This window comes from Camelus bactrianus, chromosome 23 (genome assembly GCF_048773025.1).
Source record: "Camelus bactrianus isolate YW-2024 breed Bactrian camel chromosome 23, ASM4877302v1, whole genome shotgun sequence".
NCBI classification, from domain to species: domain Eukaryota; kingdom Metazoa; phylum Chordata; class Mammalia; order Artiodactyla; family Camelidae; genus Camelus; species Camelus bactrianus.
In genome coordinates this window covers 32,489,323-32,743,442 of record NC_133561.1, presented here as the reverse complement: position 1 = coordinate 32,743,442, position 254,120 = coordinate 32,489,323, and the positions used below count along the sequence as shown (strand labels likewise).

Sequence of the window (254,120 nt, the reverse complement as noted above, 5' to 3'; positions counted from 1 at the left end):
AGTCAATAAATGTTTTTGACTGATTGACTGTGTCTCTATCCTCAGCCTCCACTTGGATTGAGAGACTTTAATGAAATAATTTCATTTCCATTATGTATTGTTTTGTGCAGAGTCTGGAAGTCATGATAGGAAGCAAGGAGGAAGCGGAGCCCTCTTTGTGAGAGGAGCAGCGGCTAGCATTGGAAATGACTAGTAGAGATCTGGTTCTGTCTGAAGAAAAGTTAAATCTCACTGGGAAGAGGGTGGGGAAGGATGACCCAGGATGAAGCTCACAATCGAACAGGGTCCAAATGGCACTGAGAAAGGGGCCAATAGAGAAGCTGGGGTGGAGGGGGCAGGGAAAGGTGAGTGGACCCAGGTGGGTGGTAAAGACTGTGCTGGGAGGAGGGCTCAGAGACAGACCAGAGGGAGGTGTCTGTGCTTAAGACAGGTGAGAGGAATGCAGGAGGCAGCAAGTTAAGAACAGGTAATCAGGATGTGGGAAGGGGAAGGGCTGCGTGGGAGAATATTATTGTAGCACATGTGAGAGGGGAAGAGGACCAGGAGTCTTTTGACATTCCACCCATGAAGAAGTGGGATCTGTTGCTACTCTGCTTGCATCCGGGCTGGTCTGTGACTGTGTTGCTAACAGAATGTGGCAGAAGTGATGCTATGCCCAGGCTTATTAAGGCCCAGGCTTTAAAGGGGCTGAGGTCTTCCTCCATGGTCCCTGTTGCCCTGAGCAGGTCTGCCTTCAGCCCTGATCACTCACAGTCCTAACTAGCCCATCACGGTTGAGACCACACTGTCTCTCAGTGCTGCACCCAGTAGCTTACCACACATCCCACCACTGGTGTGCTCCCCACCCTGCCCCCCGCCCCCAGTTTCCCAGCACTGCTGACCTTCTCTGCTAGGGTAGGTTTTACTTTCAAAACTCCTGCTTTTCTTCCATCCTGATTGGGAATCCATCCAGTCCTGCACTTACCCATGGTTTTCCCATTGCATTTTCTTAGTGTAGCCTGAATCCACTTGATTTTCCCTCTTTATGAACTTAACTCCTTCTGGAACAGTTATCTCCAAGAGGACCATGGTAGGATCCCCTAGACCAGTCCTGGTGTCACATTTCAGAGGTGACTATGGGCTAAAGTCTGCCCTGCTTCTTCTGTGTTTCCGGGCTTGTTGCCATGAGTGAAGCCTTCCTTGAATTCCAGTTGTTGCCCCAATTACTACTGTGTGTCTTCCTTCAGCCATCCTCTTTTCTTCCTCTGTTGATTGATAGTCTAGATCTTCCCAAGGGAGCCCATCCTTCTGGGGGACCCTGTGTCTTCAGTGATGAATCCTCTAGAAATGAGGAAAGCAAAACTACATGAGGTGATGGGGGAGAGAAGAGGTGCTGAAGGGGACAGCTGTGTGCTGGCCCTTCCTTCTCCTCCAGTGGCTTTCTCAAATGGGAAATGGACAGGTAACACTCACCACCAACACAGCTCTTCATGGTCCCCATTCCAGGTTGGGAGAAGGACACCGCTAACCTGCTGCCCCGCCCCTGCAATGTGTAGGGGAACCAAGGCTCAAGGAGAAATATACCCTGTCCAAGGGCATAAAACTAGTTACATGGCCCTCAAGTCTCCTAATTCCCAACCCAGTTTACTCTTAACTCACTATTTTTCCATGCCTGACAATGTTATGCATCAGATCTAAGACAAATGGTTTACGAAGGGTCAGATGTTGACTTGGTTGAGATGATTGAAACACAGTTAATCTTGCTGTCGAGAAAGTAACATCCCTGGGGAAAGAAGATGTTAATTCAGTCTATATAAAAAAATGTTTTATTAGCACCAACTAGGTATACGATGTATATTAGGAACCGTTAAGAATATGAAAATGAGTAAAACATGGTCTCTGACCTCAAGAGCTTATGATATGGCAGGAGAGACAAGGCATGTACAAGTGAAGATATAATTAGCAATTAAAAACCAGAACATATGATGAGTCGGGGTTACAGAGGGGACGTGTAAGGAGAGGCTGAGAGGACTGGGGATTTATCTATACACCCTACGGCCTAGCGACCCCATTCCCACTGTGGGAGAAACACTCCCCCAGCTTGGTAAGTGGCTGGTGGGAGATGCTCCTGACAGCACTGCTGCGAGTGCCTGGGAGCTGGAAGCAACCTACAAGTGGGTAGAAAACATGGTACGTGCATAGGATGGAAGCCACGCTGTACAAAGCACACAGGACGGCATGCGTGGGTCTTACATAACTACGGCTGAGTGAACAAAGAAACAGTGAGATTTAAAGCATAAAAACAATCATGTAAATTAGGAACACACCACACACTGTATTCAATACCTTGTAATAGCCTATGATGAAAAAGAATATGAAAAGGAGTATATATATGTACGTGTGTGTATAACTGAGTCATTATGCTGTACACGAGAAATTAACACAACAGTGTAAACTGACTATAGTTCACTAAAAAAAGAACACACACAAATAAAATGATCTCATATATCTTTTTTCAAGAGTACACATATATCACTATCAGCATATGAAAGGCAGGCTGGAAGGATATATATTTAATGCACTGAAGTGAGTGTCTATGGTGAAGGAGTTAACAGGTGTGACGGTGGGAAATAATAAAACAGAATAAAGCACAGGCCTCGCATAGATCAATGACTTAGGAATATGATTAACGCTGTGTTTCCAATGGGCAAAAATAAGATGATTTAAGAGAAGTAAGAAGTCATGTTTGAGGAAATTTTGGGCAGAGAGGTCCGTGAACAAGATGGACCCTGACTGGGTCAGTCACCACCTCATATCTCCTTGCCAAATCCTGCATTTCCAGTATCTGCCAGCTTCTGATTCTGGTGACTCAGCCAGGCTCCTCCCCTGCCGGAGGGGTACCCAGGACCAGTCACTGGGAGCCGCCTCTCCTCTTCTGCTTCAGCAAACCTACGCACTGTCCTGTCACAGTGGCTCCTGTATGTCTCCCCTCTTTTCACTTCACAGCTCCAGAGTTCCTCATCCTGGCCCTTCAACAAGGAGAAAAAGAGGCTGTACCGCAAGGTGACTGTGAGTACTTACTTTGAGGCGAGACAAACCTGAATTCAAATTCAGACTCCAGCAACTTACTGTGTGACCTTGGGCAAATTACTTAACCTCTCTGAGCTTCATTTCCCCATCAGTAAAATAAATACAACTATACTTAACCTCCAGTGGGGTGGTGAGGATTAAATTAGATAATGTATAAAGCACAAAACAATGGTAGTTCATCTGTTTGTAGGTGAAATTCATGGCTCTGGAAGGGACACACAGCAGCGCGGGCCTGGGGCCTCATTCCAGCTTAGACGCTGATCTATGGTGGGACACTTGGCCCCTCACGCTTTCTTTCCTTTTCCCCAGACCCTGCTCCAGTCTCTTCTGTTTTCACCCAGCTTTGGCCTCTGCCTGAGCAGGATCTGTGTGTATCACTAGACTCCCCATCTTTCTAACCTTGGCGGGCCTGTAGACTGACTGCCGGGAGAGCTGCTTGTCCTCAGGTAACAGTGTCCCCCTCTCCTTGACCACTTGCCGCCCTCGTGTGCTATAGAAGAAAGCCTAACGCTGCGATGCTGGCCCCTTTTCTCCTTAAAATGCTGGAAAGAGATGAATGCAGTGGGGCCCCGTGTCTAAATACGACTTCTCCCTTCTGCCGCACTATTTGTGATGGGAACTCCGAAGCAATTTATCACAGTAATGATGGCTGATTCAGAGCATCAGGGTGACTGATGGCCATGCCACCTCGAGCTTGTCTTTCAGGCTTTCTCTTTCTCTGGAGTGCAATTGTACAGAGTGGTGGCAGGTGAGGGTGGCTAAGTGCTCTAGAGTGGCTAGATAGTCACAGCTCGGCTTGTCACCAACCCTGAGGCGGGAGGGACAGAGGGAAGGCTGCAAAAATAATAGTCAGCTGAGATGGCTCCAAGAGAAAATTCAGAATCTGCGCATTTAGGTGGGTTGTTTCATCTGAATGCCTCTGATGCATCCTCTCCAGGCAACAACAAGCCCCACCAAGAAGCAGGGAAAGATGATGATAAATGTTACTTGAGCATTAGCAGAGCGGTAGACCAAGAAGAGGTTGTTGTACGCCAACCTCAAGGACAGACCAGGAGGAAATATGGTTGAGCTGCTGCAAGATGGATTAAGGAAGGCTTGAGAAAGGTACCAGGCCAGCTAAGAAGAAGAGTTCAGGGTATAGTTTTACTTTCCGAGGAAACACTCTGGACATTTGCCTTTCTTTCGGATGAAGGAGGAACATTCCTGCCAGAGACAAGGATGGGGTTCAATACCTTTCGCTTTGCAACTTTCTGAGAAGCGCAGGATAACAAGGAGGTGGGGAAGGAGGGTCTCAGCTTCAGGTTCCAATATCCTCCGACCACCTTGACCTTGTGACAGCCCAACAAGCAGGGTGGTGGACAAACGTGGGGGGATCTTCTCAACTCCTCCCAAACGCTGGTGTAAGGCTGGTACTGAGGGACGTGATGGGCTGAAGAGTGTCTCTCCAACATTCATGACCACTCGGAAACCTCAGACTGTGACTTTACTTGGGAATAAGGTCTTGGCGGGTGTAACTGGGTAAGGACCTCAAGATGAAGTCATCCAGGATTCAGGGCGGGCCCTACATCCCAAGGACAGGCACCCCTGTAAGATGAGGAGAAGACATACAAAGAGCAGCATGTGAGGACGGAGGCAGAGACCGGAGTGATGGATCGACAAGCCAAGGAGAGTGAGAGAATGCCTGCCCCACCAGTCACTGGGAAAGAGACATGGGACAGACGTTCCCCCAGAGCCCCCGGAAGCAACCGACTTTGTTGACACCTTGATTTCTGGTCTTTGTCCTCCAGAGCTGTGAGAGAATAAATTTCTGTTGTTTTAAATTCCACGTGGGAAAAAATTGTTTTATCAGCCCCAGAAGACTAATACAAGGGCAGGTTCCAGAGGCCCCCAGGTGCCCCGAAGGGCCCTGGAGCAGCACCGGGTTTAATGGCCCCAACGTCAGTGTCTGCAGCATCTCTTAGTAGAGTGTCTTCAGAAGTTAGAGATTCTATGACATAGCCCACCCCGTTCCTGCTCCCTCATCCCCACCCCCGGAGCTTCCAAACCCCGCCCTGAACCGCTCCCTGCACCACTCACTGTGGGCTTCAGGCCAAGCCCAAGCATTGCCCACCTCCTGTCCGACCCCCACATCTGCTCACAGCTTTCGGCCTCCCCCGTACAGATTCCTCAGAGACTCAGGATGAGAGATGAGGCCCGGCAGTGACCAGCCACCAAGGTCCCTTCACCTGCCGGACCTCCAGCAGCCGGCTCTCACTCTCAGCCAGGCCGCCAGTCACGGCGGCCTCTCTGGCCTGGAGGCAGCAGGGAACCCAGAGGCGTAAGGTTACGGGAGGTCAACACCAGTAGAAACCAAGATGCCAACGCTCAAAATAGGGGCCTCAGAGAACCCCCAAAAGAAGGCACTCTTTTATCCATTGTCCCCAGTTCCTCTGATAAAGATACCTGGAAAGTTTCTTGCCTTTAAATGGGGCGAATGTGCAAATGTGATGTTCAGGATGAATATTCCAGAGTAGACGAAGGGCCCAACGCGGAGGCCTCTCTAATGGCAGCCCACGCGATTATACATTCCACAGGGACAGGCCTGTCTCCTGAGCCATTCCCCTTCCTCCCTACGACGCACGCATTCCCGTTGGACGCTGCCCTCCTCATAAGCGGCTCTTAGCCACCTACTGAAGTCTCAAAATGATCACAGTCTCAAAGCTGCCATGCCTTGCTCAGAGCAGTGGGGGGCTGGCAAGTCTCCAGAGGGCCTCCTGGGTGGGTTTCCAGCTCTGCGGCCCGCCTGGGAGCCAGGAGGAGGGAGCGGCCACTGTCTTCCCTTCTCCCGGGCCGTGCTGCGGTGGGGAGATGGGGGCCTGGGCGGTGAGGCCTTGCTGCGGGGGAGGCAGCTGAGGGTAAAGGGGCCGCAGATGAGGATGAGGCAGAGGGGACATGCCCCGGAAACTTTGACTCCCTGGAGGCAGAAAGCCAAGCAAGTCTTGACAACGCATCCTGGGAGTCATGAGCCTGATGGGCACGGAGAGAGAAAGGCCAGACTCAGGAAGGGGTCACGGTCATGGCAACCACCTGTTTCACTGCCAGCCTTCTGCCTCATCGTCCCTGCCCACCCCACACACGTTGGTCAGACTGCCCCAACATTTGGTTCAGGACTGTGGCCCCTAGAAATGTGACTGTCTTCCTCCCACCCACAGCTGGTTGAAACATGTGCGGACTAGAACCCTGGCCTTGTCCCTGCCAGCCCGGCACTCCTTCCTCCACTCAAGCCCCAGACGGACCCATCAGGGGAGACTGTGGGCGCAAAGCCCAGGGGCCCGATGCCCCTCCACGCGCCCCTCCTGCCTTCTCCCCGCTCGCTGAACACATTTGGCATCTCAATAAGAAAGGGCTTCTCCAAGGGCGCAGAGGAGTCCCCATCCCTGGCATCTGGGCTGCCCCAAGGTTAGGCTGGGTGGCCACCTCTGAAGGTTCATCGCAGAGCTAGAGCGGCATTAGGGCGGTTTGGTTTTAGAAACTTCTGCACAAATGTGTTTAGAACCTCCATAATTTCCAAGCAAAGGAATTCTAGTGCCCAGGACAAGGGACCAGGGATCATGGATGGGGTTAATCAGATCCAGAGGCCAACACTTTGGAAAAGACCAGAGGGCTGTCAAGCATAGCTGGGTGTGGGTCTTATCAGGGCCCTGGGAGGCTGGTTCTGGGGAGGCGCTGCGAGCACTTCAGAGGGGAGCTTGCCGCCGGGAAGACAGTTTTACTAATTACTAATAAACGTCTTTTGTTCTTAACGAACAGTCTCAGTTTTCCGCCTCCGGCTTGGTTCTGTCTCCTGCTTTCTAGGAACGGAGCAGTCCCAAGGTTCAGCTGGTGGGGGCCAGGGAGACCCCCGCTCCTCGCTGGCCTGCCAGTCCTGCTCCTTTTGGGCAGAGAAGCCGGCAGTCCTGGCTCCCCGCTCCCTTAGCCAGTGTGGGAGGGGAGGGGCCCTCAAAGCTGCCAGGACAAGAGAATGAGGAAAGTGGACGGTGGAGAGAGGTGCGTCACCTTTGGAAGAAAGAAGAGCCAGGGGCTGCCACATTCCTCCAGAGAGTGTTTTTGGAGCCTGGCTCCTGCTTCCCTGATCTGAGGGGCACCTCTGTTCCCTCACTTGTCTGTGCTCCCTCCCTGTTTCCCAGGAGAACGTAGAGACCAGCTCAACATTTTTTCCTGAGCTATTTTGAGGGGGGAAGGGGGGACTGAAGCTGGTGGTGGTGCCAACTCACTCCCTTCTCTCGGGTTTCCACCTTCCCCTCCCCCATCTGTGTTTTGGGGTTGCCAAGGAAACCGCCCAGCCTATCTGCAGCTTTTGTTCTGTTCCTGTCAAACCCAGGAAACTTTCTAAGGCCAACTCAGTGGGAGCACCATCAGAGCCTGAATCTCGGCAAGGAGAGGCCGCTCCCTCTCTGGGCCTCCTGCTCTGATGTCCTCCCACACAGCTGTGCACCGGAGCACACGCGCGCGCACGCGCACACACACACACCCCCGCACAGGCTTGTACTGCCCACACACACCCGCAGTTCCAATCACCCAGCCGAGCCAAGTGGGAGAAGAGAAAATGAAAAACAAACAGGGAAAAAAAAAAGCCTGCCCTGCCTGCCTCCCAGAGGAGCCACACAACCCGACTGCCTCCATCCTCCTGAGGCCTGTGGAGCTGCCGGGGTTCGGGTGCCCCAGGCAGCCCGCCCACTCCAACGGCACCCTGTCACCTCAGGCTTGTTCAGTCCAGAGAGAGCTAACAGGTCAGGCTACCTGGGGGACAGAGGAGACACCAAGCAGAGAAAGGGATGGGCAGGCATGACCCAGAAGCTGCACAGTGGAGTCAGAGTGGTGCGTGACCTTGAGAAGGTCACCTAGATACATCGCCCTCTGTGACAGGGGACACTGATCTCTCCAGGTGTTCCAGAACTGAACTGAGATGCTGTGAGGCAGGGAGATCGGCTGAAAAAGCATGGTGGAAGGCAGCTGGTTATAAAGTGGACCACGTTTAGGATCTTCCTACAGCTCCCAAATCCCAGCACTGAGACCAAGGTCGCCATCAGAGAAGGACCTTTCCAGTGATTGAGCTGTCCAGCCAAGATGCGAGCTGCGACACTGAGCGCTGAGGTTTCCATCACAGGAGGTACACAGACCCATGGCACATGTCCACGTCCCCGCCTCCTTGTCGGCCCCGTCATTTCCCACTCAGGGGGTGGGTTGTAGCTTGGTAGCAGAGCACGTGCTTAGCGTGTGCAAGGGCCTGGGTTCAATCCCCAGTGCCTCCATTAAAGTAAATAAATGTAAAACCTAATTGCCAACACCCCCCCTCAAAAAATTCCCATTGTCTTCAAATGTCACTTCTATAAAACCTCCCTCCAACAGGTCCTGCTCAGGGGCTCCCTCCAGGTTCCCAGAGCACCTGGCACCAACCTGCATCAAGGCCTTCTTCTTTGATTAAAATTGTGTGCAGATTTGTCTTCCCCTCCAGACCGTGGGTTCCTTTGCATCTTTGAGCAGGACGCACTCATCCACGACCCCTTGTCTGTATCCAGTGGGTGGCATTGTGGGAGCGCAGTAAGTTTCCAGATGAATGGCTGAATGGATGTGCACCCCCGACTCCTTGCATGGTAGCAGATCAGCTTATAACGTGGCAAACGTGGCCCAGCCGGTTGAATGGGATCTTTGCTATGGAGATGGGTGCCAAGGAGAACCAAGGAGCGAAGTGAGGTTCTTGTGCTTACAACTATTGGAGAGAAGAGCATGTTAGTGAGTGACCCTCTTCCCTAAAGGTCTGTGAAAGTACCTTTTCCAAAAGATGCTCCAGAGAGGGGCCTGGGGGGGATGCATCCAACTGTAACCGGGAAGTGTTGGTTGCTGCCAGCGTGGACTTGTGTAGGTGGAGATGAACGTGCTTCACAGTCATTAGGCCCCATTGTGAAGGCAATTATATAAAGTCCTCCTGCAGACGCCGCGGCCAGGAGTGGGCTGGAACTGCCCTGAGTGGCCCCCACGGGGCAGAAGAGTAGGAGAGAAGCATCTGGAAAGATATGAGAGTGTGACAAGAGCTGCTTAAAACAGAAAGGCAGGAGCAGAAGAGACGGTGAGGGAGGAGGGCGGCAGCAGAAGGAACATGGAGAGCCGAGCCTGTGAATCCGGACAGAGGGGAGGTGGGGCAGGGGCTGGAGCCAAGGGCTGGGCCGTGAACACTGGCAGAGAAAGAGGCAGCGTGTGATCAGGAGGAGGAGGCTGAGACAGGCGGATGCGGCCAGAGTGAGCAGCTCCCTCACCGCACACGTAGTGCCCACTAAGTGCCAGGCACTGTGCTAAGGCACTAAGGATATAAAGGTACAAAATTGGGTTTGTTTTTTTTTTACATTTTATTTGTTGAAGCCATTTTTAAAGGTTACACTCCATTTACAGTTGCTACAAAATATCAGTTATATTCCCCGTGTGTACAATACATCCTCAAGCGTACCTGACACCCAATAGTTTGTACCTCCCATTCGCCCCCATATTGCCCCACCTTGCCCTCCCCACCAGTAACCACTAGTTTGTCCTCTTTATCTGTGAGTCTGCTTCCTTTTCAGTATATTCACCAGTTTGTTGTATTTTTTAGATTCCACATATAAGTGATATCATAGAATATTTGCCTTTCTCTATCTGACTTATTTCACTTAACATAATGCCCTCCAAGTTCATCCATGTTGCTGCAAATTGCAAAAATTTGTTCTTTTTCATGGCTAAGTAGTATTCCATTGTGTATATATACACGTCTTCTTTTTCCATCCAACTGTTGACGGACACTTAAGTGGCTTCCATATCACAGCAATTGTAAATAATGCTGCTATGAACATTGGGGTGCATGTATCTTTTTGAATGAGTGTTTTGGGGTTTTTTCCAGATATTTACCCAGGAGTGAAATTGCTGGCTCATTTGGTAATTCTATTTTTAGTTTTTTAAGAAATCTCCGTACTGTTTTCCACAGTGGCTGCACCAATTTATATTCCCACCAACAGCGTACAAAGGTTCCTAAAGGTGTATAATTGTATATAAAAATATACAAACCCCTTACCTTCCAGGGTTTACAGAGCAGTGAGGGAGACAAACATAAAAACCGAGATTTTAAAATTTGTTTGATAGATGTATAGATACACATAAGAAAAGGATTGCAGTTAACGCAATAAAGGGACACTTCTCCAAGCCTATAGGAGATGCCCACTGAGTTCAGTGTTTAAGGATGTGTTAACCAAGGAAAGGTGAGAGGATGTCCTTGCCAGGGGAACGACTTGAGCAGACACGTGGAGACATGGGCTGATGTGGCAGGCAGGGACACCAGATGAGCTGGAGAGGCTGGGAGGAGCCGGAGCAGGGAGCCACCTGTGCCAGGCCAAGGAGCTTGGACCTGCAGGTGATGGGAGGTCCGTCAGGGCAGGTTTTTCAGGGCAAGACACAAGAAGATGTGCATTTTAGGGCTGTCACTTTGACAGAGGGTGATTATCTGGAGGAAGACTGTAGTCTGGGAGACCAATTAGGAGTTGATTGCAATTGTCAAGGTGAAAGATGGAGGTGCCTTTCCCTGAGACGGAGGACACACAGAGGAGAGCGGCAGGAGGGAGGGGAGGCAGTGATACATTCAAGACGGTTGAGTGTGGGATGCTTGTGGACCATCTAAGGGCAGGTGTGTCTAACAGGCGTTTGAATATGGGCATCTGAAACTAAAGGGAGAGACAGTGGCTGGAGATACAACGTGGGCTTCACCAGCATAGCGATAGTAGTTTTAGTAAATAAAAGTGGACGAGCTCTCCCAGAAAGAAAAGACACACGGCCAAGCGGTGGGCCCAGGCTGGAACTCTGAGACTCCTGTGTTTACGAGGACCTAAGAAGGAGAACACAAAAGGAAAGTCGGAGAAGTAGGGGGAGAGGCAGAGGAGACTCAGGCCGAGGGACAGAACGTTTCAGGAAGGGAAGCGGACAGCAGGGTTAGAAGCAGGCGAGGCTCGGAAGGCAAAGACTGGAAAGCGGCCACTGGAGTTTGCACAGTGGAGTTAACGGATGGGCTTTTCACAAACGTGTGTCGTGTGGGATGAGATGGAAGCAGCAATCAGTCTGGGTAAAGAGTATAATTCGTGCATTTATTGTTATTATTTTTTCTTAATTAACATATAGTTGAATTCCTTTACTATTCTTACAACCTGTCTCTGGGTTTGAAATTTCTTCAAAATAAAAGTTAGCCAAAAAAAAAAGAGGAGATTTTTGTTTGAAAATAATGCAGGTTCATTGTAAAGATCAAACAAGTCTAAAAGGCATAAAATAGAAAATGAAGGTGGGAAGGTATAGCTCAGTGGTAGAGTGCATGTCTAGCCTGCATGAGGTCCTGGGTTCAATCCCCAGTCCCTCCATTAAAAATAAATAAATCTAATTACTCCCACCTCCCCCCAAAAAATACAACCCCAAGAAAGAAAGAAAGAAAATGAAAATTTCTGCTTTCTCTTTATCTGGATCCAAATTCCACCCCTTAATGGTGGCTTTTCCTTCCAGATTTAGTTTGTTCATGTCTTTGTTGTTGTTGTTACAAACCAGAATTGTACTATACATCCTGTTTTGTAACTTAAAAACATATCGCAGGCATTTTGCTACAACAGAATACACATTTCCCGTTCATCCTCCAGTACTGAGCAGTATTCTGCTATATAGATACACAAAAATTCATTACTAATTTTGAAATTTGAAAACTCACAGAAAAGCATAGAGAATAAAATAACATACACCCATGTCCCCACTGCCCTTTTTAAATAAATGCTAACAGTTCAACATTCATGTTTCCAATTCTTTTTTAGAATGTAGTAGAATTGGATGAGATATGATTGAAAAACCCCAAGGTGGCTGGGGGTTGACTTAAATTGCGAACCTGACCTCATGGCATCCCTGATTTAACCCTTTCAGTGTCTCCCCATTGCCTCTGGGGTCAGTCCAGGCTCCACAGTGCGGTGTTCCCAGGCCCTCGTGAACCCCGTCTCTGCTTGTCCCCCAACTCAGCCACTGTGGGCTGTTCAGATTCCAACACTTCTCTCTCTCTCTTTTTTTTTTTTTTTTGAGGGGGGAGGTAATTACGTTTATTTATGTATTTATTCTTAGAGGAGATGCTGGGGACTGAACCCAGGACCTCGTGCATGCTGAGCATGCGTTTTAGCGCTTGAGCTACACCCTCCCCGCTCCAGCACTTTTCAAACAGGCTTTTTCATATGTCCTCTCCTCAGGCTAACCTCTCTGGCTAGATTAATTCCCTGCTCCATCCTGCTGCCCGTCCCCAGCCCCCATCTACCTGGAGAACGCCTCGTCATCTTCAGGACACTGCTCGAGTCTCCTGGGCGCATTTCCTCACCCCCACCCCCACCAGATAGGCTTGGCATCCCCCGCTTTGGGCCCCATCGTGTCCTCTATTTGTCTCCATCACGGTGCTTTATCCTGTGCTCTCCTCTGTTGACCTGCCGACTCCTGGTCCCTGAACTATAAATCCCTTGCGGACAAGACGCGCGCCTTGTTAGTCTCCGACTCCTCAGTGCTGGCACACTCAGCAAATGAGCTTTAAATAGCCTTGTGGATTCCTGAAGCACTGGGGACACAAGAAAGGGTCAGGTGCCCCAAGTCTGACTGTTTCTGGAGATGTCCAATAGGGATGGTGCCCAGGGCCACTGTGGATCCCCCAGTGCACCTGCAGAAACACTGGCCTGCCCTCCCCCATGTCCTGACTGAGTTGTGAGCCTCGGGCCTCCCCTGCCCATTCCTGGCTCACCCGCCCACGCTGCCAGCCAGATCCCATCTCCACAGAGTCATCCGGGAGCTCAGAGGAGCTCATTACTTAAGGGTCAATGGCCCAGACTCGCATCTCCCCAACGAGCCCACAGGGGCTGTTTGGAGGCCAGCCCTGATTCCTGTAAGTGGAGAGCGATTTGCACTCATTCCCAAGATGAATCGTTTTGTTTTAATCGCCTGTCCTTTTGCTGGCACCGCCACTGCCACAGCTGCCTGCTCTGCCTTTTGCCCATCTGTTGGCAGGATGCCCTTCCAGGCCCTGCTAACTCCCAAGAAGAGAGTTACAAGGTGGGGGAAGGGGAGGGAGCCCCTAGAAGGAGCAGGGAAGTGGGCAGAAATGAGCCAAAGCTAAACGAATAACACAATTGTCCTCCTGGAATCCAAGCAAAGATTCCAAACCGGCAGAGAGCAGCTCCCGGCTTGTGGCCCCCTGGGGGGAAGGTGCTGCTCGGGGAGCAGATGGCTAGTGTGGTGGGAGCATCCCTAAGGAGACCTCTCAGCCCAGAGGTCCTCTGAGCTGGGTGAGCTGGGTGACTCGGGAGACCGGCAGAGGACGAGGCAAACAATGAGCAGTGAACCTGCAGGACCCAGAATTAGTTCCCTAAATTTTGGCATGTAGGGGGAGTCAAATCTACACCCCCTTTCCTTCTCAGGCCGCAATTCCAGGAGACCACATAGAATGGCAGCCCCGTTTCTTGCCCCCTACAGGAGGGCTCATTCTAGATCTCGGGGAGAGGATCCCACCTGCCATCTGCAAGAGGGAGACACCCTGCCCAGGTTCCAGCCTCTGCCCAGTGCAGGCGCTGGGCCCCGCAGGCTGTTTGGGGCTGCAGTCGGGGGCACAGACTACAGGCGCTCCCCCTGAATAGAGAAGAGTGGCCACCTGGAGTCTGGGGATATGCTCACCTCTCAGCAGTCACAAGCACCTGTAACCTTGCTCAAGTCCTGAGTGGCTGGAAAGGCGAGCTGTGGGGCAGGGAGTGAAATTCTTTACAAGGAAGTAGGGAGATGGAATGACCCTGAGGACACTGATCTGTTCTGACCAGCCTGCCAGGCAGAAGCATCCAGGGTGATGGCGGCAGAGGGCTGACCTGGATGACATGTGGAGGACTCCTCCCCAAGAGGCTCAGGGAGCTTCACAAACGTGACCTGGACAGGTAGGGTGAGGGAGCAGTGGTCACTCCCCAGTTGGTAGCTGAGCCTCTGGGAGAGGGACCATACACACCAGCCCAGCCATCTCCAAATAGTTTGCGGGGTTGAGCGGAAACACCTGTTTGTGATAACATAAAACTCCCACTCAGTATGGCAGGCTTTCCTTGGTCCCTTCCCGCTTTCTCTCTCACTTCCCTACCTCTTCACCCATGCTGCTTGATGCCTGAGCACCAGCACCCGCTTCCTCCTGTGACCACGTCCTGGTACTCTGGTGCCAAGCCGGGGAAGTGGCCATGTTTGGAGTTTGCTGAAAAGAACTCCCTCCTTGCCTGTGCTCTGCTCCACCAGAGGCAGGGACAGGCTGGTCACTGAGCCTGCTGAGAAGCCAGACGCCAAGGATGCCATGGACCCACAGCTCTCTGTGTGCTGCCCACAGTGCTGCCAGGAGCAAGTCCAAGGGCAGAGAAGGCAGGCTTCCTAGGAAAAGATGTCTCTCGGAAGGAAGAAGGGATAGAAGACTCACTCAACAAATATTTTTCAAGTACCCACCATGCACCAGGCCCTCTTCTATGTACAAAGCAGGCAAAGCCCCTGCCTCGTGGGGCTTACATCCCACCGCAAGGTCAACTTTGGAAGGTCAGAATTGTTCCAGGCCTGAGAAATAGCTCCTGAGCTCCCGCCAAGGAGAAAATGAAGCCTGGAGGGGAAAGGTGAGCGGGGGTAAGCCAGGACGGGGCCGGGCCCCAGCCGCTTGTCCAGCAGCTGGAGAGGAGAGAAGGGGCCCCGGCTGGGCCTCCAGCCCAGCATCCTTCCCCGAGGGCCTGTCAGAGGAAGGGTCGCTGTGCCGACAGGGGAAGATGAAGAGGCGTGTCCAGTCCCCTCCGCCCACCCCAAGCCTGTTCCATGGGTCCCCAGCTGACTGCTCCATTCCTGGCTTGGAGGCCTGATAACCTGTTCCTCTGAAGCAGCAACTCCAAGGCAGCCCCTGAGGACAGAAACTTATCAGGAATGCGGTCCTGAGTTCCAAAGGCCCAGATGGAGGAAAGGTAAACAGGAAGAAGCTGCGGGAGACAAGGAGTTAAACTTAGACTGCAACTGCCACAGATAACGTTTCCGAAGGCTCCAGGCAGAAAGCCTGATATGTCAGCACGCAATAAATATTAATCTTCCTCCCTCCCCCCTCCCTTCCTCCCATCCTTCCTTCCTTCCTCGCCTCCACTTGACAACGCCTCCAGTTCAAATGCCTTATTAATCACTTACAACATCACTGATGGTAGTAAGATTCATAAAATGTCCAATTGTAGGAGCGTTGCCCCAACCTTCTGGCTTCAGATCAGAGAGCTGTACACCTCACCTTTTGCTGGGAAAGGGGGAACAGTGTCCCTCGGAATCCCCCCCTTCCCAACACACTTAGGCTTTTTCTTTCAGATGAGCTCGTTCCTTCAATGTCCTTAAGAAACACGAGCGTCAACACGAGTGTCTCATCTGCCCAGAACGTGGCTGAGTTAGGGACGACAAGGCGACCGAGCCCAGCCTCCGTAGTTCCTGCTCTCCTCCAGCTGCAGTTCCAAGGCCCCACTTGGCAGCTGTCAGAAAGATGCCGAGGACCTCTCCCTGTGCCTGTGCTGGGTCCTGGCATCTGATCTCCAGCCCTGGCCTCCTCTCGGCCCTTTACTGCCCTACATTTTCCGCTAATGGATCGCTCCCGCATGAATTCTTAGCACCTACAGATATACTGCATCGATTTGTATGAGGCCTTTATGCATTGCCATCGATTTTAAAGATTCCAACAAGAGCGAGCTTAAACTCGAGTGTGATACAGCAATAGCTCCAGCTCCCCAGACACTCCAGCCTCCCAGAAAAACTCTGAGCACTTCAGTGCTTTTCTGCACAGGCAGCTGTTGCCCCCAACCCCAGGGAAAGACACAGTGAAGCCGGTGTATGTTCTGGGAAACAGGGTGGCAAGGGGGTGGGGTGGGGTATGCTGATTTGGGAAGGTGAGAGGAGTTAACATTTGGAAGTGATCAGTAAATGCATCCTGTTCCATTCTTCCCCGTGGGACAGGCAGACACAAGGTGAGAAGAGGAAAGCAGACACCCCCCACTGCCCCCTCCTGGCCCCATGGCAGTCTTGGCTGCCCTCTGGGCTGCGCTCAGTGCCCCCAGAAGATGTGGGTTCAGAATCTCTCCCCGTACTTTCCAGGCTTCCAGTGCTCCCCTGCTTGCCTCTGTCTCTTCCCCACCACCCATCACCATCCTCTTCAGCCCCAATTTTCTTATCCCCTTTTGAGCTCTACTCTTAAAAGCTTGAAAGGCATCACTCTCAGAAGCTGGAAATGGTGATACAGGAAAATGAATGTGGGGCGAGAAGATGGCTGCATTTCAAGTCTCAGTTGAGTTCCTGGGATGCGCCCCGCCAAGCGTGGGTCCTTGGCTTCATGCAGGAAAGAATACAAGAGTGAGCCACAGTTGAGTAAAGGTAGATTTATTCAGAGATGCGCACTCCATAGACAGAGTGCAGGCTGTTTCAGAAGGTAAGAGAAAGGCCACAAGGTGTGGGGGTTGGGTGCTCAGTTTAAAGTAAAAGTAGATCCACACTCCATAGTCAGAGAGGGGTCCTCTCACTCAGAAGGGGGAGTGGCCACGAGGTGTCGGGGGTTAGTTTTCATGGGCTTGGTAGCTTCACATGCTAACAAGTGGGAGGATTATTCCAACTACTTTGGGGAAGGGGCGAGTATTCCCAGGAACTGGGCCACCACCCACTTCTTGACCTTTTATGGTCAGCCTCGGAACTGTCACGGCGCCTGTGGGCGTGCCACGTAGCACAGTCTTGTATTACACTGAGCATATGTTGAAGCTCAAGGTCAACTGGAAGTCAAATCTCCCGCCCTCTTTGGCCTCAAGGCCTACCGGCAGTTGAATTTTCCACCACCTTGGTGTTAATTGCTGTTATTTCTTGAATGGTTGTGCCCTGCTCCCTTCCTTCCTGTCTCAGTGGAGGTGACCAAGGACAACTTGGTCCCTTCCCTACCAGTCCTCCTTGCCCTCCTCAGCCAAGTCTCAGTTTCTGCCTCGGAGTGGCCCCATCCTCGTCTCCGCGCCGGGCCCTCCTCTGCCAGCCTCCTGCTCTGGCTGGCCCCCGGGCTTTATAATCTGGCTCTTGGTCTCGGCAGGAAGTGATCTGTCCATTCTTAGGCTCAGCTGCCTTCCCAGTGCGGCCCACCCATCACCCTTGCCCACCCATCACCCTGGCCGACGGGCCTTTCCACAGCATTTCCTGCCTGCCTCTCAGCCTCACTCCCCTCTTCTTGTTTTTTTCTGTCTCTTCATCTCCCTTTATGGTGATTGGAAACCTGCTTTCAGCCAGACCAGTGGCCCTCTTCTGTATGCATGGAGCCCCTGTCTGACCTGTCCCACTATACAGCCAGACGGAATTACTCATTAGCAGGAGCAAGCGAGTGAACTGACTACATAAAACCACCGAGGCTTTTCTGAGCTCTTTCAATAGCTTGTTGATGCCAGGAGCTACTTTTCCAACTTGTTAAAATCCGCCGAATACGAGTAGGAGGCCGAGCTGAGGGCACGAGACAGAAGGGCTCTCTCTCTGCATTTGAACTCTGACTCTGTTACTCCCAGATGCGTGTGTCTGGCTAAAAAAGCTTGATTTCTCCGGGGTTCCCTGCACGGACGGAGAAAAGTCATGAATTTGCCCTCTGGTTTCCCAGACATCGTAGAAGGACACATAGATCTTCGTCATAAAGCGCTTTGGCGGTTTCTTTGGAGGTTTTTGGAGGAAGACGCTGACAAATTTTCTCCACGCTCATTCCCCCTTCCTGCCAGGCTGGGACTCACAGCAGGAGGCGAGTTTCCTAATCAGTCAAAACCGCGGGCAAGCCCCGTGCAGAAGGCAGGATACAGGGAATGGGTAAGTGGCCCTCTGGGGACTCCGTGCTGGGGAAAGGCGGGCTCCGCCGTCAGGAAGTTTCCAGTCTGGGAGGGTGACAGGTACAGAGAAGGGCACATTCTCACAACAATAGTGACACAAGGACCCAGAAATAGCAAGTAAAATGTGGTGACGCATCTTCTCCCATGGAGAATGTACAGGACAGTGATGGGGACAAAGCAGGGGGTGGGGGTGGAAGGGAGCACCCAGCCAGCTCTCCTGGCGGGCCCCGTGCCCGGGCATCCACCCCAGCCCTGTCTGGCTTCACTGATCAGAACCCACAGAGAGCACTCCCCTGGGCCCTGGTTCTCCTCTCCCAAGGGAACAGATGAAAACCTCGAGACAACAGCCTGAGCTCTCGGCTCCCCGCTTTCTGACACTGCTGCCTGCAGCCAAGCAAGGGCTGGCCGAGGGCAAAGGGCCAGAGGCTTGTCCAGGCTGCTCCTCTCATCCAGGGCAGCCAAGGCCTTCTCTGACAGTCAGATGGGAAGCCCCGGGGTGTGGGCGTCTGCTGGCCCAGCCTGCCGCGGGGACCCACCCACTCCCACGCCAAAGTGGGTCCGGGGGCCCGAGGGCCCGCTCTGTTCTGCCTCCCCCAGCCTGGGCTGCTGCAGTAGGAGGGAGGAGGCGGACCAGGAGAAGAAAGGCAAGGGACCTGGGTGCGTGCCAACCTGGTGATTCCCCCTCTAGTCGCTCAGCATCTCCAGCAAGGGGGAAAATTCAGGAGAAAGCCAGGGAAACTCTGGGTGTCAGAAATTCCCCTCTCTGTCTCAACTCTCCCCGCAGCACCAGCACCAAGGCCGCTGATTGAAATGCGTGTCGGATGCGCTTTAGTGAATCTGTTCCTAAATGACCGTCCATCCCTCTGCCCCTCCTTCCCGCCGGGCTGTCGCCAGCCTAGTTAGAGAGGAAAGCAGGCCTTCTCCCCATTTGATGCCACCCGGCCTGGCCCTCTCCGCAGAGCAAGACGACGCAGCTGGGTTCAGCCAACCACAAGGTCCCAGGTCCCAACCCCTGCTCAGCAGGAGGACTGGATGGGGCCTCAGGCCACAAAAGAGAAAACTTGAGAATGACCCAAAAGGGTCGTAAATAAAAACAGTGGGGGCGTGGCCCTGGGACTTCTGTATATACGCGCACATACCCTCCCATTTACACAGATTTACAAACCCTTTTTCAGACACACACAACCACTCATAGAAGCAGAGCTGCACCCTTTAAGATCTTGATGAGCCCTCCACCCTCTCCGCCCCCAACACCCACAAGGGAGTCCTGGGAAAGCACACGCCTTCTGCCCAACCTCACCTTGCCCCTCCCTCCTGCCAAGCGGGCTTCTCCGCAGAAGCAGTGCAGCCAGGGCCCAGGGCTGGGGGAGTAACTGTGCCATTTGCGAGGTTCCCAGGAAGGGCGTGGCACCAGCAGCCCAGGCCCCTGCGGACTGACGTCCGACATCCCTGACTTTGACCCGCTTGCTCAAGGAGACCTGTCTTTTTCTCTATCTTTTCCCTAATAGGCTAATTTCATTTTGATGGTTCTTGGCTCCAACCCGTCAAACTAGCTTAGTCCCTGAAAACAAGGTGACCCTGGGCACCCTGGCCTGCCCTCTGAGAGGACCCAGGCCACTGATCTCTGCCTGGGTGTCCTCTCAGTACCTCTTTTCAGTCCTTGCCCCATACTCACCTCCTCCAAGAAGTCTTCTCTGGTCAAATCTGTTTTATTCCTAGTGGCACGGCTCCTCAGCACTCAGGAAGAAAACGGCTTTCTATTTACTGCTTGTTGAATGTGCTTGTGTCAGGTCTGACTCATGAGACTGCTGGCTCTCCCCTTAGATGAGAACTTCCTGATCCTCCAAACGATGCCCCCTTGCTCCAGGGCCCTGTAGAATCCTGCTCTGGGAGTGGACTCAGGAGACAGAGTCCATTGCCTGGACCACACGATTTTCAACGCCTTGCTGTTGGTTTGCAGAGGACCCTGATGGAGACCAGGGCCCTTGGGAAACAGGAGCAATGACACGGGGGTGGGGAGCCACTTGGGTTCCAAGAGTCAAGAGCTCTTCCCAGAAATGACTGTCTAATTATCAAGCGTGGCCTCCGTGGAGAGCAGCTCCCCGTCTGGTTTCCGAGGCGAGAGATGCTTCTCGCTCATTTCACCGAATTCCCTAAGGAGAGTCACCCTGTGCGCTGGAACAGAAGAACAGGGAACAGAGCCGGCCAGGTGGGAAGTGCAGTCAGAGGCCCTGGAGGGGAGGAATCAGAAAGGAGAAAGGGAGAGGGAAAGAAAGGAGGAAGGAGGGGGCGGAGTGGAAGATAATAGAAACAGAGTGTGTTCAAGGAAAGGTATTAAGGAGAGAAAAGGGGGAGAAAGACAAAAACTGGCTGGAAAATAAAGGGAAGCTATGACAGAATCAGAAATCACACAGCACAGAAACACAGACCAAGACAAGGACAAAGTTTATGAGAACATCTCCATCAGGAGCTTCAAGAAGTGTTCTCAGGAACTGAAGTGTTCCAGGTAGATGGGATCTTAGGATTTTAGCACCTGTCATGGACCAGTGGCATTCTGTACACAAGAATGTCACTGTTTAACCTGTTAATGCCCCATGAGGTAGGAACTATCACTGAGGTCTTTCTCCAGATCACAGAAGTCCAGGGTAGAGGGGAGAAGTGACACCCCAGGTCACACAGCTGATACGTTCAGGGCTCAAGTTCAAATCCAGGTCTGACTCTGAAGCTTGCACTCTGCGTCACACTTCCCCAGTTATAAAATCTCTCTCATCTGGGCTGATTTTTTCCCCCAGCATTTCAACAAGCATTCATTAAGTGCCTGCTGTTTGCCCAGCACCATGATAGGACGGGTCTCTGCTCCCACAGAGTTCACAGTCTGCCTGGGGTTACCAGAGTTCCTCTGACGTTTGATGGCTTGGTCTTGAATCTCCAGGCCAACAGGACCCCCCTAAAATGGAAATAACTGTCCCTTTGCTCCAAGATTGTGCCCAAGTTGCTGACAAGGACAGGAAGGAGTTTCAGCCTCTTTGTTGGTCACCAAATCTGGATCCATCAACTCTCAGATAGGGAAATTTTCTTATGGAAATTCTTAGCCTGCTCCAAGTCCCTGGTCCTTCATAAGGGCATTTGTCTTGGGAAGATGGGAATAAATAAAGAAAAGAGGGTGGTTGAAAGGTCATCTGGTGCCTGCGCTTCTCTCCCAGACCCAGTTCCAAAGGTGACAGACATCTCTCTTCCTGCTGACTACTCAGGGCTGAGGCGGGGGCGGGGGAGGGGGAGGAGGAGCCAGGATGACGCAGGCAGAGAAGACGAATGTTGGGGGGTGGGTACTCAGGGAATGAATGGTCCAGGGGCCGCTGCCCAGAGCCCGGAGCTGAACAGAGAAAGGGCTTTCAGAGAAGGAACACCTTCCCCTGACCAAGCTGGGGGAAGGGCAGGTAGCAGGACGGAGCCTGGGCTGTGCTGGGGTCCTGGGAATTCCTGTTGTAGAGCTTCAGACTTTGACTAGAACATCACCAGCTTCAGTGGACTGCGGAAGTCTTGCCTAGAGGCCGGGGGAGGGACTCACGGACTCTCAAGGTCACCAAACAAAAGCATATTATGAGCTATTCAGACAGAGAGAAAGCTGCAAAGAATAAGACCACAAACGCATGCCTGGCCCTTCTTAGCTTAAATAAACAAACCAGGGCAAGTACCACCGAGACCCGCTTGTTCTCCCAGGCCGCTGGTCCCCATTCTCCCCAGGGTGAGCACTCTTCCAGATTCGGTGTTTACCACCCTCCAGGGCTTTCTCCACCTTGGGATTCCTGCCTCTCTTAAGGGGAGCAGCCAAAGAGGTCCTTGGTCAGCCTTCGGGCAGCAAGACCCCATTCATCCAGGGCGGCCTGAGCGGCCCTGCCACTGCCCTGCGTCTCTCTCTCTCTCGCTTCCCGGGTGGCTAAACAGACGGTCAATGTTTACGTGAAGCTACCAGGCCTGCTGGACAGAGACGCCCAGCAGACAGAAGCCGAGGCGCTGTCCCCAACGTGGGTGGGGTTTTAACTCAGGCACAGAACAGGTGACCCAGGTGCCTGGTGCCTCGGGCTAAACTGCGGGCAGCAGGAGCCAGGAGCCAGCCAGGCCCTGCCACTCCAGTGGCCAGATCTGATGTGTGCCCCTGCTCTCAGCACCGCGTCTCCTCCGCCCCTGCAAGACGGTCAGAGCTCCGTTCACCCTGTGCTTGGTAGGGTGAGGTCCCCGGCTGAGGCTGAGGAGAGAATAACAAGCAGTTTATCCCCTGCCAGTGCAAGGCAGCACACAGCTGCACGGCTGGAGGGAGTTCGTAGAGGGACCCACGTGGCCCCGGGACCCGTCCCCCCACCTGCGGCCCTCTCCCCGCCCGCTCATCACACATCACTCTCCAGCATTCCACCCAGGTAACCCTTACCTCCGACCAGCACGGCCTCTTGGTTCTGCTCTGCTGGTGCTCCAGCCTCCTCAGGGGGCCTGTCTTAGTTGAGCCTCCCTGGCCCTGAGCATTCTCCCCACCTCCCCGTTCCTTCAGTTCTCACAATGATTTGGCACAATGCTAATTTCCTTTTGTGAAAATACAGCCTGTGTGCCATGAATGATCTTCCCTGCCACACTGTAAGTTTCTAGGGGGCAGGGACCATGGTTGATCCATCCTGGGTATTTTTTCACAACCATTTTCACAAGTGGCTCCATAAGTGTTTGTTGAATGACTGATCGACCTCTGCCCCCACATCTGCCTGAGGGTTTCTCAAGGATGGGGCCACCCAATTCTTATCTTTTCTTAGACTCTCCCAGTAGGACCCATAAAGGGATTCCCATTCATGATTGTTGAGTGAGTGGGAAAAAAACCCAGAAAAGTCCCTGCAGCCAGCCCTTTCAGCCTCTCCTCCCTAGCCGCTGCTCGCTTGCCCACCCATACTTCCCTCCCAAGCGGCAGGAGCAGGACTACCATAGGCCCATCACGTTCCTTTGAAACTCCTGGCTGATCCTGTTTTGGACAGGCCTGACTTGAGGCCCATCTACCAGTCTCCACAAGTGTTTGTATCAAAACCATCTAAAAACCAAAAAAAAGACTGCCTCAGGCAACCTTCCAGCTTCCTCACTAACACAGGGCTTCTACCGTATAATTTGACCGTCATAGGTGCATCTCCATCCTACAGGGGAAGAAATTGAGGCTTCGGGAGTGGAAAGAGGGGCCTGGAGCTCACAGTTTGGACAGAGATCTTCTGAGTCCAGTCTGCCAGGTCCCCCCTCTGCCTCTCTCCCCATCTGATGGGGCCTCGCCAGAGCGCAACTGCTAGAAAGGCACCACTGCCTTTGGACTGGAAAGAAAAATCTTTGAGGTGTGGGCAACTGAAAACTTCCTTGCAAAAAAAAAAAAAAATAGACAGATATAGTGAGATGGTCTTCAAGTTGGAGCAGGGCTGGGGTTGCCCTCCAGGTTCCTGGCCAGCGGCACACTGCGGGGCCCTGCAGTGCCTGGTGGAAGCAATCCAGCCCCAGCAAAAGGGCGCTGCTGAGCCAACGCTTCCCGCCTGATGGGCTCCATACTTCCTCCCCGGAGACTCCCCAGCAGCACAGGCTCACTCAGGGACGCCCTGACACCTTCAAGAGTCGGTGAGGTGTCCTTACTCCCGACCAGGCAGGAGCAGCACCCAGGTGCCTCCTCCTCCTGGTTCCTCCACAGACAGGCATTCCAAGCGCACGCCTGCACCCTCCCGTGTCATTCCCACAGCAGAACCCATGAGGAAGGAGAATCCCTCTTCACACACGTGTCCCCTGGGATTCAGTGAGGCTCCGTGACTTGTCTAAAGACTCAGAGCTAATAAATGTCCGCGTGCAGATCCAAATCCAGGCTTTTCCGAAGCCAGTACCAACCACCTCTCGTCACCAAACCGCTTCCATAAGCTGTCTTCTCCGCTTCCCAGCTCATTGAGACTGCAGCTCGCCTCAGTCAGAGCCATCTATTTTTCATTTTATTTCTTTATTTTTAATAGGTCATATATTCAAAAAGTCCAAAACTTATGCTACAAAAGAATATACTATGAAGGGGAGAGGATATAACTCATGGGCTTAAAGCACATACTTAACATGCGTGAGGTCCTGGGTTCAGTCCCCAGCACCTCCTCTAAAACACAGTAATAAGTAATTACCTGCTCTCCCAAATAAATTAATTAAAAAATTTTTAATTAAAAAAATATACCGTGAAAAGTTTCCCTTCCATTCTTGATCCCCAAACATGTAGTTACTCTTCCCAGAAGCAACCACCGTTATGTTTTCTGTATGTCCTTCCATGTAAACATCAGGCAAAAGAAGTAATTATATATAAATATTTCCCCCCACCCTTGTTAAACAAATGACAGCATATTATACACATCGCTCTGTGCTTGCGTTTTTTCCCTCAGCAACGTGCTCTGGGAATTATTCCGCACCCATACACAAGGTGTTCTCTGTTTCTCTCGATGACTCACGGGTATGCCATTGTCTACAAATCCATTCAACCAGTCGCCTATGATGGCCATTTGGGTCGTTTCCAATCCTTTGCTATGAAGAAGCTTGTTACAGTGAGCAACTCTGGATGCAGTGTCGTTGGGCTCCTGTGCACGGTCATCTGGAGGATAAATTCCTAGACGTGAAATTGCTAAGTAAGCAGGCTCTGGAATCAAACATTCCCAGCAGGAAGCAGAATAGAACGGTGCAGAGCAGACTGACAGCTTTCACCCTGGCTCTGGCACTTTCCAGCTGCATAACCTTCAGCAAACTACGTGATCTCACTAATCTTTGGTTTCCTAGTCTATTAAAATATTTGCCTCCTTGTAGGGTAGCTGTGGGGGTGGGGGGGTTCAAGCAAAAGGTAATGTACTTAAAGGGCCTGGCACAGAGCCTGGGTCATGGAGGTACGTTGGAGACAGATGGAGCCATGATCATTCCCCTGTTCCTCTGTCCTGGGAAAGAGCTCCCCCGCTGACCTGTGCCTCTGGCCTTCTCTACCCACTTCTCTACGGATTTAGTGTGCTCCCAGTGCCTCCTTGCGCCATCCGCCTGCCATCCCAGGTCCTTGTGTAGTTCAGTGTGTCTCTTGTCCATCAGATAAAACAGACGCCCTCTTCTTTCTGAAACACCCTCTCCACCTGCCAGAGGTCCTGGCACACAGTAGAAGCTGGGAAAAGGGCTACTGAACTGAAATCAGCTCTGGAAAGTACTCCTCACCGTGCAAACTCCCGGATTCTTGGTCCTTTAGCAAAGAGAGGCAGGCGTCACCTCTCGCCAACCAGCCAGCCCCCGTCTCAGGCTCACTGAGGTTCCGTCATTAAGAAAGCCTTTTGATTGTGTGAAATTTAAAATCCCCCGCTGTTCCTGCACCCCCAGCTCCCACCCCCACCGGAGCCTGGTATAAAGTATTCAGAGAGTCCCCCTCTGGGAAGAGGGTGGAGAATCTTTTTCCATCCTTGTCCGTCCCCTCCCTCGCGTGTCCCCGTTTGGACTGCACACCACGGGGCGATCATCGCTAGGGACTGTTGCCCGGAGAGCGTAGGGAAGTGGGAGGAAATCATTTCAATTTCTCTCTGGGAGCATGAATGCTTTTTTAATTGCTCTCAAAGGCGGCTCCTTGGGAATGTATTATTGATAGCGATAGAAACGAAAGAGGGGGGAAAAGCAGCAAGCTCGCCTGTGCTGGCTCCCAGCCCTCCCACCTACACTCTTCCCGGGCGGAGCCTTCCCTCTCTTCCCCGCTCTCAAGCCTCCCTCTCCCCGCATCCTCTCCCCTCCCCTTCTCTCCTGGCACCTGCCTTCTCCCTTTGTTTCCCCCATTGTTCCTGCCTCCCAGCTTCCCCCTCAGTCTGTCCCTCTGCCTGCCGTGCAGGAGCTCTGTGCCCTCCGTCGCCCTCACCCCGTCTATTCCCTGAGCCTGTCTCCCTGGGTCTGCACCCTCACCTCTTGCTTCTCCTTACCTAGTCCCCTCGGCCCACATCGTCATCCTAAGTTCCCGCCATTTGGCCATTGCATTGTTCTCTCTCCTCCCTTCCTTTCCCATTCCAGCTCTTCTAACCATCACCCCCTCATTTCCCCTTAGCCCCTCATTCTCTCCCTTTTCTGCGTGGGCTCCTTTTCGGGGGAGTCTTGCACCCTTAGTTATTCTCTCCGACAAGGAGGAAGGCTGGACTGTCATGTGATGCTTCCTGACCGCCAAACCTAGGATATGAAAATTTTTATCTCCACCCTCCTTTTGTACCTACGCCTCTACCCCTTCCCCAGATTCCCAGCCGTTAAGCTTTGGTTTGTGCCAACAGGTCCGGTGAACTTCCGTCTATCCTGCTGGCTGTGTTTGGGGCCAATGCTAGCAGAGCCCGGATAAGCTGCCCCTGAGGATGCCAGGTCTAGACAAGACCGGCGCTTCATCCTTCACTCAAAGAGTATCTCCCATCCTTTGCCATCATTGGGTTCTCCCTGCATTAGGTCTGGGTTTCACCTCTGCTTTAACTGGAAGTTGCCCAGGGTTCTGGTGTGAGCTGGGCCCAGGCCCTCCAGCAAGAGCCTCCTGCGCCTTTAAGAAGCACAAAGCCCGCAGGCACCACCAGCTGCTCCCCTCCCCCTGCCCCAGCTGGGGGGAGGGAGCCAAGATGGATACTCCCGCAGTGGCCCCTCCAGAGGAGCTCATAAATAATGGCTGATCTTCCCGAGGGGAACAGGGACTGTTCTGCTCCTGTGGAGCCTGGGAGAAGGGTGACAAGGCTAATTTATCTATCCCCTCCTGTGCTCACACACCAGCAAGAGAGCAGGCCACTTTTTTCCCTCTTCCCTTGCCCATTTCTTCCAGAATCTGTGGGGGAAAAAAGGGAATGGGTTGAGGAAGATGGGAGTTCCAGTCTTCTGCTTCCCAGCGCCCACCCTCCACCACCGCCCCAAACTGCAATTGGAGCAGCTCTATCCGCAGACTCAGAGCAGCCAACACACCCATCTCCCTCCAGATCCCCCACACCCACCTTTCACCCCCCAGAGCCAGGGGCCTTGATCAGAGCCTGTCCCATGTCCCAAGGGGCCAGAGCTATAGACTTAAAAGCACTTTGTGAAAGCAAATCCAGCTGCATATCATGTTTGCATGGTTTTAGGGTTTAGACCAAAATGCAGTGGATTCCCCAAAGCTATCTGGCAGCCTCCCATCGTGCTTCTCCTCCCAGGTGCTGGGGCTTCAGCACCCTCTTCTCTCCCCCCAGAACCGTCCCCCAGTGCTCTCCATGCCCTACCAGTCCAGCCAACTCCCAGTGCCAGCTGGGCAGCTTCAGCTCAGCTGGTCTGCCCTCCCAACTTGTTCCCGCCTCCGTGCTCCGACCTTCCATTGCTTCGAGCTGCCTGTTACTCCCCAGCCTTGCCAGGCCCGGAGTTTGATGCAATGGGAGCCGATCTCTCCCAGGTGTCCCTGAGGCTGCACCCTCTCCCTGTGCTGTAGCACAGTCCCACCCCGCCAGGCCACCCTCGAGCCCGCAGCCAGCCACCTGAATGGCCCACCACCACCACCGCCACTGCTGCCGCCGCCACCATTACCCCCGCCCAAGGCCAAGGGCAGACTGGCTGGTACCCTAGGCCACCTTAAGCACTGCCTTGAGGTTAAGCTAATGCCGGGCCTGGCTCCTAATGAAGGTTTTTTTCCCTTTCTCTTTCTCTCAGACCACTGCTGCCTCCTTTCTTCCCCCCTCTTTTCTTCCCTCCTCCCATTCTCCTCTATGCTTCATCCCTCCCTCTCCTTAGTCCCTCCCCACCCTCCAAATCCACACCACATTCCCTCCTGTGACTATATTTAGCTCAGAGCTGGGGGCTTGGAAAGGCGCTGTGGGAGCTGGCATCGCGTCTTGAAGGGTCTGTCAGTGTTTCCATAAGAGGCTCAGCTGGGATGAGCTGATCCATGAGCTGTCTCCTTTCCTCGCCCCACCGGGCCGGGTTGGGTGTAGTCAGTGCGTCGGAGCGCTCTCCCCAGAGGTGGGCAAGCTCTTTGGGAGAGAAAGGAACTGCGGGTTAATTTCGAGGGCAGCGACCTGGTACCCAGGTGACCAAGCAAATGAGGACTCTGCCATGTTAGGGTTAGGACTTTCAGGAGCCTGAGGACTGAGCCCGTCCCAACCACAGAGCAAGCAGCTCTGGAGCTGTGACCCAAGGGGAGATGGCTCAAATGTCAACTGCTGTCGAGTCCGTCCTGTGCGCCCAGACCTCACTGTGTGTAAACATCACCCATTCATTTACTCCTGAGGGCTGGGAGACTGCCTGGAGGGAGAGGTAGGCCCATATCTGATGGCCCTTTTACAGATGTGGAAATCAAGACCCGGAGGGGGACATGATCTGCCCAAGGTCAGCTAATTACTTCATCCCTTCCCTCACTCCTTCGTCAGTTACCTAGTAAGCGCCTATGACATACAGCCATTGTATAATATACTGGGCATTCTCAGTGGCAGAGCCAGAACCCAGGGCCAGGATACCCAGCCCTGTGAGTTCTCTACAATGAGACCACAGTGCGGCCTTCAGGCCAGAGTTGCTGGTTCAGCTGGCAAGTGGTGGTTGAGCGCGAGCAGTGACACAGCCCCATAGGGACCATCTCTAGTCCTTTGGCCTCTCCCCTCTCTGGCTTGAGAGGGGTCCCACCACAGTGTTTCTCTGGAAGGTGGGCAAAGAACGAGCGGAAAGAGAACCCGAGCCCGGGGGTAATTCACCTTTCTAAGCCCACCACAAAAGCCATACTGACCACCCCAGGGAAGCTGGTGGTTCCCCCAGGGCTTGGGATCAGGAGTCCTGACTCAGTCCAGGGCAGGGCTTCAGCAAATGAGATGGGGAGCGGGGGCAGTCCCATTCCATCCATTCCTCCACTTCTCTGGGACCAAGCAACTTACCTCCCAGCCTCAAGGCTGCACCTACTTCTTCCTCCTTGGCGGGAACATTGTGGTTTATAACGTGAGATCGTGAGATCATGTGGCTGGGTTAAAGGGTGGGGGAGCAGGGAAGGTTGTGCTGCAGACGTAAACAGGACCATGTGGTGTGTCGCCTGAGTAGCTGTAAGGTTTTTGTTAAGTCTCATCCATCCAGTCTCTCGGCCTAATTTACTGGACACCAAACAGACAAGTGACGATACGTCCATTTCTCCTCTTTCCCTTGCTTCTTTCTCTTCCCTAGATCTGCAAGGAACGGGGAGACTTTTTAGAGACCATTTCTCCCACGCATCCTCCTCTGGGAAGAGGCACGCTCACTCCCCACGCAGATGGACTGATGTCCCTGTAGATCACACGTGCTGCCCAGAAGCTTTTTCTACCCCCTGTATGCTTTATTTATTTATTCATTTTATTTATTGAGGTATACTCAGTTACAATGTGTCAGTTTCTGGTGATCAGCATAATGTTTCAGTCATACAAACATATACATATATTCGTTTTGATGTTCTTTTCCATTATACATTACTACAAGATATTGAGTATAGTTCCTTGTGCTATACAGAAGAAATCTGTTTTTTAATCTATTTCTACAACTTTTTTTTTAATTGAAGTATAGTCAGTTTACAATGTTGTGTCAATCTCTTGTGTACAACACAATGCTTCAGTCACACATTAATATACATATATTCATTTTCATATTCTTTTCACCAAAAGCTACTACAAGATATTGAATATAGTTCTCTGTGCTATACTTTATATATAGTAGTTAATGTTTGCAAATCTCGAACTCCCGGGTTATCCAGAAGCTTTTATGTGTTGCACCTGGAGGCCTCCAGCATCATCGAGCCTGCCTCCCCTGACTCTTCTGTTTCTCCTCTTTGCTGTCCTATTTTTCGTGTGTTTTCTCATCCTCAAGGCTCTGGGACAGAGCTGCCGACTTGGAGTCAGAGGACCTCATTTTGAATTCCAGCTCTATTGCTCACGGTGGAATAACCATATCCTTAAATTCTTTGAGCCTCAGTTTCTTCCTCTATAAAATGAGAGTAATAACACCCAGCGGCTGTGAGGATCAAACGAGGTAATGACGGGAAGCAGCTTTGTTTAAGCTGTAAACTGCCATACTCGTGGGAAGGCTCGCCATTAACTCCCCCTGCTCGTCGGACACCACAGACAGAAGGGCTGAGAAGGCGGCAGGATTCCAGGTCAAGCCTGGGGACCCTGCGTTTGAATCATAACTCTGCCCTCTGGCTCTCCAGGTGACCATGGGAAAGCCGTGGAACTTCTGAGCCTCAGTTTCCCCACTAGTAAAGGAGGAGTTATTAGACTCCTTTGTCTCCTCCAGCTGAGGAGGTGAGTTGCTCGTAAACAGCGTTGCTCACTATTTCGGAGACCCTTCTGAGCTCCGCGCTGCCAATTACAGTTTATTGAGCACCCGTCAGGCAGTCCCTGGGTTGGATAAATCGAACTTTCAAGGGTTAGGCTCTGCCCAGGAAGAGCAGCCAACCAGGCCCAGCCCTGCCAGGAAGAGCAGGGCACCTTCTCACCACACACGTGCCTCTGCTCCTGGACGAACTGGCCTGAGGAGAAATGACAACTGGGTCCCACCCTTGGCAGGCCGAGAGCCAGCAAGACCCTCAATGATCAGAAAGAAGGAAGGGTGCCCCGTCATGTCTGGTCTTCTCGGCTGCTGAGAGCTCCTGATCTCTCTCTCCTAACGTCCCTTGCAGCCATCCCTCCTTTCCACTTCCTGGAGGGGTCTCCAGGTGGCCCTGTTGCAGTAACCGCCTAACTGGTCCTCACAACTCTGGCCTCGCTTCTCTCCCCTCCATCCCACTCCCTACTGTCGAATCAGTCTTCCTAAAATACCCCTCGGTTTCCTGCGAAGCACCTTCAGTGACTCCCCAGTGCCTGAAGGATCAAGTTCAAGCTGGATGAAGCCTGACACAGACAGAAAAGCAGCTTCAGAACCAAGAGAATCCTGGCTCTGGCCTGGATGGGCAGGTCGCTGCGACCTCTCTGAGTGTCAGTTTCCTCAACTGCAAGATGAGGCCAATAGCACCGATATTCTACTTCTGAGATTCAACTTTAAAATACATGACACACATATAAGGCAGAAGGAGAGGGTACAGCTCAAGTGGTAGAGCACATGCTTAACATGCATGAGGCCTTGGGTTCAATGCCCAGCACCTCCTCTAAAAATAAAGATGTAAATAAACCTAATTACCTCCCTCCTCAAAAAAAATATATATATATATATATGTATGTATAAAAGGCACAGTGCCTAGTCCGTGGAAGTCATTCGATGTACATTCACCTCCTCTGCTTTCTTCAGTATTACTTGCCTCCACATCTCCACGCAGGTAAGACATGCACCTAATTGCACACCCACCCTGGCACTTCTGGGAGATCGACGCTGACGACCAATACATCACATTTATCAGGGCCGGAGGGGCACTGCGTAGAAGAGAAAGGGCTTTGGGATGAGGAGCAGGCTTCTGACCCATCAGCCTTAAGGCTGCTTCAGACAAAAAGGGAAGACAAAGTCTGCCCCAAGTACCGTGAGCCTGCGAAACTCCAGAGAGGCAGGAAACACTCTGAGCCAAGAACACCTGTTCCTGATGTGTGAGAGAGGCTTTCTTAGGTAACTGAGCCCATCCCTTAAATGACCCTGGCTCGGCCTCGGGAAACCTGGTCCACGTTCTTTCAAAGAAATAACTAAAAACCAAAAACCAAAACAAACAGAAAACTCCAAACAAACCAAAACACAGGCATCGTTAGCGGGGGAACTGCTGCTCCAGCAGCTGAGGGCCCTCAGGAGCACGGGGCCGCGGGGCCAGTGGGCGCGGCTACAGCAAGATGACTTCATTTACCCGGTATCAAAAACCACAACGTCTGCCAAGAAAGAGTATGAGTCACCTGGACCCACAGGAAAGAGGGCTGGGGTGGGGTGCGGTGGGCAACAGGACAGGGTGAGAGAAGCAAGTATTTTGAGGACACGCAGGTTCAAATCCTGACGCAGCTCTGGGGCCTCAAATTCTTTGAGCTTCCTTCTGTTTGAAAGCAGGAGATAATCTAAATGCCATTGCGTAGCGTTGTTTGGGGGATTAAATGAGTTTATCTGTGTCAAAGACTTTAGCAATAAATGTCACTTATTTTGACAGGCAAGCTCCTAATTTTTCCCCAAAGCTGGAGAAAGAAGAGTCACATTCTCTCCTCATCTTCCACTGGCCCTGACAACAACTCATGGCTTCAGTTAGAAGGACCACAACCCTGACATTCTTCAGAGGGGTGGTCCCCCGGAGCTCGGGACTCCCTGAGTTCCAGCCACTCCCTGGAAGTTCAGACCCACCTGATCCAGATCCTTAAAAACTTCAGGACCTACATCAACTCCTGATGGACTTGCCCCGACAATCCCAGCGCCCAGTCCATCTTGCCATCCTCGGAATACCCAGAGCACTTACCTTCTGATTCAACCAACAGCAAAACGCAGACCCTTCAGGGACATTCTTGGGTCATTCAGGTCTCATTTCATTATGCTGTTGGGTAATTTTCACGAGTGTAAATTTTTAAACCCAACTATACCAGTCGCCTTCTCACAGCTCTTCCTGCAGCCATAGCAAAACCAGGCACACACTTGACGCTAAAGCGGTTTTGAGTAAGTGAAATGAGCTAAGCTTAGTGAGGGCACTAGGCTAATGAGACTAGGGCTTCGGGTCCAGGCCAAAGACGGCTCTCAGAGTCCAGGCCGCCCAGGCTGCTCTGTCCTGCTGGTCAATCAGGGATGGGATGAGTGAATGAACCTCCCACCACCTCCCACCACTGCAGCCAGAACCAAGGCACGTGCCCTGCAGGGGGCGCCCAGAGCCTCCTCCTCCTCCACCTTACTGCCTTCCGTGATCTGATCTAGTTCAAGGTGACGGAGACCTTGCAGGACAGGAAATAGCTAGATGGAACCAGAAGGCATCCTTTGCTTTCATTCAGCATCGCACCCTTGCAGATTCAGACAGCCTTTCTCATGATCTCAGCAAAGGTTGTCCCCTTCGGTCTTCTCCACAGGAATCCCAGGAAGTGGAAAAAAAAATGAAACAGTTGCTCCTTGAGCGCAGATGACCACCCACACGCAGCAAGAGGGTGAGCTGGAAGCCAGGTCTCCTGTGGAGGGCCCAGCAAGTTTCCTGCAGTGGGAAAACAGCCCCGGTGTGCTGCTGCTTCTGCTGCCAAGACAACTGTTGCAAATTGCTCATCTCTCACACCAACACAGCCAGAGCAAGCCATCCCTTCCTCCTCCTTGGACCCTCCCAACTGAAAACACTATTGCCCTCCAGGACAGAGTCCTCCCTACCTGGTTCCTGAAACAACCGTCATCACCGACTTGAGAGTGAGCTGTTTGAGCGGAGATGAGCTTGTCTGGAGGGGGAGCCTTGGCTGTGTTTTTATCTGGTTGCACCATTGTTTCATCTTCTATCATCTTGGCCCAGGCCAATTCCACGAATCTGTCTTGATAGCTCTGACCACCCCACCCTCCAGCGCCAAATCCCTATAGGCACTCTTGGCCTCCACCTTTTGGGACCAGCCTGCAGCCAAATTAGCTCCCCAAGCTCTGTTTTCCTGGGTCTAATGGATTTCTCCCTATCAGTAGCCTTGTCTTGGATTATGTATAAGGACTGACAAAGGGCATGGGGACAGACGTTGCTTGGATACATGCCTCTGTCTACCTTGCCTTCAGCCATCGCCAGAATTGTTTTTCGGGGGTGGGGTGGGGGTGGGGGTGGGAAGAGCGACAGTGGGAAGAATTTCAAAGGCCAGCAGGAGTCCCACCAAATCCAAGAAGCCTTCCCCAAGGGCTCCAGCCCATCTTCAGCATCACTAGACTTTCACTGGATTTTCCATCTGGATCCAAGTCTTAGACTTAATCACGCATTTTTTGTTTTGTGATCTGCTTTATGTGTTTTTACAACCAGCGCAGAAGCTTCCGGGAGACGGGGACTCTGCTATATATAACTGTGTTACATAAAATTGCCCAGGGGTGCGCTGGGCCCGGATTATCCCTGCCTGCCACCTAGGTCTCCAATCTGCCTGACCCACGGCTGCTGCAGCCACCTTGCCAAACAGAGACCTGACGAGGCCACTCAGGGCTCTCGGTAGCCCAGGCCCCACCTGCCTCCCAGCCTCCCCTCTCTAGTCCGTCTGCCTCCGTACCTTTGCGCACGCCCTCCCAGCTCCACCCCACCCAGCCCCCAGCCAAGACAAGCGAAAGCTTACTCTTCAAAATTTTCCAAGTACCTCTGAATATAATCTCTTTTTTAGAGCCTTCTAATATTTTTGTCAAAAACAATCAATCACCCCCTGGAATTCCCAGAGCAGTATTTTCATACTTCATCTTTCAACTTGCTATCAACACATAGTTACTTTCTTTAAACAATACTATCTAGCACAGAGTAAACCCTCAATAAACATGTTTAAAAGAATTACTGTAAGAGGGAGCGTATAGCTCAGCGATAGAGTGCGTGCTTAGCATGCATGAGGTCCTGGGTTCAGTTCCCAGTACCTCCATCAAGATAAATAAATAAACCTAATTACCACGCCCACACACAAAAAATATTCTTTTTTAAAAAAAATTAACAGCAACACTATTTATAATTGCCACAATATGGAAACATCCTAAGTGCACATCAATAGTTGAACAGATAATGGAGATGCAGTATGTGTGTGTGTGTATATATATATATGAAACAACTCACCCATAAAAAAGAAGGATATTTTGCCATTTACGGCCCTTCATTCACTTTTTTTTTCACTTCAAAGACCAGAATTTTATAACTGGAAGAGACATTTCCATTACATCAAAAACAAAATACCTAGAAATAAACTTAACCAAGTTTATGTCAATAAACTAACCAAGGAGGTTATCTATACTCTGAAAACCGAAATGACACAAAGAAATGGAAAGGTTTCTTGTGCTCTTGGATTGGAAGAATCAACACTATCAAAATGGCCACGCTACCCAAAGCAATCCAGAAAACAGACCACAGCACCTTCCATTGTGATTATTTATGCTATGAGTACCTCTTTTCCTCCCACTAAACTGGAAGCTTTATTAGCCCTGTATGCCCCAGCTGGGCCCAGCAGACGCTGAAACAGTAGACATTCAATAAATATGCGCCTAATTGAATAGGGAGTATTCAGTAACAAATAAAATGAATGAATGAAATTCACCAAAATGAGTGCACCTAAGTGGTAGGTACCAGCTTCAAAGGTTTCTGTATTACTTAGTAAAAGTGACCAGAACCCTGAATTTAGTCTAGCTGGTGCTTTCATACTAAGTCACGTGACTAACTCATCCGTAGACACAGCAAGGGGACAGGAGTGGGTGAGGCACAGGTAACTCAGACGCTGCCCTCCCGGGACTCACGCTTTGGTTTTCCTCTCTGCCTCCCTCTGCATGTAAGCTTTGTTGTTTCCCGCTGGCAGGCTTCTTCCGTGTGGCCAGGCGTGGAGCCCCTGATACCTCCAGAGCCTCAGAGTGTCCACTGCTGGAAGGAATCAGATCTCATTTTCTCTCCAGGAAAGAATGTCATTGGCTCAGTTTGGGTCAGGTAGGGATGGGACCTCTAATAAAATGACATTTCCTCCCATATTAACAGTGAAGAGAAAGACCATCTTAAAAGCCTGGGTCTGAGCGTGGGGAGGACGGTTGCTGTTCTAGACAGACAAAGCAGGAGATACCCACAGTACAGAGAGGTACAGCTTGCATTCAAGAAAGGTGGGGGAAGATGGCACAGGTGATTTGGGGAACTCAAGGTGGGGTTCTCAAGAGGCCAGAAGAATAGACTCTCTTAAACATCGAAGGGAGGGACAAGGCTGACTGTATTTCCTTCAAGTAAGAGTTGGTGTGGGGGCGTGGGGACACGGGCCACAATGATGGAATCCCTCCCAGGCTGACCTGCTCTGGGGCAGCCGTGACTCCTGGCTGAGGGGAGCCAGGCTAGAGCCAAAGGAGAGGATACGAGGATAGCAGGGATGAGAAGGAAAAAGGGTCTAGTTAGAGGCCAGTCAGCCAGCCATACACAACAGACCAACCAGGAACTCCCGATGCTGGAGGCAGTACTGTCCCTCTTAGCCATGGTGGGGGAAGGGGCATGCCTCTACCCTCCACACTTGGAGGTTATTTCCTGGGTAGATTTAGTTTTATCCATTCTAGATGTCAAGCCAGCTGCTGGAAGAAACAAGGCACAAGATATCTGGAAACACAGGCACCGGGGGCTGGCTCAGCTAGGGAGACCAGGCTGTGGCCACTCCACCCCTCACATCCTCTTGCTTGTCTACAAGAGGGCTGGGGGGTTGCAAAGGGGGGAGGGTTCCTCTCCTCTCATCTCACAGCCCCCCACCAGTAATGGGGGGCACTGGACTCTAAGAGAAGGGCAGATCTACCCATGGATCCGAGCCCTTCAGAGGCAGGACAGATGGCACAGCCTCCATGGGCAGCGCCTCCCCTGCACAGCCTGCCTCCCTGAACCCAAGGAGTTTAAGGAGAGAATCTTGCCTTTCAGACACCAACAAGGCATCATTTCCCGGCCCGCCCAACTCCAGTGGCCAAAGTAGACTCCTCCTTTAACAGGACCGCACATCTGGCCTCAACTGTTACTCCCCCAGGACAAGTTTACGAAACAGTTAGGCAAGGCCACGAAACACAGACACTGCAGACAAGCTTAAAATACACTTTAATACATTTAAAGCACCATTTCGGAGACTGGCCTTCTCCTGATAAAGATGCAACTGACACTCACTGGGCGCTAAGATGTCAAGTTGTTGTAATCTGGCAGGAGCCTGATAAGCCATTAAATCTGAAGCTCTGTTCAGCTGATCCCTGTCCTTTTATTCCCCTGTCTTTCCCAACAATTGATCTGGGCTCCTGAAACTGACATTTTAATGGGAACTTCCAAACTCTAACAAGGTACCATCTCTATCCCAGCCATCAGTTCGTCCACTGAAATGCTCTGGGCAGTGGGGGGGGATGGACCAGGGGAGTTAAGGGAGAGGCAGGGAGTGAATGAGAACAAATCTCACGTTTGGTGCCCTCTAAATGCCAAGGAGAGTGAGACTTTCAATCCCAAGGAAGAAAGGAAGAAAGGACTGCATGGAAAACAATCCATGATGGCTTCCACAGAGGGTGACCCTAAACCCTCCTCTGCACCCCTGTAACCTTCAGCTGCGTGGGGCTGGGCTGGGCTGGGAGGAGAAGCACAAGGGCAGGCAGGGGCTTATTTGGGATTCGGTTCCCAAGACAGATGGCAGCAGGCGATCTCGAGCACCACATTAGGAAACTCTGAGCTCTGAGCCCAGCCCAACCACCCTAAAAAACTTTCTTTACTTTTGTCTGCTTAACTTTCCCTGGCTCAGAAATAGGACGTGGATGAGTTGTTGAGAAATAGCAGGACAGGAAAAAAAAGAGAGGAAAGAAAAGACCCAAATGTTAGGAAATTGGGAAGGGTGCTCCTAAGCAGAGGGAAGCCAGACCCCAAGGGTCTAACTCACAGCTCTGTTTTACCACGTGCATGTGGTTCTTCATGGGGGGTAGGAAGGATGCATGGTAAAGGAGTGGTGTGAGGTGCTGGGTCAGGATGGGAGGGTCAAAGAGGTGTCTTCCCAAACTCCTGAAGCTGTGGTTGGTCCCTTCTAGCAGCACAGTTTACAACTCTAATCTGCGAGGTGTATGTTAACCGACTTTCCATTAGCCTATGAACACGAGTTTGTGTGTGAGTGTGTTGTGTGTGCGCGCGTGCGCGTGCGCGTGCACGGTGAGGTAGGTGTGGGAATGCATCAGTCAATGAAGACACGCAGGGTGAACCAGTTGATGGTGCATGTTTGCACTTGAAAGCCGTAAGGTTCTGCGCAAAATCTATGGGTGGCACTGTTGCACAATGCTGGTGGGTGTGTGGCTGCTGGGGTGTGGTTAACAGTTTATAGTCGGTGTATAAGTGTGCATGGATGTCTGAGTGTGCGCGAATTAAAATGGAAACATGTGTTGGAGTTATGATACAAGTGCAGGAAAGTACACCAGATTTGGAGTCAATCTGACTTGGCCTGGAATCCTTGCGCTGTTGTTAAGGAGATGCGTAACCTTGGGCAAGTTACTGATCCTCAATTTCCTCATCTCTGAAATGAAGATAATAAATATCTTTCAAGATTGCCACGAGCATTGTATAAAGCTTTTTGTGTCACAGCCCACACATAGTAGGACTCAAAAGTAGGCAGCCCTCATCATGTGCTGTGGATGTGTCCCTGGTGGGTACAGAGGCAAGGGGGCGCTTGACCCCCGGGGACTGTGGGTGAAATCTGGGTGAGGACTGTGAACTAAGCTGTGTGTATAAGCAAGCTGCCCAGGGCGGATGCACCCAAAGCAACTCCTTCTCTTCCTCCAGTGAGCCCCCTATTCAGACAGGGGCGGGAGGGTGGCAGGAGATGGTACAAGTTTCCGCAGACACCTTGGGTTTCTGGGTCCTGGGTTTAAGTGAGTAAGAGGTTGAGAGGAGCTGCGGGAAACCAGCTGCCTGCAGAAGCTTCCTTTTCCCCTCCACCCAGCAACCGTTGAATACCGCCACCCGCATCCCCTCCCACCCCCACCCCCCACCTGACTTTCCGTTCAACGGTGGAGAGCAAGGGCGGGGAGGGAACCCCCGCAGAAAAGAGGATTCCTCTCCTTCTTTTCCCATTCCTCCTTAACAAACCAGGAAGCGGCGGCGGCTCGCCCTCGGGCCACCTTAACGGTGGAGTAACGGTCCGGCCCCCCGCCAAGCCCCACCCCCACCCCAGCCCTCGCTCCTCCCCCTTCTCCTCCCGCCCGGCCGAGCCCGTGTGCTGGAGCCCGGCCCGAGTTGGCGGGAGCCCTTGCCGTGAGGAGCATTTTCTTAAGAAAGCTCTGCTGTGGAGACCGTCTAAAGCCGGGAGTTGAAGGGGCGGGCTGGGGGGCACGAACCTCCTGGGGAATAAGCCCTCTGAGGAGAGCAAGGTCGGAGACAGCCGCCGGCTCCCCCGCGCCCGTTTCTTCAGGAGCCTGAGAGGTCCTTCCCTTTGGGAGGGCCGGGGGAGGAGACCCAGCCCACTCCCGGGCCGTAGCTGGGAAGGCAGGAGAGACCAGCCAGCATCTCCGGCGTGGTGGCCACACTGGGGAGACCGGTGGATGGCCATCCCCACCCTACTCCTGTCCACGGAAACCCGGAGGGAGAGTCCCGCGCGGAGAAGCCTGGATTTTGCTGGAAAGAGAGGTAGGATTGCAGAGAATGAATTGAATCTTGATTTGCAAACTTAGTTTCTTTCTTTTCTCTCCATGGCTTCTGAAACTCCCTGAATTTGCTCTTCCCTAGCGTATTTCTTGGGACTGGGTTTCGGGGGGGGGGTGCGCGCGTGTATGTGTGCTTGTGCACAGATTTGTTAAAGACTGTTTTCTCAGTTCTGAGAAACCATATAATCAAACAAGTGATTTCTTCCCCCCTCCTAGTTTTTGTCATTCCTGGGCTGTGGTGGTAGGGAAGTGGAGGGACTGTATTTTTCATACCCAAATTGAGCTTTTGGAAAAAGCATTTATTTTCCCCATCCGTTCCTGCCCTCCCGCTCCCCCTTGGCTTGGTAATGAGACGCAGAATGGAAAACTGTTGCAAAAATATTTTCCGCGTCTGTTCCCTTTTTGAAAGCCCCAAAGAGAGATGGAAAAAAAAAACCCCAAAACAACTGAGTAGGAAATCTTCAACAGGAAGGAGGAGCCGCAGTGGGGACCGGGAGAGGGGCTCACTGGGGGGTGGGTGGAGGTAGGAGCCCTGAGAAGTTGGTGGGGTTTGAGGAAGGGGAGTGCTCAAGTTAAATTTCTTTAGCTTGATAGAGAAACCTCAGCAGATTCTCTCTGCCGCTTGCAAAACGTCCTCAGACTTTCACGTCTATAATTAGCTGTGGAAAAAGCTGGGAGTTCCCTCCAAAGGCTGTTGTTTGAGTGTGTGCGGAGCGTCAAGAACCAACTGTACGAGTGTCTCTGAGGGCACCATCCCATACATCACTGGTCCCAAAGAGGAGAAAGGGAAGGGGTGAAGTTGGAAAGTTTGCAGTGTTAAGGCTGGTGACTGTGGGGCTGGTGAGTGTTTGGCGGCTGGAGGTTGGCCACAGGCATCCTCGGGAGGGCGCCTTGAGTCGTGTCGGGGGCGGCCGGGGGGAATCTCCTCGCAGCTGCGGCCCGGCCGGCGCGGCAGCAAACCCGCGGCCGCGTGACCTCGGCGGGGCCGCGTGCGCTCGGCGGGGCCCCCTCCCCTCGGCGGCCCCGCGGCCCCGCGGCCCCGCCCGGGCGCAGCCCTCGCGCAGCTTTGCTCCACCCTCCGGCTCTGCCCGAACCCGAGTACTCGGGGCACCGGGCGCTCGGAGCTGCAGCGGAGCTTTCCTGCCTCCGGGGGACCGTGCTGAGTGAGCCTCAGTCCCTTCCACTTCCAGTTACCATCCCCGTGTCCCTGGCTGGATTCAAGGTCAAGTCCAAGGAGCCCAATGCCGGGGACGATATAAAGCGCTTAGTCCATGTTTGTTGGAAGAAGGCGGTGGCATCAGGGAGGAGCCTGAGAGTCAACATCTGGGCATCCGCCTCATCCCGGGCTGATTCCGACCTTGCCCTGTGGTCTTCGGTTTCCCCCTAGCACAGTGAAAGCCCTCCCACAGTGATGGTGGGAGGGAGTGGCTGAGTCAGATTTGTTAGACTTCTGTTGTCTTTGGTGTCAGAAGAAAGTCAAAATGGGAGGGCCCAGTTAGAGGGCAGAAGTGCAGCAATTAGAGTTTGCCCGAGGCGTGAGACCTGGAAGGGGCGGGGTCGTGTGGGGGAGGGGCGGAGGTCCCTGGGCGAGGATTTCGGGGAACCGTATTCTTCCCCGGTCTCACGGACTGCAGCGTTTTGAGAAAAAAGAGAGGTCCTGGGCTGCTCAGCCAGCGCTGACCTAGCTACCACCTGTCAGGAATTCGAGTATTTTGCAAGAAATTGCCTTTTACTTAAGAATTTAGCTTCTTTCAGTAACCCCCATGGGCCTTTCTCTTTTTTTCTGTTCCCCTGGCCTTGGACCCAGAACACAGAGACACTTACCCGCGAGGGCATTCCGGATCCACCAGGTCTTGGAGGGAGGAAGGGAGGATGTTCGTTCTCGGTCCCAGGACCTTAAGAAGTATGCTTTGCTGTAACTGACCCGGGTGTTTGATCTGACCTTGAAGAGAAAAGTCCTACCCTGGGCCTCACTGCCTTCCATGGAAGGATGAAATTCTTCCTGCCTTCTGACCTCTTTCCCACAGCCTACCCCCAGACAGGGCTCCCCTCCCAGCCAGTTCCCTGCTCCTCAGACGTGCACTGACTCCTGTCAGGGTGGGCAGGGGTGAGAGAGAGGGGGGGATGAGAAAGGTAAGGCGTCTGGGTCACAGGGAAGCAGAGCCCCTGGGCCAAGTCAACTGGGATGACATCCTTTCCCCACTCATGTCTCCACGTTATAGAATGCGTCATAGGAATAAAGCAGGCCCTGGGATCGGAGTCCAAAAGGCTGATGTGGGATGTTTTGTACTTGGCTTCCTCTCCCAGCTTGTCTCTTTGTCTCCTCTTTCCCTTGTATGAGCCATTCTTGTTCCACTGACTTATTTCCTCTTCACATGTTAAAACAGAAATGACAGGGGACTTCTGCTTCCACCTTAAGCCAGTCCTCTGTTCAGCCCACGAAAAGAAAAAAAAAATGGACTGAGGAGGGAAACCAGGCAGGATCTACTTGGAACCAGAGCCAAGGGCTCCCAGTCTGGGGAGGAGCTGGTGGAGGCAATTTGCACTGGGGGGAGGGAGGTCGTAGAGAGGCCAAAGCAGAGAAAAGGGAGGTAAGAATATGGGTGTCAAGGGGCGAGGGTCCCCTCCTCTCTTCTGCCTCTCCCCCACTCTTGTTCTTTCCTGGCTGCAACTTTCAGCCTCATCGCTTCTCTCTGCCCTGGTTTCCCGAGTTAAGTATAGAAATCTCTGGGATAATTCAGGGAAATGGACTGGAATGGAATCAGTGAGACCCCTCTGCTTGCCTTCCTGCCAGATCACTAGGGCAGAGGGAGCTTGGGGTAGTGTGTTTATTGGTGGGGAGGTTAAGGACTGTCAGGTAGGCTTGGGGACACTCTCAGCTCAGAACACCTCCTAGCAAGATCCACGGGGGTTGCAAAATCAATTCCAGAAGCACAAACCAGTGCAACCCCCATGGAGGGGAAGTTAACGATATCTAACAAAACAACATATGCATTTACCTAACAGTTTTATTTCTAGGAGGTATCCAGAAAATGTGCACAAGGTGATTCTTTAAGGTGTATTTGTAATAAGAAAGGAAATCATTGGAAACTATCACTGCCCGTCCTTAGCAGACCAGTTGAATGAGCGGCAGCACATCCACACAGTGGGATACTATGCAGCCTAAACAAATGAGTAGGAGCCTTATGAACTGATATGACATGATTTCTAGGATATGTTATTAAGTAAAAAAAAAAAAAAAAGCAAGAAGCAAAAGAGTGCATATAGTATGCCACCTTTGGGTTAAGAAAACAGGAGAAATAAGTTTTTTGTGTGTGCAAATTTACTTATACATACGTATATACACAGGAAGGATAAAGTAGAAATTAATTAAAATGATTACCTATAGAAGGTGGGCAGAAGCAGGGTAAGGACATAGAGGTGGGCGTGCAGGTTTACTGATTATACCTTTTCAGACTGTTTTGATTTTTAAACCGAAATATTTTACATATTTACAACTTAAATTAGATCCAAAAGAAAGAAAAAAGCGAACTCTAAAAGCCAACCATTACAGAAACAATGAACCTAACTGAATATCGATTATATTACAAAGAAAATAATTAATTCAAGTATTTCTTGAGTTTAACGCCCTGACTCTATATCCTTAGTGGAATCTATGTTCTAAGGATTAAAAGAATTGCAAAAAAAATCTTGAACTTTATTTTTTAGATGTGTTACTGATTATGGTATTGGTGTCATAAAATGGAAACTTCTGCTGATTGTAGAATAGAACAAAGGAATGACTATGCTGGTATTTTTGGAAATCAGGGTTTCACTATGGAAGACCAGAGACAAAAATGTGGAATGGGGGAAGGTGAGGCAGAACCCTGTGGTTCTTTATCCATCGAGGTCTAGAAGCGTCTAGAAGCAGCACTATACAGTAGCACTGATTGCACTTAGTGCCTGGATTTTTATTTCGAAGGACCACGTCTCACTAAAAGGAAAGTGCTCCTTGGAGAAATGGCTGATTCCAAGTGTGGGGCTAGGAAACTGCAAGTGAGTCATATCATTGCAGAAAGCTGGAACATGCTCTTTGACAAAAGGACATAGGAATTGGCTTAAAGGAGCCACTGGACAAATTTGGGACACACTGAACATCACAAAGAATTAATAGTAACAGATTGTAAGACACTGAATCAAAGGTTCCGTGAATCCATGCTGACAGATAAAAGGGAACAGGGAGGAGCAGGGAGACAATACCCTTAACAGATAGATGCCAGCTAACGAAGTGTAGAAGTGATGACAAGTGATGACAGAACTTTTAATTTACCAGCTTGCAGCCCTAATGTAAGAGCTGATTCAGGCTGGACTTACTGCTAATGGAAACTAAGACCAGTGGGTGGAAGTTTGGTCTCCATGTGCCATCTCGTGATTACGTACACCTTACAAAAGGAAAGACCTGTTTTTACAATGAGACGAGTCAGCTCAGACCAAGTAACCAAGTAGCCAAACATAGTAGTAATGGGACCACCTGGCACTAGTTCTTCCTGATGTGCGGTGAGGGTTCAACCATCTCACCTGTATTCATGTCAAAAATGTTGATCATGAATCCAGTCACGAGGAGACAGAAGACAAATCCAGAATGAGAGCCATTCTACATGGCAACTGACTGAGACTTCAAAACAGTGAATGTCATTTAAAAAACATTAAAACTGGGTGTTTGAAGAGAAGGACAGGGAGGCAGAAACCAGTCTAGATTTAAAGAAACTAAAGAGACATTATAGCCAAATGCGATGCATAAACCTTAATTGGATCTTGGGTCCAAAAAAAGAAGAGAAAAAAGACTATAAAAGACATCTTGGGACAACTGGGGAAGCTTTAATATTGATATTAGATGACGTATAGTTATTGTTAACTTTGAAAGGTGTGCTAATGGTCATGATAAAGGTTTTGTAAGAGAATGTCTTTATTTAGCAAAAGTAGTTAGGGGCATAGTGTCTGCAAGTGATTTTCAAATGGTTCAGGAAAAAAAATGTGAGCGTATATATACATTAAGGGGGCATACAAAATGCTGACAGGTGGTGAATTGAAGTGAAGGGTCTGGAGTTGCTTTTTCTACTCTTTTTTTCAAACTTTCAAATTTGAAATTATTCCGAATACTGTGTTGGGGAAAGGAACCCGTGCCGGGAAGGGTTCCTAGACTCCTCTCACTCATCCCCCTGACCCCTGACCCACAGGGACGCCTTTTCTCAGTTCCCCTACAGCTCACTCCCTGGGAGACTTCGTTCTCACTTCACTGCCATCAACCCCCAGCTTTTCCTTGTGGGTGGGAGCAGCTGGGGCACGATGGGTGGGCCAGCCAGGCCAGGAGCAACAGGTGGAAGCAGGCCTTTCCCCACCATGCTGTGGGCCTAGGGACAGAGGGTGGCCAGGATCACCCACCTACCTTTGGAGGAGGGTCCCAGACGGTAAGAGGAGGAATCCATCAATAGTCCAGAAGTTGTTTCTGACCACCTTTCACATCCCTTCTTTTTTTAAAAAATATTTTATTTATTTAGTATTGTATTATTTTATATATTTTTTGGCAGGGGGGTAGATAATTAGGTTTATTTATTTATTTGTTTTATTGAAGTATAGTCAGTTTACAATGTTGTGTCAATTTCTGGGGTACAGCACAATGCTTCAGTCATATAGGAACATACATATATTCATTTTCATATTCTTTTTCACCGTAAGTTACTACAAGATGTTGAATACAGTTCCCTGTGCTGTACAGTAGAAACTTCTTGTTTATTATATGTATATTAGTATTTGCAAATCTCAAACTCCCAGTTTATCCCTTCCCACTCATTTCCTTCCCTGGTAACTGTAAGTTTGTTTTCTATGTCTGTGAGTCTGTTTCTGTTTTGCAAATAGTTCATTTGTCTTTTTTTTTTTTTTAGGTTCCACATATGAGTGATCTCATATGGTAGTTGTCTTTCTCTTTCTGGCTTTCTTCACTTACAATGACATTCTCCAGGTCCATCCATGTTGCTGCAAATGGCATTATTTCATTCTTTTTTATGGCTGAGTAGAATTCCATTGTATAAATAGACCAGTCATCTGTTGATAGACATTTAGATTGTTTCCATGTCTTGGCTATTGTTATTTATTTATTTTTTAATGGAGGTACTGGGGGTTGAACCAGGATCTTGTGCATGCTAAATGCTCTGCCCGCTTCACATCCCTTCTGGATGCTGTAATTAGGAGATTCCGAGAGAACCTGGCTGTGCCAGGCTTGAGCCTTCATGTGTGGGCTAAGCAAGGAGCAAGGCCTTCTAAGCCCTCCCTTGCTGGAGACTGCATAGTGGCTGTACTGTCAGGGACCCCAATCCCCATGCTGTCCACCGCTGCCTTCAGCCTGGTCCTAGCTCTGGAGAGAGATCAGATTTCCAGGGCTGCTCGCCTGTCTCTCTCTCTCTCTCTCTTTTCTCCCTGGAAACCCGGGGCTAGGCCCTGTGTAACTCAGGGCTCTTGTCATGTAGGAGAGGGCTATTGATCCATTAGTCAATTCCCCTTCTATCTTGCTTAGGGAGCCTGAAAGAGTGGGAGCCTGGAAGTTGGAAGGGGGCAGACAGGGCGGAGTTTGTGCTTGAGCACTGCCAGGCCTGCCAGAGGAACACGGGACTGAGAGTCAGAAAACTGGTGATCTGGGCTCCTGACTGCTGTGTGACCTTGACCGAGGCAGGTGATGTCTCTGGGCCTTCGTCTCCCCCACTGTAAAATGAAACCAAGCTTGGGCAAACAGGTATCTCTGGTTCAAGACTCCTTTACTACAAAAGAGAAAAACTCTCAATGCCCAAACCAAACTCTTGTTTACCATGGAATGTCATGGAGCACAATGTAACAGCCTGTAGCTAAGTTCCATCCCCCTTCCCAGGATGACCAGAAGTAAGGAGACCCAAAAGGATCTGCCTGGTGGACAGCCATACCCTCAAGGTTTGGGAGTAGAACAGATTCTTAGATTCCCCATCTCCACCTGTCTGAAAGTTCAGTTAAGTACCCGCTCAACACAGTCCAAGGCCACAATTCTGCTGTGTCCTAAGCCAGAAACTAAGAAAGATTGGCTCGAGATACAGAAATCTAAGGCTTCAGGGAATTTACTGTCTCCTAGGGAACTTGGTCCTCCAAAGAGTCATCAGGTCCGACAGTACGAAATTGCCAATGTGCAACCGCTTTTGACCTATAAAAGGCAATTTCATGTGGTTCACTTTAACGTTAACATCATTAGACATTGGAAATCAGAAACTACACTCAGTGCTGTGGGATGGAGATGAGGTTTCCGTGTGAACAATGGATTGAGTGTAGAGAAATTTGGGTAAAGCCACCAGCTGCTAGGCTGGCCTGCCCTCCCTCTCAATCCAGACTTTTGGCCCCTTTGGCCGAGCCCTTGTCCAGACTCTGGTTGAGATTTCAGCGTTAGCCTTTCTGGTTACTGGCCGGGGCAGCAGCCCATGGGTAGAGAGGAGTGTTCTGTCCATTTATGGCCCACCATTTCTGTGCCCTGAATGCCCTGCTTCACATCTTGGGAGCTGAGGATGGAGGAAACGAAGAAGGAGAGAAACAGAAAATACCCACCCTATTCTTTCCCCCATCTAGTGGCAGAAAGAGCTGGGACACACACTTGAAGCCTCATCTGGCACAGGGACATACGACCTAGTGATGCTGGGAGCTGAAGGGGTGTTGGTAGGAATGTGGGGACCAGAATTTGACAGGCTCACCTGCAGATTATTCTTGGAGGTGGTGATTGCCAAACAGGATTTGAATGAGGAGAGAAACAGATTTGATGGCAGAGGGGCATTGGGAGGAAAGGCTGTGCTGCTGTTTCTGGCCTCGCAGAGGGTCAAAGGCTCAGGCAGGTGAGGGAGGCTGCCTGCCCCGCGCCCCCCCCCGCTGGAATGCCTCCAGCCTTTGAGCCAGCACCCGGGACTCAAGCAGGATGGCATCTGGCCTCAGCAGCCGCAGGCTGCCTGCCTGCCTGCCTGCCTGCCTGCTCTCCTGGTGCTCATGGGCCGTTAGGGTGATTTTTTGATGTTTCCTCCCCACTGTCTGTACCACAGCCTTCTTTGTGGGGAGCACTCATAGGACACCTGTTAGAATGCTAGGATGGGCACAGCTAGCGTCCAAACTTCAGGGGCTTTCTGACCTTGGTACAGGGGATGTCGGTCACCAGGCTTTGGGCTGGTGGGAGGTAGCCAGAGCATTTGAGATGAATAGAGTTGGAGAAATGGTCCAGTTTCCCTTTATCACAAGTGAGAAAATTAAAACCTAGAGACTTGCCCAAGGACACCAGACTGGTTGGAGGCCGGGCAAGAGCTAGAGCCCAGTTCTCCCCACTCCGAGTCCGTGACGGGGCCCCTGACCCCCTCACTGCATCACTGTGTGACCCAGATCAATGCCAAACCTCCTCAGTACCCAAATTTCTCTACCCACGTGACAGGGAGACTTATTCCAGCCCCTCCAGGGATAATGTGCAGCAGGCTGACCTCGTGTGCTAGAATCATTTTGGAAGAGAGAGGCTAGAAACCATAAAAGTGCTGTGCCGTGTTGCTATTGTTGCTGCTATGATTAACAATTAAGGTCATTAGTGCTAGAGAAAATGCAAAGGAGAAGCAGTCTTGGCACCACCCTCATCACTGTGTAGCTCCTAATGGACCTGGGTTTCTTCTCTTGGTCCTTCTCCCAGCCGCTCCCAGCCAGTTGGGCCTTGAGCTGGAAGAAGCAGGGTAATTGAGAGGGGAAGCAGGAGTCCTGGAAAGGGGAGGGCAGGGCCTTCCTCCTGCCTGGGTGCCCCTAACCCCGCCCTATCCCTGGTGTGTGGCCCGTCTGAAAGTCAGAGGGAGGAAGGAGGCAGGGCGCCTCTGCCCTTCATTCCTTCACCGGTGGCTGACTGACCCAGGTTGGTGGTGGAGATCTGGTTTGGGGACTGAGCATCAGCAGGGCTGGGCCACTGTAATGGGACAGTGCCCGTCGATTTTATTCCCAGAGCCAGACTGTCATTCATCTGCTTGTTCATGTATTCATTTGTTCATTCAGCAGACCCAAAGTAAGCACAGACTGTGTGCCAGGCGCTGCGTAGGACTGGGGGAGAAGCGGTTACCTAGAAGGCAGGGAAGGACTAAGAATTGCCTCCTTTCAGCTCAAGGACACGTGTCCTGAGCCTGGGTGCTCCCAGCAAGCCCTGATTGCAGCAGCTGTTACAGGGAACTTGCATTTGTGTCCTTGGAGAATACCATTAAGCCCTGCCCTCAGGAAGATAAGGCATAGATTCCAGACAGGATTAAGCTGGGAGGGGCCTTGGAGACCATTGCAGGGCAGCCCATGTGCAGCCAGTGAGACTGTGGCCTGATGGTGAAGGACTTGCCCTCGTCCTTTGCCAGAGGAAGCCTCCTCCCAGGCCAGGGCTTGGTGCTGAAGCTGGGTGGGTGTTCCTCCAGCCCAGTGTATCCCGTCCTTGGGCTGGCATCCCAGTGTTGTCCGACTTTGCAACCCCTTGCTTATGTTCTGGAGCCCCTGAATCTGATGGGGCAGAGACATTCTGTTGCCGGGAATTCTGTTGCAGAGGGCTCTGAATGGAACCTTGGAATGAAAAAATAAACTTCTGGAGAAATCCTCCAGTTTCCCCTCCAATCCTCATTTTAGCCCTTGCACCCTACTTTCCACAGACAGTGTGATATTGAAGGATAGAAGAGCGGATTTAGACTTGGTTGGTACACGTTGTATGCATCTTTATTGAGCCTCTGAGTTCCCATCTGTAAAGTGCCTTTCCTTATCTACCCTATGGAGTGTTGTGATGGACAAATGAGATATGGTAGATGAAAGCATTGCATAAACGCTGCCTTTCTTCTCGGTCTCCAGTTTGAGTTTCAGTCCCTTCTCTTTACTGCCCAGCCCTTTGACCCCACTTTCTAGCACATCCTTCTCTGTTCTCTCACTGTCCACTCCAGATCCTGCTCTGTGTCCTCTCCTTGCCTAGATCAAGACCTAACACAACACTTACTGCATCATAAATAATAAAAACAATAATGGAAATAGTCCAAGGTTACATTCATTAATTGCTCGGTATTCAACTTGGATTATCTCATTTAATATTCTCAGCAGACAATGAAGTCAATGCTAACATTATCTTCATTGTACAGATGAATAAAGATGTTCATAAAACATAAGGCTGAGGTCTAACCCTACTCTAGCCCGTTTTTGAATTTCCCCTTTCCGTTGCTGAATGACTGACTGGTTGACAAGAACATGGAAAGATCAACAGCATTTATTGAATGTCAACTAAATATCAGCCGCTTTCAAATTATGTCATAACCACCACCTTCTGAGACAGGTACTGGATTTGTCCTAGAGTTCGTCTGGTGGCAGAACAGAATCAACTCAAAGAAGCAAAAGTAAAAAGGGGATTTATTAGAAGATTACAGAGAAATAACACATAATTTAGCATCGGGAGTGTCGCCCCGTGCAGACTGTGTCTTTCTCTGGGACTGTGAGCCCCCTCTTCTCTGCTCCCTTGTCCACGTGTGCAGCGCCCATTGTGGTTAACCAGGCAGCAGGCTCGGTCTGCACATCTGTGTGACCTTCCTGCCTAGCTCTCCAAAGTAAATTCACTCAGTTCCTCAGTCCAAATAGCAAGAGCGGCTGCTTTCCAGCTTGGGTCCGATGTCCACCCCTGCTTGAGGGGAGTGTGGATTAATTAAACATACCCACCCAGGCCTGTCCCTTCAACAGGGGCTACAGGTGTGCACAGGTGTTTCTGGAGGGGACACCCGTGACTTTGGGTGGATGCAAACCCGAGTATGCTTTTTACTGCACCAGCCTTGCCCTCAGGACATTGTGAAGATGATGCCCTGTTTGCAGCCCCTAAATAAGACAGCATGAAAAGAATATGAGAACGAATATATACGTGTATACGCATGACTGGGACATTATGCTGTACACCAGAAATTGACACATTGTAACTGACTATACTTCAATTTCAATGGAAAAAAAAAAAGAGCTGGGAGTTATCCCAGAATCTGTACATTCAGCTGGGCCTGGAAAAATAAGAATACCATTTTGAGCCCTGCTATATGCCAGGCCTTTTTTTGTACATTACCTTTCATCCTTAACAATGTCTCTCCAACAGTCATTGACTCCAATTTACAGATAAGAAAGCTAATCAGTGGGCTAAGTAGCTTGCCTAGAGGTCCTCCTGCTGGTTAGGGTTGGGCCCATACTTGACCCCGGCCTGTCTGACAGCAAGGCCTTTCTGTTAACCAACACTCACCAAATGAAGACTATTTTACATTGATTCTGCTGGAATGTATATTCCATGAGGGCAAGGTTCCAAGTCTTTTTGTTCACTGGTACATCAGAAGCACCTGGAATGGTACATGGCACATAGTGAGTGCTCAGTAAAAAATCATTGAGTAGATATTGTTTTTTGTTTGTTTGTTTGTTTTGTTTTTTCTTTTTTTAATGGAGGCACTGAGGATTGCACCCAGGACCCCTTGCATGCTAAGCATGTGCTCTACCACTGAGCTACACCCCCCCGCCTTAGATTTTGTTTTATCATCTTCTGTACTCTTGGCTTTCCACAGTCAGAGAAAAAATGGTAATATTCTAACTGTTGGAGAATAGGCCACTGGAATAACTGGGGGAACCCTCTAGGTGTACCTCTGATCCCCACTCACCTCCCACAGCCTACTTTGATGGGAGACATTCAGAACAACCCCTCAACATGGAAGAGTCTAAAGGAAAGTATGGCTCTAGCTGTATTTCTTGTCTTGTACACCTGACCTCAGACACTTAGCCCTGTGAAGGGAGCAGGTGAAAGGAGATTTCTGAAATACTGGAAAATCTACCTGCTAGAACAGGAAATAGGATGCCAAGGTCCTCTATCCCTAGAGAAAAGAATGCTAATTTCCATTGGGTTTTCAGCCCCAGGGCTCAGAGTTTACCAAATCCTGAATCTTTCCCATGCCTTTCTCTATAGCAGTGCCCTGTGTATTCAATCACCCAGACAGCCTTCTCAATCCCAGATTTGGGAGAGTCAAATGGAACTGGGTTCCAGTCTGCCTTGCCAGCCATGGGACCATGGACAAATTCTCCATGTGACCAGACTCAATTTTCTCTGAAAATGGGTATAATACATTAATAAAGAGTGATACTTGTTCTGAGGGCCTGGCTTATAATAGATGTTAATTGAATTTTTTTTATTTTTATTTTTTAAAAATTTTTTTTAACATTTTTTATTGATTTATAATCATTTTACAATGTTGTTTCAAATTCCAGTGTTCAGCACAATTTTTCAGTCATTCATGGACATATACACACTCATTGTCACATTTTTTTCTCTGTGAGTTATCATAACATTTTGTGTATATTTCCCTGTGCTATACAGTATAATCTTGTTTATCTATTCTACAATTTTGAAATCCCAGTCTATCCCTTCCCACCCTCCACCCCCCTGGCAACCACAAGTCTGTATTCTCTGTCTATGAGTCTATTTCTGTCCTGTATTTATGCTTTGTTTTTGTTTGTTTGTTTGTTTTTGTTTTTTAGATTCCACATATGAGCAATCTCATATGGTATTTTTCTTTCTCTTTCTGGCTTACTTCACTTAGAATGACATTCTCCAGAAGCATCCATGTTGCTGCAAATGGCATTATGTTGTTGGTTTTTATGGCTGAGTAGTATTCCATTGTATAAATATACCACATCTTCTTTATCCAGTCACCTGTTGATGGACATTTAGGCTGTTTCCATGTTTTGGCTATTGTAAATAGTGCTGCTTTGAACATTGGAGGTGTTAATTGAATTTTAATGTTTCCTCTCCCTTCCCTCCAGTTCTCCCTTCCTCCTCCATGGATCCCGGCATGAACCTACCTGTCTGCTCCACTCTCTGCTACCCTTTGGGCTCAGTACATTTATAAAAGGGTCACAGTCCATTGTCTCCCAGTAACTGAAAGGCCCAGAGGCCCTAGCTTCCTGCAACTCTCCACCAAAGGGCTGCGGGGGTTGACCAGGGATTCCCACTGTTTGCACATGGCAGGTTATACCCTCTTGGTGCCAGTTCCAAGACTGTGTTTGATATTTGCACAACAAGAGTCCTGGCAAAATAAGGCAGTGGCAGGTGGAGAGCTGCAGTCACCTCACCTTGTTTCATCCTGCCCTGCAATCCTCCCCCGGGAGATAGATGCTGTAAGAGCCAAATGCTGGGAAATCTCTTGCTGATGCAGGGAGCCAGACCAGGTGACGATGCTCTACTTGCTTGCAGAAGCTGACGCCCGAGGATGTTGTCGCTATTTGGTCACCAGATCATCTACCAGCCGCCACTGGAAGTGAGCAGGCTACTTGATAAACAGGCAGGAGAGTCTCAGTCTGGGGTCTCCTCCTCTTTGCCCTCTACACACCCGCACAGAACCATTAGCTGCTATGAAGTGGCAGCTTGGCCAAGCTAATGCATGAACCAGAACTTGCCCTCCCAGAGCTGGAAGGGGCCTGGCAGTGAGAGCCTGGGTTCTTGTTCCTGCTTCCTGTGGATGACTTAAGTGCTCCCGGCTCTCTGAGATTCTCCAGCCCCCTCCCAGTTTCTCAGGGATGGCATCCAATGATGGGAGATGCTCTCAGAAGTGAGCACGTGAGCATTAACTGAGTTCGTGGGGGCAGGCCTATAGCAGTGTGGGTTAGTTGCCGGGATGCATCAGCTTGTCAGTGGGTCATGGCTATAGCATCAGCCCAGCCCACACAGCCTGTGAGCTACTTGAAGGGAGGAGTGGTGCCTTAGTCATCTGTGTTTAGCACAGTCCGTGGTTCAGGGAATGATCATCAGTAGACATTGGATGGATGGATGAACAGCTGAATAAAGAAACAAGAATTTTAATTTATTTTCATATGGGGGAGTTAATTTGGTTTACTTATTTATTTTTAGAGGAGGTGCTGGCGATTGAACCCAGGACCTTGTGTACGTTAAGCATGTGCTCTACCGCTAAGCTATACCCTCCTCACCTAAAGAAACAGAACTTTTTAAAATTAGAGTCAAGATCCCAGCAAAGTTTACCTTCTTCCTCCTAGGGTCACCATCCCTGTTCAGCACTTCGTCACCTCATGCTGACTAGTGGCAAAGGCCTCCTAGTGACAGGCAGGTGGTCTAGAGGAACGAGTTCTAGATTAGAAGTTGGGAGACTTGGGATTTTAAACCATTTAAGTTGCTGTATCACTTTGGAGAAATCACTAAATCTAGGCTTCCATTTGTTCATGTATAAAATGAATAGTTTGGCCTAAATATACTTCAGGGACACTTCAACTCCCAAATTCTCTGCCCCTTCCTACCTAAACAACCCTGCAGATTAATTATAGCTGGTTACCAAATTTTTAAAATAAGATTTCCCATAGAAGTCCAAGTTTTCTTGCTTCTCAAAAATCTGAAGCTCTGACAATACTGGCCTACCTTTTTGCCATGGTAACGGTTAGCAGGAGCTAAGTCACTGCTGCCCATTCAGACAAGTGTATGCTTTCCTCCTCCCCCTGCTGCCCAGTGCCCAGCCTGCTTCCACCATGCCTGTGCCTGCCTGGTCCAGGTAGGCATTTGAATTTGCACACCTAGAACAGGGAAGACAAAACCACTCTAAGGGTGGAGGGAAGGGGACCTACGATGGGGTAACAGCCCTCTCTTGTTCAGCTGGGCTTAAGTGGCAGAGACTTGGGGAGGGGGGATCTTCCTGGGAGGTTGGTGACGGGTGTGAAAAGAAATCGTGTGCCAAGAGACTTAGTTTAGGGACTTGGCCTCCAAGAATTGCTAGGCCCTGGAGTGAAGAGGTGGCTCCTCCTTCGTCTGTTTCCTCTTCCTTGGACCCGTGTCTGTTTCCTTTTCCCTGGACCCGTGCTGGGAGTTTGTGAGGCTCCCTAGGGCCACCTCTGTGTAGCTTTATGTGGCCACTGTGGAGGGGCGAGGGAGCCAGGGCAATGGTGACAATTCCCTTTTCACCCCTTTCTGTTGTCCAGCCTCTACTAGTGTTTTTGGCACCAAATAGGTCAGACCATTGGGATAAATACGACATGAGGCAATCCAGGATCCTAGCTATATTCAGATCGGCAAAGTGCACACTCCCCTGTTAACTTGTGCAGCGTATCTCGTGCACCTGTTGCTGTAAACAGCTGCACTGCAGGGCTCCCCGGGGCTGGCCGATCCCAAAGTCCCTTGTCTAACTGGGAGCTACCTCGTGCCCCAGTGTAAGTCAGAGCTGTTTCTCATTCAGCTCCTTAGTCATCCTGCCTGGGCCCTAGGCAACTCCGCTGCTGTTACCCTAAACAGTGGAACATCCCCTACATACCCGCTCACAGAATCTTCTTTCCATAGTTTCTGGTTTGCATACTTTTCTTAAGGGATAAGTAAGATTTCCATCAGTCCAGCGATTACTGTTAACATTCTGGTGTATTCTCTTTTACTCTTTTATATATAAGTGAGTCCATACATTTTTATTTTATTTACTTATTTTTATACTTTTATTCTTGGGCTTTCTTTGAATTGTTGCAGAATTCTTGGGAAGCCTCTAATTAGGAAGTTTTATTTTATTTTATTTTATTTATTACTTTATTTATTTATTTATTTATTACTTTATTTATTTATTACTTTATTACTTTATTACTTTATTTATTTATTTACTTATTTATTTATTTAAATGGAGGTGCTGGGGATTGAACCCAGGACCTCATGCATGCTAAGCATGCACTCTACCACTGAACTATGCCTCCCCTAATCAGTCCGTACATTTTTTTTAAAACAAAATTGGGAATACGTTGAATATCAAATTTCTGATTCAAAAATTTTCCCTATGCAATACTATGTCATGAGCATTCTCCTACATCGTAAGGAATTGGTCATATGTCAGTCACAAGGATGGTCCGTGGAATCCAGTAACAGCAGGCAGCCGGGGGGGAAAGGTTGGTGTGGTTTTTGAAAGGAAAAGAAAGATACCGATGCCTGCACCCTTTGCCTTGAAAGTTGAAAGTCTGGTGCCCACCTGGATGGGGCACAGGGTTCTGACCCCGGGATGAAGAGGTCAGAGGGGAGAAAGCTTGGAACCCTTGAGCTGCCTTCCAGGGTTCCTTCCCTCCCTCTGTGTGTCTGGACCCCACAAGAAGGTACAGGCCAACTTGTGTTTGAAGTGAGAGTTAGAAATGGTGGCAAGGTGGCTTTTACGCAGGCTCAGCTGAGGGCCAGGCTTTCTGGAAGAAGATGTGGAACCCCCTAAATCAAGCCTCCTATAAACCTGTGAGTGGCAGAGAGGCTGGCTCCTCTGCTGGGTCTCCCAGCCTCTGGTTGGGAAGAACCATGTGGCTTTCCTGCCTTCATTCTCTTAAATGTGAAAGAGGCTGAGCATATTTGTCTTGGGCTATATTTTTAAAGAAAAAACAAACAAACAAAAAAATCATCCAGGAATAGAACAGGGAGGGGCAGAGAGAAAGGAGTTAGGAGGAGAAAGAGGCTGGTACCACCCGGAAGAAAATTAGCAAATGTGGGGTGGGGACAAAGACAGGGTCTGGTGTATATGATGGAGACAGGGTGCCTGTGCTTTCAGTAGGCGACTCTACACTCCTTAGCAGTTAGGATGCTTTGGAATGACAGCCTGAGATGCCAGCCTCTTAGAGGTTGCACCAACCAGCTCTTATAAATCCGAGAGTGACAAAGAGTCTTGGTGACCTCCGTGACAGATATAAACTTGTCCAAAGAATGCTGGCTCATGTTCAGTGCAGACTTAAGGGCTGGGACATGAAGTCTTGGGTTCACCCGTGAGCTGCTACTACTTCCCTGTGTGACTCTGGGGAAGCTTTCCACCACTCTGCCTGTACTCTGCCCCTGGGCCACAGGGCGGTTTCAGCCCTGTACCTTCCTCATTGCTAGGCCATCTTAGGGAGATGCTTTGGGTTTCCATTATGAAGCTAGAGGAATCTTCATTATTCCAGTGGTTACTCCAGAACCTCCTGCCATAACACAGGAAGATAACAAACTGGGTGTTATCCTTGCATATGTCACCTAACTGCTAAGCTTCAGCCTTTTTAGCCTCCTTAAAATATCAAGTAATATAATTCTGAGTGCCTTACAGGGTTATTACAAGAATCACATGAGATAATGGATGCAAAAGTGCATTGTACAACACAGAGTGCCTACAAACATATAGATTACAATTTATGAAGATTCTTGAATGGGGAAGCCTCTCCTCACTCATTTGAGCCCTCTTTCTTGGGTAGGGTAGGTTCTCCATGCTGTAGGAGGAGGATGAATCCCAGCACCTGTGAATGACTTGCTTAAAGTGGATGAAAATGCTGGGACTCTTGAGGCGTTAGAAGAGCCCCCTTATAATTGAGTTCCACTCTTGATCATGCCACTAGCTAGCAGCGTGACCTTGAGCAAGTCCCTTTTCCTCTGAACCTCAGTTTCCTCATTTCTCCTTTGTTTGAGGATTGTTATTAGCTAATCTGGGGTGAGAGTGTGCAATCTAAATAGAAGTGTTTTGAAAAGTTAAAGCACTGGACATGTGTGAAGATTAGAGCTCAGAGGTGCTCCAGTGGACCTTGAGATGAGCCAGTGTTTAAGACTAGAAGTCCTAGAATCCCATTATACCAGAACTAGAAGGGGCCATAACTCAACTCCCGCAATTTTACAGACCAGAAAAATTGAGTCCCAGGAATCCACATGGTCCCGACTTGTACTCCGACCAGGTCACACTCCACTCTCTCCTCTAGGGCTCAGGTTCCCCACGTATGTGGGGGGGGGGGGCCCAATTTATCTCTCCGGCATCCCAGCGCTGCTGAGTGAGGACTAATGAGATCATTCATTCTGTCTGCACTGTAATGTCCTGTGTTAAAGCCTCAGATTTGCCACAGCCTTCTCTTCCGCGGGGATGTAAAGTGTCTTTCATGCTTGACATCTCAGAAATCACCCCAGTTTTTGTCCGTGTCCTCTGACATCATGCACTCGCTGATAATCAACATTCAAGACGCGTGCGTGCCAGGCAAAGTGGGGAGCTGGGGCTGTGCCAGGGGCCACGGCGGCGCAGGGACGGGGCTCTCCGGAGGAAACTGCAGAGAAGCCGGCTGAGCCATGGAAACCACGGGGTGTAGCGCTCGGGGTGTTCGGGAGGCCAGGTGAAGGGCGGGGGTGAGAACTGGAAGGGTTCCCGCAGCCTCCCGGGGCTAAAGGGTGGAGATGCCTCCCCGGGGTGTGGCGCGGCGAGGATGAGGGTCCTAGGGGAGGAACGGGGGCTGCCTGGCCTGCCAGGCACTGATGAGTCACTGCCCGCCCCGTGAGCAATCGCGGGCTGCAGGGTGGAGCCGCCCCCATCTTCTCCGGGCTTTGCTGCGGAGGAGCCAGACTTGGAAAAAAGGGCTGCGGCATTTATGGCCCTAGTGCTCTCAGGGCCCCGGGGGCCGGGGCCGGGCTGCGCTGGGAGCTGAGCTGCCCGGACGCGTAGGAACCTGGCCGGCCCCGGGCGAGGGCGAGGGCCAGGGTGAGGCGGGCGCTGAGCCGGGCGGCCCGGCTAGCGGAAGGGGAGGCCCGGGAGCCACGGAGAGCCGCCACCCCGGGGCCCCGCCCGCCCTCCCACGGGGCAGAGGCGGCGGGCAGCGGGGCGGGGGGCCATCGCCGGGGCCCTCGTGCCGGCTGGAGGCTCGGGCAGCTCAGCTCTGGCCTTCGGAGCCCAAAGCCTAGAGCTCCCTGTCTGAGTGGGGTTGGTGGCAGCAAGAGGAACCAGGAAGTCTCAGCGGAACGGGGTTAGGATTCTGTTCTCCCCGATTTGTTTTACTTTGGATCCAAGAGGAAACTGGCGCTTAGCCGTATGCCCCCAGGTGCTAACTGCGAGTCTCCCTTCCTTGAATGCATCTCCCTACCTTTCCCCACCCAAAGCGGGGGACAGGGTTGCTGCTGACTTCTCCCCCCGCCTTCCTTCTGTGCTGCTCTCCACTTCTGGCTCTCTGGTCCCTGGAGGAATAACGCAGATTGGCCCCTCTGCCCTGCTTCCCTTTACTCCCACCTCTACCTGCCCCGCCACTCCAACCAGAAAATCAGAATGTCTAAGTTGGTTGTTGCGTTCTTATTAATATGGTCACATGCAGTGTATTGAGGACGTTGCTAAATGGCGATTTTCAACCATGAAATTGACAATAGGAGTTCTCATTTAAGAGTCTTGCTAACTTTTGGTGGATCCATGACTATCTTTGATCATGCAGATCGAAAAATGTTGCTGGCAGAAATAGTGGAAACCTGTTTTTCTTTCTTCTCTTCTTTTCTTTCTTCTCCTCTATCTTATCTTTAGCTCTGTCTTTTTCTTTTATTTCTCAAGTGTACAAATTGGATGAATCAAAATCCATGGTTCATGATACATTTTCTTCACTGGTTTATGTGCCTCTCTCTTTTGCTACTTATTTATATAAGTTATTTATGTATTTTAATAGCCTGATGAAGACACCTGAACTCACCACTCAGTCCAAAAAATGAGATCACTACCATATTTTGCATCCACCTATAAGCCCTTTCTAGCCTGTCACCTCACCTTATCACCCATCCCAACCAGTATATGGAATTTTGTGTTTACCATTCTTTTGATAAACATACGGATGTCTAAACAAATATATTCTTTAATCTTGCTTTATAGTCTTTGTTAAACATACATACTGTGTACAGCCTTCTGGGGCTTGCTTATTTTCATTCAATATTATAATACTAAGATTTATCCCTATTGAGTGTAGCTGTGGTTCGTTCATTTTTCACTGCTGTATAATGTTCCATTAGTGAAGATATCACTCTTTTTCACCATAATGAAGAGTATTGCCATAAACTTTCCTGTTCATGTTTCCTGTGCAAGTCTCTCCTAGATAAAAATCTCAGAAGGGAATTGCTAGGTTTTGGCCTATGAATGTTCAATTTTACAAGATAATGACAGATTGTTTCCCAGTATGGTTGTAGTGGTTTTGCCCCTACCAGTAAAGTGTAAGAGATGCTGTTGGTCCATGTCCTGTCAAATACCTGGTATCATCAGACTTTTAAATTTTTGCCAGCTGAATGATGTGAATAGTATCTCTTAATAGTTTTGACTTGCATTTCCTTGATTTGAACAGCAGAAATAACACTTCACAGATCAGACCCATAAAAATTGCAGACATTGGAGTTATTGAATGTAGACAAAATTTAAATATATTTTAATATATTAAAAAAAATAGTAGGATATTGAAAGAATGATGCAGGGATAGAAAACTCAGTTAACCAGGTAGATATCCAAAGAGAGCTTCTGAAAATGAAAAAAATACAATGAAGGAGGTGGGGATGGGTAGTGCTCAGTGGTAGAGCACATGCTTAGCATGCAAAAGGTCCTGACTTCAATTCCCGGTACCTCCGTTAAAAAAAAAAATACAATAAAGGAAATTAAAATTTCAATGAATAGGTTAAAACAGTATCTTGCGGCTGAAGATAAAAGTAATAAGTTGTAAAATATTTCTGAGAAAATTATATAGAAGATGGAAGAGATGAAAATGGAAAGTGTGGAAGAGGTACAGAGGCATAGAAAATAAAGCAGACATTGGCAATTTTTTTTCTGTAAAGGGCCAGATAGTAAATATTTTAGGCTTTGTGGCCGATATGGTCTCTGTCATCATTTCTCAGCTCTTATTGTAACATGAAAGCAGCCATAGACAGTATATAAATGAATGGGCATGGCTGTGTGCCAATAAAACTTTATTTATAAAAACAGGCAGCATGCCAGATTTGGCCCAGGTTGTATAATTTGCCCACCCCTGGAAAAGAATAAAAAGATCCCAATATATTCTTAATTAATGCTCCAGAAGGAGATAATAGAGAGGAGTATGACAGTGTTTGAAGAAGCAATGGTCAAGAATTGATGAAGTATGATTATAATATTTGTGAGGCCTAATGAATCCCAAGGGGGATAAATAAGATTCAGCATTAGACACACAATGATGGAACTATAAAACACCAGAGATAAGTAGTTTTAAAGTAACCCGAAAGATAAGTTACCTTCAAGGGAATGACAGTTAGACTGACAACAGATTTTTCAGCCTCAACAATAAAAGCCAGAAGATAGTGGAATAATATCTTCCAAGCACTGAAGCAAACAACTGCTGACACAGAATTCTGTCATCAGTGAATGTCCAAGAATGAGGACAAAATAAGGCCCTTTGCAGACAAAAACAGATTTCTACGAAGAGGTCTTCTTCCACCAAAGCAACATCTAAGGGAAATAGTTCAAGAAGAAAAATTACCCAAAAGGAAGATTCAAGAAGGAATGATGAGCAAAGGAAATTGTAAACATGGTGCTAAATCCAAATATGGATCACAAAGAAAATAAAGACAGCAGTGTTTAGTCTATGACAGTGAAAAGAAGCTATAGTTTAAATCCCCAGGAATGATAGCATAAAAATTGGGAGATAGGTGGAGGTTAAGTCTTCTAAGATCCTAGTATTGTTTGGGAAGAGGTTAGAGATATTGATTATCAGAAGTCTTCAAGTTCAATATACAAGCTAGAATTCTTAAGATTTCTAGGCTAACCCTAAAAAACTAGGAATAATGTAACTTCCAAACAAGTGGAGGAGAAGACAATGGAAAGAAAGAAAAGAATGAAGACAACAGGAAATATGACAGTTAAAAAAGGTAAAGGCCCTAATATGGAAGAAAATAATAACCATGACCATTTCTTGAGTAGCTGCCATGTTAGTCACTCTGAATCATTCATCTTCACAATGTCGTGTAATATACGTAAGAGTGCCAGGCACAAAGTAGGCATTAAAATTTATAGTTTCTGTTACTGTGTCTCTGTGCTTAAAACAAGATCTGGAACTTAGTAAACACTCATTTACTGAAGAATGAATTAAATGAGAATGAGTACTGATTCCTGTCTAAAGATAAGCAAACTAAGGTTCTGAGAAACAGCATGATAAAAGGAAAAGACTCAGACAGCATGAGAATGAAACTTGCCTCTTCTAGTTAGAAACTGTGGTTTTGAGCAGAGATGCCCCTCAGTTTTCATATCTGTAAAAAGAAGTCAAACAGTGCTTGACACATAATAATGCTCATTAAATGCCAGAAGCTTACTAAATGATGGATGCTATTGGTGAGAAATTGGTGCAAAGTCACAGAGCTTGGATTCCAATCCAGCTATTTGGAATTCAACTGCAGCTACTTTCCCCTCTACCATGGGTCCCCTTTCCCTCTCATATAATTATATACAGCTGAGAGCATGAGCTTTGGAGTCAGGCAGACCTGGGTTCATGGCCTGGCTTGACCACTAGTTCACTGTAAGACTTTGGTCCTCAATTTCTTCAGCTGTTGAAAGGGGATAACAACAGCTATTAAAAAAAGTTGATTGTAAGATTGTGAGAAGGCATGCCAATCACTTTGGTGGTAGAGACAACAAGTTAGGTCCCAGTTTGCTATAAGAGAGATTAAGAACTAACGAGTAGTGCCAAAGCAACAATGAAGAGAAAGAATGAAGCTGGAGGACTAACCCTCCCAGACTTCAGACAGTACTACAGAGCTACAGTAATCAAAACAGCAAGGCACTGGCACAAAAACAGCCATATGGATCAACTGAACAGAATAGAGAGCCCAGAAATAAACCTACAGGCCTACGGTCAATTAATCTTTGACAAAGGAGGCAAGAATACACAATGGAGAGAAGACAATGTCTTCAGCAAGTAGCGCTGGGAAAACTGGACAGCCCCATGTAAATCAATGAAGTTGGAACACTTCCTCACAACATACACAAAAATAAACTCAAAATGATTTAAAGACTTAAATATAAGGCAAGACATTATAAACCTCCTAGAAGAAAACATAGGCAAAACATTCTCTGACATAAATCTTAGCAATGTTCTCCTAGGGCAGTCTACTCAGGTAACAGAAATAAAAGCAAAAATAAACAAATAGGACCTAATTAAACTTATAAGCGTTTGTACAGCAAAGGAAACCATAAGCAAAACAAAACAACAACCTATGGAATGGGAGAAAATATTTGCAAATGATGCAGCTGACAAAGGGTTAATTTCCAGAATAGATAGAGTTCATACAACTCAATAACAAAAAAACCCCCCAAACAACCCAATCCAAAAATGGGCAGAAGACCTAAACAAGCAGTTCTCCAGTGAAGACATACAGATGGCCAATAGGCACATGAAAAAAATACTCAGTATTGCTAATTATCAGAGAAATGCAAGTCAAAACTACAATGAGGTATCACCTCACACCAGTCAGAATGGCCATCACCAAAGAGTCCACAAATGTAAGTGTTGGAGAAGGTGTGGAGAAAAGGGAACCCTCCTACACTGTTGGTGGGAATGTAGTGTGGTGAAGCCAATGTGGAAAATATATGGAGATTCCTCAAAAAGACTCAAAATAGATTTACCATATGATCCAGCAATCCCACTCCTGGGCATATATTCAGAGGGAACTTTAATTTGAAAAGATACCTGCACCCCAGTGTTCATAGCAGCACTATATACAATAGCTAAGACATGGAAGCAACCTAAATGTCCATCGACAGAGGACTGGATAAAGTTGTGGTATATTTATACAGTGGAAGACTACTTGGCCATAAAAAATAAAACAAAATAATGCCATTTACAGCAACATTGGATGGACCTGGAGATCGTCATTCTAAGTGAAGTAAGCCAGAAAAAGAAAAATACCATATGACATCACTCGTATGTGGAATCTGAAAAAAAAAAAAAGAAAAAAGAGGACACTAATGAACTCATCTACAAAACAGAAACAAACTCACAGGCATAGTAAACAATCTTATGGTTACCAGAGGAAAGGGGGTGGGAAGGGATAAATTTGGCAGTTTGAGATTTGCAAATGAATGATAACCACTATATATAAAAACAGATAAAAACCAAACTTCTGTAGAGCACAGGGAACTATATTCAATGTCGTGTAATAACCTTTAATGAAAAAGAATTTGAAAACGAATATATGTATATATGTATATATATGTGTGTACACACATGCGCGCGCACACACACACACAAACACACACACACACACACACACACACACACACACACACACACACACACACGACTGGGACATTATGCTGTACACCAGAAATTGATACTTTGTAACTGACTATATTTCAGTTAAAAAAAAAACAGAGCTAATGAGTCAGGCTCTTAGGAAGCAGTAAGAAGAGAACGGTTTCTAATATTGGAAAAGAAATTAGTCTGGATGACCTTAAATCCTTTCCCACTGTAAGGTGTTCATTTCTTCCTTACGCAGAAGCAAGGGAAATACTAAAATACTTCTCCACTCACCTTCTGACTGGTGAGCAGTTTCCTAGTGATTCCAGAACCCAGTAGTTGAAATGGGCTGATTGATAGCATTAAATAATAATCACAATAATTATGTTTGAGTGCTCACTGCATGGCAGCACTGTGTGCTTTTCATGGATTATTTAATTATCTCAAAATCTCATGAAAAATTTTAAATAGAGTTACCAAAACAGAAGAGCAGAGACATTAACTTTCCCAAGGTCAAACAGGTAGTTACGGTGGATCTGGGATTTGGGTCCGTCTGGCCACAGAGCCAGCACTCTTGATCAGTGCCCTATATTTTCAAGGCGACTCGTCCCTGAGGAAAAAAGCCCCCGTTCCCCCTTCAGGACAATATTGTTTAAAAAGTGTGGCCTTTGTCAAACTTGGGTTTGGATTCTGACTCTGCTTTACTCTATGGTCCTAGACAAGGTATTTCCTAGTTTCCTTCTCTATAAAATGGGGGTGATGGTATCTGTTTCCCAAGTTTGTTGGGAGGATCAACTGAGATCATACATAATAAAGTGCTCAGAAAGACTGGAGACCACGTTTCCATCGTCCATCAGGCTGTCCTCAGCAGACGCCCGTGGGCTCTAAGCTGATGATGGGGTGACTTTGGGAGAGTGAGTAAATGAAAGCTGACTTTTTCCTCTGTTCCTTGAAAAGATGACTTGTCCATTGCCCTCAGTGCCCTTCTATCCCCCTCAACCCCACGCGCACACACAGACATACAGAACATGGTATTCAGAAAGCCCAGTCTGTTTCCCCTCCCCTTGGCCTTGCCTCTCAGTCTTGCCAGGTCAGCTGTTGAGTTGTTTGATGTTGTGCCAGGCCCTCCGTGGGCTCTCAGCCCTGGGCATGTCTGAGATCACTGACCTCTGCGCCACTGGGCCTCCACCTCCGCCAGCAAGATGGGGCTGAGCTCCTGGTGACAGCCGCAGATGGCAGCTGGGTTCCACAGTCCTGAGCTGGGCTCTGTTCTCCCCTTCTCGCTTGTCTGTGCCAGCACTATTCCATTAGCTTTCCCATCTTCTTCATTAAAAAAAAAAAAAATATATATATATATACATATATATATATATAGTTAAAATACACAAAACGTTAACGTTTATCCTTTAAACCATTTTTAAGTGTACAGTTCAGTGGCATTAATTACGTTCACATTGTTGTGCTCTCCATTTCCAGAACTTTTTCATCATCCCCAATGGAAACTTCGCCCATCAGACCATAACCCCCATACACTTCCCGCCACCCCAACAAGCCCAGGCAACCTTTACGCTACTTCCAGTCTCTGATTTTGTGCCTGAAGTTCTTCATATAAGTGGAATCACACAATACTTGTGTTTTTGCTTCTGGCTTCTTTCATTTAGTATAATGTTTTCAAGGTTCATCCACGTTGTGGCATGTGTTAGAATTTCATTCCTTTTCAAGGTGGGATAGTATTTCATTGCGTGGATATGTGATGTTTTGCTGATCCATTCATTTGTTGATGAATGCTCTTCTTTTCTTTAATCAGACTTCTTTGGGCCTATGGTAATTTGCAATAATATAGAGAGGACAGTCTACTGTTTCCTTTGCAGCAGGACACGAGGGAGGGTTGCTGTCCAGAACGTGGGGGAAGGCGCAGCCGAGTGTGCTGTTTGTAAACTCTGCTCTTCTGCCTCTTCTGGGATTTCACCCTTCCAGGGGTCTCTCTTCCCAATAGATACTTACTGTGCGTGACGTCACCCGAACCCAGAAACGCTAGTGGGAGAGGACAGAAGGGATTACCTGGGGCTACAAGCTTGCCTTTGCCTGCCCTGCGGGTTCAGAGTTTACTGTTGCCCCAGGGGTGCTCTGTTCTCCCTGCTGTAGGCGCAGGGTCCAGAGACTCCATCCAGAGCAGCTTTTGTTTTCCTGTTTGTGTCTTTGAGATTTTGTTTGTATGTTTCTGTTTTGTATATTTCTTCTCATCAGTTGCTGTCATTTCTGGTCTCGTGCTTGGCACTTCAGGATGAACTATACTGTAATCATAGGGTTTCCTAACAGAGACGTGTCCTGTCTTCTTTATTTAGACTTCTGTGTCTGGGCGTTCCCTTAGGGAAGGACTCTCTTTCTCTGAATCTTCCTCCACCCTTTTTTTCCCCTCCCTTCTCAGCTTCTCTCCCTTTTACACCCCCTCAATGCACCAGAGCTTCTGAGCCTCTATCTGGACCACAGTCTCTACTCTCAAGGTATCCACGGCTAAGACGATGACACACACCGTCAGCACACACACTCCCAGCGTGTCTCACGGTTACCTCTCAGAGGATGTAGGCGAACCTGCACTAACCCCCTGAGCTCATCAGACAGGAATCCCCCGTGAAATTACCTGCTTTACACAGCCTGCTCTTTCATTCTCTCGCTCCTATTTGTCTCCGCTTTCTTTATGGGAACTTGTAGCATGTAGGATGCCTGTTCTTCTAGGCCCTTCCCTGGGGTTGCATGGCCTTCACTGAGTCATGTCGCCTTTCAGACCACGTGTCATACAGTCTGTGGAAGGAATAGTATCGTCGGCCCTGTTATCTTCAAAGGCTGTCTCAAAGATCACACGTCGAAGTGCTCTGAAACTGAGGCAGTGCCCGGATGGGAGTTCTTACCACAGTCTTCTTGGACTCTCGTGAACTTGTCTGCCTTTCTCCTCAGTTTTCCTGATGTCCTGATGCCCCTTCAAAGAGCACCTCAGGCAGGCAGATTTCCCCAGATGTAGCTGCAAAAATTGGAGACGCTGGGATGTCCATGAATGGGAAGAACCAGCGTCTTCCTGGTGCAGGGAGCCAGGTCCAGATCCAGTACTGGGAAGTGTAGAAACAAGGTGGCCAGAGGCCCTGGGAACCTCAGGCAGAGGGCAGCCTTGATTGCCTCTCTTTGCAACAGCTTCTTTTTGTTTTGGGGAGAAGTAATTAGGTTTATTTATTTACTCATTTCTTTTAATGGAGGTACTGGGGATTGAACCCAGGGCCTCATGCATGCTAAGCACGCACTGTACCACTGAGCTATTGCAACAGCTTCTTAATGCAGTTGATCTCCATCCAAAGGCAAAAGAACTTCCTTCCATATGAGGCGGGTTACTCTCATTATCTCCTTTTTTTCAGGTGAGGAAATTGAGGCCTAGGAAGAACGGACCTGGAGGAGGGTGTGCTGAGGGGAAGGCAAGCCTAGTGCTACTTACTTGGGAAGAACTGTCAAGGGCGAGCCTATGAGCCGTGAGGGGCAGGAGCCCGGCCAGCAGTGGGCAGACCCGCCCCCAGGCAGAGCTCCAGCTGGGCCTGGACCCCCCGGGCTGGCTGCTTCTGGTGCATCCTCTGCTCAGAATAGGTTCACTTCTGGCTTTCTTCCTTTGCTGTTTCTTAGGGTCTCATGACCCAAGGCAGTGTGCCAGGCTGACAGTTAAGTGCAACGGCTGGCCCTTCAGGCCCCCTTGTTAAAGACGTTAGCAAGATGCCCCCTTCAGATGAACACAGCCCACGGGTGCGTAGCCTACCGGCAAAACTTAACGTGTTTCATCTCCCAGTCCCCTCCTTACCATGTGCTCACGTTCAGGGCACACCCTGCACACCTGTATGTAGAGCTCTGGAAAGACCTGAGAAAGCTCCCCGTTGCTCAGGATGTGGGCTGAGCCCAGAGTTAGGGATGTGGGTGCAATGAGCTCTCCCCGGCAGTTGCTTGATGCTCCTGGCTGGCTGCAGGGCAGACCCTGGGGGTATCGGGTACACACAGGTGCATGGGTAAGGGAGGTATTTCCGCCCTTCATTTGACGCATAGTACAGATTTCTTTGTATCACCTGCCTCCTCCTGTGTCCTGCTTTCCCATCTGGATTACTGTGTAGCGTTTTTGTCCCAGTGCTTAGCAGTGTTTGATTCATGGATGCTTCTCTGTAAAATGAAGGTGTTTGTATTGGGCTTTCCGCAAAGTTCCCTGCGGGGCTGTGACTCTGGAATTCTATGAGATGTTTGATATCGTTGGTAGGAAAAGGAGAGGTTCTGCTCCTTGGAAAGGCCAGGAACTTACTGGCGAGTGCATAACGAGTGATGAAATTGTGATTCGGTCTGGCCTGCCTCCTAGCTTGTGGCCAGTCAACCCCTGGCCTCTCTCTGCTTTGAGAAGGTAGCAGGGCGGCCGTGGTGCTTCACCTACAAAGGTGCTGCTTCTGGGCAGAGTGGAGTCCTGAGGAGCTCTGTGTCCTTTCCATGTCTCCAGTGTGAGTCAAGCTGGCAGCAGCTCTAGAAGGGGCACCCAGGGGGCTCTTGTACAGTGCAGAGGGCTGCCCGTGAGCGGGAGAGGGAATTCCTTGGCCAGGTGGCCCCGTTCAGCCGGCTGCTCCTGCTGGAAAGACATGCAGCGTTTTGGCACTTGGCACTGTTCTGCCCCATCTGGCTCCTTTGGAACGAGAGTGAAAGAGCCCTGAGCAGGGCACCTGGGAAGGCAGAAGGATGATGCCAACGCAGGGCGTGGGCAGTGGGGGGGGCCTCAGTTCTGGGGAGCAGCAGCTCTGCGCGCCACTGCTGGTGAGTGGGCTCACCTGTCCTCTTGCAGACAAAACTCAGAGACTGGAGGTCCTTGCCTTTCCCAAAGCAGCTCAAGTTCAGCCTCTGTTCTCCCTGCCTCCTGGGTTAGGTTGGCTGCACGTTTGACATAGAAGCGAGGTTGCTCGTGTTCTTGTTTAAGTCCTAGGTTTATCTCCTCCCCTGTGCAGTCCCTTGTCACCCCAGCCTAGCCCCGGGATGGATGGGACTCTCAAGACTGTCCATTTTCTTTCCCCTGTAACCTTCTATAAACTTCTCTTCACTTTACCCCCTCTTGTCTTGACTCTGGAAACTCTTCCCATAGGAGGAAAAAGGCAGTTCACCCCCTACCCCTCTTTAGGGCCACACCTCTGTTTGTTCTCTTGGAAACCATGGCAACGTGGCCTAAGAGGCCACTTCTGCCACCTTGGAAGTTAATGTTCCAAAACCTTGTACTCACAGCTGCAAGCTCTCAAGCACTTTTTTTTTTCCAAAAGGGGCCAAGAGCCTCTGAATTTTCAGATCTGCTGAAAGTAGAAAGTCTCCAACCAACCAACCCCTATGTAATCCTTCTGCAAGCAGGTTAGGAGCGGGAGCCACGTGCTCTGTGGGACCTGGAGCAGGACCACGGGCACTGTTAGCTGGGCGTCCTGGGGAGCGTTCTGGAGTGTGGTCTACACTGAGATTTCTTCTTTTCCTTCTCACAATTATTCCGTGACTAAGCAGACCAGTGCTGCAGGTGGTTATCTTTCTGCTTTCTGGTTTTCCTTCTCCTTGACGTCTTTGCACTCCTTGCTCCGATGCTACCTTTTAAAGCCCCGAGTCGGGAGTCGGGGAGCGGTGATGATTAAGTGCAGGAGCCCGGCAGAAGAATTCCACAGCCTTAGACGGCAAAGTTTCCAGAGCCTCAAGGCCATGGGACTTCCCCCACAAAGGAGTCCTCTTTCTTGAGTTGGCTGTTGCAGGAGGGAGGGGAGAGAGCAGGCTGGCGTGTCCTCAGCTTCTCTTTGGACTTGGCTGCTTGCAGAGGGAGGGTTCAGTGACTGAAGCCCTGAAGGGAAGGAACTGATGCCTGCCCCACCCCCCCAAACTGCAAAGGATTTTTCTCTGGTGAGGGCGATCTGACTGCTTGGGAACAGCTGGCCAGGGCTTGTGAGCCTGGGGAAACTGGGACAAGAGCACGCTTGCAAACCTTTGCCGAAGCAGATGCTAGGCAAACAGTGTGAGGTGCCTGCGAACGTCTGTCTCTGCTGGGTTCTGATGCCTTTTGTGACACCTCCTCTGGTCCCCTCTGCGAATCCTTGAGTACTTGCGTAGTGGTGGGGAGAGCTTAGAAGAAGGCAGCCATGTCACCAGGGAGTTAGTTGGAGGTGAGCCTCCATCTGTCTATCCCCAGCCCTAGTTTTGCAGGCTCAGAGTGGAATTCAGGGGGGACAGTGGAGCCACCTTGCAGCTTGTAGTTGGGGACGACTCCCTTATCACGTTCCGGTCTGAATTTTCAGCTTCGGGGGGCAGCGCTGAAAGGAGCCGGAGTCAGACTGTAGCCCAGGGGTCTTTTTACCACTCTGTCTAATCTCCCAGCCTTTTCCTCCCTCAGGCCACTTCCCTGTTTATGCCAGACTGGGGACTTGGCTGAGCATACTAAATCCCGGTGTTTGTAATCCATAGCAGTAGTCTTACATCCTTCCTCTCCCCCCATCTCTGTTAGGGCCCCTCACTTCTCAGTCCTCAGTGTCTGCCTCTGCTTCAGGCATAGTTAGATACTCCATATGTGGCTTGGCCAGGCAAGCTCCAGATGGATTTGGGAGAATTCAGATTGGTTCTCAGAGTTCATCCTGTGTGACCCATCATCCGTGACCCCAGTGACATGGATTGGCCCTGTGTTGGTGCAGGCTGTGGCTGCCCCACAAGTGCCCGGTTTGCTTCTCAGCACTTCATACCCTTCACTGTCTGAGCCAGTGTGAACTAGACAGGGCCGACTGTGTCAGAAGTTACCGAGGTGGGGGGAACGGAATTCTGTCCAATTAGGTTGTCCCTGGAGATGTGACAAAGAGAATGAGACAGGTTTTGAGATTGAGATAGATAAATAGATAGACAGACAGACAGACAGACAGGTAGATAGATTGTGGGGGTGAGAGGAAGAGAGAGAAAGAAGGAGGCAAGAAGAGAGGGAGAGATGGGGAAAGGGATATACATAGATAAGAACAAGCAGAAGCTTGGAGATGAGGCACACAGGGAAAAATGAGGAGGTGGAAAGAGATTAGTACTAGGTATTTTTCCCATGATTGCTGGCAGCTCAGTACTTCAGAAATAAACCAGAAAACATCCTTTTTTTTGTCACTTCCTACAGACCTCCCTCCCTCCCAGCTCCACCAGCATCACCGTGGTCCTCCTCCCAGGTTTTTCGTTGGAGGTACAGCAGTGATGTTTAAGATGCTATGAGTGGGAGTTTAGAATCGAATGAGCATTAGGAGAGCTTAGATTCTTTATGTTTACCTTTGCTTCTCCCTAGAGAGGGGATGATTCCTGCCATGATGGCTGGTCTCCCTTCTGTCTGCACGAAAAGCCCTGGGACTGTGTCCTGGAGCACAGGGGTGATGTGCCTGCAATCCACTCAGCCCACCAATGTCATAGCCCCAAGAGGAAGGAGTGCTGGGGATGTGGTTCTGGGGACTACAAGCTGCAAGGTGGCGCCACTGTCCCTCCTGAACTCAGATGACTGATTCTCTGGAGACAGGGGTCCCTTTGGGCCTCCTCTCCTTCTCTTAGAAACGAAAGCACCCAGCCCAGAGAAGTGTGGTTCATTCATCAATTGCACACGTGAGGTCCGGCACGGGGGCAGACGAGCCGGGGAGAGGTGATACGTGCTTTCTGCTCACTCAGGAGAATACATGGTACCTTCCGCTCCCTCTCCCCTGAGACGTCCATAAACAACGACCAGCTGGGGCTGAGTCACCTCTTCACCTGCCCTTTGTCTCTTTCAACAATGGGTCCTGTGTCCGTCACCACGGATCTGAGCCCTTTTGAATAGATGCTCCTTCTAGCCCATGATTTTTGGAAGCGTACTCTGCCTTGGCGGTTCTGAGATGTGTCTGCTTCTCTTTGTCTTTCTACATATTCCCAAGTAATGGCCACTCAGCCTGAGTAAACACCGTGAGATTTAGGAACGGAAGCACTGGGGTCGCCCGCACTAGCTTGCACGGTGCCTTTCTCTCTGCCTACTCGTGGCAGCCCAGGGCAGCAGTCCAGGGCGGCAGTCCAGGGCGGTGTTGAACCCTTTCCCGCCTCCCCTCTTCTCCCTTCCCACCCTGCAGGAACGATGGGATGCTGATGACAGTCGGTCTGACAAGCCTAGAAACCATGCCTGCTCTGCTCTTTTGACCTCAAGGTGCTGCCAAGGCTGATTTCTGTCCCAAGTTCTGATTTTCCCAGCAAGACTCTATCAGCTAACCGGGGCTGTCAGTCAGGACTCTGACCTCTCCTGGGGCAGCAGAGGGTGCGTCCCTCAGGGAATCCGCAGCAGCTTCCCCTTTCTGCCTCTCTCCTCCCCGTGGGGCTGGTTCTCACGGCTACCCTTCCTGAGCCATGGTGGCATCTGGGGGACGTTCAGTTATAATCTGAGTTGGGAGGAATTGAACAATCTGTGGGATTTGCTCTTCTGAACTTTGCCCTAACTCTATTGCTAATCTGGTTAGTAAGCCCATCGGCAGTGAGGCTTGCCTCCTACTAAGGGGATCTCATCCCGAAGGAACTGGAACGAGGAGGAGAAAGAGAAGCGATAAAGCCCTGCAGCATCCTTTGTGCTCCAACCAGCTGTTTCTGGAAGGTGACTCTCTGTTTGGTGCCTGGCTTATTTATCGGTCAGCGCACACTTCTGCTTAGTTGTGTGTGTGTGTGTGATGACTACAGGGGCTGGTTCCTCCGCTCTCCTGCCCTCCTTGAGTGGCCTATGCTCAGGGGCCCATTTCTTTCCTCTCACCTGTTGCTTCGTGTTTGGCTGGGCGAGTCGGGAGGGCAGAAGGAAGGCTGCGGTGCCCTGGCCAGAGCCTGACCTGACCGCTCCCCACTTCTACCAAAAACTCTTCTCTTGTGCCTGACGCCCTGGAGACACAGGCGTCCAAGGATGAATGAGCCTTCCTTTTGGTCATCCTTCAGCATCTGAACCTTGCATGGTGACTCCTTGGTGCTGGCCAGGGGTCCTCACCCCCCTGACTCAAACCTTGAATCTTGTTGAGAAGGCGTATCCCTTCTTCCCGGAGCTCCTCGAGGAGTAAGGATTGGATGGAAGGTCTCTGGACAAGTGGAGGAAACGTGTGTCCCTTCAGAGGCACCTCAGAGGCCACCTCCTGCAGACGTCCCGCCGCGGGTGGCCGGCTCCATGCCGGTGGCCCTGCACCCGCGGCGGACGGAGGTGGGGTTGCTTGGAGGCTCTCTTCCCATGAGCCTTGGTGGGAAGCCTCAGCGTCTTCATCCTGATGACACTGGCAGCCAGTAGGGACCGGTGGGGAGTTGGGGGGTGAGGAGTGCTGCTGGCTGGAGCCTGGCTTGGACAGGAAGGAAGAGGACAAAGCGGCTTTGTCTCGTCTCAGTGATGTGATGATGCAGAGGTGAGAAAGCCGTGTGTCTGGGCCTTTCCCCTCGGCGAGCTGAGGCAGAGGCATGCACGGGCAAGAAGCCAGACCTTCCCTGCTCTGAAGGACCCGACCCTCCTCCTCACTTCGGGTTTGCCTTTGCTGGCGCAAGTCCTAAGCTCTACTTTCTGGCTGTATATACCCTTTTCGTTCCCGACAAAGTTGTGGTGGGTCTTTTTTTTTTTTTTTTAAAGCTGTTTGAGGGGGTTGGGAAAGGAAAACTTTGAAAGTAAAATAATAAAAAACAGACCACTCTGCCTTGACAGGCACATAAATAGCTTCGCCACGGCCGGGCTGCGCACTGGCTTCGCCATAGCAACCCAAAGCCAGTGTTTACAGCAGCCCGTCGCCCCGACTGGGAAACAGCAGCTGCTCCTGCTCCGCCAGCCGCGCCACACTGCTGCCTTGGCCTCAGAGCAGTGGGCAGGCGCCCCCGGGAGGTGATGCCGAGAGGTGATGCCAGGCTGGGACCAGCCCTCCTGCGGGGGCTGTGGGAAAGGGCAGAGCGAAGGCAGCATGGGATTCAGATGTGCCAGCGGGGTGGTAATATTTGCAGAGCCTGGAGTGAGTGGGGGGGTGTCTTCTGTGTCCGCTGCCCCCCTCCCCTGTGAACTGCCCCATCCTCTGTCATCTCCTGCGGAGGTCGGAAACAGGAGGCAGAGGGTGCTTAGTTCCTGAACTCGAAAGGGGTCTGGGTGTTCCCCTGAATCTCACAGGGACACCCTCTCAGGCCTGTTACCTCAAGGACTCACAGGAGGGGGGCTTTCCTTGGGAAGATCACAGGTCTTTCCGGGAAAGCGGGCTGCCCTGAGATGAACAGAAGCAGACATCAGCATCCCGGAAGGACTACAGGAGGGAGAGAGGTGACAAGACCCTCCTGCGCCTCCCCTGACAGCCTGGATCCAGGGGCAGTGTCAGGAACAGGCCCCCACTCGAGGCTCTCAGTGCTTTAGCCTGGTGGGGTTGCAGCTTCTCATGATGTTGTTACAAAGATGCGTTGTCACCTCTGCGTCGTTCTCAAAGGGAGAGTGAAACTGGGGCAGGGAAGTGACGGGTTACTGGGGCGTGCGCCCGCTCTCTTTCCTGATAAACGTCATCTTCTCAGAATGGAGCCCTTGTCCATTTGCCTGGGACTTTCAGAAAGTAGTTGGGCTGAGAGATGGCTGGGCGGGCGGAGCTGGAAGGATGACTCTGTACTCTGTACAGGTGAGATGCTCGTGGAGCGGAGGGAGGCAACAGGAGGGCCCGCCAGGCCTGGTGTCCGGTGCATGGTCCTCTGGCTCATGCCCGGGTCACACAGGGAGGTAGTTTTGCTTCCTCTCTTACTGAGCCCCTGGGACAGCTGCCCACGGCACTCCCTTTTGGTGGATGGCCTGTGACCTCCTCATTCTGAGGCCGGGCTGCTTTCCTCTTTCCTCTCACCACTGAGGACTCCGCCGGAACCTGGGCCTGGGAGCCATGAGATCCTGACTCCAGCAGCCAAGGGAGGTTGACGCCCCGTCCCTCCCCATGAGCGAGGCATAAGTCTGCTGAAATTTATTTCTAAAAACAGCACAGGATCCAATCCAGCTGTTGAAAAGCCCCTTTGTTCCCTTGGAACCAAAATGTGGGAAAACCACGGCAGCCCCAAGAAAAGGCAATCTCTGTTGCCCCAGAGAGTGTGCGTGCTGCCGCCCCAGGGGCTGCCTCCTGTCTGCTGACCCAGTGGCTAACCATCCCGATTCCGAGGAGCTGCGCCTTACTCAGCGTGAGGCAGGGACCCTTGCTAACCCGTATCCTGAGCACTTCCTGTGAGCTGGTGGGAGGGATCAGGCGAGACTGCCAGCATCTCTTTCAGTAGGCAACAGACCTTCTAGCTGGCACTGTCACTCCCACCTGAAGTCGACTCTTGTCCTTAATCAGCTGAAGGAAATGATCAGTGTTGCTGTTTCATCCGCCACCTTTTTTTTTTTTAATCTCTGGCTTGCTGTGAGCACTCCCTCTGCACCCCCTGACTCATAGGAGGCCACAGAGGTGACCCGGGCCAGTATGACTCAGATTACTTGGAATGAGGGTACATTCCCTATGGCTCTGGGCCCAACGGAGTGCCCTTTTTTGTCTGGATATGTTAATACTATTTTAGGATGGAGCTGGGGTGGTGGTGACAATGCCCTCCTAGACACATTCCTGCTTCAGTTTCCTGACCCATGCCATGCAGATCCTGTCTTCATCTCGATGGTGCCTGGGGTCTCTGACATGGGCTGGATCAACAGGCCAGACGGTCAGGAACAGACTATCATCAGCCTTGGGTCAATCCTTGGTAACACTGTTTAGAGAAAGTATGTGCTATCTGTTTACCTGACCGTCCTCTGTCCCCTGAAGGCATCTGGCCAGGACTGATACATTTTGTCATCATTGCCATTATGTGTCTTAGAAGGACAGTCTCTCCAGGTCTGAAAGGCTTTAGCACCATAGTATATTTTATTTTATTTTATTTTATTTTATTTATTTTATTTATTTTATTTATTTTATTTATTTTATTTATTTTATTTTATTTTATTTTTATTTTATTTTATTTTATTTTATTTTATTTTATTTTATTTTATTTTTTATTTTATTTTATTTTTTATTTTATTTATTTTTTGGCCCTCAGGTGCAGACTACTGAGTCAGCCATGCTAATGGATTCATGGCCCAGGATTATCACTGGTCCGTGCAAGGCCCTTCCTGTGCTCAGTTTCCCCAGATCCCAGGTCTTTTCCTTTCCTTGCCTGTGAGCAACATTCTAATGTGATAATATGTATCTTTTTGATTAAATACGTCCCTTAAAATGTATAGTATTGCTTTAGATGGGTGTGTTTTTAACTTTTGTTAAAGCACCCTTTTCACCCCCACGAAGCACTGTTTTGGAGATCAGCAGTATTGCTGTGTGCACATCTGATCTGTGCTTTTTATGGCTGCATAATATCCCCCGTTACCAAGCACACGCCCTTTACCTGTACATCCCTGGGAGGGGGGGGTCCCAGGTTGCCTTCTATTCCTGTCACCACAAATACTGCCCCAGTGAGCATCCTTGTACACTCCCCCTTCTGAACCTGTGGGAGCACCTTTGGGAGATGCACCCAGTAGATAACTGGGTCCAAGGTATGCATAGACTTGGTTCGGCCAAGTGCAAGGTGGCTCTGGGAAGTAGAGAAAAATTCTGGATCCCTAAGGCCCAGGGGGTTGAGGACGACACATTTTCTCCAGGTAGATGCTATGATTCTGGCACTGCATTTCTGCTGCTGAAGTGAAGGAGACACCTCAGGACAGCAGACTAGGGGAGGGGGAGGGCAAGCGAGGGCGCCTCGTGGGTACCACCTAACCAGCAAGTGACGTTCTCTGTGCAGGAAGGGAGTACTCACCAGAACCCAAGTCCTAGGGGCTGGCTGAGAATTAGCATCGGGTTCCAGGACCAGGGCCAGAACCACAGGCCACAGTGTGCCATCCTGGGGCCAGTGCAGAGGACTGATTTTGGTGCCTCACTTGGCTTCCTGGCATGGGCCTGGCTGTTGCTGATGACAGGTGGTGCCGCCCACCAGCTGAACTTTAGCCAACGTGCTCTGCCTCTGACCTTCTTCCCATATGCCTCCCAAGGGCCTGAGTAGATTGGAGGAGAGAGGATATGCTCAGGTCTGCTCTGCGAGCCAGCAGGCATCAGAGGAGCAATTAGGGCAGGGCAGGCATGGGAAGGGAAAGAACCTGGTTCCACGAGGATGGCTGCTAGACCTGAGTGGGAGGGACTGGCGCGGGATTGGGGGCGGGGGGCTAGAATCTGGGTCGTGGAAATAAGGGGCTTGTAGTGAGGAGGGAGCGGAGCAGCCTCTGTGCGGAGTTTAGGCCTTCAGGGAGAAGGGCCAGCCAGGGATGCGTCATGCTAGGCAGCCGGCCGTGTTTGATGCTTGCCGGCTTTCTTGAAAGGCCCTCTCAGAGGCATGGGAGTGCCCACGAGAAGGAGTGAAGCTTAGGACACTGTAAGTAATGGTGCAGGAGCTGCCCATGCTGGAGAAAGGAGACAGAGTAATCCAGGGCAGGATCTCTGTGCCTCTCCCAAGTCACTGCGGGTTCCACGGCCAGGGGTGTGAGGTAGCAGAGTGGAGGCAGCCCTCATCCCCACTCCTGGGATCTCCAGGTGGAAATTGGGTATGTTTGGAATCACACCCGTCCAGAGCCAAGGGCATTCTGGCTGGGGGGGATGCGCACGTGGGGGCGGGGATGGGATGGAGCCGGAGTGTCAGCTGATAAGCTGTGGAACTACCCCTACACCTGCCGGGGAAGTTCAAAGAGGTAAGGAGGTCCTCTTTTAGAGCTTTTAGGGATCATGGGCCAGGAACAGATAGATAGGTACACGTGGGCTTTCTCGTCAATCCATAGCTTTGTTTCTCATAAGATTGTCCCTGTACTCGAGGCATGGTGGCTTTGGATTCAGACTAGGGCATAGACCCCGGCTCTCCGAATCTGTATTTCCCTACTGTAAAGCAGGGCGCCCTCCTTTACAGGGCTGTCAGTGAAGATTCAGTGAAACAGTATATGTAATAGTGACAGTAGCTTCTATGTAGGGACCCACCACTGCACATCCCCCGCCAGACGAGGCTGCTGCCTGGATAATGCGCACGTGTGTGTGTGCGTGTATACATATATGATCTCTCTCTGCATTTTCACCAAAAGTGCCTGCTGTGGTGCCTGGCTCATTGCAGGTGCTCCACAGATATTATTTCCCTCCCTCCTCACCCCCACTCCACTCCCACCCCGACTCCTTCAAATAGGGACCCACGGAGCCTTATTTGGGATGTGGAAGCCTCCGGATCAGAGAAAAGGGAACAGGTTTTGTGCAGGGAGGCGTAAGGATGGGGAAGGGTGAGCTTGAAGCAGGTTTCATATTTCAGTTTAGTGTTTCCTAAGGCGGGGCCAGCCTGCTCCCATGTGCACACACCCCACCTCCCCACCTCCCGCCCCCACCAGCTTTGCCCTTCTTTGCTTTCACATCCTCAGTGGCACTGACACTCCAACCAGAGCATCAGCAAGTGCTCCCAATTCACTTCTGAGCCGAAGTCCCAGCCCAGGGGGGGAGGGCAGGCACAAGAGTCTGCTCCACTGAGCAGCTGTGTCCGCAGCTCGGAGGCCACGGTTTAGAGTGGTTGCTTATTATTCCAGGCAGGTCCGGCTGCACCAGCCCGAAGCCCTCGGCCCCTGCCCCCTCTTTCCTTTCTCCTGTTTCCTTTCATACTTTATTTCCCATGCAGCCGCCAGATTCAACACGAGAAGGCAGAGGAGATTCACGGGGTGGGTTCCTTTCAGATTCTCAAAATCCCCCCACTTTAGCCCCTGCGGAGGGAGCACCCCTTTTTCTCCATCGTCTAGGGGTGTATCTCGCCTTCAGCACCCAGGCAAGTTTCTAAGAGTAAAGGATTTTTTTTTTTTTTTTTTTTTTACAAAATCGGGGGAAACTGACTATCGTTTACGGTCTGGTGGCTTAAGGAATGAGGTCTCCGTTCCTGACAGCTCCCCACTTGGGAGCTTGCTAGCGGGACCAGCTGCAGGCCGAGGTGTCGGGAAGTGCAGGGCGGCCCGCTTCTCAGGGGTGTCTGGGGCTCCCCTTCACCCCCATCGTCCGGGGTGTGATGGGGGTGATTCTGAAAGAGGAGCACGTGTGAGAGCCAGCATTTCCCCTAAGCGGAGATGCTTATTCTCTGCACCCCAGAGACACCTGCTGTTAAAAGGCTTAACTAGACATTCGTCAGAAAATGAAGAGGTGCAGACTGGGGGAAGGAGTGCAGTGTGATGAACAGGCCAGCAGGCAGTCAGGGCCGCTGACTTGCCAAAGACCAAATTACTTAAAAAATTTTTTTTTATTTACTTTTTTTGGGGGGGTTATTATGTCTATTATATTTATTTTTAGAGGAGGTGCTGGGGATTGGGCCCAGGACCTCGTGCACGCTAAGCATGCGCTCTGCCACTTGAGCTCTACCCTCCCCCTCAAACCACTTTTTGTCTCCTTGGCCCTCAGTGTTTTCATCTGCGAGGTGGGAATCACAGCCGTCCCGTGTGACAGTGCTTTCACATGTCAAGTTGTAGAACAGATGTTACAGGACTTTAGGAGGGAAAAAAATTAAAATGATTTAATGATCACGTGAAGTATTCTGATGTCTTGCCCCTGCAGGAAGGGATGAGAGTTTGAACTTCCATCCCGTGGTCACTAGGCTGGCAAGATGCTAGAAACGGGCAGTGAGAACATACCTTACCCAGAATGCCCTGAGCCGAGTGACTAACCCTGACCCGCCTAGAGGTGGGACCTCCCAGGCCGCTGAGCATCGCGGCTGAGGCTGAGGCCATGTGAGCACTTACAGATTCTCCTTTGCCAGTTGCCTAATAAGGTTAGGGGCTAGGCAAGCCTAGCAGTCACGGAGAGCTCTTATTCGAAGAGATCAGAGCTCAGAGAGAAGTACTGGCACCTGCTACGCCTTTGAACTCCGGAAGAATTTTCACGGAGAGCCCACCTTAAACTGGGGTTCCAACTGGGCTCCGCCCCTTTGACTCTGTGCCAGAAGCTTAGTGCCTGACCTATGTACATGTCTGTAGAGCAGCCTGAAGCAGACAAACTTCATTCTTTTCCACGTGTCCCATGGGTTCTAATCTTAAGTGACCTTTTCTGATTCCCTGTGTGAGTGGAAGAATCTTTCCTATTTGATATCTTGAGCAGGGGTTCGAAGTAAGGAATTCTGACTCAGACTGCCCCTACTGTCTAGAGATCCAAGGCCGTGTAGTCTAGTGGTTACTGCTAATGGTTATACCCTAGCTAATGGTTATTGCTAATGGAGCTGCCCTGGAATTTTCATTCCCTTCGGGGTGCTAGGAGCTCCCCCCCGGCAAGGAAAGCTGGAGGGGCGCATGGGGCTTCTTGCTCTTCTGCTTCAAGGGCTAGAAGTTCGTTAAGATCAAATCAGGCTGTTTCGCCCATCACTTGAGACACTGGTCATCTTTCATTTAAGATTTCCAAGCACTGTTTCTGCTTATAACCCAATTCCTTTATCGCTTTCTTAGGATGGTGTGAAAAGGCAGGGTAGATTCTTTCCCCAGGTACAGTGGGAGAATCTGAGTCCTAAGAAAACTGAGTACTAACAAAGCGAAGTGACTTGTTCATAGGGTGCCTGGGAAGATGGGAAATCTGGTTCTATATCTACTACTGTTTATTCAACCAAAAAAATTAGCTGATACACCGGTTCTCTTCAAGGCACAGGGCACAAAGCAGTGAACTAGACATGCAAAAAATCCCTGCCTTCATGGAACAAACATTGCAGTGGGGAGAGATTAAAAAAAAAAGTAAAGTCTGATTTCCACTTCAGCGCTCTGTCGGCACTGTTCTGAGCATCCTCTTCAAAGGTTAAGGAGTTCTACTTAAGAGTCAAATGGGCTTCTTGCTGCTCTAGTCCTTCCCACTGCTTCTATGCCTGAAGGTGCGGAATCAGAGAGGAGACTCTGTGGTGCTGCCTGCCCCTCTGCCAGGAGGATTGAAGGGAGTTTGACTCACTGCCTCAGGTTCTTTATAGACCTCCTTGTTCCTCAGGATTCTCTGATGACGTCTAAAAAGAAAGGGAATGTGATGTTTAAAACAAATTGCAACAACAAAACTAAGTCCTGCTTGCATAACCCTTTGCAAGTCCGAGTAGCTCCAAAAGTGCAAGGTGAGAAGGAGGCGGCAGAGGGCATCCTGGGAGAGGAGGAGGTGTAACTGCCTGCATCCCAGGGCAACCTGCCACGAGCAGGATGGATGGGAATCAGCAGGCACTCAGGCCATGTGTGAGTTTTGGAAAAGTGATGGATGAGAGCGTCAAGCCCTCATCCGATGGTCCGTGTACTTCCGTGTTTACCCTTTAGAAGCAAGGATGTCATCTATTTATTGGAGAGGGGCTGCTGACCAGAGAGACTTGGCTCCCCCAGTAACTGAACTCAAGTTGGTGGGGACTGTTTCACCAGAGCTGGACCCGCCGTGTTCGGGTGCCTCTTCCCACTTAGGTGGCTGGTGTGGGGCAGTCGCCCGTGCATGACACACAGCAGCCCCTCTCTGAAGCGGAGAGCAGGGCTCAGGATCAGCTTTGCCACCTTCAGTCCTCCGTATTCTCACCTGCACAGACTCCGCCCTCTCCCCCTCATCCACCTGCCTTCCTGAGGGGAGAAATGCTGATGTGAGACCCTCTGGTGTCACTCACGCACAGGCTAACTTTGCCCCCTGGCGACCTTGTGGTGGCCCTAGGCTCTAATCTGAATGACAGCCGTCTTATTCTGGCCACCCCAGAGAGCCTTTAACACTCATAGGCTTCAAACTCACTATCCTTCTCAGAGATCCCTCTGTGTCCTTTATGTAATGAGGTTCCACCCTGTATTGCCAACCACCGGAGGCTTTTACTCACTCCTTCCCGCTGACAGCTTTTTGGAGGCGGGTGGGGCTTGGCTCCAGGATCCGAGCTGAGCGCCTGACCTGTTGATAACCACAGCAGGCAGGCTGCAGACTTTCTGTACAGCATCAGGCCGAGTACTCAGAGGGGCCACAGGGGATTTGGGCATCTTCTATCAGGTTGGCCTTCTGGTCTGTAAGTGTGTGTTGGGGGTAGGGGAGGCTGATGGGGTGGGGGAAGGTGGCGGACCGCCCTGCAGCTCATTCTGGTCTGGGCTCCTTCTCCGCGCTCTCCTCACCTCTTAGAGGTGGGGTCAGACCAGAAGGCTCCGTCGTGGGCCCCTCAGACAGACAGGGAGAGTAGGAGAGCCCTTACTTCCAAGTTTCTGAAGTGATGGGATTTGTGTTGCTAGGTTTGGAAGAGGTGAGCTATAAAGACTGCGGTGTATCTGAAGTTGTGTCTCTACACTGGAGTCTACAGGCGGCTGGGGCCTCGCGGGGAGAAAGGGGCCTCTCCTAGGTCAGTTCCCTCAGCTCGGGCCTCAGCTATCAGCTCGGCTCAGACATCAAATCAACTGTCACCTAAACCCTTATGCCAGAATGAGTACCTCTTGCCCGAGCAGATGCTGGCTCCCCATGCTGCTCTAATTGTTTCTTTTTGTCTGTCTTTGCCTCTTTATTGCAGAGATCCAGTTGTCTTCGGTATCCAAGGAGCCCTCCTCTTCCTCCTCCTTCTCCTGCCGCCTCTCTACCACGGCAGTTGCTGGTTGTTGCTTAGGTTGCCTCCATGGTAACGTGCACATCCTGTTTACCCCTCCATCTGGGCAAGTTGATCTCATAAGGAACCTACCTACCATGGACAACCGCTGCCATCACCACCTGGGGACACCACTCATTGTGACACGTGGTCCGGCTTCCATTTAGTTCCCCCATCCTCTTCCTCCTCTCGCTGCCAAGCTTTTCACACACACACCAAAAGGATCTGGGCTGGAGGCTGCTACTCTGAAGCTTATTGCACGAGATATAGTCGATCTATTTCCCAGCCGAGCTCCCAGAGAAGCAAGAAGTAGGAAGAAGTGAGGCGGAGAGTCAAGAGACCCCGACCAGTGGAAGGCAGACCTCACATTTTCTCTGGTCGAGGGGCTTGGTAACAGCAGGCAAAATGACGAACCCATCAGGACACGCCTTGCCAGCCAACTCGATAGCTGAGAGCCGTGACGGGGATTTTGGCTGCACAGTAATGGACCTGAGGAGGCTCATGGAGCTGCGGTCAACTGATGCAATAAACCACATCAGTGCCCACTACGGAGGTGTGATGGATCTCTGCGCCGAACTGAAAACCAACCCCGTGGAAGGTAAAGGCCATAGCAGGGGGTGGGGAATCGGAGGAAGATGGCTAGTGTTAAGGCAGACTGTTCTCCCAGCTTCTAGAAAAGGCGTATTTCCAGAAACCTGGCTGGTATGTCTGTGTCTGGTGGACAAAGTACGGATCTGAAGCACTGAAAGGGGGTGAGGCTCTGGAGGGAACTTCATTTCTTTCCCAGAGATGATGTTTAGGGACTGTGGGATTCTCTGAAGATCATTCTTTCCTCCTTTTTTCTATATCAAGGTACAGAAGAGAAATTATGTATCTCTATTTTATAAATGTTTATGTTAGAGGTGCTTTTATCAGTAAATAATCATCAAGTCCTTTATTCTGTATCAGTCTTTGATTGCAAAGGGTTAAAGATAAAATTCCTCCCTGCACTGATCTTACAGTGTAAGAGGAGAGGATGGGCACAAAAAATGTGGATACGTCCATCCATCCAATGGAGCACTTCTCTACCAGACACAGAAATGGGACTGCAAATCAGTTGTACCTACCGTATCTTTGAGTTACCCACTCTGTTTTCTGTCAGGGAATTACTGATGACTTTTTCAGCTCTGTCTGATGTACTTTTAATACAGTTCTTCTTAATCTGTTCTTAATAGAGAATGAACAAATCCAGCTTCGTGCTGACCTGGCTCTGCCCAAGTGCCCAGTGAGCCGCATCACCATCAAAATGAAGAGCGAACAAAAGGACTCTTACTTTCTTACTTTTTGCCTGGTTCCAGCTTCTCTATTACAGGTCCTTGCTTGGTCCTGTGAGTCAGGCAGGCCATGGCTGAGTAGCTTGAGATTGAGCAAAGATCTTAGCCTTTTGAGGTAGACCATTTCTGACCGTTTCTTGGAGGCCACGTCACATTTCTTGCCAATTCTAGTAAGTTTTAGCCCCAAGCCAGTGCTTTAAGTTAGTGACTTGAAGTCCAGACTCTGGGATTAGAAAAAGGGAGAGAGAGATTCTTTTTTTTTTTTTTTTTTTTTTTTTTGGTGGGGGAGGGAGTCTATTTTTGGAAGGGGGGTAAATTAGGTTTTTTTTTTTAATGGAGGTACTGGGGATTGACCCCAGGACCTTGTGCATGCTAAGCACGTGCTCTGCCACTGAGCTACACCCTCCCCTTGAAGAGATTCTTATCTAGATATCTGTACATTGCTCGTGTCTTCTTTTCTTTGCAGAGAGAGCTGCCCTACATGGTCTCTTTACTTCTAGAATTCAGTTGCTTATCTCATAGGCTTTGACTTCAAATACCAGCTCTGGCATTTACTAGCTGAAAAGCATTGAACAGTTTACTCAGTCTCTGAGTAAACATCAGTTTCTTTGAGAACAGTGTTAATGTTCTAGCCTGTAGAGTTATTGGGATTAAATAATATAATGTATGTATAATCTCACACTTATAATGGGTATTCAGTAAATGAGTTGCCTCACATTAAAATGAAATCCATATGTCTGAAGATATTTGTCAGAATATGAGACCCTCTGGAGTGAGATGTATTATTACATCTGGAAAGGTGGCTGCACGTCTAACCACAACCACTGTCCATTTTCTCCATTCACCTCTTTGTGTCTAAAAGAGACCTGGTTAAGATGGCGGTGCTCAGTGGCTTTCACGCGGCTCAGTCTTTGCCTTCTGTTTAGTACCTAATGACTGCCCTGCAGACAATGCCTACTTGCTGTCAGCGAGATTTCTGTATCCTGCCACCTTCACAGTAGTACTGACCTTAAAGAGAGGCTATTCCTGTTATGTTTTCACTGAGATCATGCAGTACTTGAGACACAACCATCAGAATTTAAGCATCTCTCTCCTTTTCCCTTCCTATACTGTTCTTTTTTTATTTAATTGAAGGACAGTCAGTTTACAATGTTGTGTCAATTTCTGGTGTACAGTGCAATGCTTCAGTCACACACGAGTATACATATATTCATTTTCATATTCCCTTTCACCGTAAGCTACTACAAGATATCGAATCTGGTTCCCTGTGCCGTACAGTAGAAACTTGTTAATCTATTTTTTATTTACCAGTCAGTATCTCAAACTCCCAATTTATCCCTTCCCACCCCCTTCACCCCGGTAACCATAAGTTTGTTTTCTATGTCTGTGAGTCTGTTTTTGTTTTGTAAATAAGTTTATTTGCCTTTTTTTTTTTCAGATTCCACATATAACTGATATTATATTTTTCTTTCTCTTTCTGGCTTACTTCACTTAGAATGACATTCTCCAGGGCCATCCATGTTGCTGCAAATGGCATTATTTTGTTATTTTTTATGGCTGAGTAGTGTTCCATTGTATAAATACACCACGGCTTCTTTATCCAGTCATCTGTCGATGGACATTTAGGTTGTTTCCATGTCTTGGCTGTTGTATATAGTGCTGCTATGAACATTGGGGTGCAGGCATCTTTTTGGATTAAGGTTCCCTCTGGATGTATGCCTGCTATACTGTTCTTGATCCCTTTGGTCAGTTGTTTCTCTCACAAAAGGGAACTGAGAAGCCCAAATAAGCTGGAATCTGGGAAACTCCTGATAGCAGGGTCCAGACTTTCCTCCCAATGTTCCACATCCTTTCTTACAGCTGCTGTTGTTTCCTTCCTGATTCCCAGAGAGCTTCCGTTCCCAAAGGCCAACATATACATCCTACTTTAATCTCAACATCAGCTATCAAATGTTACGTAGAGGCTGATTCTTGCCCAGTCCCGCTTTCAGACCTGTAGTTGAAAGCCGCCCCTGTCACGTCAGGTGCCTCTGTTGCTACAGACTCTGGCCACGCCCACACCCCAGGTCCCTACCACTGGCACAGGTGTCCATTGCCATGCCCCTGCTTCCTGGGTCACAAATACGTATCCCGTTTGTGTCACTATTGCAGTTGCCTCAGGGGTGCTCCTGCAGCTGGGGAGACGGGGCAAAAAACAGCGTTTCCATGAGTAGTTTTTAGCCCCCAGTGCCAATGGGGGCCTCCTGGTGTGTGAGAAGAATAAAGGGATAGAAAAAGGAGACTCAGAAGAGTGTCTCCCCAGACAAGGGCAGTGCCGAGCTGTTTAGTTGGGCAGGCAGAGAAAAGAGCGTGGATATCCAGGTGCCCCAAGGAGCAGATGCTATAAAAAGCCAGCCTGTTCACAGAAGACCGCACTGAGGTGCCTGACAGCCTAGCATAGCTTTGTCACCTGTGGGAGGCCCCTGCAGACTCATAATTAAGAATAAAGACATTTACCTGGTCCTTGAATTCTGCTGGTTGGAACCCAAGGAGAACGATTGGGGAACCTGGTTCCTAGGATACTTTCTGTTGGACCGGTAGCATCTTTAGTATAGGTTGGCAGATCGCTTTCAACCACAGCCGTAGCTACTAAGGGCCTTATGGAACTTGGAGTTTATGACGTTTCTGACGCTAACATGGTCTGATTATTCCAGATTTATACAATTCTAAAGGCAGATGAGACTTAATTTTAATTCATTCTCCTTCTCTCTCTCTGTCTCTCAACAGGCTAAGAGGTTTAAACGACTTGCCTGAAGTCTTACCACAGGATAGGACTCAATGGAATAGTCCATATTTTCTGATTCATGGTCCATTAATGCTCTGCTGCCTCTTCTGTTGGAGCAGAAAAGAACCTCAGAAGCACGGATAATTTTTACATTTGTTTTCTATTCCGATGCCTGACAACCTGTCTAACTGTGACCCAACGCTACTGTTAATTTACTTTGGGCTTGCGTTCCTTGAGTAGGCGAGGCTAGTCAGAGTAAGAGTAGGCACTCTAGTGGCCAAGACTTGGTTAGACCTGAAGACCTGGAGATGCTCGGCCTCCAGCATCCAGCAAGGAGCCAAAATGGGAAGGAAAGTCAGGGAAACAAAGAAGGGTGAGGGAGATGTGATAGAGATCTGCTTTCATCTAATGGACTAAAGGTTTCAGCCTTCATGGCCACGTTAAACAGAAGCAAAGAGGCAGGGGTGAGTTCCTGAAGGAGTGGACCGTGTTGCGTAGGGTTTCTTGGTAGGGAAAAGCATTTTGCACCAATGGAATCTTTTGACTTTGCTTGCTTCTTTCCTCATTCCAATTTCTTCATCCCCCCCTTCTTATTGTCTCTTCTTTCCCCGTTCCATCCCCACCCCAGCCAATCTCTCCAGTCCCCAAAGAGCAGAGCAGTTTGTATAATACCCACGAGAAGATAGTCTTTTATCTTCTTCTTCTTCTTCTTCTTTTTTTTTTTTTTGGAAGTACTGGGGATTGAACCTGGAACCTTGTGCATGCTAAGCGCACGCTCTACCACTGAGCTGTACCCCAGCCCCCAACCTTTTATCTTCTGATCAGTTTTCCATGCCATCTCCTTGCTTCGGTGAGCAAGAGAAATCCTTGTGAGTGAGAATTACCTGTGGCTTAAGGGTAAGAAAGCAGAGGTATTTCCCTTAGTCTCGGTTTCCCTCTGTGTGCAGGAAGAAGAAGGGTTCCTGGAGGAGAGATTCTTTGGTCTAAATAGAAGGTTGTATGAACTCTCCTTTCCCCAGAGAACTTGTCCCCCCTGCTCCTCAGCTGTGTAACCCTTCGTAGGAGGAAGAATGATGTTTTCTGAGGAGCTAGGCCAACAGTTAGGGGGAAGGTCTGGGCCCAGACCAGAAAGGGCAGGAGAACAGGAGCCTTGACCAAATAATAAGTCATTCCCCGTGGACTTCTTTCAGAAAGCTGAAGGCTATTTATGTTGAATGTGGACCTAAAAATACGTTGGTGGGAATTTCTGTTTCATGTTCCCTCTGTTACTCTGCTAACTTCTTTTCTCTGCAGAGTTGAGGGTGTGACCGTGGGATACAGAGGGTTTCTAATTTCTTTTCAACCATTAAACAAATATTTAATGTCCAGCAGGTGCTGGGGACACAGTGGTGAACATGACAGGGACAGTTCTTTCCATAGAGCATATAAAAGGATACATGAAAATCAAGGCACTCTCAGAAATATTGGCACAGTGCTATGGTGGGGGAAGGGGTGTTACGGGGGCACATAGCATGGGGGCACATAGCACGGGGACCTAAGCTGAAGGGATTGCGGGGGAGGGGGGGGCTTAGGAGTTGGAGATGGGACTCCTCGGTCACGTGACTGCCTAGGGACGCTCTGGCCTGGCCATGCTCTGTGGTAACTGCTACCACTTACTGAATGTTTGTGGCACAAGACGCAAGCATCTTTGCCTTGCATAATTACTGCTCAGCTACTAGGTTTGGGGAGCTGAGATTCCTTGGGGAGTAAATGGCCAGAGGGGAAAGAGTCTGTTTTAAGACAGGCCAGATTTTCACTTTGGTTCCTTAACTGCAGGGTTTAGGTTAATTTCCCTTGCCACCTTAAGATCTCAGGTCTTGCCGTGTTCCTGTTGCCACGCCTTGGAGGTCAGGTGGCAGGTCCTTTCTCCCTCCAGCTGGAGCATGCTGAGACTGGGCTTTTCTTCAGTGTGGCAGATAGAAATTTCTAGTAGCATTGTCAGTCTAGCAGAAAATTGCACACATAGCCCCAGCAAATGTTCACCTACAGCACTGCTGTATTACTATTAGTACTTCCAACGCAAATATTATTTACGGAGTAGGATCGATAGGAAACAGAAATGGATGAAGTAATATAAAAAGTTCCGGTACCTTTCCCGTGCTCCAACAGACGGATGCACGCCCCCTGTTTAGAGACCGCTGCTTTAGGGAGTGTTGTTGTTGGGAGTGGATGCCAAGCGAGTATGGGATGGAACAGGTGTACGAAGAAGAGGGGCATCTGGCTTCTGGGAGATTTTTCTCCCTAGCCTCAGGGCTTATAGAATGTCCCCTTTTAGGAGTCCGTCAGTATCAGCCTAGAAGCATCGCCGAGCTGCTTTGTTCCCCCTGCTCTCTGCCCCAGAGCCATCACCTGGAACTCTGCTGAAGAGGCCAAATCAATCATCCTAAAAACAATTCATGGGGGCCCGACTGCAGAGATCAGCAGTCTGTGGTCCACTCTGCCCATCACACTTGGGCAGACGTATCGGCACTGGTTTAAGCTACGAGAGAGACTCATGCTAAAAGACTATCTTGGAGGTGGGGGAAGGGGCGGAGGTGGGCAGACCAGCTCAAACAGCCAGAGAGCAGCTGCACTGTGATGTGAGCAGCTGGGGCAAGTTCAGTAGCTTCTTAAAAGAGATACTTAATCTTTCTTTTTCTTCTTCTGGAGACGGTATCCAGAGGCATTCAGAATGGTCCAGTGTTTGACAAACCATCGTAGGCTGTCCTACAATGCAGCCTCTAACAAAACTAGGCTGTCCCGAACCCCTGGTAACAGAATTGTTTACCTTTATACCAAGAAAGTTGGGAAGGCATCAAAATCTGCATGTGGCGTGTGCCCAGGCCGACGTCGAGGAGCCCACATCGTGAGACCTAACGTTCTTACGCGACGGTCTAAAACAAGGAAGCACCTCAGCCGGGCTTGTGGTGGCTCCACGTGTGCTCCACGCGTCTGTGACAGGATCAAGGATGCTTTCCTTATTGACGAGCAGAAAGTCATTGTGAAAGTGTTGAGATCACGAGCACAGAGTCAGAAAGCTAAATTTAAAAATGAAGCTTTTTTGAGTAATAAAAAAGTGAAAAAGAGGGGGGAAAAAGAAATATTTAGTCCTTGGCAGAGGGGTGGGAAAGGTTTCCACAAAACCTGGGGGAAGCAGAATCAGCCGTGATGGAGGAAGGCAGGAGAGCTGAAAGCACCCTCCCTCAGCCCCTCCTCCCCCTGCAGGGGATTCCACGTTGCACCCTGGGAGTTCCCCGTCTGGTTCTGGGTTAAATGCCTGGGGCTGAATTAGGCCAACAGTGCGTGACAGATGTGAGCCTTCTCATCCGCGGGCCAGCCCCGGGCTCTGCGAACTCTTCTCTGCCCAGCTCCTCCTGGCCCAGAGCTGGAGGCTTAGCTGGCATAACGTTACCAAGCCGGGGGAGAGGGAAACCTGGAGGCTGGGAGAGTGATTATAGCTCCTGAACCTGAGAAGCCTCCCTGCTTTGTCCCCTTCCACCAGGCCTAGAACCTTCCGGGCTCATTCCCTTGACAGCTCAGCAGAAACTCTTGCGAGTTTCGTTTTGTTTTGAACCGTCTTGTTGTTGCCTTACGTTGACCCATCAGCTAAGAGGTGGGAAGAAGGACAGCGTTCCCTCCTTGTCTGCGGCAGCGTTGCATCTCCCCTCGGAAGTGGGGTTTTCACTCCTTTTATTTAGCGCTGAGCTGTGAGCACTGGGGAGTGTGACACTGGAGGGCGGGGAGTGTGACACTGGAGGGCGGCGTGTGTGTGCGTGCAGCCTGGGAGAAGGCCCAGCGGAGGGCCGAGGAGGGCACTCTGGGCAGCGTTCTCTTCCCTGTGCCAGAGTCAGAGTGTTCAAAAAAGGCATAGACAGAGGGCCAGATAAAGAGCGACATCCCCTGAGGAGGCTGCCCGCCTCGGGCAGGGCTCTGGGACAGAGAGAGTGAAGGAAGGGGCATGCTTCTCTGAGTCCGTCATCCTCTTGCTGTGACCTTAAGGAGACTGCTTTCTCGGGGCTGGAAGTCCAGTAGGTAAAGAACACATGTCCAAGCTGCGGCTGTGTTAAGCTTGAGAAGCTGAAGTTGGGAAACTGCTCTGCGCCTTCGGAGCAGTGGCGCTGGGTGAGGAGCAGGAGGTGGCTACAGCCTGTCAGTCCCCGTGCTGATTTGAAGCCACTCTTTGCCAGCCCCCTACTCCAGGGTCTTTAAGGTAGGACTTGAAAGGCATTTGGATGTCTGTTCTTCTCATACGCCAAATGGGATCGCCTCCAAATCAACCCAGAGAAACCTCTCGCGCGTACTCTCTGTGTGGGAGAAGGTTCTGCTGTCTCTTTGGCAAGGTGTCAAAACCCAGACAGCTGGGAAGTCCCTCGTGATGTCTGACCTAGCCCCACCCTTTCTGGGCCTGAGCTGGCTCTGATAAGAGGTACCTCTTCGGGAAGCTGGCCCCAGCCCTTCCCTGCTGGAGCCAGGCCACTGAGGGCTGGGCTGCAGCTCTCCTCCCAAGCCCCGGGCCCCTGCACAGGCTCACAGCACACGCAGATTTTCCACAGCTGCTTATTCCGTGTCCCGCCAGCCAGGGCAGAGGCCGCACGACTCCCCAGCGTGGGGTGGGGGCGATGACCTCACAGCCTGACATTCTTGTCGCCTCTCCCAGCTCATGTGTTCAGTCTGGCTCTGGGGGCCAGAAGTACTCCCAACTTAGGTGGGGCGTCTCTCTTGTGTCCTTGGGGACAAGGTTTCCTCTCATTTTCTTGATGTATTTCTAGGGGAAACCCTTTTCCAGCATTCTCTCCCTGCCAAGTCATCCTTTCCTTCTTCAGGAAGCTGTGTGTTTGAGAAGCCACTGCAGAGATGAGAGACTAAAACCCTCTCCTGGGCTGGACAAGTATTTATGTGAAATCACAGCCTCTGAGATCGGGGCCTGGGAGCATCTTGGGGACAGGAAGAATTGGATTGGAAAAGCCCCAGATAGGGGACTGGCCAAGCTCCCGGTCCCACATGGCTTTCCCGAGCCATGCCACATGTCAGAGAGGATTCCCAAGTTCCCAAGGCTACTGTGCTCACAGCCCCAAACTGCCCCTCCCTGCCCTCGGGCGTGCTGGGAGCTTGGTGCCGCCACTTGCCTTCTTCAGGGAGCTTATTGCAAGAGCTTAGGGTGACTTAAGGTGGAGCAGAGGAGAGAAAATGGCAAAAAGGAAGTAAAGGTATGACTTCTAAGGCATCTAGGCAAGAGCAGCGCATGACTTTTCTGTCTTCCATAATGTGTCTTATTTCATTTGCTTGGATCCAAAAAAAGGCTAATCATGGAACTTTAATCGAGTACAAAAATCATAGGTTGGACTCAGACATGGGGTCACCATCCCTGAGGACAGGAAAGAGACAGGACTCATTCACCTTAATGGTAAATAGAGAGTGTGGACAGGACGGACGGGCCTAGAGGTGCAGGGGAAGGCAGCACGTGAGCCTGCCCTGAGCTGAATAAAGGAGGGCGCCCGACCATCCCTGCTTGCCTGGGACTGAGGGCTGGTTGATTACAAGGAGCGTCAGTGCTGAGACCTGGAGGGTCCTAAGCAAACCAGGACAAGTTAGTGACAATAGAGAGAAGCCCGAGCTGCGTGCGGCTGCCTCCACACGGCTGCCCCCTCTGTGTGTAGGCTGGCATCCAGCTGCTTCCTGGGGAGCGGTAGAAACTCTGCCACATACTCGAGCAGTTACATAACCTCTCCTGGCCTTAGTTTGCTTGTATGTAAAATGGGTTAATAGCGGCCACCACATTGGGCTTTGCAGTGTTCAAGTGAGAAGACGCGAATGTGCCCGGGGAGGCATCTGGCCCAGAGTAATCACTTAAATGTGAACAGCCTTATTTATTACTCATTCATGCAGCTCATTCAACAAATTTGTGTGCATGCTATGTGTCAGGCGCTGCTCTAGACCTTAGGAACAAAGATAAACATCCTGCCCTTTCGGAGGGGGATGGACAAACGGAGGATAAATATATCACATAATCTACTGGGGAGAAGACCCGTAGAGGGAAACGATGGAGCAGGAGAAGGGGGCGCGAAAGTACCGGGGCAGAGACGTCAGCATTCAACATGATGGTCAGGGTCTTCACTGAGATGGTGGCATTGGTGCAAAGGCGTGAGGGAGGTGAGGGAATGAGCCCTACCTGGTGAAGAGGAACCCGAGAAAGGAAACAACTGGGCAGGGGTCAGGAAAGAGAAGTGTGTCTAATGCATTCGGAGGATGGCAGGAAGGCGAGCTTGGCGGGATCTCAGTGAACAAGGGAATGCAGCAGGAGGTAAGGGGTGGGGGCTGGAGACTTCAGGGCCATCATAAGGTCTTTAGTGCCCTGTTTCACTCCAAGTGGAAGCCACCAGAGACTCTAAGTGAATGAGTGTCATGAGTTGGGCTTGGAAGAGATCATTCTGGCTACTATGTTGAGAAGAGACTGAGGACAGGAAGGCAAGGGTGGAAGAAACTCACCCGTCAGACAGTGGCAGTAACCGGGAGAGAGATGACCTGGCTTGGACCAGGATGGGAGCCTTGGGAAAGGGGAAGTGAGTGGACTTTGGGTATGTTTTGCAGGTAAAGCTGATCTGACTAAATGTATCCAGTAAGTGGATGAGAGAGAGAGGAGTCCAGGCTGATTACAGGGTACTAATACGAGAGCAGAGGGGCAGGGCTACCCCAGCTTCTAGCTTTGGCCTTCGTTAGGCTGTTGGGATGTCCTTACAGCGATCTCTAATATCTGATGTCTTGGTTTGCCCTTACAGTCAGCCATTCGCCCTTGTCAAGGAGGGAACAGCATCTCTTTCCTTTACACTGTGAGTCCCACTTCTCTGAGAAGCATCCCAGGGAGATTCACAGATGATGAGAACTCCTGCTTCCCTCGAGCGACTCTGGCCTCCAGCCCCGCAGCTCCAAGTTGGCACAGACTTGCTCTCGGGTACCTGGAGGAGAGAGCCAGCAAGGCCCTGCCCTCTGGCAACTCTGCCTCTGCCTGCCTGGGGACCAAGTGCGCTGCCCAGAAGCACTCCTTTCCCAGGCCCTGGTTTTTCTTTCCTGCTGAGAATGGACTTCGCAAAGTGTTGGAGGCAGGAAGCCTCTGGGAAGCAGCCCAGCTGCTTCTAGTGCCTTGGCCAAACCCGCTCCCCTGCAGGGCTCTGCTGTGCCACTCCGCTGGAGGCCGGGGGTTGGGGGTGCTTAGGGGAACCAGGAGGCCGGAGGCCCGGGACAAGACCATCAGGCACCACTTTTCAGAACAGCTCCCTGCTTCCCTCTCCTGGGCGCTAGCGAGAGAACGTGGTCTCCAGTCCCCGTGTCCACAGTCGTGGATGCCAGTTCACACCCCCGCTTTACCCCCAGGCAGGATCCCCGGGTGGACCTTGGGTACCTCTCCTGATGGTTTCCGCTTTGGGTGGAGAAGTGGGGGCCGTCTCAGACCCTGCAAACAAGACTCCCTTGGTACCTATCTTCCCGTTTTCAAAATCTTTTTCCATCTGAATGACTTCCTTAGTTCTAGCCCAAATCTCTCTCCTTGCCATTTAAGGTAACACTCTTGGGTCCTATTCAGTGGAGATGGAGAACAGATGTTTGCCCTCATCCCCGCCATCGGAGCAGCCCTTCACGTAGACTAAAGCGTGAGGACGTCCTCTGGCAGCAACATCTGCATTTTCCCCTTGCAGCTTCCAGTCACCCGCTTTTCTTGCACCTCCCTCTGTGTGAAGCCACATGGAGTGTCCCCGTCCTGAGTCTAATGCTCCTCGGCTGCTGGTCTTTTTTCCAAGACAAAGTTTGCCTCCCCCTGCCGGTGGGAGCCCATCAGACCGTGCGGCCAGCAGCTCCCAGGGCCAAAGCCAAGGTTAATTTGCTGCTGTGTGTGAACAACTTGATAAGTGCTACCCGGCATTAATTGAACTTACAAGATTTCTCCCCTTCCCTTAAAGTGCAACCCCCTTGGGGCCCGTTAGAGGGGCCTGAATATAAGGAAGGCACTGGGCCTAATTCTGCCTAGCTCTGTTTCTCTCTGGGCCATGCCTAGGAGATGTGGGTGTCGTCATGCATGCGTGTTAGGGGCGCTGATAATCAAGGACTGCGTACTCTCTAATGTAGTGGCTTCGTCTTTCTTCTCTTATTCAAGCTGAATACTAGTACTTAATACTAGTGCTTCCTTAGTACTCAATCTAAGTAGTACTTCTTAGTGCCTAGTACATCTGTAAGACCTGTCGACTGAAATAAACGCACAGCCTGAAAGTTGTGGGTTATGTTTTATTTGGCGGACATTTCTGAGGACTCAAACCCCTTCCAGCCCAGGATGACAGCCTCTCAGGTCGCTCTGAGGCACTGCTCCGATGAGGTATGGGAGGAGCTAGGATATACAGGAGCTTTACAACAAAGACCAGGTAGTTGGAACAATAAAAGATCACTTGTTATCTAAAGAAAACCAGGCATCTCAAGTTAAAGAATTTAGAGCTTTTCTATGTATGGGAGGAAGCAAACATTTGGGCTCATTGAATTCATTCCTTTGGCTGTCTAGGGCCAGTGTCCTGTCCTTTCTTAGTCTGAGCCCCCTCAGGGTGCACCACTGTGAGTGGCTGCAGAGGCCGGGCTGCAGGCCTGTCCTCACTAGGGGGTGGCGGCAGCCGCTGATGACTCACTGGCTTCAGCGTTCTTTGTTTACTGATGTGGTTTGCAGTATTTTTCGTTCACAGTACGTAGTACTTAGTAGACCAGTAGTACCTTTTAGAGATATATGCGTTTCTGTGGGTGTGTGTGTCTGTGTGAGTGTGCCTGCGTGTGTGACAGCCTAGGATGGATATGTGTGCTTAAAGGAGGTGCCCAAAGTTGGAGTCTCTGCTCTGTTGATCTCCCAAAGCCATTGGAACTTGGAACCAGCACAGCTGGTTGGGCTCTGTCCCCTGGCCTCCTCGTGTGACCTTGAGCAGATAGCTTATTCTTTCTGGCTCTTGCGTATGAGCCAGTGGGTGGAAGCCAGCTCAGTTGTTAAATCATGACCAGCATTTACATGTTAATGTGAGAGCAGAGTTCTGTGTGAGTCCCAGGAAAGCAGGTCAGTGTTTGTGTTCTCCCGCTGGAGCCTGGAGCGGACTCAGTGAGGAGGGGATGAAGGTTTAGGTCGGGGTTAGCTGACCCTGGAGACCAAGAGGAGTGAGTGGCTCTTGTGACCACCTTGTCTTGGTTTGCCTGGCTTTAGGCTGAAAACTGCACATCCCCCGAGTCTGGGGCATACTGGTGTGGATGGTCACCCTAACTGGATCTCATACTTGGGCAGATCAGGAAGCAAGGGATCTTTTTGTTTTTATTTTATTTTATTTTTCAATTTTATTAGGTAGAATTATTACAGGTCGACTGCACATGCACATTATATTGCATGTAAATACACATACACAGCATACTGCACAGTTTTTTTAGTTTACATATATGTACTGATTATTATTTCTAAGAACAGATTAGAGCTTTAGCTTTTTAAACTTACATAGTTATCGAAGGAATAAAGTCAACTACAAGAATCAGCAGAATGCAGTGATCCAGTCATAAAGGACAGGCAGACGTGCTTCCCTAACTGGATCTCGTACTTGGGCAGATCAGGAAGCAAAGGATCTTTTTAAAGGGATCTTTTAACTGGCTGCTGCTGCTGCTTTTTTTTTTTAAGCACCTTTATTGTGGTCTGGTTCCTGTACAGTGAACCACACAGATTTCAGATGTGCACTTTGATGAATTTTGATGGATGTCCACACAGTGAAATCACCGCCACGATCAAGATAGCTGACATCTCCATCACTCCCCAAGAGGGGCGTATTTCAAATCCCCAATTTACCCCTTCCCACCCTCTTTACTGCCGGTGACCATAAGTTTGTTCTCTATGTCTGTGAGTCTGTCTCTGCCTTGCAGACAAGTTCATTTGTGTCATCCTTTCAGATTCCACAATGTAAGCGGTATCATATAGTATTTTTCTTTCTCTTTCTGGCTTACTTCACCTAGAATGACAATATCCAGGTCCATCCATGTTGCAGCAAATGACACTGTTTTATGCCCTTTTACGGCTGAGTAGTATTCCATTGAATACATACACCACATCCTCCCTACCCAGTCAGCAGTCAGTGGACATTTGGGTTGTCTCCATGTCTTGGCCACTGTAAAGAGTTAACTGCCTTCTTCTCTCATTCATCTCTTCCCCTCTTGTCTCGCTCATTCATCTGACTCCCATCTCTTTTTCAGGTCTATCTGGGAACCCTACAGACCTAGAAAAACGTAAACAAGTGTTCGGGCAGAACTTTATCCCCCCCAAAAAGCCCAAGACCTTCTTACAACTAGTGTGGGAAGCCCTTCAAGACGTCACACTCATCATCCTGGAGATCGCGGCCATCATCTCCCTGGTCCTGTCCTTCTACCGCCCCCCTGGGGAAGAGAACGAGCGTGAGTGTCTTCAGCAGCCCCGCGTGACTGTGCCCTGGGTGCCTCCCACCACCACCAAAGAGCACTTGGTATTGGTGCTGACAGATTGTAGCTTAAAAGTTTCTCACCATTACCCAGAGAGGGTTCCCCAAAGGAAACCAACAAGTAGCTAGTAAGCTATTCTTCCAACCCGTCCTGATTCCAGGTCTTTCCCCTCTTCTCCATGAAATCCTTGTTCAGAATGTCATGACTCCTGTACCCTCCTTCAACCCACAAAGCCCTGCATCTCAGAGTTCCCCGTATCCCCCCATTTATCTGGCTTTATGGGAAGTAGCCGTGGGAGCCTGACCGTGTTGGCGAGTCATAAGTGCTTTATATGTGACTTGCTTGTAATTTGCTTTGACACATTTCATGCTGTTTACTCGTCTGATTCTTTTGAGTGTACATAGTTCCACTGGCGATGAGACGCTGCCCAGCCCTGCTGTCCTCTGGTGCCCTCGGAGGACAGCTGTTCTACCCAGAAGTTTTCTTCTCTGTTGCTCTCTTTCCCTGACTTCCTGTTCTGGGGGATTGCAGAAGCACTACCCCCATTTTAAATGTCATCAAAAACCCCTCAGTGACCCTTCCTTTCTCTCCCTTCCCTGGGCTAGAGTGTGGTCTAGCCGTAAGTAGCTCAGAAGACGAAGGGGAGGCGGAAGCCGGCTGGATTGAGGGGGCAGCCATCCTGTTCTCTGTGATCATCGTGGTGCTAGTGACTGCCTTCAATGATTGGAGCAAAGAGAAGCAGTTCCGCGGGCTGCAGAACCGCATCGAAAAGGAGCAGAAATTCTCCATTATCCGAAATGGTCACATCATCCAGCTCCCGGTGGCTGAGATCGTGGTGGGTGACATTGCCCAAATCAAATACGGTGAGAGCTCTGTGTTTCTTGTACCCGTGCCACCTTCCCTATTTGAGGACTAGGTCCTTTGGCATAAGGGGACTGGGAATTACTGAGGACCCAAAAAGATAAGACCCCCAAATTGTGTTAGCTTCTAGGTTAGAGTTTAAGGAGGTTGTGGGAAAGAAATTCAAAGAAGGTGTAACTGAAACTCTTCCCAAAGATTGTGAGGTTATAGGTTAAAAGTATATAACATTCAGGCCATGGGAAAGTGTTTGGGGATCAGAAAGTGTTGGAATTTATAATACCTGGAAAGGAGTCTTATCCTGGATTGTCAGAGCTGAAGTTAGTCTTTCAGAGGCTCCCCAGATACTCCCTGCACCGTTGCCCTGTAGGGAGGGCCTGTGGGAGCAGCCCTGAGATGGGGGTTGGATGGTCCTCGCCCTCCACCAGGCTCCTACCTACCCTCTGTCCCTGTTGCCCCTTCTGCTCTGTGTACTAGGCGACCTGCTGCCTGCAGATGGGATCCTGATCCAGGGTAATGATCTCAAGATTGACGAGAGCTCTCTGACCGGGGAATCGGAGCATGTCAAGAAGTCCCTGGAAGGAGACCCCATGTTGCTCTCAGGTGTGGCCTCTGGTGACCCCAGTTCCCTTTCTACCTCCCGCTAGACAGACCACAAAGACCTTATCCAGACCTGGCTCTCCCTTCTCACCCTGCCCCATCTCCCGCCCCAAGGTTCAGCTGGGACAGTGGCGTATCAGTGGAAATGCTGCCAATACCAGAATACTGGGGGGCCTAAAGAGGCTGTCTGTGAGCCAAGTGCTGGAGGGGCCGTGGAAGGGCTCTGCTGGTGGGGGTGGAGGGTGGGGCAGGCGGCCTGCCCCTAGAGCGGTCAGGCACAGTGCTCTCCTTACCCGCCAGCTGACCTCTCCCTACTGTCTGCTGAGTGTATCGCTGCCTGTGGGAGAGGAAGGGGGGCTGTTTTTCCCCTAAGTTCGTGTTTCACACTGAAGCGTGACTAGGTACAAAACAACGCCTCTCCCATCTTCTTCCTCGCGTAGGGACCCATGTCATGGAGGGTTCTGGCCGGATGGTAGTGACTGCTGTGGGTGTCAACTCCCAGACTGGAATCATCTTTACCCTCTTGGGGGCCAGTGAGGGAGAAGAGGAGAAGAAGAAAAAAGGTAAAGGGCTTTCAGGATGAGCATCTCTTCCCTTCCAGCCCCAAGGACAAACTAGGAAAGGGAACGGGTCTGAATGAAGTACCTAGCCGGAAGAACCTGCTGGAAGATGAGTACAGACATCCAAACCCTGTGCCAAGATAAAGGTGTCGTCCCTGGCTCCCCCAGTGCCCTAACGAAAACCAGATCCTGGCTCTAGGCTCCCAAATCAGGTTGCATTTGAGCCTCAATTCCTGTGTCTGTTGCTGGATAGTAAAGGGATGAGGTAGAAAGCCTGCCCCAAATGAGCTGGTGAGGTGCTCTGGCCCCAAACACCCGCTGTGTAGTCTTCCAAACCCCTCCCTTTCTTCCTAAGACATGAGGGATTATATGAACCATCAAAGCTAAGGGAAAACTGTCCAGGAGAAGAAACTGGGTTCCTGCTGAAACTATGGGCTGTCAGCGGAAGAGAGACATGGCCAGGAGAGTGAAAACAGAGAGGGGATGTCTGCCCCAAAGGCAGTCCTGTCTTTGCCATTCACTTGTTCCTGAAAGAAGGAAAACAGAAGGAATAAAAACCCCTGAACCAAATCTACACCTTCCCCTGTGCTTTCCTTCTTCCCTTGGAGGAGAGAAGGCACCCTCCTGCTTGGCTGGAGGGCCCTCCTGGGCTGCTTAGTGGAGGGCAGTTGATGAAAAGGAGACAAAACTCATTCGCTCAGGAGCTAGACTCCTCGTTTCTGTAGCTGCCGGCCAGTGAGTAAGGACGAGGCTGGCCCAGTGCTGGCGAACCCATGTGGAGGCACCTTTCAGGGCCTTTGCCATCAGGCAGAAACTGTTCAAACCTCTCGCTTCCTAACCCCCCACCCCGTTTCTCCAAGTGATGTGATGACGTCAGGCCAGGAGCACCCTCCCAGCAGCCACCGTGCTCCAGGAGAAAGCAGCTCAGAAGCGGGTGTGCGCTCACCCGCGTACCCACACGGGTCTGGCCCGCATTCCGGAGATCCGTGAGATCCTGTAATGAGATGGGTGTGAACAGAGATGTGAGCTTCCTTCACATTCCCCTCCCTGCGACTCACCCCCTTTCCTGTTGCCCTTTTGGGCTCTGAGCGGGACCAGCAAATTGGATATCTGATCTCTTAAGAGTCACTTTGGGTCTCCACTTTTTTCTTGCTTGTTCAAACAGGTAAAAAACAAGGAGTCCCTGAAAATCGCAACAAAGGTAACCTCTCCGCTCCCTCATTTACCATCTCTACCTGCTCACACGCAAACCAGACCTTTCCAGGCCATCTGCCGTCTCCCCTTTCCTCTCCATAAATCTGTTGTCCGCTGCTGTGGCCCAGATGCCCTGTCCTGAGGAAGGTGCAGAGATTTGGGGGAGGTGGCAAGCTCCCAAACCCAATCTAAGACGGGGCAACAGCACCCTCTGCTGTTGGCGCAAGGAACCTCATGTCAAGGTTTCTCTCGGGGAGCACATGGGATTGATCCCTCTTTGCAGGGTGCCGAGCTCCTTGCCTCACCGCCCTAGGCCGGATTCAAACACCAACGGTCATCAGCTTCTGGGCCGGTCATCAGCTTCTGGGCCGGAAGACTTCAGGGCCCTTGTGGTGGAGGGAGTTGGGATGGGCGGTCCCTGCACCCTCCTCTTGCCAGCTTCCTCGTTGGTGTCCTCTTCTTGTCCGGATTCCTTCTCTGCCCGTCTTCCCAGGGATGGAGAGAGCTCCTTTCTCTGTGACTTTCTCTCCACAGTCTGTTTTCTTCCTCCTAATCGGGTGTGTGTTTCTTTTTTGGAGGCTATGTTTTACATCCTGTCTCTGTCTTGTTTGTGAGTCTGACAGCAGAGACATTATCTCAGGAAGGGCATCGAGCTCTGCAGGGGTGACGCTGGAGGGGGGTTTGGAACTAGCAAGAACTGCTCTCTTGAGACAGCTCGTGGAGATTTTTTCCCTTTTGTAACCCACATCATAGTAGTCCTTAGAAATAAAGTCATCCGTCGGAGGACCAGGACTCCACAGAAATAGTTCTTTAATTTTAGATCCCTTTAACTCTTCTTTTTAAAGCAAAATGGATTTATATGTCTGTCTTTATCCCTGCTTTCTCTTATTCTAGGGGGTCCCTCACACCAGCTTCTTCCCTTTCCCCCAAAAGATTTACCCCTAGGTCCTACTCTGCACCTCCCTGCCTTCGTCAGCCAGGGGAGAAAGGGGGTTTCCTTCCCCTATCGTTCAACTAATATAAGAAGGAACTGGAAAATGCCCTGTGTCTGAGATCTGTTTCTTCCATGGCAGTCTACAGAGAGAGAAGGATGAGCCATTCAAAGAGCAGAGTAGGACCCTTATGCTCTAAGAACATCTACCAGCCTTTCCCTTCAGCCCCTTTCTGCAGTAAAGATTCACTGTTTTGAACACTGAATTCCAGGAAGGATGGTTGTTGGTAATAGCATTTAGTGGTATGACTAATCCTCTTGCTGGAATAAACCTGGCTTGGGGCTCTGAGGTTGTGCCAGGAAGCTGCCACTGAAGAAGAAATCCATACCCTAAAAGCACCCATTTCCCCTCTAGTTGTTAGAGTATCATTCAAAAGGCCCTAGTAGAGGGTCGGAGGCAAGCTCCCGGTTAGGCAGGGGGTGGTGGTGGTCAGATCTGACGTCAGGGGTCCAAGACGTATTCCAGGAATAAGACAGAAAGGTTTGTTAGTTTCCACCCGCCTGCTACTCGCTGCTACTACTTTGCCCGCTCACCTGTCCTGTTTGTGTGTGCACTCTAGCAAAGACTCAGGATGGGGTGGCCTTGGAAATCCAACCACTCAACAGCCAAGAGGGGATCGACAATGAGGAAAAGGAGAAAAAGGCAGCCAAGCTGCCCAAAAAGGAGAAGTCGGTGCTGCAGGGCAAGCTGACGCACTTGGCTGTTCAGATTGGGAAAGCTGGTGAGTCGGAGAAGGGTGGAGCCTTCTCGGTGTCGTTTATCCGTCCTCTTCCAGATCCCCGCTGCTTTCATGGCCTTCTTTCTACGCCAGCCAGGTCTGGCAGAAAGAAACTGAAAATTCCCGAGTGGCTAGTGCAGTCCAGGTAGCCGTGTCCCTCTCTGCAACCATCTGGCCACTCCCTAGGCTTCTGCAGAGAGAAATGTTTTCCTACGTGTCAGGGTAAAAGGCCCAAACAGATGGGAAGTGGTGAGCTTGTATCACTCAGGGAAGATTCACATTAGCAAGAAGGAAGACTTTGATGACTAGTCACCTGTCTCGTGCATGACTGGGCTTGTAAATTCCCTAAGGGCAGAGAAGGCTGCTGTATGCCGAGGGCAGTTCCCTGGCCAGAGCGGTGGCATCTGGCCAGGCACGGAGCAATCAGCTCCAAACGAGGACTGGAGGGAAAAGGAAGGCAGTGACTAAAGAAGCTCTTTCCAGAGCGGAGGTCACTAAGGCACTCCTGTGTATCGTGAGAGGGAGTGGCTTCTCCGTCACTTGCTTCTACACTCTCTCCGGCCTTCTTTCAGTGTTGGGGTGGGCTGGCGAGGGGACTGCAGGAGGGAACAAAAGGAAGTTGGCCCCTTCGCTGGACGCGTCCCTTCAAGTACAGTCTTTTTCCACTATTTAATTATTTCCTGACCCCACCTCTCTGTTTATTACAATCAGTCTAGTCCAGTACATTTCTGTGTGTACAGTTCACCTGGGATCTTGTTAAAGTGCAGCCTCTGATTCAGGAGGTCTGGGCTTGGGATCCAGAGACTCTGCATTTGTAATAAGCTCCCCGGGCGAGGCAGGTGCCGCTGCTCTGCTAAGCACGCACTGAGCTAGCAGGAATCTCCACTGTCCACTACTGCAGCTGCTAACCGTGTGTGGCTGCTTCCATTTAAACGCAGGAAAGTTAAGTCCAATTAAACATTTAGCGCCTCAGTCACATGAGCCTACTTGAATTGGTCGATAAATACATGTGGCTGGTGGCTGCCATACTGGACAGCGCGAACAGAGAACATTTTAAGCGTCATAGGGAGTTACTGGACAGTGTGATTCTCACCCATTCATTCAGTTCCAGCCCCCAGCTCATTCTGACCTCCACCACATCTTTTGCATGTAGACGATGCACGGGTGAGAGGAATTACAAGTGTGGAGGCCAGTCACTGAGCCTGGCACACAGGTCTGAAACATTAAACAGCCCCTGCCTAACCCCTCCTGTTGTGCTCCTGATGCCTGCTTTGTTCTTTAGGGAGTCCAGGCCACCCGAGGGCTGGCCTCTGGTCCCCTCTGTTTGTTCATTTCACACACCAAGCGAGACCAGGACTCTGGGGCGGCAAGTGGGATGGCCTGCACCACCCTGAGAGTGAATGCCTCCTTAAATGTTGCATCCTAGATGCCTTGCTTGCCTCACCTTTTAGCCCTGACCCTGAGGATGCAAAGTACAAAAGAATATACTTTCGGAGGCAGGGAGGGCATAGCTCAGTAGTAGAGCATGTGCCCAGCACGCACGAGGTCCTGGGTGCAATCCCCAGGCCTCCATTAAAAAGGAAATAAATAAGCCTAATTGTGTAGCCCCCAACAACAAATAAGAAAAAGATAAAAATTTTTTAAAAAGAATGTGCTTTCATTGATATAATCACCTCTAGCCTTGCCCTCATTCCTCTGAATCATTGGACCCTTGGGAAAAGCAGGCAGAACTCAACGTATGGTTTGAATCAGAGCCCTTCCCAGGTATTGTGCCACAGGCAGGGACACCCATCCCCTCAGCACTCTGAGCGGCCAGGCAGCAACCGAGGCCGTCGGAGCCCCTGGGCCAGTTGTTTCTGACCGTGAGCGGATTCTTCCATTTTAGGATGTGTAGGGTGACCAGCTCTCCCAGTTCACTTGGGAACTTTCTTGGTGTTAGCACTGAAAGTCTTGTATCCCAGGAAATTGCTCAGTCTCAGGCAAACCAGGATGGCTGGTCCCCCTCCAGTGTACCATATCTAACCCTCTCCGTGCCCTAGTTTCCTTGTAAGAGAGGTTGACAATAGTAACTTATCTCACAGGGTTGTTATGAGGATTTGAAGTCCTTGCCTGACTCATAGGAACCGCTATACTGATATTTGCTATTGTTGTCTTCTGTCTGTACCGTACCAGGAGGGAGGTTGGGAAGCGCCGGTCTAAGAGTTAGTGGTGTAGGTGATGTGCTGACACCACAGGGGCATCGCTGGAAACAGGTCATGAATTGCCTGATGCTCTCCAGGCTACTAGGGGAGAAGTCCAAATTGACAGACTACTAGGAACAGGCAAAGACAGTCACTACATCATGATTTGTGGGAAGAAGGTAGGCCTGAGATAGAATCATAGAATGATGTTTTAGAAAACTAGACCAACCCCTTTATTTATGAATGAGGGAATAGACTGGGTTGGGGGCGGGGTTCAAAGCCCAGTCCAAAGCCACGAGTCGAGTTGGTGCAGTACTGAGACTAGAACCTAGTCTGCAGAGTGCAGAGTCATGTCTTTTCCCCTGCTCTGTAATGTGCAAGCACCAGAGGATGGATCGGCGCTTTTGGTGTGACTTCCTGGAGATGGTCGTTTTAAAACTTCATAGCAAAAGCTTCGATGTATGCCAGGCCATCTCTGGCTAGGGCCCTAGGCATACGCTTGAGCCTGGACTCATGTGCCTTGTCCCTGGGCAGGTCTGATCATGTCTGCAATCACTGTGATCATCCTGATTCTGTACTTTGTGATCGACAACTTTGTGATACATCGCAGACCGTGGCTAGCTGAGTGTACCGCCATCTACGTCCAGTATTTTGTCAAGTTCTTCATCATTGGCATCACTGTGCTGGTGGTGGCTGTGCCGGAGGGGCTGCCGCTGGCCGTCACCATTTCACTGGCTTACTCTGTGAAGGTGAGACTGGAACTCTCTTCCTGTAGGACAGAGACCAGAGGGGGAGGGTGCCATGTAACCTCTGGTAAAAGGATGGGCCACTCTGTCTTCACAAAGTCTGGGTGGTGTCTCCCAAGAGCAGAAGCCACTGACACTATGGAAGGACCATCTTGATCAGTTGCATCAATGTTTAAGTAACCCAGGAGAATCTTAGGAGGATTCACAAAAATGGCATCGTGCATTTTTGTGCAGGACAAGAGGATGAAATGTGGAGAGCTGTTAACTAGGAAACGGCCTTTGACCTGTATTTGGGAGCGCTCATTTGGTCCCCTCTCAAGACTTTTCCCTTCTCCCCTGTAGAAAATGATGAAAGACAATAACCTGGTGCGGCACTTGGATGCTTGTGAGACCATGGGCAATGCCACGGCCATTTGCTCTGACAAGACAGGCACGCTGACCATGAACCGCATGACTGTGGTGCAGGCTTATATCGGAGATACCCGTTACCATCAGGTCCCAAGCCCCGATGTCCTCGTGCCCAAGGTGCTGGACCTCATTGTCAATGGCATTTCTATCAACAGTGCCTATACCTCCAAGATTCTGGTGAGCTCTTCCTTTGCCAGGACACTTAAAACGGGTGGTTGGAGGGAACCACTGCTTTTCTCTTGTTTATTCGACCTGAATTGCCATCCCACATCCCATTTCCCGCTCCTCAGTGAACACGTTTGGGGTGAGACTAGGGAATAATCCACGGGAGTAGATGAGGTGGCGTGAGGCGGGTGGGACTCCACGGCTGTGAAATGCCCTGCAGTCACCATGTAAAGGCAGTATCTCGGAAGAGACCTCATGCTGGTAGCAGAATTGGGCTTATCAGGAGTAAACTACTCAGTTTCCGGAAACTAAGAGAGAGTGTTAGAATAAAACCCCCATACAGGGTGAGACACCAGCACCGCCCCCGGGGCGACGAAAAACCCGAAGCCCCAGGTGGCTCAGGGACCACAGTCACCACTGACCACTGTCCACCTACCCCACGGACTCTGGACAGAGGTGAAAGCTTTGTGGGGAAGTCCTCTCCTTCCTAAGTTCCCTTCTGTCTGGGGCATCTTCAGTAGTCCCACGTTTTTCCCTTCCAGCCTCCGGAGAAGGAGGGGGGCCTGCCGCGGCAGGTGGGCAACAAGACGGAGTGTGCGCTGCTGGGCTTTGTCACGGACCTGAAGCAGGACTACCACGCGGTGCGCAGTGAGGTGCCCGAGGAGAAGCTGTACAAGGTGTACACCTTCAACTCGGTGCGCAAGTCCATGAGCACCGTCATCCAGAAGCCCGGCGGCGGCTTCCGCATGTACAGCAAGGGCGCATCTGAGATCATCTTGCGCAAGTGAGTGCCCCTCCCTGCACTTCTCCTGCCCGCAGGAAGGTCTGGGTTCCGTGCTCTCCGCTGCACCCACGTGCACGACGAGCGAGCCCTTCTTCGAGGTGGCGGCACCGTGACTGACGACAGGCATTGTCCTTAAGTACCTCGGGTGGTTCCTGGTACTTTCCACAGCTCAGCGAGGTAGATGCGGTCATTACCCCTGTTTTAGAGATGAGAAAACAGACGTGCAGGGAAACCGAGTAACTTGCTCGAGGTGATACAGCTAATAGAGGCACAGCCAGGATTCAGACCGAGGCCACCCAAGCTTCCCTTTCCTCCTCTGGAAAGAGAGGACCCGCCCATCTCACAGGGTCGGGCTGATTAAATGATCCAGTGCACGTAAGATGCCTTGCACACAGCAGGTACTAGAAATGTTAGTTCTGTGTTCCCTTTTCATTCTCAGTTCTCATCACAGGCAGTTGCATAACTTAAAGTGGTTAGACTCTCCACAGGTCATTAAAAGTTGACCTACGTGGATACAGGGCCAGCAGCTGAAAACCAATGCCCCAGCTCGGTGTTAGCCACCTTCTTTCAGTCAACGCATTCTTGTTGAGCACACCCTACGCACTGAGCCCTCTGGACACTGGGGATTGGGAAAGTCTCTCTACCTTTGGGAAGTTGAAAAGAGGAGGTGATCCACAAAGCACCTTGTTGGTGTTGCGTGCACGTGCGAGGAGGGACAGATGACATGGGAGAATCACATGCTCTGCCTGCCTTATCCACCTACCGGCCGCCCCACCTTGGAAAAAGGGACTCAGCTTTGGGTGATGGATGGAGATCTATGACCGCGAAACAGTATCTTTGGAAGTGATGCAGAATTCCCAGAACGTCTGTAAATGACTGTGGGGGTGCAGTGGGTGGGGAGGGGGATGCTGCTTTCTGACTGTGTGCCTCCCCAGGTGTAACCGCATCCTGGACAAGAAAGGGGAAGCAGTGCCGTTCAAGAGTAAGGACCGAGATGAGATGATACGCGCTGTCATTGAGCCCATGGCCTCCGAGGGACTCCGGACGATCTGCATAGCTTACCGGGATTTCAGCGTAGAGCCCCTGTGGGACAACGAGGCCGAAATCCTCACTGAGCTGACCTGTATCGCAGTGGTGGGCATTGAGGACCCTGTGCGCCCGGAGGTGAGGCTTTGGCTGGGAAAAGGGCTAGGAGACGGGAATGGAAGTCTCCCAGTGGCCCTTGGCCCACGTGCAGGCCCACTGGGACCTAATGAGAAGCCACCTCGAAGTCACGGGAACTGGGGTACTAGTTTCTGTTTGTGACTTGACTTCCCTAAGTTTCCTAACTGCTTCTCATTTACAGGGATGGATGTCCCCGTGCTTCCGGCTTCACAGAGCTGCTGTGGAGCACTGGCCTCATAGAGAGTGGCATTCCTATGGTGAATGCTGTCTGGGGGTGAGAAGCGTAGGCTTCTGGGCTCATTGTTTGGCGATCAGGAACAGGCAGGTCGGCCAGGCTATTGCGCTCACACCAGAACTTGACACAGCATTGCAAACTGACTGTTTCAAATTAAAAAAAAAAAAAAAAAAAAGAACGGGCAGGAGGCAGAACTAACTGGGACACCACCTTTGTCTCTAGCCACCTTTTTTCTTTTTTTTAGTTGAAATATAGTTGCTATACAATATTATAAAGTTACAGGTATACAGTACAGTGATTCACAATTTTTAAAGGTTATACTCCATTTATAGTTACTATAAAATACTGGCTTTATTCCCCACACTGTACAATACATCCTTGTAGCTTATTTTATACCTGAGAGTTTGTACCTCTCACTCCCCTGCCCTCATATTGCCCCTCCCCCCTCCCTTCCCCCCACTGGTAAACACTAGTTTGTTCTCTGTATCTGTGAGTCTGCTTCTTTATTGGTTGTATTTTTTAGATTCCACATAGAAGTGATATTGGACAGTATGCATCTTTCTCTGTCTGTTTATTTCACTTAGCACAATGCCCTCCAAACCCATCCATGTTGCTGCATATGGCAAACCTTTGTTCATTTTTATGACTGCATAGTATTCCGTTGCATAAATATACCACATCTTCTTTATCCAGTCGTCTGTTGGGGGACACTTAGGCTGCTTCCACATCTTGGCAATTGTAAATAATGCTGCTGTGAACATTGGGGTTCATGTATCTTTTTTAATCAGTGGGTTTTTTTGGTTTGTTTGTTTGTTTTTGGATATATACCCAGGCGTGGAATTGCTGCCTCATGTGGTAGTTCTATTTTAAGTTTTTTGAGAAACCTCCGTATTGTTTCCCACAGTGGCTGCACCAATTTACATTCCCAGCATTGACCGTCCGAGGGTTCCCTTTTCTCCACATTCTTGCCAGCATTTGTTATTTGTGTTCTTTTTGATGATGGCCATTCTGACAGGTGTGAGGTGATCTCTCATCGTGGTTCTGATTTGCATTTCTCTGCTGATGCGTGATGTTGAGCATCTTTTCATGTGCCTGTTGGCCATCAGCCTTTCCTCTTTAGAAAAATGTCTGACCGGTTCTTCTGCCCATTTTTCAGTCAGAATTTTGTTGTTGTTGTTGGGGTTTTTGTTTGTTTGTTTTTGGCTTTTTATTTTGGGGGGTAGGTAACATTGTTAGGTTTTTTGGTTCTGAGTTGTATGCACGGTTTATATGTTGGATATTAGTCCCTTATCAGTCACATCATTTGCAAATATTTTCTCCCATTCAGTAGGTTGTCTTTTCTTTTGTCAGTAGTTTCTTTCCCACGCAAAAGCTTTTAAGTTTAATTACACCCCATTTGTTTACTTTTGCTTTTATTTCCTTTCCTTTAGGAGACAGATCCAAAAAATGATTGCTGGGATTTATGTCAGAGAGTGTTCTGCCTATGTTTTGTTCTAGGAGTCTTACAGTATCCGGTCTTACATTTAGGTCTTTAATCCATTTTAAGTTAATTTTTAAATATTCTAGACACCTTCTTTCAATCAGCGTATTCGCACGAAGCACCCGCCCTCAGAATAGCTGAACGCTAATTTCAACTCTAGGGCATTGAAAAGTTTCTGCTTCTAAGAAGTTCTGACCAATGGGCTGTCAGTCGTCACGGCCCAGAGGCATGAGAGGTGTCGCGCATTTGGGAAACTTAAAAAGAATTGATACGGTTGGAGGATGGGCCAGGGAGGTGGAAGGTGGTACAAACTTCTGCTAAAAAGGAAAGCGGTGGCAAAATCTCAAAGACCAGACATGCCCTGCTAAGAAATGTGGACTGTAATTGGGAGAGTAAGCTTTTTTCACACCTGACTCTTGAAGCAAATTTCCCCTTCAAGTCATGGTACAAGAAGCCAAATTCAAATGTGAGTATTGTAGGTAGGACAGAAGTGAGGACACCAAGCAATATAAAAAGGACCGGACTTGGGCTGCGCCCCGTGGTTCTGCTCCCCAGGGTGCCTCTCTCCCGTCCACAGTGAGGGGACATCCGAGCCTGAGCATCTTACCAGGCCTCACCACCCCCACCTCCTCCTCTCCTCTCAGGTACCAGAAGCAATTGCCAAATGCAAACGGGCAGGCATCACTGTCAGAATGGTGACGGGTGACAATATCAACACGGCCCGGGCCATCGCCACCAAATGTGGCATTCTGACACCTGGGGACGACTTACTGTGCTTAGAAGGCAAAGAATTCAATCGACTCATCCGCAATGAGAAGGGCGAGGTGGGTGTGGGTTGCGGGGGTCGGGTCCTCGGGATGAGAGAGGGGCGGGTTCTCGTGTGAGGCCTCTGGGACCCGTGGGAGAAAGTGGGTGGCTTTTAAACTAAAATCTCTTCGTAGTGAAACGTCCCTTTTCCCAAAGCTGCTCAGACGGTAGAACTGGAGTTTTCTTTCTTCTCATGCATTCACAAGCTACATTTTGAGACACTAACTTTTCATGTCTTTCCATTTTGTTCCATCACGGGATGATTTTGCACTGATTTCCCTCCACCTCAGCCCTCCAGTGTCACTGCCCTGTGACGGACAGTGGCACAGGTTAGGAAGAGGACGTGGTCTGGGTGTGGAGCAGACCAGCACTGCCTGATTTAATAGAAATCAAACCTCAGTCCTCAGGAGGTTTAGCTGCCTGAGCCAACAGCTGACCCTGGCCCACCTCCTGTCAAGGGTCTAAGACATAGGGATTGGCTGCCAGGTCGGGAACTGGGAGGAGAAAGCAGACAAGCAGGGCCTGAATGGTCACACATCAATGAATCTGCCTTTGGAGACTGAGTTGGCTGCCTCCTCTCCGCTGGAGTCCGGAATAACAGTCCTACACGGGCCGTGGGACGCCAGGTCTCGCAGGAGCTCAGCATGTGTGGAGAAGTAACGTTTTCCTGGATGGCCGTTCTGGGCTTGACTGACCCAGGTGTGGTCTCGTGCTGGCAGGTAGAGCAAGAAGAGCTGGACAAAATCTGGCCGAGACTCCGAGTCCTGGCGCGATCTTCCCCCACTGACAAGCATACCCTGGTGAAAGGTGAGGTTGGCTCCTGAGCAGGCGCTGGGGGTAGAGGGAGGCAGGCCAGGGCGAGCGCAGGTAAGAACCCTCAGCCAAAGCAGCTGTCCTGTCCTGCATGGGGAGGTCCTAGGAGAGCTTCCCAGCTCGTGGCGGGAGCATTCAGTTCAGCAAACATCTGGGCCCCTGGTCGTAAGGCACGTAACACAGTTGCTTTTAAACGCGGTCGTGTCTTGTGGCCGGTAGCGCCATGAATTGGGCAGCGCGGGTTCAGCTGTTCCAATTTTTGCAAGTAAGGAAATTTGAGGCTGAAAAGACCAGTAACTTGCCCACATTGTCCAGCTGGGAAGTGGACGTGGTACCGTGCAACCCCTGGTCTCTGCCTTCGAATCAGCCAGTGCTTTTTGCTCCACATAGCAGCTGCCTGAGGGCGCCAGACAGGATACCTGACGAGGCTAGATTTTCTTAGCTTAGAGTGCTACCCATGAAATAATTCACTGCTGTTGTGTGACAGTATAGGACCTCCAGCAAAGGGAAAAAAAGAGTAGAAAGGGAGGTGGTGGCAGGGACCAAAGAGGAAGACTGGAAAAGCACCTTCCGTGGGGGGCAGGCCTCGGACAGCGTGTGTGGACTCACTGTGGTGTGTCTGTTTTCCCCAGGCATCATTGACAGCACTGTTGGGGAGCAGCGACAGGTGGTGGCTGTCACTGGTGATGGCACGAATGATGGGCCAGCTCTGAAGAAAGCAGATGTTGGCTTTGCCATGGTAAGCAGCTCAGCGTAGCATCTGTCCGACTGCAGCCTGCCTCCGCCATCAGGAAGCCAGGACAGGCCCCTGGGGACTCGCTGCCTCCTGAACCGAAACATCGCACTGTGTGCTCTTGCCTCTAACTCCGTCTCTCCTACCGACCTGGCCAGTGATGCGTAGAATGAGGGACCCATCAGGTACGAAGGCAGGGAAATCATGGCATATCATTGCCCGAGAAAGCAAGACCAGCTGAAACTACCCACGAACATGGTGATGTTGTCTGCCCAGGCACACGATGGAAAATCCATGTTCCGTGTGGAAAACGTGTGCTTCGTGGTCAGCACTGTTTATGACTCGAGAGGCCGGAAGCATCAGAGTCAACTTGGAAAGTTCACTTAAAATCACATATTCCAAGTTGGAGATCTTGATGCAGCAGCCTCTGGGCTGGATCCCAGAAATGTTTGGGTTTTCTTAGCAGGCACCCTTGTTGATTCTGACGTTTAGAAGCTCCCGGGTTACAAAGTACATCCTCACCCTCAAGTAGCTTATGATTGTAAGCTTTCCATATACACTGACCTCTTGGTGATTTTTAAGCAGTGGCAGGACATTCAGGACGTAATCTGTCTTTAGGGCTCTCTCTTTAACAGCAATAGAAAATTTTTTTATTCCAGGAAATTGCAAGAATATACAGAAGTAGAGAGAATAGTTTGTTGAATCCCTGTGCACCTGTCACCCAGCGTCAGACATCAACGCTTGGCCAGTCTTGTTTCACTGACACCCCAACACATACCCGCTTCCCCATCTCTAGCTGAATTATTGTGAAGCAAATCCAAGGCATTATGTCGTTTCCTCCTGTATGTGTGTCCGGAAGGTAAGTATGTATCAGTAACATATGTCTAAAAGAATCACAGCACTACTATCTCGTAACACAATTGATTCTTCACTGTCTGTTAGTATCCTGTTATTATTTATCCCATTATTAGTCCTATAATAATACGTTATTATTAATCCACAATAGTTAGTAATAGGATACTGTCATCAGGTATCTAGTCAGTGTTCACATTCCCCCAGTTGCTTCATAAATGCTGTTTTTATAGTTTATTTGTCCAAGGCAGAATCCAAATAAGACCCATACAGTGCAGTTGGTTGATATATCCCTTAAATCTATTATTCTGTAACAGTAGTTCTTGAAGTGTGTGCCTCCTAGCCATACCTGGAAACCTACAGAAATGCAGGTTCTCAGGCCTTAGCCCAGATCTGCTGAATCAGAAAGCTTGGAGATGGGGCCCAACCATCTGTGTTTTAACAAGGCTTCTGGGTGATTCTGACACGTCCTAATGTTCAAGAACCACTGATCCTATAGGATCGCCGTGTTGGGGCCCCCAAGACCACCCTTTCCATTTGTGGGCTCACTAGAAGGACTTAGGAGATTCAGCATATGGTTGTGCTCGTGGCCAAGATGCCTCACATTGGTAAAGGAAGAATACAGTCAGGAGACAGTCACAGGCAGAGCCTGGAATCCTCACGCGGGCTCCCCGATGCTCCGTCTGCGAGGGTCATGAAGAGCACGCTCTTCCCCAGCAATGAAAATGCAGCAGCGCGTGTGTGATGTTTCTGTCCAGAGGACCCCATCAGAGACTTGGTGCCCAGGGTTTTTATTGGGGTTGGTCATACAGGCACCGTCTGCCTAGCACGTCCTAAGATTCCAGACTCCCAGAAGGAAAGCAAGTTTTCGATGGAAACCAAGGGCATAGTCTAGGCACAGTGAATCACTAACTAATTTTCAATTAATTGTTGACTGGGAGCATTCCGAGAGCCACGTTCCTAGATGCCAGCCGAGGGCCAGCCTTGCACACAGGCCTTTCTCAGGATAGCAGTCTCAGGCCTGGTATGTTAACTCTTTTCTGCACAATCCTCTTCCGTCGTTTTTTCCCTAGCTGTTTCATTTTGAAGGAGCCGGGTTGTTTGTCTGCAGACAATGTCCCACGGCCTGGGTTTTGTTGATTGCATCCCTGTAGTGTCCTTGACCGTGTTCTTTTACCCTTTGTATTTCCTGTAAACTTACACGTCTGTAAGCAGTCAGATTCTAGATCCCATCTTTCACTAGGGGCTGCAAAATGACAGTGTTCTGGGTTTCTCTATTTCTGTAAAAAGAAATTTGCCCTCATCGGCTGTTTGGTTACTCCGAGGTTCAGTTCCGACATGAAACACAGGTTAAGTGCTTGATTCTTTTCCTTTATTTACCAGTTTTCAAAATAATGAGTTGATTTTTTAGGATCCTCCAAAGGTAACGAATGAATTGTTGATTTTTTAAAATTCACTAAACTACTAAAAGTTAATAGTCTAATTTTTTTTCATGTATTATTATGAGCTCATGGATTTATGTATGCTCGCTGTTTCAATCCACTGCCCTTACTATTGTTTTGATGTGCATGTTGACCCATCACTAGCCCCTTTGGCACTGCGGAGTCCTCTTAGTACCACCTCAGTTGTCTATAACAGCCTTCCTGGTTTCTTGCACGATAAGACGTTCCAGATTCATCGCGCATATTTCTTGTCCTGGATCTAGAATCATCCATGTCTCAAAGGAGTTCTGCTTCATTTTAGTGAGAAATGATATTTAGAGAACACAGTCTGAATGTCAAGATGTTCCTTACTTCTGACTAAATTACTGTTTCTAGAACTTTTCTGTCAACAAAGCTAGAAAGTCATATCTTTTATGTCTCTTTTTGCTTTGTGTTTCTTTGTTTTAAGATAGAGATAAAATACTGTGAATTCATATTGGCATTTCCAGTTGAAATTTGGAATTACAGAATTCTAACTTTCTAATTTTATTTATCTGCCCTGATTTGGGGGGTGGGCAGGAGACGGTAACTAGGTTTATTTATTTATTGAGGAGGTGCTGGGGATTGAACCCAGGACCTTGTGCATGCTAAGCATGTGCTCTACCACTTGAGCTATATCCCCCCCCTTATCTTCCCTGATTTTATATTTATCTCTTAAGCTGAAAATTTTGATTCCTAATGGCATTAACATAATTATTTGCATCATCCTAAAATACATGTAATAGTCTCAAAATAGCAATAATAATACAACTACTCTATTTGAAACAGTTGATTTCTCTTGCAGCCCTTTTTCTCTGTAGGTGTATCCCACTGGGAAGGCACCATCAAGTTACTGTGTTTTTTAAAAAGTCACTTGGAATGTTTCCCTTTGTGTGGTTGTGCCACCAACTGGTTATACCAGTTCATTTATATCATGTTTTGTGGTTTTTTTCCCATTTTGGAGATTGCTTACTTAATCTTACATTTGTTTTATACTTGTGTGAAGTAGTTACATAATTCTAAAGTCAAATGTACAAAACAAGGTCTATTCATAGAAGTCCAGCTTCTATTCCTATAACTTCCACCCTGTTGCCTCCTTCTTAACCCCACAGGTAACTTCTCTGATTTTTGGTTTAGCCTTCTGTTTGTTTCTTTAAAATATAATCAAATGTATAATGTATTCATACCCTTACTCTCCTGGATAAGTGCTACTTTCCTATATTTATCTATATACACATTATACACTCTTTTTTCCATCTTGCTTATTTTTACTTAACAGCCTAACTTGGATATTATTCCATAGTAGTATCTCTATAAAGATACTCTTTTTTCTTCCCTTCCTTTCCTTCTTCCTTTCTTTCTTTTTCCCCTCCTTTCTTTTTACAGTGCATGGTACAGCATTGTGTGGATGTATTAGAGAATTTTTTTAAATACTTTTATTTGTTTATTGAATATTTTATTTTTTTATTTTGGGGGGAGATAATTAGGTTTTTTTTTTTAATTAAAAAAATTTTGGTGGCGGGGAGATAATTAGGTTTTATTTATTTATCTTTGATGGAGGTACTGGGGATCGAACCCAGGACCTTATGCGTGTTCAGCATGCACTCTACCGCTGAGCTCTACCCTCCCCACTATTAGAGAACTTTTTGATGGGGTAACTGAATTGTATAGTCTATCAACAGATACTCATTTGTTGAATGGGGCCTTAAAGATAGGTGGGGCTTTAAATAGATGGGGAAAGAGGATGCTCTGGGTTCGGGCAGTAGTGAGCAGAAGTCCGGGCTCTAGATGTGAATGAGAGAGCCAGGGCATTGCGAGTAAGCCGGCAGGCTGTGCGCAGAAAGATCATGTGAGCACAGGCTGGAAACGAACCAGAGGTCGCTTGTTGAGGGCTTTGACTACCAGACGAGAAAGCTGATTGTTTTTAAAGCACTGCTTTCAACCACTGATACGTCTATTCAGAAACTTTTCGTGGTTCCCCAGTGACAGGATTGTGAAGAAGGATGGGACATCTGAACTGTGCTTCCAGACTACTCTGCTTAGAGAAAAAAATGTATGGTGACTTCAAGGTGTGGGGGAGATAGGGATTTAAATTAGATACTGGCAATGGCCAAAGAAGGTTTTAAATTTGGTGGTTGAACAGTTAGGACTTGTTCCCTGCCTTTTATTTTCTAAGGTGGGGGAGTAGGAGGAGGGAAGGGAGAAAGGAGCAGCAAAGATATGTGTAATTCCAGTCTGAGTTCAGGAGCAGGTGGTGGCATCAGGACCCATCCCTCCCTTCCATACAGTGACAGTGACACATTTTCCCTGCATTTTCTTTGGGAGAGAAGACAAGGCAATGGATGGTGGTTTAGGCTGTAGAATTTGTGCGGTCATTGTGCCCCCTAGTGTTTATGCCGAGTTCTTGGAGGTCACACGATGGAGTCCGGGTTCAGAACGTAGCTAAACTCTGCTTTGTCCAGTTCCTCACTGTTTTCCTTCCCCTTCTTACCTCAGGGCATCGCAGGCACGGATGTGGCAAAGGAGGCATCAGACATCATCCTAACAGACGACAACTTCACCAGCATCGTGAAGGCCGTGATGTGGGGGCGGAACGTCTACGACAGCATCTCCAAGTTCCTGCAGTTCCAGCTGACTGTCAACGTGGTGGCCGTGATCGTGGCCTTCACTGGGGCCTGTATCACTCAGGTGAAGGGAGTGCGGGCTGAGCTAAGACAGGAGGGTTGAGGTGGGGGCTAAGGACCGTGGGATGTGGGGTACAGTATTGATACAGGGGAAGAAACGTAGGGCGAGAAGATGGCCGTGTCCCAGGCCTCAGTTGAATCCCTGGGACGTGCCCTGCCAAGTGTGGTCCTTGGCTTCGTGCAGGAAGGAACACAAGAGCGAGCCACAGTTAAGTAAAGATTTATTCAGAGAGATGCGCACGCCATAGACAGAGTGCAGGCTGTTTCAGGAGGCAAGAGAAAGGCCACGAGGTGTGGGGGTTGGGTGCTCAGTCTAAAGTAAAAATAGATCCACACTCCATAGTCAGAGAGGGGTCCTCTCACTCAGAAGGGGGAGTGGCCACGAGGTGTGGGGGGGTTAGTTTTCATGGGCTTGGTAGCTTCACATGCTAACAAGTGGGAGGATTATTCCAACTACTTTGGGGCAGGGGCTGGGAATTTCCAAGAACTGGGCCATCACCCACTTTTTGACCTTTTATGGTCAGCCTCAGAACTGTCATGGCGCCTGTGGGCGTGCCATTTACCATGTTAATATTTACAATGAGTGTATAACGAAGCTCAAGGCCTACTGGGAGTCAAATCTCCCGCCCTCTTGGGCCTCAGGGCTGCTGGGAGTTGAGCCTTCCTCCGTCTTGGTGCTCATTGCCGGGTCGTTCTGTAAATGGCCGCGCCCTGCCCCCTTCCCTCCTGCCTCAGCAAGTTGACTGAGGAGCAAGGACCAGCGCTGCCGCAGTGGTGCGGGGGCAGGAGTCAGCCCTGCTCGGGCTCCCTCTGCTCGTGTGGGATGGTGACGATAAATCTACCGTTTAGCACCTACAGGTTAGCCAGCACAAGGGGCACAGAGCTGTACTGTCTCTGTTCTTCAGAAACAACCTTGCAAAGTAGGAACTATCCCCACTTTACAGGGGGAGAACCCAAGGCGCAAAGAGGGTAAATAAGTTTCTCAGTGTCACTCAGCTAATCAGAGGTGGCTGGCAGGAGGTGGGCCGTTTCAAGGGCAACGGTGTGTCTGGTGAGTGAGGAGGGGGCTGACCTCCAAGGGAAGCTAAGAGGGCTGGTGCTCTTCCCACCAGGACTCCCCCTTGAAAGCCGTGCAGATGCTGTGGGTTAATCTCATCATGGACACTTTCGCCTCGTTGGCCCTGGCCACCGAGCCCCCTACGGATTCTCTGCTGAAGCGTCGCCCCTACGGCCGGAACAAGCCTCTGATCTCGCGCACTATGATGAAGAACATTTTGGGCCACGCAGTTTATCAGCTCACTGTCATCTTCTTCCTCGTCTTTGCTGGTGAGCCGAGGGCGGGGAGGGGTCGGGGGCGGCAGCCGGAGTGTTAGATGGCGATGGGGACAGAGTGACCCGAGGAGAGAAAGTAGCACGAGACGGGGGAGTAACCGCAGCTTCGCTTGCTGCGCGCATCCTCGGTTCCCCCCGCGTGGTGCACTCTGCAGTTTTACGTTCTCCTCTTAAGGATCTCACAAGGGTGGCTTTGTGATACTGTTTGTTTTTTTTTTTGTTTTTTTAGATCATAAAACTGAAGCTCAGGTCACATCATGAGTAAATAGTGGTACTAAGATTCAAATCTTGGTCTGCCTGACTCTAGGGCCCCTACTTCTGCCGCCATGGGCAGCAGTTAGCCCTGATCGGGCTCCGTCTGCTCGTGTGGGATGGCAGTCATTTACCTACCATTTAGCGTTTCAGTGGAGCAGAGAGAGAGCACCAGATACGTGAGACCAGGACTAGCACTGAAACTGCTGGGCAACTGTTGTAGCTCAGATACTGACCTGCTAGCATGGACCCCAGCCCTAAGCCGCCAGTGAGGTCGGCGTGCTCTGACTCAGCCTGAGCCCTCACTGAGAGCTGCTTATCCTCCAATGCGTCCCTTCTCCCAACTAGGTGAGAAGTTTTTTGACATCGATAGTGGGAGGTTGGCACCCCTCCATTCACCTCCCAGCCAGCACTATACCATCGTCTTCAACACCTTCGTGCTGATGCAACTCTTCAATGAAATCAACTCCCGCAAGATCCACGGAGAGAGGAATGTCTTTTCAGGCATCTTCCACAACCTCATCTTCTGCTCTGTTGTCTTGGGCACATTTGTCAGCCAGGTGAGAGTCTGGCTCCATTTGAGCTAGTGGGTCTGGGATGATCCAGGCTGGATGCTGGGAGCCAGGATTCCCTAAGTGCCCAGGAAAAAGAGTAGGGGGGGGAATGGGGACTCGGGCTGTGGTTTGAACATGTTCCCGATTGGCTTCCATCTGTACATTGTTCTAGAATTGGACCCTGCTGTGCCAGGTGCTCCAGTGCAAGGCAGCATGTTGGTAGAAAATAAAATAAAACTCACAGAATCCTTTGATTATCTTTCTAAAAGAGGAATGTCATTCAGTGACCAGGAGGAAGGTCATGGTCTTCTAAACCCTTTCCATGTTTCCTGCCAGCATACTTGAAACATATGTGCACGTGCTGCGAGGATCCTCTCCCTGCCCCCGCCCCTTTGTTTTGAAAGGGCTTCATGATAGAAAATGCTACACAAGAAGAGATGGGATGGTGCGCGGGTGGTTGACAGATAAGCCTGACCTGCGCTCCTCCTGTGGGAACTGGGATCAAGGACGTGGCTGCCCCGGTGGTGAAAGGCTTGAGCCCCTTCCTTGTCCCTGTCACCAGGGCATTTGCCGATTCAAGACAGTTTGACAGAAGAGCTGCCTCACCCCTCGGCGGGGTGACCCCTGATTGGCCCCCCTCCTAAATTCCTCTTCTCCATCACTGTCCCTTCTCTTTGTCACCCACTGGCTGCAGTCACAAGAAGCCCCCAGCCCTTGCATTAATAATGTTCATAGTAACTGGTCTGTTGCCCCATCAGAGTGCTCTTTTGGGACTGTGTGTGTCTGTCTTGCCTCCTCCCCACCTGGATCTCCTCTTTCTCCTTCCCCAACAAGCAGACCAGGGTTTGCACCACAGGGATCCTGGGCCAGGGAGCTGGCATGGCGTTGGTGGCCCTGACTGGAGGGCTGGCTTTCTGTCACTCACCTCTCTGATGCTGGGCTGCCTCCTCCTCTGTTCTAGATTCTCATTGTGGAATTCGGGGGGAAGCCCTTCAGCTGTACGAAGCTCACCCTGTCCCAGTGGCTCTGGTGTCTCTTCATCGGCATCGGAGAGCTGCTGTGGGCCCAGGTGAGTGCGCGCACGCGCTCCCTGCGCGCTCACACGGCCAGCGGACCTCCTCTCCTCTCCGTGAGATGGAACAAGCAGCCGTGGAGACTTGCGGCCCCTCGCTTCGTGTTCTCCTTCCTTCTCCTCTCCACCACCCAGCAATCGAGTTCTCTCCATCTCGTAGGACCCCAAAGTAGGAATGATCAGTACCCACCACTTCAGAGGCTCTGATCTCTTCCCTAATCCTGCCTGGGGACAGGCAAATCCCTTAGCTTCTCTGAGATGGCAATGGAAATTTTCAATGGAATTTTGCTTAAAAAAAGAGAAATCAAGGGTCTTAGAAGTAGAAAGCATATGTCTTTAATGAAGCCACAGTCTGGCCGTGGGCCGCCGGGCTGTCATAGTTTAGGGCTCTGTTGCTGCGTCTGTTTCTCACCGTAGCCTTATCTGGGATGGATGCCTGACTGTCACCTAAGATAAATCCAGACTCACAAGAGCTCTGGAGAAGCAGGATGGCATATGGTTCAAAGCACGGACTTTGGAACTGACTACTTCGGTTTGAATCCCAGTTCTCCTTTTCACACGTTGAGTCACGCTGAGCAAGTTTCTTAACAGCTCCGCCTCCGTGTCCTCAGCTTAGGAGAGCAGGGTCGTTGTCAGCCATTGTTAATCAGCAAAGTCGTTTCGATACAGAAATGACTTCAAACAATGTCTGGTTCTCTGTAAGTATTCGGTAAGTGTTAGCTATTAGTATTATAATCATATGATCAGCTTTGGTGAGAGTTTCATTCCTTCCCTAGTAACACTTTGCAAGTCTCCCTCATCCTCAGCGCTGGCCTGGGCTGTGTCTCTGCTTTGCAGACCCCACGTCTCTACTCACTGGGGCCCAGCTGGGCAATGGAGGCTTTGCTCTAACTGGCCCCAAAGGTCCCCCCGAGGACTGCAGGCTTTCCCCACAGACCCATTAGTTGTGTCTTTCATACCTCCTGGATGCCTCCATCATTAACCCCATCCCGGTTCCTAACGGAAGTCCCTCCACCCTGTTCTGTTTGCTGAAGTTTGCTTACCACTGGGTCCCCAAAGCACGTCTACACTTGGGTGAACTTTGGTTGTTTCTCTACTGTTGGGAACTCTGATCTCTAGGTCTAGTCTCACATGTGGCCATGTGGCCTTGATGCCAGCTAACAACTTCCTTCTGCATCACAACTGCTCCTTCCAACATCCAAAAGCAGAATTCTGGCATTCTTTCTCTTTCCAAGCACTTGGCTCCATACTAGACCGCTCATACAGTCCGTCCCTCCCACCCGCCCCGCCTACTCCTCATCCTGTCCGTGAGGGAGAACTGAGTGACTGACTTTGAATTGCAAGCCCGACCTACTGCACCACGTCTTCTGATAATACTTGTACGTCCCTTCGTCCAGGGGCTGTCCCACCCACTTCCTCACCCCAGGCCCAAGAAGACGTCTAGTATCCCCTCGCTATAGCTTCATAAAACAGGAATGACTTCGCACATGGTAACTAAGAAGAGGGTCGCTCCCCTTCAACACCCTGCTTTTCCTCCTGGCTGTACACGTGCACTGTGACCATCCTGTCCCCAGACTTGTTTCCGCCCAGGTCCTTGTCTCTGTCCCTTCCTGCTCTGTACCAGGCTCTATGGTCCTACTTCTCTTAAGAGACAGATGGCAAAATGAAAAGAAGATCTGAGCCAGAAGGAGGAGAATGAAGTCTATAACAAGGCGGATGGCTGGTCTAATGCTAGACTGTGAGTTCTCTTTTCTACGTCCACAGAAAACCTTCCTCAGGGCCTGACAGCTGGTAGGCACTTGGCAAATGCTTGCCTGAACCGGCTGGCACCCTCCTCACTGCTCCCGCAGTGGCGAGGGTGATAGGACAGAGAGAGACCTACGCAAGGGCCTGACGCACGTCAGTGAGCGCCAGCTCTTCTCACCCTGAGTCTGGTGTCTCCCCTTCTCCTCAGATCATCTCCACGATACCTACCCAATCCCTGAAGTTCCTGAAGGAAGCTGGGCATGGCACCACCAAAGAGGAGATCACCAAGGATGCTGAGGGGCTGGATGAGATTGACCATGCGGAGATGGAGCTACGCCGAGGCCAGATCCTCTGGTTCCGGGGCCTGAACCGCATCCAGACTCAGGTACTCCTCACCTGTCCTCGCCCTGTCTCTTTCGGGAGGTGTTAGGAGGGCAGCAGTTCTTGGTGGCCAACATCTCTCCCCTTCCCTTGCTTTGGGACAGACAGAGGGGCGTAGAGGTATGGGCTCCTTCGAGAGGAGAGTAATCATAGCGCCTAGAGCACAGGACACTTAACTGCTAGCGTAGTCCTTTAGCTTTGGGTTCGTCTAAAGCCCACTTCCCACCGTCCATCGGGTGGGCAAGCTTCCTGCATAAGGCCTCTTGCGAGCACTAAGCCTAACCTCAGGCGGAAAATGTTCAGGGTCTTTCCCGACCCTTCAGGGGGAAGGATTTAGACAGTGTCTCTCTGCCAGCATCCCCAGCTGACATTTGATGTACATCCTCAAGCTGCGGTTAGGGTAACGTAGTTGTCATCTGGAGGGATCTTTGTAAAAGACACTCACTCTCTTGTATCTTCCCCACTCAAAACTGAAGGCCATGGTGGGGAATCTGATGGATAAGTGTGTATAAATGACAGTGGTCTTTCAGTGCCTGAGTATCTTCTACAGGATTCAGCCTTGCTTCCCAGAAAGGAAGAAGCTATAATTTCCTCAAGCCTCTCCCCTTTTTGCAATTTCTGAAATGACACAGAAACTGCTCCTGCTGCCCTTGAGCCCCCTGCATGTGGCGCTACAGGGACCCCCCGCCCCACTTTCCACGCAGCGACCGCAACACCCTCTCCCGGGTGAATGGGCTGGGCGGGCGTTGATAATGCCGGCACTTACCTACACACCTTGACTGTGTTAGTCCTGAGATTTCCCGTCTCAAGAAAGTGGAAACCCCCCAAGTTCTCAAGGGTGTTCTCCAGAGAACAGGTCTGTTCCTCTCTAGAGATCCCAGAAGTAAACTCCACTCTCTCAAGTCAGCCTTGCCGAGGGTTTTGAACATTCCCTCGTCAAGCCCACCACTTCCCAGGGAAGAGAGCTGAAACGAATAGTCTAAACACAGTGGTCCCCCACGTACCCGCGGCCCTGCCTTCCTTGGTTTCCGTTACCCACGGTCAACCGCAAGCTGAAGATATTAAATGAAAAATTCCAGAAATCAGTAACTCACCAGTTTTCAGTTGCATGCCGTTCTGAGTAACTGATGGACTCTCACGCCTCCCCACTCTGTCCTGCCCCGAACATGCGTCATTCCCATTGCCTACCGCACCCTCACTGTGTAAGCTGCCTGCCCCTTAGTCTAGGGGAAAAACATAGGATACACAGGGTTCAGTGCTGTCCACGGCATCAAGCATCCACCAGGGGTCTTGGACCGGCTCCCCCCCTCCCCCCGAGAAGGGGAGATGGCTGTACCAGCGAGGAATCTGTAGACAAGACAACAGACGGAAATGGGAAAGCGGGTGCTGAAGCCCCTTTCCCCTCTCTTGAGTTCCTCCTACCAGAGAGGGACATCCCTATGGGACCTCAGAGCCTGGCCAGAGTCTCCACACCTCCCCCCACGCCCCTGCCCACCCTCCAGGCTGCTGAGTCCATCACAAGCAAAGGCCTCACTGCCCAGAATACTTGGCACCTTAGGGCCTTCCTTTAGGTCTGCTCTTTTCAAAATAACCTGTCTGCTTTTCTCCCCCTCAGGATCATCTGCCTCCTCTTCTACTGTGTAATTTTTTTTCCTAGCCAGGATTTCCTCGTTCCAGTGTCTCCTGGCTCCTTGCCAGTCTCCTCTCCTGGGGCCTGAGATTCATGGATCTTCCTTCTCCTCCAACTGTCAATTCCCATTCCCTGACTCTATAACTCTCTGGTTTCACTGCCTACGTAGCTTTAGGGGTACCACCTCTCTCTGTTGGAGCGAGAGGCAGTTGGACCAGAATGGCATTAAAGCCTTAACTTAGGCAGCAAAGGCAACCTGTTAAAGATGCCATGATGAGCCGTCGCAGTGTGCACCTGACTGCACCAGCAGATGAGGCTGGCTGCTAGCGTGCATCCTGGACACCTAAAGCTCTCTCCTGGCGTCAGTTCTTCAGCCTCAGCAGGGCTCTAGCAAAACTCCCTGCCAGCTGTTGATCCTTGGCATTCTTATTGGAACACTTAGGGGTGGGAGGTGTCGCCAAGCTATTGTCCCATCCTGGGTCCCCTGAGTATGGGGAGAACTCAGCACTAGAAAGCAGAAGTTTGGGAAACCTGAGGGCTAGAATCCTGGGAAGGTAAATCTGGGGTCTAGTTTCGTTGTGGAAGCTGGGAACTTGTAACCCTAAGAAGCACTGAGGAAGGCGACTCCGCCACGCCTTCTGACATGTGGCTGAACCCGCCCCACATGCAAACCTCCTCCTCCAACAGGATCAGTCTCCTCCATCCCCCGGAACTGAAAACTGTCTTACGTGCCCAAGGGTGGTATTTTAGCTCAAACTTGGTCTGAATCCCGAATCTAGCCCTAAAGATTTCATGGCTTCTCAGGAAGCTTTATAAATGAGAACTTGTCACAAGGTACCTGCTTTCCTACCTCCTCACGTGGGGAAATGAAGGTGGGCGGGGTCAGCACCTGTCCTGCATGGCCTTCGGTACCAAGCATGGGGACACTTTCAGGATGATTCCACCAGATCCTGAAGGATAAAGGAATTCCTTTTGATGTGTTTCCTGCTGCTTAGAAGTCAGAAATGAGGATGGTAGGTTTGACTGAGGCCCCAGATCAAGACCATTGTAGGAAAACGAATGGCATTAATTGCCTCTGTCTCTGAGGAGTAGGACCCTGAAAACCAGAGACAACTTGTGTGGGGCTAGACTCGCAGCTGCTGACCACCACCACCAACACCACCATCAGCCAACAGTTCTCCCCCCCACCCCCCAACTGCTGAGTTCCTGTCTACACCGCTGCCAGACATTTCAGGGTCTCCAGCACACAATGCTTGTAGTGGCGTTCTCCCTGAAGAGCCTGGCCACGGGGTTCCTGAGCTCCGCTCTCAGGGGCCCTGTCCACTTCCACCCAAGGAAAGGGTGTCTCAGAGAAGAACCTGGAAGACGATGAGCCTGGCAGCTCATGGGCCAGAAGCCTTCCCACCATGGGCTGCTACAGTGCCTCTGTTTAAACACATGAGTTTTTTCCCTGGAAAATCTGCAAACATACGTAGTCAATCTAGTCGGTTTAGAGGTTCCTGAGCCTCAAAATTCAGTAATATATCCTTTACCTTCTATCTTAAATTGCATACCTAATTTTTTTTTTTCAAGAGTGTAGGTCAAAGCAGGTAATGAGCTGTCACTCTGTCAGGAGTCATGAGGTGGGGAAGTCTCTTTAAATTTTAGATACTTCTGGACACCAGTACACCTAAAACATCCATCGTAGGCTAAAAGGCACGAGAAGACTGGATTCTGGCTGGGTATTTAGATAGACCCCATGGCAAAATTGTTCCTTAAATGAAGTGTGATGTGCAATTAACATTTTTTCTCCCCTTTCCTCACCATTGCTTTATGTGTGAGGGGATTTCTCTCTTTCGCTTTCCATCTCCTTTTCCCAGCTCTTTCCATCCCCCTCCTTCACCCTCCTGGACCTTCCCTTTCTCCTTTTTCTTCACCTCTTTCTGCCTGTGGAGCAAAGCTGTCTTACTCTCTGATTCTTTGCAGATCGACGTAATTAACAGATTCCAGATGGGAGCCTCTTTTCAGGGAGTCCCAAAGTGCCAGACCATGAGTCAACACCTTGGTGTAAAACGTATTCGTGTTCGTAGATCCTCTGTCACAGTTGCACCAGTCAGATCTTCCCCCAGCACTTCTGGCGCTGCCGCTGTTTCATCTTCTACTCTAGGCAGTGAGTGATAGTCTCTTATGATGCATGATTTGCTGAAATGACCACAAGAGAGCACGTGGCATCCACTTTAACCAACTGTGGTTAGCTTTTTCTTTTGTTTTTTTCCCTTTAACCTTTGACTTAAGGAAAGAAAAGTGGGGCCAAAATCCCACTCCAAAACCTTTTGATGTTGAAAAGCTATTAAACTGTTACCATTTTAAAGACAATAGTCCTGTTTTCTGACTGTTCCTTTGCATTGCATTCCTTCCTTGAGTTTTTTGTTTGTTTGTTTTACTTTACTTTGTTTTTAGCTTTGTTTGAGTATGTTGTCATTTCTCTCCTCTCTCCCGTCCTCTCCTCCTGCTCCTTCGAGTCTAAACTCAGTCTTCTAAGGTTAGGTGCAGGGTTAAGCCAAATGACCCGTCAAGAACTCTCTTCACTGGGGGACACATTTGAGATCTCCTGAAAAAAGAAAAAAAAAAAAGCATGAAGGGAGCTACTGTTTCCATGGGGCTGTTTGATTTTGTTATTGTTGTGGGGTTTTTTTTGTTGTTGTTGTTTGTTTTTTTGTTTTTGTTTGTTTCTTTTTTTACCAGTAGAGCTGTCATAATTGAGTCATTGTTGAACTTGGCCAATAATAATAGTCCTTTTGGCTGCCCTCCTACTGTTGGCTGACAATATTGGCCTCAAAGTTGTAGCTGGCTGTGAAGAAAAGCTGTTCAGTTCAGATGCCCAGTGCTGAGCATCCCCATTATTTTACTTTTCAGGGACTTTAAACCAAGCTCTGGTTTAAGAATCAATTCATTCACATCTGGATAGGAGAAATACATGGAAAGATCAAAATAACTTCTTTTCCTTCACTTGTTGAACTTTTTTTTTTTTTAGGAATTTCTGAAGAGCAACCTTTTTTCTTCTTCCTTCCTTCCTTTCTCCTTTTGCTTCTTTCTTTCATTCTTCCCCTTTCCTTCCTTCCTTCCTTCTTTCCTTCCTTCCTCTCTCTCTTTTCTTTCTTTTCTCTCTCTCTCTTTTCTTTCTTCTTTTCTCCTTTCTTCCAGTTGATTGTTTCACCTATAGCCAGCACTTCATTTCTTATTTCACACAGAAAGCTTTAGGAACCCCCTTCTCAGCCAGTCAGCTGGAATGCTGCCAGAGCGCTACCTAAGATCTGGTGGATGGTTGGTAGATTATTAGGTTCTTGGTAATGCTTACGCCTTCCTATTTCTGGTCATTTTACCTTCCTTAAGTGGGACGCAGGTTCTTTGCTGACAGTGCTATTAAGATACTTGGTGAAGGAGCCTCTCTGTATGAAGTGTATTGTGGGCTTCAAATATCTGAGTGTTTAGTCTATTTCTCCCTCCCCTAGTTCCAGCGACCCCCGCCCCAGGGTTGGCAGGTGGGGCAGAGAAAGAACAGCTGCGTTGTCTGCGGGTCACTTGATTGTGCGTGTGGAGGTTGACAGACTTAGACTATCTGCTGTCTTTTTGGCCGATTCTAAGTGTTCTCATGTGAGGGGCAGAGGGAGAGGACATTTATATAGATACATATTTAGGCCCAAAGGCAGTCAAAGAACTAAGTAAGTCTTACTCTGCAAATAGGCAAGGTTTTCTCTCCCTAATCCTTCCATATTCCTCTCCTGTTGCCCTTTTTCCTCCAGCTTTGCCCTATCCTTCCAACTGGTTTCTGTTCTTTTTTTTGTCATGCCTCTCTGTTAGGAAGGGTTAGTGTCAGCTGCCTTCGTGATTTGAAGGTGGAAGGAGACTAAGCAGCAGACAGCCCACTGGGCGCACGTGGATTTGCTGGTGGAGGGTGTGGCTCCAACCCTCAGAGACTGGGAAATCAGGGGAGGCCGGCCACACCCGCCCTTCCTCCAGCTCGGCCTCCTTGCTTGGAGGGCCTAGGAGTTACAGGCGTGCACCTGAAAACCCCCTTTCCCACTCCAGACTTCCAAACGAGTTCAATTATTTATCTAACCTTCAGAAGATAAATCTCTTAAGATTTCGCTCTATAAGAAGGTCCCCAAACCCTTCTCTTCCCCTGGTTTCTGAAAGAGGAGCAGAAAACTACAGAATTTCAGCTGTGGAAATGGAGTCCTCATCTGCCCATTCATTGAGCTCCAGAGAGTGGCCCTGAGCGCTCATACCTAACTTGAGGTCCAGCCTGCTTGGGGAGAGTCATGAGAAAGAACTGCCCTTCCGTCATCCACTCTCATCTGTAGGACAGGGACCCCAAAAAGGCATCTCCCAGAGACTTGGGAAGATGACGACCGGGGAAGGAAGGTTTGATTGGCTGAGTGGAGAGTGCCTGAAACTTTCACAGCACCCGCCTCACTGTCTGTGTCTTGTTTCCCATACGCTGCTCATGCATCAGGCGCCATGCATCGGGGAGGGTAGATGTCACCACCTGGGGTGGGTTGGTGGCGATGTAGCTGTATGACAGCTCATCAGCATGTGTTATGTAGTCTCTGGACCAGTGCTGGAGTTGAGCACAACCCACGGCCTATACGCACCTCACCCTTCTCTCCACCCGCCCAGCCACCAGATGGTTCTCCTTAGCTCACTGACTCCTCTTCCCGTGAGCTTCCTGAAGTCCTGCAATCTAGCTGGATGGCTGTTCCTTGCTCCCCCAAAGAAGAAATTGTCCCCATTTTTTCCATCTCCATCCCCAGCTCACTTTCATGTCCCTTATGTTTGCCTGTGCCGGTGTTACTGATCGCCCCAGCAGATGAGAGGAAGAGCCAGCAAACGGGGCCCCAGACCCTCACTCCAACCCGTTTTTAAAAATCTGTTTTCTAGAGTGGGCTGCACATGTAATTGTGTTAACAAAGTATTCAATTACTTCAAAAAAATAGAAGCAGGAAGTTTGAAAAATCACTGACATTGAAGATGATCAACTGATGGTATTAAGGCGCCTGTTGTCCTGTAGCATTTGTTAGCAATGCTGAGATCTCAGGAGTGAGTGAGAAGCATGAGCTGTGTTACCAGCCCTACAGGCGCCAGCATGGCTTTGGGTCCATCTCTTGACCCAGGCAAGGGAAGAGGGCCCTGGGTTTGGGCTCCCTGAATCCAAGGTGCCTTGCTCCATGATTTGACATCGATCAATGAAAACTTGGGACCTCCTAAAAACCAGATGGAACCCATATTCCATCTGATCTCACCTAACGAGGACAAGTAGGTCCTTACTTTCTGTGCAGCATGGTCACTGTGTGCCCGGGTTCCTTGAGTCTTCTTAGTGGAAGGTGCTGAGCTGATTCAGTTGAATCGCAAAGAGTCCTTTGCCTTCTGAGCTCTGAGCACCCTCCGTCCTGGGTGGGGCAGCCAGTGTGTTGTGGAGTGAGGCAAGGTCAGGCAAGCCTTAGCGACAGGGACACAACTTCAGTGCACCTGCCTTGTGCATTGTTCTGGAGGTTTTCTACAGTGATAGGAAACACTGGGACAAGCGATCCGGCCGGCGTATCTGCCTGCCGCTTTGTGTGCTCTGCTGTCTCCACATTCCTGCCTCTTCTCCAGGAACATGCTCTTTGCTTAAAGAGCAGAGTCATGAAAGATGTGCCCTGCCCCAGCCCTCATCATGTCTCCATAGCTCCGTCCTCACCTCCACAGCTTCTCCTGTGTCACTTCCATTTCTTTTCTGAGGGAAGAACTTTGGGACCAGACTAGGATCGGCCACCTCCCAACAACCAACACAGCCCCACAACCGCTTTCTTCTCCCCTGGCCTCTCTCCCCGACCTCTCAAGATCCAGCCTTCTCCCCCACCTCAATTCTGCCAACTCAAGTTCTAAACCATACCTCAGAGAGACCTGCAGGTCCGAAATGCAGCTCCCAAAGGAGCTGGAACCTGTGGATAAGGCAGAGGCTGGGCACAGGGATTAATTACGGTCCATTCTCCCCTCTTCTCTAAAGTGACTCAACCCCTTCCTCTGTTGTGCAGTAGAACAAAGGTTTTGACACTTATAGGGCAGTGCATTTCCCTTTTCCCAGCTGACAAATTGTTTCCTCCGTCCTCTTGGACCACCCCATCAGGAAAGCCCCTTGTGTGGAGCACTGCCTCCCGGATCAGGTGGTTTCTCTCCTGGTGCCATCCTTTCCCTTCCCCACATAAGATCACGTTCGTCTTCACCATTTACAAACAGCTGGAGAAATCTGCACGACCGGGCACAGCTGCTACGCGTCAGGGACGGGGACACACGCGTCCAGCCTCGTCTGGGCTGAGAGCATGAGCCTTCCGTCAGTGCCGGGAGGAAGGCATCTTCTGATGCCTGTGTCTTACCCGCCTCTTCCGGGGGAGGGGCGGAAGGAGCGGAGTCCTGCTTTCTCCGGGGGAGGAGAACGTGGCGGAGAGTGTGGGACTGTGAGCACGTGCATGCTTCCTGACTGAAACAGCAATTGTTGGGAGCGCGCACGAGAGCTCTGCTTCCTTGCATCTGCTGACACGAGTGAGGGTCGGCTTATCTGCCTTGCTGCACGGTGTTCATGGCCACTTACCACCCAAAGTGTATTGTGTGCAAACTGATACGTGTTTGGCTCTTCGAGGGTTTCAAACAGATAACTAAACTGCAATGTGTGATTTTTCCATTCCACATTCACAAAATGTTTGGCCTCAACACGGAAGCCCACGTGTCAGAATCATCTTTTAAGTTTGGCTATTAACTTGCACCTGGTTCTAATGTCCTTGCCCTCCATCCAAAAGAACTAACGAATCTTTTGTTTTCTGTTCCGTTTTAAGAGTGGATTGTTTGGGAATGCTAACTTTGCTTTGGATTTTCTACTTTTTGTTTTAATGCAGCTTTTGAAATATTCTAGTTGTTTGCCATGCCTCACCTTCCCCACCCCACCTCAGTGCTTGAAATTTGAGCCACGTGACATTTCTAGTGTTTCATGATCTCTTCTCATACGTTTGGTTTTGGTTTTTTGAGCAGTAGTGTTTTGTAGTTTGGGTTTTGTTTCTCTCTTCAAACCACCCAGTTCCTTGTTCTACGAGCCAATTCTCACCTCCGTGTTTTCTCACCCTCCTTTTCCTTCCCTGGCGTAGATCAAAGTGGTCAAAGCGTTCCATAGTTCCCTCCACGAAAGCATTCAGAAACCCATGAACCAGAACTCCATCCACAACTTCATGACCCACCCCGAATTCACCATAGATGAGGAGGGGCCACGGACACCACTCATGGATGAGCAAGAAGAGGAAGGTCTTGAGAAGTTTTCTAAGCCTGGGACTAGCATGGCCCCGTTGGATGGGGAGGTCACTCCATATGCCAACAGAAACAACAACGCGGTGGACTGCAGCCAAGTGCAGGTTGCTGCCTCCCACTCGGACAGCCCTCTGCACAGCCTGGAGACGTCAGTTTGAACTGGGTTCTCTGACTCCCGTTCCTGCTCACCCTGTTGCCCTTTGTATCTCTCCCTTCAGTACGGTGAGAATGGGACTTCTCACTGTCATGTCAGCTGCTCCCAAGCGTGTCTGAACCCCCACCTGACCGTGAGGAGGGAAGAGCACAGACCTACAAGTATTTTGACTTAAACTTGAGTTGGGGTTTGTACCAGGACCCTGTTCGACCCCAAGTAGGTAACAAATGGTAGAACCGACTCTAGGTCTATCAGTTGTCACTTTTGAAGAAGTGGTGACAATCGTCTTGGCATCTACCTCAGCCCAGATGCTCCCCAGTATTCACATCTATGTCACCAGTCTCCTGACGTCTGGGTTTTTGACCCTATGCATCTGCGCCGTTTACAAGCTCATTTAAGGGTTCAGAGCCACAAACATCCTCACATGAAATGTGTTCAGGTAGGAATGGAAGGTGTAGATGCAGCTGAGGGAGTGATTGTTTTAAAACAATTTTTCCATTTTGAAAACTTACACCTAGAGTGCTTCACCTTTCCTGCCCTTCCAGCCCGACCTCCCCGCAGCCTCTCGGTCTCTTGTGACCATTGTTTTCCTTGGCTTCCTTCTTTTTTTTTTTTTTTTTTTTTTTAAAGTTGTAATGATTCAGAAAATGGAAAGGGCGTGGATGAATGGAGTAGACTTTAACCATCCTCCCTTATGGCCCCAGTGGAACCCTTGATTTAGTGCTAGAGGCAAATAGGTTTCTTTGCTAACAGGGTCCTTTGGAAGCAATTGAGAGCTGGTAAGAATGTGTTCCTGCTGTTGCCAGGTTATCTACTTTTAAAACATTTTGATTTTGAAAATATGCATCCAAAGTGGGAAGCTCCAGTGACACTTTGCTGACTTAAAGGAGCAAAGGACCCACCCTGAGAAGCCCCTCTCCTCCCTCCCTCCCTCAATGGGGTGAGGTGGAGCCACGTCTGCAGGACCTCTAATGTTCCTCCTTGCTGATGGTGATGTGCGCTCTCCTGTGCAGGGGTCAACTCATGTCTGCCAATTCCTGTCTCCTACGAGATAAGTGAAGCCTGCCCTGCTCTTCCTTGAGTGGTGGGAGTAGGGAGAAGGGGCTCGAGGCTCTTACAAACTGCCATGTTTCCATCTGGGAGAGTCAGGTGCCCGAAACCTATCCTCTCCAGCCTTTTCTTCCTCCTCCCTCACCCTTTTCATCTGAGCTGTCCTAGGATGGAAGAATTAAAGGAGCAGTCCCCCCGACACATCCCATTACTACACAATCCACCAGATTTGATTTGGGTTTGTAAAGGTTCCATGCTTCAGTGATCTTTTCTCTGTCTTAAATGCTCATGGGGGAAAAGACAGCTCAACCCAAGCTGTTAGGTGTTCACATATATATTTATTAATTACATTGGAAGATTTAGTTCTGTCGAGTCTTGTATTACCTCAGATCAGTTTTTAGAATAAACTCTGGAGGCTGTTTTTTCATTCCTGCTCCCAAAAGACTCTCATGGTGCCTGTTTAAAGTCAATGGTTATGTGTGTGTATTCTAGTTTCCATAGTAAGAGAGAAAACAGAAATATGCAAAAAATAGTTTTCTTTAGATCAGAAACTGATATTTTTTGAGTTAGCCATATGTGTTTTGTTTAAAGGAATTAAAATAAAGTGCTGTCATGTAAGCCTGGGGAGGGGCGCACATAACCAGCTGTTAGACATGACAGGTTTTGTCATTTTGTCATTGGTTTTAAAACCAATGCACCATATTCCTTTTCTCCAAACAGCCATCTTTATACTGAAGGGAAAAAAAAATTCGTTGGGTTCTAGAATTTTTTAATATAAATTTTGTTGACATGGAATTAAGTTGAAGTGTTTATGTGCATGTTTTTTTATGTAAGTTTTTTTTTTCTATTTAGTTTCAGTGATCCAGCTGACAGTAAATAAATATGGAAGAAGTTAATAAAGCTTCCCCCCAAAATGGTGCTTTGGATCTGAAAAGAGTCTGATGGGGAAAAGGGAAAAATATTATCCTAGAGTCTTCTCTTGAAAAACCTAGAAAAATGGGCAGTAGATCACTGCTGGGAAGGAATGCATCCAGGAAGAAGGGACAGCCGGCAGGAAGCGAGTGTGCACCCCCATGGAGATGGGTACCAGGCACTAGTGATCAGGACCAGGGACCTCGGTTAGACTTGCAGTTTGTGAACAGCTGTCAGAGTGGTACCCACGACACTGGCTGCCAGGATGCTCTGATTGGGGGTTTGCATTTTTTATGGTTCTTTTACCTCCTGTTGCCCCTGGATTTTTCAATTAGTGATTTTTTTTTTTTTGGCAAGGATCTGATTTGAGATTTCTTCCCCTCCCCTAGAAAAGTTTCATACAATCTATTAGACGAGAGAACTCTAAGTGGAAAAATAAAGGCTGGTTCTAGCCCTAGATGACAGTATGGGGGCTAGGTCCTTCCCAGAGGTGTCCTCTGCCCTCTGAAATGACTCCCTCATCTCTAAGGCGGTAGAGACACCACTGAGAAGTCCCTCTGGCACTTGTAAGTTCTTTGAGGCTTGGCTTTCTTCTCCCAACTGAGCTTCAGAAGGGAGAGCTTGCCCAGTGAAATCTGAGTGATTACCTCACTGCCGAAAACCCAGAGGGCCGTGGCAAGCTCACGTGTGCTGGACACCTCTAAATACATCACCTCCTTTCTCGCTTGCTTTCCTTGCCTAGTGATCGAAGCAGCTTATGATGCCAACACAGGGTGCACCCTTCCTCACTCCTCACTCCTCGGAACTGGGGACCACCTCACTGTGGGGGGGGGGGTGCGGGGAGGCGAGGGGCACTTCTAAATGCCTGCTCTTCTTAAGCCATTCCAGCCTCTTCCTCAGAATAGACCAGACACCCTTGCGCTGAGCTCAGCGCCGGCCTTTACCTTCCCGGCCCTGCCGTCAGGTCTGAGGTCCGCTTTCCTCCGAGACGGAGGGAGGGGGGCCCCCTCCGATGGAACTGGCCTTTGGTTCATGTCTTCTCCCCATATGTGAATGTGCCGTGTGTATGTGCCAACAAACCTCGCTCTGTTCTTTTCAAATCAGCACGCAGATAGGAATTTTGAGTTTCTTTCTTTCTTTCTTTTTTTAAGTAACTAGTATAACAAGCACTGGTATTTTTGTATAAAAGGGAAAAACAAGACAAAAGATTGGCTTTTGTGGTCTGCATGACTTAACAAACAAATGATGACATCAAAGCAATGCGTACCCCAGTGTGTGTTGCCATAATTTGCAGTTCAGGCAAACAGGGCGCCCCACCTGCATTTGCATTTTGATATTATTTAAGCTCTCTGTATAATGTTTTGCATGTAGTTATATGATTCTTAGGAAAAAAATATGCTATAAATTGGCAAATCTGAAATTCAAATATGTTGTTCCACTGAGACGGGAAAAATAGAAGGGGAGTTTTAAAAGAAAAGGGGAAAAAAAGGATACATTTTTTGGAACCAATAAAGCTGTTGCTGATGAGCAAAAACAACACTGTTGTGCACTGAGAATAAAACCCATGCCCACTTGTAACTGTGCTGTCCTCAGTGTGTGCCCCACTCGGCTGATGGCACTGGCTGTCGAAGTGGAGAAGGGGTCTGCCACAGGCAGGCCGAGAGCCCATCTTTGCGAGCCCGGAACTCAGCTTGTCACGGGCCCCTGGCATGCTTCTCGGCCGCTGTTTCCCTCTGGTGACTTGCAGCCCTGGTGCTGGCTTCCTTCCCTTGGGGGACGGCTTTGCTTTGCCCTCCTTGGTTAGAATCTACAGTCAGGGCCTTGTGAAGCTGGAGCTTTTGAGAAAGGATGAATGTGGAAGGGTGAGAAAGCTCTTGGTGGTCCTATCTTTTTTTTTTTTTCCTTTGCTTTATTTTTATTATTGTTGTTGTTATTAACAAAATGCCTGTTGGGAAAATTGGTTTCCCTTATATTAGCCGCTGTTTCCTGCCTTTCTTCTGGGGCTCTCCAGTCCCCATCTTCCCAAAGGTGCTTTTGGGGGGGGGTTCTTTGTTTTGTTTTGTTTGAGGGGGTTTTGCTTTATTTGCCTGTTTGGGTTTTATCTGTGTGCGTGTCTGTTTCAGTCGCTCCATGTTCCCTGGGTCTCTAGCATGACTGATATGAGGCCTTAGTTTCAGGTCAAAACAGCTTCCTGGCAGGTCATTTGGGTTCTGAGCTTTCATATCGCCTTCCCAGTACCCAGAACGCCTTCCAGCAATTCTCACCTAGATGCACAGTCAAGTTCCCTACTCTGTTTTAAAACATTGAGGAAAGAAAGAACTTCGTCAGCTTGCCAGGATCTTTTAGGAAAGTATGATGTTGAAGAAGAACACAGACTCTCCCAGCTGTTTGAACAGGCTGGTTCCAAAGGAGCCATCAGCCTTGATTGAAAAGTCTTCTGTAGTGAGAAGTCTTAGCCCCGCGTTTCTTCACTGTCCCAGGCTGCCCTCCACAGGCACAGCCACCCTGCCCGCTTAGTTTCTTTGAAACATATGAGGGAGAAAATACTTAATAACCAAACAAACAAACGGGGCTGGGACTTACTGACAACAGAAATCATTCACAATACAGAACTGACGTCTTGTTAATTCCATTGTAGCTTCCCTCCCAAATACCGTCCCTAAAAAAGGGGTGCAGAACACGCACACACATACGCACACACAATACACACGCGTGCGCGCGTGCACACACACAACCCCCCCCCCCTTACAGTCTTTTCTAAAGTCGGGCCGTGTATTTCTCCTCTTAGTCTCACCTTGCCTTTCTTGGGCCTGTGTCTCTCTGCTGTGCCAAACAGGATCTTAAGAATCCATGCCTCCTAACTCCAGCATGTGCAGTAAAGCGTGGAGAAAAGTGAGCTTTAAAGTAGCCTTCTGGCAGAGACCAGCGCATCCTAAGGCGTTGGTTTAATGGGGTGTGAAGCCAGCTCAGCTCCTCAGGCCTGAGTAACCATGTGGAAAAAAGCAGGCTCCTTTCTTCCATCTTTCCCTCCCCACAGTTCTAAAAAATATTATTTCTTTGCCCTCCATCTTTTTTTTTCCTTTTTTTTTAAATTATTTTTAAATTTGCCTTCTTTTTTTTAATTGAAGTATAGTCATTTTACAATGTTGTGTCAATTTCTGGCTTACAGCATAATGTTTTAGTCATACATACACATATGTATATTCATTTCCATATTCTTTTTCATCAGAAGTTACCACAAGATACTGACTACAGCTCTCTGTGCCGTACAGCGTAAACTTGCTGTTCATCTGTTTTATATACAGTAGTTGGTATCTGCAAATCTCGAACTCCCAGTGCCCTCAGTCTTTAATAATCGCTTCAGAGTCTCCCTTTCTCAGCTACCGTATCTTCCCACTGCTGTCTCTGGGTTCCTCTGAAGCTCTCCACCAAGACTGACTGATTCTCCCTCAAGTGTACACACAACCAGGCAACTCCCTGTCTTACTCTGGCAAATACGAGGATGACTCACTGAGTACCAGTAAGCTGGGTACCAACTCCCGACCCGGGTCTCTTAGGGCCTGGCCTCCAAGTCACTGAAAGCAGGATGGAGGATACAAATGGTATGTCCTTTACAAGCAAACTTGGAAACTGTTTTGTAAATAAAACACGTGCATCTGTTACATATCTTTCAGTGTGGTGCCATTAACATCCAGTTGTCCCCAGTATGAACCTAAGCCACGAGACGTAATAACCTGCTAGTTCGTAGGTCGGAATACTTTTAGCCTTGAAAGACAGTGACTTCTAGGTTCTGGGCTTGCCCATGTCCTGATGGAACTAATCATAAGTTCTTCTCTAAAATTTGTTTCAAAGAACACTTCCCAATCTCCAAAAGACGCACACACAGAAGGGAGCGGGAGTGTCCTCCCAGTGTCATCTCCCGAGAGGCTGATGTCAAAACCAGGATGCCACCTCACACTTAATTACAATGAGAATTTCAATGATTAACATGTTTGGGAGCCTCAGTTACAACCAGAAGTTTGACTTATGCTCATGAAATCAAGTATTTTCATGACTTCTGCTTATGAAATACGTGATCTGAGTGGCCAGTGCCTTCACACTCAGAGCCAGGTGTCCCCGTCTCTACTCTCAGACAGACCTGGTCCCTGAGTTCAGGCTCAGGCACGACTTGGTTTCTCTGATGTCCCCTGAGCTGAAGGCCACACAGACCATCTTCCAAGCAGCACAACTGATCAAGTTAAATTTTCTTGCTGCACTAGACCCAAGAATACCATATTGAAAGACTGTGGTCTGTTTTGTTTGTTTGTTTGTTTGTTTTTAACTCCAGACTGTCATATTCTTGGCTCTAGTTAAACCAAATATATATGACATCTTTTTTGAAAGAGGAAGTGAAAGCGGGGAGGGAAGGGCTGGGAACTAGTGGTCGCCTTCAGCCATGGTAATTCAGAGCCCTTCATTTGAGTCAAGAATTCCTGCGTCTACTTGTCATTAAACCTTTGAACTGAAACTGCTGCTGATCAGTTAGGAGAGAGAAGGGGTTAGAATGTTTTTCTGCTCACCTTTGGTGGAAGAGCTTAAACAGAAAAATTGGATGGAGTAAAATCCTGATGCATGGCCGCCTGGAAGGCAGGAGACACGTGTCCTGAACTGCTTCTTGACTGGCTTGATTTTCCACCCCTACAATGAGACAGTTGAATTACATCGATGATTTTTAAACTACACTTTGAACACGTTGAAGACCTGAAAGGGAATCCTTAGCAGTGATTCAGAGCCCACAGGTGTTCAAACAAAAGTAGCTTTTTTTTTTTTAACTGTTTGGCTTCCAGTTTAGCTGTAGCTTTAAAAAAAAAAAAAAGACTTAAAATCACCATGAACCAAAAAAAAAAAAAAAAAATATAGCGCCCTATGAACTAGACATCCTTAAATCCACTGGTTTGGAAATGTTAAGGTTCTAATTAATAAACCAAATAATCAGCGCAGAAATGATCCCAACTTGGGTGACAATGTAACAACGAGTTGTGGTTAAACACACAAGCAAGCCTAATTTGGATCCTGTCTTGATTGCCTCCCATTATAATGATCAATGTAAGCCCAAATAATATAGAGTAAAACTTAGCAGTTGTAGTCCATCCTGCTGAGAGTGTTATCTGGCCAGTTCTGCTTTGGAATGTGTTTTGGAAACAGTAGTCGTTTGGGAATCCAGAGATCTAACCCACTGGAATGGCACGAGATTAGAGAGAAGAAAGACGGCTCATCTGGGCTTTGGTGGGAGGAGCTGGTCTGCGAATTAGAAGACCTGGGTTATAATCCTGACGCTGCTGCTCGTTTGCTGTGTGGCCTGAGTCCCTCCAACTCTGACACTCTCCATTCTTGTGCTGGTGTCTAAAAGGGCTATTACTACCAGTGGGGGATGGCTAGAGGGTGTCGCTCCCTCCGTGCTCTGTCTCCCTGGACAGCAGCAGTACTGTGTGTGAACTGAGCACCACCACACCCTGACGCAGTGCCAGCAGGCTTCACTCGGACGTCAGACCCTTACACCTGCAGCAAAGAAATCGTTCTGCAGCCCTTAACGTACAAGACATCTGTTTCTCCTTTTTTCTAAATCAAACCATATCTAGCAGCAAGATAGCTGGCACTCACGAAGATCTCTGAGAGGCCCCTGCTAGTCATTTTTTCAGGTCTCATCTTCTCTACTTGGATATTGGTCCATTCATTCATTCAACAAGTATTTATTGTGCCAGGCACTGTGGTATATGCCCTGGGGCTACAACAGGGAACAAAACAAAAAGTCCCCGACCTCTTTGAATTTAGTCTTGTGGAGGAGGAACAAAATAAACAAGTAAATACATAGCATGTTGAATGGTGACAAGGACCAAAGAGAAAAGTAAAGTGGGGCACGGGAAACAGGACAGGGCAGGAGAGTTGCTCTTTTGTAGAGTGGTCAGGGAAGGCCTCTGACAAAGGGACTTTTCTGAAGAGAAGTGAAGGAAGTAAAAGAGTGAGCTAGGTAAGTACGTGGAGGAAAGGGGTTCCAGGGAAGGGGCACAACAAGTGCAAAGGCCCTGAGGCAGGCCATATTGCTTTGTTTGAGGACATGTATGGAAGCCAGGGATTGGAACTGAGTGACGAAGTGGGAAAGTGAAGAAGATAAGTTCAGGGATGGAGGGTTGGAAATGGACACAGAAACTGTACGCCCATAAGAGGTTGGCTTTCATGTAATAGGAATTCATTGAAGGGTTTTAACCGAGGACGGCAATGATGGATCTTACAGTTTAAGGGGCTTCCTCTGGCTCTTGTGTGGCTGTGATCCAGGGAGGGGTGGAAGAACAACAGTGCAGCTGTAGCCGCACACAGGCCACATGTGGGCCTAGCTTAACACTAAGGGACACAGAGACGCTCAAGCCCTGCTGTCATGCTGCTGTCCTATGACACAAAAGAGTGGGAAGAAAATGCCTTCTCAAAAAAATTAAGATATATTGCTTGCCACCCCCGCTCGCTCAGGATGCCCTGGTTAATGAAATGACTGAAATGGTATTTAATTCACTCACACAAGCAGGGAACAAAGGAAAAGCCATCTGGACCTGCGCCTTCTCAGTCCTGTGGTCATGCAGGCTGGCCCTCGGCCGGCGGGTCCTCCTCTGAGATGCGCTGTGACCTCATCTGACTCCTAGTGCGCCTCCCCGCCCTGCTCCCTCTGCTGCGGAGTGGCTCCTCCAGCTGGAGCCTCTCTGCTCGCAGGGGCTGGGGGGATGAAGCCAGCTCCCTCACAGCTCTGGGGCTGAGGGAAGACCGGGCTGTCACTGGGCATTTGCTCAGAGCTGCCAGGACTAAAGAGGAAGCAGCCAAATGTGGAATTCCAGAAGGACCAAGTAGGCTGAGGTCTGCCAGCCCTCAGGACACCAGCCTTAACGAAAGGGCTCTCTTACCCGTCCTCAAGGCCACCCCGCCTCCTCCACTGGGGCTTAGCCCAGGGAGCAGAAACTAGCCCTAGTCTGGTCACACTCCTTGCTTCCAAGTCCTCCTCACTCTTCCCAAGGTCCTTGGTCGGAGTGGTGGCAGGGAGCTGAGAAGTAAAAGAAATCTTTGTCCTTTCTAAATCTTTCCGTCCTAACCCTGCTCTCTCACAACTTTAACTTAAAAGGAGGGTCCTGGCTGTCTTTGTTTGCTGTTTCAGACTTGCCTGGACTAGAGAAGGCCTCCAGGACACAAGCAAATGAGGGAGGAGGGGGTGAGGGGTGCTGTCATCCAGGCTCTAGCTGTCATCCCGTGCAGCTGTCTGAGCTCCCAGACCTTCAAAACCAAAGTCTGGCTACAGCTGTCTTTCACACAGGGCAATCTGGGTGTTTTCTTTTTCTTTTTTCTTTCTTTTCTATTTTTTTGTTGTTTTTTAGTTTTTTTATTTTTTGCCCAGAAATACAAAAGCCACTGTTAACTCCTTCCTAGGGCAAAGAAGGCCCAACACAGGACCTCAGGTTGCCCTTCCTAGGAGGGAGGCAGGGAGGGCAGTGCAGAGTCGGCCTTTGCCTCTGGCCCAGGAGTGCGCAGGAGGCAGAAAAGACTAGGGCACTGATTTCTTTCTCAATATCTCGCCCTGTTACGCACTTAGGTCATAAATTCACAGCAGCAATAAGCACCTAAGAGAACAATGTCTCGAGGGACCCAGTTAACTCTTACAGTCAGGCAGGCACTGCAAGAACTAACCCAGTCCCCGCCCGAGGGAGGGCTTCAAAGTCAAGTCAGGGAGACAAACGTTTAAACAACAAATCCCAACAACTGAGAGGTGCTGTCACACATGGTGCCGTGGGGACAAAGAGGAACAAGAATCCAGTTCCAGGAGCAAAGGGAAGCTCCACAGAAGTGGCGATGTTTCGGGCAAATTTTTTTAAATAACAATTTTGGGTTTGTTTATTTTTTTAATAAATATGACACTTGATCTTTGCAATAATTCAAACAATGGGCTCAAAGAAGGAAGTAACAAAATACCACAAGCCCTTCAACCCAGAAATAAGCAGTATAAACTGCTTATAATGTGGATTTTAGTAGAATCTGACAAGAGAAAAGGAAACTGCAGTTAAAATGAAGGAACTGGTGCAAAGGCCCAGAGTATGAACGTGGCAACTGAGCTGGGTCTGCTTGGAACGCAAAGCGCCTGCGAGGGGGTGGCCATCGGACACCCATCACTGCGGGAGGGCCGGGACCACGTATGTTTTATGTGCAAAGCCAGTGCCTAGTACAGCATGGTGGGAGAAGTCCCAGAGATGTGTGCTCTGAAGAAAGGACTCGTGGCAAGCTTAGCATCAAGAGAGGAAGACAGACAGACCTAAGGCAGCAGTCTGTTAAGTGTAAAGAAACAAGCCTGAGCCATAAAGAGATGATCACATGAGAGCTGCCCCATTTAATGAGCTCTTGAAAACGCCAAGCCCTAAGCCAAGCACTTTTCTTTGTTTGACCAATTAATTCTCACAGCAGCATTACCTAAATAGTGTCATTAACATCATTTCACATCCGAGGAAATATCTGAGAAGATTAGAGGACCTGCCCGACATTACTCAGGCAGCAATCTGAGATCTGACTCTTAACTCAGAGCTTCTGTCTCTCCAAAGAGGATTCTGAAAGGTTTTGGTGTTAGCAACAATGTTGCATTAGTGTGTAGCTTTGCTGGCCTGGATGCTGAAGTTTTGTCTATTTAAACCAATCTTAATACTTTAGAATCATATGTCACATTCAACCTCTGAAATCATTAAAAGCTGTTAAAATGAAACACTAGAGAAATCAGGTTTAAAACGTACCGTTTTAAAACGTATGCACAGGAGTGAGCGGTTTTCTTCCACTATTCTGATGAGCAACTTCAGCTGCCTGTTTTGTGTTTTGATTGGTGGGTTTGGTTGGTTTATGGGGAGGGATGCAGCCAGAGCCTGGAACGCTCAGTCTGAGGCCTGGGAGCCTCCTGTGCGGAGGTTGTTTCCCTCAAGTGTGGGGGCAGGAGAAACTCAGAAGACCAGAGAGATCTGTCTGACTCAGGCAGATTGTGTAGACAAGATAAGATAAGACCTTGAGATGATCACAGACAGGGGGAAGTTCTTGAAAACATAAAATAATATTTTAAAAGTAGCAGTCAGGGTTCTGAGGTTTGGTTCTATCTGCCCTTCCGGTGTACCATCTCCAAGTTCCCAGTTCACATACCATCCCTTTGAAGGGGCAAAGCCTACAAAGGGACCAGCAAGACCTCCTAGGCAGGGCCATTGCCTTCCTGCTTTTGTGCTTCTGTATAAAGGCTTGCTTCTAGGAAAATGAAACTTACCCCTAAAATTCTGTTGGTTCCTGAAGCTCACTCCAGATTGGTCCATTTCTAATACCTCATTTGAATATGGCATGAACTTACTCAAAATTTAAAACCCTATAAAAGCCTGTGTAAACTTACAGATGGGGTCCAGAGCTTGTAGGGTTAACTCCTCTGGGCCCGTGGTCATAATAAACCTGAGTTCTCCAACCCTCCAAGTGTCGCTTGGTCTCTCCACGGGATTCAGGTTGCTGTAACACCCTGTTGGTACCAACAGCTCAGGACAGGCCTGGTGAGTCCTCTCTCTTCCTCCAGCGCCAGCCACGAGTGTGATGCAGCGATGAATCTCTTTCCCCGTGAGGAGTCCTAGTTCTTATTTGGACCTATCCAAAGGAGAAGTGGGCAGAGACCCAGGTTCCAGCTCTAGAACCAGCTGCCTCTGAGCCTTCTCTGCCCCCTGCAGGTAAAGCTACCTGGAGCAGAGGCAGCCAGGATCCGGAGTGGCAGAGCCCAGGGGAAAGCCGCCAGAGCCAACCTGCAGCCCCCTCCTCCCCTGGGGGCCCTGTGGGAGCCTGGATGCAGGGCATGGGCTGGCACCCCAGGGAAGCCCTGGCCTCAGCATCCACTGGGAAGGGATAAGAGAGAGACACGGGATGAGGGACTGGCTGGCTTCTCTGCCATCCACCTGGTATTCCAGTTCTTTGTGGAAAGTGAGGTCAGAGGCTCTCCTTCCCACCCCCATAGTAATCTTACTGGCCCCTTTCCCTGTCTCCCAAGATGAAAGAGACTGTCGGGAAACTGGTGACAGGAAGAGGGGGAGGATGCGAGAAGAAAACTGAACAGTCTTCAAAGTTTGGGACACTTTCGTTAGACGTGGAGGATGAATTTTCCGGCTTCTGAAACAGGTGCACAACAAGCCAGACGGGGATGGATCTTCTCAGAAGAGCCCTCTGAGCAAGACAGCCAGCAGGGCAGGCCTCGACGGCCCTGCTAAGCCTGCATTAGCTCCACTCTGGGGGTAATACCCAGAGCAGAGGATCTCAAAATCTGAAACGCAGGCCAGCTCTGTCAAAATCACCTGGGAAAGGGGGGAGGGTGTAGCTCAGCGGTAGTGTGTGCTGAGCAACTATGAGGTCCTGGGTTCAATCCCCAGTATGTCCGTTAAAATAAATTAATAAACCTAATTACCTCCCCCCAAAATAAAAATAAATAACATAAAAAGTAAAAAAAAAAAAAAAAAAAAAAGCTGGACCCACCCCCAAATGTTTTAATCACCTGGGAAATGTTTATGAAACCCACCTGTCCCCCTCCGCACCCTCCGCCCACGAATCAGCAGCGGGTCCCAGAGATCTGCATTTGCTTCCCTGAGCACCTTCCAGCTCTCTTCAGACCTGCTCAAAACAAACAAACATTTAAACCTGGAGGACTTACAAAACTCCCCAGGTCTCAGCAACCCAGGACGAGCAATCAGACACCCCCCCCCGCCCCCCCGGCCACCGTGCCCATCCGGAACCCCGCCCCCCCGCAGCCCACCGCAGCCCCGCGGCCCGGGAGGGGCGCAGGAGGCGCCTGCGCTTCTGTCTAATTGAGAGCCCAGCAGCATTTCCGGGGCCCCTGGCTTCATTAACACGTTGGTGGTGCTGCTTCCTGTAGCTGACTCTCTGTTTCCATTCTGGCAAAGTGTTTTGTTCTCTTTTCTCCCCGCTTTGGGGGTTGGGGGAAGATGAGCTTCTCACGGATCCCGCCGCCCGCCTCTCGGCAGGTGGCTCCGCGCCCCTCTCACCGCCCCGACAGGGCAGAGACCCGGGCTGCTCCCTGAGCCGCCGCGCCGGGAGCATCGCCGCCGAGGCGCCCTCCCCTCCTGCCCTGCACATCGCGGCCACATCCAGGTAGAACCAGCCCTGCTTTGCATTCTGGGTCAAATCGGCCTGACATTTCCAGGATGGACGCAAGGGAGGGAGTTTGGGGGAGAGAAAGTTCTAGAAAGAAAGATGGGAAGCTTTACAAAGGAAGAAATAAAAACCAAGAGACGTGTGTGTGTGTGTGTGCGCGTGTGTGTGTGTGAGGCTTCGCTGAATCAAGATCTAAGAGGAAATTTTGAGAGTAAAAGAAAAGTTATATGGTAAGGAGTGTTTGGAAGACGTGGAGGCCAGAAGGGTTTCTGTCCTTCTTACCTACTGGAAGTGGTTATAGCACACAGGATTGTATGTGGAACACCAGCTTATTTTGCCTTCTCTCCTGGGAGTCAGCAATTAAGGAAGAGTCAGGAAAAGTGGCAGGCATGCTGGGTAGCTGATGATTGATAAAAGAGGAAGCTTGGAAGGAGAAGCTGCAGCTGGAGAGGCCCCTGTGAGGATGGAGGTCACCACTCAGACCCTTTCAGAAATCAGAGGGAGAACCTCGGAGCCCAGCACTCTGCAGGTAACCCTCGGCGGCCTGGACAGGTGAGTGGCCGGGGTGGTGAGCTCTCCCCTCTCCTGACTTACAGGGCCCTGGGCTACCCTGGAAGGCCTCTACCCTAGCAGCGGCCCTCGCAACCAGGCTCAGATCCCGAGACCACTAAGCTCTAGGCGCAGAGAGGTTTGCTCGGAACTGCTGGGAGGAAAGGGGTGCGTATGGAGATGGAGAAGGAGTGGTCAGTGGGAGAGGAAGTGTGCCTGGCCCGGTTGAGTTTCTCACTCTCAGAAATCCTGACAGCTGCCTTCCCTCTTTCCTGTCTCCGATATCACTGATCACACCTCAGCAAAACAAAAACAAAAACTAGTTCCCACCCTGATGGAAACAAAAGGCCCACTTTTCCCAAAGATGTGTCCTTAGGTCCTAACAACTTGCCATGAATAAAAATGTCATCATAGATATGATAAAGGTACGTCTTTAGGACATAAAAAGCTCACAGAACTAATTGTAGTTGTAAATTTTACTGCTAAAACTTTCAGTGACATATTGACAAAAATTAAAAGTCCATCAGCAATTGAAACTTTACCAGTGGGAGGTGTACATTTCAATGCTATGATAACAGTACAACTCAACAGTAGTAAATTTAGAATCACTGTAGTTTGGGACGGTAAATGTTACTACTATGACGAACAAATTCACGTCATTTGCAGGCAGACAGGGGCATTGATGCAGAATGATTTCGTAAAGTGTCAGAACCCTGCAGCCCTCCCCTGCCGAAAAAACTATTTCTATATTCATTCGTTTGTCAATTCACTCATGCATTCATTTAACAAATATTCATCAGGTCCCTACTGAGTACCAGGCACTGTTCCAGGCACCAGGTGAACAGGACAGACAAGTCCGTGACCTCCTGGAGCCAAGTGGGAGAGTCACCTATAAACAGAGAAACAAATGCATGTGTAATATAATGTCTGTCACTCATAAGTGCTAAGGAGAAAAACCAGAGCAGAGTAAGGGGGCTGAGAGTGTGGCCAGGGAGGACCTGTCCAAGGGGGTGACACTTCACAAGAAACCTGCTTGAAATGAGGGGCTGAGCCGTAGGAAAGGGAGCAGCAGCTCTGAGACAGGGCTGTGCTCTGCAGGGAGCAGGAAGGAGTCCTGGCCTTCAAGTCAGAGGGGAAGTGGTGGGCAGCGAGGCCAGAGGCAGGCAGAGGCCAGAACCGCAGATGCTGTGCGGTCCTCGCTGGGTAGGGACTGTGGCTGCTATCCCAAGTGTGATGGGAGGCGTGGGGGGCTGAAAACAGAGGAAGGACACGATCTGATTTACTGTGCAGAGGATCACGTGTGGAGACAGTGTGTTGGGGCCAAGAGTGAAAGCAAGGAGACCCTTTAGGGAAGTTATTGCAAAGGTCCCTGTGGAACTCATGGTGGCTCGGACCAGGGTGGTGGCAATGGAGGAACTAGAAGTGATTGGTTTGGGATAGATGCCCAGGGTTGAGTAGACGGAATCTGCTGGTTAACTGGAAGTGAAAGAAAGAAAACGTTCAAGGATGTCTCCATGGTTTTTGGCCGAGCCATTAGGTGACGGGACACAGCCATCAGATGGCTCCACAGGGGAGCAGACTTATGCGGAAGAACAGGAGTTCTGTTACAGGCATATTTGGTCTGAGATGTGTCTCAGACCCAGTAGAAATGTCCAGTATAAGGTGGGTGAACACACCTAGAACTCAGGAGGACGAAAGCCTTCCCTGATAGGTGACTGGGTTTCTAGCATTCGCGGGAGCAGGTCTGCTAACGATTCCTTCTGTGGCCTCCGCTGGTTGGTTCCTGTTACAGGAGGCAAAGCAGAGCGGTGCCTCCAGCCCTCCCTGAAAATTACAAGTAGCACACAGCTTGCTCCGTGCGTTTGCACTGGTTAAATTCCACAGAACAGCGGAGTGTGGCTTGGAGACCAGTTCCGCAAGTTGGTGCTGTGGGGGTTATTCAAGTGCAGGCAATCCGGACTCTTGTCACCAGGCCACATCCTAGTTGTAAGCTGGGTAACCTCCGATCAAGGCAGGAAGCCCAGGAACAGGGAACGAGGCAAAACGGGGCAGACGGACTTGACTTTACAAGTTTGAAAGACAGTGTGAAGTAGCGGAAAGGGCACGATCGTTGGACCCAAACAGACCTAGACGCAGTCCATCTTTGCATCTTCCCACTGTGTGACCTTTGCCTTGCTGCTCTATCTTTCTGAATCTAATTCGCTGGCTCCTTGGCTGCAAAGAGAGATGGGATTGTTGCAAAGATTAAATGAGGATCCCAGGCAAGCCACTGGCATCCAGTTGGCGTTCAAAAGGGACGGGTCCCTTCTGCCACGTCCCAGTTCCCTCTGTCCACGAGGAGATGGCCGTCTCTTCCACCACGCTGCCCACCCCGCCTCTGCTTTCCATCACTGGGGCCCCACCTCCTAAAGGAAGCATCTTCTCCAGCCCACCCCCCACCCATGGCTGGGGCACGGCCCTTGGTTTTCCTCGCAGAGCTAAAGACCAGAGCAGCAACATCTTTTCGGGGTTTGCGGGACTCCTCGCCATCCTCCTGGTCGTCGCAGTTTTCTGCATCCTGTGGAACTGGAATAAACGGAAAAAGCGTGAGTCCCGTGTTTGTCCAAAGTTGAGACGCCCGAGGGTCGATAATCTAGCCTGGCATTTAAAGCCCAGTTTACCCTCCAGAGATAAGCTGTTACGCTGGGGAGTCCTCCGTCCTTACCCGACACCACGTCATTGTCTCGCTCAGGATTCCAAGTTGTGGCTCCAAAAGGCTCGATGCTGAGTCAAGTTCTTTTTTTTTTTTTTTAACTTTTTTTTTTTATTGAGTTACAGTCATTTTACAATGTGGTGTCAAATTCCAGTATAGAGCACAATTTTTCAGTTATACATGAACATACGTACATTCATTGTCACCTTCTCTTTCTCTGTGATCCTCCACAGGATCCTGTATGTATTTCCCTGTGCTACACAGTACAATCTTGTTTATCTATTCTACATTTTGAAATCCCAGTCTGTCCCTTCCCACCACCCCTGTCCCCCTGGCAACCACAAGTTTGTATTCTGTGTCTATGAATCTGTTTCTGTTTTGTATTTATGTTTCTGTTCGTTTGTTTTGGTTTTTTTAATTTCCGCATGTGAGCGATCTCATATGGTATTTTTCTTTCTCTTTCTGGCTTACTTCACTTAGAATGACATTCTCCAGGAGCATCCATGTTGCTGCAAATGGCATTATGTTGCCGGTTATTATGGCTGAATAGTATTCCATCATATAAATATACCACCTCTTCTTTATCCAGTCATCTGTTGATGGACATTTAGGCTGTTTCCATGTCTTGGCTATTGTAAATAGTGCTGCTATGAACATTGGGGTGCAGGTGTCATCCTGAAGTAGGGTTCCTTCTGGATCTATGCCCAGGAGCGGGATTCCTGGGTCATATGGTAAGTCTGTTCCTAGTCTTTTGAGGAATCACCATACTGTTTTCCACAGTGGCTGCACCAAACTGCATTCCCACCAGCAGTGTAGGAGGGTTCCCCTTTCTCCACAGCCTCTCCAGCATTTGTCATTTGTGTACTTTTGAATGATGGCCATTCTGACTGGTGTGAGGTGATACCTCATTGTAGTTTTGATTTGCATTTCTCTGATAATTAGTGATATTGAGCATTTTTTCATGTGCCTATTGATCATTTGTATGTCTTCCTTGGAGAATTGCTTGTTTAGGTCTTCTGGCCCATTTTTGGATTGGGTTGTTAGTTTTTTTCTTATTAAGTCGTATGAGCTGCTTATATATTCCGGAGATCAAGCCTTTGTCGGTTTCATTTGGAAAAATTTTCTCCCATTCTTAGGTTGTTGTTTTGTTTTACTTATGGTTTCCTTTGCTGTGTAGAAGCTTGTAAGTTTCATTAGGTCCCATTTGTTTATTCTTGCTTTTATTTCTATTGCTTGGGTAGACTGCCCTAGGAGAACATTTTTGAGATGTATGTGAGATAATATTTTGCCTATATTTTCTTCTAGGAGGTTTATTGTATCTTGTCTTATGTTTAAGTCTTTGATCCATTTTGAGTTTACTTTTGTGTATGGTGTAAGGGAGTGCTCTAGCTTCACTGTTTTACATGCTGCTGTCCAGTTTTCCCAACACCGTTTGCTGAAGAGACTGTGTTTACTCCATTGTATATTCTTGCCTCCTTTGTCGAAGATTAGCTGACCAAAAGTTTGTGGGCTCGTTTCTGGGCTTTCTATTCTGTTCCATTGGTCCATATGTCTGCTTTTGTGCCAGTACCATGCTGTGTTGATGACTGTAGCTCTGTAGTATTGTCTGAAGTCTGGGAGAGTTATTCCTCCAGCCTCTTTCTTTCTGTTCAGTAATGCTTTGGCAATTCTAGGTCTTTTGTGGTTCCATATAAATTTTATTATGATTTGTTCTAGTTCTGTGAAATATGTCCTGGGTCATTTGATAGGGATTGCGTTAAATCTGTCGATTGCCTTGGGCAGTGTGACCATTTTAACAATATTGATTCTTCCTATCCAGAAGTGTGGGATATCTTTCCATTTTTTTAAATCTTCTTTAATTTCCTTAATCAATGTTTAATAATTCTACGTGTATAAGTCTTTAACCTCCTTGGTTAGATTTATTCCTAGGTATTTTATTACTTTGGGTGCTATTTTAAGGGGGATTGTTTATTTACTTTCTTTTTCTGTTGATTCATCATTAGTGTAAAGAAATGCAACTGATTTTTGAACGTTAATCTTGTAACCTGCTGCCTTGCTGAATTCTTCGACTATTTCTAGTAGTTTTTGTGTGGACCTTTTAGGGTTTTCTATATATAGTATCATGTCATCTGCTTATAGTGACACTTTTACCTCTTCTTTTCCAATTTGGATCCTTTTATTTCTCTCTCTTGCCTGATTGCTGTGGCTAGGACTTCCAGGACTATGTTGAATAGGAGAGGGGATAGTGGGCAGCCTTGTCTTGTCCCAGATTTTAGTGGGAAGCTTTTGAGTTTTTCACTATTGACTACTATGCTGGCTGTAGGTTTGTCATATATAGCTTTTATTATGTTGAGATATATTCCCTCTATACCCACTTCGGTGAGAGTTTTTATATAAATGGGTGTTGAATTTTATCAAAAGCTTTTTCTGCATCTATTGAGATGATCATGTGGTTTTTGTCCTTTCTCTTGTTGATGTGAGAGTCAAGTTCCATTTTGAAAGTCATTGCCCTAGTACCCCTGTGCCCGGGGTTTCTCCTCCTGCTGCTGGCCACCAAGTCCCTGATTCTTCTAGATCAAAGGGAGTTGGTCAAGTCCGAAAATGCCTCTTTGTTATGATATGTGGCGAGGGTGGGGAATATTTTCAGGGCATCTCATCCCTGAGTCCCCGAATTCTGTGCTACTGGGCCCTGCCACCACTCCATGTCTCTCATTGCCTTGCAGAGCGAGTTCCTTACTTCCGAGTTACCGTCATGCCCTTACTGACTCTGCCTCGACCCAGACAACGAGCCAAAAATATTTATGACCTCTTGCCCCGAAGACAAGAAGAGCTGGGTAGGTTTTTCTTTCTAATCTACCGAGTCCAGACCTACAGAACTTCTGCCTCCTGAATGTACCTCTCAGCACCTGGAAGCAACTTTGTCTAACCTTCCAGAACTTTCTGCCTTTTGGGGAGCGTGGGAGAGAATGGGATAGACAGACTGCCAAGATGCAACTCCAGTGTGGGCCCTGGGAGCTGTAAGAAGAGAGCAGGGGTCATCTGGGGGGGGGAGGTGTTTGTTTTCCAGTTTCATTGAAAAAATAATTGACACTGTATGACTGAAGTTTATGGAGTACGGCATGATGGTTTGATTCACATATATTGCGGTTTTGTTTTTTCCTGATAAAGTTAGCAGAGGACAGCTGGGTAAGTCTAGGGTTGGGAAAGACATACAGAAGGAGAACCCGGCCTCCAGCCTCGCAGGCAGGGAGGGTTCCCAGCTTCCTTCCCCGCCTCCCCAGCTCCTGTGCTGGTGTCCTTTGTCCTCAGCTGGCTGGGGAGGGTTCCAGGTCTCAGAGCACACCAGCCCTGTGGCTCTGACCCTCTCCCCACAGAACGCCAGGCCCCAGGTACCAGGCGTCACACAAAGCCGCTTCGCGCAGGGTGTGGGGATGGCTGGGGCGGAAGCCCTCAGAGGACTGGCTGACTACGTTCAGGGTCTGTTCTCCGTCTTTTCAGGAAGACATCCATCAAGGAGTATCCGTATTTTCAGTACTGAGAGCCTCCTCTCCAGAAACTCTGACAGCCCTCCCTCCGAGTATGTGGTAAGAGTCAGGTGGAAATGGCAGCCCCCTCGGGAGGAATGACGAGTCCCAGGCAGAAGAGGCGAAGGGAGAGAGCTCTAGGTCTCAGGGCTCATTTCACTGCAGCAGCTTGCCTTCAGCCCTCCTCCTGAGGAGCGGTTAGTAGCCTGGGAAGACTAGCCCCAGGACCTCCCTACTGCCCAAGGCAAAAAATTGAGACAGGTCAGAGCAGAGGGAAGGGTTAGCTCCGTGGTAGAGTGCGTGCTTAGCATGCGTGAGGTCCTGGGTTCAATTCCCAGTAGTACATTCATTAAAAATACATAAATAAGTAAACCTGATTACCACACACATGCAAAAAACATTTTAAAAAGAAAGAAAGAAAGATAGACCCAAAAGCTTGGGTTTAAGAAAGGCACCAGGGCATGTGTATTCAAGAACATGGTGTTGGAACTGAAATAGATTATTTTAACAGAGATATGATCATGTATGTTTCCAAAGGCATGTTGTCCCCTTCAAAGTAATGACCTTGGGAGAATACACACATATTCCAACAGTGCTGTTGGTGCTCAAAACACTCCTAAAACCCTGCTCTGGGAATTACTCCTAGGACCTGTGTTTGTTTCAGTTCTCCTCCAGAACAGAAGTGCTCGTAAGTCATTCAGCGCGGTAGCTGGTGTAGCAAGTGATCACATGGGGGATACCCTTTGAGGCTACAAGGGGAGTGTTAACATTTAATAACAATAACCTTGTGTGTCTTATAAGGGAGGAGACACGTGACAGTGTAGGTGAGAAGCACCAGGCACAGTAGAGGGACTCTTTTGAAGATCAGGATGCTTGTTTCCATAGATAAGTTCTCGTCTGCTTGCTGAGAGTCAGTTCCCTTGGTTCTGTGGCCATCCTTGGCCACTGATGACGATTCTTTTGTACCCAGCCTTTCTCTATCCAGAGACTTAGGTTCGATTACCATGCAGCCACATTCGCTTCCTCCTTCTCTTGCATGTCCCATCCTTGGGCTCGACTCCCGCCTCTAAGAATTCCTGAGGCAGCAAGACTAAGTAGCTGATAAAAGGCAGGGCAAAGGAAACCCCGTGGCAAAAGCTAGTTCCAGGACTTGGGTGGTCCCTGAGGGGATTTTTGCATCTAATGTTTAGATCCCAAACTGCTGTAAGCCTGCAATCATGTTTGGCTTGTACTTTGCAGTGTTTGAAGGACATTTGGAATCAGTTGCCAACATTTAAAAATCTAAAAGATTTCACGTGAAAGTCCAGATGTCCAGCCTTTCTTGAAAACTCAGAAGTTCTGGAAACATCAGACCAGCATTCCTGAACGGCCGTGATCAGCTGAGTCTGGGTGTCAGCTGCCTCTTTACTAATGACACCAAGCATTTTTTAAGTGTTTTCTTTGTGCCAGGAGCCACTCTAAACATTTTACATGCGGTGATCCATTTACTTCTCACAAAAACCTCATGGTGGGGATATTATTATGATTATCCCCATTTTATAAGTTAGGAAACCAGGGCACAGTGAGCTTAGGTAACTCGCCCAAACTCAGCACAGAGAGGTGAGGCCAGGACTTGCACCCTCAGTCTGAGCCCAAGCCTCTGCCTTTAGGTAAAGATGCGGTCGCCTCTCATGTGCTCTGGGGTGGCGGCAGGCTCTCTCCAGTTCATACTACTTCCCCCAGCTCGCCACTGAACCCCCACATTGTGGCCAAAAGCCAGTTGTGATTTATTATCACACTTACACTCTTGCTTTCCTTCAACTCAGCGCACTTCCCTCATACTTAGCATCTGAAGCCTTGCCGTCTGAGACCCCTGCTTTAGAGCTTTTCTCTGAAAGTGGAGAACTGAGTGGAGGAACCATTAGACGGAGCAGTCCTGGGCAGGAAAGAAGAAAGGCTTTGTCTGTATTTCTATTTCTGTCCTCTCACCGGCTTTCTCTTCTTCCTCATAGCCCTCCCGAGCAGGCAATGCCCTCCCCGTGCACGGAGCCCACGCTCACGCCATGGGGTACGCGGTGGGCATCTACGACAACGCCGTGGGGCACCAGATGCGTGGACACGCCGCTCCCCCCGCGCACTACGTCAATGTCAGAGCGCCCACAGGTTGCCCCAGCACTTCCTCAGAGGATTCAAGGGATTATGTCAATGTCCCCACAGCAAAAGAGGTTGCCGAGCATTCAGCCTCCACCAGCAGTCCCCCTGGGAGCCTCTTTGTCTTCTCAGGTGCCGAGGAGCTGGAGTTCACTGGAGAAAGAGGGGAGGGCTGTGGGAATGCCAGTGACTGCACCAGTTTTTGGTCTCCAGGAGCTGAGGACAGTGATCCACTCAGCGACGGGGAAGATTCTTCTCAGACCTCAAATGACTATGTCAACATGGTCGGGCTGGATCTCGGGGCTGTCCAAGGGAAGCAGCCCTGGGTGGCTTTTCAGTGCCGCAGAGATTATGAAAATATACCTCCGGCAGATCCCAGTGGCAACCAGCAGCAGGAGGAGGAAGACATGACATCCTCAAATGCAGACCAGGTAGCGAGCAGGACAGATGGTCCAAGGACCCACACCCAGCCTGTCACAGAGTCAGGGAGTCTCCTGGCTTTGAAGGATTGTGTGGCCTGTCAGTCATCTGCCCAGAGTGAGAAGAGTCAGATGGAGCCTGGAGGAGAGCTGTCAGATGAAGACTCCAACGACTATGAGAACGTGTGAGCTGCCAAGGTAGGAGTCAGGGACTCTGAGGAAGGGCCTGAAACACGGCTCCTTCTTCATGAATTGAGACTCAGGTACCCAGCTGGAAACCATATGACGTGGTCTATCCTGCCAGATTCGTAGCCACTGCAGGGTCTAGTGAAGACCCTTGATCACCGTTATGTTTCGGTGGATTCATTTGGTTAGGCTAAAAAGAGGCAGAAATGAGTGGGAGCTAAGAGGCCCACAAAAGCAGAGGTTTGAGGAAGCCAGAAAGAAATTCTTCTCAAGCAGGTTGCTGTTCTCTCTCGTATCAGCTTAAGAATGTTTGCTGAAACTGCCTTATAGGACTGTTAGGAGGTGAAAAATGGGAGAGTCCTTTAGCTCACAGTGGATACATGTAGTCCAAAATCATTGCCTTTACTGATACCAGCAGGCTGCAAAGCCAGAATACAGATTAGTTTGTAATCCAGGAAGAGGCAGAAGGAAGGAAGAAGGTGGGATGGGGTGGGGGGACAACTTCCACTTGAAAATGAGTGTGGACAACCAAATGCGGGGGAAAACACAGAATAATAGGAACTCTCACTCATTGCTGAAGGAGTTGCAAAGCATAATAGCATCCACTCTGGAAAACTTGTTTGGCAGTTTCTTATGAATATACACTTACTAGACAACCCAGCCATTCCTCGATTAGGTATTTACTCAAGTGAATGGAAAGCTTGTGTTCACACACACACACACACACACACACAAAACCCATGCATGACTGTTTATAGCAGCTTTATTCATAATTCCCAAAACCTAGAAATAATTCAGATGTCCTTCAACAGGTGAATGGGTCAGCAGGCTGTCCTATATCCACACAGTGAGTTTATCCATACTCAGCAGCAAAAAGGAGTAAAGTATTGGTTCATGCAACAGCATGGGCAGATTTTAAATGCATGTTGCTGAGTGAAAGAAGCTAGACCTAAAAACCTAAATATTGTATGATTCCATTTCTATGATATCATAGAATAGGCAAAATTAAAGGAATGGTGGTGGGGAGGGTATAGCTCAGTGGTAGAGTGCATGCCTAGCATATGCATAAGGCCCTGGGTTCAATCCCCAGTACCGCCATTAGAAATAAATAAACAAATAAACAAACAAACAAGCCTAATTACCTCTAACCCTTCCCCACCCCCCAAAAAATTAAAGGGTTGGAAAACAAAGCAGTGGTTGGCAAGTTTGGGGAAAGGGGAGCGGTTTATAACAAAGGAGCTATACAGGGGAACATTTGGGATGATGGAGCTCTTCTGTGTGGTATTATGGTGAAGGCTACATGACGGTATTTGTCAAAACAGACACACATACACAAAGTATAGGGCACAAAGAGGGACTTTTATCGTATACAAATTTTTGAAAAATTCACCAAACTGTCAGGGGAACCCACGATAAAATGCAGATTGTAAAAAAAATAAATCAAGCTGTATTACAAATGTTTGACATAATTTCACTGATGGGAGTGGGGAAAGCAAATAAGCTGGCCTAATTAACTTTGGAAAACAGTGTTTCTCCTCGAAACTGTAAGATAAAGACACAAAGAACTGGAACACCAGCACTGCAGCCTAGTTGGCCAATTTGTATCTCATGGGAGTATAGTTTAGCAATTCTGAAACTATTTAAATGTGTACTTGGGTTGAACAAATAAGTAAATATATAATAGGTAAGGAGAGGCAGGTCTCCTACTGTCAGAGAAAAGTGACAATAAGCAAGTAGGAAAGGAAATACAGACGTGTGTGCATACAGGCTGGCATACATACATATTTCCTAACTGTCCATTATTTTATCTGGAAGCAGTGAGCGCACTTAGCACTCAGATCTTGGTTTCTTAACTTGGCACACATCACCTTGACCATGTGGTCAAGGTTAACTCACCAGTAACAAGTCATGTTGCTGTATGATCAAGGACGTGGGTGCTTAACCTCTGTGGTATTCTTCCCCCAAATCCACAGCCCTAGTCTTATCATGAGAAGCATCAGAAACTGGCTGACATTTTACAAATACTGACCAGAACACTTAAAAGTGTTAAGAGTTGTGAAAGACGAGGGAAGACTGAGAAGCTGTCAGACTGGAGGAGACCAGGGAGGCATGACGACTAAATATAACATGGTGTCATGGATGGGATCCTCGTACAGAAAAAGAACATTGTGGGGAAAATGTGAAATGAAAAAAAAAAAAAGAAGAAGAAGGTTCATATTTTAGTTAATAGTATTGTATCAGTGTTAATTTCTTGGTTTTGATAAACGTACCATGGTTATGTAATTTACATTAGGGGAAGCTGGGTGAAAGGTATACCAGAACTCTCTGTACTATTTTTGCAACTCTTCTGTAAGTTATGTCAAAGTAAAAATAATTTTTCTGTAAGTTATGTCAAAGTAAGAATAATTTTAAAGCATGGACAAAGCTGGGAGCTCAGGGTGAAGATGTCTAGGCTCATTCCACTTAAATAAATGTGCCTTCTGCAAAATGGACAGAAAATAAAGCACATTATATAATCAGTCTGGATATTTGTCTGTCTGTTTCTTGCGTTGTTTCGTTAACGTACGTACTCTGTCTTCTGCTATCAATCAGAAATCATGCTGCTTATTGGAAAATACAATTAAATCCCTTATATTTAATCCCTGGTTCTTAGCACAGGGCCCAAGGTAAAATGAGGTTATTGATAATTGATGGTTGATGATATGGTTTCAGTGCATGTCCTCTTAAAATATTGAGTGAGGTTTTCTGTCGTTCAGGAATGGAGGCTAAAGCTTAGTACCAAAGGTGTAAAACACCCTACATTCTGAGTTCAAAGCACCCAGCTGGTAGGGGTCAGTCAGCACCCCTCAGGGCTTACCGAAAGTAGGAAGGTTAGTCCTACCAAAAGCTGCTCTCCCTGGCACCACATCCCTGCTCCACAGGAGAGAACTGAGAGGTGACTGAGGCTAGGCTTTGAGGAGTATGCTGGTCAGGAAGACAGGGTCTTTCCTCCTTCTCTGCCCCATCCCCAGAGATGGTAACTGTCTCTTCTGCAGGGTGTCTGTCTGATGCCCTGGGAAAAGGAGAAAGAAGAATGCGTTGCCAGAACTGAGAGAAAGGGCTGTGAAGCAGCTGGCCACCCACCGTCGGCATGGCAACTAAGTGTCACCTGGGAGAGGCCACAGGACCTGGGTCATTGTGTTGGCACCATCTCAACAAGGGTCCCAAGGCAAGGGTTCTCTTGGGAAAACGTGAGGTGTAGACCGTCTGAGGTTGAAAGAAAACTAACAAGACGGCCGTTGAGCTGTCCAGGCCTGTGCTTTCAGCTAAACAGATCCTATGACAAGCACGCTCCCCTCCCCGTGCACTCTTCTCTTAGAATAACTTATCCTTTTACCTTAGATGTCTTAAAAGAAGGTCAGGCACTGAACCTCAAGAAAATGGACAGAGCCTCCTAAATTCCTCCGTAACAACAAGTTCTTATCAAGATGAAAAGAATGTAACACCCCGCAAAGCGCCCTGATTGTTACAGCCTTTTTTTCTGTTGCATCCAGCTTTTCTATAAAACCTCAAGGCCCCAACCCCAAGAGGGGCTCACCGCCTCTAAGGCATGAGGCTGCCGTGGCTCCCCTCGCCTGGCAAGGCAATAAAGCGGTTCTTTTCTGTCCTCCCCAAACTCTGCCTCCGATTCTCAATTTGGCCATCCTGGTGTAGAGGCCGGTTTTTTTTTTTTTTGCAGTAAGGCAGCTTCACAAGCACTTGGGTGGGTGCTGATCATTTGTGTGCCCCCAAAATTCATATGTTGAAATCCAGTCCTCACTGTGACAGTGTTAGAAGGCGAGGCCTTTGGAAGTGGCTAGGTCGTGACAGTGGAGCTGTCATGAATGAGATGAGCATCCTTGTAAAACAGCCCCAGAGAGCTCCCTCGTCCCTTCTGCCCTGTGAAGACACAGCAAGAAGATGACTGTCTACGAACCAGGAATCAGGCTCTCCCAGGCACCGAATCCACGAGCACCTTGATCTTGGACTCCCCAGCCTCCAGAACTGTGAGAAATAAGTGTTTGCTATTTAAGTCCCCCATGATGTTGTCACAGCAGCCCGAGTGGATTAAGACAGTGGGATAAAGGCAGGTGTTCGCAGGTGCAGGCACTAGCTCCCTTGTGTCTGGTGGCTATATTTTGAGTAGATTTCTTCATTGCTCTCAGATTCGCTCAAGTGACTGGCATTTAAATTCCTGCCATGCAGCGGGTGCCACGTCAGTCTGTTATTGATGGTCAGTAAGGATTAGCCTGGAGAGTAACACAAGTCTCTCTCTAGAGGGTGACAATCTCACCTAGTCACTTAAGGAGGGAGTTCTACCAGAGGTGAGATGAAGAGTCAAACAGAACTGAATCTTAAACACTGACATAAAAGAATTCTCATAACTGGGAGAGATGTTTATGTTGTTGAAGCCAAGTCCATGTGCCCGATGCACCATGAGGCCAGACTGAAGTATCAGAGTTTGGAGCGGAGGGAGGGCCAAGCAAGGAGAATGAGTGGCTCATGCTCAAAAAACCTGAACTCCACATTGGTTGTCAGGGAAGAGGTTTTAAAGGCAACCTTTGGGGTGAGGGCTGCAGGGTGCATGACTTTCTTCTGCTTGGTTGGTGCTGAGGTACCAGGGTGATGCTCCAGGAATCTCAATCATCAGCCTGCTGGCTCTGACTGGGTGAGATGGGAAGGAAGGGGGCAAGGCACAGCCATTAAAAGAATGACACAGCAGTTAGCACCAAGATGGCGGAAGATTCAACTCCCAGTAGACCTTGAGCGTCAATATAGGCTCACTGTAATACAGTAGCATGCTCAACGACACTCCCACAGGTGCCAGGACAGTTTCTAGGCTGACCATAAAAGGTCAAAAAGTGGGTGATTCCTGGGACTCCCAGCCCTGTACCCAAAGTAGTTGGAATAGTCCTCTCACTTCTTAGCATATGAAGTTACCAAGCCCATTAAAAACTAGCAACCCCCATGCCTCATGGCCGATCGCATTATTCCTAGCCAACTCCGTGCTCTGAGTTCACGCTCTCCCTTCTGGAATAAGATGACCTTCATGCTGCCTTTCTCTTGCCTTCTGAGACAGCCCTCACTCTATCTATGGCATGTACATCTCTCTGAATAAATCTACTTTTACTCAGCTATGGCTGGCTCTTGAATTCTTTCATGCATAAAGCCAAGGGCCCTCACTGGGTGGAGCACATCCCAGGGACTCGATCAAGACCTGGGACATGGCCATCCTCTTGTGCCCCATTTTTTCTGTGTATCATGGGGTCTCAGCATGTAGTCACCATTCTCCACCTGGGTGGGGGCCTTCATTCCTGCAGAACAACTCAAAGATCTGTACCCAGTGGTTAAGCATGTCCCTGGAGGAGGAATTAGGATTCTGTTTCATTGCTGAACTATTATTGTTTCTTGACTGCTTTTCCTTCGTTCCTGCATTCGCTCACTTCTCTAATTAGTAACTGCTTGAATCTGAATCTGCTCTTTGGAATCCGGAGGGGGCCTAGCAGACCAAAGCCTTTTTCCACAAATAAGAAAGGGAAGGACACAGGGCATAGAGGGGCTTTGTATCCAGGAAGGCCCCACAGGGTCCGGCCCAGGGTCGATTCCCCCTTTTCTTTGATACTCCTCAATTCCGAGGGAAACAGGGATGGAACAAGAAAGGCTTTTGGATAGAAAAGTTAATTATAAGCTCAGCAAAGAAACTCAGTTTTAGGGAGAGTCGGTTTCAGTTATGAGATAAAAAAATATGGGATCAAAATAAGTTGTTAAGAGGGCTATCACTCAGGAAGAGAGGTTCAACCTACCACAGTTTTAGGGAAGTTTGGGGGAAAAATAAAGCCAGTTCATGCTTATACCCCAATGAGTTGGATACCTCAGTAAATCAGTGTTAAAAAGAAATAATAAGCCCAAATTGAGTCATTTGCCCCCCGCTACAACAAACCAAGACTTCATTGCTATTTCAGTTCCTCTCAGAAACGTGACCTTTAAAACAGACAATCTGAAATCCCCTGATCAACACAAGTGAGGTAACCTGGACGATAAAGACCCTTGCCGCAGTCTTGTCCCAGTTATTTCCAGCGACCAGCTTCCTGAAGGTGGGCTTGGTCCTTTTTTTTTCATTTCATGTTTTAAAATTGAAGTATAGTCAGTAGGATCCACACAATCAGGTGATAAGCACACGCAGGGGATTAGAGGTTATGAACGGACCACTCCTGGAACACGGGGAGATGAGCATTCATCTCACTGGGAGAAGTAAGAAGGGGGTGCCAACCAGGAGACACTTCCGGGGTGGAATTAGCAAAAGTCTACGTGCACAGAAGAGAAAAATGCTTTCTATGCAGCTATCATCTGAGACAGGGTGAGAGGAGAAAAAGCAGGCTTTGCACATGGTACATTAAAGTTATTCAATAAGTCTTCACTGAGTAAAGGAGAAAAAGAAAAGAAAAAGAAAACTTGCTACTCCCTTCTCCTCAAAAACAAGATGCCGTGGCCCAAAGTAACACTTTTCCTTTGCTAGTAACTTTCTTGCCCCGCCCTCCGCTCCGTAAAACCTTCCGTTTTGTGCCACTCCTGGAGCCCCTTTCTGGTTGTTAGATGGGACACTGCCTGATTCATGAGTCACCTAATAAGGCCAGCTAGGTCCCCAATTTGCTTGGTTGAGTTTTGTTTTGTATTTTTTGTTTTGTTTTTAAACATTTTTTTTAATGAATTATAGTCATTTTACAATGTCGTGTCAAATGAGTTTTGTTTTTTAAACACTAGTTACACTTACATACATTCTCCCAAACTGAGAATAATTAACAAGTAGTATACTCAGGATGGTAACCTTTCTGTTTATTTCTTTTTCTGAGAATTTTTACAAATGAATGGATGAAAGACTTTATTATAAATTCTTTCTTCCCCTCTTATAGCTTTATTTTCTCACATTAGTTGCCAGGAATTTTGAGTTAAATTGAATGCGTTAAATTGAATGCCCAGTTGCGGTCATTTTTCATTTCGTATGCCTAATGATGCTTAATATAAAGAAATGTTCTCAAAATCAGGATGAGACAGGAGATATAAAGATAGCTAATTCATTATGACTCCTTAATTAGTTAAATGTAGTAAATGAATCACTCCGACTTGTAGTGTACAGATCGTGGCCTCATTCAGAGTGCTGTTTGGTATCAAACACAGAGCTTGGCCAGGTCTCCTGCTCTCGCTCCTTCACCCTCTGATGGTGAGCAGAGGACAGGGCTCTGCTGTCCCTCTGGCACATCTCTTTCCTGAACACTCCACTGGCATCACTGTGCTTTACCATCACTTCTGGTTTTCCTGTGGGCCGAGATCCTATACTCTCTTGCAGATACTTACAAAAACTCTGAGTCTTAAACTGGTCAGTAAGCTGGTGCCATAGAAAGAAGGCAGGGGTGTCCTGGGAAGCACAAACCACCACGGACACTTGTCACAGCCTTTCTTATTTCTGTTACTGTTACCGAAAAACTTGATTTGCCTCTTGGTGGGTCTCGAGCCAAAAGACACAACCAAACCAGACTGGGAGAAGGAAGCATTTATTACTTTCAGCAAGTTAGGAGAACACCAAGGGATCTTTCCCAAAGCAGTGTCTCCCCGAACAACAAAACTGGGGAAGTTTGAAGCTAAGGGTACCTGCATATTCATGAAGGGGCTTGGGCACTGTGTGCATATTCATGAGGGGGCTGGAGCAGAGGAGAATTCAGCCTAGAAGTGGGGCAAAGGTTGATAGAGTCCAAGCTCCAGTTGATTGAAATCACGAGGTCCAGAAAAGGTCAACATCGTCATCCCTTAGGTTCTGACCATTCTGGGGTCTTAGGATGTAGCTACCATCCTCCATCTGGGTGGGAGCCTTAGTTTCTGTGGAATAACTCAACGATATGTATCACGTTGTTATGTATGTCCCTTGAGAAGGAACTAGGGCTCTGGTTTTATTGCTGAATTATTGTTTCTTGGCTGCTTTTCCTCTGTTCCTTTAGGACGGTTAATTTCTGAAACTTGTTCAAGAGCAAGCATTGTAGCCGGACTTAGATCACAAAATGGCTTCGACCAAAATGGCTTCTTTTATGTCAAAAAGCTGTATCTGGTTCTTTTCCCCCTGGAACCCTCTACCTTATCTGCTTGCATTACTTCCTTGTGTTAGGTACCCACTTACGGTTGCAGGGGAGCAGAATTTTGCCACCCCAAAATATGCCTTTTTGACATGAGGATTATTTTAAACTGGTTATTTTAAAGAAATTGTGGACACAGGAGAGCTCTGAAAACTGAGTAAAAGTTACCCTTTTTAAAGAGACATTTACATGTAGAAGGGAAATCTCCATTTGTAAGGGTGTCTCCCTTGCTGCACCAGGAAGAGGGGACGACTAAATCCTTAGACACTCATCCTGAGAGAAGGCAGGAACTTAAATCTGCAGAACAACCTTACCCTTGTTTACTGTGCTTTTCCTGGTGACTGCCTGTCAACTGAAAAAAAATATGCACGACCTACAAGTTGAGAGTTGTGTTTTACTTGGCAGACTTTCTGAGGACTTGAGCCTGGGAAGCCTCTCAGATCACACTAAGAACTTGTTCCAAAGAGGCGGGGGAGGAGCCAGGGTATGTTACAGCAGGCAGATAGCTAGATATGAGCAGAGAAAGGAGGATGCGGGCCAAATGTCAGGAATTGGGCAAAAAAGGAGAGGGGCACGGGCCAAATGCAGGAAACCACACATCATGTAAACAACAGGGGTCCCTGGGCAGAGAAAGAAAAGCAGGAGCCTCTGGGCTGATAAGCGATCACACGTTTCGGGGTAACAGGGGGCCTGGAGGCTGACAAAGAAAGATGGGAAAAGGCAGGAATCTTCAATGTCCAAATGTAACATTTTGTTCATTATGTCCCTATTACAATAAAATTTGCCTTGCAGCTTAGAAGCACCAATGCCATGACACTTCCAATCCAGACTAAATAAGGACCAAAATCCCTTCCTTCGGGAAGTTACAGTTGGAATGAAAATCAGGGAGTATGACCCCACACTGTTCCCTCCCCAATGAATATTCTGTCTATTCATTTTTACACTATAGACCCAACTTACCAATGAAACTCAGGGCAGCTGCTCACCTCAGCCTGCCTGCTCTCCCCTTGAGTGTACCATATAACCCTTAATAAATCTTTACTTTCTTGACCTCCACATCTCATCTCTGAATTCTTTCTGCAATGAGACAAGAACCTAGTCACCAGCAATAGGTATGTAGGAGTTTTGTCTCAGAGAGTAGGTTGTCAGAACATCAAAAGATTACTATTCATTAGGGAGGGTACAGCTCAGTGGTAGAGCACAGGCTTAGCATGCACAAGGTCCTGGGTTCGATTCCCCATGCTTTCATTAAAAAAATAAAAAACTAAACCCAATTACCCCACCTCCAATTAAAAAAAACAAAACCAAAAAGATTAGTGTTAATTAAAGAAAACCAGATATTCCAAGTGAAGGAATTTAGCCCTTTTCTCTATATGGGAAGGTACAAAATTCTGGGCTCTTTGAAGTCATTCCTTTGATATGCACCCAGCAATCTAAGGCCAGTAACCTCTTCTTTAACATCCTGAGTTCCCTCCACTCACTGTCAGGGGCGGAGGTAGCGGCTGATGTGGTAGCGGCCACAGCATCCTTTGTTTACTGATATGGCTGGCAATATTTTTCGTTCACAGCCCATAACTGACTCCCCACCCCCAATGTCCTTTGTGTTTAACTGAAGATGGTATTTAAGGGGACAGTTTCCACCATTTGGGGAAGTTACTGAGTTTTCCTGGGGCTTGCCCATGTATACATGTTAATAAATGTTTGTGTTTTTTTCTCTCTTATTAATCTGTCTTATGTCAATTTAATTATTAGGGCAGCCAAAGAACCTAGAAGGGTAGAATAAAAAAATTTTCTTCCCAACATACTGAAAAAAATGACATAGCAAGAAAGGGAAAAATAAAGGAGTCCATAATTTATTCTTGTCTTCCCTTCCTCATGGATAAGTTGAACACGGAGAGTGTTGGTAGAATGTCCATCTATCAAGCAGTGGAGTTAACAATTTGATCACTAATTACAGCATGTGGGGAGTTTCTACACCCAACCAAGCTATTTTCCAACACAGCTGGGTGTCCTACAATTCAGCTCTTTTCCTGACACTATCTACCCTGATGTAGCATCAAATTCCACAGGTTAAGGGCTCTGTATGGCCAGGCCACTCAAGGTGTGTGTCCTCTTGCTCTCTGTCCATCCCCTGCTTCTCCGGTGCCTGCTTCACCTACACCCTGCTCGCATGACTGACATACTCGCCCCCAGGACTCAGCTAATGATTGTTCTTATCAAAGGTGTGGTGAAGGGCATGCCCGTCTGCTGCTTTCCCTGGTAACAAATGAGCCAACCAGACATTAATTCCCCCATAACTGCTAACCTGTCCCTGCCCCCCAGAGCAAATACTGTCTGTTGTCCACAGCACATGGAGGGGTGTTGCTCCAGGACCTTGCTTCGCACATGTAAGCTTCCCCACCCATTAAGCCATGGATGTCTCTGTCACTGACCCTGGGGTCTCTCTTCAGTCTTGAAGCTGGGTGAGTGTAGGCCTTGTAGACCTGGGAGGTGCTGCCCTCCATTTCCAATGCCAATTGCAAGTCCAGGTTTTTACCTGTGCTTCTGACCTACTGGTTATAAACCAGAGATTCTCACGAACCCCTTTTGGGTTTGATTAATTTGCTAGAGCTGCTAAATGGACTCAAGAAACAAGTTTACTCTGTGGATTACAAATTTATTACCAAAGGTACTAAAGGCTATGCACCGATAAACAGATGAAGAGATATGTCAACTAAAGAAGGTCACTCACCATCCAGTTCTACAAGAATTAAGTCATTAGCCACTGAGTAACTGATCTTCAACATACCCTGAAAGAAATTCAAGGTGGAGATCAGGAATGAGGCATTCTGTACTGGCAAAACAGGCCTGCAAATATTTAGATATTTTCAAGAGAAATTTTTTTATGAATCTGCATTCTTGCATCTCCCCATACTTAGAAAAGCACTAAAACCCTTAACTAAGCTATCTGTTCCTCATGACTAGCAGCAGCTTTCTATCAAAATGTGTGCTTGATTGCATGCACTGGTTTTAAACTGGTTATTTTAAAGAAACTGCAGACACAGGAGAAGCTCTGAAAATAGTCAGAGTTACCCTTTTTAAAGAGACATTTACATATATAAGAGAAGTCTCCATTTGTAGGGATGTCTCCCTCACTGTACCAGGAAGAGGAAGATGACTGAGTCTTTAGACATTCATCATAGGAGAAATCACATACATACTGACCTCCCCCTTTACCTCTTTGGAACAGCTTCTCAGAACTATCTGACAGGCTGTCTCCCAGGCCATAGTCCTCAGTAAGACACTGAGTAAATTCGACTCATAGTTTTTATGTTGTGTGCCTTTTTGCAGTTGACAAATGCATTAGGTGATGTCCCAAACAAAGGAGCTTCTATCCTTATGGTAGAAATGCTCTGGTTCACCAACCTGGAAGCTCTCTGAACTCTGTCCTTTTGAAGTTTTATGGAGGTTTCATTACACAGGCAGATTAATCAGATCATTGGTGACTGGTGATTAATTCAACCTCCAGCCCTTCCTCCTTCCCTGAAGGTCAGGGAAGGAAGTTCCAAACCTCTAATCACGTGATTGGATCTCCTGGCAACCAGCCCTCTTCCATAGTGGGGCCCAAAAGACACCTCATTAACATAACAGAGAGTGTCTTTGTCACTCTCATCACTTAGGAAATACCAAAGATTTTAGGAGCTCTGTGCCAGAAATGAGGACAAAGACCAAATACATATTTCTTTAAGTCATAATATCACAGGAGTAAAAACAACTGAGTTTAGCTTTGTACAGTGCTTCCACTGTTCTGGTAAGAACAAAACACAATTGATTCTTGTTATTCATGGCAATTATGGTCTAGAAAGTCACCACAAACACTGAATTGGTGACTCCTAAACCACACTGCTCATGAGGGAAATAGAGTTGGGCTTCTGATCACATGTTCATCAACCAATCAATACATAACCTTATTGTGGGGCCAACTGACATCCTTCAACGTTCAATGACTCCACAACAAGTTTCTATTGTATAGCACAGGGGACTATATTCAATATCTTGTAGTAACCTATGGAGAAAAAGAATATTAAATGTCTGTATGAGATATAAAATATGTGATGTTCACGTATGACTGAAACATACTGTACACCAGAAATTGACACAATATTGTAAACTAACTGTACTTCAATTAAAAAAAATATATATATATATAAAAAAAAAAAGGCCAATGACCCCCCTTTCTGGGCACTTAGATGTCTGCCTGTGATTCCTAAACAGATAAAGTACATTCTTTACTGGGCCTGTTTCCCCTAACAAACTAATAGCCCTAGGTAGTGCCTAACCTCACAGTAGCTGGGCTGGCTTGCTTCAGCCCACCTTACCAGAATCATAAACCTCACCGCCCTTCATGGACCCTAAACTTCTTACCTCACCTACAACCAATCAGAGACTTGTGCACAAACTGATCAGGCACCTTGTGACCCGACCTTATAAAAGACCCCAACAACCAGCCCTCAGTGTCACACAGGCATCTCTCGTCTCTGTGGCCCGCTGTTACTTGCAGCAGTGTAACCTGATAAATTCCTTTACCACGATCCTCCTTCATCTCTGGTAAATTCTTTTACCAACCCATATGTCACTGCGTCACCAATCTGCCGCCATTGTGTCCACAACACTTGTTTTATGTATGTTTCTCTTTATTTAACACACACTACTGATTCATTAACATTTGAACTAAGTCAACTGCACTATAACTCATGTCTGAAGGAGGCTTATCTAGCACACACATTTTCTCTGTAAGTCACACCCACAGCTTTCCTACCCTTTGAACACTAGACCGCACTTCAGCACTATGCTTGGGGGTCATTTGAAACCGTGAGATCATCAACAAGAAACATAAAAATGCAAAAAATATGGCACTAAATAAGCCACAAGATATACTTGTTTACTGTTTGAGAGCTGAAACAAGAAAGCCGAATTTCACTTCCTTCAACCTGTAAAAAAATTAATAAACAGAAACCTAAATTGAATAGAGTGGGAGACCAGAAGGGGGCGCTCTCACAGCCTGGGAGGATTGCAGAGCCCAACCGGAGGAAGAAAGACTCCTCTTCTTTCCTGGTGAGGACTCAGCCAATGAAAAACCATGGACTCTGTTTACTAGAGCCCTCCCAGCTTCCTTTTCCTCCCTATGAAAGTATCTTTCCCTTGCCATGTGGAGACGCGCATGTAGCTCACCATGGTCGCAGACCTCAAATTGCAATTCTCTGCTGATTCTGAATAAGCCTATCTTGACTGGAGTCTATTTGTTTCAGGTCAGCAAACCTGGGGTGGGAATATGCATGTTGTTCAATTCCAATTTTTCCCAGTCTGTGTGTTGGCAAAGAGTAGGATCTTGTCTCGCCCAGGAAGGAATTCAAGAGCGAGGCATGGGAAAGGGAAAGTAAGTTTATTCAGAGAGAATCACACTCCCTAGGCAGAGTGGGGTCCGTCTCACTCAGAAGGGAGAGCAGCTGAGGAGATACATACTCCACAGGCAGAATGCGGGCATCTCAAAAGGTGAGCAGGCAAAAGACCAAGAGGTGTGGGAGCGTTTAAGGTAAAAGTTGATACACACTCCATAGACAGAGTGCAGGCCATCTCAGAAGGCAAGAGAGAGAGAGAAAGAGAGAGACCATGAGGTGTGGAGTGTAGTTTTTATGGGCTGGATAATTTCATATGCTAATGAATAAGATGATTATTCCAATTATTTTGGGAAATGGATTTCCAGGAATTGGACCCCTCCACTTTTTGGCCTTTTACAGTCAGCCTGGGAGCTGTCACGGCAGCTGTGCGTGTGCCGTGAGGCTCAAGGTCTACTGGAAGTCAAACCTTCTGCCATCTTGGTTCTAGCCAGTTTGTCCTGTCCTCAGTGGCTGTGTCTTTTCTTCACTGGCTGTGCCCTGTCTCCTTCCCTCCTGTCTCATGTACGTGCACAAGTCCATGAATGACCAAAGGTGCTGAGACTATTTACTGATTCTGCAGTTACAAGTAAATTGTAGCTAGTAGGCAAATTCACAAACACAGAATCTACAAATAGTGAGGACTGACTGTATGTGTACATGTACAAGTTACAAAATATAAATTGTGCAATTTTGGTGATTCCAGAGATGAGTTAAATGTTGACGTATTTACATTTGAAACTGGCATTTGTACGATATAAAGTTGAATGGTAAAATTCATATTAACAATTTAAAATTCAAACTTAGAATGATATTAAACAGGAAGTAAAAAAACAGAAGTCAAAAGACTAGAAGAAAGGAAAATTCTTTCTATTTTAGTACTTTTAACAGCACTTTTCCCCCTATTTTTTGAATTAGGGGCCCCACTTTTTCCTTTTGCGTTGGGCCCCACAGATGATCTATCTGGCCCTGTTCCCAGGGGCCTTCCTTCCTTGTCCTCCTGTTACGCACTTGCCCCAGTGCTGTCTGTTGGCTTGACATGACTTCAAATCCACGTGTTTATGACTTCAGTGAAATTGTTTCAATCCACTTGTTTATGACTAAGGCAAAAAAAAATTTGTTTTTAGAAGTAAAGTTATTTTGATATGAGAATGAAGTAAATCATGTCAGGATGTGTTCATCTTGTATGTTGTTGGTGAGCACTCAGTATCTTAGCAGCTGGGGAATCCAGATGTGGGCTTATCTGTAAGAAAATGTGGAGAAGCAACTACAGCAAGGGGACATTTGACTATAAACACCAAGATTTTTGTCTGGGCAAAGCTCCTCTTTACTAACCTAGCTCCTCAAAGACCTTGCATTGGCTCCTGCTTTGGTAAAGGCGGCTCGGCTGTGGTGACCAACAGAGCAGGGGCTGGGAGACCAGCCAGCTGGCCAACACAGGCACCACCGTTCCCTAGCAACGTGCTCTAGCAACAAGGGACTTTTATTTTTGCACTGGCAGCCAAACGTCAGCTCTCCAGAGAAACCACAATTCACGGAAAACATATACTTCAACTAAATTTGGACTTTCTTTCTTTCACCTCCCCTTGCCTGGAGCAAGAGTGTGATTAATCTATCATTGGTTTGGAGTGTGTTGTTCCTTTACTGGCTGATTAAGAGACATTCTCTTGTATGCTACTGGTTTGTGGAATAATTGTAATTCCTGCAGTGAACCTGTGTTAAATAAAATATTGGCAAAAACAATCTCTGTCTCTGAGAATAATTTGCCACCCCCTAAACAAAGCACTGAGTCTCTTCACAGGAATATGGGACATTCCTCCTCCCCACTCCAACCTCAAAAACACATTTCTTCCCACAAGAAGAACTCTGACTCCGTCAGTGTCTTCAGCACACTGTGTCCCAAAACTAAGTTTTGCAGGCCTGAGTGTCAGCCGGATAGGCAATAAACGGCCATCCCTACCTATGCCAGCAGAATCCTGTAGGGAAAGACAGGCTCCAGTCCAAAGGTCAAATGGATAAAGATTCTTCCATCCATTTCTATTCTTATCAGTGCAAGATATAGACCTCTGTCTGGTTCCTTTAATTTGTCGATCTATTAAAGTAATAAAATCTAGAACGATGGAAGTTCCAAAAAGAGACATGGGGGGAGAAGGTTTATAATCTCAGAGTGGTAAATTTCTTTCTAAACATGAATCCAAGCCTAGAAAACTAGAAATAGAAAGGTTGATAAATTTCACTACTGTATTAGTTTTCTGAGGCCATAAACTTAGTGGCTTAAAACAACAAGTTTATTGTGTTACAGTTCTAGAAGTCAGAAGTCTGAAATGTGGCTCATAGGACTAAAACCAGATGTCCGCAGAGCTGTATTCCTTCAGGAGGCTCCTCGCCTTTTCCAGCTTCTGGAGGTTGCCTGCCTGGTTCACAGCCCCTTTCCTTCATCTTCAGAGCACACATTCCAACCTCCAATGCTGTTGTTGCACCTCCTCTTTTGACTCTCACCTTTCTTGTCTCCCTCTTGTAAGGACCCTTATGCTTACATTGGGCCTTCTCAGAAAATCCAGGATAATTCCTCCATCTCAAAATTCTTAACTTAGTCACATCTCAAAGCCCTTTTTACCATGTGAGGTAACATATTCACAAATTCCAAGGATGAAGACGTAACCATCTTTCATGGATGGACCTAGAGATGATCACAGTAAGTGAAGTAAGCCAGACGGAGAAAGACAAATACCATATGATGTCACTTTTATGTGGAATCTAAAACAAAACAAATAAATGAAAATTTTATTTACAAACCAGAAATAGACTCACAGACATAGAAAACAAACTGTGGTAACCAGTGGGGGAAGAAGAGGGAGGGATAGATTAGGAGCTTGGGATTAATAGGTATACATTACTACATATAACATAGGTAAATAACAAGGATCTACTGTATAGCACAGGGAACTATACCCAAGTTCTTGTAATGAGTTGTAATGGAAAGAGTGAGTAAAAAAAGATATGATCATCTTTGGGAGGGGCATTATTTTGTCTACCACAACTACATAACAGATAAATGTACCTGATGGTAGATGAACCTGATAATATCTGAAGCCCTGTTATGAGATTCAGAGAAGTAAAAAGATATGTGCAGATAAAAAACACATTTCTTCTGTATAGCACAGGGAACTATATTCAATATCTTGTAATAATCTTTAATGAAAATATGAAAACAAGTATATATATGTATATACATATATATATACATGACTGAGACATTATGCTGTACAACAGAAAGTAATACATTGTAACTGACTATTCTTCAATTAATAAAACTATGCTAATGGAGGTCAGGAATTAAGAATTACAAACTACCATGTATATAAAATAAATAAGCTACAAGTGTATGTTGTACAGCACAAAGAATACAGCCAGTATTTTATAATGACTTTAATGACTATAATCTATAAAATTTGAATCACACACAAAAAAGATAATGTGCACACACATCTGGTTTTCAAAAGAAGAAATGAGAGAGTGGGAAGGAGGCTGCTAGGTCTGGCACATTTACTGGTTTCTTGATAAGCAGATTTAGATTATGTACCAGATGTGGTATTATTAATTTAGGGGAGGTGCTTCCTTTCCTGGAAGTCACAGCAAATATCAAAGAAGAAGGCAACCAAATAGACCCACCAATGCCCTGGAATTACTAGGCAGACTCATTAAGGGAGATCTCGAGTTGGCTAACTTTATACAAGATTCCTGAATAACTTGCACTCAGACGCTGAACATCTCTGAAAGAATCTTGGATTGGTCTCAGGTGTCCTGGAGAGCCATGACTCCCTATAAATAGAGGGATATATTCTTGATAATCTCAGATCAAAGCATAAATCTCTAAGTGAGTTCTAATTTTGCAGAATCTCACACACACAAAAATATGTATTCAACTGCTGTTGAGTGGAATGCTCTGAAAAATGTCAGGTCAAATTTGTTAACAGTGTTGTTCAGGTCATACATATCCTTACTGATTTTGCTTCTACTAGTTCTAGGATCAGAGAGGAGCATTGAAGTCTTCAAATGTAATTGTGGATCTGTCTGTTCACTCTTTCAGTTCTACCCATCTTTTCTTCATGTATTTTGAAGCTATACTGTTAGTTGCATGCACATTTAGGATTGTTATATCTTCTTGGTGAATTGACTCTTGTCTTTATTAAATGTTCCTCTTTATTGTTGGTAATGAGCCTTGTTCTGAAGTCTACTTTATCTGACATTAATATAGCCACTTCCTTCCTTCTTCCTTCCTTCCTTCCTTTTTTCTTTCTTTCCTTCCTTTCACTTAGAAAAATGTTTAACTCTTTTTATTTTGAAGTAATTTTAGACTTACAGAAAAGTTCCAAAAATAAGACAGAGATTTCTCACATAGACTTCACCTAACATTCCCTAATGTTAACATCTTGCATAACTATGATACGGCGATGAAAACTGAGACATTAACACTGGTACAATATTACTAGCTAAACTATACACTTTATTTGGATTTTACCAGCCTTTGGCCAATGTCCTTTTTCTGTTCCAGGTTCCATTCCAGGATCTCACGTAACATTTAACTGCATATCTTCTTAGTCTTCTCCAATCTGTGGCAGTTCCTCATTCTTGCCTTTTCTTTTAAGACTTTAACACTGAACAGTACCAGTTATTTTAAAAACATTTATTGATTTGTGTTTGATGTTTTCTCATGATTAGACTACGGCTAAGCATCTTTGAGCATGATAAGCCCTCCTCAGTACATTACATGTGCAGGTACCTCATGGCCATGTGTCTTAAGACTGATGATGTCTAACTTGATAACTTGATTAAGGTGCTATCTGCAAGACTTCTCCACTGAAAAGTGACTATTCTTCCCTTTGTAATAAATAAATGTCTAGGGGGAGATACTTTGAAACTATTCAAATGCCCAATTTCTCCTCAGATTTTCTCCCATTAATTTTAGCACCTACTGGTTCATTCCCCAGTACCTCCATTAAAATAAATAAAAACCTAATTACCTCATAAAAAAAAAATAGCATCTACTGGTGAGTCTTGTCTGTGACAATTAATACAGTGGCCTCATATGATAATTTTCTATTTCCTTCATTTCCTCTACATTTATAAGCTGGAATTTATCTGTAAGGAAGAGCTGTTCCTTTTCTCCTACCACTTTTTTTTTTCTTTTTGATTAGTGTTTTCAGGTTATAGCCTTCTTCCATTTTTTTACTTTTAAGCTATCTACATCTTTATGTTTCAAGTGGGTTGCAGTTGACCCTTGAACAATGCATGTTTGAACTGCATGCATCCACTTATACACAGATAACTTTCAGTAATAAATACTGCAGTACTATGGTGGTCCAAAATTGGTTGAATCCATTTATATGTATGACCAACTCTGTTATACCCTGATTAACACCCTCATTGTTCAAGTGTCAACTGTACTTGTATATAGCCTATGTTGTGGTGTTTTTAAAAAATCATTTATTGAAGTAAAATACAATAACATAAAATAAACACTTTTAAAGTAAACAATTCGGTGGTATTTAGTACAATTACAATGTTGCGGTCTTTTTAAAGCCCAGTCTGACGACTTCTTCCTTTTAATTGATATATATAGACAATTTACATATAATGTAACTATTAATGTGATTGGACTTAAGGCTATCATTTTATTGTTTGTTTTCTGTTTTTCCTTCTTATTCCTTTTGTTGTTTTTGTCCAACATTTTCTGCCTTCTTTTTGATTACCTGAATATTTTTTAAATTTTATTTTAACTTATCTATTAGCTTTTTGGCTTTATCTTTTTGGATTATTATTCTAGGTGTTGCTCTAGGGAACACAGTATATATATCTAACTTTTCAGTTTACTCAGAGCTAATATTTTACTAACCCAAGTAATATATGGAAGCTTTAACCATATAGGCCTCCTTTACTCTTCCCCCTTCATATTATAGCTGTCATATGTATTATATGAACATTAAAAACTCCAGCAGACAATAATTTTTTCTTCCATTCAGTCATACATAGTAAAGAAACATGAGAGAAGAAAAACAGACTTTATATTTACTTATCTATTTACCACTTCTCTTGCTCTTCCTTTCTTCCTGAAGTTCCAAGTTTCCCTCTGATATTGTTTCCCTTAAGCTCGAAAATCATCCTGTAGCATTTCTTTTAGAATAGGTATGTTGATGACAAATATTCTTAGTTTTCTTTCATTTGAAAATGTATTTAGCCTTCATTCCTTTCTTTTTTTTTTGACTGAAGTATAGTCAGTTACAATGTTGTGTCAATTTCTGGTGTACAGCATAATGTTTCAGTCATGCACATACATACATATATTTCTTTTGATGTTCTTTTTCATTATAGGTTACTACAAGATTTTGAATATAGTTCCCCATGCTATACAGAAGAAATTTGGTTTTTATCTATTTTATATATTGTAGTTAGTATTAGCCTTCATTCCTGAAGAGTATTTTTGTTGAATATAAGATTCTGGGTTGGCATATACTTTCTCTTAGCATTTTAAAGATTTTGTTCCACTGTTTCCTGGCCTCCACAGTTTCTGAAACAGGGGATAATGAACCTGACTCCCTGTTGAATTTATTCCTTTAGCTATAAACTTTGTATTTTGTTGCCTGTGCTTAAGCATGCTGCCTCTGTACCTTTTGTAAAAGAATACAAAATGTTGTCTATAGCCTGAAATATACATGGCAGTCCATTCTCAAGGCTTTGACTTCTAAAGGTATAACACATTTTCATTAAAAAGTTGTTGCAGAACAGAGAACAGCATTTGTCTTGTTGGAGGTTTATAGAACCGTTGTGACCAGACCTCCATGGATAACTGCAAGAACAAAGGATTCCCACACCAAGAAATTTGCAACAACCACACACACTCCCTCCCCTTTTAGATGAAAGAATCCTGAATTCTAAGTCAGGTAAGATGGTTCTTTGGGACACTAGTCTACCATCTTCTCAGTCTGTTGGCTTTCCAAATAAAGTCATTATTCCTTGCCCCAACACATAGTCTCTGATTTATTGGCCTGTTGTGCAGTGAGCAGTACAAACTTGGACTTGGTAACATTTCTCTTGAGAAATCTGTTGTAATTCAAATCATTGTTCACCTGTGTGTCCCCTATATTTCAGTTTTCTCTAGCTGCTTTCAAGAATTTTCTTTATCTTTTGTTTTCAGCAGTTTAACTATAATATGTCTTTATGTGTGGGGTTGGCTTTATTTTTATTTTTTATTTTTTCCTGTTTGGGGTTCACCAAACTTCTTGAATCTGTAAATTTATGTCTTTCATTAAATTTGGAAAGTTTTAACCTATTATTTCTTCTAACATATTTCTGCATCAATCTGTCTCTCCTATTCTTTGGAAGTCCAATGTCATAAACATTAGAACTTCTGATATTTTTCCACAGGTCCCTGAGATTCTGTTCATCTTTTATCCCATCTGGTTTTCTCCTTGTTCTTCAGATTGAATACATTCTATTGATCTATTTTCATATTCATTGATTCTCTCTTTTGTCATCTCCATTCTGCTATTAGCCCATCAAATGAATTTTTAAAATTTCGCATATTATATTTTTTCAATTTAAAAATTTTTCTATTTGGATCTTTTTTACAGTTTCTATTTCTCTGCCAAGAACTTCTTTCTTTCCATTCACTTCAGAATTGTTTACCATTAGCCCTTGAAGCATAGTTACCATAACTGCTTTAAAATCTGTGGGATAATTCCAACATCTTGGTCATCTTGGGGTTAGCATTTTTTCACTGTCCCTTGAGAACTGATCACACTTTCCTGTTCTTTTTATATCAAGTAATTTTATATTATATCCTAGACATTTTAAATATTATGCTGTATACGGTCTGGGTTCAGTTAAAGCCCTCTGAAGAATGTTGATTTTTTTTTTTTTATTACAGCAGACAATCAGCCCAGTTAGTTTCAGACTTCTCATTCGGTTTCACCTTCTGTGATCCGTAGTTTCACTCTCAGTCCAGTTATCAAAGCCTTTGCTGTACTGACTTGGATCTGGCCCATGCAAGTATAGTTCAGGTATCAGCCCATGACATACATAGGCTCATACACAGAATTAGATGACCCCTTCTCCAGCTCTCTCCTCCTGCTGAGTCCTCTCACACGCTCAGGCCCTCAGGGCCACCTTTTCCAGTTCCTCTGGCCAGATGAGATTTCTATTGGAATTTTAATTGCCTGCATTACCATCAAAACACAGCTCCACAAGTAGGGCTCAATTTCAGAGAAAAGCCAAGGGATTTAAAAACTGAGGGTTACATATGCACACTCCCTTCAGTCCTCTTTTCTTCGTTCTTCTTTTTAGAAAGATGGGGTCTCTTCTACAAGTTTAGCCTCTTCCCCCTTCACTATACAGTTTTGTAACTAGTACCTGCTCTCAGGTATCTCAGGTCAAAGTTATGAGGAAAAGGAGAGAATTTCCTAAAAAACAAGAAACTCACCTCTCTATGGCTCCCTTCTCTAAGTTTTGACTTCTCTCCACAATTTGTCTTCTTTTGTTTACTTTCAAAATCCTCATGTAGTTGTTTTTATGTTGTGTTCAGAGTTTGTAGTTGTAATCCATAGGAGACAGGGGCTGTAGTGGTCTTATTCCATCTTGGAAAAAAAAAGACAGAAGCCTCACTTTGATTATTTTTTAGGTTTGAATTATTTGATTAAAAAGAAAAATGTTCTGGCTTATTCAGCCTGTCACAGAGTTCACTTTGGAGACTCTTTTATCTTCTGTCAGAAGGAATTTCTCCCAAGGATTTATCCCAAGCAGGTTGGATAATACTCTTTGAAATATGATGGTTGGGGTGTTGACATAGGAAGGTTGAGGACCACTGATCGGACAAGTTTCAGCGCATCTTCAGTTAGTTCTGTCTCTGTTAGCCAACAGTCAGCAGAAAACACACTCAGCTGGCCACATCACTAGGGTCTGGACAAGCGTTGATTTTTTTGTAATGCTATTCTCAGCAGGCTTAGCCTCTTAATTAATTAGAGAATTTTTTTAATTGTGTGTTTCCCCCTGTTTTCTATATCTCATAAGTCTTACAAGATTGCATTGCCTGTGTGCCCAGGGATACTAAGCAGTTTTCAAAGCAAACAAACAAAAATAATTATTTAATTAATCCTTAGTTGACTCCCAGAAGCCCACGTAAGGAAGAGAGTCTGTTTAATGCCTTTGCACAGTTACTCTTAGCCTACCTTCATTCAGATCTAGATTCTTTACTTGCTCAGATACAAGAAAGAAAAGCAGATGATGGAGGGAGAAAAGATTCTTCACGTATCAAACAATCCAATTCAATCAGCAGACCCCACCAATACTGCATAAGTCATCTGATGCTTAGTCTCCCACATGATACTTCAGCAATACATGGATAGGTGTGAGGGCTTAGAAGCTGGCTCCTGGTAGATCCCTCTTGCATCCTTGGGGTATGGCAGAGCAGTCTCAAGCCCCCTTCACCATCATGCTTCCCCAGGCACTGTAGTGGGCACTTTTAAGGCACAAATTAGTAGGCACAAATAATACCTTTTTCATCTGGATGCCAATCTGGGGGCTTTGGATGGCCTTGGGCCACTTCACAGTTGAAATATTCACTTGATCTAATATGAAAATTGACAGTCAACTCATGAAGAGTTTTTTTTTTGTTTGTTTTTGTTTTTGTTTTTGTTTTTGTTTTTTTTGCCATTCTTTTCACCAAAGATTCTTTAATCTCTTAACTGTGGGAAAAGTCTCCACCTTCAGCACAAAGTTCTCCAAGAAACCATCTGCCTTTGGCAGAGTCTGTATTCTAACTGGTTTCCAAGCATACTGACACATCTGCTGTATAAAGAAGGTCTTAAAATGCGAAGTCCAGTAAAGAAGATTTCTCTATCTAAACCATACTGTCATCAAGCCCTGCTATAGACTGAGTGTCTGTATTCAACTGAAACTCCTATATTGAAATCTAGTCCCCACCGTAATGGTATTGGGGTGATTAGGTCATGAGGGTGGAGTCCTCATGAATGGAATTAGTGCCCTTACAAAAGTGACTACAGAGAGCCCCCTTGTCCTTCTGCCATTCAAGGATACAACAAGAAGACAGCCATCTAAGGACCAGAAAGCAGGCCCTTACCAGACACCAAATCTCTTGGATCCTTGGCCTTGGGCTGCCCAGCCTCCAAAACCGTGAGAAACAATGTTTGTCGTTGATAAGCCACAAATCTATTTTATTTTTTGAGCAAAAGTAGATTTATACAGAGAAATACATACTCCATAGACAGAGTGCAGGCCATCTCAGAAGACCAGACAGATCATGAGGCATGGAGGTGGATGTTTGTTTAAAGTAAAAGTAGACACACAGTCCGCAGACAGGGTGTGGTCTGTCTTACTCAGAAGGAAGAGCGGCCATGAGGTGTGGGGTACTTAGTTTTTATGGGCTTGGTAGCTTCATATGCTAACAAGTGGGAGGATTATTCCAACTACTTTGGGGGAAGGGGTGGGGATCCCCAGGAACTGGGCCACTGCCCTTTTTCTGACCTTTTATGGTCAGCCTCAGAGCTGTCATGGCACCTGTGGGAGTGCTATTTACCATGTTAATATTTACAATGAGCATATAATGAAGCTCAAGTCTACTGGGAAGTTAAATGTCCTGCCATCTTGGGCCTCAAGGTCTATTGGGAGTCGACTTCTCCATCATCTTGGTGCCAACTGCTGTGTCATTCTTTTAATGGCTGTGCCCCACCCCCTTCCTTCCTGTCTCATTCCCCTCTCAGAGATTTTATTCCCATAGTCCTACAGGAGTGCAGAGGGGTGGTGGTCCATCTTCCGTAGCTACTTAAGGCATGAGTAGGGGCATTGACTCTGCCTGTCAGGGAGTAAAAAATCTCTGCATGCCTAATCTAGGGACCCCAGGGGGCAGGAGAGCTTCTTGGTTTTGAGTCACAGGGTGATATGGGCTGGAATCCCTGCATTAACATCATCTTGACATGGAACTGTTGTAACCTGGAAGACATAAACTTCACAAAGAGGTTAAAGAGGTGCAGTCCGAGGAGGAAGAGCAGGAGTATGATCATTAACTGTAAATGAGAGCAAATGTCCTAATGTACAGGATCCCTCATGCCACACATTATTGATCTAAAGATACGCATATTTATAGGAGCCGAGTTTTTTCTGTGGTGCGCTTGTCTTTGCGTCCTCGTTCTGCAGAGTGCCACCTATCCAGATACACCCCAAGGTGCAATAAGAGATCTGGGGGCAGACAAAGTTTAACAAGGAAGCAGCCATCTGGGTCCACGAAAGAGGCAAGTTATAAACCCAGTGTGGGGACGACAACGGTCCATGAGTATCAAGTAGTTAAATCCAGGTGATTTCATGGCCTGGGCTTAGATGAGATGGTGTGTACATGGTTTTTACCCATCACTTCCATAGCCTTCTTATGAGTCTTCCTGAAGACGAGGCACTTTTGTAACAGCAGTTTAACTGTCTATAAATGACAAAAGACTTAAAAAGACACTGTTAAACACCTGATTACAATGTAATCGATAAAGAAACTTGGTTATAACAACTAGAATTATAACTGATTATAATTTAACCCTTAATAGTCTTAAATCCCTGGCAAAAACCAAGAAGCAAGTAATTGTGCATTGGTTATTATACCAGCATTTCCGGTTTAGAAAACTTTTGCTTTAGCCTTTCTCTCCTGAGAAGGCAAAAGTAAGTAAACTTAGACCTGCCCAGCATTTCATGTTCCAATATTTTATAAACGACCCAGATAGTCAATGAGTTCTCTTTATTTAGCTTAGTTTCAAGTTTCAAGTACCAAAAACCTGGAGAGACTATTTTAAGTAGACATTCTCAAAACATAATCACTCCTAAAGGGTTTACCCCAAAACTTCTATTTTGTTTACATTTACTTTCCTTGAAAGGTTTTTCACATTGAGTTACCTTCCTTGCTGACAAATTTGCAACAGATATAGTAAGCCCAGGTACAACAGAGGTATTACACTTAACGCTGATGACTCTAAATGTGTCTGTGTAAATCAAACCAACAAGCTTAAGCCAGCTTCAATACCAATACCAGTACTGAACACTTCCCAGATCACATGAACCTGAAATTCACTCTGGTCAGTTTCTTTCATATTTATAAGTATTCATCTAAGCACTTAATTGCCTTTAAGCCAATTTAATAGAGCACTTTATACATTAATTTTGGCACTACTGTACACGTGTGACACACAAACACACAAAACATAGAAACCTTATCGTTCCCATTCCAAAATTTTAGCCGTGAATTGGTACAACAATGTAAAACCCATCAGTTACTAGAGATTGGATTCAAATTGGATTTTTGGCAGATGGAACAAATCAAAGTCTCCTGTCTCGATGACCAAACATTTTTACTAATATTTGTGGAAAAGAGACAAGATTTCTATTTGTCCTTAACAAGTCAAGTTCCAAATTACCTACTCCCTTTTTACAAAATTTGCATTTCAAAGACACAGAAAGGCAAGTTCCTCCTAGGATAACTTTAAATCCTTAAGGCCAGAAAAAGGTTTTTTTCCCCAATACTTACTCTTAAATCAAGTAGAGGAGGTTTAGAGAGCGGCAAAAGGGGTGGTGGGCTTTGGGTTATTTCTAGAGTCACATTTCTAGTCCTATAAAGACTACATTTATAAAACAAAGACAGCTTATTTTCCCCCTCATTTGGTTTAGGGGAGAAGGCCTCTCCCCAAAATTCCTATCAGGCTCTGACTATCAGCTATAGTCAGTTCAGTCAGACCGGTGGCCTCTCATGTTAGAAATCTATTTGCAAACACTTGTGGGATCCTCCCTGGGTTTAAGAAATTCTCTAATTACAGCCTTCAGTTTGGCCTTTAAATGTCAATATAGCCCACAGCCTCAGGTGGTCTCATTTCTGAGGTGGCCTGACAACAGTAGCTCTGTCAGGCACCTCAGTGTCCCAGACAAGAGGGTTCACTTGAGAAATGATATGGGGTGGAAGGGAGAACTTCCTCTGACATGGGATTGAGGCAGGCTCCCGATGCAAGGGTAATCATTTTTCTTGGTAGGTGTCTTGTCAAGAGGGCCTCCGAATTGGATTATTGCCTGGAATTTAGTGAGCAAGTCCCTTCCCAACAAGGGGATGGGGCCCTCAGGCATGAGCAGAAACTGATGTGCAAAGGTAAAATTTCTTAGCAAGCGCTTGGTTGGGGCCATTTATTGATCCCTGTTATTACACAGGATTGGGAGGACAAGGGTCCAGGGAAAATCATATCTAATAAGAGTAGGCAGCCTCCATATCTAATAAGAAAATAACTTTTCTATCTGCCACATCAAGGGTTACCTGAGGCTCCTCCGGAGAAATGACCAGGTGTCCCTCCAGAGCCAGGAAGGGTGCCAGGCCCCGTCAGTCTTCAGTCCTCTTGGCCATCATTGGTTTGGGAGTCCCGAACCCCTTCAGGACTGCGGGCAGTCCTGCTTTATGGTTTTGTTTTTTTTTTTTTGAAGTATGGTCAGTTTACAATATTGTGTCAATTTCTGGTGTAGAGCATAATGTCTCAGTCATACATATATATACATATATTCCTTTTCATATTCTTTTTCATTATAGGTTACTACAAGATATTGAATACAGTTCCCTGTGCTGTACAATATAAAATTGTTGTTTATCTATTTTATATATAGTAGTTAGTATCTGCAAATCTCAATCTCCCAATTTATCCCTTCCCACCCCGTATCCCCTCTAGTAACCATGTTTATTTCCTATGTCTGTGAGTCTCTTTCTCTCTCTCTCTCTTTTTTTTTTTTTTTTTTTGGTGGGGGGAGGTAATTAGGTTTATTTATTTATTTATTCTTAAAGGAAGTACTGGGGATTGAACCCAGGACTTCATGCATGCTAGCCATGTGCTCTGCCACTTGAGCTATACCCTCCCTGCTCTTTCTGTTCTGTAAATAAGTTCATAAAAACATGGCAGGCTTCACGAGTTTACACGTCATCCTTGCGTGGGGGCCGTGCTAATCTTCTCTGTATTGTTCCAATTTTAGTACATAAGCTGCCAAAATGAGCACGATGTTATTTTTGTCATGACAGCCTGAATTGACTAAGACAAATCCCAGCTTTAATACCCAAGCCGAGGCCTTCTGTCACAGATGCACAGGACTCCCTTCTTTCTCCCACATGGCTGATACCTTCACAACAAATGTGACATGGAACTGGGGTTGAAAGCTACCTAATCTTTCATTCATTTGGCAAATATTTACAGAGTGTGTTGTGCTATATACTTTCCTAGGCCCTGGGGATAAAACTATGAATAACAAAAAATGCCCTTATAGAGCATACAATCCAGTGGGGAGTCAGACCACTAACAAATAGGGGAATTACAGATGGTGACAAGTTCTATAGTACTATGAAGGAAATGAACAAAATCATGAGAGGGTAAGCGGGGAAGCCACTTGAGATAGAGTCATCGGAGAAGGCCTTTCTGAGTGGGTCCACTTGGAGCTGAGGCCTGAGGGATGAAAAGGAGCTGGCCTGGAAGAGCGTTCCAGGAGGCACAGGTACAAAGGCTTGGAGACAAAAAGAGACTCAGTGTTTGGAGGAACAGAGAGGAGACCAATGTGCCTGGGGTGTGGCGAATGATGGGAGAAAAATGGGAAAGGAGGGTGGAGATGGGGGCCAGGTCAAGCAGCACCTTTCAGGCTACAAAAGATACCTGGGTTTGGGTTTTATTCTAGTTGCCTCAGGAAGCCTTTTAAAGGTTTTAAGCATGAATGTGATGAGATCTGATTTCTATTTTAAAAGCTGTTCTTCAGAGAATTTACAGAATGGGCAAAAAGAAAAAAAAGAAGCAGGGAAACCAGTCAGGAGGCTTTATCTGCCATCCAGGAGAGACATGATGATAGCTTAGAGTGGGGTTGAGAGAGGTGTATAGGTTTGAGATGTAGTTTGGAGGTAGAATTGGTAAGCCTTAGAGGATGTCAAGGTTGACTCCTGGGTTTGGGGCCTAAGCAAGTAGATGGTGTGTCACCTACTGGGGTAGGGAAGGCTTAGAAGAAACAGGCTTGGAAGTGAGGTATTGGACTCACAGACGTAGAAAACTAACTTATGATTACAAGCGGGGAAAGGGGGTGGGAAGGGATAAATTGGGAGTTCGAGATTTGCACATACTAACTGCCTTATATAAGACAGATAAACAACAAGTTTCTACTGTATAGCACAGGGAAAAGTAGTCAATATCTCGTAGTAACTTACAATGGAAAAGAATATGAAAAGGAGTATATGTATGTATATGTATGACTGAAACATGATGCTGTGATATATGATATAACATTGTAAACTGACTATATTTCGATTAAAAAAATAATAAAAGAGCTCTGCTTTGGATATAGTATGATTGAGATACCATTGGAGAGCCAGGTAGCGATGTCAAGTAGGTGATTAGATGCAAGTTTGGAGAATAAGGAGTCATGAGCTCATAGACAGTATTTAAAGCCATGGAAGGGAAAGTGGTCCCCTGGGGAGAGAATCAGGCTAGAGGAAAGTAGGAGATGCAGGTCCCAGCCTTGGAGCTCCATCATTTGAAAGTTGGAGTGAAGAGCCAGGAAGACAGAGTGAGTGCCCGGTGCTGTAGGAGGAAGACCTTGAGAGTATATTGTCACAGAAACCATGCAAATAGAGTATTTCCAAAAAGACATGATCAGCCATGGCCAATGATGCCACGAGGCTGAGTAAGAAGGGGGATGGACATGTTCTTTGGATTTGCCAACATAGAGGACTTGGTGACTTCAGTTCCTCCATTAGTAAAATGGGTTGTTCTGAGGACTATAGATTAAAGAGAGCCTACATCTAAGACGTCATTAGCCTGAATTCAAATGATTTCCCTTTTTTTATTGATGTATTGTTACCAAACTCAGTTTCAACTGCTTGCTGCTCAAAAGCCAATAATTCGAGAGGCAAATGTCAGTAGAAAGGAAAATTGCTTTAATCAGAAAAGCCAGAAAATCTGGGGAAAATGTGGACTCATGTCCAGAGACCAACTCTGAAGATTCTGCTCAGCCATGACAGTTTTTAAAGGGAAAAATGGGGGGAAGAAGCTCAGTGAGTCATCATTGAGGCAGGAGGCTGGGTTCTGCATCGTCTCCACTGTGTGCAGACTGGCTGACTCTCTCTCTCTTCAGATGTTATTTTGCCTACATGATCTGCCTGCAGGATTGCTAAAGGGGCTGTTGAGGGGGTAAAGAGTTAACCATTCTTTAACTGTTTAATTCTTCATTCTTACTTCTTTTTATCTAGGAAAAGAATCAACAGGTTAGGCAAGGCAGGTGTGCATTCAGGAGAGCGTAAGTCAGGAGTTAGTTTCAATTGCTCAGTGATCTTATTCTTATAATTAGGTTCTTTTAGGGTTAAAGGGGGACAGAAATGGGCAAACAAGAAAGAGACAAGAGAGCTGCTTTCAGTATAGTTGATGTACAATATTATAGAAGTTTCACATATACAACATAGTGATTCACAATATTTAAAGTTTATATTCCATTTGTAGTTTTTATAAAAGATTGGCTACATCCCCTGTGTTTTACTATATATCCTTGTGGCTTATTTATTTTATACATAGCAGTCTGTACCTCTTAATTCCCCGCCACTGTCTTGCCCTTTCCCCTTTCCCTCTCCCCACTGGTAACCACTAGTTTGTTCTCTACATCTGTGACTCTGTTTCTTTTTTGTTATAATCACTAGTTTGTTTTGTTTTTTAGACTCCACATATAAGTGATATCATACACTGTGGACAAAATATCGCCTTGTCATTTCAGTAAAGAAAGGATGTTATGGCCATAAAGCCACAACCACTGCCGCAGCTCCGCGATGGTACACCCTGAGGGGAATTCAGGAAGGAGAAAATCCGGGTACTGGCCCTAGATAGTTAAGATGCACATCGAAGGAATAATTTTAATGATCCTAGACACTTGCATCTTCCCATATATGGAGAACACTAAAATCATTAACTTAGACATCTGGGGTTGTGTGTGTGTGTGTGTGTTTAACAGTAATCTTTTGATGTTTGAATACATGGCTTGTCTTTTCATTTGCTTGTTTGTTTGTTTTCAGCAAAAACTCCTCTATATTCTGACTGCCTCCTTCTCTCTTTGGAACAGTCGCTCAGAGCTATCTGAGAGGCTGTCTCCCAGCCTCAGGTCCTCAGTAAGGCTGCCAAATAAAATATAATTCTCAATTTTTAGATTATGCAATTTTTTTTCAGTCAACACAGTATTTTTCTTTCTCTGTTTAAATGATTTCATTTTATCAGTGGTATGCTATCAGTGATTCTCAAGCTTTAATATTTATTTGAATCACCCGGAGGGCTTGATAAAACACAGTTTTTATAATTCAGTAGATCTGTGAATTTGCATTCCTAACAGCACTCAGGTGTTCCTGAACCTCTATCTGTTAGACACACAGGAAGCTACAGTCTTTTCCAGGGGGTACTTTCTGCTCTTGATTTTGAGTAACCCCATGGCATCTGTATGTCCATGAATAGGCCTGGTTACAGCTTGCTGCTTCAGCGCATTGGTGAAAAGGGGACTAAAATACCCTTTGAGCTGGGCCCTACAGTTCCCAGTCCTAACAGCCCCTCAGATGCACCACTCTGACCAAGTCACTCATGCCTGCTGGCCTCTGCCCCAGCGTGGGCAGCCAGGCACCTGCTGCCACTGCTAATAATGGAACCACAGCCACTCAGTAGAGCTAGAGATCTGTCAACAGCACTGGTATCGGTTTCTTGGCTTAAATCCCAGAAGTCCTGAAAACATAAGATCCTAGTCTACTGACTCCTCAAGGCCTTAGTTTGTGCCTCTGTAGGTTTTCCCAGACAGTAAAACTTCACTGAAATGGAAAGGAACACACTCCACCTCCACTAAACCCATGGCAAATCTGCCTGGCTCTCCAGGTGGTGAGTGCATTCATCTCACACACGTACACTCCTCCAGAGTCACCTCCACTCAATACACTGTTACAGGGGCTCCCTTTAGGCCTTTGAATAAGGTCACTGGCCCAAAGTGCATCTTGCCCTGTAGGGATTTTCCTTTTGGGAACCCAATTGTCCTTTCCTGCAACCTTACTTTGGCTGGTCCTTCCCCATCAATCAGTCATGTGTTTTTGTAGTTTTAAATCTCAGTGGGATCAGAGTTCCAGTCCCCTCTATTCTGTGTTTGGGGTCAGTTTCTGAATACATCTGTGGCTGCAGAAAGATACAAGGGATTTCATCAGAATCCACCAACCACAGCAATTAAACCCCAAAAGCAAATAGATGCACCGGGGGAGGGGAGCTCTCAAAAAGAGCTCAAGGTCCACCCAGGCCTATAAAACACTTACACATAGGACAGATGTTCAACAAATGGTAGCTATTACTCTTATTGCCTGTTTCTGCCTATAAACTCATCCGTCTCCCCAAACCAGTTCCCCCTTGGGCTTTCCCTACCCAGCCCAGGGCCACAGCCCCAATCTTAGCCCTCATTTGTTTACACCCAGCATCTGACTACCTAATCTTTCCCCCTCCAGCATCTCTCTCCCCCAGTTCACTTTGTCACATCATTCCTTTTCACAAGAAATAGGGTTTCCTTGCTGTAATTATCCGGACTCCTCTCCCTGAACTTCAAACCCTATTTCCCTATCCCTGCAATCTTAGCACTTCCCCAAATTCACTCAAACATATATTGACTGCCTTCAGGCACTGGAGCTGTGAAGATGAGTAAGATGTTGCTGTTCTTAATGGGCTTACAGTGTACAGAAAGAATCAAATAAGCAGTAAGTCAGTTCCTAAACCGTGTGACAAAGCACAGCCTGCTGGAACCCAGAGGTAACCAGTCAGTAGGTTGATCGAGGGTGGAGAAAAGGCATTTTTGGGCAGGCAAAAGAAACTACATGTGCAAAAGCATGGAGGCTTGAGAAGTAGGACACATTTAGGCTACCGTAGGTTTTTCAACAAGACAGAGCAAAATACTGGAGGAGAGTGGACTGATAAGTTTTTAGGATAAATAGGCAGTCAGGAGTAAGACTTTTAATACTAATAGGTATTAATAGAAGCTTGGAATTTATCCTAAAGGCAGTGGACAAGCTCTGAAGGATTTTCAATAGGGGAGTAATGATTTTAACATATAGGTTTGGAATGATTCTGATTCATAGATTAAGTCCAAATTAAGGGACATATTTACGTATTTTAAAGGTCTGGCTGTACATCATGGGCGTGTGAACACGGAAGGAGAGCTAAGCGGCGTGCCCAGTACAGCTTCAGTTACACTTGTGTACGTCAGGGTCGCTCCTGTGTAGAGCGGGTCGCGAATGGCGGCCGCAGCGCTTTCGGCGACTGCTCGCCCTCAGTCCCCTCCACCCCGAGCGCCAGCCGGAGGGAGCTGCGCATGGAGACCATCGCTGCCTCCTCCACCCCCACGCCCATCCGCAAGCAGTCCAAGCGGCGCTTCGACATCTTCACGTCTCGAAAGGGTGCTGACTTGGACCGAGAGAAGGAGGCCTCCAAGCGCAAGGTGGACAGTGTCGGGAGTGGCCGGCCATCCCCATCAAACAGGGCATCGTGCTGAAGAGGAGTGGCAAGTCCCTGAACAAGGAATGCAAGAAGCACGTGACGCTGTGCGACAATGGGCTGCTCACCTACCACCCCAGCCTGCACAATTACAGGCAGAGCATCCCCGGCAAGGAGACTGACCTGCTGCGGACAACGGTCAAAGTGCCAGGGAAGCAAGCGCCTGCCCAGCGCCCGCCAGCCCCAGCCCCAGGCACCAGCCCCTGGGACCAACAGGCTGGCCTTGGAGGGGAGCAGCACGCAGCTGGGTGGGGACCCAGGTGCCCCCGACTCGGCCAGCAGCCCAGCCAGGGCCGGCCCACGCCCAGAGAGGCTGCACCAGCGCTCCAGCTCCGTGTCCAGCGCTGACCAGTGGAGCGAGGCCGCTGCCCTGACCCCAGCCAGTGGCCCAGCTGAGGTGCTCAGTTCCAGCCCCAAGCTGGAGCCTCCCCCGTCTCCCCACTCCAACAGGAAGAAGCACCCAAGGAAAAAGAGCACCAGGACCCCCCCTCCCCCCGCGACCAGACGGCCCCAGTCGTGCTGCTGAAAAGGCAGAGAGGAGTCTTTAGAGTTTGTGGCGGTGTCCCTCACCGGGCAGACATGGCACTTCGAGGCCTCCATGGCGGAGGAGCGGGAGCTGTGGGTGCAGAGCGTGCAGGCCCAGATCCTCGGCAGCCTGCAGGGCTGCCGCAGCGCCAAGGACAAGACTCAACTCGGGAGCCGGAATGCAGCTCTGGCCCTGGAGGCCGTCTGCACCGTTCGCGGCAATAGCTTCTATACTGACTGCGACGCCCCCAGCCCACACTGGGCCGGCTTGAACCTCGGCGTCCTGTGTGCATCGAGTGCTGGGGGACCCACCGGCATCTGGGGGCTCGCTCCCTCGACCTAGATGACTGGCCACCTGAGCTGCTGGCCGTCATGATCCGATGGGCAACGCCTTGGCCAACAGTGTCTGCGAGGGGGCCCTGGACGGCTATGGGGAAGCCAGGGCCGGACGCCTGCAGAGACGAGAAGGAGAGCTGGATCCGGGCCAAGTGCGAGCAGAAGCTCTTCCTGGCCCCACTGCCGAGCTCGGACGTGCCGCTGGGGCAGCAGCTGCTCCGGGCCGTGGTGGAGGGCGACCTGCGGCTGCTGGTGATGCTTCTGGCCCGCGGGTCCAAGGAGGAGGTGAATGAGAGCTACGGAGTTGGGGACGGGCGGACAGCCCTGCATCTCTCCAGCGCCGTGGCCAAGGTCGTCTTCACACAGCTGCTCATCTGTTACCGGGTGGACGTGAGGAGCCGGGACGCCCGGGCCTGACCCCACTGGCCTACGCTCGCCGGGCTGGCAGCCTGGAGTGTGCGGACATCCTGACCCAGCCCGGCTGCCCTGGGGAGGGCTGCAGCTTAGCCCCTACCCCCGGCAGAGAGCCCACCAATGGCACCAGCATCTCTGCGGAGCTGCACCGAAGCCCTAGCCTCCTGTAAGGCCCAGGAAGAGGGCACGGGGGCCGGAAGGACTGCAGGGCTCGGGGCCCCACCTCCCCCACTAGCACTGAGGGAAAATAAAGACACAGAGACTGAGAAGCAGGGACGTGGACGATGGGAAGAGTCAGAGAGAAGAGCTCAACAGGAGAGACTGAAGGGTCAGAGGCTGTGCTTGGGATTTGCTCTGCAGCAGAGGGATCCGAGGTGTTTGGCTCCCGGGCCTCTGGTGCCGGAGAAGAGGGACAGGACCCTTTGGAGGTGCTGTGAGGAGAGAGGAGCAGGACCTCGCCCTCCTGCAGAGTCCTACCTGCAACTGCCAGCTCCTGCAGGCCTTCGCCCAAAGCGGAGCCTGGGGTAGGGCAGAGGTGGGGGGGGGGAGCGGTGACCTACGAGTGCCATGCAAAAGTGTACATTGGAATATTTATGTTTGTGTACATACTTGGTGTGTATGTGATGAGCCAAAAACCAGACTATGTGTGCGGAAAACAAAAACAAAAACAAATATTTAGCCAGCTTATCAGGGAATGCGAAACTAACAATCTTACTAGTATGACCTTCCTTCATTTTGCATAATACAGTTTCTGCAAAGAATGAGAGCTAAACAAGCTTGGAGAAGCAAGATAGCTCCCAGTCAGTATAGGACACTCCAAGTGAATTCTGCCTCTTCTCATGAAATGGACTGTATTACCTACTAAAATTATATGCATTCAAAAATGTTTGAGTAGATTAGCACGTGGTGTAACAGTCAAACACTATAAGCCAGTGAAAGTGAGCTTCCTCCCGTGCCACGTAGCAGGTTTCTGCTGCCGTCTTGTCCCTCTCTAGAGGCAACTACTGTTTAGATTTCTTATAAACTCTTCAGGAGATGTTCTACGGTATACAGGTGGTAACATTTCATAAGGTACACTAATACACAGAGGTACATAGTGCGAGGCATGTCACTCTTCATGACGGCATTGAGCTTCATCGTATGGCTGTACTAATTTGTATTTAGCCATAACAGTATTTACAGGTGGTTAGGTTCTATGACGTCCACGTACATTGTCACTTTTGCTCAAGGGTATGTACAAGCACAGGATAGACTTCTAGATGTGGAATTGCTGGATCAAAGTATAGGAATTCTTTTTTAAAAACTAGTTTTTATATAATAAAAGTAACATATATATAATAAAGTTTGAATCAGTCCAAAAAATTACAATAAAAATCTCCTTTTCACCTCAGACATGCGGCTCCTCTGTCTTCAATTAGCTGTTAATAGATTCTTTTTTCTATTAAAAATTTTTTTTATCATTTCTTTTTTTCTTTGTTTTTTGGGGGTGGTAATTAGGTTTATTTATTTATTTTTAAAATTTTTTATTTAATGGAGATACTGGGGATTCAACCCATGACCTCGTGCATGTGCTCTACCACTGAGCTATACCCTTCCCACACCGTTAATAGATTCTTCCAGAAAATTTTCTGTGCATAAGTGTGTGCATGTGGTGTTTAGACTATGCTTGCATTTTAGAAAGAGAAATTCTGTGCTAGTTTGGAAGGGAAACTAAAGAGAGGGCACAAGGGAGAGGCAGCAGAAGCAAGGAAGAGGCTGTGGCAACAATTTGGAAAATGCACAAGTGATAAATGCTTAAACTAAGCAGAAGCAATGGGAATGGAAAAGAAAAAGGAAGATTCAAGAGATATTTAGGAGGTAAAGTCAATAGGATTTCATAAGTACTTGGATATGGGAGGTGAGAAAAAGAGAGGAGTCCTCATTGACTCCAAGATTTCTGACCTCAGTAACTGGGTGAATGTGAGTGGCGCCATCCACTAAGACAAAGACTTCTGGAGGAAAAATAGATGTTGGGGACAAGGTGATGACTTCAGATTTTGTTATGTGGAACTTAAAGTGCCTCTGAAATATTTGATCTAAGATCCCTATAGCTGGTTGGACAGAGATCTGGGTCAGAGATACAGATCTGAGAGTCATGACATATAATTAATTCACAGTCGAAACCAAGGAAATGGATGAAGTAACCCAAGGAGAGAATGCAGAGTGAGAAAAAAATGAAGGCTGAGGACGGAATCCTGGGGAACATCAACAACCAAAGGAGGGACAGAGAAAGATAAATCTGCAAAGGAACTAGACAACAGGCAGCCAGAGAATTTGGAAGGAAATCAAGACAAATTTTGTCCTTTAAACCATGAGAAGGGGAGCTTAAAGAAAATATGGTGAATGAGGTCAAATGATTGCATAATGATTTGGAGTTGGACGGACCTGGGTGTGAATCCTTGGACAAATCATCAGAGCTTTACAAACATTTGCAAAAAGAGGTTAATAGTATTACTTATCTAGTAAGAGTCGTTGTGAGGATTAAATTGGATAATGTGTATGAAGCTGTTAGCTAAGTGCCTGGCACATAATAAACTATCATAAATGCTGATAATAGTAAGAAAATTAAACACAGAAAAGGATCCATTCAATTGAAAACTAATGACCCTACCCCTACCACAGTAATTTCAGAGAAGCCATGAGGGTATAAATGCAAATGAAATATATTGAAGAGTGTATGAGAGGTGCAAAAGGAGCCAAGGAACTCAGCAATGAAGGTAAGATGAGTAATTAGGTGTGCGGGGGAAACAAGGAATTGAGCATAATCGCCCCACCCCCACCCCCGCCAACGCCAATCTGGCCCCAGGCTTTTTTAAAAATAGAATGAGGAGTCGTGTACGTTACTAGGCTTTGGGGAATAACTCTGGGGAATAACCAACTTAAAATTACAAGAGACAAGAGGGGATCATGGATAGGATCAAGAAGGGACCATTCTTTGATGCTTCCATTGATTCTTTACTGTCATCACTCCAACTGAACATCACCATTAATTCAGCCTTTCCAAAACACAACTTTGCAAATGTCGCATCCTGTACTTTTTCTGTCCCTGTTCCAAAGCCTTCAAGGAACTCCTATTGTCCAAGGAATGTTATTCAAATTCCTTCGGTACATTCAACGTGCTCTATAATTTTGCCACAACCTACTTTCTCAATGTTTTCTCTCCCAATGATCTGTGAACTCTTCCCCAGCTGAATTTCTCTCCTCGTTCCTTCAGGGCCCTCCCTAACACAGTCTTCACTTAGCTTCTCACTCTATCCTACTTTAAGCTCAACTTAAGTCTCACTCTCTTCAGAAAGTATTTCCTAAAACATTGCACTTTTCAATGACTGCCTCTTCCTTTCCAACTCTGAGAACCAAAGCAGAGTTGCAGACCAGGCCATGATGTGATTTTGTTTGTTTCATTTGAATTAACTTTCAAGTTTATGACAATAAATTTTCACATAAAAATCTGCATTTCTGGCTTCCTTTCAAAAAACAGGAGACCTAGTGGTAACACTGGGTCTGCAGTCCCTCTGGCAAGACTGGACTGGAGTTGAATATAACAGTGAGTCCTTTAGCTAGGGCTCAAGTTTTGTTCTTATACCTGGTTCATCATACTCATTTACACACCTGCCCAGCTCATGGAAGCATTTGAGTTTGTAACCCCAGGTGTAAACCGTGGCTGGACACTTGGTGTACACTACTTGGCAGTTATTTATCTTTACATTTATCATGTCTTCTGGAAAAGTTCCACTTGGGCTGTTCCACATATTATGTCTATTCAGAATTTCCCACAATGCCTAGCACAGCAACCTACACATAGGAGAATATTTAATGTAAGATAAATGGTAATGAGAACATAATCTGCCTTTTCTTAACTAACCCATCACCCAACAAAGCCACAGTTACCCCATTCCAAAATTCAATACCAAGAGAAAAATTCTATATGATGAAATAAAACAGCTTAAGAAAGCATTGGGAGTGAAGAGGAGAAGCCAGCCCTAGGAAGGCTGATTTCAGTGACACCAGCTCTGGTGAGACATTGTCAGAGCCGTGTTTGAGATCCCTGCTTCTTTTCGTTGAGACTCTCTCTGATACTTCCCCTTGTTGGGCATTTTTGGGATCCAGCTAAGAGGAAGTTGAGTTGATGCAAGCCTTCAGAGGACTTGTAGACAAGGCCAAATTTGATTATAACCTAATGAGAGGACCGGCGTAAGAACCACCCAGCTAAACTGCTCCTGAACTCCTGACCCACAAAAACTCTGAGGTGATAAACATTTATTGTTTTAAGCCAGTGAATTTGGGCATAATTTATTACATGGCAATAGATAACTAATATATCTAGTAAAAATGATCATACTTTCCTACTCAAGAATATATTAAATAATTCAGTATTAATTCTTTTGTTGTTGTTATTGTTTTGTTTTGTTTCCCATCTCCTGAACACTTTATTTTGGGGAATTTAAACTCACACACAGATTCTTGGTACCACAGGGAGAAAGAGAATATTAGATTTGACAGATTATCTGACCACCTGAACCATAAATGTAATCATCGTTATTACTTAAAAAATAATGCAAGATTAAAGACATTTTATTAAAAATCACAACTTCATTTTTGCATCTTAGCACTGTCCAGAAGTTTATGCAGTTTTGTATAACTGAAATAATAATTTTCACACAACTATGTATTTTGCTTTTATCCTGTACCATACTTTAAAGATTCCTCATGTTTTTATATTAAGCAATAATTTTTTCCCCATTTTTTATTCTCATTTCTTTTCTTGCAAATTAAAAAAAATTTACATATATGTACTGTTCATTATTTCTAAGAACAGTTTAGAGCTTTAGTTTTTTAAACTTACATAGTTATCAAAGGAATAAAGCCAACCACAAAATAAGAATCAATAGAATGCATAATCCAGTCATAAAAGACAGTCAAATGTGCTTACACATATTAAAGAAATCAGTCATCTAAGTTATAAACAATAAGTAGTTCATTTGTATCCTTTTCGTAGATTCCACATATAAGTGATATCATATGGCACTTTTCTTCCCCTTTCTGGTTTACTTCACTTAGAATGACAATCTCCAGGTCCATCCATGTTGCTGCAAATGGCATTTTTCTTTTTTGTGACTGAGTAGTATTCCACTGTATGTATATGTATATGTATATGTATATGTATATGTATATGTATATGTATATGTATATGTATATGTATATGTATATATGTATGTATGTGTGTGTGTATATATATATATACACCACTTCTTTATCCAGTCATCTGTTGATGGACATTTGGGTTGTTTCCATGTCTTGGCTATTGTAAATAGTGCTGCTATGGACATCGGGGTGCACGTGTCTTTTTGAATTTTATTTTTCTTTGAGTGTATGCCCAGGAGTGGGATTGTTGGGTTACACGATAAGTCCTTTTTTAGTTAGATGGGTTTTTTTTTTTTAGGTTTTTTTTTGGTTTACTTTGTTGGGGGAGTAATTAGGTTTATTTATTTATTTTATTTTAGCATTATTATTGTTTAATGGAGGTACAGTTGCTGGAGATTGAGCCGAGGACCTCATGCATGCTGAGCATGCACTCTACCACTGAGCTATACCCTCTCCTCCTACTTTTTTTTTTTTTTAAGGAATCTCCATACTGTCCTCCATCATGGCTACAACAATTTACATTCCCACCAACAATGTAGGAGGGTTCCCTTTTCTCCACACCCTCCACCCCAGTAGTCATTTGTAGACTGTTGAATGATGGCCATTCTGGCTGATGTGAAGTGATATGTCTCATTGAAGTTTTGATTTTCCTTTCTCTGACACTTAGCTATGCTGAGCATTTTTTCGTTTGCCTTTTGGCCATTTGTATGTCTTCACTGGAGAATTGCTTGTTTAGGTCTTCTGCTTATTTTTGGATTGGGTTGCTTGTTTTTTTGATATCAAGGTGTATGAGCTGTTTGTATATTTTGGAAATTACTGCCTTGTTGGTTGCATCATTTGCAAATATTTTCTCCCATTCTGTAGGTTGTTTTTTTGTTTTGTTGATGGTATCCTTAGCTGTGAAAAAGCTTTTAAGTTTAATTAGGTTCCATTTTTTAATTTTTGCTTTTATTTCCATTACTCCAGGAGTTGGTTCAAAACTATAGTGCTGTGATTTATGTCCAAGAGTGTTCTGTGTATATTTTCCTCTAGGAGTTTTACAGAATCTGCTCTTATATTTAAGTCTTTAATCCATTTTGAGTTTATGTTTGTATATGGTGTTAGAGCATGTTCTAATTTCAGTCTGTTACAGGTAGCTGCCCAGTTTCCCAGCACCACTTATTGAAGAGACTGTCTTCTCTCCGTTGTATACTCTTGCCTCTTTTGTCATAGATTAATTGACCATAAGTGTGTGGGTTTATTTCTGGACTTTCTATCTTGTTCCATTGATCTATGTGTCTGTTTTTGTGTTAGTACCATACTGTTTTGATTACTGTAGCTTTGTAGTATAGTCTGAAGTCAGGGAGTGTGATTCCCTAATTCAATATTAATTCTACAGTCTTAGTGCTTATATATGTGAGAAACTTGAAGGTAGTTTCTCTAAATTTAACAACAATCCTATCATTTTCACCAATTTTACCAATAAGTTGTGAAAGAAGAGACTTTTCTAGACTATCATTGATAAAATTATTTTTATTAAAGATGCCAGAGGAAAGACTGATTTTTTTATTCTCTTTATAGAAAATATTACAAAATTGTCATATGAAGAGGCAATCAAAGAGTATGCAGCTAAATATATAGAAAAATCTATTATAGAGGATTACAGAATTTATTGGTTAAAAAATTGACTTTTTTGGAGTATGTAATGTATATGGTACAAGGTTTTTTTTTTTTTAATATGTAATTTACTGTGATTTCCTTTCCTAGTCTAAATACTCACTTTTGTATATACTTTTGTCTCAATAATTTTGCATTCTTTTTCTAGAGGGCTCTTTAAAACTTTGTTCTCTCATTGGGTATTGTAAAATGTTTTTTCAATTATTTACTGACGAGGTCTAAAGATTGTTTGAAATTCAGCTAGAATCAAAGTGAGCAGGGAAAAATCTGTCACTGTGTCCTTGGTCTAGATAATTTATCCCCTTATAACATACAGAGAGCAAGCCCACATCCACCTCTAGGAACTCTGTTTGTGTAAATTGATGCAGCAGGGTGGGGAGGAATCCCCATGTGGGCTCTCATCTGGCCTTCAGAGGATCTCTGGACTAGTTTTCCCTCTTTTTAATGGCGCCAGGCTTTTAACTTCTGCCCTCTTTAATGTCCCTATTACTCCATTATTTTTCTTTTCCCCCATGAAAGAGACTAATGGAGACTTAAACGTGATTATTTCCATCAAAACAGAACTGATGAACTTTACTGCAAAACAGCCTTACTGTGGTATGAGAGCTGTTAAAAAGAATATGGTAGGCCTCTGAGTGCTGATGACCATTAAAAGATATTGAAGATACATTGTACAGTGGGAAAAAAAGCAAGTTGTAAAACTATATGCATAGTTTTAGCCTGTTCTTAGTCTAAAATTACTGTATTTCATTCATTTTAAGATGAACATCCTTTTAAATTTCAACATCTCTGATCAATGGCCTGTCAGAGTTTAACTGGCAGGTTTTTTCCTCTTAGAGGTCTGTAAAATAAGATACATGTTACAGTCAATGATACCATAGATTTGATGAAATATAACTGTTGTTAAGAAACAAAACTTCAACCGAGTAAATTTAAAGATGTAATTGGCTTTATTCAATGATTCATGAATCAGGCAGCATCTGTCCAACAAATAGAAGGATGCTCTGAGGAATGGCCATCATTAAAAAGTCCACAAATAATAAATCCTGGAGAGGGTGTGGTGAAAAGGGAACCCTCCTACATTGTTGGTGGGAATAATAGTTTGGTACAGCCATTATGGAAAACAGTATGGTGATTTCCTTAAAAAACTAAAAATAGAATTACCATGTCATCCAGCAATCCCACTCCTGGGCATGTATCTGGAGGGAACTCTAATTTGAAAAGACACATACACTCCAATGTTCATAGTAGCACTACTTACAATAGTCAAGACATGGAAGCAACCTAAATGTCCATGGACAGATGACTGGATAAAGAAGTTGTGGTGTATATACATATGTGTACAATTTATACACACACACACACACACACACACACACACACACACACAATGGAATACTACTCAGCCATAAAAAGAATAAAATAATGCCATTTGCACCAACAAGGATAGACCTTGAGACTGTCATTCTAAGTGAAGTAAACCAGAAAGGGGAAGAAAAATGCCATATGATATCACTTATATGTGGAACCTACAAAGAAAGACACAAATGAATTTATTTACAAAACAGAAACAGGCTCACAGACATGGAGAACAAATTTATGGTTACTAGGGGTAAAGTGGTAGGAATGGATAAACTGGGAGCTTGAGATTTGCAGATACAAACTACTGTATATAAAACAGATAAGCAACAAGTTTATAATCTAAAGCACAGGGAACTATACTTAATGTCTTATAGTAACTTATCATGAAAAGGAATATATGTATGCTTATGTGTGACTGAAACTTTATGCTGTACACCAGAAATTGACACAACATTGTAAGCTGACTATACTTCAATTTAAAAAAATTAAAATTAAAAAAAAAAAAGAAGTGTGCTTCGAGGGCTTGTACAAAAAGAAAGGTTTTTATAGGCAGAAAGAAGGTGGGACAAGGAGGTTAAAAGAGAGGGTTATTTTGGGAAAGGTTATTACCTTTTCTTAGAGGAAGGTAGTGAGGTTCTTATCATGCAGATGGCTCACTAGTGCTTACTGGGAAATTTCAGGTTGATTGGTTTAAAATTTCACTCCTGGGAGAGGCTGAAACTGCAGTTAGGCTAGGTATTAAGTCTTGGTGGTACTTAGCATTAGTGACTCCATCTGGGGGCCTATTGCTTTTTTTTATAACACCGTATGTATCACCCCAATCAGATCAGGATGCAGCTTGGAAAACTCTAGTCTGGAAAACACTTCAGCTGTTTGGAAAGCCTTCTTTTAAACCTTAGGTGTTGGGACACAGACAGAAACTGGTTACCAAGAACCTGCTTGTTAGGGCTGGTTGTCATGGCAATCACAGAGTATTGTCATGTAAGGCAGGGATTGGGGCTAGGATTCTAATGTTGTTGCTTCTCACTCTGAAAGGAGATAAAAGTTGAAGTGTGAAGAGACTCGGCACCTGCCTGACCTGATAATCCCCAGTCCTGGACTGGCTGGGATTCCCTCACCAACCTGGCAGAGCAAGCCCAAGAGGAAATAAAAGGTGCCTGGAGTACCAATTGCTTTATCATCAAGTGTATCCTTTCGTAGTAGCAGAACCATATCCTTCATCCAAGTTCAGTAAAATGTTGCCACCTAAGCAAGTTCTGTTGAGCCTATAACCCAGGGGGTTCTTGGTCTCCTATTATAACAGTGTAGTATAGTTAAGTGTATTGTATACAAAAAAGTTAGAAGACATGCTAAATTAATCAGATATTATTTCTCAGGAATGAGATCATGGAGATTTAAACTTTCTACTCTTTATACTTCTTTATTATTCACATAAAAAAACTTATATGTATTATTTTTATAATTGGAGGAAAAAAGTAAAGACATTCAAATGGGAGAACACTGACTGATGTTAATAATGAAGTGAGTAGGCCACTGAGGTTTTTAGTTTTCATGCCTCAACCCTTGTGACCTTCATAATGAGCATGAATTGTTTTTCCAACATGAAAATTTGTTTAAAGAAATAAAAAATAAACTCCCCCAAATCCATTCACCTATTCAAATAAAAATAAATGCACAAAGCCTTCAACTTCGCATGAGAAAACTAGTTTATTTCTAAATCAAATTTATACAGGATTTGTAAGATATATTCGTTAAGCAAACACTGTGGTAAGATGAGTCTGAGCGCCTGTTTGGTAGAAACAATTCTCACGGTTTTCTCGCTTATTACATCAGTTGGATTTTAAAAATCTGTTTTCAAAGATGATTTCTAAAAACTCTAAATTTCTAAACCTCCTTCCTTGTAAAGGAAGGGAACCCCTCGACTTAGCGCCTCCCCTCTCACGTGACCCTCCCACCCAGGGAAGCCATCTTAAGCACAGACTCATAGAGGAAACTACAACTCCCAGAATCCTCGCGCCTTGCGTGGCGCTGGCACTTTTACTGGCCGGGTCTTAGCGCTGAGCCTGTAGCCGGGCGCCATCTTTGACGCTGGCAGTCTCGGATTTCTGCTGGTGCTGCTGAGAGGACGGCGGGCCGCAGCGGCTAAGAAAGAAGAAAGACGTGGCAGCAAGCGGGAGTCGGGGATAGTGTCGTCGGTTTGGTAAAGTTTCTGTTCTCTGGTAACTAGACCCGTTTTTTTGCTTCCCGGGTGGCTTGGGGCCGGGGAGGTGGGGGAGAGGGCGAGGGGAGTGGCCGCGGCCTCCCCTCGCCCGTGGGTCTCGGCCTAGCCCGGGAAGTCAGAGCGGGTCCTTCGGCCCCGCGGTACCGACACCCCCACCCCCCCACCCCCCGGCCGCTGCCGTCGCCGGGGCGGGCTGGAAGCCCCAGGCTCCTGCCTCACTGTTGCCATCCGCCCCACTTCACCCCATCCCCACCCCCACCCTACTTCACCCCACCCCCACCCTACTTCACCCCACCCCCACGGCGCCTGCTCCTCTTCCCAACCAGCCTCCCTCCCCTCCCCCACATCCGGTATTGGCGAAACTGTAGGAGCCCGGAGCAGCCCCAGGAAGCCGACTTGTTCCCCTACTCCCGGAGGGGGACTGACACTAGAGTGCTCTCTTCGGGGTAACAGTTTCCCTAGTTTAGCCAACCCCCACTGCCTAAGTCACGTTGAGTGCCAGGAGCTGATTTTACCTACTCTCATTCCTCTCCAGGGTCCCACTACTTTGGAGATTTTCTCAAACTCCACACCCAGAAAGTCACCGACCTTTTCCCGGTATCCTACACCCCTTCCCTACCTTAATTACACTCCCACCCCCAGCCCTCAGCATCGGAGTCAAGAGCCTCAGGGACACTTCCGTTCTCCTTGTAGGATTGATGAAACCGTAATGAAGAACACCCCCTAAACTCCCAAAATCGGTGCGGATTCCTATGGGGAAGGCCCATATTGTTGACATCTTCCAGGCCTTGGTTCTGGACCTTGAGAAGGAGGCTGAATAGTGATAGCGATGCTTTTTAGGGTAAATGTATGTAGGTATTGGGGGAAGGGGAGGGATCAACCGAGAAAGCATGGAAGTGGTTTAAAGCTCATTTTTCAGTTTGTGCTGCTCATATAGAGTCCAAATTAGGAGTTACTCATGTACAGGCTGTAAAGCTTCTACAGTCTAAACATGTCTGAAAATCAAGCATGGATTAACTCTTGATACAAACAGTAAATTGAAAATTCAACTTGTAACCTTATTTTTAAATTTTACTCTCAAAGCTTTTTTCTAGCTAACCACATTTTTAAAAAATTGTGATACTTTTAGTTAGAGCTGAAAGGGCTCAACTAGCATTTGCTGTTGATGACCAGTATGTGGAGTCTGACTTAGCTTTCCAGAAATGATTGATTTTTGGGGTTGTATTGGCAAATCACAGTCCTAAATGATAAATGGTGAATGATGCACTATGTTTTTGTTTAAATGAAATTTACTGAAAATAATTAATTCCAGAATTAAGGGAAATTGATGTTGCTATCATGAGGCAGCATAAAAAATATATATCTTTTAAATAGCAAAGACATTTCAAGCAGATATAGTTCTTGATGAAACAGAAAGAAGGTGGACCTGGAATTTGGAAGACGTGGTTTCTAACTGCTGCTGACCAACTCTGACTGTGGGAAAGTAGGCCTTGATTCTTTTTTCTATAACATGAGGAGCTTGGACTCTTTGAATTCAGAACTCAGAAAGTTGGAAGGGATCTTAAAGCCCTTTATGAAGGAGTTTGGGAATGTTCTCCATTGCTGTCACTTTTCCTCCAAAAATAACCTGGCTTGGAAGTCATTGGTCCAAAGGGAATTTGACTCCCCATAGAAATTGGAGAAAAGGTAACGCAAGTAGAGAGGAACAGCTGTATGTCTGTTTGAGGAATAAACCCACTAACAGATTCTGGTACGAATTTTGGAGACATAAAGAGAATGAGTGTATGTACCTTAAGTGTACCAGTTTCCTCACTCTCTCCTGGCAGAAGATGTGGCACTTTTAGGGATGCTGGGATTCTGGGATGTGTTCCTATTAATTCTAATACAGATGAAGAAGATGTGATAGAGGGAAAGATGGTGGCAGAAGGAACGGATAAAGAGGCAAAATTGCCTGCTAAAAAGAAAAGAAAGAAGGGTTTGCGAATTAAGGGGAAAAGGCGACGAAAGAAACTGATTCTTGCAAAAAAGTTTAGTAAGGATTTGGGATCTGGGAGGCCTGTGGCAGAAGCCCCTGCTTTGTTAGCTTCCAGTGCGCCTGAGCAGGATGAAGAAGGTCTTTTTGAGAGCAATATAGAAAAACAGATCTATCTACCCAGTACTAGAGCCAAGACCTCCATTGTTTGGCACTTCTTTCATGTTGACCCCCAGTACACCTGGCGGGCTATTTGTAACCTTTGTGAGAAAAGTGTTAGCAGGGGAAAACCAGGTAGCCATCTTGGGACATCTACTCTTCAACGACATCTGCAGGCAAGGCATTCACCTCACTGGACCAGGGCCAACAAATTTGGAGTTACTAGTGGGGAGGAGGATTTTACTTTGGATTTAGCTTTGTCTCCCTCTTCTGCTGGAAGCAATGGAAGCTTTGAGTATATATCTACTGATCCATTAGATGATAATGGAGTGGGTAAGAAACGTGATAAATCAGTATCTGATGCCCTGAGGGCAGAAAGAGGGAGATTTCTCATCAAAAGTAATATTGTCAAGCATGCCTTAATTCCTGGAACAAGAGCCAAGACATCTGCAGTTTGGAATTTTTTCTATACTGATCCTCAGCACATCTCCAGAGCCGTGTGTAATATTTGTAAAAGAAGTGTGAGCCGGGGTAGGCCAGGTTCTCACTTAGGAACTTCAACACTTCAACGACATCTTCAGGCCACACATCCCATCCATTGGGCTGTTGCCAACAAAGACAGTGGTGCAGTTGGAAATGGATTAGATGAGGCTGAGACTGAGAGAACTGATCTCTCGACCGATACTTTGCATGGAGAGAAGTCTACAAGCATCCAAGATGTAACAGCTGAGGACCTTAGTGATTCTGATTCTGACGAACCTCCTGTATTAGAGGTTGAAAATAGAAGATCTGAGAGTCCTGTTCCTGTTGCAGAGCAAGACACTGTAATGCATGCACAGGAACAAGAAACAACATATTGTGAAAATTCAACCTCAAGACAAATAAATCAGGCAATTATTCAGATGATTGTGGAGGATATGCATCCTTACAACTACTTCTCAACCCAGGCCTTTCGGAGGTTTATGCAAATTGTGGCCCCTGACTATAGGTTACCGTCTGAAACTTACTTTTTCACTAAGGCTGTGCCTCAGTTATATGACTGGGTCAGAGAAAAAATTTTCTTAACTCTGGAAAATGTTCAGAGCCAAAAGATCCACCTGACTGTGGACATATGGACCCATGACCCATCTACTGACTATTTCATTGTGACTGTACACTGGGTCTCTTTGGAAACTCCACCTTCTTCCAATAATGGCAGGATCCCTGATTTTAGAAAGTGGGCAGTTCTTTGTGTAACAGGTTTGGCCAAAGACTGTTTAATAACCAACATTTTACAAGAATTAAATGACCAGATTGGTTTGTGGCTTTCTCCTAATTTCCTCATCCCTGGCTTCATTGTTTCTGACAATTCTTCTAATGTAGTACATGCAATCAAAGATGGTGGTTTTACCCACGTGCCATGCTTCCTACATTGTTTAAATATAGTCATCCAGGACTTTTTCTGTGAGCACAAAAGCATTGAGAACATGTTAGTGGCTGCTAGGAAAACGTGTCATCATTTTAGTCATTCAGTCAAGGCCCGTCAGATACTGCAAGAGTTCCAAAATGATCGCCAACTTCCATGGAAAAATTTGAAGCAGGATGAAGCTGGCCATTGGATTTCTACGTTTTATATGTTAAGATGGCTCTTGGAGTATTGTTACTCAGTCCACCATAGTCTTGGCAGAGCCAGTGGAGTTGTGCTAACTTCCCTTCAGTGGACTCTAATGACATATGTTTGTGATATTCTTAAACCATTTGAAGAGGCCACCCAGAAAGTGAGTGTAAAAACCACAGGATTGAATCAGGTGCTACCCCTAATCCATCATCTACTCCTTTCCCTGCAGAAACTCAGAGAAGATTTTCAAATTAGAGGTGTTCCTCAGGCCCTCAATCTGGTAGACAGTTTATCCCTGAAGCTTGAAACTGACACCCTACTAAGTGCCATACTCAAATCCAAGCCCTGTATCTTGGCTGCTTTGTTAGATCCTTGCTTTAAAAACAGTTTGGAAGACTTCTTCCCTCAAGGTGCTGATTTAGATACTTACAAGCAGATCCTTGCAGAAGAAGTTTGTAACTATATGGAATCTTCACCAGAGGTCTGCCATATTGCAACTTCAGAAGCTTCTGGTCCCTCAGCTATAGTAGGAGCTGATTCATTTACCTCATCTGTAAGAGAAGGCACCTCCAGTTCAGGGTCTGTTGATAGTTCAGCTGCAGATAATGTTGCCATCGGAGGCAAAAGCTTCATGTTTCCTTCTGCCATAGCGGTAGTGGATGAATACTTCAAAGAAGAGTATTCAGAGATCTCAGGAGGTGATGACCCTTTGATTTACTGGCAGAAGAAGGTGAGCATATGGCCAGCTTTGACCCAAGTCGCCATTCAGTATCTGAGCTGCCCCATGTGTAGCTGGCAATCTGAATGTATCTTCACTGCAAATAGCCACTTTCATCCAAAGCAGATCATGACCCTGGACTTTGACAATGTAGAACAGCTGATGTTTTTGAAAATGAACTTGAAAAATGTTAACTATGATTATTCTACATTGGTTCTGAACTGGGATCCTGAGAATGAAATTACTCAAAGCAATGAAAAAGAAATATCCTAATTTCTTTTTCCTTTCTCCATTTAAAATGGGCAACTTACTGCTATGTTACTGTATCCTAATTGCTATAATTGTTATATATAGTTATACTAATTATTCTTTACGCACAATCTGGGGAAACCTGAAAACACAAAAAGGGCTGAAAACGCCTCAGAGGTAATATAATGTTGACAAAACGAAGATTAAAGATTTTATGGTAGTAGCTCAGTATAGCTGTCACTGGAAATTTTGTTTATACCAATTGAGAGAGGAAAGATATTTTTAATTAAAAAATATAGTGCAGCATTGAAAGGCCTTAGGCTATTTCTGGCTGGTAGTTTGAACTAGTAATTGGTTTTAAGTAAAAATTTCTCTCAACGTGGGAAGTTTGATTGCTCTGAAACCAATGAAATTGAGAAAAAGGTATACTAAAGTGGTATCTCGACCCTTGACCCACCATTTTTCTATTTCTTTAAAAATCCTGATTCATACTTACGGCTTGACAAAAACAAAGTTCACAAAATTGTTTTATATTTGGAAATTTCTAATTGCCTCCTCATACTGGTCAGCTTTATAATTTCAACTTACTGAGTGTGATAGAGTTACCCTTTATATTTAGAATTGGATCTATATAAAAAGGAAACATTAGAAAACAATTAGGAAAAAATTACATTTGATCTTTGAATTACCTTTTTAACTTTTATAAACTTGGATGAAAATAATAAAGATTGTATAGGTACTTTCATGCTGAATGACAATTAAAAGTTTACAAAATTGAAAAAGATTGAATGGGAATTGGAATGAAAGCCCCATGAGCATACTGTGACAAACCCAGCATCCATTTCCCAAAGAATGTTTCTCTGAATTTAAGTTAGCTTACGTGTCTTTTAAGAATTATGCTGAATGATCCATGATACTGTATTCTTAGCTATGAGATTATTTTGGCTTCTATTCTTAATTAGAAATAAGCAGTTAATATTTTCATGTGTTAGGAACCATTGCCTCATAGTAAAATGAGAATTGATCTCAATGATTTTGTTCCTTTCCACTCAAAAGTATATTTCTGTGATTGAGTGGGAGGCCAGAAAATGATGACTTTTAGTAAAAGTCTATTAAAAGTTTCAGACTGAATAACTAATGTAAGATCCCAATTTTTCCTTTTTTTCATTTTAGATTTGGGGATATTCCCTGCCCAAAAATTTCCTGGAAAATTGACTAGTATTAAGTGTGAGTAAAAGGTGTCCACTTTTTTTTAAGTTTTGATTTTAGTTTTGTCTTGGATAGTATTTGGCAAGATTTAGCCTAGAAATTATGTAGTATTTATTACATGAGAATCAAAATTGCTTTGTTACTGGGCTGGTTTCAAAATTTAGAACTCATTTCTATGTATCAAAATCGTTTTTGTTTTTTGTTTTTTGTTTTTTGTTTTTTTAAATTCTTAAATGGTAAATGTACCATTGTGAAATGAAATTTCAACCCCCAAAGTTTACCCTTTTACTAATGGAGTAAATGGATAATTACAAAGTCTTCAGTTGTAGCCATCACTTAGTAAAGAATTTGGAACTAGGCTGCATAAGCAAGCCTTTGCAGGGCGAATATTGAATGTCATGCCAGTGACACTGGTGTTGCTATAAAAGAAGGAAAAAATCTTCCCTTAGATAGAAGCTTTCTGTATTTTGACAGTGCCAGTTCAGGATGGCCATAATGCTGCTCTGCCTTCTACAGCTTGCTGCACCACTCTGTAGTTACTCTGTAACTATACATTTCTACCTTTTTTGGTTAAACACTCCCTGAAGATAATAAAAGATGATGTGATGGTATACTTACATCCATATTATACACATTGGTATACGTGTAAGGATTTCCCTTCATCTTTATGTTGTGGGCTGGGCAAAATTCAGTGTAGCATATAAATATACTTCATGATACTTTGGTATAAGAGTAAGTTCACTATTTTTATAATGAACCCAAATTTAAAGGCTTTTGTAGTGTATTTTAAAAGGGAAAACTTACCCAAATGTTTTATTTCTACACATTTGTGTATATGTGTGTGTGTGTGTATAAGCCAGTTAGTGTATATGTATATGTATATTATACATAAAACACTTTGTATTTTTACATACAAGTATGCTTTTATTATACAGATAATAAAGATGGGGGAAGGTTTCTGTTTTTTTCTTAATAGGTGAAGAAATCTTGAAGACCAGAAATTGGATCTTATTGAATTTTGGTGTTCTTTTTCTTTTTTCTTTTTTTTTTAATTAATATTGTTCGGCTATGGAAGATGGATCTTGTTTTTTTTTTTCCTTAATAATCCTTTGACTCTCAAGTTCATTTTTATATGAACTCTTTTTTTTGTTGTTTTTTTGTTTTGAGGAGATAGCTAACCCTAGCTGTCTCCAGTTTGACAAGGGTTATTCAAATGGACTTAATCTCCCAGTAGTTGGGAGATGTTTTAAAACCACGTCCTGTGTTTGAATTGTGGCTGAGAGGTTTCCTTGGCAATGTGAGGAGGAAAGTTCTTTCTGCCTCATTATTATTAATTCATGGATTGAGTGTTGGTTCGACCTACAGGCGTAATAGATTGGAACTCAGTGAAGACACAGACTTTCCTGTTGAGAGCAACCAGCTAATGTAAGTGTGGAGATGGGTTTTTTCCTCATTAAAGGAGTCAACATTTTTGTAATTTAAGGCTTAATTTTCCTGGACCAGTAAGAGAAAGTTCTTGTCAAAATATTTTTTTCTTGTAATTGTTACAAGTTTTTGGTTTTTCGATGGAAATATCCCTTTTTCCCGTTTTTTTGATAATTCATACACACATAAAAGGTAAAAACAATATAGCCAAGGTGGAATCTCCCTGTAATTTCTGTCTCCTCAGAGAAAAACATGGTTAATAGTTTATCATGATACACAAAGCTCTGCCTCACCTCTTTTTAATGACTGCGTAGCATTCTTTTATATGGATGGATGTGCCATAATTTAATATGTCCCTCGTTGATAGAGATTTGGACTTTTACCGTAAAAACAAAAATAGCCACGTATCCAAAAACATCCCTGTACACACATACATGTGAACTATTTCTTTGAACCAGTTCTCAGATGGGAATTTGTAGAATTGTTACAATTCTCTTAAGAGATTGTACCAGTTTGCTAAATTAATGAGGTCTTTTTGATTTTTAAAAGTTCTTGACCCATCCTTTTTAGTAAAGGTACTAATCTTTGGCTATGTTGTGGATAGATCTTTGGCTGTATGAATGTTTTTTCATTTTATATAGTCACATTTATCAGTTTTAATATGGTTTTTAACTTTGGTATCCTGCTAAGGACAGGTTTTTTTCACCATGAGCTTATAAAAAAAAATACCATGCATTTTTTGCAGTATTTGAATGGTTGTATTTTATATTAAAAAATGTAATCTAGGGATTGTAATTATATGGCATGCCTCTCTCCTTCCCATGAAATGTAGTAGACATTGTCATATATTGCTTGCTGTTTTGCTCAGCATAGTTATGAATTGAGAATTTTTCTTATACAGTGCTTTTAGTAAGCTGAAGCCTCTTTGCCATTGTTGCTTTTATTCCCCTGGAAACTTTTTGTATGAAGTAGAAGTTGTTTATTCAAATGGGTGGCTAATTTTTTGGATTAATTTCAAATGCCATCTTTTCCAGAAATCGCTTGAATTCTGTTGATCTTGTACTGATTCATTTGCCAATGTTATATTTAAATATTATATTTTACATCTATGTTAATATCAGGTTGAGCAAGGCCCTCTCATTCTTTTTAAAATTGTCTTTATTTTTCTTGGTTACTCCAGACGATTTTATAGTATGCCAAGTTCCAGTAATAAACTCTTGTTGAGATTTTGAATTGAATTGAATTGCATTCAGCGTATTTATATTATTTGGAGGAGAAGTAAACTTCTTTAAGCCTCTACTCAGTTATCTCTCCATTACCCAAGTTTTCTGTGCCTCAGTGGTTTCAGTTTTTAGTTTTGTTTTTAATTTGATTTGGATTTTATATACTTCTTCATTTCTTCCTGTATATTTTTATAGTTTTATTGTGAATGGGACTCTTATCATCTGAATGATTGTTGCTAGCATATAGGAAATTTATTGATTTTTTTAATATCTTATTTTAAATTCTTTCAGTTGATAGATTTTCTAGGTTGCAGGCATATAATCTGCAGATACTAAATTTTTTGCCTCATCCTTTCTAATCTTCATACTTTTTTTTTCATCATTGCATTTGCTAGACTCTGGAACAGTGTTGAATAATAGTGCAGACAATGAGTGTTCGCCCTTTTTCTTTTTGCCTTGATTGAGCTTACCTCTGGTGTTATACCATGTTGCATGTGCTGATAGTTTCTGATGAATTGTGCACCTATGCCATTTTAACTTTTTAAGTCTTTTTTTTTTTTTTTAACCCTTTTTCCGTTTTTGAAATCTTAAGATTGCCTAAGGAGTTTTGTTTTTAACCCCCCTTACTCTTATTAATGTAATGAATTTCCTAATATTAAATCATTCTTATTCCTGGAATAAACCTTTTTTGATCATGTTTTGGTACTCTTTCAATATACTATGGTTCAGTTTGCTTTAGTTAGGATTTATCAGCTGTATCATAAATCATACACCCCAAGCAGTTGTTTTAAAACTTAAAAAGCAGTGGAATAGTGTCTGACATGGTTTTATTCATTTTCTGCTACTATTTATTTTTTCTAAGTTATTTTTCTCAAGTTTAGAATACTTCAGTAATTTTTTTAAGAATACATAGAGGACATTGATGGTATACCTTTTGAGACTTTTCTAAAAACAACTTCCTAGTCCTGAGATCACCTCCTTGAAATGTAGTTTGAAAGGCTAAATCTGAGGTCATAATTTTTCCTTTAAGTTCTAGATACTTTGTCTTTTGGCATTTAGAGATTCAGATAAGATGTCAAGTCTGATTTTCCTTTCCTTTGTCAAATCTGCTTTTTCCTGCAAGTCTGTATAATTCTGTTTTTACCATTGGAATTCAGGAATTTCACCATGTGTGCAGTGTAGTAGAGATGTCTTTAGAGAAAATTTCTGCCTGGCACTTGATGAGCCCTTTTTAAAAGACACAGGTTAATCCAGTTTAGGAAAATTTCTTGTACTGTTATTTTTTTATTATCTCTACCAATTCCATTCCTTACTTGCAGAATTTTCATTGTGTAGTAGTTGAATCTTCTGGAATTATATTCCTTGTTATATATATTTTTTCTTGTATTGACATCTTTTTGCATTCTGAGTAATGTCCTGACAGTGATATCCTATAATTCAGTTACTGTGTTTTTCATCAGTACCTATCACATCTATTCCTTCTGTTGAAATCTCTTTTCCAGGTTTTTCTTTATCCTGAATACTTTTTGTTTTCCCTTTTATAGGGAGGAATATGCAGCTTAGTTTTACATTTTTTTGCTTGGGGTAATAATAATTACTGTCAGTTTTTTATCTCTACATCTTTGGGGACCATTTTCTTGAATAGCAGTTATGTCTTTTGTCCCCTCCTACTGAAAATTATGGATGTTTAATGTGTAAAACTGGTATTTGAAGGAACTGTTCTGTCTGAACATTAGTAAGGTGATGCTCATCTACTCAGGATTCAATCTCCATGCCCTGCCTACCTCTGAGTGAGTTTTGCAGAACCTAATTTGAAAAAAACTGGAGGGAAAAAAAGTACAGTTCATGCTATTTGTTGCTATTTCATAAATTCCATTTTGTTGTTTGATTAGTAAGAGTCTTCCTGAAATCAGCAATAGTTTCATATATGTTCTTTGGGATGTTGATTTCAGGAATGACATTTTCCTCTAAGCCTTTTTTTTTTAATCCTTTGCACAGAACTTTTTTCTATTGTAAAACTTTTTCATTCTTTTCTGATTAATACTATTCCTTATTGCATTTGTGTCATTGTAATTACTTGAATATTCCTTAGAGACTTGATCCCACTTGAGGTGATTTTTTAAATTACTTCTTGATGTACCCTGGAATGTAGAACGCACTCCCTGTGTTTGGGATCAGAGGAATCCTGGTGGTAGATCAGTGAGGTGCTGTTAAAGGTCCAGCCCTGTTCCACTCTGTAGTGGATCAGTGATGGTCAGGTCAATTACGGCAGGCTTAAAAATTCTTTTTAATGTCTATCTTGCATTATATTGGAAAACTTAATGTTATTCTCAGCATAAAACAAAATAATAGCCACCTCTAATCCTACTGTCATGGCCCTAACTACTGCTAACATTTTGATTTATGTTATTCTAGAGTTAATCCTGCTACTACATCCTCACCAGCATTTGGTAGTGTCAGGTTTTGGACTTTAGCCATTCTAAAAGGAATTTGCAGTTCCCTAGATGTTGAGTATCTTTCCATATGCTTGTTTGTCATCTGTGTATCTTTGTTGAAGTGTCTGTCTAGCTTTTTCGCCCATTTTTTAAATTGGTTTGTTTTTCTTATTGTTACATTTTAAGTGTTCTTTGTATGTTTTGGGTACCAGTCCTTTTATCAGTTACGTATTTTGCAAAGATTTTCTCCCAGTCGATAATTTTATTGTTTCATTCTCTTAATGCTTTTGCAGAGTGGAAGTTTTTAGTTTTAATTAAGTCCAGCTTACCAATGTTTTCTTTCGTGGATTGTGCATTTGGTGTTAGGTCTAAAAAGTTATTGTCACACCCATGGTCACCTGGATTTTCTCCTTTGTTATCTTCTAGGAGTTTTATAGTTCTGCTTTTATGATCCATTTTAACTTTTGTGTAAGGTCTCTGTCTAGATACACTTTTTTGCATGCAGGTATCCACTTCTTCCAGCATTGTTTATTGAAAAGACTATCCTTTCTCCATTGAAATTACCTTTGCTCCTTTGTTGAAGATCAGTTAACTATATTTGTAATCTATGTTAGTTTCCTAGGGCTTCAATAACAAATCACCACAAACTGAGTATCTTAAAGCAACGAAAGTTTATTACCTTACAGTTCTGGAGGCTAGAAGTCTGAAAAGCTTCTGACAGGGTCATGTTCTCTCTCTCTCTGAAACCTGTAGGGGATGATCCTTCTTTGCTTCAAGCTTCTGGTGCTTGCTGGCAGTCCTTGATTCCTTGGCTGATAGATGCATCAGTTTTTGAACATTTAGTTTCTAGGTGTTTTTTTTCATTTTTGAAGAAGGTGGTGATGAACTTCCTTGTGCATTATTATCTTGCATGTTTGTTAAATCTTTATCGCAGGATAAATTCTAGAAATGGAATCAAGAATTAAAAGGTGTACAAATTTTGAAGGTTTAGTGTATGTTTAGTTACATTAACTCTTACTCCTAACCTAGGTTTCTGACTTAAAGCCTGTTTTTTATCATGGCCTGCTATTCTTGGATTAGGACTTGTTGGTGGGAGATATGACTGAATTTGATTGAGTTGATTTCAAATTTGTAGATAGTGTTTCTGAAACTTGGTCTTCTACAGGAGTTTGTAGAGACCGCTTCCAAATTCTGACTTGTGCTCTTGCCATGTGTTTTTACTTCTGTAGAAGCTTTCTTTCTTGAACCCTTGAGTGTGGGAACCCTTTAGTTTGGGGGCCAGGCTGTGGCAGGGACTGAGGGTAGGGAATGTTGGTCATTTTGAATTAGCACTATTTTATGGGTAGAGCTCCAAGAACTTCTTTTGCTCCCTGTTTGTAATTGGTCTGCAACTCTTTGGTCAGCTTCATTATGTTAGCTAGCTTTACAGAATTTTTAGGGGTAATTGTTTAGCCAGTTATTCTAGTGAGACAGTTTTTCTCACCTGCTTATAATTATATATTTTCGAAATAACAAAAATGCTTGTGAAAATCTTGAAACTTTTGTTAGATTAACTTGGAACTTTGGTAGATTTAGCAAATATCTTGTGTGAAATAATCTAAGTCCCATTAATCTAAAGTGTAGATCATTTGTTGAGTTTGCAGTGCTTACCTAATTTATGCTAAAGCACCACAGAGTCTGAACGCAAAAGAAAGAAGCATGGCTATTCTTAACAAAGATTTTACATTGTAGATGAGAATGTACAACCTTCACGTAAGAATAAAACATGAGCCAGGGTGTTCACAAGGCTCTGTTATAAGCAGGTGTATGTGAATACAAGTAAAATTTAGTTCTAACAATGTGTCATCGGTCAAGGTGATTTGGAGGAAGAACTTGGAAGAATTTACCTGAAATACTTTAATTCATTGTCTCCTCATTTTAGGATTACATTTAAAAGACGATTTCTGTGATTGAGTTGTCTTTTGGAAGATTAAACCCATTTCAAGAGGACTTGGAGCTGGTCCTCGCCTTGAGGAAGCAGTGGCTTGTTTTCAAGAAGCCACTCTGTTCTAAGAATCTACTCAGCATGCCTAATCAAGGAGAAGACTGCTATTTTTTTTTCTATTCTACATGTACCAAAGTAAGAATCAGTATCTCTAAATCAGTTCTTTCTATGATTTCCGTAATAAAAGTGGGTAAGGTTTCTTCTAATATACTGAGTTGTTTCTATGTGTTGTTGACTCAACTGTTTATTATCTGCTGTCAGTTTTTTAGTAAAGAATAGTAAAGAAATTCTTCTAAGAGAACTTTTTCTTCAATTTTTTGCTCTTCATTTTATGTTCTCCATACGCTGCTGAAGTGAAAAGGTCCATACCATTTAGTCATCATTCACTGTTTTTGTATCTATAATTAATCTCTTCAGGGGGCCTTTGGAATTAGGAGCACTTTGGCCTGTGGCTTGCCAGCTTAGATTTTATTTACTTTGTGTTAAATGAATGGGTGGGTTGTACTGTACTGGAAGAAACTGTGATGGGTTGAATTTGACTTTTTTCTTCCGATTTCCTCCTGAATACTAAAGCCACTTTTCTAAATATGCTTTTGCAGCTTTATTGCTTTTTCTGTATTAGAACTTCCTATTTTTCAGCTTGGTTCTTTTACAGGTCCATTTAGATCTATCCACTGTTTTCTATTGTTCCTTTATGACTAATTCTATACATGTATGTGTTTTTACAAAAACTATTAAATCATCTTGGTGCTGTGCTTAACACTGTCAGTTTTGAGCAAAGCTTCGATTTTATATAGCAAGCAGCACAACAGTAGCATTGTTTTCAGAAATTGTATGGAATATATAGTGAAGCATGGAGTTATACTTAAATTCTGGTCTATTAACTTTCTCATTTTCCATTAAGTGTTAGTTACCCAAGTTCAGATATACGAAATGGTTTTAAAGATTAACTGTGAAATACATTTTTAAAGAGTACCTAATACTCCCACTTGTCTTTTTCAATCCCGTCTTTCAGCTTGTGTCATCCATGTTGTCATTTCAGATGAAGGATACTGTCAAGAAACAGGTTTTAGGAAATGATAGATTTGTTGACCTCAAATTGTTCCTGTCATGTCTTTTCATTTGTTTTCTGCCTTGCCTATTTCTCCTTATTCCTTTGTGTTTGTCCAGATGCCAAGAAACTTAACATGAACGTTTTGCCTGGGATCTAGTTTGGTACCACAGTTCTTTACTGTGTCATTGTCCTTGCTTACAGGGTGACAGCTGTCCATTCCGTCACTGTGAGGCTGCACTAGGAAATGAAACTGTTTGCACATTATGGCAAGAAGGACGCTGTTTCCGACAGGTGTGCAGGTTTCGGCACATGGAGATTGATGTAAGTTTTTAATTTGTGAGTAGTCTGATGTCATGATGGGTCAATAAAAAATATAGGGGAAAAGTTTTATATAATGTATGGGTTAAAACTTTTTAATGATCTAGTGAAATTTGTCATTATTAAAATGCTCACTTAATATCTAGATGTTATACGGTATGAATTGATATCATTTTTCTTAAAGGCAGTTTGGTAATCTATCTAAAATGTAAAAATTATATATATATATTTGGGGAGTATTTATATTTCTATGTTTATTTAAAACCATCTAAAACCCAGAGAATGAGTTGCAAGTACAGTGTAAAACTTTTTCTTCTAAGCAATTTAGGAGTGAATTACTGACATTCCCTGTCACTTCCAAATACCTTCATTACTATTTTCGTACAAACAAGAAAGGTATTCTCTTTCATAAGCATGATACAACCATCAAAATTAGAAAATTAGCATTTATATGTTACCTTCATTGACTCCTCAGATTCCATTCAAGTTTTGCCATTGCGTCAGCGATGTCCTTGACTGCAGGAGGAATTGAGTGTTGCGTGTAGCAGCCATAACTCTTCAGGCTCCTTCTGTCTAGAACAGTTGCTCAGTCTTTCCTTGCCTTTCATTGGCCTTGACACTTTTGGCAGTTATAGGACAGTTATTTTGTAGAATATTCATCAATTTGGGTTTGCACTGTATTTCTTCATTACTAAATTCAGGTCCTGTATCTTTGGTGACATTCTTCTCATTGCTTACCATTGGGTGGCATACAATTTTAATTATCCCATTACTGGTGATGTTAACTTTGATCACTTCATTTAAGTGGTATCCACCAGATTGCTCCACTATAAAGTTTTTATTTTTGTAATTAGTAAGTATTTTGTGGAGAGATACTTTGAGACCCTATAATTAGCCCATTTCTCATCAAACTTTTAGGTTTTTTTCCCACAGCTTTTTATATGTGCGAAGTCATGGTCTCCTATTTTATTCAATCCGTTACTACCATATTTTATCCTCAGATTGACTCGGATTGGCGAGTAAGAGCCCTTTAAGCTTCAAGTTTTTGTATCTTTCTGATGTTTCCATCATTCTTTGAACATCTCTTCATTTTCTGGTCTAACAAGATTTTCCAGGCTCATCTGGTACTTTTCCTCCTCCAGCCCTGGCATCAACCATTTCTCCAAGGAGCCCTGGTTCCGTCTAGTGTAGAATGATATGTGGAAGTAAGATTTCGGCTGGCCTTGGAGTATCACTGCTCCCAGGCCTGCAGTGGACAGAACAGTAGACTATATACATGTATATACACGCACACATTGACATCATTATTTATTACTTCACGTTTATATATTGAAAGTCATGAGTTCACGTTGACACCTCCAGTTCCCCAGCACTGCAGGGTTTTGTCTGGGCTTCTGCTTTTCCATGCTTACAACTCTCTTCTCCACAACTTGATCCTTACTGTCCTTAATCTTATTTGATGAGTCCCCTAATTATGTAAACCAGTATTGCATCATGGCATCTCCCTTCCTCGCAGGCTCTGATGTCACACAAGGCTGCTCCTCCATAGGGCGTCTTTCTCACCTTGTTGCGATTCCGACGTCCTGTACCAGGCAGGGCTCCTCCCCTGTTTCACTGTGAGAACTCCTTCCTCGCCCTGCTTGTACCCCAGCGTCCTACTCCAGACCCTGATCCCCCCGCTCTGGATGCCTTTTTCATATTCTTGGGCTTTGATACTCTTTTGGGCAGCCCTCCCACGTGAGGTGGTTGCTTTCCTCGCCCTGCTCATTCTCCAGCTCTGCGCCAGGCCCCCACTCAGGAAGACCCTGCCTTCCTCACCCCTACTTGGGCTTTGATGCCCATTCTTGGCTGACCCTCCATGAGTACACCCTCCTCACCCTACATTGGGATCCACTCTGTGCAGAAGCCTTGCTCACCCTTCTCAGGCTCTAGCACACCGCCAGGCCATCCTCCTTTGCAATTGCCTTACTAACCCTGACACTCTGTGCTGGTTCTGCCTTGACACGTGGACACCTTCCTCACGTCAACCAGGCTCTGAAACCCTGCTGCTGGCCATTTGACATTCCTTCTCCCAGCATGAATGCCTTCCTCTCAGCCTCACCTAATCACTTTGGACTAAATTGTTTGAGAGGGGGTAGGGAAAGAAGAAAGACTAAATATCTGTATGTCTAGGGTTACATAGCTACGTCGTTCTGGTTCCAGATTTGTGGTCTCTAAGCTGCATTCTACAGTGTCTTCCAAGTAGCAGGGAAGTCGCCAAATAAATTCAGAAACAGAAAGAGTCTACAGCTTTTGAAAACTCATGTCACGTTGCGAGCAGAGTGTAAATTGGCACGGCTCCTAGGGAAGGTGCATGGTCTCTGAGAGCACCCGCATTTGGAGAGCTCTGGAAGGGCTCTTGGCACTGGGCGTATGCTTGCTCATGGCTGAGATTTATTACCGTGCTGTAGGAAGGATACACTGGTCATAAAAGAGAAGGGCACAGGCAGCGTCTGGAGGAATCCATGTGTGGGTTCCTTTTATGATCTCTCCCTCCTGTGAAGAGTCATGAAGAGCACACACTTCCCCCAGCAGTGAAAACGCAGCAGCGTATTGGGTGGTTTTTACCCCGAGAAGCCCATTAGGTATGGAAGTGTTTTACTGAGGCCTGTCATGTAGGCACGCTCTACCTAACACATGACAAAACTCCAGTCTCCGGGGAGGACGGCGGGTGTTCGGCATAAGCCATATTGTTTGCACAGTGATCAGTTAACTAAGTAGGAACATTCTGAGAGCCAGGTCCCTCCGTGCCAGGCAAGGGCAGCCGTGCCAGCAGGCTTCCCAAGGACAGCAGGCTGAGGGCTGCTCTGAAGCTCTGTGGGCACAGAGGTTTATTTGGCTGCATCTTTCAAAAATACTAAATTCTTATACTTGCAAAATGAGATTTATGCAGAATTACTCATTATAACATAATTTGTAATTGTTAAAATGTGTGAAACAACCTAACCTTCATTTGAAATAAATTTTATTACATTCATACAGTGGAGTGCTGGACAGCTGTTAGAAAAAATTTTAAAGGGACATTATTTATTTATATGAATAGATCAGGATATATTGTCACCGAAAAAGCAAAGGGCAGAATAAGGTGTGCTACCATTTGTGTTAAAAGAGAGAAGGAAAAGAATTTATATTTGCTTTTTGCTTACATATGCACTTTAAGAATCTCTGAAAGTATAAAGGAAAAAGCTTAATGGCAGTGGCCTCTAGAGTGGAGACAGGAATGGGAAGGAGCCTTTTAACCATATACCCCCTTCTATAGGCATCAGTTCTCATCATTCATGGATTCCATGTGTGCAGATTTGCCTCTTTGCTAAAATTTATTTATTGCCCCTAGATCAATTCACATGTCCTCTTCGTGGTCTGTTTAGTGCCATACTTGTTTGCATTTTTGTGCTTTGTGTTGTTTTTGCCATTTAAAATGGCCCCGGCTGTAGTGCTGAAGTGCCGTATACAGTGTTCCTAAGTCCAGGAAAGCTCTTATGTGTCCTATGGAGAAAATACAAGTATTAAGTAGCTTCATTCAGTTGTGAGTTATAGTGCCATTGACCTTGAATTCAGTGTTAATGAATCAGTGATACATATTAAATAAGATGTCTTTAAACACAAATACACATAAAACAAGATGATGTATTGATCAGTTGATGAAAATGTGACCAGATGCTTGCAGGAACCCAACTCTCTTTCCCTTAGGAGCAGTGTGGTTCAGTATTTACTAATTCAGTATTTATGGTGGCTTAATAGTACATACCTACTGCACGTGATGAGCAGTAACTGTGTATCTTTGAACCATGTGCTTATTACCTACTAAAAGTTAAAGAATCATGCAGGAGAATGTTACTATGGACGATGTGTTGCTAAGTGAAAATACACAGCATTATATGGAACACTTTTAAGTGTGCTTCAGTACATTTGCAGTTTTTTTTTTTTTTAAGTGAAAGAATTCTATAGCAAAATAAGTGATTCTCATTGGGTAATAGCGTAGCAGGCATTAATTTTTATTTTTCAAGTCATTTTCATTGCTTGTGTATTACTTTTTAGAAACAAAATCCAGTAAGAGTATTAAACAGATCAAATAAATTTCATGTGACTCCTGTATAGAAGATGCTATTATAGATGGCGTCCAGTACTTGCAGGAGTGAAGTAAAAACTTAAGTGAAGACAGACCCAGGAGCAAGGAAAACTGGTATTAGGTTCTGCCTTAAGGAAGGAGTAATTGAATAATTGTTATTCTAAAGAACTATGGTAGCTATTCTACCTACCTTTTGACTGTGACAAGAGACTAATAAATTCTAACCAGTTCTTTGAGAGGCAGAGGTGTTGCTGTACTTTTTACTATTTTTATTTTTTTTTTAGGGTTTTTTTTGGTTGGGGGGAGGGCACATAATTGGTGTTTTGTTTTTTGTTTTAAGGAGGTACTGGGGATTGAACCCAGGACCTTGTGCATGCTAAGCACACACTCTACCACTGGATCTATACCCTCCCAGTTTTAGTTACTGAACAGAAGTACTTATCAGGTCTCTTATTCTTTCATTATCGAACTGTTGGTTAAATTATATACAGAAGGGTGCACAAACCATAATCTTACAACTTGAAGGATTTTCACAGAGTGAATATACTAACTAGACCAGCACCCAGATCAAGAAATAGAATATTTCCAACAGTCTCTCTTCCCTCTTTATCCTTTCACTGTCACTAACCACACCCCAAAACGAACCACCATCCAGACTACGCTACCATAGGGGAGTGTTGCCTGTTTTGATCTTTATATAAATGGAATCATACGGTATGCACTCTTGTGTCTTGTTCTTTCATTCTGCCTCTCGGGGGTTAAATTTATTCCCTGTCATTACTGGAAAGCATTGTATTGTATGAATATACTAAAATTGATTCATTCATTATAGTGTTGGTGTATGGGTTGTTTCCATTTTGGAACTGTTATAAATAGTATTGCTCTGAGTATTCTTTATAGCCATCTAATATGTATACTAGAACTAATGTATATATTTCTCTCGGACATGTATCCTGTGATCCAGAAGTGCAGGGTGGGTTTCTCACTCCCATTTGTAAGAGCAGGGTCGCTTGGGAAGGAAGGATACCACCTTCAGTGTGTTACATGAGCTTTTGAGAGGTCACGAATAGGAAGAAATTTTCTTGAACTCTCAGCTTCAAATAATAACTGCAGTTTATTGATTCTTTTCTGTGAGCTAAGTGCTTCATATACATTATTTCATTTAATTCTCATAAGAAACTAGTTAGATAGCTACTGTTACTCCCATTTTATAACTGACGAAAGTGAGACCTAGAAGCATTAAATTATTTGTCTAACATCACATGGCCAATAAGTGGCATAATAGAGATTCAAACCTTGTTATCTTTGATTCCGTAATCTTAACTACTATATAATCCTGCTTTTTTAAATTAAGTGTAGACATTTGGGGGTTCCAGGATGAAGGCAAGAAGGAAAGAGTAGCAGACTCCTTCTCTGCTCCCTTCATCTCTGTTCTGCTAAAGTGTGTCAGCTTCAGCAACTCCTCTTCCCCCTACTCAGAATCCTCTCACATGCCTCAGATTTTTTAATCCTGTATAAACTTTGTCCAGAAAACACGACCAAATTAATACAGGTCACATTGTATTTTTTATTTGAAAACAATGTGTGTGTGTTTTTTTTTTTTTTAACAGAAAAAACGCAGTGAGATTCCTTGTTACTGGGAAAATCAGCCAATGGGATGTCAGAAACTAAACTGCGCTTTCCATCACAACAGAGGACGCTATGTTGACGGCCTTTTCCTACCTCCAAGCAAAAGTGAGCTTAATTTTTAATTTTAAAAGAATACTTAGGATATAACGAACACCTTCTGTGCTCACTGTACGCAGTGTAAACGTTGCCTTCTTCTAGTGAGAGAGCAGATGAGGGAACTGAACTTTATTGAGGTGAAATGACTCGTACACAGTTACAAGCCAGTAAGCAGCAAAGTCATAACTAAAGCTGGGTTGCCAGAAGCCACGCTGCTGCACGAACGTTTCTAGGCATGACTGTTGAGATTACTGTAGCTTTACTGTATAGCTTCCTCATTTCTCATTTTCTTATCAGACCTGTAGGGATTTTCAAAAGAAACTTGATTCTCTAGGCCAGGAGCTGGCAAATCTGGTCCTCCGCCTGTTTTGTAAAATAAAGTTTATTGCAACAAAGCCGTGCCCATTCATTTACATGTTCTCTATGGCCAGATTTTGTGCTGCTGCTGTAGACTCAGGCAGTTGAGATAGAGATCTATGAGACCTTAAGTATTTACTGCACAGCCCTTACAGAAAAGTGTGTGCTACCCCTGCTGCAGGTGTGATCTAAAACAAAGCTTACATTTTACCAAAAACTAGTATTTATTTCTCAAGTCCCCTTTAAAGTAATTTCCTAGTGGAATGATCAGCCATTGAAAAGCCACATCTGCTATATGATTAAAATTCAAGGACTACATATTTTTGTCTCTGTGTTAAGGGGAAAAGTAGGCTTACTCCTTTGTGGTTTGGTTCAAAAGTATGACCTACTATCTCTTAAAAAAGTTACTTCTTGTCAAGCAAAAAGCCTAGAATTTCAATATTAAAATTAAATGTCTAGAATTTGCAGTTACTATGCATCTGGCTTCCCATTTATTTTCTGTTTTGAGTGCTCACTTTGGAGTTTACGTGCAGGGAATAGTTATTAGCTGAAAGCCACATTTTCCCTCCCTAGGAGTTTAGAACCTAATTGGGAAAGTGGAAAAATTAAAAATTAAATTAAATTTTTAATTAAAAGACATGAATTAAAAGGACATAATGCTCGTAAAGAAAAATGCACCAAACTTACCATAGGTGATCGGGGATTTCTGGTGAATTGGGACTGCATTTTCTGTTTAATTTACGACTAACTTTTTACCTCTAGCTGTGTTGCCTACTGTGCCTGAGTCACCGGAAGAGGACGTGAAGGCTAGCCAGCTCACAGTTCAGCAGAACAAACTGTCTGTCCAGTCTAATCCCTCCCCTCAGCTGCGAAGTGTCATGAAAGTAGAAAGTTCAGAAAATGTTCCCAGCCCTACGCATCCACCAGTGGTGATCAACGCTGCAGATGATGACGAAGACGATGATGGTGAGTTTCAGCTGGGGTTACTTCGTGAATTAGAGTCAGACTTGAAGCTCTAGGTCTGTCTTTAATTGGAAATTTGCCTTAAATGTTGATAATATAGATCAGTTTTCTGAGGAAGGTGATGAAACCAAAACATCTACCCTGCAACCATCTCCTGAAGTTCATAACGGATTAAGAATGGCTTCTGCCCGGAAACCTGGGGTCAGTGTAAAACAAGGTGAGAAGGGGCTATGCTAACGCTGGTTCCTGCTCATAAATCTTACAGCACTACTGAATGTGTCCAGACTGTTCTATATACTTTTGAAGTTTAGTTCATAATCACCACCACCTCCCTCTTCCCTGCCCCCATTATGCACGCACACATACTTACACATATTTCCTCTTACTCATTCAGAAAACATTTGAATGCCAGCTGTGTATAAATAAAATGCAAAGGTGAAAGTGTGCTAGTTCCTCATGTGGTTTCTATTTGCATTCCTAGGTGAATGTTTGAATTTTGGAATAAAAACTCTTGAGGAAATTAAATCAAAGAAAATGAAGGAAAAATCCAAGAAGCAAGGTGGTGAGTCATGTGGAGGGTTGAATGTTGCTAGTGAAGAATAATGATACTTCTGATAATAAGGATGCTTGGCACCAACCAAAATGAGCAGTAGGTTTTGATTTGTGTGGCTTATTTGGGGTAAAACACAGTCTTATTTAAATCATGGTTGCCTTTTTAACTCATTGCAGCTTTGTTTCAGTCTGCAACTATTCAGAGCTAGGCATGTACAATAAAGAACCTGAAAGAACTTGTTTATTTTGAGAAATATAACTTTAGAAAACATCATGTAAACTTACTAAAAGAGGAAAAAGTTGATAGCGTTTCTTTTGTAGTCGAACTCTTCCTCGAGAGCTGCTCGGACTTTCTCCTGGTGTTCGCCTTGGCCTGGTTGATCTGTATTCCAACCCTAAAAATTACAGCTGTTGTGTGAAATGTAGTGTTTAGAGAGAATCACATGTTTGGGTCTAAGTATCTTCTTGCTAAAGCTTGTTCTGTAGGAACCTTGGAGTTGTGTTTTGCAGATTGAATATGGATGGAAAAGGTTCAGTTGACACACCTATACTAATAGTTGGTGTGCTTCTGAGGTTAACTTTAGAATCATGTTAACCTTATTGGTAAATAAAAGTAGATTGAGTGTCTAAGTCCCTCAAAACAGTTTTATATTTTATTTTCACGTTGTGCCCTAGGCAGCTGAGAAATTAGATTATCTCCCTTTCCACTGCTGCATTTCACTATAGGCAAACAGGAACAGAAAAACTGATGCGCTTGTAGTGGTCTGTGTTGGACTTACGTGGTCACAGAAGCAAAATTTCTTGACTTGTGATAGCTTTATTTTCTGTAAATTATTTACTGTTCTTTGACTTGCTTTATTCAGAAGGTTCTTCAGGAGTTTCCAGTCTTTTACTCCAACCACAGCCCATTCCAGGTCCTGAAAAAGAGAACGTCCGGACTGTGGTGAGGACAGTAACTCTGTCCAGCAAACAAGGTGAGGTACTGGTAGGTCTTAAGAGTTGTCAGGCTACTGCTTTTAAATATCTGGGAGAGCGAAACCCTTGGGTGTAGTTTACCCTCAGCGGATTTGCAGGTAGACTCCAGAATGTTGATTGGATGGGAGAATGGAAAGCTAGTGCATTTGACTCTACTATTTAAAAGGTTGAAATTCTTAACGATGCAGCTCTCTCACTGATGTATCGTGTATAACTTTTACATTTACTGTTCATTTGTATCCATTCAACAAATTTATTGACTGCCCATTGTAGGTTAGGAACTATTGTAAACCTTTTAAGTTACAGAAAAATGTGAAAGTCCTTTCCCTTAATGGTTTTACATCTAGTAAGGATTATGACACAAGTAACTGTAGTGTGCAGGTTATATTTAAATGTTTGTACCATTCAAACAACAAAGAGTCAGAGGAAGGAGAGCTCGCTTCTTGCCGGGCTGACCAAGGAAGGTTCCACAGGAGAGTTAGTGGTGGAGTGAGTAGAGTATGATTTCATTGAACATACGGAAGTCCACAAGCAGAAGTGTATCTTGGGTCTTATAACCGATTGGTCAGAACACAGCTTACCTTTGTATACTCGGCTACTGTTAATAATTAAGACTGTGTTATTGCTTCCCTTTGGGCTGTGCATTTCCTGTTTATTATTTAATAGGTTGACTTTTTTTCTCTCTTGTAGTGGGTAGTCTTCCTCAAGACTGAGATCTAGTTTCCGAGAGACTTTCTCGGTGTATTCATGTTAATTTCAGAGCATACTTTTTATCCATTAGTAGTTACTGAATACAAAAAAAAAGGCTAATGGTTGAGAAATTCTGTTTTTTCCGTTTTAGGAGAAGAACCTTTGGTAAGATTGAGTCTAACCGAGAGACTGGGGAAACGAAAATTTTCAGTAGGTGAGATGAGCTTCGTGCACATCCCTTATTTTCTGCTTGTTTGTGCACTGACGTGTGTCCTCCGAAATTCTTTTTATACAAGTGCTCTGTCAGTAGTGATGCTGACCTCCTTGTATTCCTGGCTGAAAGCATGTATAAAATTTCTTCATGTTTTTCATATGTGCATTGTACCTCTTAATAAAGTTTACAAATTTATAGTGTTTAAATTAAATCTAATTTAATTAGATTATGGCTAACTTTTTAGAAGGTGCTAGGTTTAAAGAAGAGTAAAGAATATCTCTATGGAAAAATTGAAATTTGAGTTTTTAGAGGGGGAAAAGTATCCAGTTAATATGAATTCAGTCCTTGAATTTATTAGTGCTATTTTATATTTAGAAAAGTATTTTCTTATATAACTGAGTTGTGTACCTACTTAGTGTGTCTGTCTCGAAAGAATTATTTTGAAAATTTTATCTGACTTCAGAGGTTCCTTGATACTCTTTTAAAATGTTCTTGCAGTGGGAGAGAATATAGCTCAAGTGGTAGAGCACATGCTTAGCGTGCACAGGGTCCTAGTTTCAGTCCCCAGCACCTCCATTATAAACAAACAAACAAACCTAATTAACTCCCCCACATAAAAAACAATTAAAAATAAAATAAAATGTGCTTGCAAATATGAAATCTTCTGTTTTGTGTTTTCTTTTATATCATTTTCACTGCCTGAGAAATTTTAGGTAAAAAAAATACAGAAATAATCTATTTTAATATCAGCGTACATGTAACTTTGTGATTTTAGGTTTTATGTTTAAATTGTAAATAAGGGGAGAGAGAAAAGCATACTCTGTGTAGGGTCTTTTGAATTTTTAATAGGACCCTGCTAAGATTATATCTTCAGTCAAGCTATCCGAAAAACAGTTTTTGAAAACTTACAGAAACAGATTCACAGACATAGTAAACAATCTGACAGTTACCAGGGGGAAGGGATAAATTTGGGAGTTTGAGATTTGCAAATGTTAGCTACTGTATATAAAAATAGGTTAAAAAAAAGTTTCTTCTGTATAGCCAAGGGAACTATATTGGATATCTTGTAATAACCTTTAATGACAAAGAATATGAAAACAAATCTATGTGTGTATATGTATGACTGGGACATTGTGCTGCACACCAGAAATTGGCACATTGTAACTGACTGTATACTTCAATAAAATAAACAAACAAACAAAAACAACTTGTATTGAATAGTGTAATGTAATAAAACAGGGGTCAGGAAACCTGTTCAGGTCTTGGCTCTGTCACTAATTGCTTACTTGGGTAAAATACAGCCTCTTTCATAACCTTAGATTTCTTATCTGGAATGGAAGAAAGGGACTGTTTGGACTTTGGAGTCTTCATGTCATGGGAAAATCTAAAATTTTGTAGTTCTTTTGCTGTCTTCCTAGTCATCCGAGTTGTATTTAACCACAAATCTACCTAGAATTTAGCAGTTGCCAATTAAGATGCTTTTGCGCCTGAAGATTTTTTTCACTTGTTTCTAGTCCTGAGTTTCAGCTTTAGTTAGGGCTCATGATTTTCCATGTGTAGTTCTAATTACTTGGTGAATGCTAATTTGTGCATTCTTACTTTTTGTCTCCTTCCTTACCTCTTTTTTTCTGAGACGTTTTTATTCCTTCTCTGACACTGAGCTTTATAAGGAGGCTAATGAACAAATGCATCGTATAAATGCAGAAAACGTACAGAATTATTCTCTGTTGTCTGTTTTTGCTTGTGTTTCTTGACCTTGCTGAAGATCGCCTTGAACGCTTAAACTGCATTCCCTTTGTAGGTGGCGACAGTGATCCTCCGTTGAAGCGTAGCCTTGCGCAAAGGCTAGGGAAGAAAGTTGAAGCCCCAGAAACTAACACTGACAAAACACCAAAGAAAGGTACCTTTGGTCTAATACACTTTGTGTGTGTAATCTTGGCACTTGTCTCTTGTCATGTTAGCAGGTACAGCTTGTCATTCTTTTTGTTCAGGTGACTTAGATTATTATCTTCTGGTGTCTGTTTTATCATTCGTTCAACATTTGAGTGTTTACTCTGCTAGATTCTAGGTAGACATCATTGGATAAAATAAACATCAAAATCCTCAGGAGTTTGTGATATGATGACAGAAAGGGATATTTACATATATTGTGATAAAGTCTATGACAGGAAGTACACAATGTTAAGGGGAGCACATAGGAAGGGCACCTCACCTCACTCATCTCACCATATGTCAGGGAGAGGCTCCCAGAAGAAATGTTGTTGAAGCTGAGACCTGAAACATGAGTTAGGTATTAGCCAGGTAAAGTTGATGGGCCAGAGGTTGTATTCTAGGCGGGGACAATGATACAGGCCAAGGCACAGAGCTCAGGGGACTGACTGGCTGAACGTATGATTTTGTGAATGACGAGCATGGTGACTGGAGAGGAAGAAGGGACTGGCCATATCGAGCCTTTTGAGCCCTATTAGAGAGTTTGGGCTTATCCTAAGATAGCAGCAAACCATGGGAAGGTTATAAACAAGGGTCAGAGGTGCTCATATTTGCATTTTGGAACTGTCACCCCACCTGAAATATGGAGAAAGGGTAAGAGTGCTCTCCAGGATATGAGTTAGCAGGCTGTTAAAAAAAATCTAGGCAAGAGGAGTTAGTGGCATGAACTTAGTGTCCTAAAAGTTGGTGTGGAGAGCTGTGGACTAATTTGAGAGAGATTTGGGAGTTAGAATGATTTTATAGTTGAAGATCTATTTATAGAAAGAAGTAAACAATTGGATTTTTTTTTTCTTTATATGACTTGGAAACAGTCATACAAGGAAACAGTGGTGTAATTACTAAAAAAAAAAAAGGGGGGTGGGTTTCTCCTTCTCGTGTTTAGTTTTAATTTCTCCTGAAGTTGAGAAACTTCTTTCCACTTTTCTTCTAGCCCAAGAGGCTTTGATGAGCAAACTTTCTCGGTTGGGGCTTTCTTATATTCTTAGGGCAAATAGAAGTTACTTTTTTTCTTTGGCAGCCACATTTCCTTCTTTGCTTATCAATCATATTAAAGACTCTCGTAACTAAAGAGCATGTTTCAAAGGGATTTAAGAGGGGAAAAAACCTTTTGATGCCAATAAAATTTTAGAATATTGTACAGTAACAAAATTATTTCCTTAAATTCAGTAGTTTTTACTTTTTAGCTATAAAGAGAGGATCTTTTTTTTAAGCTTTCCAAAGTGCTCTAGGGAACCCATGATTCTCATAGATCTATCTGTACTGTGAAAAAGAAAAGTTTAAGAATTGAAGAAATTTTAAAAAGCATTTGCATTAGAAGACAAGTATAAGCCTAATTTGTGACCTTTGAGAAAGATTTTTGAAGTCCACAAATCACAAATGCTGGAGAGGGTGTGGAGAAAAGGGAACCCTCCCACACTGCTGGTGGGAATGTAGTTTTCGTTAGGGAAAACAATATGGAAAATCGTTACGGAAGTCGTTACAGAAAACAGTATGGAGATTCCTCAAAAGACTAGGAATAGACTTACCATATGACCAGTAATCCCACTCCTGGCATATCCAGAGGGAACCTTAATTCAAAAAGACATGCACCCCAATGTTCATAGCAGCACTATTTACAATAGCTAAGACATGGAAACAGCCTAAATGTCCATTGACAGGTGACTGGATAAAGAAGCTGTGCTATAGTTACACAACCGAATACTACTCAGCTATAAAAAATAATAAAACAATGCTATTCCCAGCAACATGGATAGACCTGGAAAATGTCATTCTAAGTGAAGTAAGCCAGAAAGAGAAAGAAAAATACCACATGATATCACTTACATGTGGAATCTAAAAAAACAACAAAAAAAGACAAATGAACTTACTTATAAAACAGAAACAGTCTCACAGACATAGAAAACAAACTTACAGTTATCAAGAGGGAAGTGGGTGGGAAGGGATAAATTGAGAGATGGAGATTTGCAGATACTAATATATATAAAATAGATAAACAACAAGCTTCTACTGTATAGCACAGTAGTAACCTATGGTGTATTCAGTATCTTGTAGTAACCTATGGTGAAGAAGAGTATGAGAATGAATGTATATATGTTCCAAGCATTGTGCTGTGCACCAGAAATTGACACAACATTGTAAACTGACTGTACTTCAATAAAAATAAATTAAAGAAAGGGAAAAAAAGATTTTTGACTTATAAGTCTGTTTAACTTTGGATTTTTTTCAGTCTTTTTTTTTTTATTTTTAACAGTTCAAGTTTCCAAGTCTCTGAAGGAGCGATTAGGCGTATCAGCTGGTCCAAACAGTGAAGAGGCAGCAGGTAGGTAAACCCTAATGCCAACTCCTGATATTTTTTCCTTGCCATGGGAATCTTTGCTTTTTCTCCAGTTTATCTTTTGAGTTACTTCAGGGCTTGTGCTTTTTGTTTTTTGTGGTTTTGTTTGTTTTTTAAGTAATTGATTTCTCACTGGTATGCATTCTCTTGTTGTACTTAAAGATGGCAAAATGATTATCATAGCACTAATAATATGAAGTCAGAAATAACTAAATATCCAAGAAAAGGGAATTAAATTAGGGTAATTATATACTAGAATAATTGCCGTGACGAAAAGTCATATTATGAACAATAATGATGTGGAAAACTTCTCCCATTGTGTTGCATGAAGAAAGGTTGCAAAAGAACACACAATGCTTTTGACCTTTTGATTTGGAGCAACATAAGAATGTTTATTTTCTTATAGAAACTTATTCCTAGGAAAAACGTCTATATGTATAAGGTGGTTTCCAGTTTTATAAAAATAAAAATATATACCTAGAAAAAAATAAACCAGGATATTAACATTGGTTTTATCTGGATATTGAAAGTTTAAGTAATTTTAATTTTCTTCTTTATATTCTTCCTGCACTCTTAATTATTAGACTTTTTAAATCAGGAGATATAACTACCTAAGTGTATATATATGTGTACAGTTTATACAGAATAATAAAATAAATATAAGAATAATAAAATAAACAGTCATTTACTCAGCCATCCAGCTTTTTGTTTTGTTTTGAGGGGGAGTAATTAGATTTATTTTTTTGTTTATATATTGAATGGTGGTTCTGGGAATTGAACCCAGGACCTCGTGCATGCTAAAGCACATGCTCTACCACTGGGCTGTACCCACGTCCCCAAAATAGTTTTGTAACTTTTTCTTTCTAAGTGGTATTGGGAATTGGCATCCAAGTTCTTTATAAAACATTTTTATTGCTGGGTTTAGTTTAATACTTTTTAATTTCTGTATCCGTGTATGCGAGTGGGGTTTGCCTGTACTTTTTCTTTTATGTCCTATTCTTATCTTCAGATTTTACATCATAAAAAGGCAGTCTGATGTCAGACATTCTTATTCTTTTGTAAACAATGAATTTACTCTTCAGAAACTTCGAGGATTTTTCTCTCATTCGTCCCTCGTATGTTGTGACTTCACTGTGATAGATAGATCTGAACATGGGTCTTTTTGTTCATTCTGCCCACGGTTCAGTGGGTCCTTAGAATCTTAGGACTTAACGTTTTTAGTTGTAGAAAATACTCGTCTGATTTCTTTGAGTACGTCCTTACCCTTCTTTTTCTTTTCTCTTTATGGAATTCTTACTAGATGTTGGAACTTTCAGACATACACCTCATGTCTTAACCTCGCCTTCGTACTTCCATCCCTTTGGTTTTTTGGCCTCACTTTCTATGAGTTTCGCTTGGCTTTATTTTCTAGATTTGGAATTGACAAATTTTTTTCTGTGAAGGATCAAGTGATAAATATTTTAGGCTTTGTGGTCTGCAGTCTCTTGTTGTAGCTATTCAACTGTGCCATTGTACTGTGAAAGCGGCTATTTGCAGTATGTAAATGAATTAAGTATGGCTGTGTTTCAGTAAAGCTTTGTTTATAAAGATTAGACCATGGCCAGATTTGACCCATGGACTTTATATATATAGTTTGTTGACCGTATGCTGGATGGCTGATTTTCTATACCAGCCTTGTCTTTTTTAAAGGTAGGTTAGATTTATTTTGGCACTGGTGTTTCTATTTTCCAAGAACTTTAAATTCTCTGATTTCTCCTTTTGCACAGCCTGATTTCAGGCAGCTCTGGGGTTTCTGATTTGAATCTTTTATTTTTTTAATGGGTAGGTCTTTTTCCCAAGCAGTCCTCTCTCCTGGCTGGGAGACCTGTCTGCCTAAGTAGAGAGGGTGTCACTAAAAGGCAGCTTGTGTGGGTCGCAGGTTTGAAGGTGGGGCTTATATGATTGCCATGGTAAGAAAGACCTTTACTTTGAGTGCAGCCAACCTGTCTCATTTTCTAGCTTTGCTCCCTCTCCTCTCATTTTTCTGCTTGGCGCTTATGAAAGCCTGCAAGTTTAACGCTCTACTTCTTTCCAGCTCCAACATCCTCATAATGTGCCCCCTTCTCTGGCAGATTCTCCTCTTTTTGGGGAGTAGTTCTCAGGAGAGGGTCCTGACTGGCCCAACTGTTCCATAGACCATCCTTAATTTCTACCTACTGTTGATTTTCATACTAGTTTGGCAGTTGTGGTTTTTTGTTGTTGTTGTTGTTGTTGTTTTTTTTGCTTCTTTTGGGAAGAACACACTTCCCTTTTTGGAAAGATCTCACTCCTACAGTTTTATCTGTTGTTTTTTTTTTATAATTTCAGACATCTACTTTTCATCTCAAATTCCTCAAGGTTTATGTTCTGCCAGTGGCGTTCTTGTTTTCCATTGCTATTCTGGATTTATTCTACTTCTAATGTCTTCTCTATTGTTTTCAAGAAATTTTGTAGTTTAGGAAAACAGGGTCTCTGTGTCACCATTCATGTTGTACTTTATTAAAGTGGTCATTTTGAGATCAGACTACCATCTTGAAATGGTAGAATTTTTATTTAAGAAACCTAAGAAAATAAGTAAGTGTTTGAGTGCTCCCTACGTAACAGGTATTATACGAAAATAAATCTAGTCACTGTTCTCATGAAGTATCTAGTAATACAGGCAGTTACAGTGCTGTGTGACCAGAAAAGCAAACTAGACTGGCGGGTGTCAGGTTCTGAGCTGAACTCACTTTAAAGTAGGCAGCGGGAGAAATGGGACCAGCAGGGAGTATTGCGTTTAGAAGGGACAGCATATTCAAAGATTCAGAAGGTAAGACAGAACGTGCTATGTTTGAGGTTGTAAAAGGAGATTTTTTGTTTGTTTTTGATCTGTCATTAAAAGCTGTTATTTAGTGATGAAATATGTGTGTGTATAATCCCCAAATTAGTCTTATTTTTTTCATATCACTTCATTATTTTTTTCTTTAAGCCCTTCTGTAACGAGGACAGGTTTATCTGCCAGGTGTGAAATTTGCTCTTTAGTTTAAGCAAATACAGAATGATTAACGTATCATTAAAAATAGCTCTTGAGTGGCATTCCAGTCTCTGGGCCTTTCCCATTTTTCTTCTGTCTTGTTACCTGTTCTACCTCCTTTTCATCCTTTAAATGCCACTTAAATATTACTTACTCTGAAAAGCTTCACTTAACAGTTCTTAGAGGTTGGTTGGTGGTCTTGCTCTGTGCTCATATGTAGCATTATACAAGTTGACCCTTGAACAAATGAGTTTGAACCACATGGGTCCACTTATATATGTTTCGGATTTTTTTCAATAATGACATACTATAGTACTGCACAATCCATGGTTGGTTGGTCAAATCTCCAGATACAGAACCATGGATATGAAGCTTAATTGAAAGTTATATGTGTGAATTTTCAGCTGCATGGGGGTCGATGCCCCAGTTCCCCCCCACCTGTACATTGTTCAAGGGTCAAGTATACTTCTTTATCAAACCTGTTACTACCATGCTTTGTTTTTGCTTAATTATTGATCTGTTAGAACACAAACTATGTTTGGGCAGAGTTTGCATTTTGTTTACCGTTACATTTCTAGCATAGTGTCCAGCACATGTTTGTATCTGTGAGTGAATAGAAGAATTAATCTATTTGTCTTTTTTGTTGGTAAGATTTATAATGACAAGTTTCTCCCAACTAGTAAATAGCTTTCATGTTCCTCAGGAATAAGTTTCCGAATAAAAATCCAAATCAGTAATTGTTGCCACCTTAGAGTTTTCATTGAGGGCCACTATCTGAAACATGCAGTATTTGAAAATTGAGGTTGAAATTAATGTGCTTCTGATCATTTTAATTGCCTGCCTAAATGACCCCACTCTCCTGGACTCTGTCCTGGTCCAAGAACAGACAGATCATAAATCACTAAGAGATGAACTCCAAGTACAGTGATTTGTTTTTCCCCCATGAAAACAGAGAGAGTTACTAAAGTCGGTGAGATCCACGTGAAGACATTAGAAGAAATTCTTCTTGAAAGAGCCAGTCAGAAACGTGGAGAATTGCAAACTAAACTCAAGACAGAAGGACCTTCAAAAGTTGATGATTCTGCTTCGGGAACAAGAACCTCCTCCAATGTCCGGATCAAAACGTTCTCTGAGGTCCTGGCTGAGAAGAAACACCGGCAGCAGGAAGCAGAGAGGCAAAAAAGCAAGAAGGATATAACCTGCATCAAGCTTAAGACTGATAATGAAATTAAAAAAATAGTGGTTTTGCCACCTGTAGTGGCTGGCAGAGGACAGCCAGAGGAGCCCGCAGGCCGCGCAAAGTCCATGCAGGAGGTGCGAATCAAGACGCTGGAGGAAATCAAACTGGAGAAGGCGCTGAGGGTGCAGCAGGGCCCGGAAAGCTGCGCCAGCGCCCAGCCCCAGCCCGAGGCCGCCGCAGGGGCCAGGCGGCTTCTCCGCATCACTAAGAAAACAGGTAACAAAGGCACGTGGCCTGCAGTACTGCTTCCCCAAGGAACGTCCCGCAAGGCGGTGTTCCGCAGGCTAGCCGCAGCAGTCCTGAGAGCTTTTCTATACTCCGATAACTTTGAAAACCACTGAATTAAAAGAAGCTGTTTCTTTACAGCAGCACTAAATAGACCTTTGAGTTTTTAGTTTTTTATATTGAAGTGTACTTGATTTACAATGTGTTAGTTTCCGGTAGACCTTTGGTGTTATAATGCGCATTTTGAATCTGAGGACTAACGGACTTGGGTTTTATTTGTCCTGTCTTATCATTACTTTTATTAAGAAAAGTTTTGTTTAACTCCGTCTGACGTGAGGTTGCAGCATGAATGAAATCACTAAAGATGTGTTTAATGTGAGTCTAGGTATAAAAGAAGAGAAGAAGGTTCAGGAAGAAAGTGACGTTGCTTCTCAGAGCAGTGTTACTAGAGCAGAGGCTAAAGAGGTGAGTTTATTCAGAATCACTTAACAGTTTTGTCCTTGGCAAGTAAAGGCTAGATCAGTGGTGAATGTGGTTTTTAGTTTTAGCTTATTTTAAGTTTCTATTTAACACTTGACTGATACATCAGGTAGACAGTCTTTCACTGTGCTTATAGTTTTCTGTGAGAGTTTTCTGTACTTTTATGTGTACCACTGTTCTCTGCCCTTTTAAAGTTGTTTTTAATTGTCCGTTAATATTTTTTAAACTGAGTTTTTTTCCCCTGCATTTGGGAGTAATGCCACTCATTGTATAAAACTTGGGAATTTTTATTTTTTAAAAAAGAATGAGAAACTACAATTCCACAACCCAGGTGTAACTACCATTACTTTTTTCATGCATTTCTTTCAGGCCTTTTAAAAATATATGTATGTGTATGACCTTATTTAGTGTATAACTCATGTTTAGATTCTAATTGAGAGCTCTGCAATGTATATGTTCACAGCCTGCTTTAACTTTACCTTGTTAATTCTTCATGATGTTTGTGTTTACTGGCCACACAGTATTCTGTTGCACAAATATAGTCTGTTTCTAGACATTTAGATTTTGTTTTATCAATTAAGATAATGAACATCTCTGTACGTAAATCTTTGTGCAAGTGTCAGCTTGTATCAGACTTAGGGTCATGATAGTGTAGCCTGTAGAATTTGGGTTTTTACTGTTCCACACATTTTTAATCTTTCATCTTGAGCTTGGTGTTTTCTATTTAATATCAGATAAAAACCAAACGTTCTTGCATTCTGGGTCATGTGAAACTCTGTTTGACTTAGATGTTAGCCTGGTGCCTTATAGGTAATAATGACCATACAGGTTGTTAGACATGCTAGATTTTCATTCTGTCATTTGAATTTATCCATAGGCTTCATACGAGACCACAGCAGTTGACATCACTAAAATTCAAGTCAAGAGATGTGAGACAATGAAAGAAAAGCATGTGCAAAAATTGCCGGAGAGGGGACCCTCACAGAAGGAGAAATCAATTTTCAAGTCCTTTTGGGGAAATTTACACTCTTGCAATATCCAGTTAGCAGAGAACCCCGTGCTCACTACTGTGCCAGGCGTCACACGGCACCTGACTAAGCGGCTTCCCACAAAATCAAACCAGAAGGCAGAGGTAGAAACCTCAGGGATTGGGGACTCAATATTGAATGTGAAATGTGCAGCACAGACCTTGGAAAAAAGGGGTAAAGGTGAGCGTTTTTTTCTGGTGCGTTTTGCTTTAGAATTTCAAAATTACCAAGTTTCAGTGACTTCCTGGGAGCAGTTGGGTTGAATTTCATATGCTGTGTATACTAGTCACACAGGTTGATAGTAATACTTCTGATAATTCTATTTAAAAAGACAGAATTAGATGAGTTTCTTTCTCAGGTTTTAAAATTGCTGTTTATAAAGCTTTGTCTACATCTTTCCATGGTGCGTTTTTCCTCTGGTTTTGAAGAAGAAAAACACCAGGGAAGCAAAGAGCAGTAGCAGATTCAAGAGACATTGAAAAGAATCATCTGTGTGTGTCTGTGTGTGTGTGTGTTTATTACGGCCACATGTAATACAGATTGCTGGTGGATCATTTTCAGTTTTGTTTTCTTGGCTGTTTTTTTTTATTATTTGTGGTATTTCTGTTGCAGTGAAGGAATTTTGATGTTCTGAGTTATTCTCCATGTAAAAAAGGGATTGTTTTAGGTGTTAATCAGATATTTTCTGTTCCTTGTAGCTAAACCTAAAGTGAATGTGAAGCCATCTGTAGTTAAAGTTGTCTCATCACCCAAATTGGCCCCCAAACGCAAGGCAGTGGAGGTGCACCCTGCTGTCATTGCAGCTGTGAAGCCTCTCAGCTCCAGCAGTGTCCTGCAGGAAAGCCCAGCCAAAAAGGCAGCTGTGGTAAGACGTAGATCCAACTCCGTGTGCTTTATCTGGGCAGTAGGAAAGCAGGGAAGTTTATTCTCTTTTAGCTCTGTCTATATAATGTGTAATATTTTCTGTCATTTCCTAAGCATTTCAGTTGTTTAGGTTCTTAACTGTATTTATAGGTAGACACTTGCAGAGAGGCAGGATGGGATTTTTTAAAGCCTGATCAAGATACTTTGCTTACTTGTACACTCAACCTTTGGATTATTTATTTTTGGATTCCCAGGCTTAAACAATGATAGCCATCATTCTAAGAAGGCAGCAAAAGAAAATGAATGTGCTCAAATTAAAAAGCACGACTCTCCCATAGAATTACCTCACTCTTTGTGTTGTAGGCTGTGGTCCCACTTCACTCGGAGGACAGATCAGTCACTGTGCCTGAGACAGAGAAACCTAGAGACAGGTAATACCTGCAATTCTTTTTAACCAGACTTTAGACCACTATTATTATTTATGCTCTCTAGAGAATAATACTGCTAAATAATTCGAAACATTTACAGTTTAGCCACATCTAAATAAATGTCCTAAACTTCAAATTAATTGCAACAAAACATGGTACTCAGGGTTGCTCTTCTCCTCTGATTCTACTGTTTGTATTTTGCCTGTATTTTTTTTTTAAATATTTTTAAACATCTGTCTGAATTCTCCTTTAAAGGATGAAAATGCTTTGTCCCAAATCAGCAAAACAGTTCTTTGTTTATGTGTGTCCTCAGAAGCAGCTCTTTTGCTAAAACTCTTTATGTCCCTGACACTAGGTGGTCCAGCCAACCATTGAGAAAGGGCAGTTATCTAATAATTTTTTGGGTTTTTTTCCTTACAGTTTTGTGCTGCCTCCAACTCAGTCCTCTGCAGATCCCTCCCCACCAGAAGTATCTGGCCCTTCCTCATCCCAGATGGCCACAAAAACTCGCCGCCTCAGCTCTGCCTCAGCAGGAAAGCCCCCGCTCTCCATGGAGGATGATTTTGAGAAACTAATATGGGAGATTTCAGGGGGCAAATTAGAAGCTGAGATTGACTTGGATCCTGGGAAAGATGAAGATGACCTTCTGCTTGAGCTGTCAGAAATGATTGACAGCTGAAGGTGGTAGCAGAACATTCAGAACAAAAAAAAACTCGCCAAAAAATTGGACTTGGTTTCATCTATTGTAATATTTATCCAAAATTATCATTTCTTTAGCCTAGAATTTGCCCCAAATCAGAAATATACCTCTAATTACCCTTGTGTGTCTGGATTCCTTGGGGTCAGATTTTTAAAGTCCTTTGATAATCACTTTGTCCATTTGACGCCATTGTTTAGCATCTTGAGAAAGAAGTCTGTCTTCACCCCTCCCCACAGGCAGACTGAGCGGGAGGCCCAAGTGGAGGGACACAAGAGAACTTAGTGACTCCTTGAGGTGTTTGTCAGTTTTGTTTTTTCCCCCTTTGCTGTGTTACTTCTTTTATGTGTTGTCTGATTGTACCTGTTGTTACCAGAGTTTGAAAAGGATAAAGATAGCTGCTACCACTAAGGACCAAATTTTGTGCCACCTCTATAAACAAAACAGTCCACCTAGTCTGTGTTAAATTGTATGTCTTTTAAAAGGTATTTGGAGATTGAACTAAGCTTTTAGAGACAGCTGAGCGGCTCAGGAAACTGTAATCTGGACATAACTTTTTGGACCTGATGTTCATGCTTCTGCTGTTCTGTAAGCCTCTGAAGAGCAGTAGCTGATTTATTATTACTGTAATTTTTTTAAGGCTTTAAAGTGCCTCAGGGGTCCTCTGAAACTAATTTTCTATTTCTGGGATTCCGTGGATTCTTAATAAGAGATGGTGACATAATGATTACAGGAATTTTTTTTTTTAATAAGGAAGTTGTCCCTTCAGTACTTGCCTCCTACTAGCATTGAATTATCACAGGAATAAAAATTGGTTAATTCTTTGTTTCTGACTCTCCTAGCAAACTCCTCTTGCCCAGTATTTATTTGGCGCCCTTTAAGCAGCCTGAGGACGGGAATGAACTCAAGCCGCCGCTGCTTGTCCGGGAACTGTAGCATTGTGAACGGGGTTGTTGGGGTGCTCTGGGGGTGTATTGTATACCTGCCAGTTTTCTTCGTTTCTTAATTGAATATTCGTTTCTTGATGTTGGTCTCCTTTATATCACCTCAAGGTTTAGACTTACTTGAGAAGGAACAAGCATGATGGGGATAATAGTCTTGAAAGGAGACTTGTTGTAAATAATCAACAGGAAGAGGAAGGAGCGACCTGCCCATTCTGGTGTTTCGCTGTAGTGGGCCAGTGTTGTTTCTCGTGGGGAAGCCTGACCCGCCTGTCATGTTGGCTCCTAAGGAACTGCTGTTGTAAGCGGCTCATCAAGAGTTGAACTGCATGTAGCCTTGTTGAGAACGTGGAAAAGGAAGAAAGCCACAGGACTGCCCACAATAGTCTTGGGAAGATCTGGATGATTCTACACAAGCAAAAGTGACTTGAAGTTTATGTATAGACACTTCTCTACCAGTCCATCTTCAGCTGACTGAGTGCTGTCTAACAGCCCTTCTCCAAAGCCGGGGTGGAGTGTTCTGACTTCACCACAGGTTTTCTACTCATTTTGTTTTTGGAATCAGCTTGTAGATTCCAGGTCCCTTTTGTATATAATCTTTATTCTTTTGCTTTTTAAAAAATGATTTTGTTTCATATTTAAAGCCCTGTAGTAGTCAGTGATTCATGTTCTGCATTGTTTGAACCATTTGCCATTACAGAAAGAGAAATACTTACTTGTGTTTTAAATAAAACTGGTGTAGGAAAGTCTTGATGTCGTGAGTTTAGTGGTCATACATCACTTCAACCTGCGATCTGCCTTGGTAGAGGCCCAGTTAGAATGTTGTTGGCCTTTTGTGTAAGTGATCCAGTTTCACAGAGATTATTTGGCTTTAGAGACCTTTTACAAGGACCCATGGCCAAACTTTCCCACAAATATGCTCAGTTTTAGCTGCATCTGCTTTAGATAAGAATAAATATATGTGAGTTTTTTCAGACACTGATACATAGCCATTATTGTAACGAAGTAATGTTATTAATCTCTTAAAAGAGAGAGTTTAGAAGTGATTTTAAATGGATTCAACAATTTAGAATTTTCAAGCATATAAAAATTTTAATTCAGGAAAGGCCAAGGTTTTTTTCAGTATGCCAATTTTTTGTTAGGGGAATACATATAAATTTGTTAGCTACCAAAGAACATAGATTTTTCCAAAAGTAGTCTAAAACTAGTCCCCAGATGATGGTTTTCAATTCTAACAGGAAAAGGGCCCCAATTTTACAGAATTTAGCCATAGCCAGAAATTTCAAGATAACTTGCAACTCATGTATTTGTTTTAAATAGTCTAAGTTCTGGCCTTAACCTCAAAGTCCAATGGGTCCGCTCTCTCGTATGACCAGAACATAGTTTATTTTCATCTCGACCAATCTTTGAATCCACTATAGATATGACTGATGTTTAATAATTACAGTTTCAGAAATAAAGCTTGTTTTCTATATTGATCGAAGTTCTATGATCTTTTTCTAAAATTGTGGCTTCGTTTTGCCAGAATATTTCTGCGGTTTTAAGATAATTTGCTTTGAATTTGTCAGTAGACCAACAGGAACTGTGGTCTTCAGTTGCTGTGTAACACTATTTTAAACTAGCTAACGTATATTGAGTACTTAACTATGCGCCTTTTAATACACATATCCACTTGGACGCTAAATCCTACACTGCGCTAGAAGATTGCTGCTTTTTATCTCCACTGTAGTGTTCAGATACAACAATAAGAAAGTATATTTTTATGTGCAATTGGGTTTGATTCGTTGAACCTTTCAAGAGCTCTTTTTTCTTAACTCTGATCTTTGAAAGCTGCTCAATAAATCTGTGGAAGTTTCCACGACCTACACATCTGATTGGATTAATAATTTTCTCCAAACTGCTACAATTTATTTGAATTGGCAAAAGGTGTTAAAAGGCATGAGCACAAAGAAAATACTACACTGTTCTCTTAACATTGCACGGTAAAATGGACAGAGAATAAGCAATGGCCCTAAATAAGAACTGCAATCCAGAATTTGTGTTTTAAAAGGAGTCACAGGATTTAGTGGGCCTATTAATAAAGTATTTTAGGTTTGGTTGGATTTAACTGCAAAGGTATTGCAGAGTGAGTCTATGGTGATGAGCGAAAAACAGTGGATTCAAACTTGGTAATGCCTGTTTTCCTGGCTTTCTGGTCTTTAGAGTCTGTGGCTGATTTGTCTTCGGATAAGAGTAAAGCCACAGCCTACTGAATTAGGGAAACACCCAGGAGCAGACTGAAGAATGCAGCACATGAAAGATGTGCAAATAAAAGACTACCGCTGCTTGCTGAGCAGATAAATGAAATAGGGAACTGAATGGGTGAAGAACACTCAACGGAGGAAGAGAAATTTCAAGGGGAAGGAGAAACGAGATGGAAGGCACCCTTGGTTAGTGATGTTGCTTTTTTGCTTTGAGAGGTCAAGGAGGGTAGTCAAGATGAGAAAAGCTGTGAGGATGTGAGGGAAATAAATTGGCCTAACTGCCACAAAGTATTTTGACTGCCTTCCCTTGAAGACGCTCAAGTTAGGACATCATTAATTCTAACCATAATTGAACACTGCTGGCCACCAGGGATAGGTGACTATAAGACAAACCCCTGCCTCGATCTGAAATACTTCCAAGAGAAAAGTAAAGGAATGAAGTGGGTGCAAGTATTAAATGAAAGCTGCTACCCATAGAGGGGATGAGTGAGAAATCTGGGTTCCAGCCTGGTTGGGGAGGGTGCCCTTGAGATGTTAGAGCTGGAGTTTTGTGTAGTTTAGCAAAAGAGATGATTTGAGCTGCAAACAGCCAAATGGAGCAGGAAAGTTTTGTTCTTGGTGACTTATGACCCTCCCATGGGTACTCTGAAAAGTCTCTGCCTTGTCTCATTCTTGCTCTCAGTTTTCTGTCAACTGTTCTTGGCTAATGTATAAACTAATCTTTTAAAAAAGAAGGTTCTATTTTTAAATGCAAATCCGAGTCACTCTGCTTCATAAAATCCAATGCCTTCCCCTCTCCTCCAAAATTACATTGTCCCTTAGCACAGCATGTAAGGCTCTGTTGTGCCAGCTTCTTCCACCGCTCACCCTGCATGCTCTATACTCCAGCAAAGCTACTGGCTGTGGACTTACCTCATACACTCATCTCTCTCGAGCCCTTTGCTTTGTTAATGCTGCCTGTCTTCTGCCTAGAAGTCTCTTTCCTCCTCTTTTCTTTGGCTAACTCCCACACACGCGTGACTTCAGGGTTACCTCTCCAAATACCCACTTGTCTCTCTCTGCAGTTGGGTTTGGTGCCTGTCCGCTAGACGTACAATCTTTGTTTACCCTCATTGTTTTAAAACTGTTTACCTGTCCATCTTCCCCAGCAGAGTATAAACTTTTTTGTTTTGGGGGGGAGAAGGTAATTAGGTTTATTAACTTTTTTTTTAGAGGAGTACTGGGGATTGAACCCATGACCTTGTGCGTGCTAAGCATGCACGCTACCACTTGAGCTATGTGCTCCACCCTAAACTCTTGAGATAGAGGTTCTTACTAACCTACATATTCTCAGCATCCGGTACAAATCTGGCACATAGAAGGCACGTTTGTTTGTTAGGGTTGCCGTAACAAAATACCACAGCCTGGGTGGCTTAAACCACAGAGATGTATTTTCTCACATTTCTGGAGACTAGAAGCCTAAGGTCAAGGTGTTGGCTAGTTGGGTTTCCTTTGAGGCCTTTCTCTTTGGTTTGCAAATGGTCCCCTTCTCACTGCGTCCTCACAGGGTCTTTCCTCTGCGTGCTCGTGTCTGCTTTAATTTCTATAAAGACACTAGTCACCTTGCATTAGGGGCCCACTCAAATGGCCTTGTTTAACCTTAATTACTTCTTTAAGAGCCTATATAGTCACGTCCTGCGGCACGGGGTGTTTAGAGCTTCAGCACATGATTTTGGGGGGCACACTTCAGCTAATAACAGAAAGCATTCAATAAAAATTGCTGAACCGATGAAATAGTTCTTGACCCATTTCAGGGGCTGTTGATCTTCGCTAGACTGCCCCTGTCTTTTCCCAACCCCATTCTTTGGCACTCGTCTCATTAATCATAGCCGTTCAACAAGTTGTGAGGTTTCTGGTTGAGATGGAAGAAACTTTAAGCTGAGGGGAAGGATGCTCTTCAATATTTGTAAGGCCTGGAGGTGAGTCTTCTCTCAGGGTATGCCCCTCTGGACCAGTGATTTGCAGATTCCTTGAGAATGTCATGAAAATCTCAGACTTTACAAGAACATTATGATTAGTTGGAACGAAAAAAGGGAAACACATGTGTCATAGTATGTTCCACTATTTGGCTTTATTGAATTGGTAATATGGTCATTCTCAAGTTTCAAAATTTAAAATGTATATAAGGTGGGGAGGGTATAGCTCAGTGACAGAGCACATGCTTAGCATGCACGAGGTCCTGGATTCAATCCCCAGTGCCTCCTCTAAAAATAAACAAGCCTAATTACCTCCCCCCAAAATAAAAAATTTTAGAAATTAAAATGTATATAAGGGCATATGTAGAGTAAAAACATCTTCCCTCCTGCTCCTGCCCCAGCTACCCAGTTCCCCATGTTACCAGTTCCTCAGGTATTCCAGAGCTAGTTCAGGTACATAGAAACAATTTCTATGTAATGTCATGTACAAAGCATGATATTGTGCACCTTGCTTTTTATTATATTTATTATGAAAGTTTTAAATTATGAATTACAAATTCATGACAAATCCTGTTTCACTTACACCCCTACCAACTACCCGCCCCACCCGCCCCATCTGGCCCCTAGGACTGGGTTAGGGTGAGGTAAGCACGGTGCCTGGGCTTAATTTAAGGAGGCGCTCACTCTCGGGTTGACCTGGCACGTGCAGCCGTGACTCCCTAAATTTGTCTCCTTAGGCTTGCCCCAGCTGAGATCCAGCCCTGCCTGCTCCCTTAGATTATTCTGAAGTAAATCTCAGATATATCATAGCTTGCTTTTTCTCTTACCGTATATTGGATACCATTTCATATCAGGACACAAAGAACTTCTTTAACATTTATCATAGTTGCACAGTATTACACTACGAATATGCAGTAATTGCGCTGGTTCCTGTTGACGGATGTTTAGGTCGTTTCCCACCTTGGTATTTTAAACAACGCTGCGATGGTTACATTATATCACACATGTTAAGTTTGTAGGATCAAATACCTAGAAGTAGATTTAATAAGTAAATTTAATAATTTACATTGCCACCAATGTAAATTTTTGACCTTTGCCAATCTAATGAGAGAAAATGATTTCTCAGTGTAGTTTGAATTTCTCTTACAATAAGTGAAGTCGGACATCTTTTCCAACTTTGAAGATCATTTGTATTTCCTTTCCTATAAACTGTTAACATCTATCGTCAATTTTTATTTTGAGTCTCTTTGTCACATTAAAAATGGCTGCAAGTTCTTTAACACACCTCCCATGAAGAGCTGGGCTCTGTTTTTCCAGCCCTTGAATCTAGTACAGTAAACCCTACACCAGTTCCAGGCTGGCCTGTAAGGGTGCTGCTGGCTTCAGCCTTGGGTTCTTGGAGCCCTGGGCCGCCGTGTAAGATGGCACACTCCTCTACCAGAGAGACCGTGCGGTGAGGCCCTGAGGCTCATGACACGGAAGGGGACTCGGCTGGAGCTAGCCTTCCAAACACACACGCCAAGGCCTTAGGTGCATCTTCGGAAGCAGAAAAGTCACGCAGCTGAGCCCTGCCCAAGTTCTTGACCCACAAAATCGTGAATTGAAAAAAATGGTAGTTGTTTTAAGTCATTAACTTTTCAAATATTTCTTACACAGCAATTGAGAACCAAAATAGCTTTTCTTCTTCTCCTTCTTCTTCTCCTTCTTCTTCTTCTTCTTCTTCTTCTTCTTCTTCTTCTTCTTCTTCTTCTTCTTCTTCTTCTTCTTCTTCTTCTTCTTCTTCTTCTTCTTCTTCTTCTTCTTCTTCTTCTTCTTCTTCTTCTTCTTCTTCTCCTTCTCCTTCTCCTTCTCCTTCTCCTTCTCCTTCTCCTTCTCCTTCTCCTTCTCCTTCTTCTTTTTTTTTGTGGGCAGGAGTGGGGTATTTATTTATTTATTTATTTAATGGGAGCTCTGGGGGTTGAACCAAGGACCTCGCACATGCTAAGCATGTGCTCCATCACTGAGTTACATCCTCTCCCTAGAACAGCACTTTCTTTTCTTTAGTTCTTTCAGTGTTAGTAAAATTACCCATTTGTTCAATGTGGTACAAACACACTTTTCGCAGATCTTCTCATTTTGCTTATCATGGTGGCTTTTTAGTCATGCAAAACTACAATTTTTATGTACTGAATTTATTACTTTTAAAAACCAGTTAGAACATGCAGTTGAGGAGAAAATTTTTCAGAACAAAAGAGATGAAATATCTATGATTAAACTAGATAGACTTGAAAGGAGAAACTAAAAACTAAAGAAAACTGGCAACTTAGTTGGGGGTATAGCTCAGTGGTCCAGTATGTAATTAGCAGGCAGGAGGTTCCAGGTTCAATTCCCAGTACCTTCACCAAAAGTAATAAATAGATGAACTTAACCCACCCCCCCAAAATTAAGAAAACTAAAAACTTAGATTCAAAGGCAAATTTGAACAATTAGAAAGCCTACTGTACTTAAGATTTTAAAAAGTTAATTCTAAGTTATTCTAGATTTAATGTAATCACCATAAAAATTTCAAAAATATTTTTTTAATTAGATAAACTAATTCATAAGTTTTAAAGAAAAACAAGCGAGAATAGCTAGGAAAATTCTACCTACTTCTAGTCCTACCAAATAAGAAAACATTATAAGCTACAATACTTATAACTATGATACTAGTCTATAAATAGATACTAAGATCAACTGAACAAAATATAAACTCTATACATATAAACATATACCCACACACACATATACTCTTGGTAGACTATAAATGTGGCATTTAAAATTGAGGAACAAAGGGTTATTTTTTTTGTAATGGTGACTGATGGACAACTGGGTAGCCACCTAGAAGTTATGAAGTTGTATCAGTTCTAAGATATACTGGGATAAATTCTAGATGCATCAAAGATTTAAATGCAAAAAATGCAAAAATCATTAAGAAAAAAAGTAAATCACTTCTCATGGGTTGATAATCAGTCAAAACAATCGGTTATAGAGATCATCAGTCCTTAAAAGTTTAGGTATCACGACTTCAGAAACAGGAACATGCACAAACAAGCAGCCGAGTATCTCTGCGTCTCAGCTGGGGTGGGTATATCAGTGTGCTCTGACCACACTGTCTTCAGATTCAGCAGATCTCAGATTTTCTCTGTGTACATCATGACCTTCTGTTGGGTTTGGGAAGGGGAATTTTTTTTTAAAGAAATAATTATTCCATGCATTTTCTAGGTCTTTAAAATGGCACTTTCATATTCTTTGATCTCACATTTTTATGAGGTTGCCCTTAAACATTTAACAGAGGACCTTGAAACTGAGCAGGACCCTGCGGAGCTTTCTGGGGAACAGGCCCCTGTGTCCCCTACCTCTTATATAGAAAAGCTTTAGTCTCCTAGGCCTTCCCTGAGTTCCAGAGAGCAAATTTAATCAGAGAAGTGAGAAAATGCAGAAACACAGGAAAACAGTCAAGCAAGATAAAATAACGACAGTTTAGCCATGAAACAAAGTCAAGGATGACAGATAATATCCTGAGCATATCCTTGAAGTTGTTTTGCAGATACTACGACCACTAGCAGGTGGAAGAAGCTAACTGCATGATGAACATGAATACGCAGCCCCCAGACTGAGGACCGGAGCCTGAGGACTGATAATGCTGATTCCTGGGACCTCACTACCCAATGAGAAAATTGTGCATGAGCTGATCACGTACCCACAACCCTCTCCCTTACTTTGTCTTAAAAATCTTTGCCTTTAAAAAGCCACCAGGCAGTTCGGATCTTCTGAGCACAAGCTGCTGGGTCCGCTTGCTCGGCCCTGCAGTAAATGCTGTACTTTCCTTCCCCACAACCCAGCGTCAGCAGGTTGGCTTTACTGCTTCCTCAGACGAGCGGACCCAAGTTTGGTTTAGTAACCTCAGTTCAACAAGTAGTGATTCTGCCTTGCCCTAAGTGGTGTCCCCTTAGAGGAGCCCCTTCAACTCTGAGCTTCAGTGTCCTTATCTATAAAATGGGTACTCCAATTAAACGGAATTCCTGCTGGACCACAAGCCCCCAAACAGGTAACCTAACAAATTCCAACTCCTCCCCTTCCAGCTGTGTTACCCAGGAAACAGCATGTTCAAATGTTCAGACCTTAATGTGTACACGTATCTACTGCTACTTCATTGACTCTTTAGCCCCACGAGGAAGGAACCTTTTTATTACAATTTGGGTAACAACTCAGCCCAGACATAGCAAAGCTGAGTAACTTACCCTTGGTCACACTATAAGCGAGCTGGATTTGAGCCCAGCAATCAGATTTCAGAGTTTTCACGCTAAACAGATGCCCTGTTGCCACCTTACAATAACCCTTCACAAAGTCGACGAGAGTTTAATCTGTTGTTGGAGCAAACCACGACATCCGGCTTTTGAATTCAGAGTGTCTGTGACTGAAAGCGTCAGATGTGGAAGCCCTGAGCTTGGGCTTCTTGCCGCCCTACCCTGTCCATCACAACCCTGCTATCAAGCCTAGAAACAGGCCTTAGAAAAAGCACTAAACCAACCCATTCCACGTACTGAGGTTCGCAACGGGACGATTTGGCTCTTAAAGCCGACAGAGAAAGTGAAGACGCGATGGCCCCCAGCCGACCCCCCAACCCCAGCCGCGGGCCCTCACACAACAGGAGCCGCTGGGCTCCTCCTCCCCCTCCTCCAGGTGGCGCTGTAGGACCAACACACGTTCAAATAAGCAGTCGTCTCAGATTGGCCTCCCCCGGATGCTATAGAGCACAGAGATAAGCCGCTCTCCGTGGCTAGAGAGGTATTTCCCTGGAGCGGAGCCGCCCCGGTCGCCGCGCGAGCGTGACGCACTTCCGCTTCCGACTTCATTCCGGAAGCTGCTTTTTGAGGTAGCGTGCGGGTTAGAGCGGTCTTTGTGAGCTTCCACCATGGCGTACCGTGGCCAGGGCCAGAAAGTGCAGAAGGTGATGGTGCAACCCATCGTATCCTACTGGGGATGTGAGAGCTAGGAGGTTCGGGCCAGGAAACGGGGGGCGAAGGAGCCGACAGCAGGCCAGAGGGAGCGGAGTGCGGGCCCTCATCCCATGAGCCCCCGGGGCTACCGAGCCTGCGAGAAAGCGCGGGTAGTTGAAGAACCGGTGATGGGTGGGAGGTTGGGTTTGGGCGGACCTCTGCGGGGGGCACTGCAGGAATGGCCGGGGTGAGCGGAGGGAAGACAGCCTTAATTACATGCTGAGTGAAGGCCGGAGTTACCGGTCTCGGGCAGGGGGGAAAGATGTCTGCGCCGAAGAAACTGAAGGAGAGTAAGAGGGGATTCGTTTACAGTATTTAGGAAGCCCCATGTGAGTGCCTCGTTGGGCGCTTTTCGTTGCGAAGGCACAGACCTCGCGTTCAGAAAACAAAAAGTGAGATGGGTGGGGGCAGGTTGGACCACTTTCAGGGAGCAAAGCCTATGCTACGCGTGCCTTTTTTTTTTTTTCCTTAACCACTGGTACAGAACCTCATCTTCAGATACTTGCAAAACGTAAGTTGTTTGTTAACTGTTTCATGGTTACTTTTTAAGTTAAAGATGAATTTATTTGGCTGTGCCGTCCTGTCTGATCACTGTTCTAGAGTTGAAAGTAGGTGAAACTGGAGGTTGGGAGGGGTATTTGATGGGAAGAAGTGCAAGGAAAGCTCCATTGTGAAAAATGGTTTGTAGCCATGCCAACTCCAAACATGCAAAGAATTGTGTCGTCATTACTTTGCAAGACCAAAATTACTAATCTCAAAAAATAATTATTGGCTGGCCTGACAGTGATGTGTGGGTATTGGTGCTTTTGTTTATAGTGATCATGACGAGAACATCGGAATCTTTTCCCCTACCTTTTATGATGAAACACTGGAAGAAAAGTTCAGTCAGCTTTAAACCAGGTCGTAAGGTGGTGTGTTAAGTGCTCCGGCTGGGGTGGGGGAAGGAATATAGAAAAGACACTGTAAAAGGAAGACAGAAAGGATAGGTTCAGAGGATTTAGTGGCAGCCTCCTTTCCTTTGGGAGGATTTTTAGCAACTCAGAATTTGACTTGGCAGGACAGAGTGTTTAAATTATCTCTGAGAGAAAATGTAGTTCCCGTTCTGACAGATTTTAGTGTGTGATAACACAATTGAAAAACAGGTTAATTTCAAGCTATTGTAATTTTTAATCACCAGAATTGAAAGTCCCTCTTCTGGTCGTTAGATGTGAGACATGGAAAACTGAGAACCTAGAGAAAGCTGTCTTGGAGCTGGATTTTGCAGTAGCAGATAAGCAGCCCTTTACGCTTTCCTGTCACAAAATTTCACGCTAAATGTGTTAAAACCAGAAGCAGTAGAAATATGACTAAGATCCCAGGAAAATTAACTTAGTCCCAGTATAGCACTTAAGTGAGAATGTTTCTTGATAAGGAATTAATCTTGGCTTTTGTTAAAGTTTTTTAGGAGCCGTATTTGTCTCTTGTTTGGCTGGATTTTGTTTACTTGTTTCTTAACATTTCTATTTTTATGATTATTTCAGAGATCTCGGATTCAGGTGTGGCTTTATGAGCAAGTAAATATGCGGATAGAAGGCTGTATCATTGTGAGTAACCAGGATACTTTATTTCAGAGCAGTTTGTTCATAGAAAAATATTTCACAAAAGATGGCCAACAGAGCAATGTACAAAAGGTCAAAGACATAATGCACAGAAGGGTTTTCAGGGCCCATTATCCTTGTCTCATGGTTTTACTTGATAGAGATTGGGTGATTCATAAAAGAGAGGGAAAACTAATTTTAAAAAATTCTTTAAACAACAATATTAGTATTTAAAGGAAGAGTCCAAAAAAGGGGGGGAGTGAGATTAATGGAGTATTAGTTCTAGGTCAGGTGGTACCTGAATAGAGCAGAGTGGGGAAAGTTAAATAAAATGTCCAAGACTGTAGAGTAACTTAAATAATGTTTAAAAGAAAGATGAAATATGGTGGAAGCATTATGTTAGGATTCTAGTATTTTTTTGGACATTGTAGATTGCATCAGTAATCTGCCCTTCCCAGATGACTAGTTGGGAAAACAAGCTAGTGGTGGTTCGTGGTGATAGTGTTTGGTGGGGAGCATGGGAATAGGGTGGCAGTAGATGTTAATTCCTACATGTACACACGCTCTATATTGAGCAGGTTGTAAAAGATAAGGAGAATGGTTGTTTAACAGAGCTGATGAAATCTTAAGTCTAAAAGGTTCCAGAAGTAACTTGAAGTACATTGTCTTTCTTTGTTATTTAAAAAGAGGCTTGGGATGGGGAGGTAGTGTTTCAGCTGATGTATCAATGGAGGGGTGAATGTCTGAATTTGGCATTTCTGTATCTATAAAGGCATATTCATTCAGAATTGCTTGGATGTGATCTTACATGAAGATGACCATCAACTGGCTTATTTTTCTAGGGTTTTGATGAGTATATGAACCTCGTATTAGATGATGCAGAAGAGATTCATTCTAAAACAAAGTCAAGAAAACAGCTGGGTAAGAATATAGATGGTCTTAAAGAATTCTAGAAATTTTTATTCACTTGCAGAAGTGAATGAGTTGCAGCTCATTTCATGCTTAAATTTATTTTGCATTTGAGATGTTACTGTTTGGGGGAGTAGTACACTCTTGAAATCACCCTCTGCCACTTACTCCTTACCCCACTCCACTTCTGCTTCTGTCTCTCCATTCAGGTCTCACCAAGGTCACCAAAGACTAATGGTGTTAAATCTAATGGTCCTCATTTTATTGGACTCTCAACAGCATTTGGCTCTGTGATAGTATAGTCAGGTTTTCGTTTTTTCATTACTAGTTGTTCCTTTTTCAGACTTGGTAATACATTCTTTGAGAGTCAGCCGTTAAATGCTGGAATTGCTCAAGGCTTGGGTTTATGTCCTCCTGTTACTCAGTATTATTTTCCTGGGTACTCAAGACTGTACCTTCAATTTCCACCTACATGGTGACTTCCAAATTTGCGTCAGTAGTCCTAGACCTCTCTGAGCCTATTCAACACTTCTACTTGGGTGTCTCAAAGACGCCTCAGTATCAGAAATCAAGCTCAATGCCCACCCCTAACACACTGTTTAGAGGTATTTTATTGTTCCCTGCCATCCTGCATGGCACCGGTTTCTGTTTAGTTTACTAATTAACTTCTCCGCACCTGCCTCAGCTCCTCCAGTTTGCTCCTCGGGCATCTTTTTAAAACACAATTCTGAACTTGTCATCACTTTGCCTGAATTCCTTCAATGGCTTCCTGTCATTCGGAGGATAAGAAAATTTTCGGTGTACTCTTCCAGGTCCTTCATGATCTGACCTTATCTCCCTCTGCTTGTTTTGTATCTCTTTCTGTTCATTTTCTGAGCTTCATCCACACTTCTGTCAATTCTTTGAATCTTCACATTTGTTCCTTTATAAATCTTTGTATATGCTGTTCCCTGTATTTTTAGGACACAGATCAAATATCACTTCCTGCCAGGGTTTGGTTTTGTTCTGGTTGGGGTGAGGATTGAGGGTGGCAGTGTGTGTTGTGCTGGGTTTGTAGTAAAACATTCATTAGTGGGTTATTAATGTCTCTCCCACTGGTCCACATGCTCCATGAATGCCTGAAGCCTGTCTTTTTTGCTCCCTAGTATAACCAGTGCCTAACTCAGTGCCTGCCACATACCAGAAACTTAAAAACATTTGGACACTGAAGACATTCTCTTAACCCAGTTAACGTAGGTTCTTTAGGATTCGTGGCTTTAACAAGACAAACTGAACCATTTCTGTTAAAATTCCGTTAATGTGAGGTTTATTTAGGCATTTTGCCTTTAATTGTGTAATGCCCTGATTCATAGTTCACTGGTATTTTTATCAATGGTGCGCTTCAGGTGTCTTTTTTTCCCAGACCCTAAAGATTCTCTTGAGCCTGTTACTAGCTGTGTGGGAAGTAGATTCTGAGAAGTGATGCAAGATTTTGCTATGCTTCTCCCTGCTGAGGCTATTTTTGTGAAAGCCTGGGTTTTTCAAATTTAAACATGTCTTGTTAAGAAAGGCAAGCTAACTTTTTAAAATTACTTATAAGTTATTTGTAAAGTGTTGCATTCCCGTAGTAATACCCACCCTGTAGAACAGACCAGTACTGCCCCTTGGGGAAGCCTGGGAAAGTGAAACAGTTTAATTGTTATTGCTGTTCTTACGAAGTACAGTGTTCCTGAAGATATTCATAGATATTTCTCAGGGAAAAAAAAGTCTTCTCTGCTCACATAAGTTTAGGAGATGTTGGGTAAAACTTAAACAAGTGTATTTATTGCAGGATAAAATCTTTATTATGTTAAGAGCTCTAAATTCTAGTGTGCTGCGTTTCCTAAAAAACCACTTCTCAACTTCAAATTGAGAACGTGAAGAAACGCTGGGGTAGACCTAGTCAGTTGACTTAGTCTGCAGAAGCTGTATTTTTCATAAAATAACATTTCTCTATCTTCATAAGGTTACTGTTGAAAAAGTGCATATGCTGTAATGTGCACAGCCTTTCAGTATGTGGATATTGGAAAATGTCACATACCATCATGAGAGAGAAAGCATTTTCAGAATCACTCAAGAACGATCCAAAATTCTCAGGCTAAAAGGTGGTTACACAGTTGCCTGAGTGGCTATTAATAGGCTTTTTTTTTTTGTTTTTAATTTTGTGTTGCAGGTCGGATCATGCTAAAAGGAGATAATATTACTCTGCTCCAAAGTGTCTCCAACTAGAAACGATGACTAAAGGGAGAAAGAGCAATACAAATACACTCTGCTCCAGTGTCTCCGACTAGAAGCGATCACTTGGTGTGAGATGTTGAGAGGGCATTACAGTTCATTTTGGCATATGGGTGTTTCTCTGGGATGTTATTCTGAACCATTTATTCATGTTGTGTTGGCACCCTTACCTTATTAGCAGGACTACAATAAATGCTAGCTTTTATTAAATGTTTAAAATGTTTTTTTTATTAAAAAAAACTTACCTTGTTTCCCTTCTAACCAGCTGTAGAGAGTGTTTACACAATGGTACTGTTAGCTATTGGTATTTATTTTAAAGTTTTCTGAAGGATGGCATTTGCCCTAGGCATTTCCTTTTCACAGTACTGGGATCCGTAGATTCTTAACGCAGAGAGCAGGAATTCTCCCTGACAGGTGACCTGATACTGGGTGGTGGAGAAGGGGAGTGTTTGTGAAAGTAAAGGTGTCTTCCCCAGCAGTTCTAATTCTGGATGCTGAGGCACAAGGATTTCTAACCACAGCAGATTGGGGACATTATAATCGCTTCAATACTTGCTTACACTTGCATAAAATTCTTTTGTCACTAAGATCAGAATGTGAGAAGTATTTGGATATAGGCAAAGAATGAAATGCCTTAAGTTCATTTAAAAGGAGCTCTGTTAGGAGATAACAGGAAGGAGACTGAAAAAGACCCACTGGCAGCACTGGTGAGTTGTTGTTAGGCAGAATAGTGGTATGTTAGTTGAAGAAACACCTCTCTTATTTAAGAATTCCTCCCCCACTAACTACTTATTTCCTAATTGAATTATGTGGACCAATTTCTCCAGTATCAGGGTTATACCAGTTAGAATTCTGTTAAGTGGTTATCAAGCATCCACTGTTAGTTGAACATGTACAGCGTGGCAGACTGAGACAGCTTCAGTACCAGGTGCTAAGGGCTGTTTAAATTGGATCTTGACAGATGAATAAAGCCTACTTTAAATTTTGGCAGTGGGCAGTATTATTAAGGGTTGGTGAGGAGGAACCAAGTCCAGTTCCTGCTTTTCCAAGTGCTTATGAGGGAGATAGAGAACTTTTAACGAAAAGTTCTAAACTGAGTAAAAGGAACCCTTTGTGAGGTAGAGGAGGTCTGCAGATGAGTGTAGAAATCAGTCCAGCTTAGAACTTGGCATTCTAGTTGTTCCTCTCCTATTTGAACTTGTGCCTTTTTGGTTATATTTTGAAATAAAGGGGTGCTTTAGCTCTTAACAGATATTGACTTTGAAATTCCATTGAACCTGCTATTGCATGCAAAGGAAACATTGGGCAGCAGAGGGAGTTGCAGTCCTGAAACTGCTTCAGCCTTTCTGGTAAAAAGCTTTTTGAGAGCAGAGCAAAGACCTCCCTGCAGCTTTCTTGGCATCAAAATAGCTAGGAAGAAGGATAAAAGCTGGGGCAGCGTAATCCCTAAGAAAACCTGCTGGCTGCTTTTTCCATTTCCCTGTGCGGCCTTTCTGACCTGGCTGCCCTGTGTAAGCAAAGCTGTTCCTGCTGTGGCTTATTCTGAATGGATCAAGACATGGAAGGGTCTATTTTTGACAGAGCAAATGGTGATAGTGAGCAATAAGGTGCAGTGAACTCTCACAATTGAGCTCTGTATTTAGGAGCCTCTGCTGGCTTTCCTTCTCTACCGGAGCCTGCGGTGTTTGCTTTTTAAGTTGTACTTTTCCACGATCTGTAGATCTTTTCTTCCAGCTGGAATTTGTATTACAGGAGGCGTTGCTCTCTGCTTCATTAAGCTTATTAAAACGTGCAGCTGGGAAGCTGCTCTTGTTGACAGCCCTTGGTACATGAGCAGTCATTTTTTTTGTGGAATGGCTGTTGATTCTGAAGGGGTCGTCTTGCCAACCACCCACTAACTCTTGTAACATTCTTGAAGTAGGGGTTGGGAGGAGACTCAGGCTCTGAGTAAGTGCTGGTGCGGGCCTGGAGTTCTACCGGTAGTAGGTAGGGAGAGAGGGATAAGAATAGTTTGAAAATGCTAGAATTTTGTATTTGCAGGCATCAGCTGTTATTGTAACACATTTGTCAGTTTCAGGGTAAAAGAGGGGGTCTCTGCCTAATTTGGATTAAGGCGTTACTGACCAGGAACCGTCACGGGCATTTCCTGGGGTAAGCCTCATAGGCCCCATCTCACATTGAAGCTGTGACATGGGATCTTCCTTAATTACTCCTATTAGAACTGATCATAACCACATACTTACGGCGTGCTTTTGTGAGGAGGTGCTTGGTGAAACTTAAGTTAGCGTGAGAACTTACGGTCTGTTATGTAGAGTTTAATTTTAATTTAAAGGTTATATCCAATGGAATTTTAAAAAATTGAATTAAAAAATACTAGCTTAATACACATTTATAGTCAAAATGCAAACCGCACAGAAAAATTATCTATTCTACATTTTGAAATCCCAGTCTGTCCCTTCCCACCCCCATCCCCCTGGCAACCACAAGTTTGTATTCTATGTCTATGAGTCTGTTTCTGTTTTGTATTTATTTATTTATTTATTTAGATTCCGCATATGAGCGATCTCATATGGTATTTTTCTTTCTCTTTCTGGCTTACTTCACTTAGAATGACATTCTCCAGGAACATCATGTTGCTGCAAATGGTGTTATGTTGTCGATTTTTATGGCTGAATAGTATTCCATTATATAAATATACCACATCTTTATCCAGTCATCTGTTGATGGACATTTAGGCTGTTTCCATGTCTTGGCTATTGTAAATAGTGCTGCTATGAACATTGGGGTGCAGGTGTCATTTTGAAGTAGGGTTCCTTCTGGATATATGCCCAGGAGCGGGATTCCTGGGCCAAATGGTAAATCAATTCCTAGTCTTTTGAGGAATCTCCATACTGTTTTCTACAGTGGCTGCACCAAACTGCAGTCCCACCAGCAATGTAGGAGGGTTCCCTTTTCTCAACAGCCTCTCCAGCATTTGTCATTTGTGGACTTTTGAATGATGGCCATTCTGACTGGTGTGAGGTGATACCTCATTGTAGTTTTGATTTGCATTTCTCTGATAATTAGTGATACTGAACATTTTTTCTTGTGCCTATGGATCACTTGTATGTCCTCCTTGGAGAATTGCTTGTTTAGGTCTTCTGCCCATTTTGGGATTGGGTTGTTTGTTTTTTTCTTATTAAGTTGTATGAGTTGCTTATATATTCTGGAGATCAAGCTTTTGTCGGTTTCATTTGCAAAAATTTTCTCCCATTCCGTAGGTTGTTGTTTTGTTTTACTTATGGTTTCCTTTGCTGTGTAGAAGCTTGTAAGTTTCATTAGGTCCCATTTGTTTATTCTTGCTTTTATTTCTATTGCTTGGGTAGACTGCCCTAGGAGAACATTTTTGAGATGTATGTGAGATAATATTTTGCCTATATTTTCTTCTAGGAGGTTTATTGTATCTTGTCTTATGTTTAAGTCTTTGATCCATTTTGAGTTTACTTTTGTGTATGGTGTAAGGGAGTGCTCTAGCTTCATTGCTTTACATGCTGCTGTCCAGTTTTCCCAACACCATTTGCTGAAGAGACTGTCTTTATTCCATTGTGTATTCTTGCCTCCTTTGTCGAAGATTAGTTGACCAAAAGTTTGTGGGTTCATTTCTGGGCTCTCTATTCTGTTTCATTGGTCCATATGTCTGTTTTTGTACCAATACCATGCTGTCTAGACTGCAGCTCTATAGTATTGTCTGAAGTCTGGGAGAGTTATTCCTCCAGCCTCTTTCTTTTTCTTCAGTAATGCTTTGGCAATTCTAGGTCTTTTGTGGTTCCATATAAATTTTATTATGATTTGTTCTAGTTCTGTGAAATATGTCCTGGGTCATTTGATAGGCATTACATTAAATCTGTCGATTGCCTTGGGCAGTGTGACCATTTTAACAATATTGATTCTTCCAATCCAGGAGCATGGGATATCTTTCCATTTTTTAAAGTCTTCTTTAATTTCCTTCATCAGTGGTTTATAGTTTTCTGTGTATAAGTCTTTCACCTCCTTGGTTAGATTTATTCCTAGGTATTTTATTACTTTGGGTGCTATTTTTAAAGGGGATTGTTTCTTTACTTTAATTTTCTGTTAATTCATCATCAGTGTAAAGAAATGGAACTGATTTTTGAACGTTAATCTTGTAACCTGCTACCTTGCTGAATACTTTGATTATTTCTAGTAGTTTTTGTGTGGACCTTTTAGGGTTTTCTATACATAGTATCATGTCATCTGCATATAGTGACACTTTTACCTCTTCTTTTCCAATTTGGATCCTTTTATTTCTCTCTCTTGTCTGACTGCTGTGGCTAGGACTTCCAAGACTATGTTGAATAGGAGTGGGGATAGTGGGCAGCCTTGTCTTGTCCCAGATTTTAGTGGGAAGCTTTTGAGTTTTTCACTGTTGAGTGCTATGCTGGCTGTAGGTTTGTCATATATAGCTGTTATTATGTTGAGATATGTTCCCTCTATACCCACTTTGGTGAGAGTTTTTATCATAATTGGGTGTTGATGCTTTTTCTGCATCTATTGAGACGATCATGTGGTTTTATCCTTTCTCTTGTTGATGTGATGTATTACCTTGATTGATTTGCATATGTTGAACCACCCTTGTGTCCCTGGGATGAACCCCACTTGGTCATGATGTATAATCTTTTTTATGTGCTGTTTGATTCTATTTGCTGATATTTTGGTGAGGGTTTTTACATCTGTGTTCATTAGTGATATTGGACTATAATTCTCTTTTTTGGTAGTGTCTTTGCCTGGTTTTGGTATCAGGGTGATGGTGGCTTCACAGAATGAGTTTGGGAGTATTCCCTCCTTTTCAGTCTTCTGGAAGAGTTTGAGAAGGAAGAAGGACTGGAATGAGTTCTTCTTTGTATGTTTGGTAGAATTCCCCAGTGAAGCCGTCTGGTCCTGGACTTTTATTTGTAGGGAGTTTTTTTAATTCAATTTCATTTCTAGTGATCGGTTTGTTAAAGTGGTCAGTTTCTTCTTGGTTCAGTCTTGGTGGACTGTATGTTTCCAGGAACTTGTCCATCTCCTCTAGGTAATCCATTTTGGTTCCATATAGTTTTTCATAATATTCTTGTATGATATTCTGTATTTCTATGTTATTTGTTGTAATTTCTTCATTTTCCTTTCTTATCTTGCTTATTTGTGCTCTCTCCTTTTTCTTCTTTGTGAATTTGGCCAGAGGTTTGTCGATTTTATTTACTTTTCCAAAAAACC

General features: G+C 45.8%; 6 protein-coding genes, 1 long non-coding RNA gene, 1 other non-coding gene and 1 pseudogene across 19 annotated transcripts; 7 read left to right on the top strand and 2 right to left on the bottom strand.

Moving 5' to 3' along the window:
- Positions 1-38,755: 38,755 nt before the first annotated feature.
- Positions 38,756-133,753, top strand: LOC105082476 (plasma membrane calcium-transporting ATPase 4). Of its 5 annotated transcripts, XM_074352020.1 has the most exons (22): positions 38,756-39,174; positions 81,756-82,425; positions 96,165-96,362; positions 96,992-97,249; positions 97,722-97,847; positions 98,285-98,407; positions 99,570-99,605; positions 101,150-101,311; positions 104,023-104,237; positions 104,577-104,819; positions 105,350-105,591; positions 106,527-106,755; positions 109,115-109,294; positions 109,997-110,084; positions 110,723-110,829; positions 115,632-115,823; positions 116,932-117,145; positions 117,752-117,963; positions 118,919-119,026; positions 120,984-121,160; positions 124,752-124,935; positions 129,944-130,117. In XM_074352020.1, the coding sequence occupies exons 2-22, from the start codon at positions 82,233-82,235 to the stop codon at positions 129,967-129,969; spliced, it is 3,513 nt and encodes a 1,170-aa protein (XP_074208121.1). In that variant the 5' UTR covers positions 38,756-39,174; positions 81,756-82,232; the 3' UTR covers positions 129,970-130,117. The 5 variants fall into 5 exon arrangements, with proteins under 5 accessions (XP_074208121.1, XP_074208119.1, XP_074208122.1 ...); XM_074352018.1 differs by lacking the exon at positions 124,752-124,935 and having other exon boundaries at positions 129,944-133,753; XM_074352021.1 differs by lacking the exon at positions 99,570-99,605.
- On the top strand, positions 87,454-95,448 carry LOC141574781 (large ribosomal subunit protein eL34-like). The gene has a single exon (XM_074352027.1). The coding sequence runs from the start codon at positions 88,615-88,617 to the stop codon at positions 89,089-89,091; it is 477 nt and encodes a 158-aa protein (XP_074208128.1). The 5' UTR covers positions 87,454-88,614; the 3' UTR covers positions 89,092-95,448.
- Positions 125,232-143,093, bottom strand: LOC141574782 (uncharacterized). Of its 5 annotated transcripts, none has more exons than XR_012501903.1 (5): positions 143,030-143,093; positions 142,796-142,887; positions 141,638-142,574; positions 136,776-136,893; positions 125,232-125,376 (listed from the first exon to the last, which is right to left on the bottom strand). It is a non-coding gene; the product is annotated as an uncharacterized LOC141574782 (long non-coding RNA). The 5 variants fall into 5 exon arrangements; XR_012501902.1 differs by having other exon boundaries at positions 141,638-141,879; positions 143,030-143,086; XR_012501901.1 differs by lacking the exon at positions 143,030-143,093 and having other exon boundaries at positions 142,796-143,015.
- A 58-nt stretch (positions 143,094-143,151) lies between these two features.
- Positions 143,152-157,017, top strand: LAX1 (lymphocyte transmembrane adaptor 1). 4 transcript variants are annotated; one of them, XM_010967583.3, is made up of 6 exons: positions 143,152-143,385; positions 143,746-143,940; positions 146,413-146,522; positions 149,353-149,463; positions 150,128-150,213; positions 152,145-155,407. In XM_010967583.3, the coding sequence occupies exons 2-6, from the start codon at positions 143,792-143,794 to the stop codon at positions 152,889-152,891; spliced, it is 1,203 nt and encodes a 400-aa protein (XP_010965885.1). In that variant the 5' UTR covers positions 143,152-143,385; positions 143,746-143,791; the 3' UTR covers positions 152,892-155,407. The 4 variants fall into 4 exon arrangements, with proteins under 4 accessions (XP_010965885.1, XP_074208127.1, XP_074208126.1 ...); XM_074352026.1 differs by lacking the exon at positions 146,413-146,522; XM_074352025.1 differs by lacking the exons at positions 143,152-143,385; positions 143,746-143,940 and adding an exon at positions 155,924-157,017 and having other exon boundaries at positions 143,949-146,522; positions 152,145-152,900.
- A 23,389-nt stretch (positions 157,018-180,406) lies between these two features.
- LOC123611780 (U6 spliceosomal RNA) lies at positions 180,407-180,513 on the bottom strand. The gene has a single exon (XR_006718878.1). It is a non-coding gene; the product is annotated as a U6 spliceosomal RNA (small nuclear RNA).
- Positions 180,514-181,992: 1,479 nt separating this feature from the next.
- On the top strand, positions 181,993-187,716 carry LOC105079340 (arf-GAP with GTPase, ANK repeat and PH domain-containing protein 3 pseudogene; annotated as a pseudogene).
- Positions 187,717-204,120: 16,404 nt separating this feature from the next.
- LOC141574780 (uncharacterized) lies at positions 204,121-204,219 on the top strand. Its single transcript, XM_074352017.1, has one exon. It carries the CDS (start codon positions 204,121-204,123, stop codon positions 204,217-204,219), a length of 99 nt encoding a protein of 32 aa, XP_074208118.1.
- A 6,483-nt stretch (positions 204,220-210,702) lies between these two features.
- ZC3H11A (zinc finger CCCH-type containing 11A) lies at positions 210,703-236,393 on the top strand. Its single transcript, XM_010967493.3, has 16 exons — positions 210,703-210,836; positions 211,957-212,076; positions 217,792-217,915; positions 219,026-219,229; positions 219,327-219,443; positions 219,708-219,788; positions 220,642-220,752; positions 221,595-221,657; positions 223,459-223,557; positions 225,898-225,966; positions 229,965-230,468; positions 230,863-230,942; positions 231,835-232,165; positions 232,684-232,850; positions 233,213-233,280; positions 233,698-236,393. Exons 1-16 carry the CDS (start codon positions 210,783-210,785, stop codon positions 233,954-233,956), a joined length of 2,451 nt encoding a protein of 816 aa, XP_010965795.3. The 5' UTR covers positions 210,703-210,782; the 3' UTR covers positions 233,957-236,393.
- A 7,564-nt stretch (positions 236,394-243,957) lies between these two features.
- On the top strand, positions 243,958-249,080 carry SNRPE (small nuclear ribonucleoprotein polypeptide E). Its single transcript, XM_010967397.3, has 5 exons — positions 243,958-244,100; positions 244,616-244,642; positions 245,652-245,714; positions 246,551-246,629; positions 248,809-249,080. Exons 1-5 carry the CDS (start codon positions 244,047-244,049, stop codon positions 248,862-248,864), a joined length of 279 nt encoding a protein of 92 aa, XP_010965699.1. The 5' UTR covers positions 243,958-244,046; the 3' UTR covers positions 248,865-249,080.
- Positions 249,081-254,120: the final 5,040 nt, after the last annotated feature.

Coding starts and splice junctions, on each gene's coding strand:
- LOC105082476 (XM_074352018.1), top strand. CDS start 82,233: ATGACGAACCCATCAGGACACGCCTTGCCAGCCAACTCGATAGCTGAG. Junction 96,363..96,991: donor CCCTGGGGAAGAGAACGAGC/GTGAGTGTCTTC, acceptor TCCCTGGGCTAG/AGTGTGGTCTAGCCGTAAGT. Junction 121,161..129,943: donor TGAACCGCATCCAGACTCAG/GTACTCCTCACC, acceptor TCCCTGGCGTAG/ATCAAAGTGGTCAAAGCGTT.
- LOC141574781 (XM_074352027.1), top strand. CDS start 88,615: ATGGTCCAGTGTTTGACAAACCATCGTAGGCTGTCCTACAATGCAGCC.
- LAX1 (XM_074352025.1), top strand. CDS start 146,186: ATGAGGATCCCAGGCAAGCCACTGGCATCCAGTTGGCGTTCAAAAGGG. Junction 149,464..150,127: donor CCGAAGACAAGAAGAGCTGG/GTAGGTTTTTCT, acceptor CCGTCTTTTCAG/GAAGACATCCATCAAGGAGT. Junction 150,214..152,144: donor GCCCTCCCTCCGAGTATGTG/GTAAGAGTCAGG, acceptor TCTTCCTCATAG/CCCTCCCGAGCAGGCAATGC.
- LOC141574780 (XM_074352017.1), top strand. CDS start 204,121: ATGGCCATAATGCTGCTCTGCCTTCTACAGCTTGCTGCACCACTCTGT.
- ZC3H11A (XM_010967493.3), top strand. CDS start 210,783: ATGCCTAATCAAGGAGAAGACTGCTATTTTTTTTTCTATTCTACATGT. Junction 221,658..223,458: donor GAAACGAAAATTTTCAGTAG/GTGAGATGAGCT, acceptor TTCCCTTTGTAG/GTGGCGACAGTGATCCTCCG. Junction 223,558..225,897: donor TGACAAAACACCAAAGAAAG/GTACCTTTGGTC, acceptor TATTTTTAACAG/TTCAAGTTTCCAAGTCTCTG.
- SNRPE (XM_010967397.3), top strand. CDS start 244,047: ATGGCGTACCGTGGCCAGGGCCAGAAAGTGCAGAAGGTGATGGTGCAA. Junction 245,715..246,550: donor GGATAGAAGGCTGTATCATT/GTGAGTAACCAG, acceptor TTATTTTTCTAG/GGTTTTGATGAGTATATGAA. Junction 246,630..248,808: donor AAAGTCAAGAAAACAGCTGG/GTAAGAATATAG, acceptor TTTGTGTTGCAG/GTCGGATCATGCTAAAAGGA.